Genomic DNA, 276,451 nt, shown 5'->3' on the forward strand with positions numbered 1-276,451 from the left:
TTTGTGTAGTCAGCCAGTATGCTTTTGCTATAGGCCTGGATGTGTTCTTTGTTTTTGCCATGCCTCCTTGCTTGTTGTTTGACCATGTGGTTGGTGGCCATTTTGTGTAGGCAGCCAGTGTGCATTTAAACATGCTGTGTGGAGCGGCATTTCACTCCAATCCCATTCGCACAGCCAAACAGCGAATTTACAATCTTCCATTTTTATCATGTCTTTTGTTTCATGTAGTCAATGCTTTAACCCAGTTCTTCTGTATGCTTAAACTCATCTAATTCACATCCAGGGTGGCATACTATTTCAACAGCTTCCAATGTTCGAGATGTGCCCATCTAGACCTCTATCAAGATCACAATAGAAACGTAAGATTCATCCAAAGCAGTAATCGTTATTTGAACCCAATTCATTTCGGACTTCTACAAGCCCTTCTTCAGGGGTAACTGCAAATGTCAATCAAAAAAATCACCGTTACTACACTATCCTTTATTACACATATAAAATAATTCATACTTTCATAATTATGTTGATTAAACCCGCCCAAACCATGCTGCAGTGAAATAAAACCTTTTATTATGCTTGCCGCGCCTAAAAGAACTTCCCCCAAATATCTGACTAATCACATCCCTCCTCTTCCCCGTGATCCTATTCTCCATCCCGTCTCATTAACCTCATTACACACTTCACCAATCGAACCTCTCTTCCTAATGCGCTTTCTACATATTCCCCACCTTCACACTCCATTCGCCTATACCCAATCGTCTAAATACAATCATACTCCTTCATTCGCCTCTCTTCCTAACACGCTTCCTGAATACTCCCCACCCTCCCGCTCCATTCACCTAAACACGATTGTATAAACACAATCACATTCCTTCATTCACCATCTTTTATCTCGAACTCCCCAACTCCCCAACTCCCCACTCACCCAACTTCACATATTCCCACACTACAATCTCCCCCTACTCTCACGCTCCAACCTCTTTTACTTTCCAATGCTATAACCACCCTCCAGTTGCCTCGGTCGCAAATCTCCTCGTACCTGCCAAAACTGTTTCACACTTTCGTCCCGGCATCCATTTCTGTGCGAATGTTTCCTCCCCCTCATCATCACCCGTTTATAAACCACACATTGACACACAAGCCCCTCCTTCATTCGTGCATACTGATTAACCCCTTCAGTGCCCATGACGAGCTGGACTCGTCATGGGCTGCGGTGGCGCTGTGCCCATGACGAGTCCAGCTCGTCATGAACTCCGCCCGCTAATGCAAGGCGCGGCACTGGGCGGGGAAAGGGGCGGGCATGCAAGGGGTTAATCACTTGTGTTGTCTCAGTTAAAAAATACAACTCTCATAAGCCACTTGGTTCCAGTGACTAAAACAACATAACTAATGAACTGAAATACCATTACGTAAACTTTCCTCGTTATGAACGATAGTATATGCGTTAACAAACAATACTCTCTTGGTAGTTTTTAGGTCTCGCCTGACCCAGCGCATGCGCTGGTCTGGCGAGACTTATTGAGAGGGCTCCAAAAAGTGCTACCAGGCCAGCCTAGAGCTACAGTGCATGTGCGCGGGCACGCGGGCCGCGCTTTACCACGATTACTTTCACTTTTGCGGCCGCTTTGATGTTTGATCGCGATCACTTTCACTTTCGCGGCCACACGGCCGCTTTGCATCGCCAATAGGTCTCGCTTTTGGAACCTTATAAGTATTTAGTTATGCAACTGTTGCATGGCTAAACACTTAGAAGGTCCCAAAGGCGAGACCTATTGGCTATGCCAATGCTTGTTTATATATATTATTACGTACTTTTTTGTAATTTTCATCTGCACCACTCCTTGCCTCCCAAATTCCAGTGGGTTCCAAATTCAAGTGTTGTGGTAGCAAGTAGCAGTCCCCTCCCCCAGTACATCAGCAATTTAATTATTGTTTTCGAACTTTTATTTTCTGTTATCTTTTTCACACATTTTGTTAATTTAATTTGTAATTTGTTTCATAATAATTTAAGTTTGTATTTGTTAATTTCTGCAAATTTGTTTGAATGTTTTTTCTTTTTTCAGTTTTTCAATATTTTTTCCAAATTGTTTATTTTTTAAAAAAATGTGAAATCTGTTTTTTATTCTTTAACAAATGTACATTTTTTTAACTTTATTTTTTTCATAATGTTATTTTCCCCATTTTCCTAACATCCGACACCAACCCCATGTGCTATTGGCGATGCACAGCACCATTCCCACAGTTGCTGCCTTTCAGGAAAACCCTTTAAACCTGGCTTTATGCTTTATAGACAGCTTTTTTAAGGTAGATTTATAGCTAGGTTTTAGCTCTGGATCGCTGGCTGTAGGCCTTGATGCCTTTGAGTAACTGTTGCCCTCTACGAATCAAGATCAAAAATTCATTGTTTAAAGATTATTTCAATGCCAGTTTTCTATTTTCACATGCACCACCCTGAGTGCCACATCTCATTCTCGACTTGATGCACATAAAGCAAACATTTACAGCTGTGTGTTTTTGTTTCTCTTTCTTATCCTTCCTGAGTGTACATGAAAGTTTATGTTGGTGTGGTTTTACGATTGGATATTAGATACACTGTATTATTGATTATTTATAAGTTAAAACTTAAGTAACCACACTAAATGATACTACTAATTCAAGTGCAACAATGCTACATTTCACTGATGTTCCTCTTGCTTTTTGGCTTGTGGGTGCACAAGAGACAGACAACATCACCCACAGTACTGCCAGACAGAAGACCTGTGCACGACGTGAGTGATGAGTGACCAGATAACACGAACATCGCTTCAGCTTGCGAAACTAAGTGCCACTGCCAACTGACAGCTTCAAGATGGCCCAAAAGAAAGGTGCTGCCAAGAACGTGGACAGTTGGGAGGAGAAGAAGCCAATTCCACCACTGGTGTGCTGGCCAGGACCTTTTTGGGCAAATGTATGACTGCGACACTGGCCTCCAGGTAGCAACCTAGGCCCAAGACCATGTCTGTCACATGTCTGTCACAGAGGAAGCCAGTCTAATCATGGCAACGCTGACGAGCAGTGACATTGACATGGACGTATCTCTTTCGCAAGGTAGCATCTAATCGTTGCAGGAAACTCAGATAAGTGGACAACAACAGCCACAGCGAGCAATAGTAGCTCATACCAAATAGGAGCAGTTCAGGAGATTGAGCTTCATGCCGAGGAAGTAGAAGAAGCCACTCTTTCAGAAGATCTATTGTCTTCCAGATCTCCATAAAGAAAAAGTAGGGCTAGTCCACCATCTTCTTCTGCAAGTCCCTTTTCTGATGATCAAGACTCCACTTGCATCCTGCCTCAGTCTGTGAGTGACACACGCCAGGAAAGGGTAGGGAAAAGGAAGGTTCCTGAAAAATGTATGGATGTAGAAAAGGAGGATGTTAGCCCAGCCCCAGTGAAGACTGACGTTACCCCATCTCAACCTGCTCTGATGTGGCACAGATACCACCACCACCAGCTGCCATATTTGCAAGTCGCCAGCAGCGACATACATCCACCACCAGCCCCAGTGAAGACTGACGTTACCCCATCTCAACCTGCTCTGATGTGGTACAGATACCACCACCACCAGCTGCCATATTTGCAAGGCCCTTCAGCGACCAACATCCATAACCACCTCAGTAGAAGTAGGCACTGCAGAGAGGCAGACGTCAAAACACCTCCCTACCGCCAGTTCATCTGACATTGACAGTGGCACCAGCATCAGAAATTGGACCCCCCCACCCCGGTTTGGGACTTTTCTGCGGTTAGGAAGAAGGAGCCAAACATTGCTGTATGCTCCATTTACAGAGCAACTGTTAGTTGGGGTAAGCTTGGTACAAACTATGGTGCCAGAGGCCAAACAACCCATTTGAGAAAACACCTGTAGCGCTCGCTAGCTTCTCGACAAGGTGCAGGCAGCCATTCATGCGTTCCTTTAGGTGGAGTGCCAGGAATAGTCAGTGTGGGCGGCATAGAACAAGGTATGCTCCCTCAGGTCGCAGGACACTACAAATCCCAGAAGCCCCACAGCGGGAAAACCGGAAAGGGAAGCTCGCATTTCGGCCGGAGGAGACGCTACAAAGCCCCGCCTCTGGTTCAGCGCGGGGCTTTGCAATTTGCCTTGTAGCCAGGTTCCAGCCGTGATTCTTCTCTGCCGAGTTTCCCTGTGCAAAGCCTCCGAGCAGTCTCTGCCGTTCTTGATGGCAGCCTCGCAGCGGGTGTGACACGCCGCTTCTACGCTGCCCTCACTCCCTCGGTTCTTCTTCCATGTGCCGATGCCGTTTTTGCCTCCTTGAACATTTAATCCATGAAGAGGGAACCAAAGGATCAACTTTAACAGCACTCGTGGTGGTCCGGAGTCAGGCAGAGCGGATGGTATTCCCCGCAGGACTGCTGTAGCTCCGTGAGCCACTTTCCCTGGGCACTGTGGGTGACTTCCGACTCCTTCGAGTATCAACGGATTATCAGGTATTTAGGTGGGATTTCTTTTGGACTTGTGCGCGGTTGCGCTGCTTTGTTTTTTGGACAATAACTGTCGTGGTTGGTGTTCATGGCCCTCATCGCTGCCAGGGATATTGAATCCGGTTCAGTGTAGCGTTCCTGGACCCTTCATTGTGGACTACACTGTTCTCAGATCCCCTTGCCATTGTTCTGAGTGAGTAACCGCAGGCATAGCATAGTAGTATATGGTACGCACTACTACTTTGACTAATCATTTATTCTCTCTCCTGTGTGCATACAGTCTCATCCTGCTCCCACGACATCTACACATCCCCCCAGGGCCATAGAGGGTGAACAGGAGAAGGAGAACAACTGGCAGCATCCTTTTTTGTTTTATCCACTTCCCCTTTCCCCGGGGTGCAGGGTCGCTTGGGAGTTGTACATACCCTATGCGCCACTGTGCTTTGGGGACGAGGGAGGTTAGTCTGCACACCATTGTTCCCGCTGACGATCCTCAGAGGTTAGTGGCTCATCGCATGCGTATGCCATTGACATCCGACAGATTGCAAAGCCCACGTTAACGTGTCAGCCTGAACAATGGATACTAATGTGGTTCTCGCCTCTCTGCTGGAAAGCCTTACCGCTCTCCAACAGGAATTACACACTTCCCGAGCAGAAACCCAGGAGTTGAAAAACGAGGTAGGGTCATTAAGAAGAGAGGTAGCGGGTATCTCTAGAGCAGGGAAAACATATGCATTTGGTAAATGTCCCTATATCAAGGAAAGTACTCTTACCCCTCCTTCCTCTTCTATTGGGGTAAATTCCCAGGGAGCCAGTTTTCTACCCGACCCAACGACACTACCCCCTTCCCAAGGCACTTCACCCACCGTACACATAGTGCAGAACCCTGGTATTCCTTTAGCACCCCCTGAACGTTATTATGGAGATCCGAAAAAGTTTGAGATATTTCTCAATCACTGTAGACTTCATTTTTTGTGTAAACCGGTCATTTTCCAGGATGATGCATCAAAAACGCCGTTCATGATGTCCTACATGGGGGGTAACGCTGCAAGTTGGACCATCCCATTGGTGGAACGGAATGACCCTGTGCTCCATAACTTTCCTGAATTCTGTAACGAAATGCGAAAGCTCTTTGATAGAAAGACGCACATGATGGCCTTAGACAAAGAACTCATTACCCTTCGCCAAGGGTCTCAAGACCTGCTCACGTACATTACCACCTTCAATCGTCTAGTTGTTGAAACCGATTGGCCACAAGAAAAAAGGACTACCCTATTCTATCAGGGGCTACGGAGTGAGATGAAAGACGTCCTCTCCCAAGTGGTACGACTACCCAATACGTGTGAAGAAATGATAGAGTTAGCCGTCCAATTGGATCATCGGCTGCAAGAGAGGAAGGGTGATCGAGGCCGTGGGGACTCCCATTTCCCTGCACCCAGGTCCCGTGCCTTTCCGGATGAACAGGCAAAGACGTCCAATGGAGCAGAGCCTATGCAGATTGGGGGGATCAGAGGCCCCCTTACGCCTGAAGAGAGGGAGAAGAGGCGCAAACAAAAGCTCTGTCTCTATTGTGGCAAAAGCGGCCATGTTATCAGGGACTGTAGAGCCCGAGCCAGAGGACCCGACCGTGGAACAGAGGCCATGCCACAGAAATCTGCCCTTCAGAAGACGGAAAACTAATGAACCCAAGTATGGACGGGATCTCCGCCTTGGGTTATGGATCATACCAGATCCCATTTCTGCTAGCCAACACCATTCAACCCTCTGTGGCCCACATCAATTTGAATGTGACTGTATGGGTTTCCACCGATAAATCTATATGTGTCTCTGCCTTCCCAGCACAAGTTCTAGCAACCATTCTGTCACAGGAGTTCCTCGAAGAGGTGAAGGATGCTCTAACAACCCTGGATGTCCCCTCGTGGATTCAAACCAATCCAGAACAGCGGAGCACGACCGGAGATTTAGTGTACCACGATCACGCTTTGTATGTACCCATCACATCTCTGCAACAACAAGTGCTGGCCTGGGCTCATGATTCTGCGCTAGGGGGACATTTGGGAGAAACGAAAACCATCGCCTTGATGGAAAGACATTTTTGGTGGCCCACTTTGAGACAAGATACCAGAGACTATGTCAAGAATTGTGCCATCTGTGTTCAAGGAAAGGCCAAACACACCAAACCTGCTGGCTTGTTACAACCCATTCCTATCCCTCCTTCTCCATGGCATACAGTATCTATGGACTTCATAGTTGAAATGCCCCCGTGCAAAGGGTATACCACAGTGTTAGTGATCGTCGACCATTTAACAAAGATGGGACATTTCATTCCACTCACACATCTTCCCACTTCCCACGAACTTGCCCTTCTATTTTTACAACATGTCATCAGGGCCCATGGAATCCCCAGAGCACTTATCACAGACAGGGGAACACAATTCACTTCACGGTTTTGGAAAGAGCTATGTAGCACATTAAATATAGAAGCCCGTTTATCTTCCAGTTATCACCCTCAGACGGATGGAAAGACGGAGCGACTTAATCAGACCTTAGAACAATGCCTTAGATGTTTCACACTCCAAAACACCTCTGATTGGTTTCCCCTTATCTGGATGGCTGAATTCGCAGACAACAATGCAGAACACTCCACCCTGGGTTGCTCCCCTTTCTTCTGTATGTATGGTTCACACCCAAACATGCTCCCCTTTGACTGGCCTGTCATATCCAATCACCCCAGCATACAAGAACATCACGCTCACCTACGAGCGGTGCTCATCGACGCCAAACGCCAATTGGTCTTGGCCCAAACCGCTCAAAAACGACATGCAGACACAAAAAGGGCACCAGAACCTTCATATGCAGTAGGGGATAAGGTTTGGGTGTCCACAAAGAACCTCCATCTAAAAGGGGTAGGTAAATTGGCTCCCAAGTACATAGGACCCTACACCATTGAGAAAGTTATCAATCCCGTAGCGATGCGCTTATCCCTTCCTGCGTCATGGCACATCCATCCTGTCTTTCACGTGTCCCTACTTCTGCCGTGTCCGGTTTCTACAAGATTACCACCTAAACCCATTCCCATTGACATAGATGGGGAGAAAGAATACGAAGTACACAAACTTCTGGACTCTCGCTTGGTCAGGGGAAAAGTGCAGTACCTGGTAGATTGGAAGGGTTTTGGAGTAGAGGATCGAACCTGGGAACCAGTGGATAATTTGCATTGCCCTCTCCTGTTGAACAGGTTTCATGCGGAGAATCCCGGGAAACCAGGTCAACCGCCGAGACGGCGGCTATGGAGAGGGGGTTCTGTAGCGCTCGCTAGCTTCTCGATAAGGTGCAGGCGGCCATTCATGCGTTCCTTTAGGTGGAGTGCCAGGAATAGTCAGTGTGGGCGGCATAGAACAAGGTATGCTCCCTCAGGTCGCAGGACACTACAAATCCCAGAAGCCCCACAGCGGGAAAACCGGAAAGGGAAGCTCGCATTTCGGCCGGAGGAGACGCTACAAAGCCCCGCCTCTGGTTCAGCGCGGGGCTTTGCAATTTGCCTTGTAGCCAGGTTCCAGCCGTGATTCTTCTCTGCCGAGTTTCCCTGTGCGAAGCCTCCGAGCAGTCTCTGCCGTTCTTGATGGCAGCCTCGCAGCGGGTGTGACACGCCACTTCTACGCTGCCCTCACTCCCTCGGTTCTTCTTCCATGTGCCGATGCCGTTTTTGCCTCCTTGAACATTTAATCCATGAAGAGGGAACCAAAGGATCAACTTTAACAGCACTCGTGGTGGTCCGGAGTCAGGCAGAGCGGATGGTATTCCCCGCAGGACTGCTGTAGCTCCGTGAGCCACTTTCCCTGGGCACTGTGGGTGACTTCCGACTCCTTCGAGTATCAACGGATTATCAGGTATTTAGGTGGGATTTCTTTTGGACTTGTGCGCGGTTGCGCTGCTTTGTTTTTTGGACAATAACTGTCGTGGTTGGTGTTCATGGCCCTCATCGCTGCCAGGGATATTGAATCCGGTTCAGTGTAGCGTTCCTGGACCCTTCATTGTGGACTACACTGTTCTCAGATCCCCTTGCCATTGTTCTGAGTGAGTAACCGCAGGCATAGCATAGTAGTATATGGTACGCACTACTACTTTGACTAATCGTTTATTCTCTCTCCTGTGTGCATACAGTCTCATCCTGCTCCCACGACATCTACACATCCCCCCAGGGCCATAGAGGGTGAACAGGAGAAGGAGAACAACTGGCAGCATCCTTTTTTGTTTTATCCACTTCCCCTTTCCCCGGGGTGCAGGGTCGCTTGGGAGTTGTACATACCCTATGCGCCACTGTGCTTTGGGGACGAGGGAGGTTAGTCTGCACACCATTGTTCCCGCTGACGATCCTCATAGGTTAGTGGCTCATCGCATGCGTATGCCATTGACAACCGACAACACCACACAATCTAGTGGGAAGAGCATCTTAGCGACCCAAAAACTGCAAGTGGTGTTGGTGAAGGTGGTGAAAGGCTGAACAGGGATTCTGATCTTGGTGGAAGGTGAAGAAGACATTTTCATTACGCAAATCAGCCCTGCCCCCAGCAGTGCAATAATACCGCCCACATCTGCCATATCGCAATGGCACAAGACTCAGGTCGAGACACCAAGGCAAGAGCATAGAGTGACTGCCCTGCTGATACACACATTGAGCCTACCACCGTCTGCTCTCAAGAAGTCACCTGCATCAGTGGTACCAGAAAAGAAAGGCATCCAGGCTACTATTTCTGGCATGTTTAGGCAGGAGGGGCAGTTCGAATGCAACCTCACAAAGGCACTTTTGTACAACGCGAAGATGGCTTAAATGTTAGCGCTGGAACTCTTCCCTTTTTCTTTTGTGTAAGGGGTGGGTTTACTAAAATTTATGACAACCATCCGCCCGAAATGGAAGGATCCCAGCTGGTCCTATTTTGCCAGAGTTGCTGTTCCTGTACTACATCACGATGTGCTTTAATTGCTTCAACAAGCTTTGCAGCAAGTGCTGCTTACACTATTCACCTGATGACAGACATGTGGACCAGTTGCCAAGCCACTGATTGCATGTGTATCACAGCACACTGGATCTCTTTTGTGGGGGTTAGAGAAATGATATCTGCAGGTGTTGATGCTTCTGAGATTCTTAATGGCGCTCGGAAGCATGCAACAGTAGCCATGTTCGCCATTGAAAAATCGCATACTGTTGAAACACCTTGGAAGTCCTTAACAACAAGGTCTTTGAATGGCTGCGACCAAGCGGGTTTAACATTGGATTTGTTGCCAAGGAGAATGGCAGTAATATAGTTAAGGTGACAAAGAGTGCAGAAAAGTTGTACTGCATACCCAGTCGCACAACTTTCAACAAAATACGTCGCAAACTTTTCTGATTTAACTGGCTTTTATTCTGTTTTGTTCAAATTTAATCCAACTTGACTTGTTTGAACACGATAAAACTGTCCAAATGTCCGATTGCTTCTCACAAGGTAGTTGTGCCAATCCAGGCCTCTTACTACTTCGAGTAAGGATATAAAATTCATGAATAGCAGCTAAAATCTTTATCCCAATGCATTTCAGGCCTTTTTTATGCCCTTCTTCAGGGGAAGCTGTTAAAATGTAAAAATAAGATACAGCTCATGTTATTCTTCCATACTACCACACTACAATGTTTTGTCACAGATATACATTTTGCGATACATTTGTGAATATCTTGCCCTTTCAACTAAACGGTAACAAACACAACTACAAACACTCTATGATTTTCTAACAATGTCCAGAGTTTACTAAACGCAGAAACCTCCCCCACTCCATCCAATATGCCTGCGTTCCTAAGTAGAACACTCGACATCCCCAATGTGTTCACCATTGAAATTAAAAATGAATAAAACTGTTTTCTCAACAATCTAACGGTAGTTAAGTGCCCCAACCTTCTTCCTATGCTGTTAAACAACGAGGCTTTTCACAGTTTCAACATCGCCAATTTACCTGCTATGGACGCTGTTAGTAGCTGTTCTCTGCTTTCTTTACAGCCAAATGCTCTAACGACTATAAAAACAGTTATGCGCGCAATTTAAACTGTTCCTCTCACGCCAATTTCCGCGATTACCTCACTTTCCTCCACCCCAACTGCATCCAATTAAAAACTGCGAGTCCGTTAACCCTTGTGTAACAACTACGTTCCTCCTGCCCATCCTCCTAAACTACACGTCACATAAACCCTTGCAAAGGAGCTAGTTTATACTGGCAACGTGATCTTAACACTATATAAAAGATTATGATGTCCTGCACATAATCACCACCCATGTGTTATGAAGTCTTGACACAAATCATATAGTAAAAAATAACAATTGATACATTTTCATTTGGATCTAAACTAGCTTGCAAATGTCCGTGTAATTGCTGCATTCCAGTTCAGTGTCAAAAAACCTCGTGCACGGAAGAAAGTTCATGAGGCCCTTATATTTCTCCATGAATAGTGACAGCTATAATCGTGAAAATGTTACAATATAAATTCCGTTCTTCATTGCAAACCTGTTCGTTGTTGGTTGCAGCCCTGCTTTTGAGCAAGAAATTAATTGTCAATGCACAAAAATGAATAGTAATATAGTTAAGGCCATGGCAGATGGTGGCTATTTCAGGGTTCTGTGTTTGGCATGCTGCATCAACATCATTGTGCAGGACTTTTCTCAAAAAAGAAGACCGAGTCAGCAACTTACTGACCACCAGCAGAAAGAATCTGCACTCATTTCAGACATTCTTTTAAAGCCGGGAAGCAGCTAAGGGTCATTCAGAATGATAATAGAATGCCAGTTAAAGCACTTGTACAGGAGGGGTCAACATGTTGGAGCTCAACTTATTGCATGTTGCTTGTCTGTTTGAGCAGTACAGACCGATCAATGAATATGTCATGCAAAGAGGGGATACAACTGAGATGGACCAATAGGGCCCAGTCAAATGCCTGACTGAGATGTAGCTTCCTTTTGAGGTTTTCACACAGGAAGTCAGGAAGGAGCACAGTACCACGGGCCAAGCTATCCTATTGTTGCATATGCTACAGGAACTGCTAAAGAAGATGTCTGAAATGTATGCAGGCGAAGACGAAAGAAAGATGGGCATGAGTTTGTGGTGAGCTTAATCCTGTCACGATGGCCGGGGAATTCTCTCCTCAGGATGACGCTGAAGTTAATGGGGTCCACCTCCCATCCGTCCCCAGTCCGGAGAACGTGTAACACACACGGACTATGGAGACAGGTGGGCGAGGGAAGGAAGGGAAGGAGCAGCTGGGAGAGGGATCTGGAACGAAACAAGCACACCGTCAGACACCCGTCAGTAGTGACCCACTTGTTGCCACCCCCCTCCCACTTTGCAGTGGTTTCTCACCTGTCACCTTCCAACCCGGGGTTTTAAGGGTTCTCTGGCCTGGCCTGCGTGACGCTCAGTTGAGGTTAGCACTGACGTATCACCGCAGAGCCCGGGCGGACCCTTGGGATCGAACCGGTAGGGCAGAGGGACGCTGCCCACTGGGAGCAAAAGCCAGCACTTGAATGTCAGTGCTTGATGCCCCCCAGAGCGCGTCCTGGATCAGGGTCACTCCCAAAAGAACGAGGAACTCGCCTCCCTGAAGGCTAAAGAAAAGAACAGTACTCACAGTTGCGTAGTGCTGAAAAAAGGAACGGGCGCTGCAACTCTAAACCCGGAACTCCATGGGCTGAGGAGCGCCCCAGTTCGCGCTTCCACTCTGGACCCAGTTCTCCGTGGGCAGAGGAGCGCACCAGTTCGCGCTACTACTCTGTACCCGGAACTCCGTGGGCAGAGGAGCGCGTGGAATGGATGAGGGAAGAAAACAGGAACGAGGAAGGCGGTTCCGACGCGTACCAGCGTCGGGGCTCACCGGCGAGGTTTTCACCTTCGCACTACCACTCTGGACCCGGTAATCCTTGGGCAGAGGAGCGCTGATGGAGTTTCCCTGGAGTCTGGATACGAGGACGAGGGTAAGGCCGAGGACGCAGGGCTGGAACGTTGTTTCCGAAACAAGAGTGCGAACAGGACTGGCTGGAATCATCGGCACCGCTTGGTGGTTGTTGGCGGTTTTAACCGCTGTCGCGCACGGCGCCGAACACGTGGGGCGTGTTCTGCCGGGCGTTCTGGGAAACGTAGTTCCCCCACATGGCGGGGATGCGAGCGGTGTACTACCGGTTCTCGCCACCTGACAGTACACCCCCCTCCCCACCGAGTCAAGCGCCGCGAGGAGCTCCGGGCTTCCCGGGGCAGCGGCGGTGGAAGGCAGCCACCAGGCGGGGGGCGTGGATCGCCGACGCCGGCTCCCAGGAATGCTCCTCCGGCCCATACCCCTTCCACGCCAGGAGGTACCACACCCTGCCCCGCACCAGCTTGGAGTCCAGCACCTTCTCCACCACGTACTCCCGCTCATGCTGCACCCAAACCGGAGGAGGGACACGTTTCACAGGACAATATGAGGGTTTGAGCAACGAGACGTGGAACACGGGGTGTATGTGCATGTGGGGTGGGAGACGGAGCTGTACGGCCACGGGGTTGACGTGGCGAACCACCGCATAGGGGCCTATAAACTTGGGATTGAACACGCTGGGTTTCTTGAAAGAGATGTGTTTTGTGGACAACCATACTTGATCCCCCTTACTGTATACGGGATTGGGCCTACGGTGCTTGTCGGCCTGCGCCTTGTACCTGTCCTTTGCTATGCGGAGGTTTTCGCGGGCCGTTGTGAGGGTCGAGCGTATCTGCGCGAGTCGGTGTTGGAGATCGGGCAGAGTAACGCCAGAGCGTGGGAGCAAAAAAGGGGTGAAACGAGGGTGAAACCCAGAGGAGAGGTAGAAGGGAGTGTGTTTCGTGGATGCATGAACGGTGCTGTTATAAGCTATCCTAGCCACCCATAACCACTCCACCCAGGCTTCCGAGGCTTTGTTCACATAGCAACGGAGGTACTGCTTCAGGGTTTGGTTGAGGCGCTCGGTTTGCCCATCGGATTGGGGATGGAAGCTGGTGGACAGGGACGATTGAATCCCCAGCTCGGTGCACCAGACCTTCCAAAAGCGGGCTGTGAATTGGGACCCCCTGTCCGACACGATCTCCAATGGAAGGCCGTGGAGCCGCACGATGTCCTTCAACATGAGTTTCGCCAAGGCCCCCGCTGTGGGTATCTGCCTGCACGGGATGAAATGCCCCATTTTGGTGAGGTAATCGATGACGACCACAATAGCCGTGCAGTTCTGATCTTTCGGCAGTCCCACTATGAAATCGACGGAGATCTTTTCCCACGGAGTCATAGGGGTCGGTAGCGGACGCAGGAGGCCTTGTTGCTTGCAGTGGTCGGTTTTCATCTGAGCGCAGACGGTGCAGTGTTTGACCCATCGTAGGACATCCGGTCGAACCGACGGCCACCAGAACTGTCGCAGTACTTTTTCCAGGGTCTTGGAGCCACCCATGTGACCGGCGCTGGGGGCGTCGTGGCACCAGCTGAACACGAGCTTTCGGAGGCGGAGTGTAGGGACCAGAACTCGGGAGCCACACAAGGGGATGTCTTGCACCAAACGCCACTCCTTGTGGCTGCGCAACCAAGACGACCAGGCGAACGATTTGATACCCTGTTTCACTCCGTCGAGGAACGATCCGGTTTCCACTCTCCCCACCACGTTGTCGGGGGTAATGATGGCTCATTCGGCGTCTGCCAAGGGGAGACCGGTCATACCCTGGCGGGATAAGGTATCCGCCTTTTGGTTCTGAGTTCCTGGTCGGAAGGTGACGAGGAAGTGGTACTCCGCGAAGAAGAGCATCCACCGTTGTTGTCTGGGGGTGAGATGCCTAGCAGACCGCAAAAACTGGAGGTTGCGATGGTCGGTATAGACCGTGACCTGGTGTTGTGCCCCCTTCAGCCAGTGTCTCCATTCCAGGAAGGCTTCCCGAATCGCTAGCAGTTCCTTTTCGGCGATCGTGTAGTTCTTTTCGGCGGGGTTGAGTTTCCTGGACAAGTAGGCCACTGGATGGAGGTGGCCGGTGTCTGGATGCCGCTGTGACAGAACCGCCCCGACTGCGATGTCAGAAGCGTCCGCCTCCACTATGAACGGGAGTTCAGGTTTTGCATGGCGTAGGACCGGAGCGGTGGTGAATGCGGTCTTGAGCTGCTCGAACGCTCTCTGTGTCTTGGGTTGCCAGGAAAACGGTACGCCTTTGCGAGTCAGTTTCGTAAGAGGTGCCACCAGTTGGGAGAAATGGTGGATGAAGCGCCGGTAGAAGTTGGAGAAGCCGAGGAAGCTTTGCACTTCCTTGACAGTTGTAGGTGGCGGCCACTTCACCACTGCTTGCACCTTCCGATCCGACATGACTTGTCCGGCGGGAGTCAGGAGAACACCCAGGAATTCCACTGTCGTCACGTGGAATTCACACTTCGTGAGCTTGCAGTACAAACGGTGCGCGCGGAGGGCTTGCAAGACCTGTCTCACGTGGACGATGTGTTCCTTCGCGTTGGCCGAATAGATAAGGATGTCGTCGATGTAGACTATGACGGACTTATCCAGGTAGTCTCTTAAGGCCTCGTTGAGGAAGAACTGGAAGGCGGCAGGGGCGTTGCAGAGCCCAAAGGGCATCACGAGGTACTCGAATAACCCATACCGCGTCTTGAATGCCGTCTTCCATTCGTCCCCTTCTCTCATTCGAACCAGGTGGTATGCCCCACGGAGGTCCAGCTTGGTGTACAGGGCTGCCTCCCTGACCTGCTCGAGCAGCACCGGGATCAACGGCAAGGGGTATTGGTTCTTTATTGTCACTGCGTGGAGCGCGCGATAGTCAATGCAGCAACGCAACTCACCGTTGGCCTTTGGGATGAAGAAGAGCGGAGAGGCTGCGGGCGATCGAGAGGGGCGAATGAAACCCAACGCGAGGTATGTGTCCAGATACTCTCGGAGGTGGCTCGTTTCGGGTCCTGTGAGAGCATAGACACGGAAACAGGGGATGACAGCTCCAGGTTCCAGGTCGATGCGACAGTCATATGCCCGATGGGGTGGCAGCTCTTCGGCCTTCCGTTTGTCGAAGACGTCCGCATAGGCGCTATACCAAGCCAGGAGCACTACGTCTTTCTCCGCCGCCGTGGCGATATGTTGCTGAGAGACCAACGGAGGGGGTGGAGGCGAGTCAGGCACCGTACAGTGTTGACGGCAAAAGGTGGAGCAAAAGGAAATGGTGTTCGCGGACCACTCTATGGTAGGTTCGTGTTTTCTTAACCAGGGTAGCCCCAGAATGAGTTTGCACCGGGGAGCTTTGATGATGTTTAAGGCCAACCATTCGCCGTGGGTCTTCCCGATGGTCATCCAGGGGGCTGGGGTGACATAGCGGATGGGCCCCGAGTCCAACTCTTTCCCATCTACAGCATAGACGAGTTCAGGCGTGTGTTTGGGGAGAAACGTGACCCCCAGCTTCTGGGCTTTGGTCTCGTCCAAAAAGCATCCTGTGGCCCCAGAATCAATCATGGCCCGAATGGTCCGAGTGGTATGGTCTATCACGACTTGGAGCGTGAGGAAGAAGTGGTCCGGCTCTGCCTCAGCATCGGCTTCCACCGAAGGGATGGAGTGGTAGCTTGAAGGCTTCCCTTCGAGGTCCTTCAAGCCTGGGCGTTTCCCGCCTCCCCTTCTCCCATCACTGCCGCGGCTTGGCCTGCGCGAGGCCTCCCGACCTTAGGACGAACGGGACATTCCCTGAGGTAATGGCCTTTCTTGCCGCAGTACAGACAGAGGCCCTGCTTCCGGCGGTAATCCTTCTCACTCGAGGTTAGGGACGCTCTCACTGCCCCTATCTCCATGGGTTCGGGCCGGGCCGGCCCGTGATCAGGTGCTCGTGCCAGATCCGAGGACGGAGGGGGCCTTTCCTTTCTCCTATGGTCTCCTTTCCTTTCTCGGAGGCGGTATTCCAACCGCGAGGCAAGTTCCATCATCGCGGCACAGGAGCGGGGTTGGGGATCTATTTGTGCAATGACGTCCTTCAATTCTTCCGTCAACCCCGGTAAAAGATGGCTGACTGTTTTGCTTCAGGCCAGTCAGTTTCCGCTACTAGCCTCCTGAAACTGTTGAGGTATCCGAGAAAATCGGAACTGCTCTGTTTGAGGTCGAGAAGATCGCGATCCGCGGAGAAGGTATCGGCTCTTCGGTCGAAGGTTTTCTCGAACTCTTCGCGGAACGTATCCCAATCATAGAGCAGGGCGTCGTCCCTCCTGACGATAGGCACCGCCCATTGGGCCGCTTCTCCTGACAGGTACGAGATGAGGAACGCTACCCTAGCCTGGTTAGTAGCGAACAGCTTGGGTTTACAATGGAAGTTGAGGAGGACCTGAGTCATGAAGACCTGTACTTTCTGCATATCCCCATGGAACCGTTCAGGAGGGGCCAGGGGAACATGCGCGGGCATCTCTACCACTACCTGGGGCGTGGAGGCTGGACCAATACTCCCGGCATCAAAGGGATTCCGTTGGATACGGTCCATCCGGGAGTGTAGGGCAGCGGTTTCTTGACGTGAGGCGGCTAGTTCCCCCTGGACAAGAGCCAGGGCTGCCACCACGTCCTCTAAGGTGGTCATCCCCTATGACAGCGTGATCGGGAGGAGCGATAACTCGTGGGCCGATGATTCTGTCACGATGGCCGGGGAATTCTCTCGTCAGGATGACGCTGAAGTTAATGGGGTCCACCTCCCATCCGTCCCCAGTCCGGAGAACGTGTAACACACACGGACTATGGAGACAGGTGGGCGAGGGAAGGAAGGGAAGGAGCAGCTGGGAGAGGGATCTGGAACGAAACAAGCACACCGTCAGACACCCGTCAGTAGTGACCCACTTGTTGCCACCCCCCTCCCACTTTGCAGTGGTTTCTCACCTGTCACCTTCCAACCCGGGGTTTTGAGGGTTCTCTGGCCTGGCCTGCGTGACGCTCAGTTGAGGTTAGCACTGACGTATCACCGCAGAGCCCGGGCGGACCCTTGGGATCGAACCGGTAGGGCAGAGGGACGCTGCCCACTGGGAGCAAAAGCCAGCACTTGAATGTCAGTGCTTGATGCCCCCCAGAGCGCGTCCTGGATCAGGGTCACTCCCAAAAGAACGAGGAACTCGCCTCCCTGAAGGCTAAAGAAAAGAACAGTACTCACAGTTGCGTAGTGCTGAAAAAAGGAACGGGCGCTGCAACTCTAAACCCGGAACTCCATGGGCTGAGGAGCGCCCCAGTTCGCGCTTCCACTCTGGACCCAGTTCTCCGTGGGCAGAGGAGCGCACCAGTTCGCGCTACTACTCTGTACCCGGAACTCCGTGGGCAGAGGAGCGCGTGGAATGGATGAGGGAAGAAAACAGGAACGAGGAAGGCGGTTCCGACGCGTACCAGCGTCGGGGCTCACCGGCGAGGTTTTCACCTTCGCGCTACCACTCTGAACCCGGTAATCCTTGGGCAGAGGAGCGCTGATGGAGTTTCCCTGGAGTCTGGATACGAGGACGAGGGTAAGGCCGAGGACGCAGGGCTGGAACGTTGTTTCCGAAACAAGAGTGCGAACAGGACTGGCTGGAATCATCGGCACCGCTTGGTGGTTGTTGGCGGTTTTAACCGCTGTCGCGCACGGCGCCGAACACGTGGGGCGTGTTCTGCCGGGCGTTCTGGGAAACGTAGTTCCCCCACGTGGCGGGGATGCGAGCGGTGTACGACCGGTTCTCGCCACCTGACAAATCCTTTGCTTATCTGTTAATACAAGGGTTCAAAGAGACATTGTGTCATCCAAACATTACATCTGGGCCACAATTCTTGATCCACTGTACAAACAATTACTGGCCAATTTTATTCCTTTTTCAGATGGGGGATGTTTAAAACTACAAGACATGGATTGCTGAGCAAGCCAGTGACCTAGAAAGAGAACTGTTTGGAATTAGAGGCCCACTCCTCCGGGGCACAAGTTCTGTGGTGCAGTCTTCAACTTCAGAGCCTGAGGGCAGTGCTGTTGGATCACAGCAGCCAAGCCCAAAACCAACAACAAAAGCACCAAGAACAACAGGAACAGGAGCATCAGCCCCAGAATCTGCATATGATTGTTTTTCAAAGGCTGGCCTTAAATCTAGTGCGGAGGCGAAGGCAAAAGCGGTCGAGAGGTGGTGAAGCACCAATGACAATTGAGAGGATGGTTCAGGCCTATCTGGGTGACCCAACAGAGGTCTTTCTTGAACAAAACCCATTGGTGTATTGGTATGGGAAGAGGCGCCAATGGCTAGTCCTCAGCAGTCTGGCAATAAAGTATATGGCTTGACTGTTAGCCAGTGTGTCTGTTGAGCATATGTTCAGTGTAGCTGGTGCAGTTGTCACAGTGAGAATGACCAGTCTCTCACCCCAAAATGTGGAGAGATTAAACATGATCAAAATGAATCCACTTTATATCACTGAATTACACCATGCCTGAAGCACGTCATGAGGAGGATGAGGGTGATTTGTCAGACTCAGGTCATGATAGTAGTGTGCTAGCTGACCTATTTCTGGGTAAACCACCTGAGTTTGGGGATGAACTCTACTTCCCTGTCTACTAGGCCTAGACCATCAACCATAGAACTTTCTATTTCTATCGCTTTGATGACAAAAAGAAAGATATAGCTAGGGGAACATAATTCTATTTTATTTGTTTGTGTCTTACTGACTTATGCAGCCCACAGTGTGCAGTGAAGAAGCCTCCCCCATGCACCTCAAGGACATTGGAGAGACAAAGTTGTGCCTGCCTCCATCCTGTGCCTATCTATCCTTTCTTTATTTCTCTAGCCAGACTGCCCCACATTATTTGATTTACACAACTGGCCAATGTGTGTTTTTTTGAACAATGAATCTTCTATGTATCACCGTCACCTCTCTTGAATTATAACTAGTAAATGTCATGCATACATAAAACATATGTATTTTACAATGTTGGTGGCCTAACTACAGGTGATCATTTTTTTTCCCTGAAGGCGATTTTTTTTTTTCCCCTTTGACAATTAGCAAGATTTGATTGCTGGGTCCACACTGCTTTGTTTTTTGCTTTACACTTGTCAAAGACCCGACCAGTCCCTTTAGATAAACAAACACAAATCTAGTCTACACAAAAAATGACTCAATGTTTCTCTTTTTGTTCACCAACAGCATTACATTACATGTTAATCTATCGCATTTGAGTCAAGACTGGAGTCAGTACAGAGTTGGACATTTTCTTTACTCTGAGTTAGGAGGATGATGGATAGATGCGGGGTATGACTACTTCAACAATTGGCACTAGAAGAAGTAAGTTATTAACTTCACAGAAACCAACATTTGGTGATGACTCTAAGAGACCTACTCAACTGTGTGGGGAGTGGTGAGAGAGGTGCATTGATTTTACTTGTTTTGGGAAATACAATGTTACTGAGTGTGTGTGCTGGCTTGCTCAAATTTTAAACTATGTGGTGGTTGGGTAGGGGCCTGTTGTTGTAGGTAAATTTAGGCAGATATGTGGTGATCATCACATTACGCACATGCTAGGCTACTTATTATTATTATGATGATGGTCATGACAGTTGCGAGTTTGATCAGCCCGATAAATGCGGCCACTTGTCTGTGATTGTTGGTTGTTATAATTGGTCTCACCTAATTGATCGCACATCAGTCACAAAATGAATGATTGCAAAAATAACTATTCTTCTATCTTGCACTTCTGAGTCTTCTTGGTGCACTCCTTATGACGTTTACCTTCTGTCTTTCTCCTTGATTTTATAATATAATTTTTGTTTTACAATCCGCAGGCCTTCTCTTCTCCTGAACAAAACGGCAAAAGTACCATAACACTCACACTTACCTTACTAGACCGCATCAACATTGATGGACAATCCAAGAAGAATTAAGAGGCACCTCCTAATTTGGCAATACAGTATAATTTTTCGTTTAATAATCATTTTTTTAAAGTGTGTGTTTGCTGCTCGCTTCACTAATGTAACTTTGGTCTCTCTGGGGATGACGGACTGTTTGGTTTGCATTCCATTTAGGTTACCTGTGTCATAGTCAGTCCATAATTTCCTTTTCTTTCCTCAACAGATTGATGATTGTTGGCTGCTCATTGCCCAGATAAAGTTTTTCTTTGTGTAGCATTTGTCTCTGTCACACCTTTCCCCAAATCCCCTTTCCCACCCTTTCATCAAACCCCTAACCCTCTTTCCCTAAGCTGTGTGATTTATTGAGGCATGACTTTATAATATGCACAATGAGTTGATCACACACTTGGTGGGGCAGATGTGGAGAAAGCAACACCAACTCAATGCAGGATCTTCAGTTCTACTTCTATTACTGAAACAATAGCCCACACTGTCCCCATTTACCCACCCAGGCATAAAAGTAATTTTTAGCTTGGCATTCTTTGGGGCATTCAGAATAAGTGAGTTGGTGGCCAGGTCTAAGAATGATGAGTCTGGGGATGCTGTACGCAGGACAACCAGATCCTAGGTGACTCTTTAAGAATACTGGTGAAAAGATTTAATGCTGACCAAGCAGGGCTGGGGAAGGTTATTTTGCAACAACCCCTGGGGGACAAGAGGTGCCCTGTTGACCTGGTCGCGAGTACTTAGCCTTCTGCCCCAACTCAGGAGGCTACATGTTAATGCACGCCGATCACAAGCTTCTCACCAAATTCCAAGTCGAGCAGGTCATGAGGACTTGCTTGGAGAGGCCAAGGAACCATGGGCCGGGAAGTCGTTTTTCCAGCCATTCTTTCCGGATAGGAGAGGCCACTTCAGCTTTTAAGGTGGGATTGCTGCCTGAATTCATCAAAAAAGTGAGGCAGTGGGAATCACAGTGCTACAAGCACTACATTCATCCATAAAGGTTGCAAAGGAGAAATAGGGGCGCACTATGTAGATCAGTGTGTCGAGGGAAGTTAGATGAGCTTGCAGTGTTAGTAGGAGTCATAGAGTTTAGTAGGATTTATAGAGTTTTGTCATTGATTTCATGTTATTTGATTTCCCAAGTGTGTATTATTTATGTTAGTTAAATGGTGTTTGTAACTTCACATTTGTTTATTTTGCCATGAGCCAAGGTGTGGGTGATCGGACATTAAGGCATCGCTAGGGTGGCGTAATGGGCAGAAAGCAGGAGTTAGAGGCATAGGTTCTCCGTCACTCAGATAGTCTGGTTGGGGTTCCTGCGTAAGCGATGGCACAGCTTGCTCAAGAAGCTGCAGCAGAGACGAACAGGTCACGGACCTCCTCCTGACATTTTGGTCATTCACTGTGGGGGCAACGATCTGACGTTCATGGGTAAAAGGGCGCTTTTACAGGCTATGAAGGCCACAATAGTTGACATTAGTAATCACATGGGAAAATGTGAGTTATGGTGGTCGAAGATCACCCCGAGGAGGGTCTGGCATGGGGCCAGGTCAGGGGGCCATCAAACTTTCTCATAGAAGGGTAAACAGCACCATGCGCAAGTTCACGGAACAGAGGGGTTATGGCTTTATTAGACATCGACTTCTACATGCCAATGCCACAGGGTATTTAGATGACGATGGTGTCCACCTGTCCCCAGGTGGGCATGGACCTGTTCTTTTTGGACCTGGGCAAAGGTTTAGAAACAGCGGCTTGTAAGTAAGAAAGTTGCCTACCTTGGTGGGGGGGGCTCAGGATGTGATGGCTGCCAGAGCTGTGGCAGAGTAACAGGGCGAGGTGGAGGCTGAATGGTACATATGGGTACCCACTTTAGGAGCACAATAGGGATGCATATGCCAAACAACCCCAGGAGTCTTTAAGGCAGGACCCTGGGGGAAAACGACGGTGCCCCGCTAGTCCTTATGGCGGTTGTGAGCCTGAGCAGCCGGGGGCTTGCCTGGACACTCTGCGCCCCAAAAAAGACGCGAGTAAAAGAATGGACTGGTGGTCCATGGTATTTAAGGGGGATAGTCCCCCGTAAATAGTAGCACCGATTGGTTTGCCCACGGTGCAGTTGGCTCATCAGGCGGGCAGGGCATCTTAGGTGAGTCACCGCTGCCTGCCCTTGGATCGCCCGTTAGTTAACCCAATACGTTGGCATATTCTTGTATGAAATAAACTTGCAGCAAAATGTTTCCCCACAAGCAAGTCTCATGTGGTTATTTATTGCGGTGCATTCTTGGTCTCAATATTAGGGTGAGTTGCCTATATTGACACTAATGTGGAGCCAGCCAAAAACACACACCAGACTGACTACACGCCCTGTTAATGCAGGAGACTCGCATTTTTTTTTTTTACAAATGAATGACGTTTGATATGTGAACCTGCCTCCCTCATTAAGTGTCTCTAAAGCCAAGGCAAGGTGATGGCTAAAGGCAGTACCCCCCTTGGTTTAACCCCAAACACGCAAACACCTGGTGTTAGCTAATAGAGTTACTAGTTATCGGCACGTTTCAGAAATATTTTGTTGCAGAAATAATATTAACCTGTTTCCTAAGGAGGATGTTAACAAATTTGAGAAATGGGAACACACACAGACACAAAGATAAATACGTACTTAAAAACACACAGAGCGGCACTAGAACACAGGTAGGCACACACAACTATCAGATTTACAGTATGGGCATATAAATATTCTATGCGTCTCTCTTTGCCACCAGGACACACACTACGCAAGCACTGTGTCTCCCTGCCCAGTTCTAGGGGGACACCAGGGCTCCCACCACCCTAACCCATTCAGTGTCTCCCTGCCCTGCTCTCTGGGTGCACCAGGACTTGCACCACCCATGCCCGTGTAGTGTCTCTCTGCCCGATGCTCTGGGTGCACCAGGAAGCACACTACCCAAGCAGTATCTGTAGTAAAAAAAATGTACTTACTTCCCTTCTTATGGGAGCTTAGAATGTATCTGTTTGTATCTTTTATGTTAAACAAAAGTCCTGTGCACACGTTGGGTAAGTATTAATAAATGTCAACGAGAAACATTATAATGTTCAAGCAGGAATGGAGACAGGGTCAAAAAATCAGTGGACGTTTTTTTGGATGAAATGTATTTAAACCTTCTTCAGAAGGTGAACATCAAAGGAAAAACCAGCCGACACTAGTTTTGTCAATCGGGCAGTCACCCGTGACTCTTCAGGGCTGAAAATTACGCATTAAGCATGGGATCGTGTGACCAGTGATAATTCCAACCCGGCCAGATCGGGTTTCACAAGCAAGGGAGGGCCAGTAGTTGCAACCGGAAAGAGCAACGATTCTACTTCTCCTTGACTGTTAAGATTTCACCTGTGACAGTTGAAGCCGCCCGTCATCCCTCGTTGCTGCTACCTAGGGAAGTGACTGATCTGTCCTCCCCTCGTTTCCCCTTATCCAGTTGTGCCACTACTGACCCTCCCTTGCTTGTGAAACCCGATCTGGCCGGGTTGGAATTATCACCAGTCACACGATCCCGTGCTTAATGCGTAATTTTCAGCCCTGAAGAGTCACGGGTGACTGCCCGATTGATGAAACACGTGTCGGCTGGTTTTTCCTTTGATATTCCCCTTCTGAAGAAGGTTTAAATACATTTCACCCCAAAAAGTCCACTGATTTTTTGACCCTGTCTCCATTCCTGCTTGAACATTATAATGTTTCTCGTTGACATTTATTAATACTTACTCAATGTGTGCACAGGACTTTTGTTTATTTTACCGAGTGGGCCCTTGCCACTTCTTTCAGGGGTTATTTTGGGTTTCCTCTGACCTAGTAGCACCGTACTATTTTGTATATTTCCTAACTCACCGCTACCAGTATAGAGCGCCATTCTTCCTGTATACTTAAAACCCTACGTAGAACCCTCTGTATCTTTTATGTTATTCATGTATTCTGAAGTGCTTATGTAATGTACCTGATTTTATTGTAAAGCGCTCTGACACCTTCAGGTAAAGTTTACGCTGTATAAATACGCATAATAAATAAGTCCCAGGGAGGCCCCACCCCGTCCTCCTCCTCCTTGCTATACATTGTATTTTCATTTGCTATTGCCTGCGTATATTTCCGTAACTCTGTCTGCCTCATTCACATACTAAGCATTTACAATGCAATAGGTCTCCCATTTGCAAAAGACTGAGCTATTGGCATTGTAAACGACAATGCTTTTTATTTATGTGTTGGTTTTCAAAACAGATAATTAAAAGGCATTATCATTTACAATGCCAATAGCTTAAACTCTCTCAAATGTGAGACCTATTACATTGTAAATGCTTGCAGGATTAAGCAGTCAGCTAATTACTTCTTTCACTCTTTTAGGTAGGTGGTTTACTAGGATTTGTACATCATTTTCACAGATATGAAGATAAGTAATGTCTGACGCACATTCAAATACTGATAAATATAAGCGATATGTGGGATTATATACCTCCATCTATGCATTCTAAGGATATTGCAAGTCACAGAGCTCATTCATGACCCTTTTGGGGCACAAGGATGCAAGTCTATTGCCTTACCAAGGGCATGGGAAGCTCAGGCTCAATAGCTTTATGATGTACCTGGTTAGGAGTGCATTGTACCTTAGACAGAGGGGTGTGCCATCATGTGCAGACTTACAGCAGGCAAATGGCCGGGATTGTCTCTCCTGCTCTGTAGTTTGTATCCATGCCAATGACAGCCCTCCTTCCGCCCTGGGGTGAGGTCTCAGAAAAATGTCTCATACGCAGTCGCACCAACTGTAGATGGAGCTGTAATGGTACTATTCACTATTAATAAACAGCAGTAAGTGAGTAGTGATAACAATTTCTCTACAGGGGTGTTCTGACATCAAGAGTATATATATATATATATATATATATATATACATATATATACTATATATATATATATATTCACTGAAAAAAGCATAGGTTTCAGGGACGTTACAGTTAGAAATTAGCATTTAAAAAACCTTAGAAATTCACTGAAAAAAAACACAGGTTTCATTGACGTTATAGTTAGTTGGACATTTCACTCGTACAAAACCAGAGAAATTCGGCCGTTATAGTTAGTTGAGCTAACTATAACTCACGCCACCACAATGCACTGCTGATGACGTCACATATTACATCACTCATGACATGGTCAGTGACATCACTGATGACATCTCAAATCTTCAAATAATCTGCAGAGAGTACTCCCCATTTCCAGCGAGACGTTGGAAATTGGGAGTACTCTCTGTTGATCTTTTACAAGACTTATTATATATACTTATCTTTCTGCAGATTATTTGGCCATATATAGCCCCTAGGAAGTTGAAGGGTGATGACCTGATGCCGAAACACGTGTTGGCTACGGCTCCGTCTATCACCAGGTTGTGACTGTAACAACCACTGTACTAACGAAACTGTAACAACTGTACTGCTGGATTTGATTGTCACGAAACATGAAGTGAATATTTGAAATTAAAGAAGAAGATTTTCAACCACTGCATATTTCGAACTCTTGGACATTATTGTTGTTGATCAGGATTAAGACTGATTGTGTATCATTTTTTGGGGGACTCCTTAGTCCACAGAAACATTTTTTAATGTGGGTGGCCGTTTTTTCTTTATCCTTGTGAGCATTTAAAGGATGTTAAGAAAACTTTACTTTCTTTATGGTTTTGCGCAGAATTTAACCCAGCCACGCTCATCATTTTGATATGAGAAAAGGAGTATTTTATCTCCCTTGCTCACGTCTACAGACCAAATTGCTTAACAGATTTATTTCAAAGTTGGCATGAAAGTAGGACTTTACTCAGAAAGTGCACTTCCATTGGTGTAGCGTAAATCCATTCAGTAGTTTTTGAGATATAAGCATTTTAAACAGTTACTGTGTATGTTTTTACCGGTTAACACTTTTGCATATCTCTGCCGTCTGGAACATAAGTCTGGATTTTCAAAAAATAAAATAAATCTGATTGGAGAGGGAGCCTTTCCTACTGTCATCCCTTTGGTATCTGGGCTACCAAAATTACTAGATGTTCCCACAATTCATGAATTATTCATCCAGGAATTATTTTATTTATGTGTTTCATAACCTCTGTAGTAGAGGAAGTTCGTATGCTTAAAGGTTGCTCACGAATAATTTGATGTGAGCTGTATATCATTTCGTGTTTTGGTCTGTTCTTTATTAGACAGCCATGTTTTACAGAGCTATCTCCAGTATGCATAGCGCCTGGAAGCTCGACTTCCACCAAGGAGGTGTTTCAGAGGGTGAAATTGACTGACACATGGTCATCTGACACACAAGGGTCCGGCGGGGAACTGCAAGTTGGGTGAACAGGGCATCCACCACTTCATGGCAGCTGCCCTGTTACCACCAACCCTTGCACTCCTTCTTGTAGGATGACGACACGCTGGTTGTGGTTGCACTGATGTCTGCTTCTGTGCTTAATTTGAGCTGGTGGTTTCCGGTGCTTGGCACCAGTGCTTACTTGTCAACATCGCGTTTGTGACAGTCTGCCAAATGGTGGCACTATCTGTCTAATTCAGAGATTAGCACAGCAACAGTTGTTTATTAACTCAATATACATTAAATATTACTTCTACTTGCGGCCCAAGACATTCTTGTAGCGTTGGGTGGCCTGGAATAGTCTGAATTGTCACACTTGTAGGAGCGTGATGGCAGGTAGTTGTGTTGGTACTGTCATTGGCAGCACTGGCAGGGCCGTGGATGGTGCAAGCTGTAGTGACCTCCTGACGAGAGCCCTGCCACTTATATCTTTACAAATGTAGCACTGGTCTGCTTCAGTTACACGAATAACATTATGTGGGTAAGAGTGTCTTTATTTTCACGCAGATGCCAAGAAGACAACATGAAAGAAACTGTTTGGCAGAGTCTGCATTATCTGCTAAATGAAGTGGAAGACGGTGGGCTACCAATGTCTACAGTGATCAGCTGGGTTTTTCACCTATGACGTAGGTGAAAAACCCAGCAGTAAAGCTATGCCTGCTGATCACGCAGCTGTGGGGTTGGGCCTCATGGCTCTGTGCCAAATAGACACACCTTTGGTGCAGCCTCAGGGAAGAGAAAGTACCGAACAGAAAAAAATGTGCACACACTGGAATGATGTACTTTTGATGGAGCGGGTATAACGTTTTCTTTTTATATACCCAATCCATTTATATAAGTTTATATTAAAATGACTAATAATTAATAATTAATTGATTGATGTGATGATACTAAACCAACCTTATTAACAAAGAAAATACACGTGGGAAATGCATTTGCATGGCTAAAATTAATAAGTGAACTAAGTTGTATGCATATTAAAACGATAAGTGTTGCTTGAGCAGTGTTAATGTTAATGTGATTTGTGCTTAAATAAACCAGCATTAACGGCTTTAAATGTTGCATATGGCTAGATAAATACATACACATAAGAGTATTAGCAAGGGAATAACACTGTTTTAATCATTTCTATGTATTAATTACGATTTTGTTTTCTTTGCTTAAAGTTGACTATTCTGGCCTACCAAAAGATGGCCGCCGACTGAAACCTAACTAAAGTACATTACTTCATCATTTGAACAATGGAGAAAGGCGCCTGCACTGACTTTGTTTGTGTCCTTTCCATGACCTGTCAGACCATGTCCATGAAGACTACCCTGGGCGAGGTGCCAATGTCCCTGAAGCTGAACTTAATGTTGCAAAATGCAAATGAACTGCCGAAAAACCCTACCGGTTAACAACGAGAAGATACAATTTGTACCTGGGAACAGTTTTTCCCACACGCCTGAAGTATATTTTTTCACATGTAAAAATTAGAAAAAATGTCTTAATGTATTGAGATGCATTTGAATCCAGCCAATCCCTTGCCTGGGAATTGAGAAAATGTTACGGATGTATGTAAATTTTTTGTATAAATATAAGCAGTCTAGAGAGGGAATTAGGCGAGACTCTCCCATGCTACACTATATGCTGCTGCTCTTCGCTAGAGATCCTTATGCTGACGGAAGAGGACGGGGACTTTAGAACTCTGATGAAGTTTCTGAGGACCAGTTCTGACTTAGAAAACGACAATTAGCCAGAATAGGTAAATATGACAAAAGATAATATGGCATTATTAGGATTTTAACCTGCATATTAATTAGATAAAGAAAATCATTACTTGAAGAACTGTGTCGGGTGATTATTTCTTGAAATGTTTATTGATTAATTTGAGAATTAAAGAATCATCAAATTCAAAATCAACTAAATGATCCAGTGGGCCTCCGGATGGAGGAACTGTTAGGGTAATTCAGTAAAGTGGTTTCCTCTATCCAAATGAACAACTGTAGTTCGGGATTGGATATCCCTCTGTAGGCACGGATAGTGTGATGAGGATGAATGTTGGTGTTATGGGCCCCACCAGCGTGTGATGTGTGTATGTGCGTGTGACTGAGAAATCATTCCGTCCGTGGAAGCAGGGGAAGATTTAGTGACTCGAACTGCACCAGTATTTCTGGTAGCTAGAGATGGTTTTATTGTTTTGGTTTGATGATTTGGCATGTATATAGCTTATCGATTATTGATTGGTATTGATATATGTACTAACACTATATGTTGAAGTTGTCTTAAGTTTTATGTCGTCTGTATGGCTTCTGGGAGGTAGGAAGTCGGGAATTGGTAACAGTTCCGTAGCAGAGCAGAGGTAAGTGCTGCTCTGGGGAAAGACGGAATTGTGGTTGCCCGTAGGTATACGGGAGAAACGTGTGACAATTGAAGTTGCACAACGCATTGTCTGGGTTCGATTCGGTAGCATTGCCGAGTGTTACCATTAGTGATATTTCTGTGTGAAGAAGGTGTGAATGATAGCGAATGGGTTACCTGTGAAATTTTGGTCTTAGGTACCAGGAAACCAATTGGCATGCCGATAACGCTTATCACCGAAAAGGTAGCAGGTGTTCTCTGAGCTTGTTAGAAGGACAAAGTAGAGGTAAGCGCTGCTTTGTTAACGTATGTTATAATTCTGTAGTAGGACAGACTGTTCGCTGTTCTCGGAAAAGGCAGGATTCTGTGAGAATGAACTATATTTTCTTGTGTAGACGTGCATGAATGAAATAGCATTCGGATTGATTGCGGAACTCTGGTTTTATTTCTCAGGAGCATTGCGTTTCCACCTATGTGTCTTAATTCCGGAGAAAACAGTTAATTGATGCTTGATAGAAGGGTAAAGTAGAGGAATGTGCTACTTTGCCAACGGACGTAACGATTCTGTAGTAGGGCAGAGGTAAGCGCTGCTCTCGGGAAAACAGAATTCTGGTGGGAAAGGTCTTTTGCTATTCTGTGGTTAGCGGAGCAACAATGGAGATGTTTGTACGTTGTAACTAACAAGTATTGTAAAATTGAAACAAAGTCTACCGAGTAGTTTTGTAAAGGAGGGGTAGACGGAAGACAGGAGTCAGGAGCAGGAGCTGCTGCAGCGACTGCTGACGTCAGGAGGACCGCGCTGGGATTGGACAGCTAGTCAGTGACGTAAACGCTCCAGCATTGGTGCGTTAGAGTGAGTCGCGCAGGGATTGGAGGTTGTGACGAAGACGCTCCAGGATTGGTGTGTTAGTGTGAGTCGCACAAGGATTGGAGATTGTGACAGTGACGTAGACACGCCAGGATTGGTGCATGAGTAAGTGTCATGATTCGTGATCGCCGGCACCGGCGCAAAGAATCTGGAAGTACTACAAGTCCCAGGAGGCGCAGCAGCCACGCGATCACGTAACCTCCCCACAGCGAATAAAAACCAACAGCCACCCCGGGGGCGTTGCCTATGATTCTCGTAATCATTGCAACGGCACTTTTGTTTCCACCATCGCGGTTTCCAGCCCGCCAGCTACTGCAGAACGTCGGAGCTTCCAGCTGACCTTCGAGTTCCTGCCTTCCAGTGCCATTGACGCTGCCGGCGCCTTCGCATCTCGGTGAGTGACTCGGTGCTCATTGCTTGTATGGCAGACTCCGCGAGTTCGGACCAACGGCCCGTCTGAACCCTCGCGGCCATCTCCCCTTCGGGAGCCCGGAGTAGCGCTGCATCCCCATCACAGCGCTGCATCCCCATCACAGCCCAGGGAGTTCCGGGCGGACAACACCCCGTCAAAGCCCTCGGATTTCCGGGCGGACAAACACCCTGGAGTGCGCTCCTCTGCTCACGCCGGATTCGCGAGCATAGAGTAGAAGCGCGAACATCTCCCGAGGGATTCTCCGCAATCCCTCGTCTGCCTTCTGTTCGTTTCTCCCCAGACTATCGGGTGGAAACCGAGCGGAACGCTCCAACAGTCCAAGACCACACTCCGTGGGGGAAGAGAACCTTACCTGTTTGGCGCTCCTCCGCTCATGGATTTCCGGGCGTGGAAGTGGTAGCGCCATCTAACCTTGTTTCTTCCTTTCGTGGTGACCCACGTATCCACCCTTCTGCTCGAAGATCCTCTGCCTCGGAGGGACAGGAGTACCAGGTACCAGGGACCATACACCCCGAGGGGGTTATTGGGAGGGGTGTAGGTGTCCTAGCTCCTCTTCTGACCCATTGCTTCTTTTCTTCCTAGTCTCTCTCTCCCAGCTGTTCCTACCCTGTTTTCCCTTGCTCACCCGTCTCCCTAGTCAGCGTATATATTACATTCTCCGGGCTGGGGACGGATGGGAGGGGGACCCATACCTAGCATCAGTGTCATCCCGTGGAGAAGATCGCGGAAAACCGTGGCAGAATCATAGGCCCACGAGATTTCTCTCCTCTTGATCACACTGGTACCACACCATGGCCACGTTGGACGACGTGTTAGCGGCCTTAGCTCAAGTCCAACTGGAATTAGCAACGTCAAGAGCGGAAACCGCTGCCTTACATACACGCTTGGATCGCCTCCAACGAAACCCGTTTGATGCAGGGCCCGTGCTCCCTTCTCAGACTCCGCAAGTAGTGGTGGAAATGCCTTCTCACGTTCCATTGGCCCCCCCAGAGAGATTTCATGGAGATATTCAGAAAGTACGAGTCTTCATGACTCAGGTACTCTTGCACTTCCACTGCAAACCTAAGCTATTCCTCACTAACCAAGCCAGGGGGGCGTTTCTTATTTCCTATTTGACTGGAGAAGCGGCGCAATGGGCTGTCCCCATCGTTCGCAGAGACGACGCCCTCCTGTACGACTGGGACACCTTCCGACTGGAATTCGAGAAAACCTTCGACCGCCGGGCGGATACTTTCTCTTCGGATCGGGACCTCCTTGACCTGCGCCAAAACAGTTCGGATTTCATTGGGTACATCAATAGCTTTCGGCGACTGGTGGCGGAGACGGACTGCCCGAGACGAAGCAAGCCGCTATCTTCTACAGAGGGCCACCGAGGAGCTGAAGGATGTCATAGCGCAGATAGACGCGCAACCCAGCACCTGCGCGGCTTCCCGATTAGAATATCGGCTCAGAGAAAGAAAAGGGGAACACAAACGCAAAGACAAGACTCCTTTGTCCTATGAACACCCTCGCATGCAGGAACCGGCGTCTCCCAGAACAGATCCTATGGAAATTGGAACGGTGAGAGCGTCCCTCACCCTCAGCGAACGAGACCACCGGTGCAAACAGGGCCTCTGTTTGTATTGTGGCAAGAAAGGCCATTTCCTGCGGGAATGCCCAGTCCGCCCAAAGAACAGCCGACCACGGGTGGGGCAAGCCGCCACCATAGCCAGTGACGGACCAGCGGGAAACTCGAACGCTTGAAGGAGCAAGAGGGGAAACCTTCAAGCTGTCATTACATCCCTTCCCTAGAAGCATACACCTCCAATGAACCCGACCACTTTTTTATAACCGTGCAACTTGCAATAGGCCCCGAACTCCAACAAGTAAGGGCAATGATTGACTCAGGAGCGACTGGCTGCTTCATGGATACCAGCGAAGCCCACCGGTTGGGGATTCCGCTATTGTCCAAAGACACCCCTGAACTCGTCTATGCCGTCGACGGCAAAGAGCTGGAAACCGGACCCATACGGTATGCCACACCAACCCTGAAGGTTTCCATAGGAGAGGATCATAGCGAGTGGCTCGCCTTTAACATCATACAAGCTCCTCGATGTCATCTTATCCTCGGATTGCCATGGTTACGACTACACGAGCCCCGGATACACTGGGCTACCAGCTCGGTAACCTTCTGCTCCCTCTTTTGTCGCACCCAATGCAATCGTCGCGAGTCCGCTCCGGAACCAGACGAACCAACCGCACACCACGTAGCCACGGCCGCGGAGAAGGACGTGACGTTCCCTGACTGTTACGCCCACTACAAGGGAGTATTCGATCAACAGAAGGCCGAGGAACTCCCTCCACATCGCGACTACGATTGTCGCATCGACCTAACACCCGGAGCCACTGTCCCGTGTAGCAGGGTGTACGCCCTCACAAGTCCTGAAACTCGTCATCTCCGTGAATATCTGGATACCTACCTACGGTTAGGGTTCATTCGCCCCTCCAGATCTCCCGCGGCGTCTCCCCTCTTCTTCATACCGAAGGCCAACGGGGAGCTACGCTGCTGTATAGACTATCGCGCCCTCAACGCCATGACCATAAAAAATCAATACCCACTGCCACTTATCCCCGTGTTGTTGGAACAAGTGCGAGGAGCACGGGTGTACACCAAATTGGACCTCCGGGGGGCTTACCACCTGGTACGGATACGAGAGGGGGATGAGTGGAAGACGGTGTTCAAGACAAGATTCGGCCTGTTCGAATATTTGGTAATGCCTTTCGGGCTCTGTAACGCCCCAGCCGGCTTTCAGTTCTTTTTGAACGAAGTATTGAGGGACTTCTTGGACGTCTATGTGGTGGTGTACATAGATGACATTTTAATCTTTTCAGCCTCTGAAGAAGAACACGTTGGCCATGTGACAGCTGTGTTGCAAGCCTTAGAAAGTCACCACCTGTTTTGCAAGCTCACAAAATGCGAATTCCATGTCACCACTGTGGAGTTCCTTGGTGTCCTGCTAACCCCCGATGGACAAGTCATGACAGACCGCAAGGTCCAGGCTGTGACCCAATGGCCCCAGCCGAGAACCGTGAAGGAGGTCCAAAGTTTTCTTGGCTTTTCAAACTTTTATCGGAGATTCATCCACCACTTCTCACAGATGGTGACCCCACTCACCAAATTAACACGGAAAGGAATACCCTTCCTCTGGTCGCAGGAAGCCCAAGCAGCGTTTGAACAACTCAAGAAAGCCTTCACCTCCGCTCCCATCTTGCGTCACGCGCAACCCGATCTTCCGTTTATGGTGGAAGCCGACGCGTCAGATGAAGCAGTGGGAGCTATTCTTTCACAACGCCACCCGGATACAGGACAACTCCATCCAGTGGCCTTTATGTCCAGAAAGTTGAACCCAGCGGAGCGTAATTATACCGTCTCTGAGAAAGAGCTGCTTGCCATCAAAGACGCATTCCTGGAATGGCGTCATTGGTTAATGGGGGCACAACATCAGGTAACAGTGTTCACGGACCACCGAAACCTCCAGTTCCTGCGATCTGCTCGACACCTCTCTCCCCGGCAGATGCGATGGGTGCTCTTTTTTGCGGAGTATCATTTCCTTGTCACATACCGACCAGGAACGCAAAACAAAAAAGCCGATGCCCTATCAAGACAAACCCTACCAAACCTCCCTTCCGAGGCACCTGACCAGCCCATCTTATCACCAGAACAAATCATCGGTAGCATGCACCCCGAATCATTCCTGCAAAGGGTGAAGCGAGGAATACAAACATTTGCATGGTCCTCGTGGCTAAAGAGGCATAGAGAATGGCGCATACAACACGGCCTCCCATTAAACGGATCCCGGATACTGGTTCCCACTCTCAAACTCCGTAAACTCGTCTTCGCCTGGTGTCACGACCTACCCTGTGCAGGACATACGGGGGGTACCAAGACCCTGGAAAAAGTGATGCGACAGTTCTGGTGGCCCTCCGTTCGACCTGACGTATTGCAGTGGGTGAAAGATTGTTCAGTCTGCGCTCAAATGAAAAGCGACCATCAAAATACCCAAGGTCTTCTAATGCCACTACCAACACTTATGAACCCCTGGGAACGAATTTCAATAGACTTTGTAGTAGGGCTACCGAAAGATCAAGGTTGCACAGCGATAGTAGTGGTCATCGACTATCTCACCAAGATGGGACACTTTATAGCCTGCAAACAGGTGCCCACGGCTGGCACGTTGGCAAAACTCCTCTTGCAACACGTGGTGAGACTTCACGGACTACCGATGGGGATCGTTTCCGACAGAGGGTCGCAATTTACTGCACGGTTTTGGAAGGTGTGGTGTGAAGCACTGGGTATTCGCTCCTCCCTCTCCACGAGCTTCCACCCGCAGACAGACGGACAGACGGGGAGGCTAAACCAGACACTCAAACAGTACCTGCGCTGCTACGCAGACCAAGCTGCGGACACCTGCGTAGACTTACTATGGGTGGCTGAGGTGGCATACAACAACTCCCAACACTCCTCCACCCTGCAGTCTCCGTTCTTTCTCGCCGCAGGGTTTCATCCACGCTTCGTCCCCTTCCTCCTCCCTCGTGAAAACATTAGCCTTCCCGACCTCAAGAGCCGGCTTCACACCATTCACTCAGCCCTGAAACAAGCCTGTATACACATTCGGCTAGCCAAAGCCAGATACAAAGCACAGGCGGACAAACACCGCAGGCCCCCTCCAGTGTACCGCAAGGGAGATAGGGTGTGGCTGTCCACGAGAAACATCCGTTTTCGGAAGCCCAGCGTTTTCAACCCCAAGTACATAGGGCCCTACCCGGTTGTCAGGCACATAAACCCCGTAGCAGTGCAGTTGCGTCTTCCGCCGCACATGCACATCCACCCTGTGTTCCACGTCTCTCTCCTCAAACCTTCGCGCTGTCCAGTTCGGAAGGCACCTGCTCCGGTATGGATCCACCATGACCAGGAGTATGGAGTATGTGGTTCGCCGAGTGCTGGATTCCAAGTTAGTGAGGGGAAAGTTGTGGTACCTCTTGGCCTGGAAGGGGTACGGTCCGGAGGAAGACTCCTGGGAACCTGCATCTGCGGTGCACGCCGATCGTCTGGTGGCGGCCTTTCACCCTCGCTGTCCTACCAAGCCCGGGGGCGCCGGAGGCGGCGGTGACGGGGTAAAGGGGGGTGTGCTGTCATGATTCGTGATCGCCAGCACCGGCGCAAAGAACCTGGAAGAACTACAAGTCCCAGGAGGCGCGGCAGCCACGCGATCACGTAACCTCCCCACAGCGAATAAAAACCCACAGCCACCCCGGGTGCGTTGCCTATGATTCTCGTAATCATTGCAACAGCTCTTTTGTTTCCACCATCGCGGTTTCCAGCCCGCCAGCTACTGCAGAACGTCGGAGCTTCCAGCTGACCTTCGAGTTCCTGCCTTCCAGTGCCGTTGACGCTGCCGGCGCCTTCGCATCTCGGTGAGTGACTCGGTGCTCATTGCTTGTATCGCAGACTCCGCGAGTTCGGACCAACGGCCCGTCTGAACCCTCGCAGCCATCTCCCCTTCGGGAGCCCGGAGTAGCACTGCATCCCCATCACAGCGCTGCATCCCCATCACAGCCCATGGATTTCCGGGCGGACAACACCCCGTCAAAGCCCTCGGATTTCCGGGCGGACAAACACCCTGGAGTGCGCTCCTCTGCTCACGCCGAATTCGCGAGCATAGAGTAGAACCGAGGGATTCTCCGCAATCCCTCGTCTGCCTTCTGTTCGTTTCTCCCCAGACTATCGGGTGGAAACCGAGCGGAACGCTCCAACAGTCCAAGACCACACTCCGTGGGGGAAGAAAACCTTACCTGTTTGGCGCTCCTCCGCTCATGGATTTACGGGCGTGGAAGTGGTAGCGCCATCTAACCTTGTTTCTTCCTTTCGTGGTGACCCACGTATCCACCCTTCTGCTCGAAGATCCTCTGCCTCGGAGGGACAGGAGTACCAGGTACCAGGGACCATACACCCCGAGGGGGTTATTGGGAGGGGTGTAGGTGCCCTAGCTCCTCTTCTGACCCATTGCTTCTTTTCTTCCAGGTCTCTCTCTCCCAGCTGTTCCTACCCCGTTTTCCCTCGCTCACCCGTCTCCCTAGTCCGCGTATATATTACATTCTCAGGGCTGGGGACGGATGGGAGGGGGACCCATACCTAGCATCAGTGTCATCCCGAGGAGAAGATTGCGGAAAACCGTGGCAGTAAGAGTCGCGTTGCTATTGGACTAAAGATTGTACAGCTGCAGGAAAGACTAAAGGGTTCACGAAAGAAAGGAAAATGTATTATCAGTCACCTGAAAAGAAGAAAAAATCTTTGTTCAGTAAATTAAAAGATTGGTTTGTGAAAGACAAAGAGATTGCGACTAGGGAAGGACAGTTACTTCCTCCAGCGAAAACCCCCGCATCCTTCATGGTTGCGAAATATGGGTACCATACTTGCATCTGGTTAGACAATTGGGCGAAGTATACAAAGGAAGACGGAGTTTTAGCGTTTCCAGAGGATGGTTCCTTTAATTTGGCAATATTGAGGAACTTACAGGAGAGGATGATGAGCTTAGATCCGCGACCTAGGCCTACGCAGTTTGAGGCATTGACAGAGTGGGAAGATGAGATGCATGAGCGAGAGAAACAGAGAAATGGCAGTAGGTACCGATACATGTTTGGACGACCAAATGATCGTGAAACTCACTATGACCGAATGAGAAGGTGGCGAGATGCTAGTATGACTGAAGGACTGTTTCCCGTTAGAGCAGCAGGAGAAAGTGAAGGAAGAAAATGCCTAGAAAAGAAAAACAATGTAGAAACCCGGAGGTACGGGGCAAACTAAACGGACAACGATGTCTTAGATGATATGTTTTACAAAAGTCCACCTCCATACAGGCAGGAATCAGAAACTCCAACTGCAGGTACACCGGTGAGGGAGACTCTGAGAATCATTAAGACAGAGGATGTGACTCCGGAGGTGAAGAGAAGGAACTCTCTTAGGGAACGGGGAAAGGATAATAGGGCAGAGAGTGAAAATTCCAGGGAATTAGCAAAAACCACATTAGAGCTGACAGAGAAAATAAGAGAATTGACGAAAAATCTAGAAGCAGTTACTGTCCCTGTGACCATAGGTCCGGTTATGCCCATTTTTGAGAAGCAGAAAGAAAGTTTAACCGTTCCGTATGTAAGCAGTAAACAAGCGAGGGTGAATCCTTGGAGACACACCATGAGGGAAGGTAGATGGAATATGTCACACAACCCGTTTTACAGTCCTGTTTTGGTAGAAAGAGACAGATTAGCAGGAGGATCAATATTAGAACCACAGAGAATGACAGAACCAGGCAACGTAGAAAAATCAGTGGGTATAACTACAGATGAATTGAGTGAATGGTTAAAGAGTCTACAGGGAAAAGAGAAAGAGCCCCAAACTATTGATGTGGCAAAATTACGCATGGTGCTAGAAGAACTAATAGCAGGGATAATCCCCATAGAAACGCTGAAAATCTACCAGGATGAAGAACTATTGTTTTTGTGCAAAAGCGTCACCTGGAGAGCAAAGAATTTGCATGACAGACTAGCAGAAATAGCAAGTGAAATGGGAATTGACATGGACAAGGTAAAAGCTTTACAGAAGCCATACCGAGTGGATTTCACAGAAAAAGATATTGAAAATCTGAACCCTGCAGGACGGATAGTCCAGATTAAGGCTATAATCACAGTGTTAAGGAAATGGGGAGATGTAGACAAATGGAAAAGCAGGTGGTATAGAAAGCGGGATGACCCCTCAGACAGAACATTTCCAGCGTTTCCTGTGAGAGAAAAGGAAAAGGTGGTGACAGAGTTCCCCATGAGAGAGATTCCAGGAGGGGGATATGTGCATGTCCCATGGACCAGACAGGACATTTTGTCATTTACAAATGACTTCCCTCGATTACGGGAAAAGCCAGTCGAGTGGTACAGACAGGTAGACAGATTTGTTAAATTGTCAAAAGTGCTGTGGATTGATCTGAATAGTCTGTTTGATATAATAGTGCCAGCAGACTTGTGGGCAGAATGCAAGATAGTCATAGATTGGCCAACAAAAGAATACCCGAGAGATCCCAAAACAGGAGCCCCAGACCCAGAGGTAATGAAGAAATATGAACAGGTTATGGTGTTCTTGAAGAACAAGGTGCCTCCCAAAGAAACAGATTGGGTTAAAATAGATCGAACACATCAAGAAGCGAAAGAGTCAGTTCACGCATACTATGAGAGGCTAATTTTAGCTTTCAAACAGTTCAGTGGGGATGACAATCTGGGAGAGAAGGACCTGAGTCATTTTGTGTACAGATTTGTGTATGGTCTACGTCCTGAGATTGGGGACATGATTAAGCAGCACACTGTGGACTGGCAGAGCAAGAAAATAGACGAGATCCTGAGGCATGATAAATACTTTAGTGATGAGATTGAGGCAAAGCAGCGAAAACTAAAAGAAAAGGCAATGTGGGCTCAAGTGAAGGTTGCAGAGAGACAGGAAGCTCAGCTGGTAGAACAAGCTAATAATCCAGGCATTAAATCAAGATTTGGCCCAGGAAAAGGAAAAGGTAATATAGAAGAAGCTAAGAAGAAGTTTCCATGCCACAATTGCGGAAGATTAGGGCACTGGAAATCCGAGTGTAAATATCCACCAGGTACTAATAATGAAAATCCATCATTGAATCCACAGGTGCAGTGTGAGGGGAGTGGCCCACCGCCGCAACAGCAGAAGGCTGTTAATCCACAGAATCAGGTGCCAAAACCGCCCTTACCACAGAGCCGGAACGCCCAGAGATATAGTAAGGAGACGGGATTCTACAATGAAGAACAGGTAAACAAACCGCAATGCGCAAACGCTGTCACAATATTGGCTGCAAAATGACGAGAGTGAGTCAGAGGAGATTTATTGACGGTGCCGAAAAGAGGAAGCAGGGTGCGTACTTGGCGCATCTCTAGAAATAGATCAGACAGGACCATTTGTAGATGGGAAAGTTAATGATGAAAACATTACTTTTCTAGTAGACACTGGAGCTACGCGATCTACTGTCAGATCAGCAGATGTGAAAAATCTTCCTCTTTCGGATGAAACAATCCAAGTAGTTGGTGTGTCAAATACCCAGATTAGAACGTACCTTACTGAACAGGTAAAGGTCAGAATAGGGAAATTTTCAGACATGCATCGATTTGTGACACCAGTCCTGTGAAGTTGCTAGGTAGAGATTTGTTGTACAAAATGAATTGCACCATATTCTTTACACCAGACGGAATAGCCTTTGAAACACCCGATGAAGATGTTCTGTATAAAATGACCATAGCTAACAGAGAGTGTGAGGTTGCTGGAACCTATGCAATATTCAATCCAGATGAATTGCCCCCAGAATTGAAACAGACAGTGAAGGCAGCAGTCTGGGATTTCACTGGAGAAGATGTAGGCCTGATGAGAAATGTAGACCCAGTGAGAATCGCTGTAAAGGAAGGAGCAGTTTACCCAAACATTCCACAATACAGACTGACACCTGAAATAATTGCAGGAGTAACCCCTTTGATTGAGAAAATGATCAACCAAGGAGTGTTAAGGGAGATATTGAGCAGTCCATGTTTCGCCTATAATGGGACTGAAAAAGCCGATTGGGAAGTTCAGGATTGTGCAAGATTTGAGAAAGATTAATAAGATTGTTGAATCATGTTGTCCCATTGTTCCAAATCCCTCAGTAATTTTGTATCAGATTCCTCATGATGCAGAATGGTACACAGTAATCGATTGGTGTCATGCTTTCTTTTCCATTCCGTTACATCATGACAGCCAGCCGCTTTTTGCATTTCGGTTTGGAGAGCGTATTTTGGCATGGTGCCGAATCCCACAGGGGTACACAGAGAGCCCCTCCATTTTCAATCAGTTGCTAAAGAAATCTCTGGAAAGTCTTACCAAGCCTGAGAATTCAGTTTTGGTCCAATATATTGACGACCTATTAGTGGCGTCAAAGACACGTGAGGCCTGTGAAACAGACACCATAGCTTTGCTGAATCATTTGGCAGATGGAGGACTGAAGGTATCTCCGACAAAATTGCAATACTGTAAAAAAGAAGTACAATATTTGGGTCATACTATCGAAAAAGGGCTGAGAAAAGTAACCATAGACCGGATCAGAATCATTAGAGGAATGAGAGCTCCAATGACCCAAAGAGAGGTGAGAATGTTCCTAGGAATGGTTGGTTACTGTCGTCAGTGGATAAGTAACTTTTCCCTGATTGCCAAACCATTGGTAAAATTGACGAAAAGTGAGGTCAAAGACCCCCTTGAATTGAACAAAGAAGAATTGGCAGCATTTAAACAACTGAAGAACAGTCTTTGTGAAGCCCCAGCTCTGGGCATGCCAGATTATGAGAAAGAATTTGAACTATACTGTAGTGAGAGAAACGGATGCGCACTTTCAGTGTTAATACAGAAACATGGAAGGCAAAGGAGACCAGTGGCATATTTCTCGTCAATGTTAGATCCAGTGGCGATAGGTCTGCCAGGATGTCTGAAAGCAGTAGCGGCTACATGCCGAAGCCTAGAGCAGAGTGAGGGAATCGTGATGGGGCATCCAGTAAGAGTGTTTGTACCTCATAGTGTGGCGATCCTTTTAACAAGGAGTCGAACACAGTTCATGTCACATAGTCGGCTGACTAAGTATGAAAAGGTCATTCTAGGTGCAACCAATGTGAGTCTGGAAAGATGTGTGAATGTGAATCCAGCTACACTTTTACCTGATGCAGAGAGAGTGGAGATAAGAGAAGACGTTGATCATGATTGTCTGGATGTGCTTGACTACTGCACGAAACCTCGACCTGACATAAGAGATCTGCCACTGCCAGAAAGTGATTATGTGTTTTTTGTGGATGGATCCTGTCTGAGAACAGATGAAGGAGTGTTGAGCGCAGCATATGCAATATGCACAGTTTCAGCAGTTTTAGAAGCATCAATCTTGAAATGAGTTAAATCCGCTCAAGTAGCAGAAATAGTGGCATTGACAAAAGCATGCAAAATTGGGAGGAATGTGAGAGTGACTGTGATGACTGATAGTCAGTACGGATTTGGAGTTGTTCATGATTTTGGCCAACTTTGGCTACAGAGAGGTTTCCTGACCTCAAGTGGAACTCCTATAAAGAATGCTGAAGTGATTGGGAAATTGCTTGAGGCGATACAGCTGCCTAAAGAGCTGGCAGTTGTAAAATGTGCTGCTCATGGACAGGGTGATGATTTTTGTTACTCTCGGAAACAGGTTTGCTAATGACATAGCACAGTATTGTGCAAGGAACAATCATTCCATTAACAGGGGAAAAGAGAAAGAAATGTCTTTTTGTTCCTTGATGTTTACTAATGTGATGGAAACATGGGAAGAGGTGAGGCAGTTGCAGGATGAAGCAGGAGATGAGGAAATATGCACAGTTTCAGCAGTTATAGAAGCATCAATCTTGAAAGGAGTTAAATCCGCTCAAGTAGCAGAAATAGTGGCATTGACAAAAGCATGCAAAATTGGGAGGAATGTGAGAGTGACTGTGATGACTGATAGCCAGTATGGCTTCGGAGTTGTCCATGACTTTGGCCAATTATGGTTACAAAGAGGTTTCCTGACCTCAAGTGGAACTCCCATAAGGAATGCAGAAGTGGTTGGAAAATTGCTTGAGGCAATACAAATGCCCAAAGAATTGGCTGTGGTGAAATGTGCTGCTCATGGGCAGGGTAGTGATTACATCACTACGGGGAATCGCTTTGCGAATGACATGGCTCAGTATTGTGCCCGAAACCAATACTCAATTAATCGGTCAAAAGAAAAGGAAATGTCTTCTTGCTCCATAATGTTTACTAACGTTGTGGGAACATGGGATGAAGTGAGGCAATTGCAGGATGAAGCAGGTGATGAGGAAATGAAGCAGTGGGTAAAAGCAGGTTGTGCACCCAGGGAAAAGGATCATGTGTGGGTCTATCGGGATGGAAGACCAGTAATGCCTGATAGCATGATGTCAACCATGGCACGGATGTATCATGGCCAAGGACATCTGGGAAGGGATGCCATGATAAGGGCTTTTAAGCAGACCTGGTACAATCCAAAATTCTGGTTGATAGCAGAAAGTCTCTGTCAAAGATGCCTGATATGTCAGCAGTACAATCCTGGAAGGAAAACTGTGGTGAGTCTAGGCACCATAGGCCGGGAGGGAGGACCTTTCACCAGAATGCAAGTCGATTTCATTGAAATGCCCCCTTATAACAAGCTGTTTTATGTTTTGGTGGTAGTTTGTCTGTTCTCTAGGTGGGTGGAAGCATACCCAACCAGAAGAAATGATGGAATCACAGTGGCCAAGCTCTTGCTGAGGGAATTCATCCCAAGGTACAGGTTCCCAATAACCATAGAATCAGACAGAGGAGGACACTTTTACAATGAGATCATGAAATTGATTTGTGAAGCATTGGGTGTACAACAAAAACTGCATTGTGCCTACCGACCAGAGGCTTCTGGTGTGGTCGAGAAAATGAATGGTACTATCAAAAACAGAATAGGGAAAATGTGTTTAGCCACAGGAATGAAATGGCCTGATGTCTTGCCTCTAGTTTTGATGACTATTAGGTCTACTCCAGACAGAACCACAGGGTTGAGTCCACACGAGATCATCATGGGACGCGCCATGAGACACGTGTTTGTACCAGTCAACAAGCTGATGATTATAACTGATGACATGATTTTGGATTACTGTAAAGGCCTGGCTGACGCAGTCCATTCTGTGTTTCACCAGGTTGGAGCGGATGCCACCACACTTGAAAAGAAACCAGCCCATGATCTAAGCCCAGGCGACTGGGTGAGAATAAAAGTCCACAGAAGAAGAAATTGCTTGGTTCCGAGGTGGGGAAGGCCAAGGCAAGTCATCTTGACCACAACAACTGCTGTGAAGTGTGCTGGACTGAAAAATTGGATACATGCAAGTCACACTTTGAGAGTTCCAAATCCAGCAGACAGTATTGGAAAATAATATTTCGATGAATCAGAATCAAGTGATGAGTCAAGCAATGAGAATATAAAGTCAAAAGAAAATCCTGAAAGGGGGGAAAATGAGCCAAGACTAGTTCAGACTCCAAGAGAAGAAATTCTGAGGAAAAGATTGCAGATTTCAGATGGTTCAGATTCTGGAGGTGAACAAAACGCTAATGGTGAACACAGAAATAAGAAAAGAAAAGAATGTCCAGTTAGAAGTAACATTTACACCAAATGAGAGAGTAGAAGAAGTTCCACCTGAGAAAATATTGGAAGGAGAAGAAGGGACAGTCACAGAAAGAGAGGGACAGATTGCGGAAAAACCCCGAGGAGGTGTAGGGAACTGCAACACCCAGCTAGGTGAAGGGACAAGTAGTCAGCAGGAAACTTGCGTGCCGGAGACCCGAGGAGGGACAGAAGTAGGGCCAACCCAAGAGGTGGAAAAAGAGATTACTGAGAAAGGAAAGTCAAACGAGACAGAATCTGAAGACAGTGAGACTGAAATACCAGAGGGTCGAGTTCTAAGGAAAAGAACTTGGATTGAGGAAAGAAACAGTAAAGACGGCAAAACAAGAAGAAATGCTAAAGGAGATCTTTGGCCAAACAAAATTAAGAAACTGAGATATCGATTGACACGAGTCAAACCCTCAGAAGCTGAACAAGTGAATGAAGTAACCAGTCAGCATAAAGAAAAAGAGGGAGAGACAGAAGTGTCGGAAGCAAACAAACGACCAAGAAAACCAAACCAGAAGTATAAGTCACCTGAATGGATGTACGTGGCACTGCCTGAACAAGGAGAAGAGGTAGATAGTCAAGGAAATCCAGAGGAGACTTTACTGAGAGTGATTAAGGAAGAAGAAACAGGGGAAATCCTGAGAGTTATCTTATCCGATATCGGAGAAGAAGCGGAAGATCAGGAAATCCTGTATGTGGATGACGAGAAAGAAGTGAAAAACGACGAGAGGCCAAGCTGAGTAATTTCAAAAAGTCCTTGTAGAAATATAAAGGATTGAATAAGAAATTGAAGTATTTGGATCACCTGATAAGGTCTTAGCTCTTGTAGGAAAGCTGCAAGAGGCGGAGTAGAAGACGCTAAGTCAAAAGACACGGTTAATTCTAACAAGATGGCTAACATAGATAATAACAAGGGTAGATGTACCTTTATGAGAAGATGGTGCAAGACATGTTGTTGTTGTACAGGACTATTAATGCTTCTTTGGAGCGTACTCGCTCTTTTGATCTTTTTCAAAGTAACTTTAGATACACTAGCAGGACATACTGAGAACATGACTAACATAGTGAAAAGCTCACAAAAGTTAGTACCATTTAGAACAAGCACTGAGCATATGCACAAGGATAGGTCAATTACTGATTTTTCAAGCAATGTTTTTTCAAAATTATTGTATGAATATGTAAAAACAATGGACGTAAGGGATTGCTACGTATGTATGCAATTACCTGCATCTGTGTAAGAAGGGGTGACTTATCATCACCTCCCAGCCACTTATGGAATAACATGTAGCGTTTTAACTAGTATATTTTATCAAGTAGGAAAACTAGAGTATAATCTGTCTAATATAGATAATATTCTTGGACGATTGCCCATGAATAAGGAATTGAATCCAGCTAAAGATGCTAATGTATTAGGAGAATTTTTTATAGAAACTAAAGAACTAACTTTAGAATATATTTTTAAGAACAATTTAACTTGCAGTTTGAAGATAGAAGAGAAAACATTTTTGGATATGGTCGAAGAGAGAAGACTGAAAATACACAAGAATGCAGAGGGACATGAAGAAGGGGAAAACATTTGGGAAATAGATGGGAAAAAGGAGACAAAGGGTGATGCTAGACCAACCATAGCTATAGATTCACCACAGAAAGGCAAATTATGCATTATGAGAGAAAGATCCCAATATGATTATTATTATATAGGGACAAGTGAGTGTCATGATACATATTTCATTGCATTCGGTTGGGGATTTAGAGGTGGAGAAGATCCAGTTTTCCCTGGACTGTACTATATTTGTGGGAACAAGGCTTACTATAGATTGCCCGACCATTGGTATGGCACATGTTATGTTGGCCTGGTCTTTCCAAAGATCTTTCACATGGATAGAGTAGAAAATAGTGGACCAAATAACCTACTAATGCGTAGCAGAAGAGAAACCTGGTTAGAAATTGTAGGTGATATTTTTGGAGCCTTGATACCAGCAGTGGGAATATCTTTGAATGCAAATAATATTCGGAAATTGTCAACCATAGTGGATCGCTTGTCAACAAGCACCGCTGGAGGATTTCTTTTGGTAAACACTGAGCTAGTTGCCATGCGTACTATGATTATGCAGAATCGACTTGCCCTTGATATCTTATTGGCAAAAGTGGGTGGAGTTTGTGGAATGCTGAAAGTTCAACATTGTTGCACTTACATTCCTGATGAAAGCAGAGATCTAAAAGTCTATATTAAGAATATTACAGAATTGCATGATGAAATTAAACCACTGGAGGTTGAAAGTATCTGGACTAGAATTAGTAATAAGATGGCTGCTATTAAAGCTTTCTTAGGTAAATTAGGTAGTACTATAATAGGGAAAATATTATTTCCATTAACATGTGTGATTTTCATATTATTAATACTTAGATTAGGATGTATGTGTTGTAGATATAGAAGAAATAAAAAAGAAGGTTAAGCGAGAAATTTACAAAAAGAAGGAAAAGAAACAAGAAAGAGATTTTAATGAAATATAATTGGAAGAATGGAAGGAGAGTAGGTATGACAAAACCAAAAGAGAAGATGAAACAGAATTTTAATTGAGCAAGAAGACACCTCGAATTTCTGTAAAAGGGGAAATAAATTGTTTGTGGGTTTTGTTTGTGGTGATAAAGTCACCAAAGGGGGGATTGATGGAGCAGGTATAACGTTTTCTTTTTATATACCCAATCCATTTATATAAGTTTATATTAAAATGACTAATAATAATTAATTGATTGATGTGATGATACTAAACCAACCTTATTAACAAAGAAAATACACGTGGGAAATGCCTTTGCATGGCTAAAATTAATAAGTGAACTAAGTTGTATGCATATTAAAACGATAAGTGTTGCTTGAGCAGTGTTAATGTGATTTGTGCTTAAATAAACTAGCATTAACGGCTTTAATTGTTGCATATGGCTAGATAAATACATACACATAAGGGTATTAGCAAGGGAATAACACTGTTTTAATCATTTCTATGTATTAATTACGATTTTGTGTTTCTTTGCTTAAAGTTGACTATTCTGGCCTACCAAAAGATGGCCGCCGACTGAAACCTAACTAAAGTACATTACTTCATCATTTGAACAATGGCTTTAAATGGCAAAGATGCGAAACTTCTAGACGCTCTACAAACAAAGACGTATAAAAAGGGTTTTAGTCTAACTCAGAACGCATCCTCGGCTCAGGTACGGTTGGAATTTGGTCTCCTCCAGCAGAAGATTGGGAGAAAATATGCTGCAATTAAAACTTGGTACAAAGTTTGGTTGAATAGATCCAGTGTTCTACATGATGCCTTGTGGCGAGGCCAGGAAGACGATCCAAGTTCAACTTACGGAAGATTCGTGAAAACCGCATTGAAGGAAACCAACACAACAGAACTCTGGGCTTCAGAACCCCCCTTTCCAAGCCTTTCGCAGAGTGACAAACAAAGCGGCCAAACTCCACTCATTACTAGAAGACAAAAGCATACTAGCTAAGCGGTCCCATGCCTGGATGGTTCTCCAATCTTACACATCAATACGCCCGGCGGAATACCTAAACGCAACATATTCACCTTACCTGAAATGAAAGCTAATGGCTATCAGCTTCGGGGTATTACCAAGTTTAGCCGACCAACCAACATGGAAGTATATTGGCCCCAGAACATGTAGCTTATGTGGTGCAGTAATGAAATATTTTATTCATCTCATCTGTGTTTGCCTCTTCTTAAAATCTATCCAGGTTTCGCTACTAAAAAAAGATTTTAAAGACAGGGGCATTCGAGCTTGCGGATCTGCCATTATTAAAGGTCTGAGTACAACAGATCCTCAACTGACCTGCAAGATGATGACATTTTTGTCACTTTACCAAAAGATAACACGGCCAAAGGATATACATACCCCAGTCTAGCCCAGTCCAATGATCCATTGTCTGTATTTAAACCCTAAGCCGCTGCACAAATGCACTTTATATCAACACCGATGTGATACCAATATCGTTGAAAATTTTATGACACGGCAACATGCTCCATTTTAGTTTGTTTTACATGATATGAAAACTGTGTTTAAAAAATAAAAAAATAAAGTTAGATGCCTTTTAAACATTTTAAAATCGCCTTTAAATAGTCTGACTTTCTTTCCTTTCACGATACTGTTATGGTTTTTATTAACTTAAACAATAAAGCATTGATTGATCACTGTATATTTGTAGTTGCATGCAAGCATCCTAATTCCTTTCTATTCGTATTTATCAACCAACCCCAAAATGATGGTGAGTACCAGAACCCAACTAATTTATCCATTGTAATGTCGGGTATAAAATGATACACAAGAAATAACTATCTACGCACAGCAAAGCCCGTTTCTTTTTACCCCTTTCTGTCTTCTTGTAGGATTCCACCCCACTATCAAGTCACAAGTAGAGGCTGTGCTTTATACAGATTGTATATTAGGGACACACAATTTCTTTAGCTTCAATAATTCCCACCAAAAGCTCTCAATAATGCCATAGTCTAAGTCCAGTGCCTGGTTAAACTCGACTTTTGACAGCCCTAATCAAGCAGTTTTCAAATTGCTCAGCAACCACAGACACGTTTTGCCCTATTCGAGACTCACCAGTGTGGTGCCAAAAATACTTTCACCAGCAATCTCAGCTTTCTGGTGGATCATCAGATAGCAACGCCACTGAAGAGAGTGGCATAGTGGGTCATTCCAGGAGTGTGGGGACACTTATGGTGCTGTTGGACAGATTTAAAAAGAAAGTAGATACTGTGGGGTTCAAGATCCACAGACCTAGCACCCGTGGAGGTCCTGGATTCCATGAAGGAGGAGATCCTGGAAAGAGGGGTGGAAGGAGACAAGACTCGCGGGGAGCACGGTCTGACGGAGAAAGTGAAGTGAGGAAAAAAAACACAGACCCCATGCCAAGAACCTGTACTCCTGCTTGGTCATGATCACCCTAATCATGATCCAGAACTCCTCAGAAAAGACGTTCATGCTCTTCCAGGTAAGATGACCGCCTCCCTCTCCATTATGGCCTTAGGACTTGTTCGCCATTAGTATAGCTTTGAGGATGCTTTCTTATTGCATGCTATAGAAGTTAATGTCCCCACCCCAACTCCCTCTTCTCGGGCCATACACACTGCATTAACCAGCTCTTAGCCTTCCAGGTCATTATCACCTGGGCACCACTTTACCTTCAAAAGTACAACCTTGTGAGTCCTGTCCATTTTTTAAACCTGGGGTTTAGGTGCCACCAGAGTAAACAATGTCATGATGGAGTGTATCTACATTGCAAAACTGTCTCAGGTCCCCATTAAATGTAACTGTATGTGTAAAATGAACCTGTCTTCTCTGTTTTGTAAGCAAAGGTTTGGAGTGGTGTTTGCCACAGATTTCTGTAACTGAGCACAGCGCTCACATGCATGATCAGTTCCTTGGTGCACATAGGCTTGTCTGCAGTGCACAGAGATCTTACACTGCTGCACACAGCGGGAAGACATTAGGGGGAACATTGCCTGTGACACATTGTGCTTTTCAGCAGGCACTTTAATTCTCTGTGCTATTTTAAGATGAGTAAAACCTGTGACTAGGTTGCACACAGATTTATCCAGCAAACATTATTTTTTCTCTTGTCAGGGCGTTGTTTCTGGTTCAGATACATCAATCGTCACCTTCCACAACACCCTATTTATTCGTCAGTCGTTTATAACAAACTTGGCAACAAGTGCGCAAGCGCGAGCTATCCCATTGACCTTTTATCTGTGAAGGGAAAAGGTCATGTTAGTCAAATACATACAGTAAATAATTACTTTTACCCCACCTGTCTTCATCCGCCCTCTCCTCTCCCCTGTCTCTTCCGGACCCAGTGTCTTTGCGATGCCCTCCAGGAAACTATCCACCTGGGCTCTCTCTGAAGACTTCGGTGCCATAAAAGTCGATTACGACTCTAATGACTTGCTCTTTCTCACCTTGCCCTCCGAGTCCCAAAGCTCTACCAGTGGTGTGTGGGGTGAGTGAAGTTTCTTGAAGAAGAACGAGTTGCATTTCTCGTCCTTCTCGAGGTTCTCGGCTTTGGTCCGGAAGATGATTTTCCTGGATTCCTCCCTGAAGTGCTTGGTGAGGCCTTTTTGGGTGTCCTCCAGTTCGTCATCCACGTCCCGTCCCCCGAGCTCGAGTTTGTACAGTTGCTGCAGTTTGCTCTGCAGCTTCCTGAACGACCTCTTCTTTTCCCGTGGACTCAATGACTTCTTTCTTGTCCTCCTTGTCCTCCTCCTCCATCTCTTTCGCTTCGTTTTGGTCGCTTACTACAGTGATGGCGTCGTCTTCCTTTTCTTCCTCCGTGCCTGCTTTGTTCAGCTTCTTGCTGGCGAGAAAGTCTTCTTTCATTGCCATCTTCCTCTTGTTGGTGTTTACCCGCTGGAGGGACTTTGTCCGGTGTCTTTTTGTCCTCCAATGTCTCCGGTTTGGGTCCGAGTTGTGGTGTACCGTGCGGGGTCACCTGCTGGGCCTTGGCGTTGGAGCGTCCGTTGCCTCTTCCCTGTCTTTTGTGGTCTTCTGGTACAGTGTCTGGGATTGGATTGGACTTGGTTCCATGTCTCCTGGATCCCGTCGTCTTCCTCGCCACTGCTTTCCGTTTTTCCTTTGGGTTGTTGTTTCCCCTTCTTCAGCTTCTTTTTATCCCTCTTCTTTTTCCTCTCCTTTGTCGTAGCAGTCTTCTACCTCCGGATCCACTTCCTTGTCCTCTGTTTCCGACATTGGGGCTGTTTCCCTTGGGGCTTCCTCTGGCGGGGCTGCTTGCGGTGCTCTGTCCTCGAGGCCTCCCTTGGGCTGGTGGACCTTCTCGGCCTGTGCCGTCCCAGTCGGTGGTGTTGGTTCCTCTGCTGTGGCTGGTCGTGCCTTGGGGTCGTCTTGGTTCTTTGGGCCTGGTCCTGTGGGTGTTGGGTCTTTTGGATCCTTGCCTTTCTGGTCCACCTTCCTCGGTGCTGCCGGTGTCTTTGCAGCTTGGTTCTTGGCTTCTGTCAGGAGGGTGTTCAGCTTGGCGTTGGCTGCCCGCGATACCTTTGGTCTGGTGGGTCTCCAGGCTGGAAGCCCTGCAGCGGCCCCTGCGTATGTTTTCGGTAGGTCTGACTTGGGGCATCGGTAATAGGTGTGACCCTCTCCTCCGCAGAAGTTGCACTTCTTGATCCCGTTGCATGCGCCTGCTTCGTGTGTGGTCTGCTTGCAGATCCTGCAGAACTTCTTTGGGCAGTCCTTGCCAAAGGTTCCCACGGCCTCACACTTCCTGTGGATGAAGGGTTGCCCCGGGTATCTGATCCTCCCTTCGTCGGCTCCTAGGTAGAAGCTCGCCGGTGGGTGTCTCATTCCGTCTCTCCCTGAAGGGTCCTTGTGGAGGCTGATGGTTGCTTGGGAGGTAGTGTTCCATACTCCGTTGGCGTCTCTGACCTTGGTGGGTCCGTTCAGGATGGTGCCGTACCTCTGGAGAAGCGACGCCATGTCTCTGTCTGGGATGTGGGGGTTGGTCATTTCAACCGTTACCCTCTTCTCCGTGGTCGCCAGTGCCCATCCTGTCATCAAGCTGAAGGTGCTGTAGGGTGTCTCCTTCTTCTTCCCCTGGAAGATGTCCCAGTACTTCCTGAAGAGGGCCTGGTTGATGAAACTAAGAATGAAAATCATGTCCAACGCGGACGCCTGGCAGCACAGCACCTCGGTCACGGGGACCCCTGCAGGTTTGAGGACCTTGTTCAAGAACAAGCCTCTGTCCAGTCTGGGCCCTTCCTTACCCTTAAACTCCTACCGCATGACCTGAGCGTGCCTATGGGAGACGTTGTACCCATTGAAGGGTTCGGGCGGTCCCTTGCCTGGTCCCTACCTCACCCTTTCCTCCACTCCCTGGTTTGGCAGCTTTGGGGTTTCCAGGTGCACCTGCTTTTGGCCCTGAGGCCTTTGGCCCTGAGGCCTTCGGGGTACCAGCCTTCCCAGCGCTGGTGCTTGGTTCTGCAGGTGCAGCCTTACTTGCCGCCTTGCTGCCCTCCCCAGGGGGTTTGGTTTCTAGGCAACCACTGGGAGAATGCCGTCTGGGATGGACACTGGGGCTCCAGTGTCCATATCATCTTCCATTTTGGGGGATTTTGGGCTTACCGGTAATTTTTGGGTTTACCGCCGGTTTACCGCTTTTGCCTTGGATCCTCCGGCTGGATACCTGGGGTGTCTCCCAGCAGACCACAATAGTCTGCAGTGCAAGAAACACTGTCCAGTCACGCCCTAGAGCTAAGGCAGGGTTATAGATGTTGCCACCTAAGCATGTATCCCCTTGCCAGAGGTCTGGGTGCTGTACAGGCCTGTGAAGGGTGTTAGGAGGTGTTTTAAGCCTCCAGCATTAGTCCACCCAAACGCCAGGAAAGAGAGAGTTGTAGGGAGCGCAACATTACCGGTGCTCTAAAGCTGACCACAGGTCCTTGGGGGTTCTGTTTTGTGTTCCTAGTGAACAAACAGATACCATCACGCTGGTGCCCCTCCTCCAGCTTAATTAAAAGCTCATTGGGCCGTTAAGATACTGTAAATCAAATTGTACTAGCACAAAAATTGCACTTTCTAACTGATTAGAACAGATACCACAGCTTGTGCTACTGCCTGCACCTAGACAAGCAGCCTCAGACAACTGCTTTCTTAAAGGACTTACAGACAGAACACCATCAAATGCATTAACTACCAAGTAGGCCAGTGGACTTCCATTTCAGGGGCTTGCAGCAGTTTTGGTGCCCCTTTAGAACTTCTCATTGCTCAATTAAGGATAATTTCGGATATTTTTCACTTTACATGGACATCATTGTTTGGTTTTACTCACAAGAAAGAGTCACTGTAAGAGCCTGATTGCAAGCTGAGGCGTTATTTATTGCCCCTGATAAATAACAATACTACGGGGTATCTTATTTATTGGGTGCAATAAATAAAACCTAATATGAGTTTATGGGAAATAACATGGAAATGTTGGTGTTTAACGCACCAAAATCTGCATAATACGGTAAATACTGTATATTTTTCCCTGATATATTTTGGCAGGTTTGACCTGCCCAAATGCACAATGCGTTAAACAAGCTTGTACTTTCGTCCCATGCGTAAATGGGGATTTTCTGAACGGACGGAATTAAACGCCTAACTTCTAATCAGACCCTAAATTAGACATTTGGTGGTAGAATAACACGGATGCTTACACAAACACAATGGAAATGTCACAAATACATAATCCATACATACATGCCAATAGTCCTGATTCAGGCAGGATACTCCCGTCTGTAATCATAGGAGAAATACATTCTCCTGATTTTGATTTTTAAATCTCTTTTTGCTCTTTTTAAATGTTGCCATGTATGATAATCTGAAAACCTGATAGCAAAGGATGTGTATGTAAAGAATCATGCAGAATACAAGCGTCTGTACTTTGAATGGAATTTAAACTTTCTATGTAGAGTTAGGACATTTTGTATTTCCAGTTCTAATTTTCAGATATAAGTTTGAACCTCTTTAAGAGCAACAGCCTTCATACATTGTGCCACTAGCTCACAAAAATTCCCTTTTCAATCTCATGTTCGACAGGAGTTTAAAACCATACAAACACACCAATCCAAGATGGCGCACCCTTCCATCCTCCTCAGCCCAAGGCTGGTACGTCGCAAGCTTCCACTTGGCGGACGTATTAAAATGTCAATTATAAAACTCCAGTACAGCGAAAGAAAGCTGTTCAAAGAAGATGGAATTCAGTACGGGTTCTTTGTTTTAAAAATGAGGGACGCGGAGTTTTTTTATGTAATAGAGTCCCAAAAAAGTATTTAAAATATTAGGATAACAAATATACCTTCATAGGTATTTCATGAAACGCAGTGCCTTTACCAAGCTTCATTGGGTTCCTGAGATAGCAAACCTGGCTTAGCACTAAATACAGGCAACAACAAACATCCAGCAGTTTGTGACTGGTTCTTGTCCTTCGTCTTTGTTTAGTGCTCTGGAGATTGAAAGATGGCGGCGCTCAGGAAGGTCCTTGCTGTTCCCCAGGTGAGCCTTTGAGGGGTGCGGGGACGGGCAGACAGGCGAGCTGTAGGGGGTAACGGCGGAGTAGAGCGAGAGAGACACTGTTCCCCTGGGAGCCCGAGTGTTAAAGAGACTGAGAAGGATAACGGAAGGAACCATCGCTAGACCATCCTGTTGTTTACCTGTGCTTTTGCCCCTGGGGTCCCTAGCCTGCACTCCTGACCTGGATGACACGCAGCAAATGCCTCGGTGGCTTAGTCCTTGCCCTGCCTGGCTGTAACACAGGCCTGTAATTATCCTATAGGGATATTTTTATAATTTCACGTTGAGTCCTATGCCGGAATGCAATGCATTCTAGAAGCTATAGTCTTCGATTATCTTTAGTTGAACCCGACTAAAACACACAAGCGCGATCTTGTGAAACAAAATCAGATTATAAACATGGAAGAGAATTGTTCTTGAATCAAATCCCAGATTGTGACCCCCCCTTCCTCCAATCCAGGTCTCAAACACAGCTATTGTAATGTGCCTCTGCTGACCCCACTCTCCATGTGCATCTTAGTCTCCCCCAGCCTGTGCCTTAGGGGCCAAACAACTGCAGCAGCGAGCAGTGTGTATACAACAACTTTGGGTGTGGCACTGCCAGATCTCTCTTGTTCTTTACGTACTTGTGCCTACTGGTGTTCCGAATTTTTTGCAGGGATCTTATGTCCCTGCAGGTGACAAAATTATATCTTGGTAAATAGTTTAGTGGGCTTTTCCAGTGCTTCTGCCATTCCCCCTGCTCACCTGCACCCTCCGTTCTAGTGCTCATTACCGGCCCTTCCACACCACTTAGAGTGGCCAATTTTCTTTTATCACTTAAAAGGACACTTTACATACCTGAAGACACTAGAAGCTATTTATTGGGGAGCTGGAGCACAATGAGTCGTGGAACACATTTTTGGGGTTTCATTCTAAATCTCCCACCTCTTCATCAAGCCATCTTAAAAGATATAACTTCGCCAAAGGTTGAACTTTTCTCATGTGATTAATATTCATATTGTAAATGAGTTTTAATTTCACTGCCTAGAGCACAGGTCTTCAAGATGTGGGGCTCGCCCCCCTGGGGGTCCATGACTGCACTCCCAGGGGGACGCAACTGCGTCTGCAAGGAAGGACTTGTAAATGAAAATGGACTGGAAGCGGCGATGTTTATCTGGCGCGTTCTCAAGGATGTCTTCTTTCATATGCAGAAGTTGCACTGCTTAAAAAAATATGCAACTGTAATCCTGAGTGTACCGGGGCACCGCCAGCGAGTATGGTGACGGGGTTCAAGGCTAAATACAATATATTGAGTTACTATGTAATTTTTCACCTTCATATAGTTGCATACAAAAAAAAACACGCACACACAAAAATGAAAATACAAAGTAAATGAAACTAATTTTTGGAACCTATACTGTCTTACAGTATAAACCTCAGTTAACTAAAGCAATCACTGCAGATTTGTGTCTGACCAGAGATTTACTGAATTTAATCCTGGTTTTCACAGTGGGAAATAGTAACTTCAGTATTTATAGAGCTAAAAGTACCGAGCCTTTGGTAAAAAGCACTCTGACTCCATCAGTTAAAGCATAAATTCGCTCCTCAGCACCTTTTTATAATTGTTGCTTAACCAGTTGCACAGGGTCCAGCATTATGAGTGGCCAACTAAAGCCAGGGTCACTGGAATTATGCGTTGGGGCGGACCAAATCATGTGGCAGGGTTGACTAAATTATGTGGCACAAGAATGGAAATTATGTGGCGTAATACAGCACATTTTGTGATATATTTACTTTGTTATTTTTGCATTGAGTAACACTATCTGTGCATAGGTTTCACCTCATTAATAATAATACCCAAATATAGCAAAAAGCAACAGAAAGGTGACCAGTCAAACTTTTCTAAGGGCCTTTCACTGTACGGCAACACACAATTATGACTCTGACTCTAAAAAAGAACATGGGGTTAATTTTCCTTAGCAGCTTAGGGATGGGAGCACCTTTGCTGCAAAAAGATGAGGGCAACACGTTGGAGCTACTTGTTTTCTAAAAGGAAGGAGATGTGGTCTAACAGCGAGAGCTGCCTACTTTGGAACCTACTTAAAGTCCTCACGTCAGCTCAATTTTATGATTCTGGGCGAATCACTTCATCCCCCAGTGCCTAAAAAAAATATATATATAAAAAAATGAATCTGACCTTGTGTTTGTGTAATGTAAATGGTGGTTATGTAAAGTGTTCCAATGCCCCTGGGCCGAGACTGCCCTATATAAAACCTAAACGAAAACAAGCATTGGCATAGCCGATAGGTCCCACTTTTGGGACCTTATAAGTATTAAGTTATGCAGCACAATATCCTTGGTGCAACTGTTGCATGGCTAAACACTTATAAGGTCCCAAAGGCGAGACCTATTGGCTATACGTTTATATCCCTAGAAGGTCTATTGAGGTTTTTTGCTATGTTTTAGACATGAAAATACTATCCATGATGGTAAAATACTGCCCAGACACATCCCTAAGGCCTGGCCTCTCTCCCCTAGGCCTTGCAACCTCAGTCCAGCTTTGTAAGACTAATGGAAATGGAACGGTTAGTGGGCCTGGTTCGCAACATTATTTAATTGCATTTAAATGTGTGATTTCGAGGCTTTGTTCAAAATTAGGAGAAATTAAATGAGAGGAGATTCATCTCAATTCTGTTAACTAAATCTGCATCGTGCTAATTTACAAAATGAAATGCACCCTGGAACCATGCAAGTGTAAACAAATTTCTTAAAATCGGAACATTTATAGGCTTCAGATGGCGTGGATAGGGGTATTGTAGTCATGGCTAATGGCACATGACATTTAACCCTTTTAGCCTACATTCCTTTGTATTCCGGTAGTTTCTGGTGTTTTTCAGTGACTAATGTGATGCCTTTAATAGAAGTCAAGTTATTTCCAACTGTTTTATTTGCTTTCATACCTTTTTTGAACCAACCCTATCTTGCAGTGGATAGCTGAGAAACCATCTTGTAATTTTAAACCTCACCTGTGCCCTTACAGGCATTCCACTTGCTGCTGCACACCTCACTAGAGCATCAAGGAATATGACCACAGCATAACACACTGATGGAACTCCACAGGTACTCCTTGCCGACACGCACCATTTTCAAGCTCAGCTGCATTATCTTTAAAGCTATCACAATGCGTTAACAGTCCACAAACCAGCAACATTTCCCATCACTCTCTGACTTTATGCTTGTTATTGACCCTGTACAGTGCTCTACTGCTTTGGCTAAGTTTGCACTATAAGACTGACTCCTCTGCCTTCTTGGATGACATGCTTGCCATCTCAGTGGCCTCCACAAACCCACAGCTAGGACACCTTCAGACGGAAGATGTACTAAAAAGAGGGGAAAAAAACCAAGAAAAAGGCCTTTCCCATCTATGCCCCAAGGATCTGGAATGTTATTCCCATATCCATCCTGAGAGCCTGAAGTCGGCTCCAATTTAGGAAACAATTAACACTCAACTTAAAAAAAAAAAATCATGATGCATTTCACGATCCACAAACCATCTACTCCTACCATATGACGACTGTGTCTTTGACCTTGTACAGTGCCTAGCAGCCTTTCGGCTTGGTTTGCACTATATAAATACAGCGTACGAATATACATATCTAATGCACTAACCTGGAAAAAAATTGTTAACATTTGATTTAACTTATACATTTTGGAGAGACCTAGGCCAAACCTTTCCAACTAGTGTGACTAATGTAATGTATTTCCAGTTAATTTAAAATATTATGTGCTTATTTTATTAGTGTTAATATTTATGTTTTTGATTTACTGTTATTGCACCAAGAACGCTTCTTCTTGCAAAATCATTCTACAATAGTCATTTGATAGCACTTCCTATGATGTCATTTTCTGTTATTTCAGGGTTGTATGCAAATTAGGGGGGGCCTCACACATTCCTTTTCTCCTCAACAGTCCTTCGACCGGCACAGGTTGGCTAAGTGATTGCACCGAGGTATTGATACAGACCCTGGCGTAACGGAAAACCTTATTAGTCGCTTCTCAGAACTACCCTAATAATATACAGCTCTTTTTAGCTCAATAAATTTGAAAAGCACCGTCTGACTTACTGACAAGGTTTACCGTGGTTTTTAGTGGAGTAGTGAGTATTTCGGGTGGACAGCTCAGGCTCCTGTGCTCTTACTGCACTCAGTGGGCCCTCATGAGAACCCTCATGGGCTCCCTATTTCTGGCCACCACGTCCCTCCAGCAACTGCAAAAGGGACAAAGCTGATGGAGTGATGTTTCCGCTCCATCACAGCCATTCTTACACAGGGTGTACTTTCGCAGCCAGACGCCACACCCCCACGCATCATAATATCATAACGTCGTGCTCGTGCCAGCTTCTAGTAGTTTTTTCGCTTCCATACGGCGAGGACCTTCCGGAACCCACCGCCTCCTCCTTTTTAACCACGGGGAAGGCTCCCAGGAACTGCACGTTCGTGACGTTCTTCCCGATGGTGAACCAGTCATTGATCTGCTCCAAGGTCAGCTTCTTCAACATGGTGCAGTACGTTGAGCAAGGGACCCACAATGCCCGTCTTCAAGTCAGGATGGGCCTGGCAGTGAAGCAGAAGAGCCCTAGGAGATGGGTGTGGTGGGTAAGAGTATGTCCAAGAAACTCTGGATAACCACGCTAATAATTCAGCAGGCAAATGTTGGGCATACGTGATCCACAGGAGGCGTGCTGATTTCCGCAGGGGCACGCCGAATCTGTGTGCGAAGAACGTCAGTGGGTGGAGCCTGAGCACAAACACAGGGGCGTATAAGCACGAGCTGGACCTGCGTGAAGTAGTGGTTGCAAAGTGATCATAGGTGCAACGGGAAAGAGGGCGGCGAGTGGAGTCAGGGACGTGTTTGAAAAAGTTAAAATATTCCTCAACTTTTTTTGTTGGCCTCTCACCGTTGGGGACTTATGTATAAATATGATGCACAACCACGTCTACAATTAAATCAAGCGCTGAAAGACGAGCGCGGCCCTGCGGCCGCGAAAGTTAAAGTGATGCTCCATACGGGAGCGAGCAGCGGTGGGCGCTTACTAGATGCCTGTAGACGCTGAGGGCACCACTCAAAGGGGTTTCAGTGGAGCGCGGCCGGAAGTCCATGTACAGCGTTTACGCTGCGGGAGCGAGTAGCGGCAGGTGCAATAATTGCAAACAGATGGCGCCTCTGCTCGCTCCCGCAAGGTAAACGTTGTACATGCACGAGTACTCATTGGAAACAGTGCAGTACATGCACAAGTTTCCTAAAAAGTACGGAGTGATTCCAAGAGGTTTCTCCGAATCAGCGCTTTCGTGCTGCGTAGGCGAGACCTAAAAAGGAACGGATAACCTGTTTCAAGTTTGGGGTGAAGGCCAGGCATGGTCTGCATGTTGTTAAAGAGGCAGAGGAGATAGACTTCTACTTAGTACTTCAGCTATCATTATTGCAGTAGGTGCAGTTGGGCCCAGGAGTGCGAGGGGCTCACAATAACCAAATTATGGAGAGAACAGTTGTTTAGTTAATTTCTGTTATTTGATGATTTTGTCCCATTATATGTTTCACATTTATTGTGGATTATAAGCTCCAAAAAAGTATCTATGATACGATCTCAAAAGTTCCGCCTCTGCGCTCAGCCCTGCCTCTCCTGCTTCCTGATCTTTGCCATAAAGTTTTGCAGAAGGGGCCCTTACTTCAAAACATTTTGCTTTGGGGGGACTCAGAGCATAAACAAGTTTGGAGACCTCGGGCCTAGAGGAAGGTCTGACTGCTCGCCATTGCAATTTTTAAGAGACAAGTTTAGAACATCAACAACTCTGGTATTCAAATGGAATGAAATTGTCCTAAACTTTGATAAACCAGCTGTAAACATCCATAGCTACCTCTCATACTACCCAGTATGCACCTACTGCACAGGGCAGTGGGTATGTATTACCTATGGAACTAGGATACTCAACATCTAATCTCAGCTTTACCATTTCACCTGCATATATGGGGGGAAAACACCATATTCTAAAGCTGGGCAGGGACCACAACACAGTGACATTTACTTGGGAACAGCAGCCTGTTGTAAGGTTTTCGTTTTACTTCTAAGTTGTTAGCAGTTCACTTTTCATCAACATATTTTTTCCTCCTATTCTCCTGCCTGTACTGTACCATTTCCTCCAGCATTCCATACTCCCTTCCTCCTTGCCGTATGGTCTGTTTGGAATGTTCTCGCCTGTCAACTGTCATGTTAAAATGTTGTTGTGAGACAGCAGACCTTTTCTTTAGAATCACTGCCACCCCAGTTGTGGTCTGTTGAACTAGTTGGAAATGTGAAACCATGAAACATGCTTTTTAGTTCCAGTACCCTATTTGGCCAAATTGTGTGCTCTGAGGCAGTCGCTTTTTCAGCTTATTCCTCTGCTCCCCTTTGCCCAGAATGCATACCTGCCAACATTTTGCTACAGGAAAGTAGGGGATTCTGGAAAAAATGGGGGAATCTGTTTGTCCAATTAACTTCTATTGAAGCTGAGGAAATATTAGGGAGGATAAATCTAAAAGAAAAAAAAAAGCAATTTTTGCATAGAAGATAGGGAGTCTCTCAGCTGAATAGGGTCTGTTGGCATGTATGAGAATGGGAGTATTCGGGTTCAATGTAAAAGCTGCTAGTAAGTATGTAGTTAAAAATGTGTGCTGGATATTACCTGGAAGGGGTGAGAATTGCCCGTTCTCATGGTATATTCACCAAAATGGAATATGGTGGTAAATGTATAGCCTCTGTAGTGAGTAGCAGTGTGCTCCCTTCTCAGGTCTACCCTTAAGTGTTTGGTACTGGGCAAATCCTACTTGCCATGTACTTCTGTCCACTTATGTTGTAATATGTCAGCATTTTGAAACCGTTTTGATGGAAGCACTAAACACCATGGACATACTCCCAGGACAGGTCCCCAGCAGGGTTTTCTTTTACGCATTTGTGGCTTTTTATCTACAGATAGTTGGGCTTGTATCTCTCTAGCTGAACGTGTTTCTGAGGACTTCCCCCGTGTTGAAGCTGCTATCCCAAGACCACCAATAGGTACTTCTCTCGCAGCTCATAAAGGGCAGAAAGAGTGAGAGTTGTTTTATAAGTGTTAAATGTGGCGGGGAGAAAGATGCAGTGAACCAGAATGTGAAACAGTGGGCATCTCACAGTTCCTCTGTTAGAGCATGAGGACATGAGTGACAGTTGCAGGGCAATCCTGCAAATTGTGGATGGTTGGCCCCTCTACCTCCAGTCTGGTGCTCCTGCTCTTCAAGGCCCAACTCCCCCATATGCTGCTTGTTCCCCTAATGTCCACCCTGGACTGTTAGCACTAATGCCGTACTCCCGTTTCTGGTGGTCCTAATGCTTGCTCCCTTTTGTGACGGCTGTCTTTCCCATCTTGTGCCCTTGGTGGCTTCCTCCAACTTTTGCAGCTCCTGATGGCCCCCGGCTGGTGCTCCTGATAGTTGGTCTCGGTCCAGTCCTGAGCACTGGACTACATCCTGCTGAACCTAACCCGGCCGCCAGTTTTGTTCTTCATATCGCAGACCTGGAATTCACCAACCCCTCCCCAAGCGGCTTTTGCTTCAGACCATAGCAACCAACTCCTTAGCTTTATTTGAACCACAGTCTCCTCCTCCTCCTGTTCTTTAGACACAGCCACCGGTGGACCACTGCTCCTTGGCCTGTGCTGCTAGTGACCTCGACTGACCCATGACACTGCCTCTTTCAGACTGATCTTGAACCAGTGGCCCAGATTGATTCCAAACTTGTGTTCCTCATCATTTAGCACTGCTACAACACGCCCTGTTCTATTTCAGCCATAAGGGAAGGGAACATCTAGTACAGTGGAGGCAGCAACTAGCCTGACGTGGAGCAAATGTGGATTCCTTCTGCCTTCTAAAAACGGTTGTGCGTTTTATTCACTGAACTTTTTTTCAATTAATCTGCAAAAGAGGAGTTGAAATGGACAACTTTTGAATCCAGCCAACCTAATTGGGGTATTGGAGGACGGAAGCGTTTTGCGTGTCATTATGGTGGCAACGTATGACCCTGCAAGTCTATGAAAGTAAGGTGGTGCCCACCGAGTCCTTTGCAGCTCTGGCGTGTGGCCATTCATATGAGGGGATGTTGAAGAGGATAGCAAAGTGTCTGAGAATGCACTAGGAGCAGCATCAAAACTCTTAACGCACTCCCAAATTTGAAATGGTGTGAACTTGTAAATTATGGTGTACAGAGGCACGAGCTAACTAGAAAAGCGATGGTAACACAATTGATCTAATTGAAGGACCTGGAGCTCAAGTCTGTCTTCGAGTCATATTAGCAAGCTAGAATGTACTGAATGAAGTATTCCCAGTTTCCAGGGTTTCAATTGCCTGCCATGCCTTACCCTCACGAGGCCCTCTAGATGCTGGAGGTGAAGCAGTAAGCACATGTATCCTTGCAGAAACAGTACACCCCCTTCACAGAACAACCTAATAGGGACATGCTGCCTGAATACCTTTTAAGAACAGGAAAATGTGCTCCTTCACCGCAGCAGCTACTGTGCAATGTCATAAGTGGATGATAAAGAGGGCTAGAACAGGAAGACTGAATGCCCTAGTGCAGCACAGACTTATTAAACATCTGCTATATCCTCCTTTTTTGTCCTAATACTATTACTGTCTGAGACTTAGCTGCCCAGCAAAGACGTGCATGAGATGTTGAGTGATGTAGCCTAGCAAGAAAGTAGCTGACAAGCAGGTGCATTGGTCCAGAAACCCCTGATCATCAAAAAGAGCCCAGATAGAAGACCATATAAATCCAAGAGCCAGCGCAGGACAAGTGATCGGATGAAAGCACAAATGTTGTCTAGAGTTGCAGATGGAAATATGAGCACCTAAACCTGCATTAGTCCCTTCTCAGCCATTGGAATCCTTAGAACCCGGTTCCCACACCAGCCGTTGGACGTCTTCCGCAAACCAGTCACAAATCTGCTGTGTCTGGGCACCAAGTGGAAACTGTAAAAAACATATCCAACATCCACACTAATTTCTTGGGCGCAAGTAAAAGAATGTACCCACCGCGACCAATATAGAATTCTAGCTCCATTGTAATTATTTTGTTAATTCATACATATTGTGTAACTGTTCCATCACTTATGTGATAGAGTGGGAGAGGTGGTTCTGTGAGCATCACTTGAGGGTGTACACAAAAAGACCAGGACATTCTTGGCATCGGTGACCTCGCTGCACAGTATGTCTGAAGCATGAACAGGGCACCTCCCAAAAGTGTCTGGAAAATTGAAAACCAGGTCAAGGTGTACAAAGAGGTGGTGGTTGATCCTAGGTCCTGCTGAATTCCAGTAATGCTGTAAATTTTAGGATTTGATTGGAGAACCGGTGGGATGAGGCAGACACGTTGCTCCGGGCTAGTGATGTTAGGCACCTGGAGATGCCTACTGGAGGAAAAGGATGATGGTGATGATGGGCATTTCTGGAAGAAGATCTCTGCCTAGATTGATGGAAGAATATAGGAATAGTGGTTTTGAAACCTAATAACTTATCTTTAATGTCCCCCTGCGGGTGGCACTTTCAACATATGATTAAACCGCACAACACCGAGAAAAAATTACAATTTAAATTGAAAAAATATTTTTGTATTTTGAAAAAGTTAGTAAATTGGAAAGAATAACCAAATGACATTATTCAACATACACAACAAATACACGTGAATATTTAGAATAGTAACATAAAAAGGTGACAGGTTGTGACAGTACACACCACAAGTAAGTTAAGTGTAGCTGCTAGATCTCCACCTCTAGGATTGGGTAGAATCCTCTCAAGGACCCACCATTTTAGGCTATCAATCTGGTGTAGCAGTAGGAGTGATTGCCCCCACTTTTCCAAGTACATGAGATGCCGTACCAGAGTATGTTTACAAGGTTCTTACAATTCTACACCTCACAAACACATGGTGGTGGTGTTTTTACTCATGCCTTAACAGCATAGTCTTGCATATGAATTATTTTTCAGTACAGGCTTACGGGAGCCCATGTGCCCCCGAATATTGGTATACCACTTGGATACTTTAATTTGACTCCACAAAACTATTGATACGGCAGGTATGATCTATACCCTATAATCATTACGCTTTGAACCTGTTCTTCTTTGAGCATGCCAGTAACAAGTACTCCTATTTATAACCGTAGCCAGATACCTCGGATACAATTGGACCATTCTTGGCAAATTATCTGAACGAACCGGGCAATCCATTGTGCCTCTTGATTTGTCCTAGAAGGTGAGCTCATGGTCCAGGCATCTATATGTGTTTTTTGAGGCCTACAATAGATCCTTTAATAGGCCTTGAACAACAAGAAGGGAGTAGAATACACTTGACAACCTGTTTTCTTAAGGCCTGCGGAATGTCTGGAGGGATGGTTACTGCTGTGACCCTTGCAACAAATAAAGCAATTGTACCTTTGCGTTATAGACATCAACAATGCATCACATGTGTGTTCAAGGAAGAATGTTGTAACTGTAAGTGGAGTGTGTGCATTTCTTTTCTTTCTCCCCCTATACGTGATTTACACTTTTTAGACGTGTGCGGTTGGGTAGTGGAATGCTTTCTGGGTGGTTATATTTTCTGAGAGTCGATGGTATTTCATTCATAGGCAACTTTATTCGGTCTAGCTAAACCATAAAAGTATAAAACTGTAAATCTATACAAATACAAACCACAATAAAATCATACAATACACGGATTGCAATTAAAAGACAATAAAAGCCATAAAATACAAATGATCTTAACCTATAAGAGACACATCATGCAGACACCAGCAAATAAGAGTTCATCAATTATCACATATTCAGCGTCGCTCTCTGCTTTATCTCACAGTAACTGGCAGTTAGAAGAAAAATATTCACAGAAGGAAGAGTCTGTAAATAATTAAAAGCTCCTTTGCAGTATCATATCTTCGCTTCTTTCGAAAAAGGTAGCAGGTCCGATTTTCTCAGCAATTAATAAAATTTACAGAAAAACATAAAGTGAATTGTGCTGGGTGATCGTCGCAGGGACAGGCAGGTGGCCTACAGAAAAAACAGCCCTGACGAGGAAAAGCGTCCAGAAATTGCACATAGCATAGTCTGAATCTGACTAACAGAAATCTGTGGTGCTGATTATACACCCATGTACGGTAAGTTTCGGTTCAATGCCAGTGTTTACACAAATCCGCATGTACGCCTGGACAGTAGGCATATCAACTGCCCTCCGAATTATCTCATCCATTAGGCTGACTAAAAAAGTGTTCTTAAGTGAAGTATGGGAGGGAACTGCCCATCTACTAGGAGAGCTGAACAGGTCTTCTAGTCCCAGGCGTATGCAAGTGTCACGAGTATACCTTATCCAGGGAATGGTCAAGCCCCAGTCCAGTTTCAGACAGTCTGACTCTTAGATCAAATTCAAAGCCACAGGAGGAGTGGTTGCAACCTTATAAAATCATTTATATACCCAATCCCAACCTTAGAGTGGCAAATAAAAGAGCTGGTGCTTCTGGGGACAGATAGTAACCTTTTGATAAAACCATTAATTGCTTCTAGGCTCTGCTGATCCTTAGTGGACCATAATACGGCCTCATTTGAGTCAACTGCACAGCATTTGGCTTTAAAAATGGCCTTGAGATCCTTAATTGGCTTATGGCCTAATCTGTTGGCAAAGTTGAGGAGAGCCTTGACGGCTTCAGAAAAAGCAGTGGCTCTACTGGCCTTTAGGGAACCCCATGCTAAATGAGTGTCGAAGGGAACACCTAGATATGAGAACAAAGGCCCGGTGCTTTCCTTGGAGCTATTAACTACAAAGGAGGTGCTGTCCTTTTTCTTTGCACCAAAGATCATAACGTGCGTCTTGGCTTGATTGACCTTCAGATCTAAACTGGTAAAAACGATCCAGCAAATGCTGTAAGCTGATTACTGTCCTGGCCATCAGGACAGTATTGTCGGCAGAAATTGGCGTTTGAACACTGTGGTTACCTATACGGGGGCAGTCGGGCCGAAGTTCCTGCAGATTTTCCTCCAGGCCATTTATGTACAATGAGACAAAGAACAGGGCCGAAAACACAGCTCTGTCATACGCCTCTCACCGCGTTAAAGGCTGAAGTAGTCTCTCCACCCAGGCCAAATCTCTCGCCAGCAGTGACCTCATTATGATGCTCTCTAAGGAAATTGACAATATACTGGTCGACCCCCCCCCCCCTCCCCCCCCCCCCCCACATTAATCAACATACGCCAGAGCTTGGACCTGTTAACAGAGCCACTGTGTACTTACTTATATATACAGGTGTAAATTGAGAGACTGTTCCACAGTGCTTTAACCCTGCTGGAAGCCGAATTGAGCTTCGGAAAGCACATTGTGTTCGTTAGCGATCCAGCTAAATACGTCTCTTAACTTTGGCAGTAGAACTTATCAAAGATATGGGGCGGTAGCATTGCAGATTGCCTTTCAAGCCCTTATAAAATATTAGGACAATAATGGTATGAGACCAACCTTTTAGTGGGCCAGTCACTAAGTCTACATTAAGCATGGCCGGACTGGGAACCAAAACTGGCCCTGGCAAATTGCTCGGACGGCCCCTGGGTGGGTTGGGGGTGCGCCGAGCTGGTTGCCAGGGCCGGTTTCGGACGATTTTGTCACTGGGGCCGATATTGCAGCAATGCTGCAAAAACGGCCCAGTAACAAAAACGGCCCCCCAGTGGCCCAAAACCGGCCGCCACCCTGGCGGCTCACCGGGGAAATGCCCGGTGCTCGCTACGGCCAGTCCAGCCATCACATTAAAGACATTGGTGAGGAGGGGATCCCATAATGAGGTATTGACCTTAAATGTGTCTGAAGGTATCCCATCTGGGCCTGTAGCATGCCTGGCCGGGCAACTAGCTTTTGCCAGGAGGACCTCACTCAGTTCTATCTCGGGAGCAGCCGAGAGCGTCACAAGAGGCAGAGGGTGTACAGAGGAACCTAGGGGCGGCCCAACTATATTGCTAATAGAGCGATCTGGAATCTTTGTGGCAGGGCTCTCATAGCGCTTCTTGAAGTGAGAGACCCAAAGGTCTAGGGGATCACAGTGTCCATGTCAGAGCTGTTAGTTTTCTCAAAGTGGTTACGATTAATTGCGGCCCAAAATGCCTTCATACCCCTTAGCTCACTAGCTTGTAATAAGAAAGAAAAGGCTTTTCCCCTAACTACAGTCTTCCTTGTCCTGAGGATGCACTTGTAAAAGGATCGGCAGCTTCTAATCACTTCCTGGTCTCTTGGTTTCTGCTTTAGTGCAGCAAGCAGCTGGTGTGTCCCTTGGTGCAATCAAGATTGAACAATTTAGTGGGCAATCTACAGCAGCGATGTGGACGAACCTGCCTGCGGTTTGTAGAAACATCCCAATGGCAGTACCTCAACTGCAGCGGTGCGGCCCCAGCAGAGCATCGCTCATTTAAGATCTATGAAGCCGCCCTCCTATCTCTAAAATTGGTCACAACACTGTGGAGGGCATCGGGTTTGGGATTTTTACCCACCCAGGGGACTCGACTGGTAAGATTGATGTGGCTGTGAAGTATTTAATTCTTATTTTTATGACTGATAGGAAGCAGTCAATAAAATAATGAAGTAACAGTACCATAGATGCTATGATGGTTCCCAGGGGTACTTGCTAACTTAACTTCAGCACCATACATGCCGAGGTGAGCATTATACTGGTCTCTGCACACACCTTTAATGCATCAGTGGATTAACTTATTAACAGCCTTTCCATCATTAAACAACCAACAACCAGCACAGCTCAGAGAAACGTTTTGTTGCATTTCCATAGTGAGGTGTTGCTCCTGCGCTAGCCTCTTTAAAAATGCCACACAAACCAATCCAAACACCCTAGTGAAATCGTCTCACATAAATCTATTGGTGATAGATCATCAACAGACCAGAGGTCTGTACCACTTAAGGTGTCCACACCACGGACATAGAAAGCACTCCACTTAGTAACAAACCTCTCCCACACACACCCTCTCTCCTCTGACCACGAACTGTGTTCTACACAAATAATTTAACATAACAGCGTATAGTGAATAACCTAACAGGCTGCCCCCCCAAAAATAGATTCAAAATGCACATAACCTTTTTTAGTGCGTACCATGCCAAAGCTCTCGGAACACTATGCAAAATACATGGATACAAGAAAAATGTAACGCAACGTAAAACAGCGAGCTTTGACAAAGTCAATAGGTTCTGCTTTGCGACTTATTGACTTTGCCAATGACATTTGGCGACGCTGTGTAGCATGGCCAGAAGAGGGAAAAAGCGCAAAATAAAAAGTCCTGCCGCAGTGCTGTTTTGTAGGCAACAAACATGATGACGTGTGTGCCCCAAAAAATGATGCAGTGCCATTTTTAATTTACGATCTTAGATGGATCAGCAAATAAAAAAGGAGTGCAAAAGTGTTTTTTGTTTAGGGCTGGGGGGCCAGGAGCAATTTGTTGTCTGTTCCTCCATTCCACCCCCTCCCCCCCCCAAAAGGAAAGCATTAAAATATATATTTTTAAAAAAGACTGCTAGTTGGGGTGTGGGGGGAAAACGGAGTGGGCGGAGGAAGGTAAAACAGCAGCACGTGAGGTGGTGGGGGAGAAGCACAAGATGGAGAAGCCAACACAGAAAGGAGGTGTTTGGCTGGGTAAGAAGTACACAAGACAGAGCTTGCAACACGAGGGAGACCGCAACATAGAGCATGGGGGGACGGAAGAAGCATAGGAGAGAGAGATGGAAAATATATCTCCTTATGGAGTGCTTAAGCAAAAAGAAAAAAGTAGTTCCCTAAAAGTGAGCAGTGGAAGGATACAAGTCATCCTGACCAAAGGAGGGGAAGAGGTTTTGCTCCAGAATAGGGATGACACCATATGGACAAGGAAAGCCATTGAAAAGAAGTAAGCAAAAGCGCGACTAAGCCGATCAGTGGTTAGCAGCGGTGGACTCAGCCCAGTGTAAGATCTTGATAAGTCCACCATAGGTTTGTTGTAGGTTGGACCCAAAAAAGACCACTGCAAGTAGTATTTAGAAAAGCAGCAAGCAAGGGCAGACTGCAGATGTGAAGGCATCAACTCGGAAATAAACTATAGGATTTGACTCCTTTTCATAAAACAGACAGTTTAATGGATTGAATGATTAGTGGAAGCGCATACCAAGAAGAAATCACTGAAAAAGTAAAAAGTTTGGAAAGAGTTTTCTACTTATGAGAATTGGAGCTGGGCTGCAGCAGTTGTGTTGAAACACAAGTAGAGGTTGTCAGCCTGGAGGCTGAGTAAGTAAAGCAACTAATCTTGACAATGTGTAGTTTTTCTCAATGTTCTTGCATGCGTAACATTTATGCATGCAGAATTTCCAAATATGGATATTTCTACCTTTGGAGACCATACACTTCTGCATTAGCACATTAACTGCTCTCTTTCTCCTTGAGGAAACTGTTCTTCATAGAAGAACCACTTTCTGAAAGCCCCCCAGTAATTATGGAGATTTTCCATAATCATTTCTGCCTTTTACAGTAGTAGATTTGCCAACCTTGCCAGGGTGACAAATTACCTACTAGGGGATTCAATATCTAAAAACATTGGTGTTCATCTACTGTGAACGCAAGCTCAGTTTGGAAAGCTGACAAATCTACCCCTAAACATAAATGTGCTAGGTGCAAATTCTACCAGTTCCGACCCTGTGAATCACCCTTGCAATTTGATCCCCAATTCCAATTATTGGTGCACCAAGTTTAATTTATGTGCGCAAATCGATTTGGGGATCACTCTCTTTGCTGGGGTTTCTCTTTCTTTTTATTTATTTATCGCACGTTCCTATACAAATTATTTATTTTCATACTTTCTCCCAGATCTAATTAATACCTATTTCTCTAATGCTTGGTAGGAGAGGCAAGCAGGGTTGAGTATACTTTTTCATGCATCATCTAGTTTGCTATAATAATTGGTTGCATTTTCGGTTTTGGGTGCAGGCCACTTTGGCCGTATGTTGGCAGACCTATTGCTTCCAATATAAAGCATGGACTTTGCATTAGACCCTTGCTCACTATTGGATGACTTCGTTGTCACTCTCGTGTGTCTGCTATTGATTTGTTGGCTTTCCTCCATATTCTTGTGTTTGTTACGCCCAGGAGCATTTACGTTTCACTATTTTTTGATTGGAGGAGTTGTGTCCTTCCGTTGCTGACGTCGGGGGAGCTATTTTCTCATTTGTTTTTTCCAGCATTTGACTTTTAGCAATCCCTCTGTACCCTGTTGCTTTCTTCCCCTTTAGCCGTTTCCACTTCCGGCCTCCCACCCGCTCCGTCCACGCGGTCTCGCTTACCCGGCCACCTCTTCTTTTCGTTATCCTGCTCACTGAGGAGGAGCTGTTACGTGTGCGGCGACTTGAAATGCTTCACTAGAGTCAAAGGTCTCCGCTCAGCAGGGCCTCGTAGAGCTGTAGCACATTTCATTAGGGCGGAAGTGTATGTGAGCCATTCAACAGTGTAGCAAAGCCAGCACAAAGATGTAGCTTCCATATGCTTTGCACAGTTGTGGAAGCAGCTACTGCTCTGCATTGGCCCCAGCTTTTTCCTCGAGCATACGGTGTGTGGCATCCAAAGAGCATGTTTTTAGACGCACACCTTTTGAGATTTTTAAATGTGTAATATTTTTGGAGTGACATAAGTAGCTCTGCTTCTTTTTCAAAATGAGTGGCTGTTTCCAGAAGCCTTACAACCCTTACAATGTTGTACAGAAGCAGGTAGAGTAAGGTGGTTTGCTTTATTTTGTTAATAGGTTTTGAAGTCACTTTAGTGATTGTGCTACGTAGGTATATTGTGTTTCAAGGCGCTGGGAGATTCGAACCAGTGTGCTGTAGCCTATAGAGATGCCTGAAAGAAGCATTGCGCTGTAGAACCATAGCCACACTGTTGAGAAGTTCTCAAATTCTTTGTTGCCAAAAAAATGTGCTGTCCTAGCTCATTTCATTGGATACAGAGTTTGGGAACAATGCCACAGTGGGGTGACATCTGCACAGCGCTGTAGCATATGTATGTGAGGCCAAAATGGTAATGACCATAGCTCTGTGGGCCTAGCGTTGCCTCAGTTGTTTAGCTAAAGGTCGAGAGTTCGATCTTTGGCATGGTTGGCGCTATGTTTGGTAGTGAGACAAACCAACCTGTCGAAACGAAGTATTCATGAAGTTCATGAGTCGAATATGCCGCGCCCATACGCACTGTTTGCAATACTTTTTGGAAGATGGCGGAGAAAGGCGATTTGTTTATGTGTGCATTCGTTTCTAAATAGCTTGTAGATTTGTTTATTCATTGTGTCTCAGACGCATTAAAATGTCCATGTGATATACATATTTTAACGTTTGTCCTAATATCCCAGCAAACGGTGGGCATTTCATACATTAAATATTTAGTTATTATTAAAGAATAATAGGCAAATTTCACTTCTCAAGCACATTTTGTAAGGAACAGATCCACTGCTCAGGTTAATAGATCGCAATATAATCTGATTTTTACATCGTATTCTTTGTTTGACAAAAAAAGTAACTATTGAGAATCCTATATTTCATGAACACATTTAAGTTATACCCAAGATAATTAAAGCTGGGAGCACTACTTGAGCCTGCATGCATGTCGGAAATGACTCATTTTTGAGTGCCGTGCCTGTGTTGTCTGTGGGCATCGCACACTGAACTTGTGTGTGAGTTTTGCATATTAGGTTTCTTGTGTTTGTTAGGATCTCATACTGTACTCATTTGTGAGTTGTCTCACACTAGGCTTTCATGTTTGTGAGCATCTTGCATATTAGGCATCTCATTTTTGAGAACATCTCACTAACTAGGCTTCTCATACTTGCATTTCACCATGCCACTCATCTCTCTGAGCATCTTACACACAAGGCCTCTCATGTTTGTGAGCATCTCATACACTCCATTTCTTTTTTCTTATAAATCTATTTTATTAAAGTCGCAAGTATATAAACAATAAACTACATTTCTTTTGAGTAACTCGCTCTACGCTTCTCATGACTTGTGTCAAACTCAGAATACCGCAGAAGGCTGGCTCTAGGCTTTTCTGGCACTCACGGTACTGCAGCAAAGCGCAGCAAGTAATGAGACCTGTTGGCTTTGGAAGTGCTTGTTTAATAGCATTCTGTGCAGTTGTCTGCCCATTCACTGCTAGGTCTCCAGGCAAGTCCTTGTAGTTCACTGGAAATATTCCAAAGCTTCCATGTATCCCTTGCAGAGCCTTTGGCAGTGAGTGTGTGTTGTCATGCCTCTATATTTCTAATGTATCCATGCCTTCTCTGCAGAGATTGATGGTGCCATGGACTCACGTGGGCTGGCGTACTCTTGCAACATCTTCCAGTCTCCAGCACCCTCTCAAGAAGCAGGTGAGTGTTGCATTGTGGATGGTGTGTTTGCGGGGATGTGGGACTGAGAATGTGTGCCTGAGCATCCCACAAACCTACCTTGAACATTGTACAAAACTGGGGTGTTGGGAGATAATTAATTTCAGTAAACTGCATCTCGCCATGGGAACGGCAAACAGAATCCACCAAATCATATTTTTGGGATACTTCGGATGTGTTAGAAGATGGAGGAAACTCATAACAAACAAAAATCATTCAGTAAGATTATTTTTTTGATTTCATAGTCATATTGCACACATACATGCATTTTTCATGCTGATCTGAGATATGTATCGTAGCAGAAATGAGATAGGCAGACATGGTGGTGACGTAACATGAATGATGTCTGGTAAGCCGATGTCTTTGCATCTACCGTACCATTGCATATAGGACTTCCGTATTCTATATTCAAGCTAAAGGCAATCGATTGAACCTTTTAAGCTCTAAAAGTGGACTATGAGCGGTCTCAGCTACGGAACGCAGCTTTGAGATTGGATTGAGCATCGGTGCAGATGGCTGGTAGACTTGGGAACCTATGGGATTCTGTGTGGAAACGTCTGACCAGGTTCATCTTTCGACCAAAGCTTGATTCTGGTTTGAATGGCACGGGTTGGATTGTTAACATACTCTACGTAGAGACAACATTCCCTTCGAAGCTAGGGTTAGATTGTTGCAAAAATGCTATATGATTGACTGGTTCTTCAGGTCCCTGTCATCTGAACCTAGTCTCTCTTTAGTCCTGTCTCTCCCAGCTCCAACTCCCCATGGTGTGGGGTGCACCTCATCTCCACCGCTCTCAGGCTTCTCAGGCAAGTGCTCCTCAACAGATATGATCCCTCCTTCAAGCAGGCTCTCTTTAGGCACCTCGGCATCTTGGTGCAAGTCACTCCATCAGGTTGGTCATTCTCCTAAGATAGGTGCGGGTGCCCATGAGGACCCTACAGGAGGTTGTGTCTCCCAGTTCTGGAGACCAGTTGTGTGGTCAGAAGCACAAGTGAGAGGCCAGGATGCTTATCCCAGTGGTTTGACAAACAATCGGCCATCCTACGTGCAGACAGGCAGGGAAGGCTTCTTTCTGATTCAGCTGCAAGTAGGTTAGCTTATGCCAGTGACTGGGGCATGGGTTTTTGAAGGCCTACCTAGTTCTTTGTTGGTGATGATCCTTAAACAGTCTAAGCAATACCCCCCACTTGCAATTCCTATTTATTCAGCAATGTGAATGCTCCCCGATCTGAGATCTTATGTGGCGCATAATATTTCCCGGAAGCATGTAAACTAACATCTAACATGCAGCAACTTGAACTGAAAAGCATTGTGAGGAAAAGGGGCGTATTATATGGTGTGGCTGTGGAACCAGACCGTGTAATACACATTCCAGCCCCCTTCAGGATGCTTAGGTTTGTTTGTCAAACCTTTAGCTCAGCCGTGGGTAGCTGTGGCGCTGAGCTGCAAGTCTTACTCAAAGGAACAAGTGTAAAGCATTTAAACAGCAGCAAAACAATTGAAGAAGAAATCCGACATTGATTTGTAAAAATAGTCTGTATTTTAATGAATTTCTGACACCACAACAAAAAAGATCAACTGAAGTATTCCGGAGATGTAGCATTTTCAAGGTATAGTAAATCAAAGCATTTCACGGAACAACCATTGGCAAATTCAACAAATTTTAACCTTAAAAACCTTTTTACTGAAAAGTTAGGCTAGTTTTATCACGGCCACTTTAGGCGGCTTAATTCAGTAGGGAGCCAGTCAGTGGGAAAGGTATCGTCCTTAGGAAGTTACCTCAAGGGTAGAAGCAATCGCTCAGTCAGTTCCAGGCACTTTTATCCATTGCAGTGGTTTCCTATGGAAGTGGTCCTGATAAAATGGATGAAGGATGCTGTGAATGCGATATAGTAGACGGGGGTCTTTCTTCGGCTTCTCTTCGGTCCAAAAAGGGGGTAAGGTGGTTCTGGTCAAAGAGTCGACGTCCCTCGAGGTCCTTTCAGTGCTGGTTGAAGCCCAGACAGAACCTTCCCTGGGCGATTACTCGGCTTCTGGGCAACCAAACTGCACTCCGATGACTCTCACAGGCTCGGCGAACTGAAGTGCAACTTTGAGCATTAGGTCCTGGTCTCTGATACTGCATGGCGGCGGTTAGCAACCTGCCCTAGCAGGCTTCTCAGCTGTTGGTGCGCTGTACTGTGAACAGGAGGTCAGCCAGATGAGCTTTATAATCTCTTGACTTTGGCTGGGCTCTGAGGCGACTTCTCCAAGAGCAAGACACAGCAGGCACAGTATCTCAAGCTTGCTAGCCACCAGGTTCAGTACACGCTGGTACAGCCCCTCTTAGCTGCTTCCACAGTGCAGCAGGGCAGACCTTTTTCGGTCCTTCTTCCAATTGAGACGAGGTCTGATTTCTGGGTACCCAGGTTATGCTAATAAAGTGCCCTCAGGGTAGATACTGTCAGTAGCCAATGGGTTACTAGGTCCCCTGCCTCCTGAGGACCCATTTTTGGGAATTGTGGCATCTGGCTATCCCAAGATGCACCATTAAGCCCACTCCCAATGTGTTATAACCTCTCTTTTGGTGTCAAGAATGCCCCAGTCCAAGCAAGAGGTGTGGCTCCATGCCCCTGAAAAAAATGGTTTGTCAACAGGTTTCCCCTCTCCTTCTCGGGTGCCAACTTGGCTGCCCCTCTCCCATTTGCTCTTGAATGACGGCTTTAGCTCTGACGCTTGTCTTTTGGGCCAACATCCATATGGCTTCCTGCAGGAGGGAGGTAACACCATCCAGTTCAGTACCCTATTCTCTCCTTTCCTGGGAGTCGTTAGTATGTGTCCCTAGAATGGCAGGTAGGTGTCTCGGGTTGGGGCACCATTTGCAACCAATAAGGACACAGGAGATTGACAGCAGAAAAATGCAACTTTGTAAAAGTTGCATACTGTAACTTGTACATTAATTTCAATTTGAGGACCAAGTGAGCCTTAATGCAACAAGTCGTTTGATACCTTGAAGTATTAACCTTGGTCTCTCTGTTCAGTAGTTAGCACAACTGAAGGGTCAGCTTGTAACCCTACCAGTGGCGGCTGATGCTTATCGGGGGTGGCGAGGAGGGTGGAGTGAAGAAAAAGAAATCGGCTTACCTTCATGCCGGCCGCTGCCTCTCGGTCCTCAACGCAGGAACCAGGAGGCAGGAAGCTCCCAGGCTCCCCTAGCCAAGCACGATGCTCTTATAAGTGTGTAAGCCAGTAGGATCCAATAAACAATGATCTTCTTAAAGTACCTTACGTTCATGATTGCGCAACTAAGATTAAAATATGTCCTCAGTCAAAGCGTTTGTTGCTTCTTTGAAAGAGAACTGAGCTAAATCAAATGTCTAAAAAGCTAGTTCTAGAATACATTCGGAAGACGAATCTGCGCCTTTCCTTGCACTTTGCCTGTAGAACCTCTTCAATCAAGACTGAAGCACATTAAATACAGTAACCTGGGTGGAGGTCCGTGCGGTCAGTTTAGATGCGATGAACAGCTTGTACCATTTGTTGAATTCCAGTACTACTATGTCTTCACAGAAACTGAATCATATTATTTTAGTCTGCTTACTAAAAGCTTCCAGAACTCAGGAGCAATGTTGCTGATCAGTCTTGCGGCTGAAAAATGGTACGATTTATAAAGTTATAAACATTCACTTGTTAAAATGCCTGAACCAGATAAATGAGAAACCTCTGAAGTGTAAGGCATCTATTTCACAGGGAAAAAAAGATTTAAGATTCTACATTTCTAGCAAAGCATGATCAGAGAGAAGGTATCTTAATTCGAAAGGATCCCAGGGCGGTATCGCACTGAGTCGGCTGCTCACAGTACTGTCCTCACAGTCGGGTTAGTTCGAGGTCAAGGTTATCGGACTGTCACACTGTAACTACTGCATGTGGTTGTCTTAATACCCAGTCACAAATTAAGGATATACTTAGAAGATAACATCTTTTGTTTCCAAGCTGGCAACATTTTCCTAGTGCATGTTTGAGGTGTCGCTTACCGTGTACATTTTAATTTAGAATACATATGAATCCGTCTGCCTAGCATTGGCAACATTAAAACACAAATTGATGGCAAAGTCTCTCATGTCAACCTTGTTCTGATTTTCCGTTTACTGCCCCATTATGTACACACTTCCCAAATTCCGCTGAAAGTTTGTGACTATAGAAGGGGTTCCTTCCTACTGGTGAAATCTGTGTCCGTGGACATACCTTGGCAGGTTCGCTTCTTATCTGCCACCACAACCAGTGGGCGACTATAGTCCCTAATGCAAGTTGTTTTTCTTGTTGACAGACTGAGGGAGTTAAAACTGAAGGGGCGTTCCATGTCACCATGCTCCCTGGGGACGGAGTGGGTCCTGAGCTCATGCAGTCCGTCAAAGAGGTTTTCAAGGTGAGTCAGTTCATCATCTATCATGTAATGTGCCCATGAGCCATTCTCTGGTTCCTTGACATTGAAGCAGTGAGCAGTGTTCTTACCCCCAGTGTCTATGCTCTGCAGGCTGCGGGCGTGCCGGTTGTGTTCGACGAGTTCCATGTTAGCGAAGTTCAGACCACTGCCTCGGATAAGAAGCTAGAGGAGGTTCTGAATTCGATGAAGGCTAACCGGGTCGCCATCAAAGGTACGGGATGCTGCGTTGCACGGAGCTACACTGTCGTCCTTGAATAATGGTTTTACTTTTTTGTGTACTCGGCAATTAAAGACGAATGAATGACTCAAAGATGTGATATATTTTCTACTCTCTCGTCATAACGTTTGCATAAAGTAAATACTTACCCATTCTTTACTTTACCAGCATCTCTTACACAGGCCCTAGCTATTAACCCCGCCCCTAACCATATACTCCCACTAGACATTTACATTACCTTAATTCAACCCTTACTCTAATGCCGTTTCTTAAACTAACCCTTAGCACCCTCCCAGGCCTATCTTTAACCTTGTATCCACCATTGTCCTTACCCATCCATTACCATAACTCTCACCTTTACCTAACTCCAAATCCTACCCGCAGACATCTCTAACTCTAACTTTAGCCGTACACCTTACCCTGCACCTCACCCACCCATTACCTTAATCGTTTGACTAACTTCATTCCTTCCACTAACCCCCTTCCCTTACCCTAACTAATAATAGTAATCCTTTCCTTTTTTCCTACCGGAATCCATACCAATAATCCTAGTAGCTCATTTAATGTACAAAGGATAATTTTCGATATTTTTACAGGTTTTAAAAAAAATTATAATCCCACTTTTTGGGTACATTGATTCTAAGTTTATTTCAGTTATACTGTGATTTGTGTTGCGCTGTTGTTCGTTTTTCTTTCAAACCCTTTAATGGTTTACAGCAGCAGTTTGTGTCCAGCTCACCCTGCCCGCTCTCTCCTGATGCTCTGTGTTGCTCCCTGCCTCTCACATACATTTGAGATGCTGTTGTATCCAGCTCACCCTGCCCACTCTCTCCTGATGCTCTGTGTTGCTTCATACCTCTCACATACATTTGAGATGCTGTTGTATCCAGCTCACCCTGCCCGCTCTCTCCTGATGCTCTGTGTTGCTCCCTGCCTCTCACATACATTTGAGATGCTGTTGTATCCAGCTCACCCTGCCCGCTCTCTCCTGATGCTCTGTGTTGCTTCCTACCTCTCACATACACTTGAGACGCGGTTGTATCCAGCTCACCCTGCCCGCTCTCTCCTGATGCTCTGTGTTGCTCCTTGCCTCTCACATACCTTTGAGATGCTGTTGTATCCAGCTATCCCTGCCCGCTCTCTCCTGATGCTCTGTGTTGCTCCCTGCCTCTCACATACATTTGAGATGCTGTTGTATCCAGCTCACCCTGCCCGCTCTCTCCTGATGCTCTGTGTTGCTTCCTACCTCTCACATACACTTCAGACGCGGTTGTATCCAGCTCACCCTGCCCGCTCGCTCCTGATGCTCTGTGTTGCTTCCTACCTCTCACATACACTTCAGACGCGGTTGTATCCAGCTCACCCTGCCCGCTCTCTCCTGATGCTCTGTGTTGCTTCCTGCCTCTCACATACACTTCAGACGCGGTTGTATCCAGCTCACCCTGCCCGCTCTCTCCTGATGCTCTGTGTTGCTCCTTGCCTCTCACATACATTTGAGATGCTGTTGTATCCAGCTCTCCCTGCCCGCTCTCTCCTGATGCTCTGTGTTGCTCCTTGCCTCTCACATGCATTTGACATTAGAGGTGCTGTTGTATACAGCTCACACTGCCAGCTCTCTCCTGATGCTCTGTGTTGCTTCCTGCCTCTCACATGCATTTGAGACGCTGTTGTATCCAGCTCATCCTGCCCGCTCGCTCCTGATGCTCTGTGTTGCTCCCTGCCTCTCACATACATTAGAGATGCTGTTGTATCCAGCTCACCCTGCCCACTCGCTCCTGATGCTCTGTGTTGCTTCTTGCCTCTCACATACATTTGAGATGCTGTTGTATCCAGCTCACCCTGCCAGCTCTCTCCTGAAGCTCTGTGTTGCTCCCTGCCTCTCACATACATTTGAGATGCTGTTGTATCCAGCTCACCCTGCCAGCTCTCTCCTGATGCTCTGTGTTGCTTCCTGCCTCTCACATACATTAGAGATGCTGTTGTATCCAGCTCACCCTGCCCGCTCTCTCCTGATGCTCTGTGTTGCTTCGTACCTCTCACATACATTTGAGATGCTGTTGTATCCAGCTCGCCCTGCCAGCTCTCTCCTGATGCTCTGTGTTGCTCCCTGCCTCTCACATACATTAGAGATACTGTTGTATCCAGCTCACCCTGCCCGCTCTCTCCTGATGCTCTGTGTTGCTTCGTACCTCTCACATACATTTGAGATGCTGTTGTATCCAGCTCACCCTGCCAGCTCTCTCCTGAAGCTCTGTGTTGCTTCCTACCTCTCACATACATTTGAGATGCTGTTGTATCCAGCTCACCCTGCCCGCTCTCTCCTGATGCTCTGTGTTGCTTCCTGCCTCTCACATACATTTGAGATGCTGTTGTATCCAGCTCACCCTGCCAGCTCTCTCCTGATGCTCTGTTGCTTCCTGCCTCTCACATACATTTGAGATGCTGTTGTATCCAGCTCACCCTGCCCGCTCTCTCCTGATGCTCTGTGTTGCTTCGTACCTCTCACCTACACTTGAGACGCTGTTGTATCCAGCTCACCCTGCCCGCTCTCTCCTGATGCTCTGTGTTGCTTCCTACCTCTCACCTACACTTGAGACTCTGTTGTATTCTGCTCACCCTGCCCGCTCTCTCCTGATGCTCTGTGTTGCTTCCTGCCTCTCACATGCATTTGAGACGCTGTTGTATCCAGCTCACCCTGCCCGCTCTCTCCTGATGCTGTGTTGCTCCCTGCCTCTCACATACATTTGAGAGGCTGTTGTATCCAGCTCACCCTGCCAGCTCTCTCCTGAAGCTCTGTGTTGCTCCCTGCCTCTCACATACATTTGAGATGCTGTTGTATCCAGCTCTCCCTGACGCTCTCTCCTGATGCTCTGTGTTGCTCCTTGCCTCTCACATACATTTGAGATGCTGTTGTATCCAGCTCACCCTGCCAGCTCTCTCCTGATGCTCTGTGATGCTTCGTACCTCTCACATACACTTGAGACTCTGTTGTATTCTGCTCACCCTGCCCGCTCGCTCCTGATGCTCTGTGTTGCTTCCTGCCTCTCACATACATTTGAGATGCTGTTGTAGCCAGCTCACCCTGCCCGCTCGCTCCTGATGCTCTGTGTTGCTTCCTGCCTCTCACCTACACTTCAGACGCTGTTGTATCCAGCTCACCCTGCCCGCTCTTTCCTGATGCTCTGTGTTGCTTCGTACCTCTCACATACATTTGAGATGCTGTTGTAGCCAGCTCACCCTGCCCGCTCGCTCCTGATGCTCTGTGTTGCTTCCTGCCTCTCACATGCATTTGAGATGCTGTTGTAGCCAGCTCACCCTGCCCGCTCTCTCCTGATGCTCTGTGTTGCTCCTTGCCTCTCACATGCATTTGACATTAGAGGTGCTGTTGTATACAGCTCACCCTGCCCGCTCTCTCCTGATGCTCTGTGTTGCTTCCTGCCTCTCACATGCATTTGAGGCGCTGTTGTATCCAGCTCATCCTGCCCGCTCGCTCCTGATGCTCTGTGTTGCTCCCTGCCTCTCACATACATTAGAGATGCTGTTGTATCCAGCTCACCCTGCCCACTCGCTCCTGATGCTCTGTGTTGCTTCTTGCCTCTCACATACATTTGAGATGCTGTTGTATCCAGCTCACCCTGCCAGCTCTCTCCTGAAGCTCTGTGTTGCTCCCTGCCTCTCACATACATTTGAGATGCTGTTGTATCCAGCTCACCCTGCCAGCTCTCTCCTGATGCTCTGTGTTGCTTCCTGCCTCTCACATACATTAGAGATGCTGTTGTATCCAGCTCGCCCTGCCAGCTCTCTCCTGATGCTCTGTGTTGCTCCCTGCCTCTCACATACATTAGAGATACTGTTGTATCCAGCTCACCCTGCCCGCTCTCTCCTGATGCTCTGTGTTGCTTCGTACCTCACATACATTTGAGATGCTGTTGTATCCAGCTCACCCTGCCCGCTCTCTCCTGATGCTCTGTGTTGCTTCCTGCCTCTCACATACATTTGAGATGCTGTTGTATCCAGCTCACCCTGCCAGCTCTCTCCTGATGCTCTGTGTTGCTTCCTGCCTCTCACATACATTTGAGATGCTGTTGTATCCAGCTCACCCTGCCCGCTCTCTCCTGATGCTCTGTGTTGCTTCGTACCTCTCACCTACACTTGAGACGCTGTTGTATCCAGCTCACCCTGCCCGCTCTCTCCTGATGCTCTGTGTTGCTTCCTACCTCTCACCTACACTTGAGACTGTTGTATTCTGCTCACCCTGCCCGCTCTCTCCTGATGCTCTGTGTTGCTTCCTGCCTCTCACATGCATTTGAGACGCTGTTGTATCCAGCTCACCCTGCCCGCTCTCTCCTGATGCTCTGTGTTGCTCCCTGCCTCTCACATACATTTGAGAGGCTGTTGTATCCAGCTCACCCTGCCAGCTCTCTCCTGAAGCTCTGTGTTGCTCCCTGCCTCTCACATACATTTGAGATGCTGTTGTATCCAGCTCTCCCTGACGCTCTCTCCTGATGCTCTGTGTTGCTCCTTGCCTCTCACATACATTTGAGATGCTGTTGTATCCAGCTCACCCTGCCAGCTCTCTCCTGATGCTCTGTGATGCTTCGTACCTCTCACATACACTTGAGACTCTGTTGTATTCTGCTCACCCTGCCCGCTCGCTCCTGATGCTCTGTGTTGCTTCCTGCCTCTCACATACATTTGAGATGCTGTTGTAGCCAGCTCACCCTGCCCGCTCGCTCCTGATGCTCTGTGTTGCTTCCTGCCTCTCACCTACACTTCAGACGCTGTTGTATCCAGCTCACCCTGCCCGCTCTCTCCTGATGCTCTGTGTTGCTTCGTACCTCTCACATACATTTGAGATGCTGTTGTAGCCAGCTCACCCTGCCCGCTCGCTCCTGATGCTCTGTGTTGCTTCCTGCCTCTCACATGCATTTGAGATGCTGTTGTAGCCAGCTCACCCTGCCCGCTCGCTCCTGATGCTCTGTGTTGCTTCTTGCCTCTCGCATGCATTTGAGACGCTGTTGTATCCAGCTCACCCTGCCCGCTCGCTCCTGATGCTCTGTGTTGCTTCCTGCCTCTCACTTACACTTCAGACGCTGTTGTATCCAGCTCACCCTGCCCGCTCTCTCCTGCTACTCTGTGTTGCTTCGTACCTCTCACATACATTTGAGATGCTGTTGTATCCAGCTCACCCTGCCCGCTCTCTCCTGATGTTCTGAGTTGCTTCCTACCTCTCACATACATTTGAGACGCTGTTGTATCCAGCTCACCCTGCCAGCTCTCTCCTGCTACTCTGTGTTGCTTCGTGCCTCTCACATACACTTGAGACGCTGTTGTATCCAGCTCACCCTGCCCGCTCTCTCCTGATGCTCTGTGTTGCTTCGTACCTCTCACATACATTTGTGATGCTGTTGTATCCAGCTCACCCTGCCCGCTCTCTCCTGATGCTCTGTGTTGCTTCGTACCTCTCACATACATTTGGGATGCTGTTGTATCCAGCTCACATACATTTGTGATGCTGTTGTATCCAGCTCAGACATTTGTGATGCTGTTGTATCCAGCTCACCCTGCCCGCTCTCTCCTGATGCTCTGTGTTGCTTCGTACCTCTCACATACATTTGAGATGCTGTTGTATCCAGCTTACCCTGCCCGCTCTCTCCTGATGCTCTGTGTTGCTTCCTGCCTCTCACATACATTTGAGATGCTGTTGTATCCAGCTCACCCTGCCAGCTCTCTCCTGATGCTCTGTGTTGCTTCCTGCCTCTCACATACATTTGAGATGCTGTTGTATCCAGCTCACCCTGCCCGCTCTCTCCTGATGCTCTGTGTTGCTTCCTACCTCTCACCTACACTTGACTCTGTTGTATTCTGCTCACCCTGCCCGCTCTCTCCTGATGCTCTGTGTTGCTCCCTGCCTCTCACATGCATTTGAGACGCTGTTGTATCCAGCTCACCCTGCCCGCTCTCTCCTGATGCTCTGTGTTGCTCCTTGCCTCTCACATACATTTGAGATGCTGTTGTACCCAGCTCACCCTGCCAGCTCTCTCCTGATGCTCTGTGATGCTTCGTACCTCTCACATACATTAGAGATTCTGTTGTATCCAGCTCACCCTGCCCGCTCGCTCCTGATGCTCTGTGTTGCTTCCTGCCTCTCACATACACTTGAGACTCTGTTGTATCCAGCTCACCCTGCCCGCTCGCTCCTGATGCTCTGTGTTGCTTCTTGCCTCTCGCATGCATTTGAGACGCTGTTGTATCCAGTTCTCCCTGCCCGCTCGCTCCTGATGCTCTGAGTTGCTTCCTACCTCTCACATACATTTGAGACGCTGTTGTATCCAGCTCACCCTGCCAGCTCTCTCCTGCTACTCTGTGTTGCTTCGTACCTCTCACATACACTTGAGACGCTGTTGTATCCAGCTCACCCTGCCCGCTCTCTCCTGATGCTCTGTGTTGCTTCGTACCTCTCACATACATTTGTGATGCTGTTGTATCCAGCTCAGACATTTGTGATGCTGTTGTATCCAGCTCACCCTGCCAGCTCTCTCCTGCTGCTCTGTGTTGCTTCCTGCCTCTCACATACATTTGTGATGCTGTTGTATCCAGCTCACCCTGCCTGCTCTCTCCTGATGCTCTGTGTTGCTTTGTACCTCTCACATACATTTGTGATGCTGTTGTATCCAGCTCACATACATTTGTGATGCTGTTGTATCCAGGTCACCTTGCCCGCTCTCTCCTGATGCTCTGTGTTGCTTCGTACCTCTCACATACATTTGTGATGCTGTTGTATCCAGCTCAAATACATTTGTGATGCTGTTGTATCCAGCTCACCCTGCCAGCTCTCTTCTGATGCTCTGTGTTGCTTCCTACCTCTCACCTACACTTGAGACTCTGTTGTATTCTGCTCACCCTGCCCGCTCTCTCCTGATGCTCTGTGTTGCTTCTTGCCTCTCGCATGCATTTGAGACGCTGTTGTATCCAGCTCACCCTGCCCGCTCGCTCCTGATGCTCTGTGTTGCTTCCTGCCTCTCACCTACACTTCAGACGCGGTTGTATCCAGCTCACCCTGCCCGCTCTCTGCTGCTACTCTGTGTTGCTTCGTACCTCTCACATACATTTGAGATGCTGTTGTATCCAGCTCACCCTGCCCGCTCTCTCCTGATGCTCTGAGTTGCTTCCTACCTCTCACATACATTTGAGACGCTGTTGTATCCAGCTCACCCTGCCAGCTCTCTCCTGCTACTCTGTGTTGCTTCGTACCTCTCACATACACTTGAGACGCTGTTGTATCCAGCTCACCCTGCCCGCTCTCTCCTGATGCTCTGTGTTGCTTCCTGCCTCTCACATACACTTGAGACGCTGTTGTATCCAGCTCACCCTGCCCGCTCTCTCCTGATGCTCTGTGTTGCTTCGTACCTCTCACATACATTTGTGATGCTGTTGTATCCAGCTCACATACATTTGTGATGCTGTTGTATCCAGCTCACCCTGCCTGCTCTCTCCTGATGCTCTGTGTTGCTTTGTACCTCTCACATACATTTGTGATGCTGTTGTATCCAGCTCACATACATTTGTGATGCTGTTGTATCCAGCTCACCCTGCCTGCTCTCTCCTGATGCTCTGTGTTGCTTTGTACCTCTCACATACATTTGTGATGCTGTTGTATCCAGCTCACATACATTTGTGATGCTGTTGTATCCAGCTCACCCTGCCAGCTCTCTTCTGATGCTCTGTGTTGCTTCCTACCTCTCACCTACACTTGACTCTGTTGTATTCTGCTCACCCTGCCCGCTCTCTCCTGATGCTCTGTGTTGCTCCTTGCCTCTCACATACATTTGAGATGCTGTTGTATCCAGCTCACCCTGCCAGCTCTCTCCTGATGCTCTGTGTTGCTCTTTGCCTCTCACCTACACTTCAGACGCTGTTGTATCCAGCTCACCCTGCCCGCTCTCTCCTGATGCTCTGTGTTGCTTTGTACCTCTCACATACATTAGTGATGCTGTTGTATCCAGCTCACCCTTCCCGCTCACTCCTGATGCTCTGTGTTGCTTCGTACCTCTCACATACATTTGTGATGCTGTTGTATCCAGCTCATACATTTGTGATGCTGTTGTATCCAGCTCACCCTGCCCGCTCTCTCCTGATGCTCTGTGTTGCTTCGTACCTCTCACATACATTTGTGATGCTGGGTTATCCAGCTCACCCTGCCCGCTCTCTCCTGATGCTCTGTGTTGCTTCGTACCTCTCACATACATTTGTGATGCTGTTGTATCCAGCTCACCCTGCCCGCTCTCTCCTGATGCTCTGTGTTGCTTCGTACCTCTCACATACATTTGTGATGCTGTTGTATCCAGCTCACCCTGCCAGCTCTCTCCTGATGCTCTGTGTTGCTTCGTACCTCTCACATACATTTGTGATGCTGTTGTATCCAGCTCACCCTGCCCGCTCTCTCCTGATGCTCTGTGTTGCTTCGTACTTCTCACTTACATTTGAGACGCTGTTGTATCCAGCTCATCCTGCCGGCTCTCCTGATGCTCTGTGTTGCTTCGTGCCTCTCACCTACACTTGAGACGCTGTTGTATCCAGCTCACCCTGCCCGCTCTCTCCTGATGCTCTGTGTTGCTTCCTACCTCTCACCTACACTTGAGACTCTGTTGTATTCTGCTCACCCTGCCCGCTCTCTCCTGATGCTCTGTGTTGCTCCTTGCCTCTCACATACATTTGAGATGCTGTTGTATCCAGCTCACCCTGCCAGCTCTCTCCTGATGCTCTGTGTTGCTCCTTGCCTCTCACCTACACTTCAGACGCTGTTGTATCCAGCTCACCCTGCCCGCTCTCTCCTGATGCTCTGTGTTGCTTTGTACCTCTCACATACATTAGTGATGCTGTTGTATCCAGCTCACCCTGCCCGCTCACTCCTGATGCTCTGTGTTGATTCGTACCTCTCACATACATTTGTGATGCTGTTGTATCCAGCTCATACATTTGTGATGCTGTTGTATCCAGCTCACCCTGCCCGCTCTCTCCTGATGCTCTGTGTTGCTTCGTACCTCTCACATACATTTGTGATGCTGTTGTATCCAGCTCACCCTGCCCGCTCTCTCCTGATGCTCTGTGTTGCTTCGTACCTCTCACATACATTTGTGATGCTGTTGTATCCAGCTCACCCTGCCCGCTCTCTCCTGATGCTCTGTGTTGCTTCGTACCTCTCACATACATTTGTGATGCTGTTGTATCCAGCTCACCCTGCCAGCTCTCTCCTGATGCTCTGTGTTGCTTTGTACCTCTCACATACATTTGTGATGCTGTTGTATCCAGCTCACCCTGCCCGCTCTCTCCTGATGCTCTGTGTTGCTTCGTACTTCTCACTTACATTTGAGACGCTGTTGTATCCAGCTCACCCTGCCCGCTCTCTCCTGATGCTCTGTGTGGCTTCGTACTTCTCAGTTACATTTGTGATGCTGTTGTATCCAGCTCAGACATTTGTGATGCTGTTGTATCCAGCTCACCCTGCCTGCTCTCTCCTGATGCTCTGTGTTGCTTCGTACGTCTCGCATACATTTGTGATGCTGTTGTATCCAGCTCAGACATTTGTGATGCTGTTGTATCCAGCTCACCCTGCCCGCTCTCTCCTGATGCGCTGTGTTGCTCCCTGCCTCTCACATACATTTGTGATGCTGTTGTATCCAGCTCACCCTGCCCGCTCTCTCCTGATGCTCTGTGTGGCTTCGTACTTCTCACTTACATTTGTGATGCTGTTGTATCCAGCTCAGACATTTGTGATGCTGTTGTATCCAGCTCACCCTGCCCGCTCTCTCCTGATGCTCTGTGTGGCTTCGTACCTCTCGCATACATTTGAGAGGCTGTTGTATCCAGCTCACCCTGCCAGCTCTCTCCTGATGCGCTGTGTTGCTCCCTGCCTCTCACATACATTTGTGATGCTGTTGTATCCTGCTCACCCTGCCCACTCGCTCCTGATGCTCTGTGTGGCTTCGTACCTCTCACATACATTTGAGAGGCTGTTGTATCCAGCTCACCCTGCCAGCTCTCTCCTGATGCGCTGTGTTGCTCCCTGCCTCTTGCATACATTTGTGATGCTGTTGTATCCAGCTCACCCTGCCCGCTCTCTCCTGATGCTCTGTGTTGCTTCGTACGTCTCGCATACATTTGTGATGCTGTTGTATCCAGCTCACATACATTTGAGATGCTCTTGTTTCCAGCTCACCCTGCCAGCTCTCTCCTGATGCTCTGTGTGGCTTCGTACTTCTCACTTACATTTGAGACGCTCTTGTATCCAGCTCACCCTGCCAGCTCTCTCCTGATGCTCTGTGTGGCTTCGTACTTCTCACTTACATTTGAGACGCTGTTGTATCCAGCTCATCCTGCCCGCTCTCTTCTGATGCTCTGTGTGGCTTCGTACCACTCACATAAATTTGAGAGGCTGTTGTATCCCGCTCACCCTGCCAGCTCTCTTCTGATGCTCTGTGTGGCTTCGTACCTCTCACATAGATTTGAGAGGCTGTTGTATCCAGCTCACCCTGCCAGCTCTCTCCTGATGTGCTGTGTTGCTCCCTGCCTCTCACATACATTTGTGATGCTGTTGTATCCAGCTCACCCTGCCCGCTCTCTTCTGATGCTCTGTGTTGCTTCGTATGTCTCGCATACATTTGTGATGCTGTTGTATCCAGCTCACATACATTTGAGATGCTCTTGTATCCAGCTCACCCTGCCAGCTCTCTCCTGATGCTCTGTGTGGCTTCGTACTTCTCACTTACATTTGAGACGCTCTTGTATCCAGCTCACCGTGCCTGCTCTCTCCTGATTCTCTGTGTTGCTCCGTACCTCTCACATACATTAGTGATGCTGTTGTATCCAGCTCACCCTGCCCGCTCTCTCCTGATGCTCTCTCCTGATGCTCTGTGTTGCTTCGTACTTCTCACTTACATTTGTGATGCTGTTGTATCCAGCTCACATACATTTGTGATGCTGTTGTATCCAGCTCACCCTGCTCGCTCTCTCCTGATGCTCTGTGTTGCTTCGTACCTCTCACATACACTTGAGACGCTGTTGTATCCAGCTCCCCCTGCCAGCTCTCTTCTGATGCAGTCTTGCTTCCTGCCTCTCACCTACACTTGAGACGCTGTTGTATCAAGCTCACCCTGCCCGCTCTCTCCTGATGCTCTGTGTTGCTTCGTATGTCTCGCATACATTTGTGATGCTGTTGTATCCAGCTCACATACATTTGAGACGCTCTTGTATCCATCTCACCCTGCCCGCTCTCTCCTGATGCTCTGTGTTGCTTCGTACTTCTCACTTACATTTGTGATGCTGTTGTATCCAGCTCACATACATTTGTGATGCTGTTGTATCCAGCTCACCCTGCCCGCTCTCTCCTGATGCTCTGGGTTGCTTCGTACCTCTCACATACATTTGAGAGGCTGTTGTATCCAGCTCACCCTGCCCGCTCTCTCCTGATGCTCTGTGTTGCTTCCTGCCTCTCACCTACACTTGAGACGCTGTTGTATCCAGCTCACCCTGCCAGCTCTCTCCTGATGCTCTGTGTTGCTTCGTACCTCTCACATACACTTGAGACGCTGTTGTATCCAGCTCACCCTGCCCGCTCTCTCCTGATGCTCTGTGTTGCTTCCTGCCTCTCACATGCATTTGAGATGCTGTTTCATGGTCCACCAGCAAACGTAGGACCTGATTTAGATCTTTGCGGACGGGTCACTCCTGCACAACGGTGACGAATGTCCCATCCGTCTCAATCTATCCTATTATACCCTATGGGATTTCTATTTTGGCAGACGAGTTATCCATCACCGTTGTGAAGGAGTGGCACGTCCGCCAGGATTTCAATCATACCCTTACTCTTTCATAGCAGCAGCTGGCAGTAACATCACCGTTTACAAACTGTCTGCCATTGCTGCTAAGTCGCCTATAGCCCTGCCTTTCGCATTACTCTTTGCTTATCATTGCATAGAGCATTGAAGGCTGTTTGCATATGCCCCTCCAACCAACCATCTGCAATGCAGTAGACTGTACCATGCATTACCAGCACCAACTGGACCTTCACGATAAAAGTGCTGCCTTTAACTCCTGCACCGTCAGCTAACCAGTCCCTGCTTGGCCTATCCTTCGATCCATTGTGGCAGCCAACTTTATTGCGTTGTTACCAATGTTTTGTCCAAAGGTGCACATCTCCCTAATTTCTGCTCTCTCCCTCAATTCTGCCATCTCCCTCATTTCTGTCATCTCCCTCATTTCTGCCATCTCCCTCATTTTGCTATCTCCCTCATTTCTGCTATCTCCCTCGTTGTGCAACATGAGCCTTTGCATAGCTGCATGCATAGCTTTACCAAAACCATCACCTCTCCTTTACTAGTCCCCCCGTCGCTGGAGGACAGCAGCCCATGCATCACTTCCCACTACCTACCTGCCTGTCCATCTTTGTAAAGTAGCAGACACTGGTCCACACATCTGACCCAGACAGTACAGCAGGAATTTCAGAATCCACAAAAAAATATTCAACCATAGACCGTTTACTCTAGAGTTTACTCCTAATTTTCTAATTTAATAAAAACTTTATTGTGAGCGTTGTTGAACTTTATAAATTCAACTTCCGGGTAAATCACCTAAACCTAAAAATACACGTCTTGCATACTGTGCATCGTATTTTGGAACAAACAGATCTTCTGTGAATGCCCTTCATAGAGCAATGACAGAACAACAGTTCCTAGGACACATATTTATGGAAAACCGTTACTGTTTTTACAAGCATAGTTATCCAATACTAAGTAAAGTAATTGAGCTAGCTGCAGGGATTCCTTTACTCGTGTCATTCTCAAATATGACATTGATATAGCACGCAGCAAAGAGGTTTTTTCCCGTAGTGCCTCTGTATGAACCGGTGGCAGAGCGCTTTGGAAATAGTGGTGGGTTACCATTTCACTTTCAGTAACACACAGCGAAGCTTGCAACAAGGTGAGTATCGGTGATTGCCACTGATTCACCGCTTAGGAGGGATCTGGAAGAGCGGAGAGGCATGGGCCACAAATGGTAAGGGACAGACTTTGATCTAACGGGGAGCGACCCTTCTGGTGAGGTGAAGAGCGGTGTCGCCAACCTTTAGGGTCCCAGTCCAAATGGTGAGCAACATGGGAAGCACCAGAGAGCATATCCGCATCAGCATGCCGTCAACGGAGGGAAAGGCGAGTTCCTTCATTAATGGGCACATGGCACGTCGGTAATGCACGTAAATATGCAGTAATCAACAGTGTTTTGTGGGCATTTTGACTGGCACATGGTTCATTCTAGCACATTTACTTCCAGCAGCAGTAATGAAAATCTAATATCATTTGAAGACCTAACAGCCGTAGTTGGTTGGTTCTTCTCAAGGAGTCATTGGAAGACGATTATTCTCCGCGCAGGAAACCGATAAGAATTGGAAGGATTGCAAGCGCGCCCCGCAAGGGAGGTGGTGACTTACCCGTGTAGATGTTCGTGAAAGTAGGGGTAAATCCTGCTATTTTGCTGCACATTAGATCAGTAACTTTGGTACAATGATTTTGGGGTATTATTGCAGATGAACCAGGAGGCCTGGGACATTTCCCCACTAAGAGCCCGTTCATTCCTTCATGTATGAAAGCTTTGCGCAGGTGCTCACATGATAAAGTGCAAAACATAGCACCAGTTTACTCACCAACGCAAAGACCTGCGTGCACTTTGCTAAATTGCAAAGCGTCGCATAAACTCCCCTCTAAGTTTAGTAATAAGTTTAGTAAACGTGTACCTTATTGGTGAATGGCATATTTAATGCTCATTATTCCTGCAACATATAGAAAATATCTTTACTAGGAGTTCTCCACCTTCTATAAAATTTAGAGGAAACATGTTCATGGTCATTATCACAATTCTAGTAACAAAATATTAAAATGTGGGATTTGTTCTAAAAACAAACAAAAACACATTTGAAGCCATTTCTAGTTGAAACCAAAGTCAACATGGATTACCTACACAAAGTAAAATCTGAGTTTTACTTAATTTTACTGCAGCAGGATAGAGTGAAAAACAACATGCAGATAGGCCCACAGAAATTATAAAGAAGGTAGTGCTTAGGTGGAGATGCTATACGTTGGTAAAGTGGCTGCATATCATTGGTCAAAATACAATATGATTTAAAGGTCACTTTCCAGGGGGATGTGGGGTGTCTCCAAAGTTTATTGGTGTACCATGATAGTGCTTTTTATGGCAGAATATTACAATACCTTGGTGCAGGCTTGGTAGCATGGAAAACCAATTCACACTTTGCTATTTTCTAGAATGCCCCGTTTATCACACTGAGCAAATATTAATATAATGTTCAGCAAGGTTTCTCGATGGCACTGCAATGCAGATTCTGCCGATTCCATAAGGATCCTTTAGGGAAATCTGCTGGCAAGTTCCACCATTTCAGAGATCTATACTTAGTAGTAACCAACATGTATCATTAAGAGATATGGACAGAGCTATGGAAGAAAAGTGTTTTTTAATTCCTAAACTGCATGACATTAATTTCAAATTAAAATAAGAACTGTCCTGCTCCATAACTGTTAAACATGCCATACCATTACATATGTGTACGCTTAAATCTCGCACACAAGCAAACCACCCGGGGTGGACCCATCGTCTATGCAGACTCTCGCGTTATCGTCCTCAGACACTTGGCACCATTTCACATAATCTGCAAACCATGTTACACATGTGAACCCACAAACCATGTTCTGATTTTCATGTGTTTTTAGGTATTCCCATTTTAGGAGACACATGTTAATCATTCAGGAGTGAATGTGTGACTGATATAGAATGCATGTTTATTTTAATGTTATTATTTCTTTGCAAGTTGCTGATCAAGTCTGCTTGAATGTTTTCCCAGTATTTATCTCTGCTGACTATGCTATTCTAAATAATTGTTATGAGTTATGGCAAACTGTTGGAAAACGAGGCAGCATCTGTGAGGCCTGCACAAATAACATGACTACATTTGTCCTTCACTGGGAACCAAACACCCAATTGTAGCGCCAGACTCTCAGAGGGTAGCGTTGCAGAGCAGTCTGAGGCTTACTCAAGGGAGGTGGTGTGGGCTAGTAATCGCCATTTCTAGGTGCACAAAAATAACACTCAATAATTGATTGTCCAGTCTGTACTTTGCTTTATAAAAGTAAGAGTACATTTATAAAACACACACACCACACAATACTATGCACCAATTTACAAATATACATAAGCTGTTGGAATTACTTTGTGACATTGCATAACATCTCCACCCCTCCCGCAGGGGGGGTGGGGTCTAGTACAACCACTCCCATGTATGCACATCAACTTGCCCCCAATGCAGTTAGTTGAACATAACCTGGAGCGAGGGCCCTGCGCACTGGAACCATCCCAGTGGCGACCCACCCCATTACCTCAACAAGCATTAAAAAGGGGTAAACCTACCTTGGTGACACATGACCCTGACTGAGCATCTCCTACTGAACATAAAGTATGCACCTTTATATCTTAAGGGCTCGCAGTCTGGGGACTTCACCTAAGCACAGCAGCAAGAATCCATGTTTACGCACACTTTAGAATGACAGTACTCATCACCTTGGTTGATCAATTGAATGCATTGCAATTACAGCCCCTAAAGGCATCACAGATGAAATCACAGGATTGCGCATGTACAGCCAGACACCCTAGCAGGACTGTCTGGCAACATAGCCCCACTTGGCTTATGACATCTCCTTACACAAGTAACTTACAGTCCCTTCAAAAGAAGCACTCCTGGCAACTACACTTCTCCTGCAGTGCCTCCTCACTTTAAAAGGAATCACAGGTAAAAGCGTGGGATTACGTAAATACAGCCAGACCCCCTAGCAGGAAGGTCCAGCAACATAACTCCATTTAGCTTAACATCACCTTACAAATGTGACTTACAGTCCCTTCAAAAGAAGTACTCCTGGCAACTACACTTCTCCTGCAGTGCGCCTCTTCACTTTAAAAGGAATCACAGGTAAAAGCATGGGATTACGTAAATACAGCCAGACCCCCTAGCAGGAAGGTCCAGCAACATAACTCCATTTAGCTTAACATCACTTTACACAGGTACTTCACTTTACACATGTGACTTCCAGTCCACCTAAAAAGAAATAACCAATAGTAAATGCATTTCGGTGCAATTACACCACTTCACCTCCAGGGGATGCCCTTCTCCAGACATCCCCAACTCAGCCCTTTACTCCATGATGCACCTCATAGTACACCCTCAGCTGTAGAACATAAGTTCCAGCCTAGAAGGTGTTAAAGGCTGGCTGAGCCCTTGAGGGGTTATTCTTTCAGATGCCCCATGAAACTTATGGGTGGACTGTTCTTCTTCATGCTGGGGGAGACTGCGGTGCTCCTGCAGCCACCCTGCACCCCTTTTCACACGATGGTGACTCCCTCCTCTGGGGGCCACCAGGCACCAAAATGGCGGATTTCTTCGTGCTGGGGGGCGGGGGGGGGGGGGGGGGGGGGTAAAGACTGCGCTCCTCCAGCAGCTCCCCCAGCACCTTTTCACAAGTGAGGGTGACTTCCCTCCTCTGGGGGCCACAAAGCACCAAAACTGCAGATTTCCAAATGCCTGGCGAGGCATTATGGGGCGCTTCATGCTCCTCTTTACCAGCCCCAGCCACTGGGAACACTCAGGGTCTCTGATTCAGCAGGGTGCTGTCTTCACTGCCTCCCTGAGCCAGCCTTTCGCCTGGTTCTCCTCCGTGGCCTCTCTTCTCCCTGTGCAGAGGCCACTGCTCCTGCGCACCAGTCCTGGGCTCTTCTTCTGGTGCTGTTAGGGTCCTGGGGGCAGTCAGGGGGTCTCTCCTTCCAACTGCCCATTGCGCCAGGCTCCAGCACCTTCAGCCTCAGCAGACCACACCCCAGAGAGCTTCTCTTCCTGTGCAAGCACTTTTTAAAAGTTGAGTAGGGGGCTGGCAGGAAGTCTCTGTTGGTCCTATCAAACAGCAACACATCACGTCCCTGCCCCTGCTCCCTCCTTCTTGTCCAGCCTCTGGGCTTGTTCAAAATGGCGTCGTCCAGGGTTTCTGGCCACATGCCTCTGAAGCCTCTTCCCCCACGCTGCCTTCCCTCCTTGGTGCAGCCTGGTGCCTGGCACCCAGCGACAGCGGTTGATGGATTGGCCTGTAGCCCCACCCATCTTCTCTTCGTGGAGAGGAGGCCCTAGCTTGTGGAAGAAAGGTTATCAATCCATCCAGCTGAGGTCAGCCCTCAGCCTGGGTCTGGTCATGGCTGGCTCAGAGAAATATGACAGTTCTGGATGACCCAAAAGCAGTACAAATATGACTTTGGACTCTGCAGAATACTTATTTTCACATTTGCTACATTGGACTTAAGTGCGTGTCTGGAATCTGTAGGCCTAACGGAAGTAAATCTAGCCATGGGCCCCACATCCCCATAGGGGAATAATGAAGTGAAAACACTGTAAAACACACTGACTTTCCCTGGCATGTTTCTTTTCAGTGTATAAAGCCTATTCCATGTCACCACCCAATACTGAATTAGTCCTGCCACACCATTCACTTTGTAGCTGCTCCTGGACTGCGCACGCTAGGAATCTCCCCTGCGCAGCCCGTACACGTGTGCACACGCATGTACACATGTGTCTGCATGTAACCAGCCCGGTGTCCCTTACTCCAACTGCTGCGCAGTGGCCTAGTCAAGCCAGGGGAACACCAGTAAAATCCCCATGCAGTCTCTTATATCCTGAGTTCACTGTGGGTGAGTCCCAACTTATGAGGCTCCCCCACAGTAAAAGCTCAACATTTAGGTGCTCAAAAAGCGAAAAATCCGGGCGGCCCATAGTGTCAGAACCACCTTCTAACACAAACGTTTCATAGAAAGCGGATAACTGTGGCTTATCACCATTATTCACAGAACAAGGGCATTAGGCTGCTTTCGATTGATTATGTTATCCTAAAAATTTCAACAACATCTAAATAAGGTTATGAAAGTCAGGCATATGGTGTAAAGGGTTAGAGAGAAAGCATTGTGCCGGGTGACAACGGATGAGACGGGCCACACTCCTAATCCCATCACCCACTCTTAGCTCCAGGCTCCTGGTAATGCTTTCAGCCTTCACTTCCTGTGATTGTCAGCCAGCTGTGAGCACCAGGCGAGAATAGCTGGCACTGCTAATAAATTGAACATATGCCTTCTTATTCAACAGGTATGCTGTTGTGAACATCTCTGAAACCTAAAATAGGCTTTATTTTCTCTTTTGTGCTGGATTAGTTTAATAAATAGAAATAGAAGAATGGAGGTAGGATTACTTAAAGAAAATCTTTCAGTAAATGTATTGGAACTTTTCTTGTTGTTTACGCTTTCGGTAAACTTTGCAGCTGCCAATCTATTTATCATTGTAGTTACAATTCATATTGTGTGCACTAGGATAAGAGTTTGATTTTAAAAATGAATCTTTAAAAGGTATCCCTTGTTTTCTAGTACATTGAGTTTATTCCTTAATGAAAGAGGGCTTGGGAGAGAGGATACACTTGTGGTGTGACTCCTAATTGGAGTCAAGGCCCTGCTGTTGATCACCTTATCATTATTAGGAGCACTTCTGTAGGGTGGGATTCACTGGGGTATTCACAGGGCAGGCCAGGAAATTCTGCACAAGTGAAGACTAGTACCACCACCACAGCCGTTAAAATACTGTAATCACTGCACACAGGTATTGTAATATTGTTCGCTCGGTGCAAAGCAGAAGTTCACTTTGTATGTTAACACCTCAGATAAAATAGACAGCCAACAATGATTGGTAATCGACCAGCATAGTTTGTTAAATCTTTGGAAACCGAAACCTCTGTTTCATTCTCAAGTAGATATCAACCCTGTCATGCACATTAATGTTCTACATTGGTTATGTATTTCTTATATCACTTTCTCTCTGTCCCTTCTTTGCCTGTTTCTCCCCTCACACTGGAGTCTTGTAATTGTGTGGCTGTGTTTGGGGAAAACTACAGCTGACCTTCTTGATGTCTAACTTTTCAGGGAAAATTAATACTCCCATGGAGAACAAGGGTGAGCTGACCTCCTATGAAATGAAACTGCGGTATGTGACGCCTTGCTGGGCTAAATCTTTGAATTGTATGTGACTTCTGACACCTGTTGAGAATCAAAGTGTATTTGGAGACACCTGACTAGAATATTAACAGCATTGTTTCCTTTCCCAGACGCAAGCTGGACCTCTTTGCCAATGTAGTGCATGTGAACAGCTTACCCGGTTATAAAACCAGGCACAACAACCTGGACCTGGTGATCATCCGAGAGCAGACCGAGGGAGAGTACAGCTCCCTGGAGCATGAGGTAGGCCGGACTTTCCAGGAAGAGATTCCTTTTAACATTACATTTACAATGCAGATCTATACATAAATATCCACATTGTAAGAATCTTTACAAGAAGTTAATATCCATATAAGTAAAAAACATGAAAAAGTAACTGCAGATGTTCAAAAACCTCTGATTTCTCTAGCCTTCCCAAAAAAGACATTTGCAAAATAAAAAACTATATTTAAGGAACAATCGGTGCAAAAAATTAAAATGTGGGATTTGTTCTAAAAACAAACAAAAACACATTTGAAGGCATTTCTAGGTGAAACCAAAGTCCAAATGGATTACCTACACAAAGTAAAATCTGAGTTGTACTTAATTTTACTGCAGCAGGATAGAGTGAAAAACAACATGCAGACAGGGCCCACCGAAATTGTAAAGAAGATAGTGCTTAGGAGATGCTATAAGTTGTAAAGTGGCTGCATACGCAAGAACAGGTGGGAAGTGAGCGAGTCGCAGAGCAAGTAAGAGGAAAAGGCTTGTACCCAATAAAGGGCTGGTAACTTCATTTTGTTAAAAATAGAAATGACCAAGTAGTACAGCAGGAAAATAGGGAAGAGGTGCTCACGAAAAATAGTTGTAGAAGGGTGTATCGTCCTGTTTTAGCCATGTAAATATTTTATTAAATATATTTCAGCTTTATGGCATTTGTTGAGATTTTGCTATTAAGGTGCAAAGATTTCTGCAAGAATAATTTTCATTATTTTTTCATTCTATTAAAGTTTTACTGTAAATTGCATTTACATAATAACATGGCTCCATCAGGTACCACTAGAGGCACTAAAAAAGGCTCATTCAATAAAGTAATAATTTGGAAGGATTGCATCACAGTTCAAATCCATCTGTCTGTCATTTGTGTAGAGGGTAACTGCCTTAACCAGCCCTCATACTCAGAAGGTTATTGACATGACGAGTAAGAAGAAAACCACTGTAATAAGCACCCGGTTCTCCTTCCTTCAGCTCAGCATGTGTCTCACTGATCTTTTCAGTGGTTCCTTCTTTCTCGCGTGTTGCAGAAGGCTTGTACCTCGTTCCTGAGCTGAGCCACTGGCCTGAAATATCTAAGAGTTGTGGCTTTGGAAGCAACCATCCAAGCAAAGAAAGGCCATTGCGTCTTGAAGACCAGGTTTGAAGGATATTTGGAAGAATGGCAACAGAGTTCGGTAATGTTGGGTCTTGGAGTCTGTCCCTTCAGGTTCCTCCTTGACATGTGCCAGTTGTTCTGCCCACTTTGCTGTGCCAGGTTTGCTATTGGTGGAATTAAAATCATATGGAGCACTGACTAGACCCTTTTATTTGAAGGCTTCCTTCAGCTTTGAAAATGGTGGTGTGTGCCCCAAACATAGAAGATCCTCATTATGGTAACTTGCTTCTCTTGTGAACAGACACAATGCATGTATGTATGTGGTAATTGTATAGTGCGTAGCTGGCTTAAAAGCAGCACAGTGCCGTACAGCCTCAAAGACAAGCATGTGGTCAACAAGTGATAAAAGAGGTAGCTAGTTAGTGGATGCTTAATGCACTGTGTTGTTTTTTGTTTGGGGGAGTTTTATATAGCGCAAAGATGACCCAACGGTACCGGGTATCAGAGCGCATTACATGAGCGCCAGTTGCGTTACAGATGGACACGTTCATTTTTGTTAGGCACGGGGAGAGTTGTTGATTTGCCCAGAATCCGAGTTGTTGGGCTTTGTTGATGAGACTCCAACTCGGTTCCTCAGATTCGTGGTCGACCACTCTAGGCGTAAGGCCATATCCTCTCCCCTTGTTGTATTCTTCAGTGCATCTTCAACTATTTCCTAAATTGGAGCAGTGTTGGGGATGGATTCTGTTGGATATAGGGATGTTGTTCCAAATCCTGAGTGAATACATGATAAGCCCTGCTGCCTTGTGTGTGTTTCATTTTTACACTTCTTGGTCTACAGTCTAATGGTGTCCTGGCTGCGGGTGCGAAGAGAACCACCAGAGATCTCGAGCTTGTCTGCAAGATAAGCAGGGGTGCTGGTCATGATTAGGCCTGGGAGTGAAATTTTGCTCCACTTGTGGAGTTTCAGAGTTTTTCGCTCTCTGCGTAGATCGCTGACTTCCTTTAAAACTCTGCAGAGCACAGTTTTTTGCGCACTCACCAATTTAACGTTGGCGAACGAGGAAAATGTTACTCTAGACCCCCTCCTGACGAGATTTTTCAAAGTGGGCGGTCACAGATGGTCGCTACTGCTCGCATTGAGAAACCTGTTTGCGTTGAGGAAGCTGCCGCTTGAGTAGAACATCTACTTGAGCGACAGAAAGAAGCAGCACCCTCTTGTGCTGTGTTTGGTGCTGTTCGCGCTGATTTTACAGCAGAGGATAAGCACCCGGCGCTAAATATCAGCGCGGACGGTGCAACGTAATGTACTCTGCCACTTGAGGAACTCCGCCCAGTCCTAGTCATTGTGGCTTTTTAAATGACGCTTCTGGTTTTGAAGATTTAAGAGTTGACACAGACCTGAAATTCATGAATGGAAACTGATGAGAAATCTGCTCAGCGCTGTAGCTGGAGGCAGGATCACTAGAAGGGACACGTTTAGCATCCGTGACTCCCAGTGAGGAGGATGGAATTCTCGCTGTGTCGATGGTTGACTGTGTCCTAGAGTGTCAGTGCTACTTTCAGAGGCTGGTTTGGAGTTTTTGAAGTTGGGAGGTGGTTACCTTACCTGACCCCACTGGAGGTGTCGAAATCTGTCACCCAGAACCCTGGGACGATTGTGGGCACAGCTACCAGAGTTGGAATGGGGTGGCCTTGTCAATAGCTAACAGACGTCAGGCACACTACAGTTTCAACAGGGAAAAAGTATTTAAGCAATTAAAGGTTGTGAAGAATGGGAGGAGCTTTGGTCAAATGAAAGAATGCTTAGAGAGTTAATGGGCGCTAGGGATGAGGTGGTGTAAATAAATTACTGTAGACATGTGAGTATGTAAAATATCTTGGAGTGTAAAAGTATTATGCCTGTTAGTGTTGTTTCAGTTCCAAATAACACGAATATAGGAAAGACTTAAATAAGGGCATGTTTATCTCAGGACATAATGTTCCTTCCAGCTGCTAAAGCACAATGGAATATTCCATTAACCTGTTTCTCTTGTTTCATGGCCAGTGCATGAGTTGTGTGCTTTAGGATGTATTAGTCTTTGTATTTCCTTTTTAATTTGATTAACAAATAATGATAAGAGTAAAGTATCCAGACGTTTTATGGGAGGTGGGAGTTAAGGAGGATTGCGACCAACTGGGAGAAAATACACTTGCGGCTCAGATATCCATGTGAGCAGTGTATGATAGATGGCTGTGTTTTGAAAAACAACTAGTGTGATCTCAGGATGTTGTCTCATTTGGATCGATTTCCAGGCAGCATAAGACTGGAGGGTGAGGAGGAGTATTCCACCCTGACGCTTTTTTCCTAGCTCCGCGGCACTCGAAATAGTGTGTGGTAGTACCTGCTTCTTACTTTATTAGGCCCAATGATTTCTTATACCTTAGCATGGAATATGTGTACTCTGCGTCTAGACACTGGGATTCTGAAATGCTAACAGTAAGGGCTTGAAGTTGGGTTAAAGGTGAGAGCTGCAGTGATTGGTTCATAATCTCGCCTTGGTGTAGATTATGAAAGATTGCTTTTTTTGATAAAATGCTTAAAGATTTAACTGCATGTCATGTGACGAACAAAGAGAAACAGTGAGTAAGCAGGCATTCTTATGAGTTACTCGAGTAAAACCTAGAGGAAGCAAACTTTATGATCGTGCAAGTGAAGGCCTTAACATAAGACTCGATGAGAGACTCAGGAGTGGCCAAGATATGTTCACAGGCAAGACAGCAGGTGCACACAGGTATTCCCAGCTAACAATTTAAAAATCCCATTAGGCCAGATGAAAAATATCAGAGTAGGCTTGGAGCCTTTATTGGGTTCAGTTATAAAGTGGATAGGATGCGCACTGGCAGGCATGCTATAGATTTTTTAAAGTCCTCCTACAGTATTGACTCCCAACCAGTATACGTAATGTCAACACTGGTATCTGTCCTTAGGTAGGTCAGATGCAAGCTGATGTTATAATAATTAGGAGAAAGCCAAACATGAGCAAAATACAACAACAAAAAAGTAATTATTAGGTCTTGATAAGGGATGCCTTGGAAATGGGAAGATATTCCTGTACAGTAGCTTTGAGGCTCTAGTATTGGATTCATGAGCAAGCTTACGTACAGTCATTAGGATGGCAGCCTATTTTATTGACTGACACACCTGTCATTTTTCTGCATTGCATGGTGTGTGGTAATTTCAGCTATCTGGGGTTAGTTTTGTTCTGTCTACGTTCTGGGGTTGGTTAAATTAGTTGATAAGTGGGAGAAATATTAATGTACCTCTTTCGCCCTATGCAGAGCGCAGACGGTGTCATCGAATGTCTGAAAATCATCACCAGAGAGAAGTCCAACCGGATTGCTAAGTTCGCCTTTGACTTCGCCACAAAGAAAGGCCGTTCCAAGGTCACAGCGGTGCACAAAGCCAACATCATGTAAGAAAAGGAACGAAAAGCGTTTGGGGATGCCATGGATTGAAAGAATGATGTGGAGATCCCCAGGGGGTGAGCGTTGTAGGATGTAATGCAATGAAAGGATCCAAGGTTGAGGACATGGTCGAGGTTCTAAGTAGAATCAAAGTCAGAGATGAATGGCAGAGTTTTGTGCAAAGAATCTGTTTCCAGCTGTACTTTGTCACTTTTGGAGGATTACCATTGTTCAAGGCAGCATGGCAGTGCATCCCTGTCTCTTCCTCTGTCTGTATTTTCCCCAGAGTGGTAGGTAGCATCATCTGTACCCCAAATATCCGCTTCTAGTCTGCATTCTTGGATGACCTGCTCATTTTTTATTAAGAATGCAGTTTCCATACTGACTTACAAGATAGCTTTGACTCCATTAAAAACACTGAAGCATGTATTCTGCTCGGCAAGTTGTTCACAAGCTACAAATATTTAACATTCTTTCCCCAAGAGCCATCCTATAGAAAAGCCTTCGACACCTGGTACTATTCTTGTTCACTCTGGTTTGTTTAAGGCTGCTTTTCAAAGATTCACAAGACTTGTTTTAGACACGGACGAGAACTGACAAAGGTCGTGTGATCAGCGCATGCGTTTAAAAAAAAAAAAAAAAAAAAAGAATGTTGGACTATAGCACTTAAGCTCCTTTATTAAAGTTGTCATCACATGTCCTCAATGTTTTCAGATATGCGTTGCTTTAGGTAGAGATTGAGTTTTAGTCTGTTCCACCATTTAACCAGCAGTGTTCTGTTCTCGGTTTTACAATGGTGTGACGTTGCTGGCATTCTCAGTGGAGCATCTCTGATTCACTTACGATCCTAATGTGTTTCGGCAATCAGTGTGCGAGGCCGTGTATATCTTGACACTTGCACCTCTTTAAGGTGGGTTTGCAACTGCAAGAGGCAGTGTAGTAGAACAGCACCATCAAATAAAATGAATCAAAATCTGAGTTTTTTTGGATCTTAGACTTGAAAATCCTCAGGCTTAATCTTTTGTTTGCCAAGCAACATGGAAATGTTGAATCCAAAAGCGCCTGATCAGTTGTGTGAACAACCCATACCACCCTTTGTCTCATCCAGTTTACAGTTCTCCTCATTCTTGGTTTGCAACATAATTCTACTGCCCGCCATGCGGACTCAGTCCTCTGCTTTTCACACTTCATTCTCCGTTAGCCCGACCACTCACCTGTTTACAGGAGAGTCCGTGAAGAAACCTGCCTCAGGTCTCAGAACTGGGGACGGAAATATAAAGCATCCAGGAAGCTAACAAGAATGTGGTGTTCTTTACAGTTAGATAATGCAGTCCACTGACACGGTAACCATAGATCAACTGAAAGAGAGTGCGGGGGTTCTTGATTGGTTCTTTAATAGGCCCAATGATTTCTTAAACTTTAGCATAGAAAATGTGTACTCTGTGTCTAGACATTGGGATTCAGAAATGCTAACAATGTCTGGTTACTTGTGAAGCGCTAGCTGGATGTGGCCTGCTGTGTCTTCTTCTGGGCCAAAGTCCCCTTGAAAGCCGAAGTCCAAGCAGAAACATGCAAAAGAGAAGCAGGATTCAACCCCATCCCGCCACTCTCTATCTAAGGAAATGTTGCAAGTGTCAAGCTGCCTTTCGATCTTACTCATGAGCCCCGATTGAGGAGCTGATTCTGCAGTTGATCCCGATGGGCCCCAAGTTCCCTGGACCATCCCCAATGCTGCAGCAGATTGATACCTTTAAGGAGACCATGCTGCGTGTCTTTGGCCCTCTCACTTTGACATGCCTTTGGGCCCAAGGATCTCCAGGGGTCTCCAGTATGATTATCATTATAGGATCCATTCTCTGTGCCGTCTGAATCCCTGGAGTTTGTTTCAGGTTCCACACCGACTCTGGTGCAGTCTATCACACCTGCTCCAAAACCTGCGTTGGTTCCTTCCTCATCAAAAGTAGTTCGGATCCTGCCGGCGCCAGAGTAGAATTGGATGCCTACTCCAACCAAAATCGCGCTCTGAACCTGCTACAACACTCTTGGTTTCCATACCACCTGAGTATGATCGTGTGCTTCCATTACCACGGAGGCCGTTGTATTTGTAGGGCTTCGACTCTGGCCAGAGCTTTCCACCACATGATGATATTGGTGGATATAAGGATGGTGGCAATTTCTATGTAGAGAAGGCCAGTGGGCTTAGTACTTCCCCTGATATAGGGTTGATTTCACCTCTTAGATCCCCAACGGAAGAGAGTGGTTCCTTTGCTTTGGTAATTCAACAAGCTGCTTAGGTCCTGGACCTGAAGCTCCTTCTGTTGAAGTAAATACGAATAACCCTTACAGATGTTTTCCAACTTGAGCCTGCCTCATCTGAGCCCTTGTTTCCGTTCAATGGAGCTGTCACTGACACTTTGATGGGCACTTAGTCTAAACCCTGTTCTTGCCTGCTGTTGAATATGCTGGTGGCTGGTGACCTCTGCAAGGCTTCCATCTGCAAGGTGATTCGCAATTCATTCCCTATGACTCGCTCATACCCTTCTACCCCCAAGAAAGCAAGTCAAAGTGGATTCAGGCATTTGGAAAACAAATGTTCTCCTTGGCTTGCGTAGCGTTGAAGTTGATAAATGCTGTTTGTGTATTAGGCCGGTACATGCATGCCCTCAGGGATATGGCCACCAAGATCTTGCCGGGGGTTCCGGAAGAAGTTTTTGTCTCAAACCATTCAAGAAGGTCAGGATGCAGCCACTTACATGATTCTTGAAGGCCTGGATACCACTGAAAGTCTGGGGCAAGAGGCCAGTACCAGTGTGGTGCTCCATCGCCATGCGTGGATCGATCCACAGGTTTCTTGGGAGACCTACATTCATGCCTATTCAGTGAGAAAGCTAATTCTGCCTTAGAACATTTTAAGAAGAGTAGAGACACAACATGATCCCTGGGCCATTCGGCCCCTACCAAACAGCTTTCTGACCAAATTTCAAGGTTACTCCAAGCGGTTGGCGTACAGGCAACGCCAGTCTCTCCTGCCCCCACTGTAGTCACCCCAGACCTTTCAAGACCCGGGACGTGGATCTGGTAGACGATGCGTAGGTCATCACAGGCGTCAGTCCCCCCACTTCCCTCCCTTGCGGCAACAGCTCCCAAGCCGCTTTAGTTTGCCCTTCGTGGTGAACAACCACCCTGTGGAAAAAATAATCCAGTACTTTTTCCCAGAGTGGCGATCGCTTATCTTGAACAGGTGGGTCCTTCAGATCATTCAGCATGGCTATGCCCTACTGTTTGTTTCTACCCCGCCTTACCTTCCTCTCACTTCAGATTGGCTTGCGGACACGCTGAGTGGCTTACCTTTGAAACCTGTTAGGCCGCGGCATGGGCGTCCGTATACACATTCAAAAAGCACTACTGCCTTGGAAACCAGGTCTGATGGGTAGGGCATTTTGCCTGTTTGGTCCTGTAGGGATTTTCGGTCTCAGACCACTCCAGAGACCATGTTTAATATCCATCCTAATGGTGTGGAATTTGCGGTTAGAAGTATCCATCAGAAGAAAAAGTATCTTACCTTCGGGAATGCTCCTTCTGGTGGATACTCTCTTCCCATAGATTCCTCACTGCCCTCCTAGCTTATCGTTCTTTGGAGTGATCTCTTATTTACCATCTAAAAAGAACCCAGATTAGTGATCTGCACACTCACACCATCAGTTATTTTGTCCTCTGTCCTCTGTGTCTCAAGGAGTTAAAGGTGTCGAGCAAGAAACTGGCGTTGACACTCCGGGGTGCTTAATATGCGACTCAGCGCTGTCACTTCTAGGATAGAACTCGGCCAACGCAGAGCCGTATGGTGGCACCTAGCACTGCCCTAAAGCACTGCTACGAAAAAACTTCCAGATCTAGTGTGGAAGCTGCGGAATATTCTAATAGTGAGGAATCCGCGGTTAGATAGAATGTCCAACAGAAACGTTGTCACTGAAACTAAGGAACTCGTTCAGTTGATCAAATGTACATTTGTGATTAGAACCCAGTGTTTTATCAGAAATCTCCACCCTGTGACTGCACAAGACTGGCATACTTCTCCATGATTTAATTGTATATTTACCGCTCATGGTTTTATTTGAATTTTCTTTGTTTATTACAGTGAACAAAGGGCTCTTCACTTAAAGTATTTTAATAAACTTGACACTTGTCTGTCATTCTCCAACTTGTAGGTGATAATTAGCCCTATGTTCAGAGCAAGCAAAAATCTTTCAATTTCACTATTTATTTGAGGTCTTCATGGGTGAGTTTCTAAATATAGTTTCCCACTTAAGTAGAGGAAATTCCAAGGTGGACTTTCTTTCCCTTAGCTGCAACAAAACGGTGTTGGAAGGATGGTTGAATTAATCTCACCCACTGGCACTCGCTCAGGCTGCACTCCAGTTCATCATTTTTCGCTATATGCAAATCAGTCTTGACCCTGCTCCAATAGGAACAGTCCAGCCCGAGCGGCCGGGCCAGGTCCTTCCTGAACCAGAACAGAAGTAACCCAAGACCGTTTCCCCTGATTTAGGTTTTTCGGTCAAGTGTAGCTTGGTTCCAGTGGCATAATGAGCATAGGACCCATGTCTGGGCTTCCACTGATTGCTTTTAGGGAACTACGATTCTCTTTTTGTTTAAGCACTCCATGATAGTGCATTTGTTTTACAGCTGTGTCTCTCGTGCTTCTCCCCACCCACACTGCTCTATCTCACCCATGCGCTTTGTCTCTTTCGCCTGTGTGTTTCTCATTTTGCTGCATTGTTATATCCCATGTGTTGCTTCTCTCCCCGTCGGACCTACTGCTTAATCCCCCTGTAGGAAGCTGGCTGTTTATTTGATGAATCAATACTCTGATATACCGTGTAAAGAGAGTCCAGTGATTCCCTTACTAGTGAACAGAGCTATTCAATCCTAAAGTGCTCTATTTGGGGTAACGTGGTCGAGCAGCCTTAGACTTAACACGGAGGAGTGTAAGACATTTGTAAAATTCACACAATGATAGATAAATTACAACATGACTCATGAAGGAGATCCCCCACCAATTTATAATAATAATTATCTTTATATATGTTTAGGCATCAGAGAAAAATCGTAAGTACGTTTTTAAATAGGAATTCTTTTCACTTTAAAAAGTGGACGCAGTGCAATTTCTGAGTGTGGTAATGTTATCCTATGGAAGGAAGAACAAGTTCTGCAAACAGGTTCAGTACATAGTCTTACAGGACCAATCTCTCGAAGTTAAGGTGAGTGGTGGGCAAGGTCCAAGGCAGCACCAACAATACACCACCAGCGGCACGAAGGTGACCGGGTGCAGGGTGCAAATCGGCGTCGGGAGCCCAATGCGGTTCCATGGGCATCGGTCTCTGTAAACAGAGGCTGTAGGCTCTGGGTAGGAAGCCAGTTGGGCTGAACCAGCAAGTGGATTCAGGCCTTGCGATGCTCTGAATGTGGGGACATCTTTGGTCCGTTTCTCCAAGGCTCATGGGTGACTGATGAGGAGGTGTCTTTAGGCGTTGGGTTTTTCTTACCGGAGCAGTCGCAGTCAAGGGAGTCTGTGGACAGGGGCGGCAGGTGCTGTTGGGAGCCCAAGAGGGGTGAAACCACAATGGACTTGGGCTATGGAGGACTTGGGAGCCTTGTTGGCACCGTTGACCCACATCAGCTTGGGCCGGAGGCGACTGGTGCAGTGGTGGCTTCAGTTGTCAGGGTTTGGCGGTTCCAGAGGCCTCCGAGTCTTGTCTTTGGAGTTTCTTCTTGAACAGGTCCCCTTTAGTCAGTAGTCTTAAGTCTTTTTCAAAGGCAGGCAGTCCTCCCACGTTTCTTGAGTGACAGCTGAAGGACAAGTCCACTTTGGCGCAGTTTTCAACAAGGGCTGCAGACAAGCCAGCGGGGCTGGGGCCAAGTCAGGTGCTCCCTTCAGTCTTCTTCTGAGGCTCTTCTGTGCTCTCTCTCTTCTGAGTTAATTGAGGCTTCTAAATACTGAGTTTAGGGGGGTTAGGAGAGCGTAGGTTAGTAGTCAATGGGCTAACGACCCTTTGGGTCACTACGCCCCCTATATGACCACTTCCTGTGGGAAGTGGGCATGATCCTGTCCCAGAATTCCTGGGTATGCCATCACAAGCATAGCTACATCTGAAAATGTGTGTCTACCTCGCAGTTAGCCCACCTTTTTGGGGTGGTACTAGGACTAGCCTGGTATTGGCATGCCTACTTAACTAGCTAATTTTCCTGCCTGTTCCAGTGCCAAGGGAGCTCTGGATGGGGGCGGGGGTGGCTTCCTGTTCTGTGAGGGAAGCTAGATTCGCATTCCAAAGGCGGCGACTCCTCTGAAGCTCGTCAGCCCATGGAGCCTAATCAACAGGTCATCCTGTGGGAGGGGCTGTTACACCCTCTTTCCGGAAAGGATTTTGTTTCTGCTCTCTTTAGAGCAAAAGGCCCTCACCCTAGGAGATCAGAAATGTGTTCCGAGTTGCAGGTTGGCAAAATCCCGTCAGCAAGCACACCAGAGGCTGTTAGGTTTTCAGGGTGCACCTTTAAGATGCCCTCTGAGTGCATGTTTTGAGAAATTCAACCCTGGCATCAATGTGGGTTTATCAAGACAAGATGTTTGATGACAAAAACATCCCTATTTTCAGTGAAGCATCATGTAGCATGGGAACTCCTTTTCAGCAGTGTCCAGTGCATGGTTTAAGATGGTTTCCCCGGTCACTTGCACGGGCAACAGTAGAGCTGACCAGCACTGTGGCATATCTACTCTGGTAGATATGTCCTTCTATATAGTATTAAGCACCCTGCCTTAGGGTCGTCAGGCGTGCTGTAGGGGTAACTAAATAGCATACGCATTGGTAGGGGACATAGCACACAGGGATGTGTGACGTCTTGTTTTCATTTTTGTCTGCACCAAGACACGCAGCCTGCAATGGTTTTCGTCCATGTGCTTGGTGAGGGGTCCCTGAGGGTGGCACAATTTGTGCTGTAGCCCTTAGGAACCCTTGATAGTACCTCAGGCCCTAGGTACCAGGGTGCCTTTTACAGAGGGTGCTAAAGGTCTGCCAACTGGGCGAACAATTGCACAGTTTTAGGGGGAAAAACACAGTTACTGGGGGCCTGGTTAGCAGGAACCCAGTACACTTCAATCAAATTTGCATCGAATACCAGGCAAAAAGTGGGGGTGGGGGTGTTACTGCAACAAAAACCCAGTTTCCTACACATACTTTAAAAAAAAAAAAAAAAGCTTTGACCATTCCATCTTGGATCTGTAAATAAAAAGGAAAAAAACGCATATTGTAGGCATGATGATCAAAATTATGTGGCATAGCGGTTGTGTTATTGCACTTTTTCTTTTTTAAGCCATGCTGCAAAGCACCCACAAAGCTGTATAGCGTGCTTAAAAGAACATTGGTAAAGCAGATAAGTCTCATAGGCGAGAACTGTTGGCTATGCCAATGCTTGTTATCACTGGCACGGTTTAACGTCTCAAGATGCTTTCAACGCTGCAGAGGATGCTGAATGGATGAGCAAAAACTGTCTGAAGCTTAACGCTGGGAAGACCGAGGTCCTCATCCTTGGCCAACAATCTGGGCAACGTCCTGTTGACCTAATTCTCTGGGCAAGTTACCTATACATAAGCCGGAAGTGAAAAACCTTGGAATTTGGTTTGTCTCCGAATGATCTTTTGAATATCAAATTACGGGTCTGGCAGGGCAATGTGTTGAGATCTTAAAGACCTTGAAAAAAATCTTTGTTTTTCTGCCAGAAGCAGCTAGGAAGATAGTGGTCCAGTCTTTAAGCATCTGAGACTGGATTACTGCTATGTCCTGTATCTTGGCTGGTCGCAGGCATGAATAGGAAGACTTCCGCGGGTGCAGAACATGGCAGCTCGGCTGCTATTAAATCTGCGTAGAAGCTCCCCATCGGCCCCAGTTCTAGCAATGCTGCACTGGATTCCATTAAGGCACCAGGTGTCCTTCGAAGCCCTGTGCTGTTGCCACAAAATTCTCAACCATAAAAGCCCTGAATATCTTCGCCCTCTGAATTCACCTTACTTTCCTGAAAGAAATCTTTTTCGGCAAAAGCTGATGCTTCTTTTTCATTCATCCCCAGAATTAAGAGTTTGTATTGGAGGCCGCTCCTTCATTTACTTGGCAGCCAACATGTGGAACTCTCTTCCCCTTTGGTTTAGGGAAGAAAAATCTGAAACAGCTTTTCGCAAGAATTAAAAAAACATGGTTTTTCAGATCAACTTGGGTTCGGGTTCTTACGTTTCCGCTTTGCATTATCGGACTGATACCCTAGCGCTGGGACACGTCAGTTGAAGTAGTTACGCACTTTATAAAACTCATTATTATTATGTGTGAATACAGCTGCTGCATAAGTTGCTTTTGGAGCAGATCGGCACAATATTTATGACTTATGTTTTTTTATTTGAAATTCCATGTCTCCGCGGCAACTTTCCCCATTCAAGAGGAAATAAATTACAGTGTAGTGCATCATCAGAGCACATTTCATAGATTGTCATGAAGGAGCTAGAGATGCGGTAAAGAGAGCTAGAGATGTCAGGTGCTCCGGCAAACGATGAACGGGGCTGTGTCCCAAAAACAAGTGGGAATCAAAATGGTTGTTTGGGATTCAAAGATTTCTTTGAAAAGCTTTTTCTTCAGAATCTTTTCAAATGTTAGAAAGCTGGCCGGGGCTTTGAGGAAGGTTCTAAAGCTTTCCATAGAACAGGTCCCTTGTGTCTTGCTTCTTTCCTCTGTATTTGGCAGTGCCTGTCATACTGATGCGCTAGACCTGACACTGTGCTACGCAAACAAATGGACGGAACGCTGAATAAATCATACATTTACCTCCAGTCAAGAGATCTGGGTTAAATCCATTGTTCTTTTGCTCACCATGCCACCCCAGTTTTGACCCAGCCATATGCAAATCAGTCTTGACCCTGTGCCTCATGGGAACAGTCCAGACCGTACTGGATTCAAGCTAGCCTGGCTGATAAATGGTAATACCCAGAAACCGGTCCCAGGATGCTAGTTTCTGGTCCAGGGAAGACCTGGCTTGGCAGTTTGGTCTGGACTGAGGCACAGGGTTGGACTGATTTGCATATGGCTGGGTCAAAACTGGGGTGGCATGGTGAGCAAAAGAACGATGGATTTAACCCAGATCTCTTGACTGGGGGTGAATGTATGATTTATTCAACATTCCATCCATCATTTGTTTGCGTAACACTGTGTCCTGGTGTGTAGTGATGGGTCATTTTAAATATAGAGAGGGTCCTCCGAGTATCAATCGTACCATTCAGTGTTGTCCACATGGAATATGGCTTGGGGATTGATCAGTGGTGGAAATACCTCCAGATGTCACGTTACTTAAAATATACACTGGATGCTATGAGAACAACACCGCCTGTACACTCCTATTGAAATAATATGAGGGCCATACAGAGTTGTATATTGTTACTATCTGTGTGTTGTTCCCCAGCCTCACTGTGTCTTATTGTATACAAAGCCTTGAGGGTCCTTGTATCCCACTAATTCAAAGAGCAAGAATAGTTTCCCTTCTGGAGGTCCATGATTGCAGCATACACTGGGTGAAATGCACAGTTACGTACTTTAAAAAGCTACATAGTGGATTTAGGACCTCATCCAGTATCCTCTGGGCGGGCCTCGAACGTGTCTGTACTGGAAATGTAACTACACCAGATGCCGCCGGATGCATGTCCTATGGCCGTGCCCTAATTTAGGCTCACACCAGACAGAGATATGGAGCCCTGGGTAAAGCTGCCTGGCGTTTTGTCCCTTACTGAAACTAGGAATGCTACTCCACATAGTAGATACCCATTGTTCTCTCCGTCATTGGCACCACCTGATGTCTATCAGATGTCCTCTTCTTTTCCAGTTGTAAATGTGGGCGTCCTCTGTTACCAGAAATAGTCTGCGGTGGTGTCCCCTGGGAAGTGGCTAACAAACATTTTTTGCAAGGCATCATGCACGAGATTAAACTATTGAGTAGGAAATGGGCTAGGTATCTTCGGCAAGATTTAGACTCCACCCCCACCCCCCCTCTTACCAGCTCCTTACAGATAGCATCAAGATTACATGAATCCTAATTTTGGTTTTGTCCCCACATTCATAGACTCTAGATCTTGAAGATATCGGGCAAGACCACTAGGCAAACCCAATTTATTGAATCAGTCATCGTCCATAATCTCCGATCACCCGGCCATATTCTTTGCTCCATTTATCTTCCTTGTCCTGCGCCTTTCCCTGACACCTCTGTACTTTGACGGCACCTTTGTTCACACCCACTGATTCACCTGTTGCAAAATGAGTGACGCTTCTCAGGACAGGGGTCTTTCTCTAATTGTTACTATTATTTACTAACCAAAGGAAGTGAAATTAATTGCCTGGTAGGATATGTAAATTTCACACTTTCAGTTGTCCTCAGTGTGATTACATGATTGATGTTACAAATTCTAAAAATCTTAATAACGAATAATTAGGAAAACAAAAGAGTGCAGACACTTTCCAGAGAATGACTTAGGCATGGGACACACAACTTCGAAGGTAGTCCTCTGTTGGTTGACAGCCAATTGCTATCAAGAATGTTTCATTGATGGGGTAATGTCAAATCTGGAGTTCATTTCATGCAAAAAGCTGGATCTGCACTGTGGTTATGTTTGCAGCAGCTACTCGTACTCTCCCTATAGCAAAGTGAATTACTTTCCCTAATTCTCTAATGTGTCCACAAAGTCATGAGTGTACCAGACCAGATGTTTGCTCTTTTGTCTTGAGGTCTCATGATTTTGCACACATGTCTTTTGCAGAAAGCATGAATTTATGCCTAAGATAAACAAGGGGCACTTGACTGAGGTTGTGTTTCTTTCTGTGTTGTCTAGCTTCACAAGCGTATATCTTTTTCTTTCCCTCTGCAGGAAGCTGGGAGACGGTCTGTTTCTGCAGTGCTGCAGAGACGTTTCGGAGCTGTACCCCAAGATCCACTTTGAAACTATGATAATTGATAACTGTTGCATGCAGGTGGGAATATTTTTCTTTAAAGAGCCATCTATCTTGTGGCGATGTATTTGAGTTCTGGTATAGATCTATCATTAACACAGATTTCCTTGTCTTCTCCACTGTCGAACTGTGCAACAGTAGAAGAAACGTCTTTGCTTATAATGCCAAACATCTCATTATTCGGTATGAAAATTAGTGAAAAGCTGTCTTAGTGAGCGCTTGGCTCATGGGCTTTCCTCTTGAGGAATTACGACAGACACACCTCTTGGGCTCCTGTAATTAGTGAATGGATATCGTGGCATTTTGTAAAAGGGTAGGTGGTACTGTAAAGAGACAGGAAACTTGCTCAGGCACACAGAGATTTATCTTTCCACCACCACAGCTCTTGTAAATAACCCTTCATCTCAACTTCAGTAACTCACTGAGGCAAACACAATGTTGTAATTTTTCAAAACACTAACCTCACAAACCTTGCAACACTCACAGTATGTAGTTTCACCAATTCACAGAAACATGCAAGCATCACACCACTTCTCAAGACAGTGATGATGGGCACACTAATCTTGGCAACTACTGGCTATCTTGATCCTTGCATACCCTAGTAAAATCTTAGAGCTTTTCCCAAGTGTTCTTGCTGTCACCAGTTATCTATCTCCATGATCACTCGCAAATGAAACTAGGGAAGGTGAGCTCGTTGGTACACTGGATGCAGTAAAGAAAGCGACCGGTGTGCTGCCTAATGCCGCCGCTCTGTATGATTTAGTGAAGTTTGATATTCATTTTAAAAGCCTAACAAACTGGACAAACGTGTCCAGAGTGGTCTTAAAATGGTTCCAAATATCCTTCAAGAGCCAAAAGCTTCATATTTGTTATTTTAGTACCCTATCTTAAGATAACGTGCTATGATATGTTATGAATACTTATAGAGCGCATAATTAATCGTGGGTGTGTTGGCGCTAGCTCTGCTGATCCAAAGGAAGAGACCTAATAGTTGGTGAAAAGCCACTTGTCAATGCTTTGCTGAAGGTAATGAGGCTAGGCATGGCTTTAGTGTGTAAAGGTAGTGAATTCCAGATTTTGGCGGTACCTAGCACAAAACATTTACCTCCCCAAGAAGAACTTTTGAAATAGGGACGTCTGAGTCTTTTTTCTCCCACTGAGCATAAATGTATAAATGGCTCGTACCAGCTGAAACTCTGTTTCAGCAAAGCTGGGCCAGAATCATGCAGTACCTTATAGGCTGTACATAATAGGGCCTTTAACTTAATTCTCTGTCTGACTGGGAGCCAATGAAGCTTATGAAGAAATCTGGATACCGACCAATGTTTTGTGATGTCTAGCAACATTGGTGCAGCCGCATTCTGCATGGTTTGGAGTCTGGTGAGATGTTGTTGTTGCATATTGAGATAAAGACTATTCCAATAGTCTAACTTTGAGAGCACTAATGAAGTTACCACAGTTTTCTGTGTAGCTGAGAGTAAGAATGGGAGTATTATTTTTATAGTTCTCAGGATGTAAAATGAAGATGATGTGATAGAGTTAACTTGCTATCCAAACGTACGTTTGTTGTCCATGGGAACTCCTAGGTTTTGTGCCTTCTTCACTGGAGAAGGTAGAGTTCTTAATTCTTCTGGCCACCAGGATGGGGACCAGTAGGAATCCTGGAATTCTAAACCGAAGAACCATCCAGTTGCTGACAGAACGCATACAATCATAAAATATGAGTCCTGCATTATGATCTGTATTGGACAGGAGCACGCCGATTTTGCATGTCGTCGGCATAAAAAGTGAGATTAAAACCAAAGGACCTAATCAGAATGGCTAGTGATGGGACATTAACATTAAATAGAGAGGGACTTGACGAAGACTCCTGGGGTACTCCACAGGGCAGTACAAAATGTTTGGAGGCTACAGTTTGCTCTCTCCCGTTAATAAAAGACTTAGAGTATCAAAGCCATCCCCTCGATTCCGATATCGTGAAGGTGCTTGATAAGCAGGCCATGATCAACCCTGATTAAGGCAACCGAAGAAGCAGGGATGCTCTTGGCCAAGGAGGCAATGCTGCCTTGGTTTTGCTTGACCTATCAACAGTCAAGCAAAACCAAGGCCGCATTGCCTCCTTGGTCAAGAGCATCCCTGCTTCTTCAGTTGCCTTCATCATGGTCATCTCGGTGCTATGGACACTTCTAAAACCAAACTGCATAGGGTCCAAGGTGTTCTTTTGAATGAAGTCCGTCAGTTGAAGGTCCATCCCCTTTTCGACAATCCTAACTGGGAGTGGCATGCGCGATATAGGGCGATAGCTGTCAGGGACTGCTGGGTTAAGGCTGGGTTTATTGATGAGGGGAAATATCAACTCTACTTTCCAGTTAGCTGGATATGGCCTGTCTTAAACTTTTTATTAAAAATGATTGTGAGATGAGAGGCAATAATCTCTGGGGCTATCTTAGCCACTGAGAGGGGGCACCGGTCCAGCAGAGAGCCTGATGTAGCCAAATGAATGTAGCTCATTATCTGATTAGATGTGACTGCTGTGAATTCTGTGAAAATCGCCTTCTCTGAGCTCAAAGGGCCGTGCTTGTTCTCCTCTGGGATTGCACCCTAGGTAGGGAGAATTCCTTATAGATTTGTTTGACTTTATCTCAAAAGAAATCTGGCGGGGTATCTCAGAAAGATTGTCTATGACCTACAAGATTGCTCCAAGGGACCGTGGTCGAATTCATGACCGTCTGGAATAGTTCCCTAGTAGAATTTATGAAGGTTTTGATTTTTTGGGTGAAAAACAAAATTTTTTCTTTTTCAGTAGGAACTTTTATTCTGCCATACATTGTTTATAATTCGCTTTCTCTACAGGATTGTACTCTCTTCTCCACTTGCGTTCTTGTCTCTTGCACCACTGCTTCTTTTGTCTAAGTGTGTCTGTAAATTAGGGAGCAGATGGCTTATTTCTACGCTGATGCATGGACTTAACCAGGGCAGGAGGGTCTTCGCCACTGCTCAACATCTGCATACTCCCACAAATGAAAGTGATGGTATGATACAAGATGCATTTTCAAATATACGCAGCTTATGTCCCGATTCAGGGTGGTTTGGGTTAGACAGAGAATACCAAATACCTTTGCTAAACCTTTGATGGTAGGGAATATCCTCTACTTAAACATAGATGGAAATATTGATGACCATAGACCCTTTGCGTGACTCGGAAATCATGGGCCACTCTCAAACATACGAGAAAGTAAAAGAAACCTGGGTATTGTCTTCAACACTGATCTGACCATTGCTTCCCAGGGCAAAGCAGTACTAAATGACATGAAGTTTCGGCTGTGCGTAAATTAGAAAATGCCAGTGCTTCAAGCCTTATGCCGAGCGGTATTAACCAGCGAAAGGGAAGATATACATTTAGATACCCAATACATTTATTGAGTGATTGGACGGATAGAGACTCTGGCAGTCAGGCGATGCCTTGCAGTCGAAAACAAGGCCACGTGAAACCGCCCTTGTAGTTCATCACCCAGCGGCTAGTGGTGTCTGATGACTTTCAAGATTCTATGCACTATACATAGACTATACTCAAGGCTTTCTGTTCGCTGAAGACTTTTGACGTATACGAACTAGAACTAATCACATGTAGTTAAACTGCTACTGCTCTCTTATAGCTTCCTGATTTTGAAACCCAGTAGAACTAGATACTTGGCTCGTGGGTACTGATGGCTTAGTTGGAGGACTTGGAAACAGTTTTTCCAGCAAATAAAATAGTGATGAGTGTCAGGTACAAAACATGACTGTGTGTATCCTAAACATGCATCCCATTATCCAAGCTCCAGCTTCCTTTTCTCATTTCTTCTACCATCACGCATGGATTGGAACCTGATTTGCTGAGACTCATCAACATTCTAGACAAGCCCCCACCCCATTCCCTTCATTTTCGGGTGTTTTTCTCCTTGTGCTCATTGTTCCTGGAGTATGGTTAGCTTATGCTGCAGTTCTCCAGTTCTAAAAAATGCGCATTCCAGTAGCTGATAAGTACAGGATGTTGGCCACTGAACGCTGTAGGGTGTAACCTTCTTACTAGATAGTCCTAATTAAGTCTAGTAACCCAGGCTGTATAACCACCTTTCTCTTGGTACTAAGCAACTAGATCTGTTTTTTAAAGTCCTGTCTCTTCACCAGCTGAGGTGTTGGGAAGGACTATATTGTCTACCGCTCTGAAAACACTATTGGCTTAAACCACACGTCCTCATTTGGCAGTAGGGTCATAAGCTCCCGTTGCACTATAAGCTGGCGAAGGTCTTTCATTCTGAGCACCGTGCTGAGGCACGCTGCGCCCGAGGTCAGGCATGTCTCCTTTTCCAGGGTGTAAGTCAGGACAAAGTCTATGTTCATTCTGGATACTCCATACATTTCACTCAGGAGAAGAGTCAGACACCTATGTAGATGGCGGTGGCCGTGAGGATTTGCACCCCACCAAGCAGTGCCTGACAGATCCCAAGAGGCTCTGTGCATTAAGATGGGCATCCATGCCTGAAAATCAGGAGATATATAGGTCTCATCATCTAGGATACATCAAGCCACCTTGGGTGAAACTCTCTTACACTGCACTGTCAAAAGCACTATCTTCTCCACCTACCTTTTTCTCAGATATGTCAGTTGAGGTAAAACATCATAACTATTCTTCCTGGATAACTGACGCTTCTTAGCATGTTCTTCCAGGTAAAAAGAGAGTTTCAAGTCAGCCTCCCTCTGCTCCGTGGTATACAGATACTCTTACTGCAGTGACATTAGATTGCAAAAAGATGGAAAGACTTTGGCGGACGGATCTTCAGCTATCGGGGCGATCCTTATGACCCTCAAACTTTGGCGAAATGTCTCCGGGCCATTTCTAGAAAATTGTCCACTCGATCTCCTGGATCACCCTTGGACCCTATTACTCCTAAGGTCGCTCTCGCATTACGAACTATCTGCAGTCAGTCAGTAGCAACGTGGGTTGTACTGCCTAGATGGAAAAATGCAATGGTGATTCCACTCTTAAGGAAATGCAGAGCAGATCCTTCTATTTTGAGCGACTATCGACCGATCTCCCCTTTGACCTTTTCCTGAAAAGATATTAGAAAAACGTGTAAAAAAAAAAAAAGCTTTCAGATTTTCTAGTCTCATTTCGTGCTGAATCCTGCTCAGGCGGGTTTCTTCCCCAGACACAGGACTAAATCAGCTTTGGTTTCAATGCTGGATGATCTAAGGATGGCAGCTGATAAGGGAGAGGTCATAGTCCTGGTTCTATTAGATCTATCTTCCTAATCTTAAAAACTGGAACGTTCATTTATTCTTTTTGAAACTCATCCCGTTTTCCTTTAAGGAAGACGGGCTGCATTTAAAAAATAAAATTAAAAAAAGGATGCTAAATTTAAAAGCAAACACAGGCATGGCATCCCTGTGTTTTTTGCGATTCTCAATTGGTTGCAAATTCCAACCCACCTCATGAATATTAATGAGGTTGGTCGATTGCGAGCCCTTTAGGAATCGCTAAATGTGTCTGAGCCACATTTGTACATCACTTTTCGTGAGTTCCTAATTGAAGGTGCAAAAAATCGTAAGTCAGGACTCGTAAAATGAATTGGTCGTACATGTGGCCCCTTAGTACTTACTTACCTGGCTCTCTTGTCTAAACAGAAAAGCCACTTTGGTCCCCATGACGCTACATCTCTCAATTGAATAGCTTGTTTTGTTCCGTCCTTGGCTAACTTCTTGACTCTAGAAAATGCTTTTTGTCCACTGTAGGATTAGCACAGTTTACATTATACATAAAGGGTTTACTGTATCACTATATTCCTGTATATATGCATCTTCAGTATCAAAGACCGGTATCGCATATGAAAACATTGCGAAAAGTAACCCACAACAATTAACGTGGAAGAAAACCATGCGACTGCTGGTGGCTGCAATTTAGTGCAATGGTGAACAGGGTACGCAGAGGGGAACGTTAGTAACTGCAAGGACATTAAATTAGACCATAGTTATCGCAGGTGTTTGGGGTAGGGGGGGAAGGCACACCCTGGAGCAAGGGCCCGGCAGAATCATAGTTCCTGCTCCCCCGTTCTGCGCGTAATACATTAAAACACTTAAGCCTTCTTCATGATTAATTCAATATCTAGCATTTACTTACTTACGTTTTTGGAGGTTTTTGGCTGTGATAATGCTTTCAAGTTGTGAGTGTTAATACCTCTCATGTTCTTTCTTGGTTTAGTTGGTACAGAATCCCTACCAATTTGATGTTTTAGTCATGCCCAACCTTTACGGCAACATTATTGACAACTTGGCTGCTGGATTAGTCGGAGGTGCTGGTGTCGTTCCCGGTGAGAGCTACAGTGCGGAGTATGCGGTCTTTGAGACGGTAAGGCAGCCTCAGTAGGGCTGGGATGTAAAATGTTTGTGAGACTGAAGTCTTTCAAGAGATAGCTGAAGCACTTGATTCATCATTGCATACATACATTGAACTTTATAGCAGAACCACCGTGCAACCATCCCGTTCTCCTTCAAGTATACAGATCTTACAACATGACGAATCCGAGTGTGTGCTATTTACAAGTGATCTTATCCACTCATGCACTCATTCTCCAGCCTTATTCTCATATTAGATTATCTTGTTTCACAGACTCTGCTGGGCACTATTTCATGCTCTTACTTTCCTTTCTGTGGAAACCTATTTTCTAGTATTGTTCCTTATCCCCTATTTAAGAAAAGACATCTTGTATGATCACCCCCTAACTTTTTGGACTGATGCCTCTGGTCTTTCAGCTCTGTAGGGCACTGGCCCTTGCTGCCCAGCGCCCAGTTCATGTGCTTTCACCCCTAAAGTACGTGTACAATTGGCTTATACCGGATTGGCTTAGTTAAGTTATTCATAAGTCACTGGAATATGGTCTTAGAGGTACCCAGGGCTAGTAAATTAAATGTCACTAGTGGACTACAGCACATAATTGTTCCACCACTACGGTGACTAAGGTGAATAACCTGACTCTAGGCCTGCCTTTTACAACCTAGTCAGGCAGCGTTAAAACCGCCTACCCGACATGGCAAGCAAAACCCTTTTACCAGATCAAAACCTTCCCTTTTCATAATAGTAAGCCACCCCAGGGAGTCCTAGGTAGCCCACCAGGCAGGGTGCTCAGTATTGAAAACAAGGGTGTGTTTCTTAAGTGTTTAACATGCCCTGACCGGGAAATGGCGAAATTGCTGTTTTCACTATAGCAAAACCTGCAGTCCTCCCATTGGTTACCATGGAATTTCATTAACCAACGTCCTAAGTGTTAAATTCCTTTTGAGACCACCAAGGTATCAAATTATTTGTTACATTAAACTCGACTTATTCCTGTTGCCAGAATTAAGGTAACTTGTAATAGAGAAGTAAGTTTAGAAAGTCACTACTTTGTTGCCCAAACCTTCCTGTCTATCTGCAGCAGTAGTCTCCCGAGACAATATACTGCCCCTGCTAACAAGTGTGAAATGCTCCCAAGAACAGGGAACAAAAATAATTGTTGGAGGGAGGAGGTGTGACATCTTCCAGCAGGATGACTACCAGGCGGTGGCGAGAGATAACCAGCTTCAGATGGGCTAGGGCGTCATAGAAGCAAATGTGAATCATATCTCGATAGGCCCGCTCATTTATGTAGGCAAATAGGCTGGCATCTCCACCACAGGGTTTTCCATCCATTGCAGAACCGGTTTTCCAGGAGAAGGGTCACATTATGCTGGGTGCACCCCAGGGATATGTCCAGGGCTCCTCACAGGGGATGAATGCTAGTGCTAACTTGGATCTAGTTAGAGATGGGTATCCTGGGATTGTTTAGTGGTCAGAGGTCAAACCCCCAGGAATTAAAGTGGGATGGGTTGCCTTTTGAGAACTATTGCCCCACCCACAATGAGAAGCTGGCATAAAAATGGCACCCTGGACACCCAGTCCTCCGATCACGTCTGGACTGGCAAGAAAACAGAAGGAGGACTGCCCTGCTGCTTCCTGGACCCAGCAAAGAGAGGCTACTCCAAGGACTTGACTGCACCTGCAGCACTCGAGTGACCCGCTGAGAATGCCTGCTGTGCCCACTCACAGAACTCCAATTGTGCCATGACTGCAGAAGTGTCTCCAAGGGCTTGTTGGATAGCTGCCTATAGAGCTTCAGGACCTCTAAAAGCCAAGGAGACCTGCACTCCTCAGGATCCCAGCTGCCCAGTGCCTGCTGGATGACTAAGTCCTGACCTTAGTCCGTTGCCCATATTTGAAGTGAACCCTAGCCTTCAGAAAGAAAATATTTGCTTTGCCAATAAGCAACTGCTTAGACCAGTGTTTCCCAAACTGGGGTCCGAGGACCCCCAGGGGTCCGTGGCACATTCCCAGGGGGTCCTCAGCCAGCAATTTTAAAAGCACTGCAAAGTTCTATGTGAAATTAGCAGTTTGAGCAACTATAAAAGTGTCAAGAAAATGCCAGTGATTAATGTACCTGCTGGAGAGAGATGAGAGTTTTGTCCAGTGGCAGCTTTGACTTATCTAATGTGACACAGAGAGTTAATATGCCTACTGCAAAGTACAATGCATTTTAAAAAACAGTATTTTATGTGCCTAGGTCAATGGGTTACTGATTTTGTCACAGAGATTCTTTCGTCACTGTGCAATTCATAAGGGACAATCGTAATCTAACAGTGTCCTATAAACTGTCATCTAAGAGCTGCTTGCAAACTGCATGGTAAAAGTTAGCAACATATGTTTATTCCCAGTCTATCATTATCCTGATGCTGCTATGTTCCCACTTCCTGCACATGAACAATTTTGTAATGCTGTTTTGTCACTTCTATGTGTGCTGCCTAATGCAGCACACATGGAAGTTACAAAACGTCATTTTTATTAAAGATTGTTTATGTGCAGGAAGGGTCACCTTTCTGAACATAAACAATCAAAGGTGTTTTGCTTTTTCCGTTGGAAAAAGCAAAAACAAGGAGAAATAAGGCATTTCTCCTCATTTCGCAAAGTTAAGACCAGGTTTTTCATGGTCTTAATTTGGGTGCTGTCTCCTATTTAAGCTGACCTTGTAAATAGAGAGCAGCGTCAAAATCAATGGGTGTTGGAGTGAAACTCCCACTGCCCACCTTTTTCACGCTAAGCATTGCGTGATAGGGAGCCTTATTTACAAGGCAGCGTTAAGCCACAATTAGTGGCTTAACGCTGCCTTGTAAATAAGGCGAAGCCCCTATTGCCACAGGAACATCGCTAAAAGTGACGTTCCCATGGCGATAGGGACTTGTAAATATGCCCCTGAAATCCTTAGTAATTTGAGCATTTGTTTTGTGTGCACACGTGTTTTTATTTTTTTTTAATTACTGTTTTAATGTTTGAATTTTAAATCCTACAAATTGCTTGGGGGTCCCCGGCTTTCAGTGGTGAGTCAATGGGGGTCCTCAGGAGTCAAAAGTTTGGGAACCACTGGCTTAGACTACTGTAACCAGGTGACAAGTTGTGACTGGACCTGCACTGAACTCCACTGCTGCATCATGGGAGATCGAGTCATGAGGACGAGGATGACCTCTAATCCCAGTGGGTACAAAGGTCGCCGCAGGAACAGTCAGTACTTCTCTTCAGTATATACAGCATACTCAGTATTCTGTATCCCCTGCATCAGGACCACTTCTTTGCTAGACTGCAGTAAAGGAGAAAAGCTCACTGAGGATCCAAAGAAAGACTCCTGGACCCAACAGGTAACTGTCTCCCTGGCCTAAGTGGTCCCTGTGACTGGCTCCTGACCCATTGTGGCCCATTCAGGTGAAGAGAAATAGCCAATCTAGTCAGTTGGTGATGGATGTCTTCAAGGGGGCCATGCTACATATTTTTGGTGCATTTGCAACTGCCTGTGGCGCGCCTTAGGGCCCCACAGAAGCGCAGGGGCTTTCAGACGAGCTAGGGTTAGCTGATCTGTCCATGGCACCATCTGACCCCCTAGGGAGCTTCTCTGCGCACCATCTAGACTCTGGTGAAGACATCCATTCCATTTCCAAGACATGCACCGGTCCTTTCCTCATTAACTCTGATGTTAGTGCCACTGGCGCCGGAAGATGACCCGGTACTGATTCCGATGTCTGACACCAAACCGACTTCAGCCTGATTTCATCGGATGTCTCACTGAGAGATTACAAATGTGCAGCCGGTCGTCATACTGGCTGATTCCAAAGCGGAGGCTCAGACTCAGAACAAAGTGCACCCTAAAGAGGGAAATGATGATGATGATGATGATGGGGAAGGGGATGGTTTTCTCCCCTTTTATTATACAGATGACATCTTTTACATGGACTTACAGGAGGCAGGTGGGCTTGATACCTCCCCTGAAATAGGGTTTGAGTCACCACTTGGACCATCAATGAAAGAGAGTGCATCTTTTACATTAGTGGTCTGACTGGCAGCTGAAGGCCTGGGTTTTCAGCTACCTTCAGTCGATAAACTGTAAAAGTGGTAAGGGAAGAAAAGATGGAAGCATTAGTCATCGAGGTATCGTTTGCAGTAGTGCATTTTCAGTTCATTACGAAGGACTTGTAGATCCTGATTTAGTCGGTGGTGTTAGGGATAGTTGCCTTAGAGCAAGGCATAGAAAGGCCTGTATTGATGTTTTCCCTCCTTTTTGGGTACAATATGTTTAGGAATTTGTTGGTTTCTTGTATTATGTTGCCCATCAAGTAGAATGTAATGTAATGTAATGAGGTGCTTATATAGCGCTCTATCACCCGACGGGTATCCTGGTGCTTAAAAAGGAGGGTCCCCACCAGAAGTTAATAGGGGCAGCCGAGGTGTGACACAGGAAGGGAGGACGAGAGAGATCATATCAGAAGGAAAAATTACTCCAGCCTAGGGAATAAAAACGTTTTCAACTTTTTCCTGAAATCCATAAGACTTTGGACCTGACGTAGATCCAAAGGGAGAGTGTTCCATAGCCGAGAAGCAACGGCAGAAAAGGATCTGCCACCTGTTCTGGACCACCTGAACCTGACTACATTCATCAGAAATGCAGAAGCAGAATGAAGGTTTCTAGTTGGAGAATACCAGCTGAATTTTCTTTGCAGGTTCTTAGGGCCCATTCCATGAGCTGCCCTAGAGACAGTGCATAGAACTTTGAATTGAATTCGCTGGTGGATCGGCAGCCAATGCAAATCTCGCAAGGCTAATGTGGTTGAGGTCCCTCTCTGCCTATTTAAAACGAGTTTCGCTGCAATGGCCTGTATTCTATACAGCTTCCCGATAAGGGTGTTAGGCGCACCCAGATATAGAGAGTTGCAGTAATCAAGTCTGCTGAGAATTATGCATCTCACAACCTGCGTTCTAGCAGAGTTAGGCAAAAAAGGGAGGATCTTTCTCAGCACTCGGATTAGCGAGAAGCAAGTGCCAACCGTTTTGTTAACCTGAGAATTCAGTTGGAGGTCCTGATCCACCATCACCCCCAGATTGCGTACTGTGCTAGAAGTGGTAATAGGTGCGCCAGTAGGGGACAGCTGAAAGATGGGTAAAACAGGCTGATCAAATCTTCTGGAAGAACACAGGACCACTTCCGTTTTAGAGCTGTTAAATTGTAACCAGTTCTTCTTAAGCCACTTCGTGGTGCTAGTCATACACTCGTGAAATCTTTCCAAGGAAATGGAATCATTCCCATCCAAGGAAAACACGAGCTGGGTATCATCCGCGTAATTCACCACCTCCACTCCAAAAGATCTAATAAGCTGAATGAGAGGCTGCAAATAGATGTTAAAGAGCACAGGACTAATCCCTGAGCCCTGCGGGACCCCCTGTCGTAAGGAAGACTTGTTAGCGGAGAACGGCTGAAGGCACACTGTCTGTGTCCTGTCTGTTAGATAAGAACAAAACCAGTCAAGGGCGCGACCGGTCACACCCTGGTCTTTAAGTCTCTCCAACAGTATACGGTGGTTTACAGTGTCAAAAGCCGCTGACATGTCCAACAGCACCAAGATCACTGACTGGCCACTGTCCGCCCGCATCCTCATATCATCAAGCACGGTAACAAGTGCTGTTTCAGTACCGTGCTTGGGCCGAAAGCCAAATTGCATCTCGTCAAGGAGCGAATACTCCTCAAGATACTGGGATAGAGACTTACTGACGATGCGTAGAGGGGTAAGTCATTTAGACTTGATAGATACTGAAGCAGTGTATTCCTGTGGTACAGTGGTTACTTAGTGGTTGTTTCTGAGCCTTAGATTTGAGTTACTTCCTGGTTTTCCAGCATATGATAGTTTTATTAAATGTATGTGTTCAAAGTCTGTTTACGGTGCTAACTGGCAAGATTTACCTAACCCTGAGTTGTTTTCTTTCCCTGTAGGGCGCTCGACACCCATTTGCCCATGCTGTGGGTAGGAACATTGCCAACCCCACTGCCATGTTACTGACCGCCAGCAACATGCTACGCCATCTTAAGTAAGTTGTTCTTCTGTAGCCGCACTATATCTATGTTTCTATAGACCGCTACTTCGGACTACTCCGGATAGTGTCTGTATCCTCAACTAGTGGCTACTCATAGGTTATGTTGGTTGGTTAAAGTACCTCTTCTCTGCACAGGCTTCTTGTCAGAGTCTGAATTTAAGTCTCAACAGGCCTAATAAGTTAAGAGGCTCCTCACAGAGCCCAACCTTTGTCGATTGATGTTTTGAGTTTCCTCCAGAAGAACTTGAGTGCTTTACTCTAAACAATGCATAAGTCTAATTTCTTCTGCTTAGGGTTTACTTGATATTTTTTTGGTCTAGATAGTGGTATATTTTAAATCCTTTTCATTGGCTTTAGCTAGTGGAACGTTTTTCTTGCTTTAAGCATCCAGTGCTGCTGGCTTTGGTGTGGGGGGTAGGGTGGGGGGTGAGCGTGGTCCGACTGTTGCTAATGCTATAATGATTAAAGTGGTACCACGTTTTATTAGCTCTCGTAGTTGACCACAAGACACTTTGGCATTTTTCTAAATCATTTTATAGCCATCTGTATGTCTGACCTGGATTACTCTCTCTGTATTTAATTTTTACACCTCTGCATTATCTGCGCCTGGCTCTGGGTTTACTCGCTCTGTATTTTGTTATTGCACCTCTGCATTATCTGTGCCTGGCTTTGGGTTTACTCTCTCTGTATTTTGTTATTGCACCTCTGGATTATCAGTGCCTAGGTCTGGGGTTACTCACTCTGTATTTAGTTATTACACCTCTGCATTCTCTATACCTGGCTCTGGGTTTACTTGCGCTGTATTTTGTTATTACACCTCTGCATTATCTGTGCCTGGCTCTTGGTTTACTCGCTCTTGCACTTAAAAGATGTGCTCAGCCTCTCTGAGTCAATTATCAGCACGTGGACTCTACCTAAAGAGCCCATTAGGACTCACGCAGTGACAGTGTGGGTGTGGTATTTGACTCATTGTTCATTGTGTGGGATGAGTCCTGGTCCTGTATCTACCAATTTGCTTTGAGTGGTGAGGGTAGAATCTTGGTTGCATATTTTCTGGCAGTGCACAAACCAAGGCGCATCATGGATTCCCTCAACTGTGCTGGTCTTGGGTCAACACCCAGAATCTCCTCACTCTTTCATGCACTGTTACTAATCAAGATCTAATTATTGCCTCCACTCTTGTGATGTTATATCTTTGCTTGCGCTCTATATGTTACAAATCTTACAATCATGACCTGCTCTTTTGTCTCTGTTCATCCAGCCTGGAATATCACTCCAACCTTATTTTAGAGGCTGTCAGGAAGGTGATAAAAGATGGCAAAGTAAGTAACAGTACTATGCTGAAGTTTCACAAAGTATGCCACCCCCTGCATGAGTGTCGAGTCTTCACCTCTGTTTCCAAGTATGGCCTGGTTTCTTCTGCTCTTCGGACTGTGCCCTTTTTTGTCTTCGCTGCTGTTCCTCTCAGTAGTTAAATTATTCTAAAGTACATGCCTATCCGCCTGCCTGTCTGCTTGAAGTATAAGAATTATTTGTCATACAAAGCTTTAATTTGCAGTGCTGTAACTAATGGCAGCTCTCTCCCTCTGTATATACCATCCTCGGTATCGCTGTATGTCCTCCTCCAGAGGGTGAAAACTTCAATCAATCAATCAAATCATTTGTAAAGCACACTACATACCCACAATGGTTTTAAGGCGCTGATGATGGGGAGAGGGGGGGTGCTGTTGCTACTGGTCGAACAGCCAGGTCTTGAGTTGTCTCCTGAAGCTTAGAAGGTCTTCGGTTTGTCGTAGGATGAGGGGAAGGTTGTTCCAGGTCTTGGCGGCGCGGTGGGAGAAGGATTTGCCTCCGGCTGTGGTTCTACGGATGCGTGGGACGGTAGCCAGGGAGAGGTCTGTGGAGTGGAGTTTCTTGTAGGGTACGTAGCAGGAGAGTCGATTGTTGAGATAGGCTGGGCCGGTCTTGTGGAGTGCCTTGTGTGTGTGCTTGAAGGATATTCTTTTGTCGACAGGGAGTCAGTGCAGGTTCCTCAGGTGGGGGGTGATGTGGTCGCGGCGCGGGACGTCGAGGATCAGGCGTACAGAGGCATTCTGGATTCTTTGCAGTCCGTTGATGAGCTTGGTCGGGGCTCCAGCATAGAGGGAGTTTCCATAGTCGAGTCTGCTGCCTGGGTGACTGTTTTCTTTGTGTCTGTCGGGATCCATCTGTAAATCTTGCAGAGCATACGGAGGTTGTTGAAGCAGGTGGAGGAGACAGCTTTGACTTGTTTGGTCATGGTGAGTTTCGAGTCGAGGATGACTCCCAGGTTGCGTGCTTCGTTGGTGGGTGCGGGGGGTGTCCCCAGCGACGAGGGTCACCAGGAGTCGTCCCATGCTGAGGGGTTGGACCCGAGGATGAGGATCTCCGTCTTGTCTATGTTCAGCTTAAGGCGGCTATCCTCCATCCAGTCGGCGACGGCCTTCATTCCCTGGTGGAGGTTGGATTTGGCGGTGAGGGGGTCCTTGGTGAGGGAGAGGATCAGCTGCGTGTCATTGGCGTAGGAGATTATGTTGAGGTCGTGATGTCGAGCGATGCGTGCGAGAGGCACCATGTAGACGTTGAATAGCATCGGGCAGAGGGAGGATCCATGCGGGACGCCGCAGATGATCTCGGAGACTTCGGATCGGTACGGGGGGAGGCGGACTCTCTGGGTTCTGCCGGAGAGGAAGGAGGAGGTCCAGTCCAGGGCCTTGTCTCGGATCCCTGCGTCGTGTGCGTAGTGTGCGGTGGCAGACGGTGTCGAAGGCGGTGGAGAGGTCCAGAACGAGGAGGGCCGCCGTCTCGCCGTTGTCCAGTAGGATCCTGATGTCGTCTGTGGCGGCGATCAGGGCGGTCTCGGTGCTGTGGTTGCTGCGGAATCCTGACTGTGAGGGGTCCTGGATGCTGATGTCTTCGAGGTAGCGGGTGAGCTGGATGTTGACTATCTTCTCGATGACCTTAGCTGGGAACAGAAGCAGGGAGATGGGCCTGAAGTTTTTGAGTTCGCTCGGGTCCGCCTTGAATTTCTTCAGTAGGGCGTTGATCTCTGCATGTTTCCAGCTTTCAGGGAAGGTCGCGGTCTCAAAAGAGAGGTTGATGATCGTGCGCAGGTGGGGTGCGATGGAGCTGCCGGCTTTGTTGAAGATGTGGTGTGGAAAAGGGTCAGACGGCGAGCCGGAGTGGATTGTGCCCATGGTCTTGATTGTGTCTTCGATGCTCACGTTGGCCCAGGTTGTCAGGGGATCGTGGTCGGTGGGGTGGGGTGTGGTGGTTCCGGCGTGTTTGGGCCTGTTAGGGTCATCCGGGTGTTGACGCTATCGTGGATGTCGGCGATCTTGCGGTGGAAGAAGGTGGCAAGGGAGTCGAACAGCGCTTACGACGGCGGGATGTCGTTGGCATTGGAGCTGGGGTTGGAGTGTTCCTTCACGATGTTGAAGAGCTCCTTGCTGTTGTGTGCGTTGTTGTCGAGACGGTCTTTGAAGGAGGTCCTCTTGGCGGTCCTGATGAGGTGGTGGTGGTTGCGGATGGCGTCTTTGTGGGCTGCGCGGCTGCCCGGCGATTGTTCGCTGTGCCATATGTTCTCCAACTTCCGGCAGGTGCGCTTTTGACGTTAGGAGTTCCGGGGTGAACCAGTTGGCTCTCTTGCTGGTGTCTTTGAGGGTTTGTTTTTTCAGCGGGGCTAAGGTGTTGGCGCAGTCGTCCATCCATCGTCTGAGGGTGCGCGCACCATCGTCGGGGTTGGAGGGGGTTGGTTGGTGGGTTGAGTGCGAGGTTTGTCTGTAGTTGTACTTCGGTGATTTTGCCCCAGCAGCAACGGGGGATCTGTAGGGTGCGGTGATGTGCGACGGGTTTCCGGAAGATGAAGTGGATGCAGTGGTGGTCGGTCCAGGTGGGTTCGGAGACGTGGCTGAAGGAGACGTGGGGACTTGAGGAGAAGCTGGCGTCGAGCGTGTGTCCGGCGATGTGGGCCAGCGTCGTGACGAGCTGTCTGTCTGTTGACTGTGGATTTTGTACTCTGGTTCTCCAATAGAAGCATTTACCCACTGAGATGTTTAACAGTTTACTTGAATATTGTTTATTTGCATTGTGTCTGTAGAAAAGTGCCCCTTTTTGACATATTCACCCCGTTTTTGCCTGGTATTTGATGCAGCTTTGACTGAAGTGCACTGGGTTCCTGCTAACCAGGTCCTCAGTTGCAGTGTTCTTTCCCAAAAACAAGTTTACTGTGAATTTGTTCCACATTTGGCAATTCCTTTAACACCCCTGCTAGTCCCTAGTAAATGGGACTACTGCTACCTATGGCATGGGCAATAAAGAGGGACCTAATGGCTGAGGCATGTATTGTGCCACTCTAAGGGACCCACTACCAAACTTATGCAGACTGCCATTGTAGGCTGCGTGAAATAGTGCAGACAAAAGCAAAAAACAGCATGACACGCACCCTGTGTGCCATGTCCCCAGACACTGCTTGCAATATTTGTATGTCACCCCTGCATGCAGGTCTTACAGCCCTAAGGCAGGGTGCATTATATTGCATGTGATGACATACCTGCATGAGCAGATATGCCCCTGTGCTGTCTACTCCAATTGCTAGATAGTACCAGTGAACAGGAAAGCCATTTTGAGTTTATGCACTGGGCAGCGGTCATTACGAGTTCCCCCATCTACATGTTGGCGTTACTAAAACATATGGTGTTTGGTATCAAACACCTCATCCTAAATAATCTGAACCAATGGCAGCACTAGATATTTTATTACATGAACCCAGAGGGCACCTTAAAGGTGCCCTCTGAAAACCTATCAACCTCTAGTGTGCTGGCTGACTGGTGTAGACCAGCCTACCGCTACAGACAGGTTTCTGACCCCCGGCAGGTGAGAACCCACACTCTCTGAAGGCAGAAACAATGCCCATTCTGGCTAGAGGTGTTGTCACCTCTTTTAAGCAGGATGGCTAGTTACAAGCATATTAAGGCAGGAGGCTTTAAAGGCCTGTTCCACCTTCGATATGCGACCCATATGGAAAATGAGCTTGTTTGGGGAGTGTTCACTATCAGGCTAGTTTCACCCCTAAGAAGGGTTTCCTGAAATGAAGATGAAAAGTAGAATTCCACCATCTTTGTTTTTTGGTGAAATGGGCTACACTGGGTCAGGGTTATCATGGGAAGTGGTCATCTAAGAGGTGTAGTCACCCCAAAGGTAAGTAGCCCATTAGCTACTACCTTACAATCCCTTTAACACCCCTAAATTGAGAATTCAGGTGGTGTCACCCCTGAGCCCAGGAACTCCAATTTTATCGCACATGAAGAAGAGGGCAAAAAGAGCAAAGGAAGCGAGAACTGAGGACCAGCTGCAGACTTTCGGAGCCATACCCCGCCTGCCTGCACCTGTCCCAACAATCATGAGAAGCCTACTTGTCCTAGCACTATGCATCTGCCAAAAACCCCGGTGGGCTTCCAGTACTTCGCAAATTGCCAGCATTCTCCCATGGAGTAGAGGGGCATCTCGCCTTCAGCTTGCTGGCACCAAACATCATTCTGGTCTACCGTTCTGCTCTCCCCCAGTTCCACCAACACAGCAGCTGCCCAGTTATAGGTAGTTGTACTCCTTAAGGTCAGATTCATCTCCCCACCAAGTGAGAAGTCGCCAGGACTAACTGGAGCTGCACAGAACATTAAGCAACCATCGCCTGTTTGAGTCCAATCCGGACTCCAGTGACTCCAAGACCAAGCAGCCGTCGAGGGACGTCCGTTCCACAGGGTCCCACTTCGACAGTGACCCAGCTGTCCTGATTTTTGGCCCCTCAACCAGTGAGACGGACAACCGTGAGAGCCTGTGATGCACAAGCCCAGCTGACCTCACCACTCTGCACCCGAGCTCCCCAGCCTGGGTTCCCGAGAACCAACTGTGCTTACTTGCTCCCGGGGCCTTCACGAACCGAATCCCCCTTTGAGAGCTCCGGAACTTGTCCCCAAGTGCCTGTTTCTAGGTGGCCCCCTTCTCTCCTTTGGTGTGGCGCGCAAAGCTACTAACCCAACAAGTACCTCTGCACCCGGATGCTCCAGGGCAGGTAAAGATGAACTGCTGGTGGTTCTTTGGACCTTGGCCCCCCACCACCTTAAGTTCTGAATGGGACCCCGTAAACAAATTGCAAGGAAAAGTATAAAAGATATGCCTTTTTTCCTATAGGAAAGCTTTTTTGTGTAAAGACGCATGTAAGTGAACTTTTTTATTACCTGCAAAAATCAATATCTTGAAAAGTATTCCCTTGATAAAGAAGTTCTTGGTGTTGAAATTTATAGAAAAATGTGTTAGTTTTCAAAAATTGGTCTCTGATTTTTTGTGTCATTTATTACATCTGTGAGTGCAGCAAATGCTTAACACTACCCTCTGATGAGCCTAAACTGCTCGCCCTCACTACCACAAAAGAGAGCGTTTGGGTTTGTTACTTGTGCCTCTGTAAACCAATAATGGTTGGCTAGACTCTCTACACAGTGTACCTTATTTTGGTTCACTATATAGAGAGCCAGCTTCCTACCCTGGAGTCTGCGGTGGGATACAAGACTTTGAACTTGCTGATACCACTTGGTCAATAGGTGACTCCTCGAAGTAAATCCACAATTGACATTTAGCTAAAAAAAAAAAAAAGATATTTTTCCAGTTTTTTGTTCTTTTTTCTTAATTTTTAACTGCCAGGGCTTTGGTTAAGTCCCCCAGTCCTATTGCATTAGAAATTAAAAAGTATCCTAGACAAATCTTAGTCTGTTAGAATTTCTTACATTTTCTAATAAGCCCCAACTGTTTTAAAAACATGTCTGATAGCGAGGGTACTAGCCAAGAGATCAACCTGGCTCCCCACAAACACCTTAAGTTAGGACAACTTTAGAGCCTCTGTAAAGCTTGTGCCATTGGGCCTAAATCCACTTGGGCACCTCTCCAGGAGTTACTTGCCAAACAATATAGGGTCCTAGCAATGGAACAAAACTCTTACCCTACAGGGGATGGTGCTGTCAGTGAGGATGATGATTCCTCCGATACCCTATCCCTAGTGGGAGTGCCAATACCAGTAACAGTTCCCCAGAAGAAGTAGAAGATGAAGACCCTGATCTTCAACACTAGCTAGAAGAGCAGCCCTTGTGGCTAAAATCTAAGCCATAGAAAAAGAAAGAGCTGTGATGGGCCTAGTGCCCATCTCTGGTGGCTACAAAATCTTAAATAGGGAGAAGGGTGGAACGTTTGACCCTAAATTCCCCAGAGGGACTGTCCCAAAATACGTAGAAGGTGATGATCTCACCAAATGGTTTAAAACATTTTAGAATGTTTGTAAAATGAGAGAACTAAGCCAGAGGCATTGGGGCTCTCTGGAAGCTTTTCTCAGGCAAGTGCAGGGATCGACTCCTGACACTTAATGAGACAGATGCTGAGCCCTATTACCCCATGAAGGGAACCCTAATTGAGGGCTTTTGACTCACCACTGTGAAGTATAGAATTAAGTTCAGGGAGACTCAGAAAACCTTGAGCCAGTCCTGGGTTGATTTTGTAGACTTTTCAGTCAAACCAGTAGATAGATGGTTGGTGGAATGGAAGTCGGGTGCAAGATTATGATAAGCTTTAACATTTAACTATGTAAGAGCATCTGTTGTGTAACTGAACTTCTGACAAGTTGCATCAATACTTGATGGACCTAGGTTTGATTTTTTTCCCAGGGGTTGGGGAAGAAGGCTGACCTTTGGGTCAAGATTAGAGTGTTCAAAACATCTCCTGGAGTGGGTGACCAAAAGAAAGGAGTTACTAATTGTCAGAAGCTGTCTCTTTATATAGTGGACCAAAACGAGGTACACTGTGTAAAGAGTCCAGGCAGCCCTTATTGGTTTGCAGAGGCAAAAATGATCACACTAAATGTTCTCTTTTGTGATAGTGTGGGCAAGTAGTTTCGGCTTATCAGAGGGGTTGTGCTAAGCATTTGTTGTACTCACAGAGGCAATAAATGAGGCACTCACTCAAGAAAAAATCTGAGCCCAATTTAGAAAAATAAGTTGCATTTTAATATAAACTTCGTTATCAGGTAAGTATTTTTTTGAATATCGATTTTTACAGGTGAGTAAATTGTTCGCTAAAATGCCTCTTTACGCAGCAATGCTTCCCTATATAGGAAAAAAGGCACATGTTGTATACAGTTATTTGTGGTTGGTTTCTGGGGATCTCCTTCTGAACTTGGGGTTGTAAGGGGCCAAGGTTCAAAGTACCACCAGCAGTTACTCGTTACCTGCCCTGGGGTGTGCGGGTGGAGAGGTTCTGGTTGGGTTGGTAGCTTTGCACGCTATGCCAGTGGAAAGAAGGGGGCCACCCGGTTGGAGGGTGCAGAATCAGACCAGCTGGGCCTCTCTAAAAGTGTGCCTCTGCAGTGCTGAGGTCCCTCAATGGCTGCTTTGTCTTGGTGCTGTTACACCCAACTGGACTTAAGCAGGCTTGGCTGCTGCAAAGGGTCCGGTACCCCAGGTATTGGTGCTGTGAGGCTCGGGTCCGTCTTAGTGTCCTCTCACTCGGTGGGGTGATAGATATGACCTTCGGGATCACAGGTACCTCTTCTTAGGGAGGCTGCTGCATCAGGCTGCCGGGGAGCGGCAACATGATATGCCGTACTTTTGATTTTGCAGCGTGAATCCTTTTCTGGATTAACATGCTGTGCATTATTCCGCCATCTAGTGGTTGGGTTCGGAATTTTCCTTTTGTCTTTTTTTTTTTCTTGTTTTGGTCGCTGTCGACCACCATTTGGTGCCAGGTACGTCCCCTGAGTGACTTCAGATGGTATCCTGGAGGTCGACGTGCGTGGTGGCCATCTTCAGATTCTTTTTTCCGCCGTTGGGTCTGGAAGCAAGACGAGAAGCTCCGAAGAAAGTTTTATGTTTTTCCCGGAAAAGACTTAAAAGAAGACTAGCATCGAAGGATCATCGAAGAGAAACCAAATGACCGATGCCGCACCCGAAGGCAGGAGCAGGCCGTCCGTTTAAACACCAAAGGGACCAATCCAGTCCACGAATGGCAAAGTAGGGGTCATGGAGAATACCCCTTTCAAATTCTGCCCCAAGTGCCACCACAAGTACGCACAGCGCGACCCACATGACGTGTCACAATCTGTGCCAGCCGAAGGTCCATCAAGACAAGGATTGTGAGGCCTGTGCAGCGTTCCAGCCGAAAACACTCAGGACACGTCGAAACCAAAGACCGGCCCACTACGCTACATTGTCTCAGCTGTCAAAGAAACCTTCCATGAGGGACATGGGTTTCTCCAGCGATGAAGTGGAGCATGGGGCTCCAGCAGAATCGACACACGAAGGATTGGACGTCGAAATACTGGAAAAGGACTCTGAAAAAATCCACGCCAAAAAGAAGGCGAAGGAGTCGAAAAAGGAGACGGACAAGGTAAGACACTAGGTTCTGTCGAAACCGAAGGGCCAAGAACATCAAACGCCCACAGGCAGCCCCAACGCAGAGCAAGAAGGCGATCGAGGATCAGCCGTGATCAAAGGAATTCCATGGAACCCATCCAAAGGTTACCGAAGAGGAAAGATCGCAAAGGGCACCAAAGCCAAGGGTCAACACCAAACCCACAAAAAAGGGCTCAACATCGCCAAAAAGTAACATCGATGCCGAAAAAAAGAGAAAGTCCCCGGCCTCCGACGCCGAGAGTGCCCTCGAGGTCGAAAAGAAGAGGAGAAGACTCGCGGAGGAAATGGCTCTCCTCTTACAAAAGAAAAAAGAAGTTGATGGATCAGTAAAGGATTTACGAATCCCTAAAGCACCTGCCGTCGTACCAGATCCCAAAAAATGCAACGCCGAAGAGGCGGAAGGCGCCGAGGGTGAGGATGAAAGGGATTTTCGACTCACCACCAATGCCGGAACCTCGAGCAGAGACCCCGAGGAATTCATAGATGTCCCGGAGGAAGAGGAAAACTCAGAAAACTTTGAGGACACATGGAACAATCTCGACACCGAGAGCCAGAAGAAGAGATCTGCAGCTATCCTTCGAAAGCATCACCCTCAGATGACATTGCTTTCTACAATGAGGTAGTAAAAAGGGGAGCAGACCAATTTGGGGTTCTCTGGAAGAAGAAAAAGGGGACACATGTTTCCTGCTGGAAATACTAGCACCTTCTACTAAAGGAACACACAACCTACCCATGTTACCAAGTATCCTGGATCAGGGCAAAGAAGCCTTTAAAGAGCCAGCCTCAAACTAGGGAGTAACTCCCAGAGTGGAGAAAAAATATATGCCCTCTTCAAAGGACCCAAAATACATACAAGGAAGTACTATACCTGACTCGATCATTGTAACCACGGCCAGAAGGAGAGCAAACGCAGTCTCCAACACAGGGCCTCCACCAAAGAAGGAAAGTAGTAGGATGGATATGGTGGGGAGAAGGATGGAAAAAGAAGCTGCAACTCAGTGGCGCATTGCCAACTCAAACGCCCTGTTGAACAGATATGGCCACCAACACTGGGATGAAATTGAAGAGCTCCTAAACACATTCCCAGAAGAGGACAGAAAGAGAGCAAAATCTATCGTCAAGGAAGGAAAAAATGTGGCTAACACATGCCTAAACACAGCCCTAGGTGCAGCAGACACTGCAAGCAGGCAAATGTGCACTGGAACAATCCTCAGACGGCATGCCTGGCTCAGAATATCTGGCTTTAAACAAGAGGTCCAAACATCAATCATCAACAGACCTTTTAACGGAGAAGCTCTGTTTGGGAAGGAAGTAGACGAATCCCTTCAACAAATTAAAAAGGACAATGAAACAGCAAGGGCAATGGGGGGCCTACAACAAAGAGGTTCTTTTAAAAGAGGAGGCTTCTCTAACAGGAAAACAACCGGTAGAGGGGGCTTTGGTCAAGAACAACAAATGCCAAAGCAATCGCAAGGACAAAACCAGCAGTTGGGACAACAGTTTAGCTACCAAGGGTGGCAGCAACAGCAGAAGCAGCCCTTTCGAGGGAGAGGGAATGGCAGAGGAAGAGGCCACTCCTCTAGAGGCAGAGGAAATGGCACAAACTGACTTAATCACAGAGAAAAACCCACACAAAACACCAGTGGGGGGAGAATAGCCTTCTTCCACAGAAAATGGGAAAGGTTTACAACAGACAATTGGATTTTAAATTTAGTAAAATACGGATATTGCATAGAACTCCCAAGAACTCCACCTGCAAATCCACCAAAGAGAAAATTAACCGAATCAGAACAAACACTACTAAACGCAGAAATCGAGGATCTATACCTCAAACAGGCAATAGAAAAGGTACCAACACATCAGTGTTACAAAGGAAACTACTCCCCTTACTTTCTAGTTCCAAAACAGGATCTAACTCTAAGGCCAATCTTGGACTTAAGATTCATAAACAAATTCATACTAATGCAACACTATGTGTACACTTCAAGAAATACTCCCGCAAATCCAAAGGGGGATTATTTGGCAACAATAGATCTAAAGGACGCCTATTTACATATCCCTATGAACACTGAAAATACATCCAGTTCCTGCACAACAAGACACACTACCAATTCAGGGTTCTTCCGTTCAGCATAAAATCAGCCCCACAGGTGTTCACAAAGTGTCTAGCCACAGTGGCGGCGCATCTGAGAAGATGCAAGATCCATGTTTTCCCCTACCTAGACGATTGGCTAATAAGGGGACGCACAAGACAAATATTTCTCAATCATGTTCAAAAGACAATTCAAACTCTACAAAGACTGAGGTTTTCAATAACCCACAAAAAATCGTCAACAACACCAGAAAGAGAGAAGACCTTCCTGGGAGCAAGACTAAACACATTGAACGCCAGGGCTAATCCCACACATGCCAGGATACAAGCTATCCACCAAAAAACAGCCCTCTACCAAAGGGACAGTCTCTGACAGTGAGGAGAGTTATGAAACTAATGGGCATGATGGCATCATGTATCCCACTTATCCCTCATGCTTGCCTACACATGCACCCGTTTCAGGAATGGCTCAACAACAGCTGGTCACAGGCCACAGGAAGTTGGGAGGATCTAGTGGTTGTTACACAAAGGGTGCAAGCGGAGACACAATGGTGGGCATCCAACAACAGAGCACAGGGGAGACCTTTCAGGGACCCAACTCCATCTATGACAGTCACTACAGATGCATCCCTCAACGGATGGGGAGCACATCTCAACCAGCTAAAAGTACATGGCCAATGGAGCAAACAGGACTCCACCAAACATCAATTTCCTAGAGATGAAAACAGTTTTTCTGGCACTCATGGCATTCCAGAAACCTATTCAGAGGAAGTCAATTCTAATACACCAGACAATACAACCACAATGTTCTACCTCAACAAACAAGGTGGAAAAAGTTTTTTTCCACTGAGCAAACTGGCACAGGAAATTTAGCATTGGGCAATAGCCCAAAAGATCCATCTACAGACAGTACATCTACCAGGTGTGGACAACATCACAGCAGACCAACTGAGCAGACAGAACAATTGCTCTCACGAATTGGAGCAGAAACAGACAATAATTCAGTACCTATTGAACATCTGGGGAACACCAGTGTTGGACCTGTTTGCGAAAATACAGAACAAGAAATGCCAATACTTTGCTTCGAGGTTTCCACACCACCTGTCAAGGGGAAATGCACTTTCACTGAATTGGTCTCAGACATTTGTTTACGCCTTTCCACCAATACCCCTGATGCAAAGGGTGCTACAAAAGGTAAAGGAGCCAGGAACAAATATGATTCTCATTGCCCTTCATTTGCCAAGGCAAACATGGTACTCCACTCTCCTAGAACTATGCAAGGGAGAAATGATCAGGATCAAAGCAGAAAAGGACCTGCTGACAATGCAGCAAGGCCAAATCTTTCACTCGAAACCAGCAACACTGCAACTAGCAGCTTGGCGCCTGAATACATAGAATTTGGTCATCTCAATCTACCGTTAAGAACCTTGGAAATACTGAGAGAGGAAGGAAAAAATCCACATGGAAATGCTATACAGCAAAATGGAAACGATATACCGCATGGTGCATCACAAACAACAGGACCAGTTCCAAAAAGACACAAGCATTGGCATAGCCAATAGGTCTCGCTTTTGGGACCTTATAAGTGTTTAGCCATGCAACAGTTGCATAACTAAATACTTATAAGGTCCCAAAAGCGAGACCTATTGGCTATGCCAAGCGGCCGCGAAAGTGAAAGTAATCGCGGCAAAGCGCGCGCCCGTGCACATGCACTGTAGCTCTAGGCTGGCCTGGTAGCACTTTTTGGAGCCCTCTCAATAAGTCTCGCCAGACCAGCGCATGCGCTGGGTCAGGCGAGACCTAACAAGAATCTGTTATCACATATCTTACTTACCTCTTGGACAGCAACATCAATTTTTCAAGCCTTAAGGTGCACCTTGCTGCCATAGTGGGTTACACAAGAGGAAAATCATGCAAAAGCTTCTTTACTACACCAGTCATAAAAAGATTCCGAGAAGGAGCCAGAAGAATAGCTCCACCAAAAGCTGCACCTGTCCCAACATGGATCTTAAATACAGTACTCTCACAAATGATGAAGAAACCCTTTGAGCCCATGCATGCAGCAGACATCAAATGTATTACCCTAAAGACAACCTTTCTCATTGCTATAACATCACTACGCAGAGTAAGTGAATTACAGGCTTTAACAATACAAGAACCCTATTTACAGATCCACAAGGATAGAGTGATCTTGAAAGCTAACCCACAATTCTTGCCAAAGGTGTTATCTAATTATGAAAACAATTGGTCCTTAAACATGTATAAGTAGGAGAACAATGAATATAGACCAGAATCAGTACTATATTAGGAAGAGATGTCCATCTGGACATGTAGATTTAATGTTACAAACCGTGGTCATTCAAAATCAAAGAGAGCGTTAATAGAGTGGGACACAGTCCTGTATCCTTCAACATACAACAATTAAGGACAATCCCATAAATATAGACATTTTACAGGCAATACAACCAAGCTTAACACCAACGTTAAGCTTGGTTGTTTTGCCTGAAAAATGTCTATATTTATGGGATTGTCCTTAATTGTTGTATGTTGAAGGATACAGGACTGTGTCCCACTCTATTAACGCTCTCTTTGATTTTGAATGACCACGGTTTGTAACATTAAATCTACATGTCCAGATGGACATCTCTTCCTAATATAGTACTGATTCCGGTCTATATTCATTGTTCTCCTACTTATACATGTTTGAAGGACCAATTGTTTTCATAAATAGTAACTACCCAAGGTCCTTCCTACCTTTTGGGTTTCCCTTGTTGAAAATAAACGAAGGTGTTATCTAAGTCTCACTTAAATCAAAACATCCTGCTACCGGTTTTCTAGAAACTAAAGCAGAAAGAAGGCTCCATACCCTGGATGTTAGGAGAGCTTTACGGTATTACTTGCAAAAAACAGAAAGAAATAAGAAAACAAAACAATTTTTGTTGCACACTCGCATACCAACACAGGATGTGCGGTCACAAAAGCAACTATTGCAAGATGGATAGTACAAGCTATCCAGGTATGTTATGACAAGGCCAAAACGAACTAACAATGCAACCAACAGCGAACTCCACTAGAAAGAAGGGAGCAACGCTAGCATTTATGGCCAATGTACCCATTGATTCCATCTGTGCAGCAGCAAGATGGGCATCACCACACACCTTCACAAAGCATTACTGTGTGGACATTCAGATGAATAAGGAAGCTCAAATTGGACAGAGGGTGCTTCAACACCTGTTTGCAAAGTCTTCCTTTCACCACAGCCTCCCCAAGATGGGAGACGCCGCTACATAATCTAATGCACAGCATGTGAATCCAGAAAAGAATTTCACGCTGCAAAACAAAATGGTTACTTACCAGTAGGAGTAGTTTTGCAGCTTGAAGAATTTTCTGGATTCACATGCGATCCACCCAGCCTCCCCTACAAGGACAATAAACAGGTGAGGAATCAAGGACTACATCACTGTTTATTAAAACCATCTCGAGAATTACAAACCAAAGAAAGAAACAGAAAAAAGAATCCGAAGATGCCCACCACGCACGTCGACCTCCAGGATACCGTCTGATGTCACTCAGGGAACGTACCTGGCACCATATGGTGGTCGACTGCGACCAAAACAAGAAAAAACAAGCATTTTCAATGCAATAGGTCTCGAATTATTAAAGTTTGAGCTGTTGGCATTGCTAATAATAATGCAACACCAATAGCAGCTCATAGATTCAGTAATGTGAGACCTATTGCATTGCAATTGTTTTTTTGTTTTTTTATATAGCACAAACTTGAGTGAAAGGTGTGTATTTATGTTGCATTGAGCACAGTGTAATTATGTGTTGTGTTATTATGTGGCACAGAGTGGTATTGTGTGGAGTGTATTTATCTTGCATTAAGTAGAGAGTAATTATGTGATGTGCAATTATGTAGTACTGAGTGGTATGTGGAGTGTATTTATGTTGTATTGAATACAGTGTAATTATGTGATGTGTAATCACACAACCACACCCAACCACAGAACCACACCCACACCCACAACCACACACACACAACCACTCACACACAACCACAAACACAACACACACACAACCACACACAACCACACACACACACAACCACAACACACCCACAACCACACACAACCACACACACACAACCACACACACACAACCACACACACTCAATCACACACAACCACACACACACAACCACACACACAACCACACACACACACAACCACACACACACAACCACACACACACAACCACGCACACACAACCACACACACAACCACACACACACCACACACACAACCACACACACAACCACACACACAACCACACCCAACCACACAACCACACACACACAACCACACACACACAACCACACACACACACACAACCACACACCCCCACACACACAACCAAACACCCCCACACACACACAACCAAACACACACACACAACCACACTCACACACAGCCACAAGCACACACATACACAACCACACACACACAGCCACCCACACAACCACACACACACACAACCACACACAACTTAAGGGAATCGGGTAATGGAAAAAGAAAGAACTCTATCCAAAATCACACGTTTTCAGTCCAGTCAGAAAGTATGACTTAGCCCCAACGAGTCCTTGTTTTGTAGCTAAGCAGACACAGTCAATTATTTCAGTAAGCCTGACGCGACATTAGAAAAAGAGAAGTATAGTGCAATGATTTAGCACGCATTGTTTACCTTGTAACCGCGTAAATATTTGCGGCACATTTTTCATTTTTTTTACCTTGTAACCGCTTTCATTTATTTTACCTTGTAACGAAGTAAATATTTGCCGTGCATTTTCATTTACTTTGCCTTGTATCCGCCTTCATTTATTTTACCTTGTAACCACGTAAAGGTTAGCCACACATTCCTCCCAATTAAGCAACAAACTGTATTGCAGCCGCAAAGCCACAAGTAAAGTGATCACAAAACTGAAAGCAAAGCCACAAGTAAAGCAAGCGCGAAACCGAAAGCAATCGCTTTTGGAAGCAGAGACAGCCACCAATGGTGCGCGCGCGCGTGCGACAGACAGCCATATGCTTTCAATTATCGCGCCCGTGTCTGGGCACAATAATTGAAACCAGATAGGCTTTAGTGCGCGTACCAGACACCAATAGGCCGTGGGCGGAGCGATGCGCCCGCCTTTGGCCTATTGCGTGCTCTGTCTAAAAAATACAGCCACTAAAAGCCCAAGAATAGAAGACAAAACAAAAAACACACGCACGAGCGTGTACGATTCCAGGGTCCATTTCTGAACCTCGGACAAAAGGACTCATGCTGCGCGAGCACTGCTGAGCAGTGCAACGCTAGGCGCGAGACCTAAAATGCATTGGCCGCGCGGCAGTAAAAGTAACGCAGCACGGCCGTGAAAGCGAAAGTGATAGCGATCACTATGAAAGCGAAAGTGATCGCGATAACGCGCTAAAGCACGCTAGAGATGCGCACCCAGCAAGCTGGTTGCCGCTTTGGTAGCACTTTCAAAAGCAGCTACTAAATGTCTCGGCCAGACCAGCGCATGCGCTGGATCAGGCGAGACCTAAAAATAGGAGCAATGGCAATAGCCCAGGCAGATACTGTGAGGTCTCGGCACAGGGCACTGATCATTCTCGCTTGCTGTAGCATCGTCATTTGAAAATGGCACCTGTGGTAGGGTGACCAGACGTCCCGGTTTTGCCCGGACGGTCCCCGTTTTTCGTGAAATGTCCCCGTGTCCCGACACTGTACTCCAATGGAGTCAAATGTCCCCGTTTTAGAACAGTGTCCGGGTTGAACAAAGAAATGTCCCGGTTTTTCACTGTTCCGGTTGCGCGCATGCTCTGTTTGCACAGCTTGGTGACGTCACTGAGGTGAGCGCTGTAGCAGGAAGGGAAATCCTTTGAAGAGAGACATGTTCTCTCGGGATTTCCCTTCTCTTTGTCTACACAGCGCCACCTACGTCATCATGCAGCTGGTTAGAACCACCTGTGACCGGCATGACCCTGATTTTACAGCCTGCAGCAATCCACCGTGACCCTGCTCTGCCTTAAAGCGAGCGAGGGTCGGACAGTCTCAAACTACAGCAGAATCCAGCAGCAGCTTCGTGACGCCTCCCCAGCCCTACCAGCACCGTCGGGACACTGCCTTGCATCAGAGCTGCATCATCCAGGAATCCTTGCCCTCCCAGCCTGCAAGCCCGCAACGTGTATTTTAACCCTGAGAGTTTTATCCGCACCAGTGCTGGCTTCCTGGGGGCGCCGTGTAGCGTTTCTTTCCCCTAGGCCTCACATAAATGTCAAGAGTGTGATTAATTATCTTCCTGGAGAGAGATCAGCATTTTGTATAGTTGAGGTTTTGACTTGGCTGAAGTTAGTGCAGAGGGTTAATATGCCTGCTGCAAAGAACGTGTACCAAGTAGATTACAGAGTGCGTATGATGTAAACAGATCAGCAGGGTTACTGCTTTCAAAAGAGACATTTTTTTGCTACTTGCAATTTAGAACTTAAAGTCCTAATATAGAATAGTGAGCTATTAACTTTCATCCTAGAACTGCATACACACTGCAAAGTATACATTATTAGAACATTGATTAATGTTTCAAAAAGGGTTAATCTGGCTAGAAATCGATTCTTAATATTAAAGAAAACTCCCAACTATGCTGTTTCTTTTTCGACTCTGCGTTTGTGCTTCTCCACACCAAGCACTCTTAAACTATACTGCCTACCAGTATGGATGACATGTGACTCCTACACTTTCAGTCCTTTGGCTTATGTAACATTTCCTATACACTGATTTACACACGTATGATTAATTGTCTCTGTGTAATGTGTGTGTGATGCAAAGTGCTTGGACACCCTACACTGGTATGAGTGGCGCTATATATAATGCATCTGATAGAGTGTGGTTATGGTGACTTGGTCACTGTTAAAGGGTGCTAGTGAGAGAATCCGTGGTGGAGGTGGTCATTGGGGGGGGCGCCAACAAACATTGTCGCACAGGGCGCCACCAGCACTAAAGCCAGCCCTGTCTTATATGTTCTAAACTATTTACTATGCTAATGTGCGTAAATGTTTCCACGTAAATAAAGCAAACATTATTTATATTTCAATCAACTGCGCTGAACGTAGGGGGAGTGCTTTATGGGAAGGAGTATTCTACAAACAGCAGTATCTGATTTTGACGATGACAGAATGTGTGTGTATATGTGTGTATATATATATCTATCAAACTCGCTAGCGATGCACTCGTTCACTTCCTCGTGGCAAAAACAAGAGCACAAACTCCTCTTCGATTGTGCAATTTTCTTTATTGTTCAGTTAACAATCCCAATATATATACTTATCTAATAAGAAAACAAACTTGGACTAAAGCAAATGTTGAGGCAAAGTCGGTTTAAATGGAATTAATGCTTACTGCCGATAAAAGACCTCTGATTTGTCATCTGTAATGTTTCATCTCGGTCTTGGAGGGAGCTGTCGTAGTCCTTTTTCTATGTTTATCACAGCTGTCAAATAGTCCTACTTTTATGTCGGTGGTTACTGCAAATCGTAGTCCTACTTCTATGTCTATGACCTGTCCCCGTTTTTTGTTTTGAGAATCTGGTCACCCTAACCTGTGGCATAGGAGGGACAGACGTTGAGATGGATGTTGATGTCCCGTACGTCCTGAGGGGGTTACGCTGCGCTGGCCTTCCAGTTCCATTTATCTCTGCCGGCGTGGATGTACCAGAGACTTTATGATCAGGGGCACATGGCAAACCCCACCCTCTGTCCTGAAGAGTGCATGAGGCTGAGGCTTGGTGGTAGTGTCTTGCATTGCAATATGGAGTGTAGGCAATCCCAGCTTGTCACCTGGTGGCACCATGCAATATTTGGAGCATGGCATCTTTGAGTGACACATCAAGAACAGTTGAGTTCAGTAACTTTACTGTATGCATTATAAAATCATTACAATAAATCCATTCCATCACAGGAAAGAAAACATACAATCAGGAATAACCAGACAGACAATCTCCTTTGACAGGCTTTTTAAAACTAAAACAAATAGGTTGGAACTCCCCTAATTAGCACATGGGATGAATTGAACCTCACTTAATATCCTAAAAATCTATTGCTGTTACAGAATTCCCTCCCCCACATTATCAAGTAAATCCTTGTGTCATTGGTGTCGTAATTACAAGACTACGGGCCAGATGTAGGTGGCTAAATACCGGTCGGTAACGGCGAAATTCGGTAAACTTCAGTGCTACCGACCGGTATTTAGCCATGTGCGATGTAGGTAAGGAATCGGTAAATAAGGAATCGGTAAATACCGATTCCTTATTGCTCTTGCATTTAAGGAATCGGTAATACCGATTCCTTAAATGCATTGTAGGAAGCACTGAAAACAGTGCACCTCAGCCTTAAGGAATCACTATTTACCACCAACTTCAAGTTGGTGGTAAGTAGCGATTTCCTTACAAGAATCACTTTTTTGCTTTTTTAAATGTGCCATGTGGCACACATCCATGCCCTTAGGGCATATATGTGTGCCAAATGTGCACACATGCACATTTCAGGGGTGCAACAGGGTGCACCCTTGAAATACCTCCCGCTAATAACGATGCGGTAATACCGAATCGCTAATAGTGAATGTCTTCACATTCAATCCTATGGGCCTCCAAGCCCATAGAAATGAATGGGTAGGTATTCCTTATTACCGGATCTCAATTACCGATTCGGTAATAAGGAATATTAAGGATTCGGTATTTTTTGCCGAATCTTTACCTACATATGAAATACCGATTTCTTAATACCGAATCAGTAAATTTCGGTATTAAGGAATCGGTATTTCACATTTACCTACATCTGGCCCTAAATTATGTATGAGAAAAGTTTTAAAATGTGGCCTTTCAACCCATGTGATATGTTGTTTCTGATTCTTCAGAATATGTATTGATTGGTTGTGGAGAAAAAATAGGTGTCTGGCCCTAAGGAAGATCAGCCAGGAACAGGCTCTTGTAACGCCATTTTGTCAGTTTCATCACATTATCTCCCATTAATAGTACATGGATTCCCAGTATGGGCTGGTCACTTTCTGGTTGAAATGTAGCTGCCATCTTGAAGATAAATGGTGCTGTACTAAATTGCCAAGCTGGCAATTAATTCAAATGTTGTTGCAGCAAGAGGCTCAATACAGATAGATACACAGAAGCCAGCATGCCATGTTCATGCAATATGTGCCGAAGTAACAGCCTTTCATGTATCTAGAGGAGGGGTACAGCACTGTAAAACTTGGGGAACAGTTTGTCTGTGCCTGCTTGAGCTTTGTCTAGCAGGTATTTGGAAGGTTGCCCACAGAAAACGGTTTGTGGGTAGTACTGCTGTACAAGCACCACAGACATCAGGGTTGTCTGTAAGCATTGTTCTACAAATTCATGTCCCAGGAAAGGATGTTTTATATAAATAGCACTTCTCAGTTTTTACACCAACAAAGAAATCCCTTAGTTAGTCTGAGTGGGTTGTGCGGTATTCCTCAAGCCAGTAATTTCCTGCTCTCAAAGGGTTTACAAAGCTATATGTAAAACCACAGACCGACACTAAACGTTTAGATCTACTGATCTGCATGTGGGGAACTCTGTTTGCAACCAGATGGTCTTTGGTTATGAGGCTGCTAGGAACCGCGAGACTTTAAAGCTGATCTTATGCTCTGTAGATGAATTGCTTAATTTCTATATTAACGATCTGGAGGTTTCCGGTTATTGCTAACTTCAAAAATTAAGTTTTGGAATTTGGGGTTTTGGGTAGAGAAAACAATGAGTCAAAAAGTAAAAATGTTTCTTAGGTCAAGTTGCATGACATTTCTCGAGCCTCAATCTGAAACCTGTTTAGTGATGGTCATAGTTTTCACTAATACTCTGCTCATTAACTAGCTTAACAATCATTGTCAGCGTCGGTACCACTTTCAATCAATCCTGTTACAAGCCCCAGATCTGGGAAGTTACACAGAATCGGAAAAAAATTATATAATCCACATTATTGAACCCTCTGTGTATAGTCCGCTAGTATCCAAAAATGAATGATTACTGTGCAATAAACATGAATTTACCTCCCCGTACGAAAGGTAGTCCAAAGTGAGTATTTGAAACCCCTCCCGATGAACGCCAGATTCTTTTATGAAAATACGATCTCTGAAAAGAAAACAAGTAGTTACCAGAAATGTCTGATAATGCTAACCCATGCCCGTTACATCGAGAAGGCAAAGGCTCTTCCCTTACTGTTAGTGCAAGCTCAAAACATGCTGCCCGGATCAAAACACCACCTCCAATCAGAAAACTCCATACATTAAATCCTCGTCTGCCATAGACCATAAATAATGACTGGTCACAACAAAGCCAATGAAGCTTCTGCAAAAGTATGAAAAACATACTTACTCTATTTCAAATAAAGACCTCCCCTGTTTCAATTTCAGCTTGAAAACCAAAAATTCCTCTTATCAATTAAAACTCCGATGTGGACACTACGTTCTCCGATGTGAACCCGATGAATAGCGTTAACACACAAACGCGTGCGCGACGTTTTGAAACTGACAAACCACTGAAATAGACGATGGACTCACACAAACCGTAAGCACGTCTAGTTAACCAATTCAGCTATCATCTTAACCTAGTCTATAACGAACTAGAATCTGACAAATGTAAAAAAGGCTTCTGTAGGAAGGTGGATATCTGACTATGGTTACCCCCAACTTTTTGCCTAGTGTCTAGCTGGTTTTTCGACTTAGTTGGCCTGAGATCCTGCCATTCAGGGTCTCAGGCTGTCTGCTCTCTCTTTAAAATGGACTCCATGTACCCTAGGTACATAACCAATTGGTAAGGATCACCTTATTGGACCCTGTACAGTGTACCCTAGGTACCCAGGGCATAGGTGTACCCTAGGCCTCCCAGGGGCTGCAGCATGTATTATGCCACCCCATGGCTGGCCTTCCAATCAGACACAACTGGCTGATCACTCAGCTGGGGCAAGGTCGTGTAATCACCCCTTGCTTAGGTGTAGTATTCCTATACCTAACTTATATATAGACACATGTGTACCTATCAGTCACTCCTATGGCAGGCCTTAACAATCCTGGAGGCAGAGTGCTTGGTAACATGTGAGATGGTGCTCTAGCATGAGCTGAGCCTGTCTGCAGCTTTCGGAACCATGTCCTTATAGCTGTTCTATGATCTAGCCTACCATATACTCTTAAAGTGCCTTATAATCTTAAACGGTTATGGTAACTATGGTTAGGCTGTATCAAAACATGTCGTGTAAGGTGTCTAACACTTTGGAATAATACCCCCATACCATTTCTGGTGATGAGGATATTATTCCTCCCTTCTAGAGGGAGAGACATGTTAAAATCCTACTTTGCTGTGTAACCTCTGACCAGAGCCTCAGCATCACAAAATGGATGCTGCTGCCACAGACACAAGTCTGACCTCCTGCTGCTGGGAGTGATCCCAGCCAGGGAGGCCTGGACAATAGGTTTCCTGCTTGGGGAGGTGCTAGCACCTCCCCAGACAGCCTTTAGTGTATTGGGGCAGGGTGGGCTGAAAGGAATGAGACATGCCTGGGGCACACAAGGTGTTCCTTGCATAGTCCAGTTCAAACCGGCGCTGGGGCACTCCAGCCCCAGCTCTGGCGCGAAACTGGACAAAGGGAAGTGGGTGTAACCACCCCCTCCCAGGTCCCACCCATAAGGCGTGACCTAGCAGGTATCCCAGCCCCCCAGATTAGTATAAGAGTGGGAGTTGGGCCTCAAGACTCTAGATTATCCTGAACCTGCAAAACTGAACAGAAACTCTGGACCTTCGACATTCGACGAAAGAAGAAGACTGAAGAATCTCCCTTGTAGCCAAGGAGTGGCTACCCTGTGCAAACAGGCACCATCAAGAGACTACCCTTTGCTTTGTGAAACGTTCGACGAGGAACCGACTGCAGAGCCCGACCAGAGCCTTGATTTCCAGACTTCTCCGACCCTCATCCACATCTGCAGCAGAGCTGAGATCCGTGGAGGCGACGAGCGACGTGGGACCGGCTACCTGGGAAAAGTGGCTAGTAACTTACAGCGCAGCTTCTGAGGTACCCTCGAAGTTGTGCACCGGGGATTGAGAAGCCCCAACCCCAAGCACCATCTGCACCGAAGACCAGCCCCCCACACTCCACGAGTCCTGCGTGGGGCCCTTCAGCATTTTCCTGCTTGCCGCGTCTGTCCGGTTGCTTGCCCGCTGGCTAGTGGCCTTTGTGACGACGCTCCCTGAAATCTTCTGCGCTGGTTTGGCTCCTCCAGACTGGCTCCCGCTTCTCTGCAAAGAAGAAGCACCCCAGACCTTCCTGGTCTGCACCAGAAGCAAGTCCTTTGTTCTTCGTGGGTTCCGCTTGCCAAGGCTTGGTGAGTCCTAGTCCAACTTCGACGCCGCCGACAGCAAGAGCCTTCGTGGGACAGCTCGCCTCCTGGTCCTGGTCGTCCTCGACGCTTCCTGGTCCTCCTGGCTGCAGCGACAAGCTTCACCTTCACCTGCAACTCTTCACGACATCGCCTGGTTCCTTCCTGGTTCCACGTGGTCACTGGCTAGTGACCTTGACTCTGTCCCTTCTGCTTGCAGGTTTCTCCTCTTCTTGATCCCAGCCTTGGGATCCACCGGACACTCTCCCCTGACTGCCTGTCAGCATCTTTCTTCAGGCATTCATAGGAGTCGACGACGAAAACGACGCATCTTCACCCCTATGCACCCGCAGCCTGTGGGCTAGGTAACTTGGGTACTCCGGTGCTCATCAGGATAGTGACTATCCTAGTGTCTAGTTTTCAAGTCTCAACTTCCTAGCTACTCCGGAAGTGTCCTAAATCTATCTATTTCTAAACTGTAATATTGCTATTGACTTTTACGCATTACGCGTGAGTGTTTCCACTCTGCACACGAATCCCGTGGGCCTCCCACTTCCTAACTAACGCTAGTGTAGTGTAGCCCCAGCGATTCCCTAGGCCTAGGCCTATTCTATTTCCGTGACAGTGGTTCTTATACCACTTATTTAGTATATGGTTTGCGTGGCCCCTAGGGCCTAACTGTATTACTTACCTGTGTGACTTACTGTATGCATTAATAAGACTGTGTTGTACTTACCTCTAAACTCATAAAGAGTGCTGAGGGTTTGCTTAGAATAAATACACTTTATTTTATATATATATCTGTTGTGGTGTCCTTTCATTTGGTATTCAAGGGATTATATATGGTATCACAGCTGGCTTCACATGCCATTCAGAGTTTAGCCTAAGACTGCTCTTGTCCATGCTACCACTAGGATAGCTGGTCTATAAGGTTGACTTTACAACCAATCACCATAAGGGTATTTGGACTGATATAAGGTGTACACTATAACTAGTGACATCATACATCAGGCCAACTTCTCACATTGGTGAGCAGCGGTTGGGATCTGAGCTTGCTGTTGTAATACCATTGTAATCTTGAGATAACTAAATTGAAAGATCACACAGATATTGTCTAGGTACATATAACATAGTTTATAATACTTAAGTCCTACTGGACTTAGTAGTGGTAGGTTGAAGGGAGTAACACACCCTGACTACAACTACTAGAGAGGTTTAGTAGAAACAACTAGTGTAGGTAGGTGCACACACCACACCCTCACTAGATCATGCCTCTGGGAGGAGATCAAGTAGATGCTCTCCCAGGAGGGTCAGGTCTGCAGAAGACCCCCTCTAGGTATGATACCTTAACATTCCAGGAGATGAGACAATTGTGTACCTCCAGAGGAATAAAACAGGGTGCAAACCCTACCCTCCTTCAGTTAAGACAACTCCTAGAGGAGTATGATGCTCAGAGGGCATCTCAGGCAGGTGCCCTAGGCACAGAGGAGGGTCTACCCACCACAGAGGAGTCAGATGGGGCTTCAGATGGGGAGGTAGACAGCCAGAGCCAAGTAAGGAGACTTAGCCAGGCTAACTTAAGTTTACATGGGAGTTTGCATGGGATCCCCCCATACAGACCCACAAGTAGACATTCACAGAGAAGCAGGAGGGACAGATCCCCTTCAAGGGAATCCATCCACTCCCATGTCTCTAGCATCTCTAATGCTTCCTCTCACAGGGGAATGACTTCACCTGAGAGAAAGGAGCATAAAGCCAGAATGAGGGAAGCTAATCTGAGGATTCAGAGGGAAGAAATTGCCCTTGCCAAGGAGAAGCTTGCTCTGGCTAGAGAGCAAAAATTGTGTGGGTCAGAACCCACTGGTGGCAGCAACATTCCTAGAGATAGGGATAGGTCTTATGACCATAGAAACCTAAGCAAGATAGTCCCCCCATATCAGAATGGGGATGACATCCACAAATGGATGACTGCTTTGGAGAGGGCCTGCAAAGTACAGCAGGTACCCCAAAGTCAGTGGGCAGCTATCTTGTGGCTCTCCTTTTCTGACAAAGGTAGAGACAAGCTCCTCACAGTCAGTGATGAGGATGCAAACAATTACAAAGTCCTGAAGAGTGCTCTGATAGATGGGTTTGGCTTAACCACTGAGCAATATAGGTTGTTGTTCAGAGACACCCAGAAGACACAGACACAGGACTGGTCTGATTTTGTGGATTGTGCCACTAAGGCTTTGGAAGGTTGGTTAAATGGCAGCAAGGTGCAGGACTATACAGGATTGTACAACTTGATTATGAGGGAGCAGATCCTTAGTAATTGTCAGAACCAGCTTCTCCATCAACACCTGGTAGACTCAGATTTGACCTCTCCCCAAGAATTGGGAAAGAGGGCAGATAAATGGGTCAGGACCAGGATTAGGCCTAAAGATCAGGGTGGTGACCAAAAGAAAGATACCACCAAGCCTCAAGAGAAGGGTGGGGATAAAGCAAAAGAGAAATCTTCCTCAGGGCCCCAAAACTCCACACAGGGTGGTGGGTCCCAAGCTCCCTCCTCTACCACAGTTAAAAAGCCTTACTGCCATGTGTGTAAAACACCTGGGCATTGGAAAACTGACAGCAGTTGCCCACAGGCTAAAAACAAAACTGTTCCTCCAACTACTCCTGTCACACCACCTATTACTGTCAGCAGTAATCCCCCAGGTGGTGGGAGTGCCCCCAAAAATTTGGTTGGGTTTTCTTGGGGAACACAGGGGGATCCTGGCTTAGCCAATTCCCCTACAGCAGCTACTCTTGTCTGTGATGGTGGCATGGGGTTTGCCAACTTCACTGCCTGTCCCAACACTTTGGGTAGGTACAGACAGGAACCCTACATCAATGGTAGAAAAGCTGAGGCCTACAGAGACACTGGAGCTAGCATCACTATGGTGGCCCATAGGCTAGTTCCCTCTGAGCAGCTTTTGCCTGGTTTCTCATACCAGGTAACTAACATTGATGGCAAACAGAACAGTCATCCCATGGCAGAGGTATGTCTCAGCTGGGGAGGGGTCACTGGCCCTAAAAGGGTGGCAGTGTCTCCAACCTTGCCTGTGGACTGCTTGCTGGGGAATGACTTAGAACTCTCAGCTTGGGCTGGAGTTGAACAAGACACCCATTCTAAAATGGTAGGCCTTTCCAAAAAGGGTAGTGGGGTTGTGCCAGTCACAACCCCTGTCCAAGTAGATTTCCTCCCTGAAAAGGTTGGAAGGGCAGTGGTAGCCACAGCCCAGGCAAAGACAGACTTCCCTGTAGAGACTGGCAGAGCTGTGACAGTCACAGCTCAAACCCAAACTGAGTGCCTCCCTGAAAAGGTTGGCAAGGCTGTAATGGTCTCAGCCTATACTAAGACTGACATAGGTGTAGTGAAGCCTGAAACTATGGATCACTCCACACAAACAGAGAGTAGTGGGGAGGAAGAAAAGTCTCCCTCTCCCCAGACATTAGGAAAAGGTCAGCCTCCTCAGGGATCTGACCTCACCCCTTGTGAAGGAACTGCCCCAGAGGTAGCCAGGCCTGGCCTGGCAGAGCCTCTGATGTCAGTGGCCCCTTCCAAGGTGGGACCCAGTCTGGTGCAGGTAGCCTGCCTCTCTCTACCCTGCCTCAGTCAGCCCAGGGCTGCAGAGGTCAGGGAGGCCAGTGGACCCCAAGAGGGCCCCTGTCTACAAGAACCCCCCAATCAAAAGAATGAGGATTGCCTGGCTAGTAGCCCTAGCCAGGTGATGGGTAAAAACATTCCTGAGGGATCCCCTTTACAGGTAGTTAGGGACCTCCCCCAGAGGGATTCTGTTGGGCACAGGCAAACCTGGGACCTTAGGGCCCCAAACCTGACCTGTCCCTCCAGTAAGCCCACAAAAGGGACCCAGCCTCCAGCTTTAGGTAGCCAGAGGCTGACCCTGAGAGCACAGTGCAACTCAGTTAGAGAAAGAAAGGCATCCATGGTGGAGGATGATTGGAGGAAGCTGAGGCCTCACTTTGAGGACACTCACTTCAGTACTCCATCTCAACACCAGCCTTTTACTTTGCAAAGACACACCAAAGGTAGAGATTCCCTATGGTGGAGACCCTATGATATCTTTAGGATGAGGGATTGCTTAGTGGACCATGAGACAGGGGGTAACCATGCCAGTGCTGGTTCTTCCTTATATGGCCACTCAGGCAATAGAGGCTTACCTTGTCAAGGCCAGCCTTATCTCCTTTCGTTTGGGGGGGGGTTGTGTAGGAAGGTGGATATCTGACTATGGTTACCCCCAACTTTTTGCCTAGTGTCTAGCTGGTTTTTCGACTTAGTTGGCCTGAGATCCTGCCATTCAGGGTCTCAGGCTGTCTGCTCTCTCTTTAAAATGGACTCCATGTACCCTAGGTACATAACCAATTGGTAAGGATCACCTTATTGGACCCTGTACAGTGTACCCTAGGTACCCAGGGCATAGGTGTACCCTAGGCCTCCCAGGGGCTGCAGCATGTATTATGCCACCCCTGGGCTGGCCTTCCAATCAGACACAACTGGCTGATCACTCAGCTGGGGCAAGGTCGTGTAATCACCCCTTGCTTAGGTGTAGTATTCCTATACCTAACTTATATATAGACACATGTGTACCTATCAGTCACTCCTATGGCAGGCCTTAACAATCCTGGAGGCAGAGTGCTTGGTAACATGTGAGATGGTGCTCTAGCATGAGCTGAGCCTGTCTGCAGCTTTCGGAACCATGTCCTTATAGCTGTTCTATGATATAGCCTACCATATACTCTTAAAGTGCCTTATAATCTTAAACGGTTATGGTAACTATGGTTGGGCTGTATCAAAACATGTCGTGTAAGGTGTCTAACACTTTGGAATAATACCCCCATACCATTTCTGGTGATGAGGATATTATTCCTCCCTTCTAGAGGGAGAGACATGTTAAAATCCTACTTTGCTGTGTAACCTCTGACCAGAGCCTCAGCATCACAAAATGGATGCTGCTGCCACAGACACAAGTCTGACCTCCTGCTGCTGGGAGTGATCCCAGCCAGGGAGGCCTGGACAATAGGTTTCCTGCTTGGGGAGGTGCTAGCACCTCCCCAGACAGCCTTTAGTGTATTGGGGCAGGGTGGGCTGAAAGGAATGAGACATGCCTGGGGCACACAAGGTGTTCCTTGCATAGTCCAGTTCAAACCGGCGCTGGGGCACTCCAGCCCCAGCTCTGGCGCGAAACTGGACAAAGGGAAGTGGGTGTAACCACCCCCTCCCAGGTCCCACCCATAAGGCGTGACCTAGCAGGTATCCCAGCCCCCCAGATTAGTATAAGAGTGGGAGTTGGGCCTCAAGACTCTAGATTATCCTGAACCTGCAAAACTGAACAGAAACTCTGGACCTTCGACATTCGACGAAAGAAGAAGACTGAAGAATCTCCCTTGTAGCCAAGGAGTGGCTACCCTGTGCAAACAGGTACCATCAAGAGACTACCCTTTGCTTTGTGAAACGTTCGACGAGGAACCGACTGCAGAGCCCGACCAGAGCCTTGATTTCCAGACTTCTCCGACCCTCATCCACATCTGCAGCAGAGCTGAGATCCGTGGAGGCGACGAGCGACGTGGGACCGGCTACCTGGGAAAAGTGGCTAGTAACTTACAGCGCAGCTTCTGAGGTACCCTCGAAGTTGTGCACCGGGGATTGAGAAACCCCAAGCACCATCTGCACCGAAGACCAGCCCCCCACACTCCACGAGTCCTGCGTGGGGCCCTTCAGCATTTTCCTGCTTGCCGCGTCTGTCCGGTTGCTTGCCCGCTGGCTAGTGGCCTTTGTGACGACGCTCCCTGAAATCTTCTGCGCTGGTTTGGCTCCTCCAGACTGGCTCCCGCTTCTCTGCAAAGAAGAAGCACCCCAGACCTTCCTGGTCTGCACCAGAAGCAAGTCCTTTGTTCTTCGTGGGTTCCGCTTGCCAAGGCTTGGTGAGTCCTAGTCCAACTTCGACGCCGCCGACAGCAAGAGCCTTCGTGGGACAGCTCGCCTCCTGGTCCTGGTCGTCCTCGACGCTTCCTGGTCCTCCTGGCTGCAGCGACAAGCTTCACCTTCACCTGCAACTCTTCACGACATCGCCTGGTTCCTTCCTGGTTCCACGTGGTCACTGGCTAGTGACCTTGACTCTGTCCCTTCTGCTTGCAGGTTTCTCCTCTTCTTGATCCCAGCCTTGGGATCCACCGGACACTCTCCCCTGACTGCCTGTCAGCATCTTTCTTCAGGCATCCATAGGAGTCGACGACGAAAACGACGCATCTTCACCCCTATGCACCCGCAGCCTGTGGGCTAGGTAACTTGGGTACTCCGGTGCTCATCAGGATAGTGACTATCCTAGTGTCTAGTTTTCAAGTCTCAACTTCCTAGCTACTCCGGAAGTGTCCTAAATCTATCTATTTCTAAACTGTAATATTGCTATTGACTTTTACGCATTACGCGTGAGTGTTTCCACTCTGCACACGAATCCCGTGGGCCTCCCACTTCCTAACTAACGCTAGTGTAGTGTAGCCCCAGCGATTCCCTAGGCCTAGGCCTATTCTATTTCCGTGACAGTGGTTCTTATACCACTTATTTAGTATATGGTTTGCGTGGCCCCTAGGGCCTAACTGTATTACTTACCTGTGTGACTTACTGTATGCATTAATAAGACTGTGTTGTACTTACCTCTAAACTCATAAAGAGTGCTGAGGGTTTGCTTAGAATAAATACACTTTATTTTATATATATATCTGTTGTGGTGTCCTTTCATTTGGTATTCAAGGGATTATATATGGTATCACAGCTGGCTTCACATGCCATTCAGAGTTTAGCCTAAGACTGCTCTTGTCCATGCTACCACTAGGATAGCTGGTCTATAAGGTTGACTTTACAACCAATCACCATAAGGGTATTTGGACTGATATAAGGTGTACACTATAACTAGTGACATCATACATCAGGCCAACTTCTCACATTGGTGAGCAGCGGTTGGGATCTGAGCTTGCTGTTGTAATACCATTGTAATCTTGAGATAACTAAATTGAAAGATCACACAGATATTGTCTAGGTACATATAACATAGTTTATAATACTTAAGTCCTACTGGACTTAGTAGTGGTAGGTTGAAGGGAGTAACACACCCTGACTACAACTACTAGAGAGGTTTAGTAGAAACAACTAGTGTAGGTAGGTGCACACACCACACCCTCACTAGATCATGCCTCTGGGAGGAGATCAAGTAGATGCTCTCCCAGGAGGGTCAGGTCTGCAGAAGACCCCCTCTAGGTATGATACCTTAACATTCCAGGAGATGAGACAATTGTGTACCTCCAGAGGAATAAAACAGGGTGCAAACCCTACCCTCCTTCAGTTAAGACAACTCCTAGAGGAGTATGATGCTCAGAGGGCATCTCAGGCAGGTGCCCTAGGCACAGAGGAGGGTCTACCCACCACAGAGGAGTCAGATGGGGCTTCAGATGGGGAGGTAGACAGCCAGAGCCAAGTAAGGAGACTTAGCCAGGCTAACTTAAGTTTACATGGGAGTTTGCATGGGATCCCCCCATACAGACCCACAAGTAGACATTCACAGAGAAGCAGGAGGGACAGATCCCCTTCAAGGGAATCCATCCACTCCCATGTCTCTAGCATCTCTAATGCTTCCTCTCACAGGGGAATGACTTCACCTGAGAGAAAGGAGCATAAAGCCAGAATGAGGGAAGCTAATCTGAGGATTCAGAGGGAAGAAATTGCCCTTGCCAAGGAGAAGCTTGCTCTGGCTAGAGAGCAAAAATTGTGTGGGTCAGAACCCACTGGTGGCAGCAACATTCCTAGAGATAGGGATAGGTCTTATGACCATAGAAACCTAAGCAAGATAGTCCCCCCATATCAGAATGGGGATGACATCCACAAATGGATGACTGCTTTGGAGAGGGCCTGCAAAGTACAGCAGGTACCCCAAAGTCAGTGGGCAGCTATCTTGTGGCTCTCCTTTTCTGACAAAGGTAGAGACAAGCTCCTCACAGTCAGTGATGAGGATGCAAACAATTACAAAGTCCTGAAGAGTGCTCTGATAGATGGGTTTGGCTTAACCACTGAGCAATATAGGTTGTTGTTCAGAGACACCCAGAAGACACAGACACAGGACTGGTCTGATTTTGTGGATTGTGCCACTAAGGCTTTGGAAGGTTGGTTAAATGGCAGCAAGGTGCAGGACTATACAGGATTGTACAACTTGATTATGAGGGAGCAGATCCTTAGTAATTGTCAGAACCAGCTTCTCCATCAACACCTGGTAGACTCAGATTTGACCTCTCCCCAAGAATTGGGAAAGAGGGCAGATAAATGGGTCAGGACCAGGATTAGGCCTAAAGATCAGGGTGGTGACCAAAAGAAAGATACCACCAAGCCTCAAGAGAAGGGTGGGGATAAAGCAAAAGAGAAATCTTCCTCAGGGCCCCAAAACTCCACACAGGGTGGTGGGTCCCAAGCTCCCTCCTCTACCACAGTTAAAAAGCCTTACTGCCATGTGTGTAAAACACCTGGGCATTGGAAAACTGACAGCAGTTGCCCACAGGCTAAAAACAAAACTGTTCCTCCAACTACTCCTGTCACACCACCTATTACTGTCAGCAGTAATCCCCCAGGTGGTGGGAGTGCCCCCAAAAATTTGGTTGGGTTTTCTTGGGGAACACAGGGGGATCCTGGCTTAGCCAATTCCCCTACAGCAGCTACTCTTGTCTGTGATGGTGGCATGGGGTTTGCCAACTTCACTGCCTGTCCCAACACTTTGGGTAGGTACAGACAGGAACCCTACATCAATGGTAGAAAAGCTGAGGCCTACAGAGACACTGGAGCTAGCATCACTATGGTGGCCCATAGGCTAGTTCCCTCTGAGCAGCTTTTGCCTGGTTTCTCATACCAGGTAACTAACATTGATGGCAAACAGAACAGTCATCCCATGGCAGAGGTATGTCTCAGCTGGGGAGGGGTCACTGGCCCTAAAAGGGTGGCAGTGTCTCCAACCTTGCCTGTGGACTGCTTGCTGGGGAATGACTTAGAACTCTCAGCTTGGGCTGGAGTTGAACAAGACACCCATTCTAAAATGGTAGGCCTTTCCAAAAAGGGTAGTGGGGTTGTGCCAGTCACAACCCCTGTCCAAGTAGATTTCCTCCCTGAAAAGGTTGGAAGGGCAGTGGTAGCCACAGCCCAGGCAAAGACAGACTTCCCTGTAGAGACTGGCAGAGCTGTGACAGTCACAGCTCAAACCCAAACTGAGTGCCTCCCTGAAAAGGTTGGCAAGGCTGTAATGGTCTCAGCCTATACTCAGACTGACATAGGTGTAGTGAAGCCTGAAACTATGGATCACTCCACACAAACAGAGAGTAGTGGGGAGGAAGAAAAGTCTCCCTCTCCCCAGACATTAGGAAAAGGTCAGCCTCCTCAGGGATCTGACCTCACCCCTTGTGAAGGAACTGCCCCAGAGGTAGCCAGGCCTGGCCTGGCAGAGCCTCTGATGTCAGTGGCCCCTTCCAAGGTGGGACCCAGTCTGGTGCAGGTAGCCTGCCTCTCTCTACCCTGCCTCAGTCAGCCCAGGGCTGCAGAGGTCAGGGAGGCCAGTGGACCCCAAGAGGGCCCCTGTCCACAAGAACCCCCCAATCAAAAGAATGAGGATTGCCTGGCTAGTAGCCCTAGCCAGGTGATGGGTAAAAACATTCCTGAGGGATCCCCTTTACAGGTAGTTAGGGACCTCCCCCAGAGGGATTCTGTTGGGCACAGGCAAACCTGGGACCTTAGGGCCCCAAACCTGACCTGTCCCTCCAGTAAGCCCACAAAAGGGACCCAGCCTCCAGCTTTAGGTAGCCAGAGGCTGACCCTGAGAGCACAGTGCAACTCAGTTAGAGAAAGAAAGGCATCCATGGTGGAGGATGATTGGAGGAAGCTGAGGCCTCACTTTGAGGACACTCACTTCAGTACTCCATCTCAACACCAGCCTTTTACTTTGCAAAGACACACCAAAGGTAGAGATTCCCTATGGTGGAGACCCTATGATATCTTTAGGATGAGGGATTGCTTAGTGGACCATGAGACAGGGGGTAACCATGCCAGTGCTGGTTCTTCCTTATATGGCCACTCAGGCAATAGAGGCTTACCTTGTCAAGGCCAGCCTTATCTCCTTTCGTTTGGGGGGGGGGGTTGTGTAGGAAGGTGGATATCTGACTATGGTTACCCCCAACTTTTTGCCTAGTGTCTAGCTGGTTTTTCGACTTAGTTGGCCTGAGATCCTGCCATTCAGGGTCTCAGGCTGTCTGCTCTCTCTTTAAAATGGACTCCATGTACCCTAGGTACATAACCAATTGGTAAGGATCGCCTTATTGGACCCTGTACAGTGTACCCTAGGTACCCAGGGCATAGGTGTACCCTAGGCCTCCCAGGGGCTGCAGCATGTATTATGCCACCCCTGGGCTGGCCTTCCAATCAGACACAACTGGCTGATCACTCAGCTGGGGCAAGGTCGTGTAATCACCCCTTGCTTAGGTGTAGTATTCCTATACCTAACTTATATATAGACACATGTGTACCTATCAGTCACTCCTATGGCAGGCCTTAACAATCCTGGAGGCAGAGTGCTTGGTAACATGTGAGATGGTGCTCTAGCATGAGCTGAGCCTGTCTGCAGCTTTCGGAACCATGTCCTTATAGCTGTTCTATGATATAGCCTACCATATACTCTTAAAGTGCCTTATAATCTTAAACGGTTATGGTAACTATGGTTGGGCTGTATCAAAACATGTCGTGTAAGGTGTCTAACACTTTGGAATAATACCCCCATACCATTTCTGGTGATGAGGATATTATTCCTCCCTTCTAGAGGGAGAGACATGTTAAAATCCTACTTTGCTGTGTAACCTCTGACCAGAGCCTCAGCATCACAAAATGGATGCTGCTGCCACAGACACAAGTCTGACCTCCTGCTGCTGGGAGTGATCCCAGCCAGGGAGGCCTGGACAATAGGTTTCCTGCTTGGGGAGGTGCTAGCACCTCCCCAGACAGCCTTTAGTGTATTGGGGCAGGGTGGGCTGAAAGGAATGAGACATGCCTGGGGCACACAAGGTGTTCCTTGCATAGTCCAGTTCAAACCGGCGCTGGGGCACTCCAGCCCCAGCTCTGGCGCGAAACTGGACAAAGGGAAGTGGGTGTAACCACCCCCTCCCAGGTCCCACCCATAAGGCGTGACCTAGCAGGTATCCCAGCCCCCCAGATTAGTATAAGAGTGGGAGTTGGGCCTCAAGACTCTAGATTATCCTGAACCTGCAAAACTGAACAGAAACTCTGGACCTTCGACATTCGACGAAAGAAGAAGACTGAAGAATCTCCCTTGTAGCCAAGGAGTGGCTACCCTGTGCAAACAGGCACCATCAAGAGACTACCCTTTGCTTTGTGAAACGTTCGACGAGGAACCGACTGCAGAGCCCGACCAGAGCCTTGATTTCCAGACTTCTCCGACCCTCATCCACATCTGCAGCAGAGCTGAGATCCGTGGAGGCGACGAGCGACGTGGGACCGGCTACCTGGGAAAAGTGGCTAGTAACTTACAGCGCAGCTTCTGAGGTACCCTCGAAGTTGTGCACCGGGGATTGAGAAACCCCAAGCACCATCTGCACCGAAGACCAGCCCCCCACACTCCACGAGTCCTGCGTGGGGCCCTTCAGCATTTTCCTGCTTGCCGCGTCTGTCCGGTTGCTTGCCCGCTGGCTAGTGGCCTTTGTGACGACGCTCCCTGAAATCTTCTGCGCTGGTTTGGCTCCTCCAGACTGGCTCCCGCTTCTCTGCAAAGAAGAAGCACCCCAGACCTTCCTGGTCTGCACCAGAAGCAAGTCCTTTGTTCTTCGTGGGTTCCGCTTGCCAAGGCTTGGTGAGTCCTAGTCCAACTTCGACGCCGCCGACAGCAAGAGCCTTCGTGGGACAGCTCGCCTCCTGGTCCTGGTCGTCCTCGACGCTTCCTGGTCCTCCTGGCTGCAGCGACAAGCTTCACCTTCACCTGCAACTCTTCACGACATCGCCTGGTTCCTTCCTGGTTCCACGTGGTCACTGGCTAGTGACCTTGACTCTGTCCCTTCTGCTTGCAGGTTTCTCCTCTTCTTGATCCCAGCCTTGGGATCCACCGGACACTCTCCCCTGACTGCCTGTCAGCATCTTTCTTCAGGCATCCATAGGAGTCGACGACGAAAACGACGCATCTTCACCCCTATGCACCCGCAGCCTGTGGGCTAGGTAACTTGGGTACTCCGGTGCTCATCAGGATAGTGACTATCCTAGTGTCTAGTTTTCAAGTCTCAACTTCCTAGCTACTCCGGAAGTGTCCTAAATCTATCTATTTCTAAACTGTAATATTGCTATTGACTTTTACGCATTACGCGTGAGTGTTTCCACTCTGCACACGATTCCCGTGGGCCTCCCACTTCCTAACTAACGCTAGTGTAGTGTAGCCCCAGCGATTCCCTAGGCCTAGGCCTATTCTATTTCCGTGACAGTGGTTCTTATACCACTTATTTAGTATATGGTTTGCGTGGCCCCTAGGGCCTAACTGTATTACTTACCTGTGTGACTTACTGTATGCATTAATAAGACTGTGTTGTACTTACCTCTAAACTCATAAAGAGTGCTGAGGGTTTGCTTAGAATAAATACACTTTATTTTATATATATATCTGTTGTGGTGTCCTTTCATTTGGTATTCAAGGGATTATATATGGTATCACAGCTGGCTTCACATGCCATTCAGAGTTTAGCCTAAGACTGCTCTTGTCCATGCTACCACTAGGATAGCTGGTCTATAAGGTTGACTTTACAACCAATCACCATAAGGGTATTTGGACTGATATAAGGTGTACACTATAACTAGTGACATCATACATCAGGCCAACTTCTCACATTGGTGAGCAGCGGTTGGGATCTGAGCTTGCTGTTGTAATACCATTGTAATCTTGAGATAACTAAATTGAAAGATCACACAGATATTGTCTAGGTACATATAACATAGTTTATAATACTTAAGTCCTACTGGACTTAGTAGTGGTAGGTTGAAGGGAGTAACACACCCTGACTACAACTACTAGAGAGGTTTAGTAGAAACAACTAGTGTAGGTAGGTGCACACACCACACCCTCACTAGATCATGCCTCTGGGAGGAGATCAAGTAGATGCTCTCCCAGGAGGGTCAGGTCTGCAGAAGACCCCCTCTAGGTATGATACCTTAACATTCCAGGAGATGAGACAATTGTGTACCTCCAGAGGAATAAAACAGGGTGCAAACCCTACCCTCCTTCAGTTAAGACAACTCCTAGAGGAGTATGATGCTCAGAGGGCATCTCAGGCAGGTGCCCTAGGCACAGAGGAGGGTCTACCCACCACAGAGGAGTCAGATGGGGCTTCAGATGGGGAGGTAGACAGCCAGAGCCAAGTAAGGAGACTTAGCCAGGCTAACTTAAGTTTACATGGGAGTTTGCATGGGATCCCCCCATACAGACCCACAAGTAGACATTCACAGAGAAGCAGGAGGGACAGATCCCCTTCAAGGGAATCCATCCACTCCCATGTCTCTAGCATCTCTAATGCTTCCTCTCACAGGGGAATGACTTCACCTGAGAGAAAGGAGCATAAAGCCAGAATGAGGGAAGCTAATCTGAGGATTCAGAGGGAAGAAATTGCCCTTGCCAAGGAGAAGCTTGCTCTGGCTAGAGAGCAAAAATTGTGTGGGTCAGAACCCACTGGTGGCAGCAACATTCCTAGAGATAGGGATAGGTCTTATGACCATAGAAACCTAAGCAAGATAGTCCCCCCATATCAGAATGGGGATGACATCCACAAATGGATGACTGCTTTGGAGAGGGCCTGCAAAGTACAGCAGGTACCCCAAAGTCAGTGGGCAGCTATCTTGTGGCTCTCCTTTTCTGACAAAGGTAGAGACAAGCTCCTCACAGTCCGTGATGAGGATGCAAACAATTACAAAGTCCTGAAGAGTGCTCTGATAGATGGGTTTGGCTTAACCACTGAGCAATATAGGTTGTTGTTCAGAGACACCCAGAAGACACAGACACAGGACTGGTCTGATTTTGTGGATTGTGCCACTAAGGCTTTGGAAGGTTGGTTAAATGGCAGCAAGGTGCAGGACTATACAGGATTGTACAACTTGATTATGAGGGAGCAGATCCTTAGTAATTGTCAGAACCAGCTTCTCCATCAACACCTGGTAGACTCAGATTTGACCTCTCCCCAAGAATTGGGAAAGAGGGCAGATAAATGGGTCAGGACCAGGATTAGGCCTAAAGATCAGGGTGGTGACCAAAAGAAAGATACCACCAAGCCTCAAGAGAAGGGTGGGGATAAAGCAAAAGAGAAATCTTCCTCAGGGCCCCAAAACTCCACACAGGGTGGTGGGTCCCAAGCTCCCTCCTCTACCACAGTTAAAAAGCCTTACTGCCATGTGTGTAAAACACCTGGGCATTGGAAAACTGACAGCAGTTGCCCACAGGCTAAAAACAAAACTGTTCCTCCAACTACTCCTGTCACACCACCTATTACTGTCAGCAGTAATCCCCCAGGTGGTGGGAGTGCCCCCAAAAATTTGGTTGGGTTTTCTTGGGGAACACAGGGGGATCCTGGCTTAGCCAATTCCCCTACAGCAGCTACTCTTGTCTGTGATGGTGGCATGGGGTTTGCCAACTTCACTGCCTGTCCCAACACTTTGGGTAGGTACAGACAGGAACCCTACATCAATGGTAGAAAAGCTGAGGCCTACAGAGACACTGGAGCTAGCATCACTATGGTGGCCCATAGGCTAGTTCCCTCTGAGCAGCTTTTGCCTGGTTTCTCATACCAGGTAACTAACATTGATGGCAAACAGAACAGTCATCCCATGGCAGAGGTATGTCTCAGCTGGGGAGGGGTCACTGGCCCTAAAAGGGTGGCAGTGTCTCCAACCTTGCCTGTGGACTGCTTGCTGGGGAATGACTTAGAACTCTCAGCTTGGGCTGGAGTTGAACAAGACACCCATTCTAAAATGGTAGGCCTTTCCAAAAAGGGTAGTGGGGTTGTGCCAGTCACAACCCCTGTCCAAGTAGATTTCCTCCCTGAAAAGGTTGGAAGGGCAGTGGTAGCCACAGCCCAGGCAAAGACAGACTTCCCTGTAGAGACTGGCAGAGCTGTGACAGTCACAGCTCAAACCCAAACTGAGTGCCTCCCTGAAAAGGTTGGCAAGGCTGTAATGGTCTCAGCCTATACTCAGACTGACATAGGTGTAGTGAAGCCTGAAACTATGGATCACTCCACACAAACAGAGAGTAGTGGGGAGGAAGAAAAGTCTCCCTCTCCCCAGACATTAGGAAAAGGTCAGCCTCCTCAGGGATCTGACCTCACCCCTTGTGAAGGAACTGCCCCAGAGGTAGCCAGGCCTGGCCTGGCAGAGCCTCTGATGTCAGTGGCCCCTTCCAAGGTGGGACCCAGTCTGGTGCAGGTAGCCTGCCTCTCTCTACCCTGCCTCAGTCAGCCCAGGGCTGCAGAGGTCAGGGAGGCCAGTGGACCCCAAGAGGGCCCCTGTCCACAAGAACCCCCCAATCAAAAGAATGAGGATTGCCTGGCTAGTAGCCCTAGCCAGGTGATGGGTAAAAACATTCCTGAGGGATCCCCTTTACAGGTAGTTAGGGACCTCCCCCAGAGGGATTCTGTTGGGCACAGGCAAACCTGGGACCTTAGGGCCCCAAACCTGACCTGTCCCTCCAGTAAGCCCACAAAAGGGACCCAGCCTCCAGCTTTAGGTAGCCAGAGGCTGACCCTGAGAGCACAGTGCAACTCAGTTAGAGAAAGAAAGGCATCCATGGTGGAGGATGATTGGAGGAAGCTGAGGCCTCACTTTGAGGACACTCACTTCAGTACTCCATCTCAACACCAGCCTTTTACTTTGCAAAGACACACCAAAGGTAGAGATTCCCTATGGTGGAGACCCTATGATATCTTTAGGATGAGGGATTGCTTAGTGGACCATGAGACAGGGGGTAACCATGCCAGTGCTGGTTCTTCCTTATATGGCCACTCAGGCAATAGAGGCTTACCTTGTCAAGGCCAGCCTTATCTCCTTTCGTTTGGGGGGGGGTTGTGTAGGAAGGTGGATATCTGACTATGGTTACCCCCAACTTTTTGCCTAGTGTCTAGCTGGTTTTTCGACTTAGTTGGCCTGAGATCCTGCCATTCAGGGTCTCAGGCTGTCTGCTCTCTCTTTAAAATGGACTCCATGTACCCTAGGTACATAACCAATTGGTAAGGATCACCTTATTGGACCCTGTACAGTGTACCCTAGGTACCCAGGGCATAGGTGTACCCTAGGCCTCCCAGGGGCTGCAGCATGTATTATGCCACCCCTGGGCTGGCCTTCCAATCAGACACAACTGGCTGATCACTCAGCTGGGGCAAGGTCGTGTAATCACCCCTTGCTTAGGTGTAGTATTCCTATACCTAACTTATATATAGACACATGTGTACCTATCAGTCACTCCTATGGCAGGCCTTAACAATCCTGGAGGCAGAGTGCTTGGTAACATGTGAGATGGTGCTCTAGCATGAGCTGAGCCTGTCTGCAGCTTTCGGAACCATGTCCTTATAGCTGTTCTATGATATAGCCTACCATATACTCTTAAAGTGCCTTATAATCTTAAACGGTTATGGTAACTATGGTTGGGCTGTATCAAAACATGTCGTGTAAGGTGTCTAACACTTTGGAATAATACCCCCATACCATTTCTGGTGATGAGGATATTATTCCTCCCTTCTAGAGGGAGAGACATGTTAAAATCCTACTTTGCTGTGTAACCTCTGACCAGAGCCTCAGCATCACAAAATGGATGCTGCTGCCACAGACACAAGTCTGACCTCCTGCTGCTGGGAGTGATCCCAGCCAGGGAGGCCTGGACAATAGGTTTCCTGCTTGGGGAGGTGCTAGCACCTCCCCAGACAGCCTTTAGTGTATTGGGGCAGGGTGGGCTGAAAGGAATGAGACATGCCTGGGGCACACAAGGTGTTCCTTGCATAGTCCAGTTCAAACCGGCGCTGGGGCACTCCAGCCCCAGCTCTGGCGCGAAACTGGACAAAGGGAAGTGGGTGTAACCACCCCCTCCCAGGTCCCACCCATAAGGCGTGACCTAGCAGGTATCCCAGCCCCCCAGATTAGTATAAGAGTGGGAGTTGGGCCTCAAGACTCTAGATTATCCTGAACCTGCAAAACTGAACAGAAACTCTGGACCTTCGACATTCGACGAAAGAAGAAGACTGAAGAATCTCCCTTGTAGCCAAGGAGTGGCTACCCTGTGCAAACAGGCACCATCAAGAGACTACCCTTTGCTTTGTGAAACGTTCGACGAGGAACCGACTGCAGAGCCCGACCAGAGCCTTGATTTCCAGACTTCTCCGACCCTCATCCACATCTGCAGCAGAGCTGAGATCCGTGGAGGCGACGAGCGACGTGGGACCGGCTACCTGGGAAAAGTGGCTAGTAACTTACAGCGCAGCTTCTGAGGTACCCTCGAAGTTGTGCACCGGGGATTGAGAAACCCCAAGCACCATCTGCACCGAAGACCAGCCCCCCACACTCCACGAGTCCTGCGTGGGGCCCTTCAGCATTTTCCTGCTTGCCGCGTCTGTCCGGTTGCTTGCCCGCTGGCTAGTGGCCTTTGTGACGACGCTCCCTGAAATCTTCTGCGCTGGTTTGGCTCCTCCAGACTGGCTCCCGCTTCTCTGCAAAGAAGAAGCACCCCAGACCTTCCTGGTCTGCACCAGAAGCAAGTCCTTTGTTCTTCGTGGGTTCCGCTTGCCAAGGCTTGGTGAGTCCTAGTCCAACTTCGACGCCGCCGACAGCAAGAGCCTTCGTGGGACAGCTCGCCTCCTGGTCCTGGTCGTCCTCGACGCTTCCTGGTCCTCCTGGCTGCAGCGACAAGCTTCACCTTCACCTGCAACTCTTCACGACATCGCCTGGTTCCTTCCTGGTTCCACGTGGTCACTGGCTAGTGACCTTGACTCTGTCCCTTCTGCTTGCAGGTTTCTCCTCTTCTTGATCCCAGCCTTGGGATCCACCGGACACTCTCCCCTGACTGCCTGTCAGCATCTTTCTTCAGGCATCCATAGGAGTCGACGACGAAAACGACGCATCTTCACCCCTATGCACCCGCAGCCTGTGGGCTAGGTAACTTGGGTACTCCGGTGCTCATCAGGATAGTGACTATCCTAGTGTCTAGTTTTCAAGTCTCAACTTCCTAGCTACTCCGGAAGTGTCCTAAATCTATCTATTTCTAAACTGTAATATTGCTATTGACTTTTACGCATTACGCGTGAGTGTTTCCACTCTGCACACGAATCCCGTGGGCCTCCCACTTCCTAACTAACGCTAGTGTAGTGTAGCCCCAGCGATTCCCTAGGCCTAGGCCTATTCTATTTCCGTGACAGTGGTTCTTATACCACTTATTTAGTATATGGTTTGCGTGGCCCCTAGGGCCTAACTGTATTACTTACCTGTGTGACTTACTGTATGCATTAATAAGACTGTGTTGTACTTACCTCTAAACTCATAAAGAGTGCTGAGGGTTTGCTTAGAATAAATACACTTTATTTTATATATATATCTGTTGTGGTGTCCTTTCATTTGGTATTCAAGGGATTATATATGGTATCACAGCTGGCTTCACATGCCATTCAGAGTTTAGCCTAAGACTGCTCTTGTCCATGCTACCACTAGGATAGCTGGTCTATAAGGTTGACTTTACAACCAATCACCATAAGGGTATTTGGACTGATATAAGGTGTACACTATAACTAGTGACATCATACATCAGGCCAACTTCTCACAGCTTCTATTAAAAAAACACTGAATCAACACTGAAAAAAGCACGTCCCTGTGCAAGTAAACCCTTAACGAATTAAAGAAGTTCTTGACGCCATTACCGACAAATGAAATAAACAATTGATGAAATCCTGATGATAACACATCCCTCAAAACAAGACAAGCCCGGCGTGGCGTGGTGCGCGCGCGCTTGGGGGCGGGGGAGCGCATTCCAGGTGGGGGAGCGGACCCTTTGAAGTGCGATGCCAAACGGATTGCATGGCGGCACGATGCACGTGATTGTGCGTGTGCTAGCCATGCAATCCGCTTTTTGGGAGCACTTTTAAAACCCCCTTACGCGATAGCCAGGCGAGACCTAAAAAAAGACAAAGACAATTCGGGACCCAACCACTAGATGGCGGAATAATGCACAGCATGTGAATCCAGAAAATTCTTCAAGCTGCAAAACTACTCCTACTGGTAAGTAACCATTTTATTCTTCCTTGCCTGTGGACTGCATGAAGTAGCTCCTCTTCTGTAAGGGAGATTGCTGGCAATATGTGAAGTGCTGGCAGTCTACTAGGGTTCTTGGAAGATGCTCAGTGGCAGGACGAGCCACTCGGTCACGATTGTCAAGAATGGTGCTGGCAGGGTTTGGCGCCAAAAGTCCACAGCAAGTCTTCAGATCTCGTTCTCTCACTGCTCGTCTTTGTTCTGTTATTCTGGATCCGTCAAAAAATAAATTCCTTGCCCTCCTAAATACTCATTTTAGGGCTGTTAAGGGGAGTTTCGGGTAGTAGCCAATGGGCTACTTACCTTTAGGGTGACTACACCATCTATATGACCACTTCCTGTGGGAAGTGGGCATAACCTTGACCCAACTAGCCTAATTCCACCAAAAAACAAGATTGTGGATTTTTCGTTTTCAGTTCACATCAGGTAGCCCACCTTAGGGGTGGTACTAGCCTGATAGGGAACACGCCTCCTGTCTAGCTAATTTTTGCAACTGTTCTGGTTCCAAATAGGCCTCAGGCCAGTGGGTGGCATCTCCTAAGTCTGGGGGAAGCCAGGGTCGCATATCAAAGGCTGATGAGGCCTTTGAAGCCGTCTGTCTTTGTCTTAATTCGCTGATTACGTAGCCATCCTGCTTGGAGGTGGTGACAACACCACCGGCTTGACTAGATGTTGTTTCTGCCCTCAGTGAGCATGAGCTTTTACCTGCAGGGGGTCAGAAACTGGTCATCGATGGCAGGTTGGTCTCCTCCAGTCAGCCAGTACACAAGTAGTTGATATGTTCTCAGGGGGCACCTCTAAGGTTCCCTCTGGGTGCATGTATTAATAAATCCATTACTGGACTGTATGTAGGTTATTAGTATGAGATGTTTGATACCAAACATCCATAGTTTTAGTGAAACCATCATGTAGCTGGTGAACTTCTAATTACCAGCGTCTAGCACGTTCTTAAAATGACTTCCCTTCCCACTTGTGGTATCTAAGAATCAACTTAGACCTTACAAAGGCATTTCTGCCTATGCAGATATGTCAAAACATGTAGTATAATGTGCCCTGTCTTAGGCCTGTATGGCCTAGTGCAAGGGTTACTTATCTATACTGCATACAGTGTCTTCAGGCATGGCACACAGGAGGTGTGCCATGTTGTGTCTTCATTTTTCTCTGCAGCATTGCATGCAGTCTGCAGTGACAGTTTGCGTGTTGGTGAGGGGTCCCTTAGGGTTGCACAATACATGCCACAACCATTAAAGATCCCCTTTTGTTTGCCCTAGGTACCAGGGGCACCATCTAATAGGGAGATACTAGGGGTGCTAAAGGTATTGCCAATTGGGCAGTGCTTAATTTAAGCCAGTTGTTTCTGGTGCTCGGCACCCGCTCTTATTGATCAACACCGCTGCTTAAACCGCAAACTCGACCCAAAAGTATTGGAGCGCTTGTCATGAGCACGAATTAAGGACACATTCATGTGTTTTTTGGCACGGGTAGATTAGGTGATTTGCCCAGAATCACTGGATGTTGAGCCTATGCTAAGATTCGAACCTGGTTACCTAGCTCCAAAGCCAGAAGCTCTACCCATTACACCACATCCTCTCCCCACGTGTAGGGTGTCGTTGTTAGTAGTTAGTTCTGTTAGAGGCGGGGCAAATAGGCGCAATGGGCTGGTGCAAGCTGCCTTCTGACGGGAGCCATTTTTTAAACAAATTAACCACTGCAATTGGAGAAACAATTGTATAGTTTTAGGGAAAAAGATCTGACACAGGGGCAGGAATAGCAGGAGCCTAGTAAACTTCTGTCAACATTGCATCAGATACCAGACAAAAAGTGGGGGTGGCTATGTCAAAGAGAGGGACTTTCTTACAGTGTAGAACCCACGTAGTGAAAAAATAAACAAAACCGAGCCAAAATGGGAAACCAAATGGAGATGTACATAATAGGGTAAAGTATCGCACTTAAAAATGTAATGTTCCAGACACACAGTTCTGTAACTTAACATAATTGTGATAAGGCTGCCTGACCTCAAATAAACTAATTAGAAAATCACATCAACGAGAGCATTATCAGCTGGGAACTAACAATACACAGTTCAACCGTACAGCAGCCTTCGTTTCATATAACTATTCACCTAATTAACCATGTCCATGCACAGCAATATTTCATGTCATTTAGAAACTGAACCCTCCAATGTCTTAAAACAATCCCAGTATATCTAATTAATCATTCATCAACTTAAAACAGAGGCAAACAGTCTAACTCCTTGATATACTATATATTTTTAAAAGAACTGCAATTCTTGCTCAACGGAGTATCTGGCCTACTAGAATCTAAAACCTGGGCTGCACGCAGAGGCCATGGTGGCGGCCCAGTCCCACTCTGAGTGAGCCGGGCTTAGGGAGTCCTCCAGCTGGTGTTCTACAAGGAGTAGGAACAGAGAAGATGCTCATTCCAGAAAGCAGTGATGTTCAGGGCACTCTAGGATGCCTTGCAGGATGTATCAAGACCTTTTTGAGACCAGTCCATACAGGGAGCAAAGCCTGATGCGGCGAGCCTAAAGGCACCTAGGCTGTCGAGCTTACTTGAGCGTTCTGATCATCGAAGGGCCATTGTACACTTTTTTTAACCTGAAAGTGAAATAGTTACAGTCTCTTCAAAATGTGAGGCCCATTTGTAGGCTAGTCTTCCAAAGCAAAATCCAGTTTGGAAGCCAAAGACCCTTCTGATTACATGAATTGGCAATTAATCAACAGGTTCCTCTATGATGCCATTTATAAGCCATCCAGGTTCATTCACCCAGAGGGAGAATGAAAGTGGATATGGTCTTAGACGCAGCGTACACTAGGGTATTCTTTAAAAGATCTGTTTTTCAGCAGTCAGCTGCACTACAGTCATACCGGTGTCATCACTCAGGAAAAAAAAACAATACCAGGACATTGATGGGTGTTATTCAGAGATGGTTCTGGTTTGGATACTCAAAGAGGACTAGAGTTAATATGATGAAAATGTGTAAATCCTTTGTCCAAATATTGCAGTGTATTACCAAAAAATCCAGAGTCATAGGTCTGGAAAATATATAATTTTAATATTTAATGTATTAAAGCTAAATGTACATTTGCGTTAAATTGTTTTACTTCAAATTGTGTTAAAAAATGCTATGATTATTTTTTTCTAAATAATAAAAATAGGAAAAATGAAGTCTACTGTTTTTATAAAGTATTCAGTGTGAGTGGAGCAGTCTTCAAAATCAGTGAAGTATTTTACTCCGTTAATATATTTGATTGTTTTTAGTATCATGGTAACTGTTATCAGATATATCATTTGCAGTTTTTTTTTATTCTGCTATTCATCTTCTTTTCATTTAATCTTTTATTTCATATTTAATCACCTTTTCAGTTTTTTTTCATTCAAATTTTCTTTTCTTTTCTTTCTTTATCTGTTGTTTGTGCTGCCTTCTCTTTTTGCTATAGGTTCGGACACGCGACATGGGCGGTTATTCCACCACCTCGGACTTCATGAACGCTGTGGTTGACAATCTGAATCGCAGTTTCAAATATTAACTTCCAGTAATCAAATTTATTTTCTTGTTCTACCCTGAGACTTCATGGGGAATTGCTGGGTTTGCCCCTTGTTTAGTGACTTGTGCTTTCTGGGGCTGCTGGTTTGAGCACTACCATTGCACCTCTGGTTTCAGTTAACTCCTCGACATGCCTTCATAGACCTGCAGTGTGAGACAGTGTTCTTTTCATCATTACACCAGTTGTGGCATTGTCTTCTTATTCACTTTCTGTCTGGGGATTCGTTTGTAGCCTCTTCTCCTGTTATTGCTGATTTAGTTCTACGACTCTCTTGGAATGTTGTATGCGGTTAGTGCTGATTTTGTTTCCTGGTTTAGTTTCCATTTACGCTTAGCCTGTGTATGTAAGTTCTTCCTTAGTGTGCTGTTTAAAATCTTTTTGTTGCCGGCTAATTTTCCAGATTTTTCTCTCCAGAACTAGTTGCCAGTACCGACTTAGAGTTAAGACTTTCAGACTTTTAGGGTGTGTTTGTTTGTCATCATCTTGTTGATGATTTAGTCTTCTGGCTTGCTTTATATCATGGCTTGGCTTGTTGTCCGTTTTCTTGTTGCTGCCGGTGTAATTTCTCAACGCCGTCCCTTTCAGGATTGGTTGTTATGTTGGTATTTTTGTTAAAGTTGCTTTAGCTCCTTTATGTTTTTTTTATATATTCTCCATAGTTTTCTCGTTGTTGATGTAGTACCCAAATGTTCTTCACTTCATTTTGGTTGCTTGCCACTGGTCAGTGCTTGACAATTTTCTGGCAGGGTAAGCTATTGCTTATTGAAATCGCACAAGGAATTCAATTTCCAAAGAAAGGGCTTCATGCAATACTTCTGTTCTTTGCAACATGTTCGTGTAAAGAAAACCAAAGGCATTAGAAAATCATTCCATGTGCAGTGTAGTGTTAGCATGACCAATGTTTATAACGCACAAACATGCTCTTGTTCACATGGTTTTAGAGTGAGAGAGCCACAATATGACACTCCTCATTGCCGCAATATGACACTCCTCGTTGCCGCAATATGACACTCCTCGTTGCCGCAATGAGACACTCCTCGTTGCCCCAGAATGACGCTCCCTCATCTACTATGCAAGGTCCTTAAAGTAGAAATTCAAGTGAATATCTGATGGAAACTGATCTGGAGCACTCCAGAACATATATTTATTAAAATATTTTGTATTATTAAATAAATATTTACAATGTTTTCCCTTTATATGGTTTACATTTTCCATATGTCCTTTTCATTATATCATTTATTATTTTCCCATCATATGACCTCTTTCATCCCCAGTACCTCTGCTGTTTACCCTTTTGCTATCTCTTGCTGCTGCATGTTTTGCGTCGTCTTGTACCTAATCTCTTGTCATAGTTTAATTCCTCCCTTGTCATTTTTGTGCCTTTGTTTGCTCTTTAAGAATTTCTTTCTTGGATTCAATTTTTATCTGTTCCTTCATGTGATTTGATCTTTTTCTGTCCTTTTCTCCTGCTATATTCTGTTTCAGTTCATTTTTGCTTCCTCCCTTAATTCTTAGCTGGTTTCTCATCCTGCTGGCACTTTCCTTTGCTGCCTGGTCTCTGATTTTATTCCATGCTTGCGTGTCTTTGTAGCTTTGGCTGCAAAGATAATATAATGCCAGATAAGCCAAAATTATTGTTATGCTTTTATGTGGCTATGGTGAGACATCAGCTTCTGAAAGCTTTCTTTGGCTTGCCAAAGGGATACACATGTTCTCTCGGATTCAGAGTGTCTGTTCAGTGTGCATTATGTCTTCCTGGTTGAAGATACTGGAAGTGAGATCACAACAAATTGAGGGCACTAGAAGAGACTTCTGGCTGTGCTATGATATGCTATGATATGTTATGTTAAGGTATCCTGTTAGAGACAGCATGTGGTTTTCACCACAAGAATTTTCCCGGCACTGCTGATAATACGTATACTCGTGCATCTATCCAGTCCATCTGTAGTAGGGCTTGCTACCGAGGTTTACAAAGTCAAGAGATGGGAATAATGGCATCTTGCGTCCATTCATGATCTGGAGGAAATATTCCTTTTCATAGTGTTGTGCTGAGGTGCACCTGCACAGAGCAAAGCGCTCTTGTGAGAAGATATAGCTGAAATTTATTTTGGAGAAAACAAGGGTCTTTTGTCCGGATCAGAGGATGTACTGTGCTTAGAGATTCAAACCTAATCCTTTCTCGCACTGGTTGGCAGTGTGATGGCTGTGGAAATGTGGCATTGGACGCTGACGCCCTCCAGGAGCCTTGCTGCCACAGCATTGCAGAAGCAGACTGGTGAAACGTCAGGATTCTAAGATAGGCACAAATTGAGTTGTTCAGTCTGGAGAAGACTAGAGCCGATACCCCCTAGGTGGTATAGTCCTAGCCTCTTAAACATTTTCCATAATTTCATCAGATAGAAAACCCAGTTTTCACCTCAATGGACACAATTGATAAATCGGCATCAGTGGTCAAGCCGAGTGTAACTGGGGTGGGACGTCACCCAAAATGTCCAGGCATATCTTAATCGATCAGAGCACTTCTTGATCATGTCAAGCTCTTGTCTTTAGTTAGTGTCACCTTTAGCTAACTCATGTACATCCGTTGATCGATGACCTGTATACAAGCAATTAAACAGGTGGCCTGACGAGAGCCCTAAGGGACATTCAGGGCAGACCTAAAGGTAGCAGCATGGTGATCTGAGGTATCCCTGATAGAAGAGGGCTTAGCCAATCAAACTTTCATCCTCCAACCCCAACCTCTAACAAACGCGAAAGTAGAGAAGCTGAAAAAAGTGGACGGAGCTATGAAATTAGGACCTGAGCTCTGCTGTTGTCCACCACGCATGGTAGATCATCCAAGATTGTGTGTGTTCCAGACTCATTGATTCTTAAACATCCTGACCCAGCTTGGGATGGGTCTAAGATTTAATTCTCTTCAGTGTGGTTGAAGTTAAGCAGTCCCCTGTGTCAGGTAAAGGGAATGGTGCTGCCGGGAGCCAAAACAGCCCTAGAAGCAGAACTATTTCCTTGGAAAAGAAAAGGACTTCTCGTTCCTATGACATTTCTGGTGCTTTTTCTGGGCACATCCCATGGGGAGCTGTTCCCAATGGGATTTCTTATGTGTGTGGGTCTTCTTAATGCGCCAAAGTCCCTGAGGGAGCAGCATGCAAGAAGTACCAGTTGCAGGCCAAGGGGTCGTGGTTGCATCCAGGACACCACACGCACGTCTTGTGAGTCAGATAAAAACCTGTTCTCGTGATAGCGTCAACAAGGTTTATATCCTGAGACCTTAGGAGTTAGCATTTCAACAGCAAATATATCAAAACGTCGAGTAATTTTACTGGTGAAATATCGAGACAAGCTCTGGAAAATCCTATGAATTGATGCCAACGTGCCAGTTGGCACCATATGTCATGGCTGTGGTTCTAAAACTTTTTAGAGCCATGAGCCACTTTTTAAAATGACAAACGTTCGCAACCCACCTGCCTTTAGTGGACATAGGGTGATTTTATAATGCAACTAAAGCATTGTTTGGTAGCGCACTGTCATTTACAGACAGCACAGTTTCCATTGAAATGTCCACTAACTTTGCACAAACATGCAGTTTTACTGAGAAAACTATATTATAAATGGAAATGAGGTTTTTGTGAATATTTATCATTTGTGCATTACCAATTAAGGTGTCTCTTTATTGGAAACGATGATACAGCTCAGATATTTAGCTAGATCATGATGTTGTCACGTCCATGGCAGATGAAGCTGCTTGGCGCCGCCTGGCAGCGCTGAAGCGCTATTGATGAGAGAACAAAAGTTTCCATATTCAGTCTGTCGCTTGGGGCTGAACAGTCTCAAGATGAGGTATCTGCAGATAGGTATAGTAAAGATGACCTGATTGCTGAATGCCGCCGTCCTCCTGAAGGGAGCACACTGATTATTGAGGAGATGCTGGACTAGAGGCATCAAGAATGAGGGTCCCCAGAGACTGAGGCAAGTCTGAGAACCTGATGGATTATCTGTTACAATAAGGTATATGGTGACATACAGCTAGGGCACAACTGAAATAAGTAACTTACTGCCTGTGAGCTATTCGAGTGCTCCTCATTCGTCCATTGTCGCCTATGCTCACCTTCCATTTTCACTGTAGCCACGTGCCCGCTACCTCCATTCAGTGGATCTGTTTGTTCTCCAGTATGCAGCGGTGAGGGATGTGTGTCGTGGCATTTACTTTGCATTCGGGATACACTGCGAATGTCAATGCCTTTATGTTTCTTTGTGCCGTCCTTCATTGTCTGGCATCAGAATAAGCCAAACTTTGGCCCTTGTGGTTGTAATATAGTATGACGATGTGTTAAGTTGTGTGACGCGTTGTCATGCATGGATTGTTGTATTGGGATGTGATATGTTACAGAGGTTGTGGTGTTAGATGGAATTGTGTGTTATGGTGATCTGTGTGGTATAGCGTTGTGGGGATATAATGGTGTGGTGTGGGTGTGTTGAAAACGAGAAATGCATTGAGTGTGCTTGCATGATTCTGTGTGTGTTTTGGTGTTGTATGATGTAGTTTGTTTTATTGAGAGATGTTGTGATGGGCAGGCAGTGATATTTTATTAATCTTTGTGGTATGATTAAGGGTGTTACAGTCTAATGTTAAGTGTTGTGCTACTGTGCAATCAGATGTAGCATGGTGAACTGTAGTATGTATCATGGCATGTGGTATGGTCCATTGTGAGGTGTTACAGTGTAATGTGCGTACAGTGTGGTGTAGTGGGGAGTGGTGTGGTGTGGTATGACATTGTACGGTGTAGTTTGGTGCAGTACTTGCGTGGTGCATTATATTTTGGCGTTTCCTTTTTAGTGTGCCCCAGTGTCTGGCTATTGTGCAAAGTTCCTGCCAGGAATGTTCAGATCATCCTGTTTCGCAAAGATCAAGACGATTAACCGGCTTATCAACTATCTGCCGGCAGGCTGCCGTAAGACTGTGGTACATGCACTTATAACATCTCACCTTGATTACGCCAACGCACTATATCTTGGTATCACAGCAGGCCTTTGCCACAAATTACAGACTGTCCAAAATGCTGCCGCCCGGCTGGTCGAGAGAATCCCAGCCAGACAACACATCTCTCCCCTCCTCCGAAAACTCCATTGGCTACCGATAGCCAAGAGATGTGTATTCAAGGCCATGACGCTGGCCTTTCGTGCTTCCAAGGGTAATGGCTCAGCCCACTTGAAAAGCACTCTGAAGCCGTACGTCAAGGCCAGGACATTACGTTCTAACTCCCTTCTTCTCCTGGAAACCCCAAGATTCAAACGTTCTCGTACTGGAGGGAAAACCTTCGAGGTCTGTGCCACTCAGTGCTGGAACAAGCTTCCGATTACTCTACGCGCATGTCAAACTGAAGTGGCATTCCGAAGGTCACTAAAGACCCACCTTTTTTCCTCATAAGGTTATCCTCTTTTTCCTACCCTCACTGTCTCCAAGTTTTACCAGCGCCGGGACGCCCCGTTGGGGCAGCTGTGCGCTTTACAAAACACACAAATAAATAAATAAAATAAATGTTCAGATCAGTGGTTTCCGTGCATGGTGAGTGCATAGGCACAAGAGAGCATTGGTGCACTCTGGTGATACAGAAGGTTGAATCAACCTTCCGGTTGAGTACCAGACACATGCTGCCGACTGTGGTTGACATGACTGCCGCTTCTGCTGCCTGCCCTAGAGCTCTGCTTTGTGTGAGGATGGAGTGGACTTTGTATGCTTGTGCTATACCACTTCTGGGTACCAGGGAAGTGTGCGCTGCTGCTTCCTATTCTGTAGCTTTTCCTTTTGTGAAAGGTCTTGGTGCTGTTCATTATTTTTACAGTGAAGCATGCACTGCTATCTTGCAGCTGTTGTGTTAATGAAAATTAAAAAGAATGCTCACACTGTACAAATCGGTACAAAAGGGGGTGGTGATGGACGGAGAATCAGAACCAATCAAACACTCACACCCAGTCAACAGATCTGGGCTTGATCCATCACCGTTCTTTAGCCCACTCTGCCACCCCAGTTCAGACATGGCCATATGCAAATCAGTCTGACCCTGTGCCTCAAGGGAACAGTCCAGCCCGAACTGCCAAGCCATGCCTTCCCTGGACCGGAAACCAGCTTCCTAGGACCGGTTTCTGGCATTTCAGCCGTCTTCAGCCAGGCTTGCTTGAATCCAGTGGAAAGTGAGCAAGGGACTCACGTCTGAGCATACCCTGCCAACTTATGGCAAACAAAGCGGTATAAAAGGGGGTGGTGATGGACGGAGCATCAGAACCAATCAAACGCTCACACCCAGTCAACAGATATGGGTTTGATCCATCACCGTTCTTTAGCCCACTCTGCCACACCAGTTCAGACATGGCCATGATCTGTTGACTGGGTGTGAGTGTTAGATTGGTTCTGATGCTCCGTCCATCACCTCCCCCTTTGTACCACACTGTACAAATGGCATAACTATTTAGATTTGTCAGAGCTTGTTGAATTTTTATTTCTGCTGGTGATGATGGCTTTTCTTTCACCTATTATGAATTTTGTCGTCCCCATTTATGAAGACCTTGGTGGTTAACACAGAGTATAGCTCTCTAACGCTTCACAATTTAGGACAAGCTCCATGGCGATTGAGTTCTTGCCAAATGTGGTTGCTTCTGTCTTCGGTGGTAAAATGTAAAAGTAAAGAAACAGCTAGAGACCTAGAATTTGGTTTAAAAATGAGGAAATCTCTTGAGATTAAAGCTCTCCCTGTCTCTCTTCCACCACAGTGGATGCCATCAGTGTCTCTTTCTATAATTAAACTACTGTACATCCAATAACACTTGTAGAGCAGCCCCACAGTCTTGTTCCTCCTCTGTGTTGAAGTTCAAAGCCCCGCCTAGATACCTACCCAGAAAAGGGTCATGAGAAAAGGTCTCCTCGCTCACAGCACCTTTCCCCCCCAATTAGAGCTGGGATGAATGTCCTCTCTGTGGCCTGGAAACCCTGCACAGTCCGCTCTGTGTGGTTTTCCAGTGTGTCCAATGTTCTTCCCACAGTGAGCTAGACAATCGCGAGCCATTTGGAGGTCCCCATCGGTGTGACTTTGTGCTCGGCCAGAGTGCTTCGAGTGAGGATGGCAATTGCTCCCTCATTCCAGGCTCTGAGGTGACTCATAGTGGTGGCAGCATGCTTATAGTCCAGGGGCACATATATTGAAATATATAGCAACGCTTCGTTCCGCCCTTCTGTTCCTGTGCTGTGAATAGCAGACTACCCATTCATGATACTCCGTGACCCTAGGTTCAGGAGGATGGAGGGCTGAGTTGGTCTTCTTGCGATTCTAACAAGAGTTGTGGCAGCTCACTAATCTGTCCCTCCAGCTCATACCTGCACCTCCGTATGGAGCCTCCCTCGCGACTCTTCCTGTTAAAGGTACATCTAGTCCTCCATTACTGGGCACCCTCACCTATCTTCATCTCAATGCATCAGAGCCTCCTCCTCGCTACTTGAGATCTCCCCCTACACATCAGAGCCTCCTCCTCACTTCTTGAGACCTCCCTCAACACACCAGAGCCTCCTCCCCACTTCTTGAGACCTCCCACAACACACCAGAGCCTCCTCCTCACTTCTTGCGACCTCCCTCAACTCATCCGAGCCACCTCCTCACTTTTTGAGATCTCCCCCTACACATCTGAGCCTCCTCCTCCCTTCTTGAGACCTCCCTCAACACAGCAGAGCCTCCTCCCCACTTCTTGAGACCTCCCACAACACACCAGAGCCTCCTCCTCACTTCCTCAGACCTCCCTCAACACACCAGTGCCTCCTCCTTGCTTCTCGAGACCTCCCTTAACACACCAGTGCCTCCTCCTTGCTTCTCGAGACCTCCCTCAACACAGCAGAGCCTTCTCCTCCTCGCGTCTAGAGACCTCCCTCAGCACAGCAGAGCCTCCTCCTCGCTTCTAGAGACCACCCACAACGCACCAGAGCTGCCTCCTCGCTTCTCAAGACCTCCCTCAACACATCTGAGCCTCCTCCTCGCTTCTCGAGACCTCCCTCAACACATCGGAGCCTCCTCCTCACTTCTCGAGACCTCCCTCAATGCATCGGAGCCGCCTCCTCACTTCTCGAGACCGCCCTCAACTCATCAGAGCCTCCTCCTCGCTTCTCGAGACCTCCCTCAACACACCGGAGCCTCCTCCTCACTTCTTGTGACCGCCCTCAACACACCAGAGCCTACTTCTCGCTTCTCGAACTCTTTAAGAAGGTGAAGACTTGGATCTTTGACAAGCGCTGCGGGGACCAGAGCCTACACACCTGCTCAAGCGCCTGGATACCCTCACGGGTGATTGGTGCACTGCACAAATCCTCATAACATAATAGCTGTGTCCGCAGGGTCAGCCAGTGCAGTATTACAAAGGGTCTCTGCACTCTGACCCCTCACTTAAACCAGTGTTACCTGTTGGGTGGAGGGGTGTCATGTGCAGCACACTCTGTTATGACAGTATTAGATCTGCATTCCAGGCCTTGCTGCATGTTAACAAAGTCCTTGTTTGTGCATTGCATTTGCATATGTTGTGTACTTTCACGTGGAATAAGTGCAGTCAGTCTGAAATTAAGTCCACAAAATAAACAACATTTTATTGTTTTTTTGTATTGTAAGCCTATTAAGTCTCTTGTGTGTAGAAAGTTAAAACAGCTTCTGATGTACAAAGGACAATTGTCATTGGCGTGCTGAATATTAATGAGCAGTAGCTGCAGGATGGCCCTATGACAAGTCATACACATGTGCTCCTGCAGTGCTTCCAGTGTAAGCATGGTTTACAAGTTTGTGCAAGTGAGCTCACACCTGCTCAGGAAAGACACTAGGGAAGAAAAGGTATAAAAACTCACCTTAATTTGGGAGCTACGGCGGGCTTCTGTGAGGCAAGCTGCTGTGAGGCAAGCTGCTGTGAGGCATGCTGCTGTGAGGCCGGCTGCTGTGAGGCCGGCTGCTGTGAGGCCGGCTGCTGTGAGGCCGGCTGCTGTGAGGCCGGCTGCTGTGAGGCATGCTGCTGTGAGGCATGCCGCTGTGAGGATGGCTGCTGTGAGACAAGCTGCTGTGAGGCATGCTGTGAGGCCGGCTGCTGTGAGGCCGGCTGCTGTGAGGCCGGCTGCTGTGAGGCATGCTGCTGTGAGGCCGGCTGCTGTGAGGCCGCTGCTGTGAGGCATGCTGCTGTGAGGCATGCTGCTGTGAGGCCGGCTGCTTTGAGGCATGCCTCTGTGAGGCATGCTGTGAGGCATGCTGTTGTGAGGCCGGCTGCTGTGAGACAAGCTGCTGTGAGGCATGCTGCTGTGAGACTGAGGCCGACTGCTGGGAGGCCTGCTGCTGTGAGGCATGCTGCTGTGAGACTGAGGCCGACTGCTGGGAGGCCTGCTGCTGTGAGGCATGCTGTGAGGCATGCTGCTGTGAGACCGGCTGCTGTGAGACCGGCTGCTGTGAGGCATGCTGCTGTGAGGCATGCTGCTGTGAGGCCGGCTGCTGTGAGGCCGGCTGCTGTGTGGCATGCTGCTGTGAGACTGAGGCCGACTGCTGGGAGGCCTGCTGCTGTGAGGCATGCTGCTGTTTGAGATACTGAGATGACTTTGGGTCCACAGAGATGGATGGTTATTACATGACCGGGCGAAAAACAATAACAATAATGATGACACCGTGAGAGGGTCTTAGGGTCACTGGGTAGGGATGTGAGGGATGTGTGATGATCAGTCTTTAGGGTGTAGTTCTTCTTCACTCTGACAAGATGTTTAATTGCAGAGAAATCGGTTATTTTGATGATTTTACATGGCGTGCTCAAGAATAACACATAGCGGCATATAATAAAAAAAGTAGTAATTATAAAATGCCAATTTTCCCCTGTAAAGACTGGACATTACTGGTTTCCTTTTTTTGTAGCACCCCTTCAGTCCTTTACTTACAAAGCAAATGTAGGCGAGAAAAACACCCCTCTACTTTTCATTTTTCTCTGCAAAGGTTGCAGTTTCTTTTGGCGGTAGGAGAATTGACTGGGTGTGATCCTCATAAAAGAGGGGTTCTGAAGCTGAGGATTCCCCTACCTTTCCTTAGTTTACTGTATATTTCCGCCGCTGTGCTCCGTCCCCTCTTCCAGTGTCGCGGGCTTGTACCTAGCAGTAGTGGCTGCTAGGGCTGGCTCTGTCTTATAGCAATATTACACGGTCCAGCTCGAACTGCTTTGGCATCAGGCTCCCTTTTCCATAAGACCAGGAAAATTGGGCACAAGGAAGGTCCACTTGTCCCTGATCGTGAGAAGACTGAGGTTTGAAGAAAGCCAACCTTATGGTGTCTCGGGTTTACCAGCTCCTACCACCAAAGGCGTCTAATACTGGCCTCGTGGAGCCAGTGACGTACACCGTCTCTACGTCAGGAAGCTCCTTCACATCTGTGTAAAGCAGATGCATTGCAGAATACACTGCTGAAGCTGAGCAGATGTTATTTTGCAACAAAAAAAGTACAGCCAAAGCTCTCGGCAGGATGACTTGATCTAAGTGCATCAGTGACAGGTCTGAATTCGATTACCCAGAAGAAGACAGTGCTCCTGGCAGGAAGCAGGCATTTCAGGTTCCTGTGCGCAAACCTGGCATAGGGGAATAGGCTTTCAGGAACCCCATTCTGGGAGTTCAGAATTCTTGATTAGTCTCCACTGGTGTGGAGCCCATAGTAATGCTTGCTGAGAAATCCTGAGACAAAGCCTTGAGGCTTCTGTCTCACACTAAACTGTTTTCTGACACTTGTGTAGTCAAGAGTTCCTGCTCTTGAATTAGTTTCATGCAGTTCCTGACTTTTGTGTACTCTTCATACTCTGGTCAAGCCACAGACTTTGATCTCTAGAGTCAGCAGGTACGTGGGGTGTGGAGGGGAGTACCCTGTGATGGAAAACCCAAAGGCAGAAAAAAGAGAGAGGGTTTGTCCGGTAACTGTCTCATAACCTGTTGGGGGTAACGCATCTGGAGAAGAACAGATCAGACTCTGGACAGGACAGTCCCTACACTTCAAAGGGACCCTCCTATATACTCTACAGCCTAGCGTCCGGTCCACTATAAATGACCTCAGGGATGCTTTGGAGAAAACCTGCAATTTACATTGTTGTGTGGCAGGCTCTCTCCACCCCCATCTTTGATACCACTCGTGTGCAGCATACAGGCCCCCCGCACATCGCACTGCACATACAGTTGGCGATCATGCACACTCCTTCCATATTTCACATGGATGGAGCGAAGGACCTGGTTGCGTAGGACTGACAGATCAATTTAAAATAGGAGAGGCCAATTGGTGAATCTACCGGGCAAGTGAATTTTAAAGGGGCGTTTCCTGTCCCTATAATCTGGTGCTGCCGCCACCTTCAGTCCTCCACATCCCTGTGAGCGAACGACAGTCCAGCTAAGTAATAAGCGGATACACAAGGTGCTTCCCCTCATTATACAAAGCCCTGCTGTAGGTCACATTTCATGTTACAGTGAGCCTCCAACACGCACACAATTATTGTGTTTGCTGAGGCCAAAAAACAGGAACCACCAGAATCTTGGTATGGGATGGGTACACTCCCTTCATGGCCATGCAGGGGACCTGTTCCATCTCAACACTCCCTTTCTAGAAAAAGATATCAGAACTTTGCACCATTTATTTTTTCGACACAAGACGATTCCAATACAGTAGTGGCATCCACTGTGCACATTGTATAACTCCACGAACAACCGTTTCAAAATGCAAAAGGTGAAGCCGGACAGGACAAAGATAGTGAACGTTTTTAGAAGCAGCTTTCCACAGGGCTCGAAGACTTTAATTCTAAGTAACCCTACAACTCGGTGCATTACAGAGCAATGGTCAAACCGTTCGCCTTTTAAACCATCAATGCTTCAGAAACCGCACATCACAGATTTTGTAATGAATGATTTCAAATCTGCTATCGTAGGGCATCTTTAGATCTAACAGACGCACTTCTAGGGTGGCGAGGAGAAGATGGATTACTAAAGAGTCAAATAATGAACCTGGAAAAGTGCTCCACCTTTAAAAATGCAATTGTTTTGGGGTACTATGAATGTTGATAAACCGCTTTGTCTAATGTGTCATTTCCGGTTTTGCTTCGGCACCTTGGAGTCTAATATATCATTTTAAGTTGTTGGGCTTCGGCGTTGAAATTCTGACTTCTACCAGGGCTTTCAGAGAAATGTGCCCTAAGATGGGCATTCCTGGTTGTCTTCATAATACAACCTAATGCTACATCTACTCCTGTAGCAAAGAGATAAAGAACAGCAACAAATAAATTACTCTCGGAGTAACTCCAGATACCATGGACTTGAACACTGAGACTTTAAGACCCTGTGAGCACCTCCATTGACTTCACTTGGGGGGAGGGTCTTGGTTTGGGTGCTGGATTTTTGGGAGGAAGGATTTTAAGTAGAAACTCATCCCACTTAATTGTCTTAACTGCTGCACTGCGATACACCTGGCGAGTCAAATTCTTAAAGGCAGTAACTTGATCATCGAGTTGGATTGCAATGAGATCAGTACCTCTCGGACAACGGAGAGGAAAATGATACCTTCTTCCCATCCAGTGTCCGTCACCAGCATTACTACCAGCTTCCCTGGTTTGCATATCCTTCACCTTTATGGCAATGGACTGCACAAAGGATCTCAGCCCTTATCTCCCCTTCTGGCTGCCACAGCGATACGCTTTGCTTGATTGGCCAGCCATGACATCTGTATGGAAGCAAGGTGGCTAATCTGCCATCTCTTTATATAATACTGCTCGACCACCAGTCCACAGCGGGACAGCCGGTACTCTGGAACTTGGCTGAGTAAATTTCGACCATCGCTGATTATTATTCTAGTTCTAGCTAGTCCTAGTTTATACCTGTGAATCTATAAATGATCCTATGCTGGAGAACAAATGTTTCTTACCCGTAACTACAGTTCTGTAGTGTCTTCAATAGATTCTCATGCAACACTCATTCCTTGCCCCTGCAGCTCTATCTGCATACCTTCTACGTGTCTGATATGAATATCTGTGGTCTTATGGCCTCTGACATTCTAATATAATTACAGAATGATTCTGCCAGGAAGGTAACAAAAAGGATTTTTAGCAAATTATTTGTTAAGGTGTCCAACAGTCCTCCTTAACAGACTGTGTAGTGACTTACAACAACACTCCACTTAGCCAAAACACACTATATTAAAAGAATTCTAAGACAACAAGATTATGTATGGGTGTTCCACACGGTGAAATTGCTGCAGAACAATGTACGACCTATAATACAACAATAACAGCCTGTGAACTACTATATTCAAAGTTAATCCAAATCGGGGCGATTCGTCAACTCCTCATTTTCCCCCGTAACAGTCATTGTGCATCAAGCTCATAATTTATTTCATTTTCAATGTTTCGACCGATCTATGCTTTGGGACTGGGTCTTCCTCAGCTCAATAAGGGAGGGATACTCCTTCAAAAAACACTCAATGGTGTGTGCAAGTACTAGTGTAGGTCCTTCGGCTTAGTGGGTAGGTAGAACAGAAGCCATCATCTGTATTGGTATCCGGGTCAATAGACCTCGAAGGTACACTGCGCTCAAGTTTAGGCAGCCCCATTAATCACAAGCTTGAGTACAGTGTATCTTAGCTCACTGAGCTGCGCACTGTGCAAGAGTACAGCTTCTGAAGTTAAGAACTGGACTTGTGTTCAGCTGTCAGTACTTTAAGTAGAATGCATTTTAAAGGGAACTTCACAGTTTCTGCGAGTGCCTCTAAACTGAACTCTCTCCTAAATTGTCATAGGCATATTCAGTCTTCTTTCCTGTTCTCTTGCTATCCCTCTAGTCTTTCCTATTCCCATCAGCCTCTTTGTCTCCATCACCCTCCCCACACACCACTCTCAACTCCCTTGTGTTTTACCACTCGTCTCAGTACTCCTCCTCCTCACCCTTTGCTCATCACCCTCCTCTCAGGTCACCTTCCTTTCTCAGGATTCTAATCCGGTGCCAGCTCTATCCTTCTCTACTCCTCTCACTCTACTCCCCTCTCATCCTTTTCTCAGTGCAGTCCTACCTTTCACCCTATTCCCATCACCCACTTTGCTCATCATTTTCCTGGTCCACTTGGCTCCATTGTCCTCCTTCATCTACCCCAGAATCCATCTTCATCGCCTTCTCTACTGTATGATACACAACACTTATTTCTGTAGTAGGGGATCTCTGTGTATAGTCATAATCTAGTGAATAGTCCCGCCCATGTGCGTGGACCCCGGAGCAATAAAAAATAATCTATAAAAGGTGACAAATCATGCAGACCTGCATACACCTTTAAGAGAGAATTTAATTTAAAGACTGATAATGCAGCCTATACCCACAGGCTACACTGTCCAGTACTTCAACTAGAATTCCACCAACATCCACAAACAGCACTGCCTGTCTAGTTTTTCTCCACATAGGAAAAAACCCTGCCTCTACCAGCAAAAGCCTCTGGAATGATAGAGAGGAAGGAGTGGACAGACAAGCCCCATAGGCTGCCATTATGTGGCTTAGAACAGGATACTGTGCCTTTAAGAAAACTGTCCAGATTTCCAGAACTTTCCCCAGTATCCCAGAATGCCCAGCAGGTCCCATTTACTTTCAGTTCTTTTTTCCGGCTCCTGCTAGCAGGACCCTGGAGCATTGAGCTCTCCCCTTTTCAAGGGTTTAATTGAGATTTTGGCAATTTTTGTCACTTTTTCTTGTGTTTAGTAGCTGGTACTGTCAACATGCCTGGCTTGTTCGACAAGTGCCCGGAATGTGGTCGAAAGAAGGCTAAAACTGATCCACACGAGGTGTGCATAGGTTGCCTTCCCCAGTCCCACGTGCCTGAAAGCTGTACCATCTGCCACTCGTTCTCAGCCAGGACCCTGAGGGACAGAATGAAAATCAGGCTTCAAGTTCTGGAGAAGCGAAGACTGAAGGCACCAGGTGGGTCTGGAGGGACTGATTTGGCCCATACTGAGGCCTCTGGGGGGCTCCCCAGGGGCAGGAAGACCAGTAAGCGCTCCCACTCCCCGTCGACGTCGAGGGCGTCGACGGCGACGTCGAGGAGGATGACCACCGTCTGTTCGCCGTCCCCCCAGGGCTCTGGGGAGAAGCGGCGTCGACGATCGCCGTCGAGGGACCTGAATAGGCCGCCGTCGACTACATCGGCGTCGTCGGCGACGACACCGTCGTCGGCTCCGTCCAGCGGTCGTCGTCGAGATGGGACCCGGCGTCGGCATTCGCCGTCGAGGGATCGCAGCTCGCCGTCGATGAAGAGGAGAAGGAGATCGACGTCGAGACGCTTGAGGTCGCCGTCAAGGCGAAGGTCGCCGTCGAGGCGCTTGAGGTCGCCGTCAAGGCGAAGGTCGCCGTCGAGGCGAAGGTCGCCGTCGAGGCACAGGTCACCATCGAGGCGAAGATCGACGCCGAGGAGAAGATCGGCGTCGAGGCACAGGTCGCCGTCGAGGCACAGGTCGCCGTCGAGGCACAGGTCGCCGTCGAGGCGCAGGTCGCCGTCGAGGCGACGATCGACGTCGAGGCGACGATCGACGTCGAGGAGAAGATCGACGTCGAGGAAGAGAGAGTCACCGGGATCGGTGTACTCGGTGGTGTATACGCCTCCTCGGATGCCTCCGTCGCCGCCTCCTCTCCCGCCTCCGCCTCCACCACCTCCACCACCACCTCCACAAACACCTCCACCACAAACACCTCCACCACCGCCACCTCGGCCGCGGACGCTGCCTCCGCCGCCCCAGCCTCTGTCGCTGCCACGCACCCCTGTGGGACTGCCGCCGGTTCCCCCGCGGTCGGTTTCCCTTCCACGGTACCCGACTCTGCCGCAGGGGACCCCGAAGCCACGACGCCCACGGTCGCCTGGACCAGCGAGACCGGCGGACAGGCCGAAGCCGAAGAGGTCGCGCTCCCGCTCTCACAGGAGGAGAAGATCACGGAGCCGTGGACGGTCCTCGTCGGACTCGAGACGACGCCGTAGGAGGTATAGGTCCAGGTCGCGCACGCGCTCCTTGGACAGAGACCTTTCCCCGACGCTGTCGGACTCCCCGGGGACGAGGGTGTCTCCGGTGGACGACTTGGTCTCGTTCCAAGAGGTGCTGTTGCGAGGGGCTGCAAAGTTGGGTATCACGGTGACGGTTCCAACACCCACGACGTCCGTGATATTCGAGACGCTTCATAAAAAACACCTGTCTCGCCCCCTACTGCCTCTTGTACCAGGACTGGTGGAACCCGCCTTGGAGCTGTTCCTCACTCCCGCGACGACGAAGGCCGCTCCTTCCAGGCTCATGAAAAAGTACAGGGCCCCGGAGTCGGATCCGTAATTTTTTAGGGTGGACCCGAAGCCGGATTCGGTGATCGTGACGGCGGCAAGAAAACAACATGCGACCGCCCCGTCCTCCACGGTTCCACCCGACAAAGAAAGCCGCTGGCTGGATTCTGCGGGCAGGAAGGTGTGTGGTACCGCCGCCACCACCATGAAGGCGGCGAGTGCAGGGGCTTTGTTGGGCCGTTACGACCGGGCCCTGTGGGAGTCCCTGCAGCAATATGCAGACCTCCTGCCACGGGACAAGAAGGAGGACTTCTTGGAGACGGTGCGCGAAGGCATGCTGGTGTCGAACCAAACGATCAGCGCAGCGGCGGACGTATCTTTATTGGCCGCCCACGCCTACTGTCATGGCGTCCACCAGCGGCGCCATTCGTGGTTGCGCCTGACGTCCCTCAAGCCAGAGGCGCAGCAAAGAGTGGCCAACCTGCCCTTCTCGGGGGAATCCCTGTTCGGGAAGCATGCGGACGATGAGATGGCCCGCATGAAGCCTGAGGCGGAAACCCTGACGGCCGTCGGGTTGGAGAAGGCCGAGAAAAAGAAGCGCCCGTTCCAAAAGAGGTTCGGGTCGTCGGGCAGAGGGCGTGGGCAGGGCTCGGGACAGCAGCAGCCACAACAGCAGCAGTTCCGCAAGCCCTTCCAGAAGCGCCAGAGGGGTAGAGGAGGCCAGCAGGCTACTACCACAACCAAGGGCCCGGCCGGGTCTCGGCCCTGAGCGGTTACTTCCCCCTCAACCGTTACCCACTCCAGTGGGGGGAAGCATTCAATTTTTTCCGGCAGAGTGGAGAAAAATTACTCAGGACAAGTGGGTGCTGAATATTGTTTGCAATGGATACAGTCTTCGGTTTATCAGCCCGCCTCCAGCGATTCCGCCGGTCAGCTCTCGATTCCAGCTGAGAGAGCTCCAGGCGGAGGCAGACATCTTGTTGAGAAAAAAGGCGGTAGAAGAGGTACCTCTGTCTCAAAGGGGAAGAGGTCTGTACTCTCGGTTCTTCCTCGTTCGCAAGAAGGACAAGAACGAGTTCAGGCCCATTCTGGATTTGCGACAGGCAAACAAATGGATTCGCAGAGAGAAGTTTCGCATGCTATCGTTGCACCAGATTTACCCTCAGCTGCAAAGGGGAGACTGGCTCTGTGCCATAGATCTACAGGATGCGTACTTCCATGTGCCCATAGCACGGAAGCACAGGAAGTTCCTGCGATTCCAAGTCGGCGCCAATCACTATCAATACACAGTACTGCCATTCGGGCTAAAGTCTGCGCCCAGGACCTTTTCGAAGTGCATGGCGGTGGTAGCGGCACACCTGCGGAGGAACAAGGTGTTTGTCTACCCGTATCTGGACGATTGGCTGATCAAGGCATCATCCTTCGCGGAAGCTCAAGAACACTTCCGATGGACGTGCGAGCTCTTGCACAAGCTGGGGTTACACGTCAACATGTCCAAATCGGTTACGACTCCGGTCCAGTGCATACAGTACCTGGGGGCCTCCATCGATACGCGGTCAGCAAGCGTGTCTCCTTCGGAGGAGAGACGGTTATCACTCCTTCGGAAGGCTCAGGACCTCAGGACTGCTCCATCGACGACAGTGAGGAAGGTGTCTTCGCTGCTGGGATCGATGGCCTCCTGTATCTTCCTCACACCTCACGCTCGGCTACACATGAGACCACTGCAGGAGTGTTTGGAGGATCAGTGGGATCAGAGGACAGGCTCTTGGGACGACAAGATACGACTGTCGCTGCATGCTCTTCAGTCTCTGAAGTGGTGGTGTTCAGCGGAAAACCTCCTCAAGGGGGTTCCCTTCCACAAGGACATTCCCACGACGAGTGTCGTGACGGATGCGTCTCTCCAGGGCTGGGGAGCGCATTCCGGGGACTTGCAGATTCAAGGAAAGTGGTCTGCGTTGGAATCGACATACCACATCAATTTCCTGGAACTCAGATCTGTCTTCCTGGCGCTGAAGGCCTTCCTTCCGTCCTTCCAGACCAACTCGCTGCTGATACAGACGGACAATACAACTACGATGTATTACCTCAACAAGCAGGGGGGGTCGAGATTGCGCACTCTGTCGCAGGAGGCGCAGGCGATCTGGCGCTGGCTGCTGACCAGAGGACTGACGATTACGGCCACGCATCTGCCAGGGGTGCAGAATGCTTAGGCGGACGCCTTGAGCAGGCTGATTCAGGAAAACCACGAATGGGTCATAAACGACGAAGTACTAGGAGAAGTCTTCGCAAGGTGGGGGACTCCAGACGTAGATCTGTTCGCCACCGCCGAAGACAGCAAATGCCGAGACTTCGCATCCAGGTACTACCAGCGGGGGACGCTGGGGAATGCGCTATGGATCGATTGGTTGAACAGCTTTCTGTACGCTTTTCCACCCATTCCCCTGATTCCGGCGGTGCTCATCAAGCTGTCCCAGTCCAGGGCGCGGATGATCCTGATCGCCCCGGAGTGGCCCAGGCAGTGGTGGTTCACGGACCTTCTTCACCGGTCTCTCCTTCCTCACATGCGGTTGCCGTGCAGGCCGGACCTTCTCACGAAGTTCGGGGGGCGGATGGTGCACCCCAACCTCTCGTCTTTGAGTTTGGCAGCATGGCTCCTGAAATAGTGCAATATGGCCATCTGAATCTACCAGACGATTGTATGGACATACTGAAGGAGTCTAAACGACCTTCCACCAGGACATCCTATGCTTACAAGTGGAAGAGGTTCTGTATCTGGTGTAAGTCCAAGAACTTTGATCCGACGACATGTAAGGAAGATGTCATCCTTCCATACCTTTTACATCTGGCGCAGTCTGGCCTTAATTTCCATTCCATTAAGGTTCATCTGGCTGCTTTGACTGCTTACAGGAAATGCCCTTCACAGACTTCCTTCTTTCAGATCCCTGTGGTCAAGGATTTTTTGGAAGGCTTGAAGAAAGTGTTTCCTCCTGTCAGACTTCCCTCGCCTTCCTGGGACTTGAATGTGGTGCTGTCCAGATTGATGAAGGAGCCTTTTGAACCCATTCACAAGGCTTCATTGCAGCACCTATCCTGGAAGGCGGCGTTCCTAGTGGCCATTACATCGGCCCGCAGGGTGAGTGAACTTCAGGCATTATGTTGTCAAGAACCTTATACTGTATTTCATGCTGCTAAGGTTGTGATGCGTACTCACCCTAAATTTCTTCCTAAGGTTATCTCTGATTTTCATGTCAACCAGACCATAACTTTACCTACGTTCTTTCAGAATCCCTCTTCGCCAGCGGAAAGGTCTCTCCATTCCCTGGATGTTCGGAGGGTGTTGAAATTTTATCTGGATAAGACCAAGGATATCGTAGGTCTGACCAATTGTTTGTTAATTATGGATCAGTCAGGACTGGTCTTGCGACCTCTAAGCAGTCCATTTCTAGGTGGATTGTGTCCTGCATACAATTGTGTTATCAAAAAGCTAATAAGACCTTAGGGGGTAAACCTAAGGCTCATTCCACCAGGGGCAAAGCTGCCACGACGGCTTTGCTGCGTAATGTTCCTATTGCGGAAATTTGCAAGGCGGCCACTTGGAAGTCGGTCCATACCTTTGCTGCGCATTACTGTCTGGACTCGGATGCCAGGGCAGATGCTCAGGTTGGGCAGGCTTCGCTGCGAAATTTGTTCGCACAGTAGTGGGTTTGTCTTGTTTGTTCTCCACCGCTGCTGTTGTGTGGGGATGGGCTTGCCATTCTATTCACTAGATTATGACTATACACAGAGATCCCCTACTACAGAAGGAGTAGTTTCTTTTCTGTAACTCCAGTTCTGTAGTAGGGGTATCTCTGTTATAGTCATAAGCGCCCGCCCTCCTCCCCGGTGGAGAGATATTTTTTTTCATATGAAGAATGCTACAGGTCTGGCGTGCTACGCCTTCAAAAAGAACTGAAAGTAAATGGGACCTGCTGGGCATTCTGGGATACTGGGGAAAGTTCTGGAAATCTGGAAAGTTTTCTTAAAGGCACAGTATCCTGTTCTAAGCCACATAATGGCAGCCTATGGGGCTTGTCTGTCCACTCCTTCCTCTCTATCATTCCAGAGGCTTTTGCTGGTAGAGGCAGGGTTTTTTCCTATGTGGAGAAAAACTAGACAGGCAGTGCTGTTTGTGGATGTTGGTGGAATTCTAGTTGAAGTACTGGACAGTGTAGCCTGTGGGTATAGGCTGCATTATCTGTCTTTAAATTAAATTCTCTCCTAAAGGTGTATGCAGGTCTGCATGATTTGTCACCTTTTAGAGATTATTTTTTATTGCTCCGGGGTCCACGCACATGGGCGGGACTATTCACTAGATTATGACTATAACAGAGATACCCCTACTACAGAACTGGAGTTACAGAAAAGAAACTACTCCTTCTTTCACCTCTTTCCTTACCAGAGTATTGTCTTATCTTTCATTTTATTCCTTACCATCATTTTTCTATCCCGACACTCTCCTGTAACCACCCTCCATTTCTCCATCACCACTCCTCTCTCTGCCCCATCACCACTCCTCTCTCTGCCCCGTCACCACTCTTCTCTCTGCCCCATCACCACTCTTCTCTCTGCCCCATCACCACTCTTCTCTCTGCCCCATCACCACTCCTCTCTCTGCCCCATCACCACTCCTCTCTCTGCCCCATCACCACTCTTCTCTCTGCCCCGTCACCACTCTTCTCTCTGCCCCGTCACCACTCTTCTCTCTGCCCCGTCACCACTCTTCTCTCTGCCCCGTCACCACTCTTCTCTCTGCCCCGTCACCACTCTTCTCTCTGCCCCGTCACCACTCTTCTCTCTGCCCCATCACCACTCTTCTCTCTGCCCCATCACCACTCCTCTCTCTGCCCCGTCACCACCTCCTCCTGTCAAGATTCTATATATTTATCGTGTTTGCTGCCTTTGGAACCACATTTGTCAAAACTGAGGGCATTGGTTTTTCAGGGCATCTGACAACATTAGTGCCTTAGTGGGTTATACGCTCTACCTATCAAAATCTACCAAAACAACACTATCCCAGAAGAGTGCAGATCAGGGACACCTAGCAGCTTGGAATGTTTATTCCGATGGCCGGACCTACAAGTGTTTTTTCTGCACTTGCTGTCCCACTCTGTCAGAAGTGAACGACTGAGTAATAACATTTGAACTTATGACTCCACAGATTGTAAGAACATCTCAGCAGCAAGTGCATTAGCCCACTGTGTTTTGTTTTTCAGTTTGAGGACCTATGGCGTTACAGCCACTCTACAATCCATGCCTGTCTGCTCGTGTGTGGTGTCTGTGTCTTCTGCTTGTCTCAGTAGACTCGGCTAGCGCCCCTGGAGGCAGGGAGTAGGCAGGACGGTGGCAGTATGCGAGGCCAGTGCAGCCACAGAAGTACTGACAGTACTGGTCTTTGCATAACGGGAACTTGCTCTGCTCCTGCCCAGGCGGTCCCTGTGTTGTGTTGGCAAAAGTCTTTTCACTTCAGGAAAGTCAAAATATGTGGCATGAGCAGGCTTTTTCCCCCATATGCTGTCACAAATTAGGAATAGTGTCACAGCAGGAAGAAAATAAAACAAACCACAACTAAGATATCAAGTGATAGTATGCACTTCTCTTAGGATGGTAAAATCCAATAAGCTTGTCTCTGCCATATGTTGGGATACTAGAATTATGTGGCAAGGCAGGATCAACTTATGCAGCTGGTTTCACTAAATAATGCAGCAAGAAAAGGCAAATTATGCAGCGCAAGATGGCACATTTCGTGATATTACGTCATTATTTTTTATTTATTTTTAACATCTTACCATTGTCTGTGCAAAGGTTTCACCCGATTAGAACAAGTGCGACACCAAAATACAGCATTAAATAACTGAGCGGTGACCAGGTAATCTTTGCCAAGGGCCTCCCCTTGTGCAGGAACAGGCGTCACTGCACTTTTAGTAACTTTTGATCACTCTGAACCAGAAACTTTTATTTTTTTAAGTCTGTAAATTATCGAGAAGATGGTGGGTTATGTGGTAAATCCATAATTAATGCGAACAAACAGTGGCTGCAGAATTGCATATTTCCAGTGGCCCAGGCAATGTGTTGCCTCTTAAGTTCTGGATAATTTAGCTTGCGGCCTCTTTCGATAGAGTGGGCGTGTCACAGGTACCCCTGCTTTTCACACGTGCGTGATAATAACCACCACCCCTCTCCCGAGACTCTTCAGATGCCCACAGGCATTGATGGTTTTTATGAAAGGTAAACAATTGGGTTCAGAAAACAAGGTTTCAGGGCCAGGTGAATCAATGAACGAGAACAAAATATGTTTTTCTGCTTGTAAATGGGGAGGGGGGAGGGACTGAGCAACCCTAGGAGGGCACTAGAGCTACCCCTCTTCATCCATGCTACAATCGGGCCCGGTCGTATACCTTCTGTATACTTATTTAAACAAGCATTGGCATAGCCAATAGGTCCTTATAAGTGTTTAGCCATGCAACAGTTGCATAACTAAATACTTATAAGGTCCCAAAAGCGAGACCTATTGGCTATGCCAATGCTTGTTTCTGTTTATTACTGCTCTGTAGTAATGGCGGCACCCGTGCTTTACCTTAAACATCTTAAGCTAAAGTCGGGTGCCGAGATTGCTTCAAAAGTAAAGAATTGTCTATTTCTTTACTTTTGAAGCAATCTCAGCACCCGACTTTAACCTAAGATGTTTAAGCTAAAGCACGGGTGCCACCATTACAACATAGAAGTAATAAACAGAAAAAAAAAAAGAATTGGCTCACGGAGAACATCAAAGCGGCCGCGGAAGTGAAAGGGATCGCGATTGCGATCAAACATCAAAGCGGCCGTGAAAGTGATGGCGATCAAGCCTGCGCACATGCACTGTAGCTCTAGGCTGGCCATGGTAGCACTTTTTTGAGCCCTCACAAAAAGTCTCGCCAGACCAGCGCATGCGCTGGGTCAGGCGAGACCTAAAAAAACAAAAAACAATGGGATGATTATTAGATGTGTCAGGGAGCTTCAAAGTGAAGTTGAAAAAGCAATGGGGCAACGATGGACACCCGAGGGCTCCATAGGCTACAGTTACAGGGTCAGATGTGGCAGTACCAATCTTGATAAATTGAAATCTGTTTGTTCGCTGTGATTTAAACCACCTTGGAACCCAATCGATGAGGTCTGTTCCTATTTAAAGAGAAAGAAGAATCATTTAATCATCATTGGTGCTGAATGCCGCTGGTGGATCAAGTAGAACAAGACCGGGTTCTTCCTCATCAAAGATCCACGGGGCCCCATATACAATCCTAAGAGTGGCTGTTTCTGTGCTATGCCAGGGCTATACATTGCACTGCAGGCATCCTATCAGGTTGTTCTCTCAGGGATGATTATAATGTCTGGTTCCAACACACAGTTCCATACTCTAAGGCAAGAAATGGTAGCCGGGTGATGGACCTGCAAGATCTAGGTCAGCACTTGAGTTCTTGAGGAGCAGGTGGACACGGCCTACTTTGTCAACAAAATAGCATTTCTTAAGGGAGGCAGAGGTGGTCTCGAGGCAGGCAGAGGTGCAGTGCTCAGCAGATGTGACCAGAGCTGAGGGTGTGAGGTCAGAAGAGGATTGGAGGCTTTGGGGTCAGAGGTTGCAATGCTTTTGGCCTGAGTCAGACAAGACGGAATGTAGACCAGGAGGCTGTGGCATTCCCCTTCTTGGGAATAAACTGGTCGCATTTAGGGATGAGAAGGATACAATCTATAGGGTCTCAAATGTCTGTAACTTTTTCATAAAATGATTAGCCAAATCTTGACGTTCCTTGACTTGGAGTGGGGAGCCTCACTATGTGAAACATTTCATTTCTTGAAGGAATGGCAGCCTTTAAAACTGACATTAGAAGGTCTGTTAATGAAGATAAAGCGTGTTTCACAGAGTTCACATTTATGGTTTGAGGCTTAAGAATAAATATTCTGAGCTCCCCAATTTATATCAGAGCCGCTGAGTGTAGGTCACTTATGCTTTTATAAATAATCCAGGAGGCATTGGTATGTTAATCCGGGGACCCAATGTTATATGGCCGCTTGTATAGAGGGGAACACAGTGATGCATGCCAGCTGCAGTATGCTTGTGCAACAGTAGTGAGCAGGGCAGGTCGCTACTATAGTGATGGACTCCCTGCAATAGGGCACTGAACGGTTGGCTCAGAAAGTGATGCCGTCCTAGTCGGAGTGTGCAGGACTGGTGACTACCGCAGCCAGAGTACTCGTCACTAACCAGGATGAGTGACTGTTAAATTGATACAGCACATATCAGAGTGCACAGGACACCTGACTATTGTAGTGCTACAGTCGATGTCACGCTATGGAGGCCGAGTGACTAGTAAAGTCATACAGTCTATGGCACAGTGTGCAGGACTGTTCACTACTGTATTGCTACAATCTGTGTCACGCTGCGGAGAACGGGTGATTAGTAAAGTCATACAATCCATGTCACAGTGGGCAGGACCGTTCACTACTGTATACTACAATCTAAGTCATGCTGCGGAGGCCGAGTGACTAGTAAAGTCATACAGCCCATGGCACAGTGTGCAGGACTGTTCACTACTGTAGTGCTACAATCCGTGTCACGCTGTGGAGGACGGGTGACTTGTAAAGTCATACAGTCCATGCCACAGTGTGCAGGACTGTTCACTACTGTAGTGATAATCCGTGTCACGCTGCGTAGGACGGGTGACTAGTAAAGTCATACAGTCCATGGCACAGTGTTCAGGACTGTTCACTACTGTAGTGCTACAATCCATGTCACACTGGAAATGTGTCTTTTAAGGGGCACACTGGTGCAGGGGTCATCCTTATCTTTGTCCACGGGTCCTTAGACCAACATAATAGAGATTGGCACTGAAGCTGCAATTCAAATAACACATTTATTAATCACTCCTGAGTGGGACTACGTCCACACAGCACTCTCAAGTGCTGCCTGAGGTAGTACATAGAATACAGAGACCATGGTGCTTATATACACCATTTGTTGCAGGGTAAGCATGTAGTTACAAATAGAAGGTACAAGCATACACAGGAATAACTACCGACAAACATGGGCAGATGGATATTACTTAGTCAGCAAAGTGGGACGGGGGAACAGAACTGCTTACAGCAGCCAAGCAACAGTTGACAGTTACATTTTTATCCAGGTGCATTCTAGCAGCTACAGGTCTTTTCTCTGCACGTCTTGCTTTGGCTCAGTACAGAAGGAGTTAACTAAAGCTGATGACTCAAGCTGAATAGAAAAGCAAGCAACAGTGGAAGACGGCAGAATCACAAAGCTAACAAAATGGATGATGCAAAAAAGATGGCTTCAGCTCATGCTAACAGCAATTATTTACGATTTCCACCGACGACCCTTTTAGCATTGGCTGAAGACATCTCTACGACTTAGAAGGGTCACAGAAGATATCCTGTACATCTATTCTCATGAGTTCATTCATTTCCTGGTCCATTGCTAGGCGGGCATTTACATTCTTGACATTTTGTTTAGTCGGTATACATGATGTACAGGTAGAAATAAAAAGGGAACAGAGCATCGGGCCACATTGGATACATAGGCTACAGGTTAAAAGAATCGCAAAAAATATACAGAGGGACGACAATATTTTCCAGCCCCATACAGTAGAAATAGTCCATAGCCATCCAGTCAAAGTCCATGTCCACGAATCCTGATGGATTTCAGTGGCTATTTTGTGCATTTTGGAAATTGCTTAAAAAACTGAAGGGGCGTGGTCAGGGATGTATACGCAACAGCTGCTCCCAATGATGCGGCATGCTCCACCACGGTCGGCCAGGATGACATCGAGGACCATACTGTTTTGGAGCGCCACAATTCTCACAATTTGTAGTTCTTTGATATTTCCAAGTGCCATGGTTGTCTGATTGGTTACAGCCTCTACAACACGTGTCAAGCTTCTTATCTTTCTGCTGTTTAAGGCCGCACCAACAAATAAGAATAGTCCCAAATTAAAGTCAATGTACTGCTGTAATGTAGTATCAGTTTGATCCACCTCATCGTGATTTATTGTCCTTTTAAATCGACTCTTGGAAATGTCATTATACAGTTTATAGTCTTTGTGGTAGGATGCAGGTGCCAAGAACACAGGTGGTAGCAAAAAGGACACATAGCAGCTACCTGACCAACCAATAGGTAAATGGTAATAGCCTTTATTTCTGCAAATTAAATAAGTGCTATGTGAGGACAAAAAAATGCTATTGTTCATTCCAGTAATGTTCAACACTGTAATACAGTCACTTTTTCCCACAGGGATACTGCCAATACTGCTCACACAGAGGTCTGCTCGAGCTCTAGTATCAGCTATAACAGGAGGTCCATTAACCTTGTCAGTTCAAGTGTTAGGGAAAACATAGTTTGTGGAGGAATTTCCTCGGCGATACTCCTCCATTTCCCATACAGTTCCTTTAGCTTGTGGATCTCCTTCCTCATCAGGGTAACAAACTGTTCGACCGGGCATTCAGTCCACCTACATCAGCATAAGTAATATTAGCAATTTCAGAAGCCCACAACAATGCAAACCAGGCTTTGCAGGAGCGATTGTGTGAAACGGCAAAGGAATAAAAAGCGTTTCTCCCTTTTTAGGTCTCGCCTGGCATTAGCAGCGCGCATGCGGTGCTCTCGCCATGCGAGGGCTTTTGGAATCGATACGGTTCGAGAAGGGGGCTTTAAGCCACGCCCTTCTTTTAAATTGGCTTGCATCAGAGTTTGTTATCTTTGTGATATATGATGACTTCTAATTAGGAATCTGTTTGCTTTCGTTTACTGGCTTGTAATTGGGCTGTAATTAGTGGACGGCACAAAAGGTATGTTTTTTTTTTTCTTTTGTTGTGTGGGTCCAGTATTGTTACGTTTCAAAAATAATGTTTAGTGACGTATGACTTTTTTCTGTACATTTGGGGCTTCTTCGGTTACATTTTACATATCTTAAAATCTTTTTTGAACTGGTTGATTGCTGCGCCGATAACTGGCTCATGGGGCGGGGGGGCTACAACCGGGCGCTATATACCAACCCCCGCAAACTTTGCTTGACTGTTCCCACTGCGCGTACGGTTGAAATTTGGCATGGAGCTACGACGAAACTGGGGTGGCACAATCGCCTAACGAAAGCGATGCCTTTGTGGGAACCGGATATCCTGGGCCGCCTAAGCAGGTGCCCCGGTTTTGATAAGTGGGACATGATAGGAATCTCCACGGTTGGGGACAAGTGGGTGAAGGGTAAACTGGCCATATTCTCTGACCACCAGAACAAATATAAGCTAGAGCCCATGGAGACGTTTCGATATCTTCAAATCAGACAAGCCATCTCCACGGCCTGGCCGGGGGGGACACCTCTCCCTGATTCCTTCCCACTGGAAGATCGGTTAATATCGGACTCAATGGAGCGCAAGGCTATCTCCCTAATGTACAAAAAATTGGTAAACAATCGCACTGATCCCTTGCAGAAACTCCGCACTAACTGGGAATCCAATGTGGGGATATTGTAGAAGAAGACTGGAGAGACGCTCTCGCCTCTCCCAGAGAGGTAGCAATCCCTATGCGTCTCTGCCTTACACAACTCAAGGTGTTACACAGAGTATATTTTGATGCCAAGTTATTGTTTCGACTTAAGAGGTGGCCAGACCCGCTCTGTATTCGACACTGCAACCAAGTCGGCACTTTCATCCACATATTATGGGAGTGTCCACACATACAGCACTATTGGGTGGGGGTGACACGCCATTTGTCTAGGGCTTGCAACAAACCTCTTAGTCCCTCGCCCAAGCTCTCTCTCCTCAACATAAGGGAGGCTACTGATCTTTCTCAAATGGAACAGGCTTGGGGGCAGGAATGGGGTGGATGATTGCCAAGTGTAATATTGCACAGAAGTGGGGGCAAGACTCCAGTCCGAGGGTAACGGACTGGGCGAAGGGTATGGACGGGGCAATGATAGCGGAGAAAACTGTTTTCAAGGGACGGGTCTGCCCCAAGAAATGGGACCATAAGTGGGGAAAGTGGAACAAATACAGGGGAGGACGTATGCATCTCCCCAACAGTGGAACTGTGGCGTGAAAGACAAGAATTAATGGCCCGCCTCATGTTCGACGATGGGCGCCCTCCGTAGGTAGTGCGGCTGTGGGTTAGGACTATACCCCAATGAGCCTTCAAAGTTGTTGTGTGGGACACTTATTCCATTGAGGGCTGTGGTTACAACGGGGGAGCCCCCGGGGGGGGGGAAGGAGATGTGGATAACGTTTTGTACACTGTATACATTGATTTGTTGCCAAATTATTGTTTTCTGCAATTGACATATAACCATGACTGTACTGTAATTGAACCAATGCATTTTCTTATAAATAAAAAACAGTTTTCAAAACGGAAAATCTCTGCACTTCTATTGTCAGTCACTAATAATCTATTCTCTTATTCGTGCTGTTTGGGTCAGTATGTTACAAATCACATACAAAAATAACAATAACTGGTGTATACGAAAACAAATGGACACATGAACACCCTTTTGCATTATTCAGCTGCATGTACCTTCTAGCCAGAGTGTGTTACTGCTGACTAAAAAGGCATCCGGGTTGCTTCTTTGCTTATACATTGTACTGCCATTGCATAGTCTCTTTTACTAGTCCAGTAAATAGTTTCACTACTTACAGCTTTTGTGTTCACAGAGCAAGGATTGAGGAATTTTCAGGGGTTTCATTGCGTTGAAATACTGATTTATCGAGTCACAATTTTTTTGTATACATGTTTTCTGGTGTTCTAATACAGACATTTAACAGAATTACGGTGTGAAGAGCAAATCCGCAATTGCTTGTATGCGAACGGGCTTTAAAAGGAGATATTGTAAACCAACAGGAGTAACCACAGAAACGCATATATCTACCACACCCCTGGAAATAGCTTTCACATTGTTTTTATGTTTCTGGCATGCTGTGTGATAGTTGTGATTTTCACACTAACCCCTTTGTTCGTTTCAGAGCCGTAAGTAAAAGGGCGAGTTATATGGACCCACAGCAGGGCCTCGAAACCTTCAACTGAACCAATCAGTCCACCCCGTACAGCTACAAATAGATTTCACAATTATAAATTTTTACTTGGAAGCGACCGTGCCTGAAGAGAGCACTGAACATGTCCTTTGGGATCCCTATTGGCACAATGCAAAGGCAACACATACGGTTTAATGTCACCAAAACCCAAACAACACATTTCACATTCTTGGCGATGTTTTTCCTGTCACACTACTTAACACTAAGAAAGGAGCCCTCCCTCTCGCTCGCTTCGAGCACAAACGCAGTGTTTCCCACCCCCACCCTTTCCGTTTGCATCGAGTGAGGCAGAAAGAGGCTTGTGCTCCCGCTCAGCCCTGGATCGCTTTCACTGCGCTCAAATTACTGCAAGACGTTTTTAGGTCACGCCTAGCGACGCAGTGCGTGCGCACTGCTCGCCTTGCGCGAGATCTATTGTTGCCGCTTTCTGTGCCGAAGGGAGACAGGAGATGGCACGCGCGGACAGGAGATGTGCACGCGCGGATAGGAGATGTGCACGCGAACGGACAGGAAATGTGCACTCCGTACGCGTGCACATCTCCTGTCCCCGGAGGCAGGCGTTACAAAGCGCGCATCCCCCGCTTTCACTTTCCCTCCCCCCGTCGGCTCCACGGAGCTCTCAGAGAGAGGTCAGAGGGCAAGGCTGCTGCCTCACAAAACCTCTTGTTTACAGACAATGCTGCGCATTACCGAGTCACGGACTTCCTGCACGCAGTCTTGCGTGTAATGGCGAAAGTCCTGAGCGGATCTTGGTGTCTGTGTTGAGGTCTCTTTTAAAATGTGAATTTAAGGGCCAGAGTGAGTGTAGCCTTTCCTCTCAGGTAGTTCAGTGAAGACTAAGACAACACTTGAGTGTGGGCTCTACCGCCCCCACTTTCCAGCACCCACGTGACATGTCCAGTACCTCGTACTTACAAGAAGCAAGAATCAATAAGTTTACATTTGTTGTACATCTTGCGCAAATATTTAGAAAGTTTCCAATACTTAAGAGGCTTCTACACACCCCCCCTGTGCTGTGAATGGAACTCAACAGGCCCTCTGGAGGTTCCATAACTTCCCACTACATATGTGATATTCACAGTAATAACTTGCTTTATATAGCTCCTGTAATTGCATTTTTAGCGGCATGGCTGCAGCATAAATAATAGTAGTATTCGTATTATTAACCCTGGAAGGATGAAAGGCTGGGTTGGCTCTGCTGGGAGTCGCATCTTTTCAGACTGCATGCAGATTTTGGCAGCAGTAATCCAGAGAGCTACCTAGCTGTCCACACACGAAGGACATGTATGTTCCTCTCAGCTGTGTGGTTCTGAAAAAATGGGGCATGCAATATAGCTGATATGGTTTCTCAGTGGACTAATACCAATTACAAGCACAGGGAAACCTTCCATGTCCATAAAATACTGTCGACCTCCAGGCTTTTAAACAAACACAGGGGGCGACAGGCTTCAATGGCAAAACCATGGAATGTTTCACATTTTTCATAAACAATAGATGCATCTGCCATCGTGCACTGGTAAATTAACACTACCTCGGTCTCTCTAAAAGAAGTGCTTCGAAGCACTCCTGCTGCTCTGAGTGTGTTCAGCCGCAGCACCACTTGTGCACAGTGCACTTGTGGTATTCTCTAGTGGCAGAGACACCTCCCCCTCCACCCCCCCCCACACACACACACACACACACCACAGAACGATATTTACTACCGCAGTGTCTGATTGAATGTGTTGTGTTCGTATTTTGTTTTGGTTTCACACACACATATCACACACCCTTCGAAAAGTGTGCGTGTGTGTCAGTGACTCCCAAGCTTGACCCTAGGGTTTAGGTTGAACACCATTTCCTTGCTAATTGGGAATCTCGAGCACGACATACCATCTCTGTAGCTCCTTGGCTAAGAGTTTGCCTCGTGCACACTTCACAGCGCGATTCTCTCTTCTAAAAAAAGGGACATCACGGAGGCGCTAGGTGGCGCACAGCGGAATGGCTGCCTGTGGGTGAAGCTCCCGCAGCCCAGCGGCAAAATCCTGTTAAAAATCCTGCCTGAGAGTGGCGAATCGCTGCCAAAACGAGCCCTGGTGGGGTCCCGCACTCCGCTGCCGCTGCCGGGGCTTTGCCTTGCCCTGAGTACCGCGGCGAGACCGGACTGAAGAGCTGCTGCTGACCGCGCCGGCTGGCGTGCGCTATCGCCTGGTGCGGTGACTGGGGGACGGCCGCCACGCGAGGGCGGTGCTGCACACGCGATCGGAGGGCCTCACTGCACTACGGCCGCGGAGGACCTCCTGCTGCCTTTGCCCTGGCCTGACCCCTCTACCGCGGCGGCGGTTGCGCTGGGGGCTGGTGGAGGGCGCATGCCTTGACGGGGAGTGCTGCAAACGACCGCGGCGACCACGGCGATCGTCCCCCCCGGCCGTTCCTGGGCGTTGCGGAAACGCGGCGCTGCACAGCCTGCCTGGGCGCTGTGGGGACCCATCCACCCCCGCTGTGGCCCCTCTGCTCCCCCGCTGGATGAGAGAGTTTGGGGCCCGGTGAGACCGGCTTCGCTGGCGGCGGGAGCCTGGGACCGGCTCGGCGTTCCAAACCGGGAGGCCTGCGTCTGGGAGCGCGCCGAGGCGGCAACGAACCTGCAGCGCTCGCCATTGGCCTGGAGGCGCTGGATCCCGCTTCCCTCATCGACCTGGTTTCCTTTGGGGAGCTAAGGCTGCTACGAGTGAGTACCTGGGGGTCCCGGTTCGGGCCCCTCTGCCCCCCCCTGTCTGGCTCGAGACGATTGGTGGCCCGGAGTGAAGGAGATCCTGCTGCCTACTGTCGGAGGGAGTTGTGGCCCCGGGTGATCGAGCACAGCACTGGGCACTGGACCCGTCCCTGCTGCGTGGTCTCACCCCCTGTTGGAGGGGGTTGACAGGTGCTCGTGAGGAGATCACGGGGCGCGTGAGCCCGGATAGCTGGGGCGCTTCTGCCTCTGCGGAGCTGCGTTCCCCCCTTGGTTCCCTCGTGACCCGGCCATCCCGACTATATCCTTACCTTTACTGGGGTCTGTCAGTTGGTGTCGCCATGGGGAAACCGGACAGCCGCCAACCTCGCCTCACCTTCGAGTCGAAAAAGACCACCCGGTCCCAACCGGAAGCCGGCGCGGGGGGCTCGGCACCAGTGGACGCCCAGGCGGGCGACGACGTCAAATCCATCCTGCTGGATATGCGGCAGAGCCTGGCGACCATAGTGGACAAAATGGACTCCATGCAGTCCCGTATGGACTCAATAGTGCACAAGGTGGACAGTCATGGAGAGCGAATCTCAGAAACGGAGCGGCGTGTCTCAGATACCGAAGACCGCACGACACAACTATCGGACACCGTAGCGCGCATGGACAAAGTCCTTCTCGTGATAGCGGCCAAGAATGAGGAATTAGAGGCGCGCAGCAGGAGGAACAATGTTCGCCTACTTGGCATACCGGAGTCGACCCACACAGGCAAGATGGAGGACTATGTGGAGGGCCTACTGCGCGCGGTGGTGGGGACTGACTCCCTCTCCCAGCAGTTCATTGTTGAAAGGGCGCACAGATCGCTGGCTCCGAGGCCACCGCCGGGGGCCCCCCCCCGCCCTATCATCGCCCGTTTGTTAAATTTCCGGGACCGGGATGCGGCGCTCCGAGTGGCGCGGGAGAAGAAGTCCCTCTCGTATGACGGCGTTACCTTTACTATATTCCCAGACTTCACTCCAGTGGTCCAGGAGGAGCGGAAAAAATTCATCCAGGTTAAACAAAAATTGCGAGCTGCTCAAATTGACTATGCGTTGCTCTACCCTGCTCGACTACGCATCACCCACCAGGGGAAGCAAATTTTCTGCACTAAACCCCAGCAAGCTGAGGAATTTTTGAAGCGGGTCAAGAGGCGAGATATGGATGGCCCGGCCTCGCCGGCCGCGGAGTGACAACGCAGGATCGTTGACCTGATGCTTCTGTGGCGGATGATTGACAGTTGGTAAGCTGATGCAGATGTATGCTGCCACGGACCATGATATGGGGACTTAAGGACCTGGCTGCGCTGTGGGTGGGGGGATGTCACCGGGGCCCTACCTCCTTTTACCGCGCACCTGACTCTCAGGACATATCACCTCGCTGGGCACTCCCTGTCCCTGGAGTGGGCTCGGTCCCTGGCCGGGCGCAGTCCTGTGGATCGCGGAGACACGGTGTATCCACCTAGACTGACCTCCGAAGGGTATTACCCCATTGTTTTCCTGTTTAAATGTTAATCCCTAATGGTGTTGGCCATAGAAAGGGTTGGTTTTGGGGTGGGGAGGATGGGGACTGTCCAGATGGCATGATTGGGATGCTGCTGTGGGTGGAGGGCGGAGGGGGGGGTGGGAATTTTTCTTTGCGGTTTGTTAGTGTTAATTGGTGTGTTGAAGTGTTTGCATTATTTCTTCTGCATCCTTTTAGGGGCGGTGGTGACATTGGCTTACTGATTCTGAGCACTGTTAATCCTTATGGGTGATCCACAGACACGCGGGGACTTTACTGGGCAGCTTAATTTTCTGACCTGGAATGTGCGGGGGTTGGGGGACCCCAGAAAGCGTAGACAGATCCTGGCGTACCTAGATAGACATCACATTAATGTGGCCTTCCTACAGGAGACGCACCTGGACCCGTCCAGGCCGTCACTGTTTGCATCTAGGTGGGCCATGCACCGTTCCTTCTCCTCTTATTCCACCTACTCTCGGGGAGTCGCAATTCTTATTAAGAAACACACCCCCTTTGTGTGCCTGGGTGAACTGACTGATAGGGAGGGCAGGTATTGTATTATCTGGGGTCGCATTGGTATGGACACGCTCACACTGGCGTGTTATTATGGCCCCAACTCGGATGATCCGCAGTGCCTTCGGGCGCTCTGGGGGGAGATCCTGGACATAGGCTCCACTCACCTGATTTGGGGAGGAGACTTCAATGTTGCTATTGATCCCATGAGGGACAGGGCAAACCCCAGCCCTCAACACTACTCTCGCTCACAGGCATATGTTCATGACCTTCTTACTGAGCGCCATCTGTTGGATGCATGGCGCTCTAGGCACCCGGCGACAATGGAGGGCACGCACTGGTCGGCCGCACACGCCACATGGGCAAGATTGGATTATTTCTTGATCTCCCCAGGCCTTGCTCCCACGGTCTGTAGGGTGGAACACCTGGCACGCACGTATTCCGACCATGCCCCGGTACTGATGGGTATGGAGCTGGTTGATCTTGCTGGCTCTCCGATGTCCTGGAGATTGCAACCTACTGCCCTGCTGGATGAGGTCTTTCGCTCGGAGATTGCACAGGAAACCGAGAGCTTCTTTCAGCGCAATGGTGGGACGGTGGATAGTGTCGCTGTAGTCTGGGAGGCCTTTAAGGCTACCATCAGGGGACTGTGCATTTCGAAGGGGGTGGGAGTCCTCAGGGACCTCCGTAAGAGCCTTAGCAAACTGGAAATCGCTCTCCGGGCCTTGGAGACCGCCCCTGGGTTCCCCACTGATGCGGAGGCGCAAGCCAAGTTCCGTGATCTCCTGTCTGACTATAAAGCCACCGCGGACAGGGAGGTTCGGTTTAGGGGGAAACACTTCCAAGCACGTAGGTACGGTGAGGGAGAACGGCCGGGTAAATTCCTAGCATGGGCGATACGACCGCCCCGTTTCAACAACCACGTACTGGAGATCCATGGATCTTCGGGGGCGCTCCACAGGGACACCCAGTCTATATTGCAAACGTTTGTTGCCCACTACACTGCATTGTACTCCTCTACCCATGCGCACAAGCCGGAACTGGACAGATATTTTGAGGACATCACACTAGGATGGCTTTCTGATAGACAGCGCCGGTTCCTCATGGCTCCTCTGGGGGTTGACGAAATTCGGGAGGCCATAATGCAGATGGCCTCGGGGAAGGCCCCGGGCCTTGATGGCCTCCCGATAGAGTTCTACAAGTCCTACATTGATATCCTTGCCCCGATTTTGAAAGAGGTGTTTGACGAGGCTCACACCCTGGGGAAGCTCCCCCCCTCCATGAGAGAGGCACTGATTACCTCCCTCTTAAAGCCGGGCAAGCCGGCGACGTCCCCAGACTCGTATCGGCCCCTGTCCCTCCTTAACTGCGATGCAAAGATCCTTGCTAAGACCCTGGCTAATCGCTTGTCGCTCCTCATGGCGGGACTGGTGCTCCCGGATCAATCGGGCTTCATACCCGGAAGGGCGACGTCGCATAACTTGCGTACACTGTTTGCGACCTTGCAGAATGTGGATCCCAGCCTACAGATGGTGGCGGTATTCTTAGATGCTACGAAAGCGTTTGATTCCTTGGAATGGGATTATCTGGTGGCTGCACTGACTCACATGGGTTTTCCCCTGGTGTTCCTGGGCTGGATAGCTATTCTCTATGGAGGTCCGTGCGCCAGGGTCCTGGTCAATGGCAGGGTGTCCGCACCCTTCGGAATTGCACGAGGGACCAGACAGGGGTGTCCACTCTCCCCACTCTTATTCGCCCTGGCGCTCGAGCCTCTAGCCTCGCGACTCCGACAGCACCATCAAGACCGCGCGCTGTTCTGTGAGCAGAGACAGATATTGCTGTCGATGTATGCAGACGATATCACTCTGTACGTGCGGGACCCACAAAATAACTTGAACCCTCTCCTCCGGGAATTCTTGAGATATGGGGAAATGTCGGGAGTACAAATCAATTGGTCGAAGTCTCAGATTTTCCATCTTACTGATGGTTCCCAGACCTTCCCGCTCGACTACCCCATAGAATGGAGTGAGTCCGATGTCAAGTACCTAGGCATTAGGATCTCCCGAGACAGGGAGGAGCTTATGCGGATGAACTACGGCACGACGTTGCGGCACATCTCCTCTTGTGTCGACCGCTGGATTGCGCTCCCCCTGTCGATGGCTGGACGAGCAGCCCTGATTAAGATGGTGGTGCTTCCTCGGCTCTTATACTTGTTCATGAATATTCCTTTTCCCCCGAGCAGGCACTTCTTTACTCGTTTGAGATCTGAATTGATACGTTTGGTATGGGGTGGGAAGAGGCCCCGCTTGAGGTGGGCTATGATGACTTCTCCATACTCGTGCGGCGGATTCGATATACCGGACCTGGAACTGTACTATCTCTGCGCTCAAGCGCACTATGCTTACTACTGGTTCCACCCGATCGCTTTTATGCCCCAGCTCGCAGCGGAGGACTGGCTAGCAGCGCCCCTGCCCCTGTCTGGCCTACTGCACAGTGTGCTCCCGTACTCCACTGCCAACTATAATGCTCTGCAGGGCACGGTGAGGGCTTGGCTGGAACTGTCGAAGCGAGTGGGAAGTCCGCTCCTGTACTCCCCTCTTCTCCCGCTTTCTTATCACTCACAGCTTCCTCTTCTCCAAGAGAAACTGTTTCAGGATTTGCTCCGCAAGCTGGGCTTCCATAGATGGGGAGATCTGTTTTCGGACGGGACCTTTCGTGACCAGGGTAGCTTCTTTGACGGTCACACGCCAACCCCCCTGGAGCTTTTCACCTACCTTAGACTGCGGCACGGCATGAAGACCATCTTGCCAGATTTCCCGTCTGAGCCTGACACCGTGGCTCCCTTGCACGGGGTCCTTCAGGCCACTTCGCCCTCTCATTTAGTTTCGATACTATATCATGCAGTCCGCTCTGATGCTACACCTGACGTATCCCGGGCACGTGGGGAATGGGAGCGAGAGTTGGGGCTGGACCTCGGGGATGACAGGTGGACCTACTGCTGTTTGCAGACGGCACAGATCTCGGCGAGCAGTAGACACCGCATTATACATTTTAAATTCCTGAACCGTCTCTACTGCACCCCGGCCACCAAATACAGATTTCAGCTCCAGGACTCGGACAACTGTGAGAGATGCCATGCCCCCCAGGCAGACTTCCTACATCTGTCCTGGATATGCCCCACTATCCAGAACTACTGGACGCAGGTGTGCTCCGCCATTTCACAAATGATAGAGCTGCCCTTCGCACCGGACCCCATACAGGCGCTACTGGGATACACCAAGCCTATCCCACGGGCGAGTCGCAAATTCGTTACGACGGCGTTACTGCTGGCGAAGCGACGCGTAGCTTGTCGGTGGGGACGGGGACGGGCTCCGAAATTTAAGGAATGGCTCAGGGACCTGGTGTACTGCCAGGAGCAAGTACTGACATACTCCGAACTGCTCCCTGACCGGTCCCGCCCCGCCGATATCTGGGGACCATTACAAAATTACTTATTGCAGTATCCGGAGGCTCTGACAACAGACGCCCCTTCCCTGACCGATGCTGGCCCGGACCCTACCCTCACTGATGGAAATCCTACATAGGGGAGGCTGTGTGCTACTGTGGACATGTGGGAGGTGGGTTGCGGCTCTGGCGGCCCCTCAGGGCCTTTCCATCAAGATGCTCCAGGGCGCGAGTACTGTCTGTGAGTGTATGTTATACGAGCCCGTTTGACCGAGGGCGCACTGCGGGGGTTGGGTAGCGCATGGCTTGCCTCTGCTTGAAGGGACCCTTACGCCCCTGCCAGGTGTTTATAATGTGTGCTCTGTATACAGGTTGTCAAAACTTACTCTATGGTACACGATTGCTCAATTGTTCCCTGCGACTACAATGGATCTGACGTTAATGCGATATGAGACTTGCACTGTCACCTGACCCTGCTTATGGATGTCCCTTTGATTTTGTATGTATGTATTGTCATGACATAAAACTTTCAATAAACAAAGTTTAAAAAAAAAAAAAAAGGGACATCACCTGTGGGGTCCCCCAGGGCTCCTCTCTTTCCCCGCTCCTTTTCAATCTTTATCTTCTTCCCTTAATTCACTCATTGAGGAAAAAAACTGTTGTAAATTTTAATTATTCAGACGATCTCCAACTGGTGTTTAATATTAATAACTCTGCCTCATCCAAAGCCAACGTCCAAGATACGATGGTCTTCATAAGTGACTGGATGAATAATAATCAGCTGAAGCTGAACCCGGATAAAACTGAGCTGATCCTGATAGGATGTACCGCAAATCCCTGGCATTCTAATTTTTGGCCCCCTAATCTCGGTAATCCTCCTGTGCCTACTGCCTCCGCCAAGAGTCTGGGGATCATTATTAGCAATGATCTCTCGATGAAGGCTCAGATCGGCTCGGTTGTCTCAGCTGGCTTCTTTCAGTTGCGCAGATTGAAGAAGATTAGCAGATGATTTTTGAGCAGGGAGGCTCTGATCCTGGCCACCCTTGCCCTAGTGATCTCTCGCCTGGATTATGCCAATTTATTGTATGTTGGCATCCCAGCTTATCAACTCAAGCGTCTCCAACTGGTTCAGAACCAGGCAGCTAGGCTGATTTTTTCACAGCCTAAATGGTATCATGTCAGTCCTCTCATGAAAAGCCTACATTGGCTTCCAGTGAGCATGCGCGGCGTTTTTAAAATGGGTTGCACCATTTTCAAAGCTTTACAAGGCATCGGCCGATTTTCATTTCGGCTCGCCTGCACCGCTATACCCCCTTTCGGAATCTTAGATCCTCCCACCTGAACTTGTTGGAAGTTCCTATAATCAAGCGAAAGAAGTATGGCGGACTAAGATTCTCTGTTCTCGCTCCACAATTTTGGAACTCCCTTCCGGCGGAGATTAGGTCTTTGACTTCTCTGGCCCAATTCAGAAAACAGCTCAAGACTTGGTTGTTCACTCAGGCCTACACCGATTAAAGCTATCCTTCTGTTCACTGTCATGACCCTTTCCTTAGCGCCAAGAAACCGTTGGTGTATGTGCGCTTAATAAATGTTTTTAACATAACATAACATAACATTGGTCACTAGATATAAGACGGACGGTCTAATTTGATGTGCCCTTACTCCTGGAAGGTTATGCGAGTGTGAACTGCTATGGTAGCCCTACAAACTCGTTTATACGGCTGCCCCCTTAAAGCCCAAAATACCACTCGTGAAAAATAACCAAGGGCAATGTACGCTTTTGCGCAGAGTGGGACGGGCCGTTTGTAAAATACATTTGGAAAACCTCTGCTATCAGCTACTCGAGTGAGCCATCCCTGCCTCCGTTGATAATTTGTCATGGCGTGGCCCCTCAATGTAATCGCTGAATGGCTATTAAATTATAAATATTATTTGCTGTGTGAAAGCCATATTGTTGCGTAATCTACATACTACACAAAAAGGTGTTATTTTGGCTGACTTGTTTTCCTCTAAATTGTAATACCTTAGTATCAATAATGTAATACATTATCTTCGTTTCCTTTGACCCTGAGGCTCGGTACTTTTAGGGATTTCGAAAACTGAGTAAAAGCACAGCACAAATTTGCTCTAAATTGTTTACTGCAAACAATAAGACAGAATATTTTATATTGTGAGAGGGCGTTTTTAAAATACATTACGGCGAGTTTGTCCAAACCCTTGGCTGCTTTCCAGGACTTTAAATTTAGAAAGTTTGCATTAAACAACAGAAAGCACAGACTACTCTTTCTGTGGCATTCGCTAGCTTGATAATAACAAGCATTTGCAATGCAACAGGTCTCGCATTTACGCAAGTTTGAGCTATTGGCATTGTAAACGCCAATTCCTTTTATTTATGTTTTGGTTTTTAAAACATGAATAAAAGGTATTGTCATTTACAATGCCAATAGCTTAAACTTGCATAAACGCGAGACCTATTGCATTGCAAATGCTTGTCGTGGGTTTCTCAGTACACGTTACTCTATTCTGTTGGGGCTTCCGACACAAATGTGAGTGCTTGCAAAGCAGAGAAGGTGCGAATGCTAGCCTAAAGCTTTCCATTTCAATTCCCTCCAGACCTCCCTGTCTCCAAATAACAATGGGCTCTTTGCACGGACTCCCCCACTACCAACATTTAACAGTGACCCTCAAGTTTAAATAACCACTCTCTCTCAAATTAGTTTAGTTTTATAGTACCATGATTTATACCAGTGTAAGGTGTCAGTGCACTTTACATCACACACACATTGCACAGAGACAATCATACATGTGTAAATCCGTGTATAGGAAATGATACATAGGACTACACGGTGTAGGAGTCATGTCATCCATACTGGTAAGCAGTCCTTGGTCTTGAAAAGCGCAAACTCAGAATTTGTAACAGAAAACCATGTTTGGGGGTTGGCTTTACTAACAAGCATTGTCATGGCCAATAGGTCTCGCCTTTGGGACCTTATAAGTGTTTAGCCATGCAAAAGTTGATGTTGTTGCACCAAGGATATTGTGCTGCATAACTAAATACTTATAAGGTCCCAAAGGCGAGACATATTGGCTATGTCAATGCTTGTTCTGATGAGCTGGCATCATTCCACACACCCAACAGTTGGTAATGTTCGTAGCATTGTGGGTATGGTGCAACATTTGAATGAACGTATTGTTGAGATAGGACATTCTGTGCTTCTGCTCATGATAAAGAAGAGAAAAATAGTGATGTTCAATGGGGACAGGACTAGTAGCAGTCAGTAGTTTTCGAGCAGGAGCTACTCCCTCCACAACCCAAGTTATTGTAGCAATGATAACAACAATTGAAGTGAGTCCAATAATAAACATACTCTTTCGACCACAAACTCTTGCAACAGCTTGCTTCTTCTCCTTAGGCATGTTCATCTTGTTGTTAAACAACAAAACAGATGATGCCCTAAGGTCCTGGGCAGACGTTGGTTTCTTCACTGAGGTTGAGACGAGTAGCCACTAAAAGATTTCCCCCCTTTGTAACTCAGTCTTCACTACCCAGGACAGTGGCTCAAACAGTCTTTTTCAGCAACGAAGTGTCTTTCTTCTGGGGTCGCAGCTGATATCGAGATGTACCAGGGATCGTGTGGTCCAGGAAGACTTCCTCAGGTCCGTCAGGTGACGTTGCTTGTCCTTTCTCTGTGACCAAGATGTTGCGGTGATCTGCCAATGCAGCTGGGCTCACTAGGTCCACTAGAGAGCAAATGGTTCTGTCGGGTAGTTCAACTAATTTGCACACGGTGTTAAATACATAAAAGAAATATGTCCTAATCATATGTCCATGTAACACACCAAGAACAACAATTGGTTTATGCAAAGAATGAATTTCTTTACTTTTTGTTCATATATATACAAATAAATGAAATGGCTGTCTGGGACATTAAACATATACGGCGAAAAAACACAAGTGGCTACGATGTACACTTAGTGACTGGTAGTGATATGTGACATAGTGCTGTACAGAAGTGACATAAATGACATATATGACACAACACAGGGAGATATTTATCTTGCAAGTCCAAGAATAAAAGCATAAATCCCAACAGTAGTTATGATTTCCAGTTCAAGTCTGGGAAATTGCGTGGACTAATTTTAGACAGTAACATCTCAAATTAGACGTTATATTGAAATAGCGGCTGTCAGGGCGAATAGATATCGAGAAAAATGCGTTCTTCAAGTCAATTACACTAAATGTAGTGGCAGTCGGAGGAACCATAGTAAGAAGTGTTGTGATGTCAGAGACTACCGGGTATTGGGGCACCACTATTTTGTTGACCTCTCGTAAGTCAATAATGAATCGATAAATGTTAGTGTCAGTGTCTTTTTCAAAATAGGAAGAATAGGACTATTACAGGTATTGTAAGGGACTTCTTCCACAACTCCCACCTTGATTAAATCCTTAACAATGTGTATTAATGCTGCTTCGCCTTCCCAAGATATTTTATACTGGGGCAGTCGAGGCAACAAAGCACATTCCTTCACTTGAATATGTACTGGTGGAATAACCATGTGTCAATCAATCAATTAGTCAGTCATTTATAAAGCGCACTACATACCCGTGAGGGTCTCAAGGCGCGGGGGGCGCTACTGGTCGAACAGCCAGGTCTTGAGTATCCTCCTGAAGGTCAGCAGGTCTTGGGTCTGTCGTAGGCTCAGTGGGAGGGAGCTCCATGTCTTGGCGGTGAGGTGGGAGAAGGATCGCCCGCCGGTGGTTGTTCTTCGGATGCGCGGGATGGTGGCGAGTGAGAGGTCGGCGGAGCGTAGCTGGCGGTTGGGGATGTAGAAGGAAAGTCGTCTGTTGAGGTGGGCTGGGCCGGTCTTGTGGAGTGCTTTGTGTGCGTGGAGGAGCTTGAAGGATATCCTCTTGTTGACGGGGAGCCAGTGCAGGTTTCTCAGGTGGGGGGTGATGTGGCCGTGGCGTGGTACGTCGAGGATCAGTCGTGCCGAGGAGTTTTGGATGCATTGTAGTCGTTTGATGAGCTTGGTCGGGGCTCCCGCGTAGAGGGCGTTTCCGTAGTCGAGTCTGCTGCTGACAAGGGCCTGGGTGACTGCCTTTCTAGTATCTGCCGGGATCCATCTGTAGATCTTGCGGTGTATGTGGAGGGTGTTGAAGCAGGAGGAGGAGACGGCGTTCACTTGCTTGGTCATGGAGAGCGTTGAGTCGAGGATGATTCCCAGGTTGCGTGCATGGTCGATGGGAGTCAGGGCTGCCCCCAGTGCCGTCGGCCACCAGGAGTTGTCCCAGGCTGAAGGGTTGGAGCCGAGGATGAGGACCTCCGTCTTGTCCGAGTTCAGCTTCAGACAGCTGATCTTCATCCAGTCGGCGACGGCCTTCATGGAGGTTGACTTTGGCGGTGATGGGGTCCTTGGTGAGGGAGAGAATCAGTTGAGTGTCGTCGGCATAGGAGATTATGTTGAGGTCGTGCTGTCGGGCGTAGTGTGCGAGTGGGGCCATGTAAATGTTGAACAGTGTCGGGCTGAGGGAGGATCCCTGGGGTACGCCGCAGATGATCTCGGAGGCTTCGGATCGGAATAGGGGGGAGGCGGACAGTCTGGGTTCTGCCGGAGAGGAAGGAGGTGGTCCATTCCAGAGCCTTGTCTCGGATCCCTGCGGCGTGGTGGTGTGCGCATAGTGTGCCGTGGCAGACGGTGTCGAAGGCGGCGGAGATGTCTAGGAGGATGAGTGCTACGGTCTCACCGTTGTCCAGCAGGGTCCTGATGTCGTCGGTGGCGGCGATGAGGGCGGTCTCGGTGCTGTGGTTGCTGCGGAACCCTGACTGGGAAGGGTCCAGGATTCTGTTCTCTTCGAGGTATCGGGTTAGCTGTCTGTTGATGATCTTCTCGATGACCTGGTCCGGGAATGGGAGCAGGGAGATGGGCCGGAAATTCTTGAGATCTCTTGTGTCTGCCTTGGGTTTTTTGAGTAGGGCGTTGATCTCGGCTTTCTGGGAAGGTCGCGGTCTCGAGGGAGAGATTGATGACGTTCCGCAGGTGGGGTGCAATGGAGTTGCTTGCTTTGTTGAAGACGTGGTGCGGGAAGGGGTCTGACAGCGAGCCGGAGTGGATTGTGCTCATGGTCTTGATGGTGTCATCGATGCTCACGCTGGCCCAGGCTAGCAGGGGGTCGTGGTCGATGGTGTGCGGAGAGTCTGTTGTGTTGCTGTCTGTTGGGGCTGTCTGGGTGTTGAAGCTGTCGTGGATGTCTGCTATCTTGCGGTGGAAGAAAGTGGCGAGGGAGTCGCACAGGGCTTGCGACGGCAGGATGTCGTTGGAGTTGGCGTTGGAGAGTTCCTTCACGATGTTGAAGAGCTCCTTGCTATTGTGTGCGTTGTTTTCGAGGCGGTCTTTGAAGGAGGTCCTCTTTGCAGCCCTGATGAGGTGGTGGTGGTTGCGGATGGCGTCCTTGTGTGCTGCGTGGCTGTCCGGAGTCTGTTCACTGTGCCATTTCTTCTCCAGTTTCCGGCAAGCTTGCTTGGAGACTAGGAGTTCTGGGCTGAACCAGCTGGCCCTCTTGCTGGTGTCTCTGTGGGGGGGTTTCTTCAGCCGGGCGACGGTGTTGGCGCAGTCATCGATCCAGTGTCTGAGGCTGTGGGCCGCGTCGTTGGTGTTGGAGGGTTCGGTGGGTGGGTTCAGAGCGAGGTTTGCACGTAGTTGGTCTTCGGTGATTTTGCTCCAGCAGCGGCGGGGGATCTGTTGGGTGCGGTGGTGTGTGGTGGGTTTCTGGAAGGTAAAGTGGATGCAGCGGTGGTCGGTCCAGGGGGTGTCCCACATCGATATCTGATGGAGCCCACAAAGTACTAGGTAACGATGCCAGAGCAACATCCTCTTTGAGACAAGACCTCTCAACCATTGGATAGTTATCATGTAAAATAACACGCACACCTTCTGGGGAACAACGTATTGTAGCACGGAAATGTTTAAGCATATTGATACCCACAATGTTATCCGGCGTATAATGGGGAAAGCAAAAATGGGCATGCTACAGTGAATATGTCAAGACTAAATGCAAGTGGCTGTGATAGTGGGCTAGATGTAGGTGTCCAATCGAATCCCATCAATGTTATCATTGCGCCAGACAGGGGAGCCCTAGGAACCAATTTTTTAGACAGAGCATTTCGAGGAGCTTCTGTATCAACCAGAAACCGATCAGTAGAGCCCAAGACATTAGCATCAACATACGGACCTTTCTGATCTACTGGGACCTCAACCGGTTCCTTACCCCATCCTAGGCATTCCTATGCATAATCAGAATCCCGAAGACCATCAGCCGAATAATCTGACATTTGATGTTGATACCATCTGTCAAAAGTATTAGAATAAGTTGCCCGTGCTCAACTGCCTCAAACCGGGGACTATTTCCTATTCCTCCCCTATTTCCTGAATTCCCTGGGCGTCCTCTCATATTTCCTCTACCCCGTTGATACTGCTGGGCTCGCAAAAGGGGGCACTCAGAACGCCAATGTCCAATCTCTTTACGATAGCCAAACTGAACAGAAGACAAAGTTGCTCGAGGAAAAGGGGGTGCACCAGGGCGATACATCGCACGTTCACCTCTAAATGGTGGACCATAGACTTGAGCCAACATAACTTTTGTTTTTAAATCCTTAACCTTCTTATCCTCCTTGCCTTTTGCTTCCAATTCCTGACTCTCATAATACTGGGCCATAGTCAAAAGGGAGACTGGGAAGACGTGGTCCATGAACTCTCGCTGTTATTACTAGCTATTTCTGGCAACATGTTAGCGACAAATTTGTCGACTAACAGATGCTTACCCGTGTCAATGACTGCCCACTAAGGTCATGGAATGTCTCTTCAAATCGTGTAAAGAAATCAGAAACGGACTCATCCCCTTTCTGTTTACAAGACGCTAACATTGTCCAATCTATTTTTTTAGGGGTTATAAGAGTTTTGAACTTAGTCACAATAGCTTTGGGAACATCTAATATCTCCTGTTGTAGTTTCTGCGCAGGCTCTCTAGCCTAAATGCACCCAAGTATCATCATATGCTAAATTATCATCTACCTTCTGAATTGATCTCCACATATCAGGGGGCAAAATAAGTCCAAAAACCATATCGATAACTGGCAAAGTCATAGTGCAGGAGCTAATGGCTCCTTCCACTTCATAAAAAGCGGCCAGATTTTTCCGCGGGTCGGGCAAAGCCGCTTTAAGAGCCATAACATCTGCTCTACTCTAAGGAGTGTAGACCCAATTATAGACAAAATATCCCTTTGCATCATCTGAATCTTTATCGTCATTCGTTCCCGCTCCCTTTGGGGGATCTACAGAGGTGCTGCTTCACGCATTGGTTTCATAACAGCTTCACTACTATTAGGTTTGTTCGCATCTACTGAAGCATCTACTTCCTTGGTCTGAGATGGAGCTATTTCTACGAAGTTTTTTTTTTTCTAGCTAATTCTTTCTCTTTTCGTAAACGCAATGTTTCATCTCATACTTTGACCACTCGCCTAATCATATCAGGTAAGTTTGAAAAAAGGAAAGTCCCATCTACTAACTGTTTATAATCAGTACTTATATCATCTGGCTCTGTTTCATTAAAATTATTCCGCCAACCATATATTACCTCCTAAGAGAATTTTTCTAAAAAATATAACTGTTTGGCGTCTTCCCAAGTCTGAACTGTAACAGTGAGGACCGTCGCTGTAGTAGCCCGACACGCTTCCTCTCTGGCAATGTCCCGTAATTTATCTTTCTCTTAGTCAGTGGGTTACTGTCCACCTTGCTTATCTTTATCTTTTTCTTCTGAAGACAAATGCTCCTCGTCAGAAACCTCATTCTCAAGGGCACTAGGGAATTTATACGGGGTGGAGGTTGTTTTATTAGAATGCAGTCATCCTGGGGTTTATTAAGTATGGGATAAATGAGGCGCCTAATAGGGTACTGGCCAGTTACCTCTGAACAACACTCCCTATCTTCTTTTTCTTTTATTTCCTTCATCTCCTTATTTTTCAATTCCCACGCTTTTTTATATATCGTTTTTCGCTGTTCTTTTTCTGCTATAGCTTCTTCTTTCCTCACTCTCTCATGCACTTCTTTCTCCCACATTCGTACACAATCAAGCATATCTTCTTGAGTTTTTTTCTTAAATAAACACTGAATATTGAATCTTTTTAAAGTCAAATGACCCATTCACAGGCCATCGTAAACCAGGATCCTTTTTCATGCATTTGATCCACAGTGTACTATACATTATGGAAGAAATACCGTATTTAATGTACATATGCCTATTAGGTGTTCCCTCTGTGGGAGCCGGCTGACTTCTTTCTAAATCCATTTTGTTACCTCCAAGACAGCAACACAACCTACGGAGTGTGCTAGGAGCAGGCATGCTACCAAATTTTTGTAAAATATTACTTATCCCAGATATGTCAAAGTAGAGAAAAATCTCCACATTACCTGCCTTTCTCTTTTGCAAGAGATAAACAAACAAACAAAACCAGAATCTTGGCCAAGCAAATCCAAAATCAAGAGTGCCGCTTCAGTGACCTTACCAAACAATAGTCTCCAACCTCCAACTGCCAATCTCTTGGTCGACCTATTGGTCACTGCAAAACTTGCGCCAAAGGAAATCTCAGTCAGGACCGGCCACCACCTGGAGGGTCAAAAAGAAAAAACTGGAATAGTCACTTCGGTCTGCAAAGACCAGGGTCTCCTCATGCAGGGCGTCTCCTCAGAAAAATTCCACTCTTCAGTCTAGACCACTCCTTCGGGCGGCTGCGTCTCCGATGAGCCCCACGAGTCGGGCGCCAAACTGTGGAACTGTGCCTTTTAAGAGGCATACCGGTGCAGGGGTCACCCTTATCTTTGTCCACGGGTCCCTAGACCAACAAAATAGAGATTGGCACTGAAGCTGGAATTCATATAACAAGTTTATTAATCACTCATGAGTGGGACTACATCCACACAGCACTCTCAAGTGCTGACTGAGGTAGTACATAGAATACAGAGACCATGGTGCTTATATACTGAGTTTGTTGCAGAGTAAGCATGTAGTTACAAATAGAAGGTACAAGCATACACAGGAATAACTACCGACAAACATGGGCAGATGGATATTACTTAGTCAGCAAAGTAGGAGGGGGAACAGAACTGCTTACAGCAGCCAAGCAACAGTTGACAGTTACATTTTTAGCCAGGTGCATTCTAGCAGCTGCAGGCCTTTTCTCAGCACGTCTTGCTTTGGCTCAGTATAGAAGGAGTTGACTAAAGCTGATGACTCAAGCAGAATAGAAAAGCAAGCAACAGTGGAAGACGGCAGAATCACAAAGCTAACAAAATGGATGATGCAAACAAGATGGCTTCAGCTCATGCTAACAGCAATATTATTTCCAATTTCTACAACACTGTGGAGGACGGGTGACTAGTAAACTCATACAGTCCCTTTCACAGAGTGCATGACTGTTCACTACTGTAGTGCTACAATCCGTCTCACGCTGCGAAGAACGGGTGACTAGTAAAGTCATACAGTCCATGGCATAGTGTGCGGGACTGTTCTCTATTGTAGTGCTACAATCCATGTCACAATACGGAGGCCGAGTGACTAGTAAAGTCGTACAGTCCATGCCACAGTGTGCAGGACTGTTCACTACTGTATACTACAATCAGTGTCATGCTGTGGAGGACGAGTGACTCGTAAAGTCATACATTCCATGGCACAGTGTGCAGGACTGTTCTTTACTGTAGTGCTACAATCCGTGTCACGCTGCGGAGGACAGGTGACTAGTAAAGTCACACAGTTCATGGCACGGATTGTAGCACTACATTGGCGAACAGTCCTATACATTGTGTCACGATGCGGAGGCCGAGTGAGTAGTAAAGTCATAGGGTCCATGGCACAGTGTGCAGGACTGTTCACTACTGTATACTACAATCCCTGTCACGCTGCGGAGAACGGGTGATTAGTAAAGTCATACAGTCCATGTCACAGTGGGCAGGACTGTTCACTACTGCATACTACAATCCAAGCCACGCTGCGGAGGCCGAGTGACTAGTAAAGTCATACAGTCCATGGCACAGTGTGCAGGACTGTTCACTACTGTAGTGCTACAATCAGTGTCACGCTGCGGAGGACGAGTGACTTGTAAAGTCATACAGTCCACGCCACAGTGTGCAGGACTGTTCACCTCTGTAGTGCTGCAATCCGTGTCATGCTGCGGAGGACGGGTGAGCAGTAAAGTCATACAGTCCATGGCACAGTGTGCAGGACTGTTCTCTACTGTAGTGCTACAATCCGTGACACGCTGCGGAGGACGGGTGACTAGTAAAGTCATACAGTCTATGGCACTGTGTGCAGGACTGTTCACTACTGTATACTACAATCCGTGTCACGCTGCGGAGGACGGGTGAATTGTAAAGTCATACAGTCCATGCCACAGTGTGCAGGACTGTTCACCTCTGTAGTGCTGCAATCTGTGTCATGCTGCGGAGGACGGGTGACTAGTAAAGTCATACAGTCCTTGGCACGGATTGTAGCACTACAGTAGCGAACAGTCCTATACATTGTGTCACGATGCGGAAGTCGAGTGAGCAGTAAAGTCATACGGTCCATGGCACAGTGTGCAGGACTGTTCACTACTGTAGCCCTACAGTCAATGTCACACTGCATTGGTCGAGTGACTAGTAAAGTCATACATTCCATGCCACAGTCTGTACGACTGTTCTCTACTGTAGTGCTACAATCCGTGTTACGATGCGGAGGCCGAGTGACTAGTAAAGTCATACAGTCCATGGCACAGTGTGCAGGATTGTTCACTACTGTAGTGCTACAATCCAAGTCACACTTTGGAGGCCGGGTGAGTAGTAAAGTCATACAGTCGCTGGCACAATGTGAAGGACTGTTCACTACTGTAGTGCTACAATCCATGTCACACTGTGGAGGCCGAGTGACTAGTAAGGTCATACAGTCCCTGTAGAGGTTCAGTCCCAACACAAGTTACAGGACAGGAGGCTGTTTTAGTGATGCATGTTCCTATCACTTCTGTAGTGATTGTGGGCTTTTCCAAATAGACATCACTATAGACATCCTTCTGGTTACTTTGAACATACAGATGTTGTACAAATCACTATCGTACTGCAGGCATTTTCCCACCAATGGATGACTACAATAGTGGTACAGACCATGTAGTGATTTAGGCCCTGTTCCACTTACCTGGACCGGGGACTACTTTCTTGATGCAGTTGCTCTCACAGTGTGATGGGCAGGTCACTTCTGCAGTGGTAGACTTGATGTCACAGTATATATGTCGCTCCAGAGATGCCTCTCCTGAGAAATTCTGCTGGTCACTCTGTACATGCAGCTCTTGTCCAGGCCTCTGTAGTCCTGCATGTCTCGTCACGCCTGTCCTCAGGTCTCACAGACATGCAGCTCTTGTCCAGTCATCTGTAGTCCTGCATGTCTCGTCACACCTGTCCTCAGGTCGCACAGACACCTGAGGACAGGGCACTATCCACATACATCTCGTGTGCAGGTTCTTACTGGCAGCAGCGTTTGTTACACATTTTGGAAGGTTATTAAGGGCATGCAGCTTTCATGCATTAACAAAGCATTCTAGAAAACTGTGTACTCGTGTGTCTTGCATGTTCAGGTTGTTGTTTTGACCTACTTGTCTCCCTCCCTCATCATCTGTAAAGCGCTCTGATACCTCTTGGGTCAGGTTCGCGTTTTGCAAAACTTTATATAAATAAATTAAACGTTTAAATGTATGCATTATTGCAGCCTTGTTGAAGGAGACAAGTCCTTGTTTTACTTCTTCTGGGTGGAAGCTTGCCACATATGTGCACTGCTGGTGTATTCAGCAGAATGAATAGCAATAGGTTGAAATGGGAAGGAGATACCTAAAGGAGGTTCTGGAGAGGTTCAATTTGGGCGATAACCTGATCAAAATGATAATGGCTCTCTACCACAAACCCACTGCTAAAGTCAATGCTGGTGGTATAGTTTTCCCCGCATTTAACCTGAACCAAGGGACGCGGCAGGGCTGTCCTCTCCCACCCTTCCCCCCACCCTCCCCCCCCCCCCGCCTTTTTAGGTCTCGCCTGACCCAGCGCATGCGCTGGTCTGGCGAGACTTATTGAGAGGGCTCCAAAAAGTGCTACCAGGCCAGCCTAGAGCTACAGTGCATGTGCGCGGGCGCGCGCTCCGCGCTTTACCGCGATTACTTACACTTTCGCGGCCGCTTTGATGTTTGATCGCGATCGTGATCACTTTCACTTTCGCGGCCGCACATAGCCAATAGGTCTCACCTTTGGGACCTTATAAGTATTTAGTTATGCAACTGTTGCATAGCTAAACACTTCTAAGGTCCCAAAGGCGAGACCTATTGGCTATGCTTTGGAGCCTTTCCTGCAAAATATCAGGGAAAACAAAGACATTACTGGTATCTCATTTGGTGATTTAAACGTTAAACTTGCTGCATATGCAGATAATGTATTAATTGCCACTGAAGAAGTCTCCTCTGCAATCCCAGCACTGATGAATACCATACACCAATTCTCAGAAATATCTGGATATTCCCGTAACGAGGACAAATCCAAGGTAAAACTCCTCAGTCGTTGCGGCTATAAAAGCATTCTAGGCTCGTCTGGACTAACCTGGCAACAGGACTCTATCAAATATCTAGGTCTCGAGTTCACAATTGATCTAATCACTACACTACATACTAACGAAAAAATTCTGTCCAAAAAACAGACTCACTTTTAGATAGCTGGTCCCCTACATTTCTATCATGGTGGGGAAGAGCAGAGTTTCTGAAGATGATGATAACCCCTCTCGTCAATTATCTTATTAGCATGCTACCCATGTTCCTATCAGAGGACTTCTTAAAAAACATTGAACAAAACCTTTAGCAAATTCCTATGGCAGGGCGAAAAGCCCAGAATCTGTATGAAAAAAATTTAAGCTGTCTCCCTACCCATCTTCAGAAACTATCAAACTGCCTTTTTCTGCAAACAGGGTGCAAACTGGTTTATTCACAAACCAACATATGAACCACCATGGGTGGGGATAGAAATGTCCCTCTTACAGAACATCCCTATCGCCGCTCTACCCACTATGGGTATAAACCATCTTCCACACTCTAGAAACATTATACAGAAAACCAAAAGGGCCATCCTGCTCCTTGACTCCCATCTAGAGGTTAAGATACATCACCCTCATATATCCTCCCTATGCTATAATCACTCACTCAAAATTGACGGTTCCTCATTTTTCTGGACAGACTGGTCTCGTAGGGGCATTAACCTAGTACAAGACATCTTTGAAGATTCTTCTCCTATTCCATTCTCAATCTTGCAAAATCGGTTCAATCTTGCTAACCTGGATTTTTACAAATTCCTGCAGCTTAAAGTAGGGCTTGCCCCAAAGAAACTCTCGAATGTTAGTCCTTCTGTCACTCCCCTCTTGAATCACTTATCCAAGGTAGGGCATCTGGTCTCTAGCATATACAAAATTCTCCCCACGAACCAAAACAAAACTCTATCTCGTAATCAACGGAAATGGGAGGCTGACTCTACCAAGGTAGATATTGCTTTTAATTGGATCGCCATCAACAAATCCCCCTTCTCACATAAAATCTCACCAATCCTATCACAAACGAAATATATGTGAATAAATAGGACATACTGGACTCCCGCAAGACTCTTCAAAGACGGCCTTACAAAAGATGCTAACTGTTGGTGCTGCGGCAAACAAAAGGGCTCCCTCGCTCTCAAGCTATTCGAGTGCCCCCTCCTCCAAGACTTTTGGAATAAAGTTTTTGACTGCATTACACATACTCTAAATATTTTTCCCACGAGAGATTTCCCATACATTATTCTGGGTCCTTTGGATCCCCAAATCAAGAAAGACAACAATTTTTTCTTTATGGACTTAATGCTCATCTAGCTTGCAAACGAATTCTAAACAACTGGAAACATTTCAAAGGCGTCTCTTTTTCATAAGTGGCAAGAATGGTTATCTTTCCTCAGAGCCAACGATAGCATTGCTCTCCAGTTCTCCCAGTGGAGATCTTCACGCTGCTCAATTTGGGATGCGCTAGACACAAGTGCCTTTGTTTATAATCCCCCATGATCTTTCCCTCAGGTAAACTCACCTTCTCTTCAAATCTCGCCTTTCACGCCGGATATAATCTGTCCACGCTACTTCTAATGCACCAGGCCCTATAGCTACTCGTGTCACCTTCTTCCCTCAAACATGTGCGACAAAATCATTTTATTCACACCGGTGCATACCAATGTGTCATAGACGTCAATGTATATCTTTCAAGTTGTATCTAACCCTCAAGGTCATCTAAAGGTTGTTGTATGACATGTCCGTACTGTATGGCAATCCCAACTATCCGACTTGCAATGACCTTCTACGACTCCACTGTGGTACTTCATGCCTACCTGACTATGTATCAACTCATATGCAAAGTACTGATCAACTCCCATTGTCGATTGTTTACTGTATAATCCTATGCACAGCCTCTTCCCCTCCCCCTGGTTGTATCCTCCCTTTCTCACCGTATATTTATTTAGTTGACCACTGTCCGTCTCTGGTTGTAAAATCGAATAAAACACTCTGAACTTAAAAAGAAATGGGAAGGTTGCGTTTGGGCGTTGGGACTTTTGGAAAAACATGAACCCCAAACTAGGTGAAATATGAACTGTGCATTTGTTAGTGATCACAAAAATTAGAAAATAGTTCCCCTGGTCTGTGCCAATAAGCGGGGCTCCCTTGACTACGGGGTCTTCACACCATTATAGGCATTACACTGAGGGTAACCTAAAAAGAACTCTGATTAGTACCAGGTGGGGTTTTCAGTAACTTCTGCATGTGATTACATCTTCTAGGAGCTCCTGTGAACTTCAACTTTTTCCCCGCTCTTTGCCGCGGCACCTTTGCTGCTCTTCTGGCTTCTCTTGCGAAGTCCATCCCACCACACGTCTTGCTTAAAAGCTCATTCAACTCTCAGAGCAGCAGCAATAATGCGACCTTGTTAGCGTTCCACGGGTCAGGGTGCATCGCGTGGTTTTGTGCTGATGGCCACCAACATCATGTGCTGACGTATGGAACTCTTATACTTAACTGAAAGCAGGGGGCTACCATGGCTAACTGATGGCTACTGTCTGCCTCTGGCTCCATTACAGTGGCAAACATGGTCTGTGCTTCGAAACCATTCATAGCAATGATGTGCATGTATTGGGTACTGAGGGGCACCCATTTGGGGAGTAAAATGATGAATGGTGTTGGCTGGCTCATTGAAGAGCACTGGCAGCACAGCTGGAGGTCTCGAGCGCTGATTATCGACCCAAGTGGGGGAAAGGCATCTCGTGTGTGCCCTTGCCGACTGTTATGGGACTGTCAAGGTCACGTCCTCAGTGGAATTGACCTTCAAGACTATTCTAGCGTCATTGTTGCTTTTGGCCAAATTGACATCATATTACACATTTAAAAACAGTTGATGATTGGGAGTCTTCCATGAACAGATGTTCTGAACTTCTTTCCCCCGTATGCATAAATACGCAAAAGCTGGAAGCATCTTTCATTAGTACTCAATGTCTTCAGCACCGGTACAACTCCTTATACTAAATCAGCCCTTCCAGTTAAACTATTGGAAGAGTAAATTCTTCTATGAACACCTCATTTTCTGTAGGACCCTGTTCTAAATGGTAGGTCTCTGGGGCCCTTCTCAAAGGTAGCTGGTACATTCTGCTGTTATGTACAAGCTCTCAGAAGAACCCTAGAAGACTCTTACATGAGTCAGGCATGAACCTTTATCTTGTAAGAATCCAAGAGGAAGCTCCTGGGAACAATCAGATGGTTATTTTCACCTATACCTCCTGCCCACACTAACCTCTTTCTTCCACTCCTTGCAGGTGCGGACTCTGGACATGGGTGGCTACGGAACGTGTGCGGACTTCACGCGTTCCGTGATCGCGAACCTCCGTTCGTAGGCAAACGTCCAACAGGCCAAAAACCAGACCTCTGTGGCGGTGTGAGCTCCGCAGCCAGCTTGATGCTTCACCTGCACCTTACTTTGTTGTGTGTCTGTGTGTGCTCGTGTGTGATATGCTAAAAGTTTCTAACTAAAAAGCACCAAAGTGAAAAGAACAGAATGTAATAATTCTCACTGCGCATCGGTTCAGGATAAAGTGCTCTTGAATTGTCATTTAGTTGTAAAGATTGATCAGAAGAATTAGAATCTGTGCAGAGATGAAATGTCTCTGCTCCAACCGGTATAGAGATGAAGGGAGTAGCTAGAAAATAAAAATACCCACAACTTTGGCACCAAGCAAGTGAATCATGTCATTGCAACCCTCCCCAGAAGATCTCTTTTGTCACTTCCATCCAAGCCTCTATCCATTCATCCACCCACCACTGATATCTATCATTTCAACTTTACATTCTGTCATCCATTCATACTTTCATCCATCATTCAGTCTTTCACCATTCTGTCTGTCCATTCATTTATCAGCCCAGCCATCTCCAAACCTATCCCTCCATCCATCCACCCTTTCAGTCATCCATCCCTCCATCCACCCTTTTACTCATCCATCCATCCATCTATTCACTCATTCACCCATCCGTTGTTCCTTTCACTAATCCATCCTTTCACTCATCCATCCACAAACTAATCGATTCATTTACCCTTTCACTCACTCTTCTATCCACCCTTTCACCCATCCATTCACTCTTTCACTCATCAATCCATCCATTTGTCCATCCACCATCCCTTTCACTCATCCTCCCATTCTTTCACTTATCCATCTTTGCACCCATCTTTTCACTCATTCATCCATACATCTATCCATACACAGTTTCACTCATTCATCAACCCTTCCACTCACCCATCCATCCTTTCACTCTTTCACCCATCCATCCTTCCTTTTACGATAATTATGAGCCTTGTTCTGCTGCGTTGCAGACCGAAGAGGTCCTTTCGCTCTGCCATTCATCCTTCCACTCATCCATCCACACTTTCACACAACTATCCATCCATCCTTCATTTCACTCACTCACTCATCCACCATTTCACAGTAATTAAGAGCCTTTGTCTGCAGAGCTGCTTTCAAAAAAAGACCCACCAATAACTCCACCCCACTGTAGCTGTTAACGTGGGGGGTGGAGGGGGGCATGGCACCCCCTGCTATAGATATAGGTACGTTAAAATAGGGCCTAAGAGCATGACAGTCTCTTCCTGCACCTTGTGTTCGGCTGCCCGAGATTTTGAGAAGGAATTTTGAATGTAGTAGCTACAGTAAGCACAAGCACCCTCATTACTTCAGAAAAATGTGACCACTGCTTTGTTGTACCAGAACTTTAGATTTTTAAACAATGTTCACATCAGCTATTATAATTACTAATTTATGGCATATTTATCAAATTTGTATTTATTAAGAAATTAAATGTTGCAGAGCGCATTAGATCGCGTGTTGACATTTTATCTTTATGTTTAATATTGCCAACATGCGCTGTGGCTTGAAAATAAAGATGCAAGTTGCGTATTCCAGTTTGTGAAGACTATTCTTGATAATCCATTAAGGGTAAAAAAATCTCACTAATACTAAAAGTGTAAGTTCAGAATTGGGGTAGCTCTAGTGTACATATCAGGTCTTATCTGCGCCATAATGGGTAGTGCCCTTGGACCTACAGGATGTCTATTTTCAAACATCTGTTCCTCAGTCCCACAGGTGGTACCTGTGGGTTAAGGTAGGCCCGGAGTATTTCTAGTTTGCAGTGCTCTCCTTTGGTCTCACAAGTATCCCTCAAGTTTTCACGGAAGTGATGGTGGTGGTCGCAGCACACCTTCGGAGGTTGGGGATAACACTTTTCCTCTACGACTGCCTATTAAAGGCTGGATTGCCACAGTTGTAGACAACCTCCAGAATATGGCTAGCCCAGTAGCGGCCAGTCCTGTGCCAAAGGGGGGGGGAGGGCAGGAGGAGGGAGGTGGGGAGGAGGGAGGTGCGGAGGGTTTGGGCACAAAAAAAAGTACCTTAATCCTGCCGACGTCGCCATCTCCCGCGCATCGGATCTTCCTGCTTGTGGCGCTGGGCACAGGCTCCCAGCCTGCCCTGCGGCCAATCCTGAAGCTGCTCTCACATGAGAGCAGCTTCAGGATTAGCAGCTTGTGCTCCCAGTCAGCCTGGGAGCCTGTGTCTGTTCTTTTTTCTAGCCCCAGCAATGCATCTGAGACGGCCGGGCAAACACCATGCGCAGTGAGGGGAGTGCCCACTACTCCCCCACCTGTAGTGTCATCCCCTGGACCCGCCCCCAAGACTCGTCAGAGTTCTGGGGGCCGGTCCAGGAGGTTTAAATAAAACGATAATAAAATGGGTTTAAAACCTGTTTTATTATCCTTTTATGTACTGGGTTCAATATTCAAAGACCTAATATCCAATGAGTATATGTTGGGTTCCAATCCACTTTTATTATCACGCACTTCTACAAACTCCAAGGCGAATTCTTAAAGTCTTCCAATCTTGTAATGATAACCAAAGACCGAAAATGAATGTCTAAGATTGCGGATCTTAGTCCCATCCGGAGACCATGATTAATAACCATTCCCCCTCGTTGCACAGTTTCCAAAATGCCCACTAGATCACTGATAACGGGGGTGGTTCTGAGAGCAAGATGCAAAGAGGGCTGCCCCCAGGGGTATTCCACTGTTGGGGTCCAAGCCCAGATTTTAATGCAGCGTTTATTATCAGCATATTTTGTTAAACTGTTAAAGACGTGGTTAGAGGTAAAAAAATTAAAAAAAACTTTATAGAGCCTTCCATCTTCTATCCCTCCACTATAGTTTTCAATCCAAGTAGCAAACTAACATGTCCACCGCTCAAATTAATTTCATATTTTCCCAGACTAATTCACCACTAATTCTTTAGTGGTTCCGGACCAGTGTGCTACTCGCCTTAAAGTGCTTCAGCACTACATAAATTCAAACTTTTTCCCTCCACTATCCTTCTCAATCCAAATAACAGACTAACATATCCACTGCTCAAATTAATTTCATATTTCACTATACTAATTCACCACTAATCCTTTATGGGTTCCGGAGTAGCGTGCTACTTGCTGAAAAAACGCTTCAACGCCTCGCCTGGGGTAGTAAGCGCAATATAACTGATATTACAATACAATACTGGTGGTGGCAGGTAGGGTGGTGCTCCTCCACCCTTATTGGCCTCTTAGACTCCTGCATCTCACCTGGTCGGCTATACCAGACGGCACATGCAAACTCTGCATTGGAATATGAAATACTAGGGCACCAAGGAAATCTGACAAATGCCATCCAGATTTCAGAAGAAAGATCTGCAAAGCTGTAGATCTACAGCAGTGGCTGCTCAAAAGAAATTGGTCCAGCAGCAGGCCACCAGCCTTTCCCAACCTGAGGCTGACAGTGGTGACAGATTCATCACTTCTAGGTTGGGGAGGTCATCCCGGCAAGAGGAAATCTGAGGATTCTGGTCTCCAGCGGAAGCCAAACTCCATATCAGTCTGTAGTAGTTTCAGGCCATTCGTCTGACGGGCTGTAGGAATAAGCAGTCACTACTCCCTTTCATAACAAGTTGTAGGAAGGGGGGTGATGTGGGTGGGTAGGGGGAATATAATAAATTTAAAAAGCACTTACCTGCTGCTGTGCTGCCGGCCGCCGTACTTGGTATTCGTCTGCTCGGAGTCCCTGCAGACTGGGCAGGCTCCTAGACGCCAATCAAGACGCTGCTCTCATGAGAACAGCGCCTTGATTGGCCTGAACGGGCTTTTTTAACACTTGCTCAGATCCTAGAAGCCTGTGCCTCTACCGCAGCCAGCTGTACAACACAGCTCGGGTGGAGAGAGATCAAAGTGTGCATGTCGGTTTGGACATCCTTAGACAGCAGGCCAAACCATCATGCGCACTTTACAGTGGGCACTCCTCCTCCTGCACTAGTCATGGCCTTGCCCCGCCCAGACTTGGCTGCCTGCAGCAGAATATATATATATTTATATATATATATATATATATATAGCAATCCAAGGCGGTTCACTTTTCCCGGGTTGCCAGGTGCTTCATGAGAGGTGCGTAACCAACGCGGTTGAACCAAACTGCAATTAATGCACACAACACTCCCCTGTGGAAGTAAAAGGCCGCACTCCAGCAACTTTTCTTCAAGTCTTAATTTATTTTGAATGCATCTTCTCTTGACAGCCAGTGCAGATTAACCATTAACCTGGTTAATGGTTAATCTGCACTGGCTGTCAAGAGAAGATGAATTCAAAATAAATTAAGACTTGAAGAAAAGTTGCTGGAGTGCGGCCTTTTACTTCCACAGGGGAGTGTTGTGTGCATATATATATATATCATTTTATTTTTCCTATTTCTGTCTACTGCCTGGCACCCAGAGGGGGGCGGGGGAACGACGCTCCTTTGCCATAGGGGCGGAGCTGTCGCTGGGCATAAGGAAAATATTCTATGGGAGCTAAATTGGGAACACACTTCTTTTTTAACACCCCCTTAACTTTGATTTCTGTATACAGATCTCTATGAAAATTGGCATGCTGGACCTTAGACCTCCTCCCCACTATCCACCAAAGGATCCTTCACCTACCAACACTGCCACTCTCCTGTGACACAACCTATGAAAGATCAAGCCCCACTTCTGCCACTGCTCCACTGCATTCTCTTAAACGCCCGCTCCCTCTGCAAATACGCCACAGAAATCTCGGATACCATCACCACCCTCTCCACGGATGTTGCCTTCATCACCAAAATGTGGCTCAACCCCTCCTTGAACCAAGTCAACACCACTGCCACTCCCGAAGGCTACAAGATAATACACCGAGACCGCACAAACAAACAAGGTGGAGGCATCACCATCATATTAAAGGAAACCATTAGATGCACCATCACCAACAACCATCACACGCCTCTCATGAAGCACCTCAACTTCCTACTACAAACTAATGCAAAGACAACAATAAGAGGCACCCTCGCCTACAGACCCCCCCGGAACCCTGGGCAACATTCTGAGATGCCATCTCATCGCAACCTTAGCAATCGATTCTCACCACTACGTCCTAATCGGCGACCGCACTTCCACATTGACAAAACCAACGATGCCAGCTCCATCGCTCTCCTTGAGAAAACGTAATAACATGAGGCCTGACCCAACTGGATAACGAACCCACGCACAAAGCCGGACACACACTCAACCCCATCTTCACCTCCAGTGACAAAATCAAATTCAGCCACATCACAGAACTCACCTGGACATACCACAGCATCGTACACTTCACCATCACCTACGCCCAGCCCATTATCACCAGGCATCAGCTCCTGCACCACCTCAGTTGGAGCAAGGGCACTGAAACTCGGTGGCAACAAGCCCTGAACACCTCCAAACCCAAAGCCTCAACAGACCTTAACCAGGCCGTCCAGAACTTCGCCATCTGGATCAGCAACAGCGCCAACATAGTTTCCCCACTGAAACCTACAAAATCCAACAAAACCTCACAACATTCCAGCTGGGTCACCCAGAACTCAGAACCACCAGCTGGAGAAACAATGGTGCGCCACTAAGAACCGTGCCGACAGAGCAGCTCACAAAACAGCACTCAGCAAATATCACCGGCACATCAATGAAAATGAAATGAAAAAAGATTTCTGAAGCGCTCTACTACCCTAGGGTGTCTAAGCACTAACCCAAAAGGAAGAGAACAAACAACTTCATCTGGCTGTGCAGTTTACAAAACTTCTACCTCGCTAGGAAGATCTCTTAAACCTGGGAATCAGGAGATTGTGAAAATGGGCAACACTCCTTCAAAATTTCAAATGAGAAAATACACGAGCCCAATCACTCAGGAAATCACCTACAGCGACAGAACCACCAGACCCAGCCCTCCCAACCATAAACACAAACGAGCGTCCCCACCTGCTCCCCCACCCTAACCTATCCCACACGGATACATCACTGTACTCCCCATTGAAGAGGTGCACCTTCTCAGCACCGTAATAACAAACGTGCGCCCAGCGCAGAAGGCCCACATAAAGAAAGACACAGAGCGCCGCCCCACACCCTTCTCCCAACCCCCCACCCACCCCCAGTTTGGTAATTGCACCCACATCTCATACCCACAGAAGACTAGACCAATGATTAAGCCTTCGAACTAAAGGCAGCACATGCGAACCCAAAACATCTCCACCCTAGCCATACAATAGACAACCCACCCAAACACAAACAAAATCCCAAACTATCACATTTCAGAGTTGTATTGCAATTCTCTGTTTCTTACTCGTATATGATGTTGTTCTTGAACATAATGTATGAAATGGAAAACCTTAATAAAATGGTTTTAAAAAAAAAATCAGGAGATTGTGAAAGGAAGCAGATTGCAGGGGTCTGCATGGGACATAGGAGAGCAATTTGTGTTGGAAATATTTAGGACCTGTATCATGTATGGATTTAAATGCAATGCATAATGCCTTGAAGTCGATACGTTTCCTGACCGGGAGCCAATGCATCAGTTTTAGAGATTACAATACTGATTTGTGTTCAGCGATACACATCAATAGTCCGGCAGCTGCGTTCTGAGTGGCCTGTAACTTCTTCAAAATTCCTTTCTGAATGTTCATGAAGAGGGCATTACAATAATCTAGATTTGATACAATGAGGGCGGAAACCACAGATTTCTGTAGTTCCACCAGGAAAAAAGGGAGGACTTTCCTTAACAATTTCAGCATATAAAAAGTGGCTGACGTGACATGATAAAGCTGACCCTTAAATGATAGTTTGTTGTCCAGAACACCCCAAGGTTTTTAACATTTTCTACTGGGGTCAGGAGGATGCCAAGATCCTGAGGTCACCATCTAGGAGACCAAAAGGAAGAATTCCTACCGAATATCATGACCTACATTTTAGAGGACTTCAGTTTGAAGCAGTGTAGGAAGCTGGCTCTGTATGTACTATACCAAAGTAAGGTATAGTGTGCACAGAGTCCAGGGAGTCCCCAGCGGTATAGCAGAGGCTAAATTAGGTAAGTACTAACAGCTCTCTTTGTGGTAGTGTGGGCGAGCAGTTAGGCTTATCCAGAGGGTGTGTTAAGCATTTATTGTATTCACTCAGTCAAGACTGATGGCATACACTCAGAGACTGAATCCAGACTAAATAAGTAAATATAACAAGCATTGGCATAGCCAATAGGTCTCGCCTTTGGGACCTTATAAATGTTTAGTTATCCAGCACAATATCCTTGGTGCAACAACATCAACTGTTGCATGGCTAAACACTTATAAGGTCCCAAAGGCGAGACCTATTGGCTATGTCAATGCTTGTTTTTTAATTTCGGGAAGATTCCTCAAATGGTGGCAAAGTTATAGCCAAGTAAATAAACGTTTTTCTATGGAACCATAAGCTACCTACTGGCGATTGCCAATAGGTAGTATACACATTCATATCTTTTACAAAGAAAGAATAATCCCATTTATGAGGTAATGGTTTGCGGTTGCCTTTGCAAAACAGACATTTTTGTGCTACTCAAGGAAGCACAGTCCTAATTCATGTTTGTTCCGATTAGAATTGCATTGCACTATTGTAAAATGGTGGTTCAGAGCTTCCTAGTACTGCCTCGATATTCAAACACATACGGACATTCAGATGAATCGTAGTATGACTAAACCTCGCACTAAATCTATACAGCACCAAACTGTCTAGTGAATAACCTTGTTTTCAGAAATCAAACTTCTTGTGAATGTTCCTGTAAACCACGGACGGGAAGGAACGTAAAGCTTTACATTGCCTACTCACAGTTGTATACAATGGGTCACCCCTCACTCTTGAGAGATGTCAGCTCACGATTTAACCAGGACATTTTCTTTGCTTGCAGTGGGTCACTGCCATCATTCATTCATTCACACTACTGTGTGGAAAAAACTCGGAAGCTGCTCGTATACGTTCTTATAAAGAAAGGGCGCAGCTGACATCACGCGCTTGTTGGAACCCGAAATAAACTTAAATTAATCTGCACATTCCAGCCCTATTCTGGAATGTAACCTCTCACACGAGATGCTACTGCAGTGGGCGAGTGAGCTGCTGTTCAGCCGCATTGCAATCCCTGCAATCACCGCCAAGATATTTACGTTACTTCCATGCGTTACATGACGACATTTCGCAATGTTAAATCTCTGAAACGGCTTACTTGATTTCCATATTGGAATCTTTAAACCACTTTGAATCAATCTTTACGCGGCCTGGCAGGCGACTCTTTTTGCTCATTAACCAAACATTTATCAAGTCTCCGCAACTCTACAGGAGGGAACTTAGAATATGTACCACAGTGCCTCATACACGATATTTTAGCTAGAGAAAACAAGCATTGGCCGCGCGACACGGGAAGCTTGTAGTAATGAAAAAATAAAAAACCCTAGTGATGCGCGCGCAACAGCACAAAAAAGTGAAAGTGATCACGCTGGAAGGGAGGCAGATGGTGGCTGCGCGCGTGCATGCTTGCGTGAACGCAAGCGCTAGGCCACCAAAAGCCTGTGGCAGCACTTTGAAAACCCCAATACTAAATGTCTCGAAGAGCAGCGCATGCGCTTGCTCAGCGAGACCTAAAAAGCGTTTACTTATGTTTTATTTTTAGAACCAAGCAGGACTTGGCACAGGTAAGTAAAATGACTACTGGGGAGGAATCTCACAATACAAGGTAAGTAAGACTTTTCTTGCTTTAAGTTGTAGTGACTTTTTCCTCCATAAAAAGACAGTTCAACACTTAGAACATTTTAGGCCCAAAAACTCATAACATGGGTTCCTATGGGAGAAAATTGGTTATCAGTTTCACAGGTAAGTAAACGTCTCATTAGTGGGAGTTTTGGGGGGTTAGGACCAAGGTTCCCCAAGGTCTAGGTAGGCACGCAAGTTGCACCACCAGCAGCACTGAGGCGGCCGGGTGCAGAGTGCAGGGGCCCAATGGTAGCCATAAGGGCTAAGGGTGCATTCGGTTAAGGACTGCTTATGAGCATGCCACTCAGGTGTGGGAGCAGAGCTCCTGGGGTTAAGGGCAGCACTGCAGGGGCCAACAATCAGCACAGGAGCTGCACCACCAGCGGCACTGGGCAACCCGGATGCAGGGTGCCAAGAAGACGACAGGGACGTCAGGGACCCTGTGATTCTCAATGGAGACCTTTGTTTCAGCAAAGTTGCTGCAGGCTCGGGCAGGGAGACTTCCTGAAGGCAACCACCAGCTGGGGAGGAAGTTGGGTTTCTTTGGGGGATGCCTGAACACAGTTGGTTCAGTCACCCAAGGCCGTGGGGTGTCGTGTGAAGTGGTGTCTTTTGATGTCAGTTTTCTTTACCAGCTCAGGTCGGGGGAACCCTTCAGGTTGAGGCTGCAGGCATTGTCTTGAAGCTTGAGGGAGGTCGGGGATCACTAGATCCCAGGTCAGGATGGCTGGTGAGACCTCCTTGTGGGGTTTGCGCACTCTAACTCGGGCCTGGGTGCAGAATCGCGGAGTCGCCGGAACCTGATTGGCAGGGACCCAGGGCATATCAAGTCAGGTTGCATCAGATGTCAGGCAAAAAGTGGGGGAGTAACCATGCAAAAAGGAGCACTTTCCTACAAGCAGTTTTTGTTCATCCAGGTCCCTATGAGCAGGATACAATTCTAGAATCTGGTGGCAGTGACCTTGCTAGCCACTGACAGCACAATTTGGGTGTCATCTGCATAGGGCACAAGCGTGAAGCCAAACGATCTGATCAGATTCACCAGTGGCGTCATATAAAATTTAAACACCGTTGGGCTTAAAGCCAGACCCTGTGGGGCTCCACAAGGGAGAGAGAAAGGGGGAGAGCTAAACCTATCCAGAGCCACCACCTGTTCCCGTCCTGACAGGAAGGACGTTTTGAAAGAAGAGCGCATGACCTCTGATACCTAAGGATGTAATTCAAAAACAACATATGATGGACGGAATGCTGTGCCAATCAAACATTCACCCTCAGTCACAGATCTGGGTTAAATCTATCGTTTTTTTGCACACCACACCATTCCAGTTTAGACCCAGCCATATGCAAATCAGTCTTGACCCTGCTCCCTATCGGAACAGTCCAGCCCGAACTGCCAGGCCAGGTCCTCCCTGGACCAGAAACATGCATCCTAGGACTGGTTTCAGGGTTTCACCCCTCTTCAGCCAGGATAGCTTGAATCTGGTGGTGTGGTGAGCACGGGACCCAAGTCTGGGCATACCCTTCCCACTTAGGGCAACAAATGCAAAAACAACAGATGATGGACGGAATGCTGTGCCCATCAAACATTTACCCCCAGTCACAGTTCTAGGTTAAATCCATTGTTTTGCACACCTGACCATTCCAGTATAGACCCTGCCATATGCAAATCAGTCTTGACCCTTCTCCCTATGGGAACAGTCCAGTCCGAACTGCCAGGCCAGGTCCTCCCTGGACCAGAAACAAGCATCCTAGGACCGGGTTTGGGGTTTCACCCCTCTTCAGCCAGGATAGCTTGAATCTGGTGGTGTGGTGAGCACGGGACCCACGTCTGGGCATACCCTTCCCACTTAGGGCGACAAATGCAAAAACAACAGATAATGGACGGAATGCTGTGCCAATCAAACATTCACCCCCAGTCACAGATCTGGGTTAAATCCATCGTTTTTTTGCACACCACACCATTCCAGTTTAGACCCACTCATATGCAAATCAGTCTTGACCCTGCTCCCTATGGGAACAGTCCAGCCCGAACTGCCAGGCCAGGTCCTCTCTGGACCAGAAACAAGCATCCTAGGATGTAAGGCGGTCTATACGCACTGAATGGACGGCCGTATCGAATGCTGCCGAAAGATACAATACAATCAGTGCTGCATTTTCTCCTGCATCAAGGGTTCGCCCAGTTTCCTCGAACGCTACGATAAGTGCAAATTCAGTTCTATGATACATTGGGTATCATCCAGCAGTTTATTGTTATTAATAAAAGAGGCAAGTTTCATATTAAGTGCCTTTTCAATGATCTTTCCTGGGAATGGAAGCCATGCAGATGACTGATAGTTGTTAGAATCAGTCAGGTCCAGGTTGGGCTTTTTGATCAGTGGGAGAATAGAAGCTTTTCTAATCGGTTGGTAAGTAGCCCCTGCTAAGCATCCTATTGAAGATGTCAGTAAGCAATGTGGCTGTTTTTTCAGGAACTAAGTACATTATCTTTGGGGGACAGGGATCACTGGGGGTGCCGGATTTAGTGGTTTTTAACAATCCAAAAGTTTGGTCTTTGGTAAGGGGAAGAGACGGATGTAAGGATGGTTAGAGGCACCGTTTCTGGAGAGTTTTTACTGGCCATTGTATCAGAGCCAGTCACTATAGTAACAGCATCTTTTGCGGAGTGAGATGGATATTGTAGGAGTCTGGCTCAGTATATAGTGTACATCTAGGGTGAGGCACTGTGCACTGAGGCCAGGCAACCCTTAGTGATCGTGTTTATGTACATAAAAGCCACAGCTGTCAAGGGGTAGCTGTGGAGAGCAGCTAAGGATTAGCCGGGAGGATGTAAAGCAATGCATGTATGACTTTGGTTAGTCAGTCAGTAAGCTTTTCACCTAAGAAAGAACCACACTGGATGAGTAGAAGAAAAATACTTTATATTTATTACTACACACTAGGCACTCACTTGGTATAGCTCCTACCCGGAGGTATCAATTACACACAAGGAATACTTAGAAAACAGGTAAATAGCATAGAAAAAAACATAGAGCCACACCGGGGGGTGGAAGCGCAAACCCATTTACTAAAATAGTTCAATGCGGAATAGGTACCACAACAGGACGACTACCCAAGGTTAGAAGACAGGAGAATAAAGGAACCACCCAAGGTGAGTAAGCAGGGCCCCTAAGGCGCCCGGGTGCAGAGTGCTTACACCGGGTCAAATGCCCATAGGATAACACAGGTTTGGATTTGAGAGCTCTAGGACCCTTCCCAAATGACATCGAAGGAACCACTTGGAGCAAGTGTTGGAGAGTCACCCCACCCGTGGATACCCAGAAGAGACAGATACCTGCAACAGGGAGCCTGTGTACCTAGGGGTGAAGTGATGTCAGAAACCGCCATAGACGCCAGTGGAGGGTCATAGAAGTTCTTTAGCTACAGCGTCTCGTGGACCAGTAGGGTGGAAACAGGATGAAGAATACAAACAAGAAGAACCTAAAAGCAGAGGGAACCGAGTCCAAACCACCCGGACGTACCAGTAGGCACAGAAGCACAATACCAGCCCTGGTTGAAGGTTCTTGCTGAGGTGCGGTGAGAAGAAAATAGCAGCTGTGAAGCCCATGCGATGTTGTAGAAGACCAGAAGCTTCTCGCGACCTGTCCCACGCCAATCGATGAGTGCAGGACAGTCGTTGGCCGACAGGACCACAAACAAGCCATGGCAAATGCAAACAACTGTTCGCCGGTGAAGATACAGGGATGCAGACCTGCAAGGTCTACGGGACTAACACAGCATGGATAGGTCAGGACCGGCCCTCAGCCTGATGGGGAGTCAGAAGGAATTGGTAAAGCCCCCTCGAGAACCCTCTGGCAGCAGGCACAGGAGGTCGCAAGGAAGCCCTAGCAGCACACAGGAGAAGAAGGCCCATGAGGCAAAAGATACAGGCAGGATGAAGTGCTTTGAACTGTGCAGTGATGGAGGTAGGGGCTGCTTGGAGCTTGAAGATCTTCAGTGAAGAGAGACAACAAGCCATTGCTACGACAAACAGACGCGTGCACAGGGAGGCAGTCACAATTGGCTGAAGAGGGATTAGTCTCCCAAATAGCAGGGAAGACTGGTCAAGCCTCTGGAGAACCAACAAACCGCCAACTGTGTTGCAGAGCCGGGCGATGTCCATGGGACAGCAGGATCAGCAAAGCTGTCGTCAATGTCGAGGTGCCTGCAGATGCAGGGAAGTGACTCCTTCACTTCAAGGGAGATTCCGTTAGGCTGGGATGCAGGCTGAGTCCTTGCTGCAGGATTCTTCCTACCGGCAGCAGTCTTGTTGTGTGTCCTGGCTAGAAGAACAGAAGAGCTCCAGTGTCCACGAGCAGAAGAGTCTTTGAACAAGCTTCAGAAGACATGCAGCTAGTTCCAGAAATTGTTGTCGTGAAAACCTAAGGATCTACTTTCAGGGGATCCCTTAAGTAACCCCAAAAAGGGGAAGAACCTCTTATGTGGCAACACACCTATCAGGGGCCAGGGACGCTACTCAGATGTCCTAGCCAATCAGATGCTCCCAGGGGCCAAGATTCAACATGGCAGAATGAAGCGGCCACCCTGTGCGTTGTGTAGTTTTGTGCCAGAGTGGGAGCCAGTGGCCCCTGAACTGGGCAAACACTGGTTTATGCATACAGGGCACCAAATGTACCCTTCAATGCAGTCTGGTGGGGCTGGGAAGTGTCTCCACCCTACCTAATTCTAAAGGAGAGATGGTTACACATCTCCTTCGCAGGAAATCTTTTGTTCAGCTTCCCCTGCTGGAGTGAAGCTCATCAGCAGGGGGGCAGAACACTGTCTACAGGAGACCCTGTAAGGCTACACAGGTAGGTATTGGGAGGGTGCTCTAAGGAGCCCCCCAGTACATGGTATCACGCAATTAACACTGGAATCATATTAATTGTGTGATTCCAACCTGTTTGATACCAAACATGACTTGGTCTGGGGCAGTCATTATGTAGTTGGACATCTCGATTTGCCGGTGTCCACAACATACTTTCTAATGGCTGGTCTGAACTTACAAAGCCCAGAAAATGGAGTCTGGGTTTGTAGGGGCACCTCTGCTCATGCAGGAGTACTCACACATTTAGAACCATACACCCTTTCCTTGGACTGAAGGGCGTACCTTAGGGGTGACCTATAGGTTTTAAGTGCAGTGACCGGGATATAAGGGAACCCTTATATCCAAATTTAAGGGTGCTTGCACCCTGTCACGCAGACCACAATGGTAGTTCTGCAGACACAGTTTGCATGGACTCCTACGGGGGGGCACAATACATGCTGTAGCCCATAGGAGACCCCTGGTACACCGACCACACAGGCGTCTATGGGGAGGCCGTTTTGCATGCAGCCTACATGGAGAAAACGGAGAGTGCGTATGACTGGTTTAGTCGGCCCTGGGGCAGACAAAACAGTCAGTGCCCACAACAGTGGGCAAGGCACTCATCCCCTGCCCTGCAGGAGGACCGCCCACCCGCCCGCCCCCCCAACCAACCAAATCCTTCTGCTTTCTCACAGTGCAAGAAGCAGAAACATAAAAAGGTATTCATAATACCATTTTATGTTTCTGTTTCTCGCACTGCGAGAAAGCAGTTGGGCGACGCTCCTCCGCCCACATGGAGGAGCCGCCCCTTTGTGACACTCTCAGACTATTTCCACAGCAAGATCACCAACATCTACAACAATTTCAACCTCCAACCCACCACCCTCAACTCGAACGGCCTCAACCAACCAGCTAACATCAGCCAAACCATTACCACCTGGTCTCCGCTTGATGCCCTGGCCATCTCAGCTAACATGTGTTTCACCCACTCCAGGGCACCCACCGTCCCTTGGCCCCATCACCTCTACAACATCACAACAAACCCAATCAGCATGCAACTCACTAGCATCCTCAACACCTCCATCTCCACAGCAACCTTCCAGGACAGATGGAAACACACAGACGTCAGACCCCTTCTTAAGAAAGCCTCCGCCAACCCCAGTGATCTCAAAAATTATAGTTTGATCTCCCTGCTCCCATACCCGGTCAAAGAACTTGACAAAGCCATCAACCAGCAGCTCACTGAATTCCTGGAACTAAACAACCTACAGGACACCTCACAATCGGGATTCACACTGATTGACGCCATAGACGACATCCGAACACTCTGCGACCCCTCCGTGGCGTTTGACCCCATCTTCCAAAACACCCTCATCAACAGACTGCACAACATAGGCATACAGGAAGACTCCTCAATTGGATCACCTCCTTCCGTACAGGATGCACACAGAGCATCTGACTGCCTACCTTCACCTCCGCCCTCAAAAACATCACATGCGGTGTACCACCAGGATCATCCCTCAGCCCCACCCTGTTCAATATTTACATGATCCCCCCACCCCCCTCGTAGACATCGCCAGATCCCACGGACTCAACATAGTCTCTTATGTAGACGACGCTCAACTGATCCTCTTGCTCACGAGGACCCTTTCAATGCCAAAAAAAAAATTCTGCAAAGCAGTGACCATTGTAGCCAAATGTATGAGAGACAATTGTCTATAACTCTACTCCGGTAAAACTGAAGTGATACATGGGACCACAGCTGCTAGCTGCAGAACTTGTACCCACACCCACATCGACTGACCATGCAAGAAACCTTTGCATCATCCATAACAGCCAACTGACCATGAAACAACAAGTCAAAGAAGTTGCCTCCTCCTGCTCCATGCACTTTGCATGCTCCGAAGAACCATCAGATGAATCCCAATGAACACCAGAAAGACCATCACTCCGGCCCTCGTCACCAGCTGCCACGACTACGGCAACGCACTCTATGCCAGCATCTCCAACCAGCACCTCAGAAGAATCCAGACCATACGGAACTCCGCAGCAAGACATCCGGAACCTTCACAAACAAACCCACATCACTCCCCACATGAGAGACCTCCACTGGCTCCCGATCCAGAAGAGATGCCAGTTAAAGATGGGAAACAGCTATTACAACGCGGCTGTTACCATGCAGAGCCTTTACCACGTATGTGTTACAACGCATGCACTGTTACCATGTTTTTTTTTTTTACAACTTATATGCCTTGACCACGCATGCCTTTACAACAAATTAATGTTGTAAAGGTATAAATGGCAAAGGCATCTACATTGTACTGCTGGAAAGTGCATACGCTGGTAACAGTGGTAAAGGCACCAGTGTGGTCAAGGCTATCGGCGTCCTCTTGACGAACTGTGCCACGCCTTAGAAGCGCTGCCTCGTCATACTGTTACGGTAACAGGGATTGGGCTGGGGAGTGAGGGATTACGGATTTAGGTCTTTTGAATACGGGTGTTTTTTTTTGTAGGGGCTAGGGACCTGGGGAGGTTGCGCAGGGAACAGCTTTAGGGTTCAGGGCAGGGGCCGGGGAAGGGTAAGGAGCCACTTTTTTTTCTTTTTTACAAATTAACCACTGGGGCAGGGGTTGGGTATTTTTAAAAAGGGCAGGGAGCCGGGGGAAGGGTTGCGCTGGGGTCTAGTTTTAGGGTTAGGGCAGCAGTCGGGTATTTTTGAAAATGGCTGGGGGCCTGGGGTGCCGGGGGCCGGTTTGAGGGAAGGGGTCAGGAAAAATCTTTACCACGCATAGGCCTTTACCATACATGCCTTTAAACCGAAATTCATAGTAAATGCTTGCATGGTAAAAGCATACTTGTAAAAAAATATGTGGTAAACGTTATGCATGGTAAAGGCATTTGCATTGTAACGCATGTGCGGTAAAGGTATGCATTGCAACAGAATGTCTTGTTCCTTCATACCTCCATTCAAGATCCTCACACATGCCTACAGAGCCCTCCATGACCTAGGACCTGCCTACATCAACCATCAACTGAACTTCCACCAACCCTCTAGACACCTGCCCTCCTATTCACTCTCCCTCGCCCACCCCTCCGCATCCGTCACAGCCGCTCCTTCTCCTACATTGCTGCCAAGACCTGGAACAACCTTCCCCTCGGTTCCGTACAGCCCCCTCGCTGGCAGACTTCAGAAAGAGATGCAAGACCTGGCTCTTCGGCGAGACTCGGCGCCCAGATACCCCTAGCGGTGAAAGAGTTGTGCTTTACAAATGCTGATTGATTAGCTGACTAAGCTAGTGATTTGCAAAATGTCATGTACATCCGTCCATGCAGTCAAAATTTTTAGGCACATCAAAAAATGTGTCTGCATTAGCTACTCGGTGGTGACTATATATATATTCACTGAAAAAAAACATGGGTTTTAGGGGCGTTATAGTTAGCTGGACATTTCACTCGTACAAAACCACAGAAATTCCCCCGTTATACTTAGTTCAGCTAACTATAACTCGCGAGCCCGCGATGGACTGCTGATGCTGATGCACATTTTAAGTTGGGGAATTAATTCCTCTTCAATCCTGAGGGTCCCTGGGGGCCAACTGCCCACCAGGTACCTCCAGTATGCACCAGGGAGCTGCGTTGCAGAGAGGTGTTCAGAGGCCAAGCCCCTTTTTATAACACTCTGCAACGCAGCTCCGTGGCGCTTACTGGAGGTACCTGGTGGGCTAGTTGGCCCCAGGGGACCTCAGGATTAAAACTGATCACTTCAGTGTTGAGGGATGTTTTGTGGGATATTTTAGAGCTGGCTTCCCCTGGCGTTGGGTCATGAAGGTCTGGCCATCTGACATAGTGTTGTTTTGGTGGGCTATGCAGTGCGTTTGCTTTGTAGTTATATGTTTGTTTTGGGGAAGTTTTGTTTTTGTTAAAGTGAGAGGTTCAGTGCGTTGTAAGTGACATTGGTATGTTGATAAGAAGTTTCATTGTTTTATGTTATTGTGTACTCATTTAATAGGATGGGTTGTGTGTGTAAAGCTATTGTTCTTGACATAGGGTTGGGTGTTTTCTTATTTCTACCTTTAGTTGCATGGTTGATGATGTTGTAAAGAGAGTTATGCGGTGACCTACCAGTCATGCGTCTTGTGATACAACAGAAGGTCTTGATACGGGTGTTCTTTGACAGAAGGTCTGCTCAGTGGGACCATGGCTGAGCACATCTGTTGCTGGTTACACTTAATAAAAACTTCTGTCATGTTTTAAACGAATCTCTTATTAAAGACATTATTACCATCACAGCTTCATGGGTTTCCAGGGCTCCAAACGTACCTACAAATACATAAAGATAATGTGGTGACGAGGACGTGTCCACAGCCTCTTCCAAATGTAATTTATTTTCATATAAACCAGACAACTCAATTGCCAGTATTTTTAAAAAGGAAATTTGGAACTCTGCAGATAGGGCACAATTATTTAGAAAATATCCTCAGTTTTTTCACCTACCACAGGCCACCCATTGCTTGGAAAATTCTGTCACTAGGGGGTACAATTCCAAGATGTATTATGGAAATGATTTAAATAGGGTACTTCTGCGTTGATGCTTCCAGACAGAAAGATGCACCCTTTACCAAGCCTGGCATTGGCAAGAAAAGAAAGTATTCACCAAGTGACATCTGTACAGCAGCTGCATGGCCATCTATAAACATTTTTGCTAAACACTGTCAGGTAGATGCTTGGGCCAGATTCACTAATAATTGACGCAAGGCAGCACCGCAACTGCTGCCTGCGTCAAAGGAAGAGGGGAAGATGTGACATATCTTATAAGACATGGCACATGTTTCTCTCCCCCTCACTGGCACAATTTTGGCTGCCATGCACCAATACACCCACTCATGTGCCACAGTGCAAGGGTGTGTGCTTTTTAAATGGGAAAAAATGCCATATAATCAGACAGCTTGTGAATATGATTCCCTGTGACAGTTATTTTGCAGCTTGGGTCTGTTCTCGCTTCACATGCAGCCCACCCAGGAGTGGTGCAAACCAAAACCACCAGATACTAAAATTGATCAATTAAATGTCAGTAAATTTGCCTCACACATCAGCGCCAAGAGAAAAGCTGAAGGTGGTAGGCATGCACTAGCTGCCCCTGGCGTTGGATCATGAAGGTCTGGCCAGCTGGCTTCCCCTGGCGCGCGGTCATGAAGGTCTGGCCAGCTGGCTTCCCCTGGCGCTGGGTCATGAAGGTCTGGCCAGCTGGCTTCCCCTGGCGCTGGGCCATGAAGGTCTGGCCAGCTGGCTTCCCCTGGCACTGGGCCATGAAGGTCTGGCCAGCTGGCTTCCCCTGGTGCTGGGTCATGAAGGTCTGGCCAGCCGGCTTCCCCTGGCGCTGGGCCATGAAGGTCTGGCCAGCTGGCTTCCCCTGGCGCTGGGTCATGAAGGTCTGGCCAGCTGGCTTCCCCTGGCGCTGGGCCATGAAGGTCTGGCCAGCTGGCTTCCCCTGGCGCTGGGTCATGAAGGTCTGGCCAGCCGGCTTCCCCTGGCGCTGGGCCATGAAGGTCTGGCCAGCCGGCTTCCCCTGGCGCTGGGGTATGAAGGTCTGGCCAACTGGCTTCCCCTGGCACTGAGGCATGAAGGTCTGGCCAGCTGGCTTCCCCTGGCACTGGGGCATGAAGGTCTGGCCAGCTGGCTTCCCCTGGCGCTGGGTCATGAAGGTCTGGCCAGCTGGCTTCCCCTGGCGCTGGGCCATAAAGGTCTGGCCAGCTGGCTTCCCCTGGCGCTGGGCCATGAAGGTCTGGCCAGCTGGCTTCCCCTGGCACTGGGGCATGAAGGTCTGGCCAGCTGGCTTCCCCTGGCGCGTGGTCATGAAGGTCTGGCCAGCTGGCATAGTCTTGTTTTGATGGTTGTGGGTTCAACAACATCATGAGTTGTACTGACGGGGCCAATGGTCGATTCCTAAATGGACGACTTTATGTCTTTACAAACGTATTTTCATTTTGAAAGTACTAGATGACAGAAGAATAAACAAAATGAGATTATAGATTGAAGCAACAGAACTAGTGTTAGGGATATTGTGTGTACATCTCTAGCGGTGAAGCAGTGCGGTGTCAGTTTCTGCAGGGATTAGGACATATTCTCCAGTTGGTTTTATCTCAATGCACAAGATCTTGAGTTTAATCCTGGAATCCACCGAGATCCAGTGAAGAGCTGTAAGAGCAGGCTTCATGTGGTCCTGCCTCTTGAGGTTAAGGAAAATTTTGGCTGCTTAATTCTCCACTGGCTCGCCGTCCAGAAGAAATGCCTACAAAGCCGTCCACAACATCAGACCCACCTACCTCAACCACTGCCTGACCTTCCACCAACCAGCCAGGTAACTCCGCTCCATCTCCCTCACACAAATCCCCCGTATCCGCCGGAGCCACAGCGGAGCTCCTTCCTTCTCCTACCTCACCGCCAAGTCCTGGAATGACCTCTCCCCACCTTCAAACTTCTCCTTCACTTGCCGACTTTAGGAAGGGGCTCAAGACCTGACTCTTCGACTAAGGCCCGCAGGACCTCAGTGCCTGGATACCCCCTGGGGTGATAAGCCACGCTATACAAATACTGTTTTATTGATTGAAGTATTTGGAGCCTGGCAGTGAGTTTAACGAGAGCAGCAGAATCTTTGACCCCTGGGACAAGGGTTTCTGTCCATGGTAATTCTAGAGAAGGAAGGACCTCACAGTCGCACCCATTGCCACGGCATTCATTTGCGGGGAGAAGGTGCAGCTGGTGTCAAAAATGATCCTCGGGTTCCTTACTTTGAGGGAGGTGGATGTGGGTGAGCCTATGACATCAGAATACAGAAAAGCGACAGCACAGAAAACCAACATCTTCAGAAAAGCGGAGGAGAGTGCGTGCAGTGGGAAATCTGCAAGAAAATCAAGTATTGATCAGAAACAACCAGCAGAGCTGGTGCAGCGATGGGCGTATTTTACTCTATGGTAATGGAATGTTGCCAATTGTTTAATTGGGTTAACCATTCAAGCAGACAAATGTACCTTATGCTGTGTTTGATGGCGGCTCCTGTTATCTATAGCAGTAGAAAAGTAAAAAACTGCAACCGTGGGGCATGTGGTACTATGTGGAATGCATGTTACCAAAGTCATGAAGTAGCTTCTGTAGTGAAAGGGTGACAGTGTTGTTGGTATAGTAGAACAATTATGTCACAATTGTTACTTTGATTTGTGTGGTGTATTTGGGTAGTTTGTGAAATTCTTAGTTTTAGGATGTTTTTAAGAGTATAATTGTCTAGGATAAAGCACTGCAAGGAACCTAAAGTGATATCAGACATTACATTGCATGTAATTGCATCAGGAGTCATTACATTGCGGGCGCTACATCAGGAGTACCTTTGCATCTCAATTTCACAGGTAAGTTTTTAATTTGTGTATATATATATATATATATATATATATATATATATATATATATATATATATATATATATATATATATATATATATATATATCCACCAAAAGAAGCACCCAACATTTGAAGGCCTCACACCGGCGTGACTTATATAACTTATTTATTCGCAGGCAGCACTTCAACAAACTTCGTACAGCACAGCTCAATTGGAACAGCCACCAATCCGTCAAACGTTTCAGGCATCGTCGCCCTTGCTCACTGACACAGCTGCTTGAAGAGAAAGCGACACATCTTGCTTATTTAAGTATACTAAGAATGTCCCGCCCATCGGGCGTTTACGCAGAGTGCATTATGGTTCTTGTAGTTTTTATCACAATAAACCCATTTGGGGTGCCGCTCTACCATCTCCTTCTTACCGTTTTTAAAGATCACAGTGGGTCGCTGCGCAACTTACGGGGCTGTTTTCATGCTTACTTATGCCTGATGAATCGTAGCACGTCGTTCCACCTGTTCCGCTTTAGTAACAGCAATATTGGACCCGCACCTCCGCGGGGGGCCTTGCCGACCTGGCACAGGGCGTAGTAAATCCACCAAAAGAAGCACCCAACATTTGAAGGCCTCACACCGGCGTGACTTATATAACTTATTTATTCGCAGGCAGCACTTCAACAAACTTCGTACAGCACAGCTCAATTGGAACAGCCACCAATCCGTCAAACGTTTCAGGCATCGTCGCCCTTGCTCACTGACACAGCTGCTTGAAGAGAAAGCGACACATCTTGCTTATTTAAGTATACTAAGAATGTCCCGCCCATCGGGCGTTTACGCAGAGTGCATTATGGTTCTTGTAGTTTTTATCACAATAAACCCATTTGGGGTGCCGCTCTACCATCTCCTTCTTACCGTTTTTAAAGATCACAGTGGGTCGCTGCGCAACTTACGGGGCTGTTTTCATGCTTACTTATGCCTGATGAATCGTAGCACGTCGTTCCACCTGTTCCGCTTTAGTAACAGCAATATTGGACCCGCACCTCCGCGGGGGGCCTTGCCGACCTGGCACAGGGCGTAGTAAATCCACCAAAAGAAGCACCCAACATTTGAAGGCCTCACACCGGCGTGACTTATATAACTTATTTATTCGCAGGCAGCACTTCAAAAAACTTCGTACAGCACAGCTCAATTGGAACAGCCACCAATCCGTCAAACGTTTCAGGCATCGTCGCCTTTGCTCACTGACTCGGCTGCTTGAAGAGAAAGCGACACATCTTGCTTATTTAAGTATGCTAAGAATGTCCCACCCATTGGGCATTTACGCAGAGTGCATTATGGTTCTTGTAGTTTTTATCATAATAAACCCATTTGGGGTGCCGCTCTACCATCTCCTTCTTACAGTTTTTAAAGACCAATGTGGGTCGCTGGGCAACTTACGAGGCTGTTTTCATGCTTACTTATGCCTGACGAATCGTAGCACGTCGTTCCACCTGTTTCGCTTTAGTAATAGCAATATTGGACCCGCACCTCCGCGGGGGGCCTTCCCGACCTGGCGCAGGCCGTAGTAAATCCACCAAAAGAAGCACCCAACATTTGAAGGCCTAACTTATTTATTCGCAGGCAGCACTTCAACAAACTTCGTACAGCACAGCTCAATTGGAACAGCCACCAATCCGTCAAACGTTTCAGGCATCGTCGCCCTTGCTCACTGACACGGCTGCTTGAAGAGAAAGCGACACATCTTGCTTATTTAAGTATACTAAGAATGTCCCGCCCATCGGGCGTTTACGCAGAGTGCATGTGATCAAGGCACTTCCTGGTGCCGAAACGCGTAATGCTGCCAAACGCTACGATGGACAAATGTGATTAAATAAAAATCTGCACCTTACCCGTGGTCCATGCTCCTTGCAGTAATCTGAGTGGCAGTTGGAGTTATTTTGATATATATATATATGTTATCAACTGGCGGTCGCCAGTCGATAGTTATAGTTAGGACCTATTTTCCATAGGAAAATCGCAACATTCTATTCCCAATAACGTTGGTGCCGGTTGATGAATCTTCGCGAAATTTTCAAAACTTATGGCCTGCTCCGGTCCGCTCCTATCCTGAAAGTTTCCGGGTGATTCGACAAGGGGGGGCCGAGAAAAAAAGGGGGATCCCAAAACGTGTATTCCCCATGCAATTTTCCATAGGAAACTTTAGACACGGCTACAGCGCGAACTGCTGAACGGAATTACCCCAAATTTGTCAAAGAGGTAGTTCTTGGTTCAGAAAGAACCCTTTTTAGGTCTCGCCTAGTGACGCAGCGCATGCGCTGCGAGCCTTGGCGAGACCTATAGTCGTCGATTTTGCTAGCAAAGGGAGACAGGAGATGGCCGGCGTCCGGACAGGCGATGTGCACACGCACGCACATCTCATGTCCCCGCTCGCGGAGTTTGAGCAGAGCACGCGCCATGCGTGTTTGCAGTCTCACAGCGACAACTTGTTGATCCTCCAGCAGTTCTTGTGGATCTTGTCCAGATACTGGAGCTCGTCATTGTAGCTGCGGCTCACGGTAGTAGCGGCCTCCTCTGCCCCTTTCACAAATTCTCAGAGCCTCAGAAAGAACCGGTGTCCAAGTACACACCGTGTCGCAGGCAGATGACGTAGAAACAGACGGCTTTCTACACATGCAGCCTTGGATGCCCAAGCAGAATCAGGGCTTGTGACGTCATCTCTGGGTGTCTCAGCACGCCTTGGATGCCACTCTCCAGCAGCTGCGTGTCAAATCGCGTCGTTCTAATAAGAGGACGAGAGAGCTGGCCTAATGCTCTTACCCTTTAGCGCTGTCAGGCCACCAAAACAAAACTTTAGAGTCCTGTACAGCAGATTGGGTCTTTGAGAAAAATGGCATCCGACAAATTACATGCCTTAAAAGCTTAGCTTAATATATTTTATGGAAATTAATTATTAGTGCTGCGTTCCACATTTTGTAAATCGACAAAACAACCTCTAAGTAGGAATTGGACACCCTTCCCATTCCAACATGGGCGCTACAAGATAAATATGTATTTCTCAGCCCAAGCCTATTATCCACGTCGTCAGTATGTCATTACGAAGAATGTCTTTGACACCGCCTCTTCATATGTCATCTCTGTCACTTTCTTTCCCCTCCCCTTTCTTTACCACCGTGGCTCAAAACAATGAGGTTCCTTCAGATTCTCCCCCGTCACGTGATAAGATGGTCCCCGCCCTTTCTCCACTGTCACGTGAGTTTGTTTCTCAGACCGCCACTTCAAAGAAACATTTGGAGACTAAGGAAGGTGGCAGCGAGTGTCGGCCCGTCTTCCGGGACAGCAGCGCCGGCTTCTTCTAGACTTTACCAGGAACAGTACTACCTCAGGTACAAGCCAAACAGAAGGCGCCTCGAACACACAGTCCGGGTGCATATTGAGTTTGTAATGCAGAAATTGCACACAGCAGAAATCCTTGACTTTTATGGCGAGGTTGTCAACTGCCAAGTTTTCAGATAGTGTATGTGTGACATTTACATGTGCTTAGTGCACTTACGAGTGCCACCGTACAGCAACATGGAGACAGTTTGAATGACACTTATACTGTTTGTAATACAATTTTAAAATGACTTTAATAGTCGCAGTGTTTTCTCAGCCGTAGGCTGGGACCTTGTAGCACTATCAATATACAAGTAACTATTCCTCACTGTGCAAGGATTCAGTTCTGTTTCTCTTTGGTTGCACGCACACATGGTAACACTCATCAGTAGTACTCATGTTCCTTTCATTGGTAGTCCATCAGCAGCGGAGCGGCACCTGTCCTTACAGGCATGCTGTATTCAGGTATGGACTTGAGCCTCCCCCCATTTTCCACACATCTTATCAATTGGCTCCAGTTCCTGCCCTTTCTAAATGGTTACTTTTGATTTGTGAATAGCTTTAGTAGTCCCTCCTAAGTACCGCCTTTTCTCCTTTTGTAGCCTCCCGCGAGGACTGGCCCTTTTACGTCTGTTGTTCTGTGCTCTACCGATTGTCTCGTGTTATCACATCATTGTAAAAAAAATTGCAATGCAATAGGTCTTGCATCACTGAAAGTTTGAGCTATTGGTGTTGCAAATAATAATGCAACGCCGATAGCTGAAACTTTCAGTAATGCGAGACCTATTGCATTGCAAATGCTTGTTGTTAAATGGTGTAAATCCGTTCAGTAGTTGCTGAGCAAATTGAAATTAAAAAAGTTTCAATATCTATGGCCTCGCAGGATCCGCGCACCCTCCCGATCACGAGCTTTATGCTAATTGACTGTCAACACTCCAAACCAGGAAGTGTTGGCAGCCATCTTGTGAGGCACAAGAAATCAGTGAAACAAATGCGCAAAAAACGAAAAGGGGGCAGGGTAGAAACACCCAGACCCCCTAGGCCTGCTTAGGGGGTCCCACAAGGACCCCCAGGGCCAACAAAAGAAGAAAAAAAATTTAAACGGCAAAATGCGCGACGGATCCGCAGATCCAGTCAAAAATGTTTTAAAAAGGAAGAGCGGGCTCCCGCGCTTTGAAGCCAAATGACGAGGTAGCACTGTATATATAGAATGCACCATTCGTTCGTATTTCCTAATCCTTTTGCTGTTTAACGTTTAATTTGCAAACCCGGATCAGCCCTCGCAACGGCGGAGGGTGACACGGCGACCGGGGAGGGTGGGCAGGGCATGGAACGGGCGAGCCTGGACTTCCAGAGGCTGGCACCGTCATGGAGACCACCCCACCGCCTCAGCATGGTGAGCGCCTCCTGCTCCTGCGGTGCCAGGTAGCCTCCCAGGTAAGGGGCCTCTTCAGTGCACGTTCGTCTGCACCTGTTGCTGGAAGGAATAGGGATGGGGGTGGGGGAGCACATCGTTGCGGCTGCTGCTGTGATAGTCATGCGGGTTAGTGCGCCTGCTGCGGAGATATATGCCAGAGGCAGCCACATGTTGACTCAGTCATTCATCCCCCAGAGGTAGATAATCTAACTACCCTACTCCTGTACAATGTAACGCTTTTATTGTCAGCATTGGGAGGGGAATCAAACCATGCCTATGTTTTGTTATGTTAGAGAGAAATTCTATAATAGGTGGTGTGCTACACTGGCCAGCTTCGATGCGCTAGACTGCATAATTTATTGTTTATCATAGCGCGGACTCTGTCTAGGTTTCAGAGCACTGTGCAGGGTGTTGAATTACAATGAGCAGAAAAGCATTGCGAGTTTAGACTTGTATTAAAGCGCTTCGAAGATTCATTAGGCTTACGTTGACATTTTGTACTCATGGCTAGGGGTGGGCGGAATTTGCGAAATTCACTTTTGCAAATTATCGCGAAAATTTTAAAAATCTCTGCAAACACGCGGAAATATCGTGAAGATGCGGAAGTTTTTTCCCGCCCGTTCGCGGTATTTTCTGCGTGGTCGCGGCTCGCCAACTTACCCATGCGGTTGCTCGCGGGCGCGGCCATCTTGTTTTCACTTGTCTCGCGGTGCATGATCGCGAGAAGAAAGACGTGATCGCGCGACGAATGACATTACTGCGGGCGAGACAGCACAAATTGCTACCAACAATCCAACATCTCGGGGGAGGAGCCAAGATGGCGATCGGGACGGCAGCGTAGGCTCCCGGCTCCGTGAACCTCCACATCCCGCACAGATATCCTGCATGAGATCCTTAGCCTGCGCTATATGCCCGTGTTGGTGGCTGAGAGCGGCAACCGGTCGTGTGATTCTGAAGTTTCTAGCGGCGGTACCGCCGGAGAAATGTCCATTTGAAGTTTGCGGCCTGTGCAACCCTGGAACCGGGACCTCGGGTGGACAACAAGGCCGGGCGGCAGTTCAACAACAGCGGCCATTGGTGACTGGGTGGAGTCCGAGTACCGGAGCGGTGCGAATATTGGCCTGAATTTCGCTGTGGTCATTCCTACCACTGAGCGTAGCGGAACGAGTGCATGCCCGGGGTGGCAATTCCAGGATTCTCCGGTAATTGCCTGAGCCTTCGCCGGTGAGCTGCCCGGACGCTGCCCGTAACGCGTCCCGATTTCCGCGGGCTGCTCCCGGATTCTCGCGGGCGCTGGTCCGTGGTGGGGATGACTGTTACCTGTGGCCACACACTGGATATATATTTTTGTCTGCCCCCGGAACCCTGTTTCCAGTGACATGGAACTTGATGCGCCTGTGCCTGAGTCCCGGTCCCAATCTGGGATGAACCTACCCGGCGGCCATCTTGCTAGGATGGAGTCTATCATCCTGTACACTGGGTCTCCGCAAGATTGGGAGTGTGTGCCTAAGAGGAGCGTAGCGGAGCGGGCGCCGGGAGCTGGGCTGGGGTACGGTGACCTTCTCGAAGCTCTCGGTGCCCTTCATTCCACCCTGGTTCACGGCGCCTCGGTATTGGGGAGAAAGCTTGATAGTGTTGCTTCAGCGTCGGAACAGTTGCGATCTGCCTGTCCCCAGGCACACAGGGACTTGTCACACTTCACACAGGAGGACAGTGTCGTGGCCGCCCCTGTGAATAGGGGAAAGCTGGAAACTTCGGACAATGTGCCAACGTGTGATCGGCTGGCTGTGGGTCCGGTCTGTTCCGGAGGTTTGGGATTTGAGCGGGGGGTGGTGGCTTTGTCCCACGCGCAACCTCCGGTGACCCAGGCAATATTCCAGCAACAGTCGCCTGCTCTGGCTGATTCCGCCTTCCTGGACCTTGTGTGCAGTATAGATCCTGGGGCAGTACTGGGAAAGATGGTCCTCCATAATGTTGACTGTGTTGGTGCTCAGAGAAGTTCACCCTACATGTGTGTGTCGCTTCCTGGTCTTTTTTGGACGCTCCTCTTCCTCGTAACATTGGACATGGCACTGGGTCGATGGGTATGCATGGGTGGATTCGCAAAGAGTGGCCAAGGATAAGGCTGATCCTTCAGAGGTTGTCATCCAACAGGCGGGCGGGCACAGGGGTTGCGTGCTCTCACGACATAACTAATAGTGTAATAGGTGCATAATGCTCCCCATTTTTCTTTGACATGGTCGATTTTGTGTTTGTTTACTGTTTGCTTTGGGGAGGAACATATTGTGCGGGAGGGAGAAGCCGGGGGCATGTTTTTTGAAGGCCCTCCTCCAGTTTATTAATACTCTCTTTACTCCCCCGTCTGGTGGGGTTTCCTTTCTTACTCCATTTTCTCTGTTTCTTCTATATTTCGGGTCTGGTTCCGGGGCGACAGGCACACTGCTGGGGGGGGGGGGGCCGTACTCATCTGCAGAGGTGCAGGGTGGGGGGTTGGGGGAGGGGATTCTTTAGTTTTTTACTTTGTTTCTATGGCCTCCTTTTTCTTCTCTTATTCTTCTTTGTCTTCTTTTCTGGGGTCAGCACGGTAGGTCTCCTTTGCTGCCAATCACTGCTTTTTTATGTGTGCCTCAATTTCTGTGGTGATTTCTGGGTCTTAGGGCAGGGGACTGCAGGCGCAAATGGCCGTGATATTCCTCCACATCCTGAACCTCCTGTTTTAGCGCCATTGCCTGGATAGATTGCTGTTTATTGTTGGCGTTTACTATTCTGCCTGCCATTTTTTGCTGCTGGGAAATTGTTTGGCACCTGATCCTTCTATCCCCTATTATAAAATGAAAACCTTTTGTATCCTGGTCCCTATTTGGGCTGTTCAGCGGCCAAGAGTATGCTAGCATGGAGAATTCCCCGAGGTGCTGCCTGTGATTACAATTTGCTTCTGTTACTCTGACTGCTTAGCGGCCGGCCCCGGGGGTTGTAGGCCCATACGTGTCTTTTGTTGAAATGTCAATAAAGGTTTTTACAAAAAAAACAAAACAATCCAACATCTCGTGGAGAACGCGACCGGATCGGGAAAACTTGTCGGCGAACGCGGGGATTCAGGTAAGGCGATCGTACGCACGCGAGAATGTATTATTTATTTTACAGCGCGAAAATTCCGGTAAAATGCGGATTGCGGAAATTTTGACATTTTCGCGCTCTCCGCGGAACGCGAAAATTTCAGATTATCGCAATTTCCGCGAGCGGAACGGAATTTTAGCCCAGGCCTACTCATGGCACATATACAGACATATATTTATAAGCACACTCATGTAATGAAAGACTTTAACAGGAGTAAAGGGTACAAAGGGAGTATGAACCTTAAAACACCTATCTTTAAGGCACTAATATACACCAGGTAAGGTGCTTTTGAAAGAAATCATAGTGCTATAATGCAAAATGGATGAATGTGGAGCCTTTGGCCTCATCTGGGAGAGCGAGTGAGCGTTCAGGATATCTGTGCTGATCATTTGTGCCTACAGTAGCGGCCCATCCATTAGGGCGGAGGAGTATCGCCCCCCTGCTCCCAGTGCCGCCTCAAATGGTAACAAAATACATTTGCTACTATTTTATTTTTCCCTTTCCCCAGCCAAGCCGTGTTTGGGGGCGGGGCTACTGCTGCTGACTGGCAACGGGGGAGTGGTGCTCATCCACCAGTGTACACTGTGCATGTCAGTTTGGCCAGCTGTCTAGCGACGGCCAACCTGACATGCACAGTGTAAACCTCTCCATTCAGCTGTCTATGGCAGCTGGGCGGAGAGCGGACACAGGGCCCCCATTGCCCCGAGGAGCGTCGAGGCAGCCTGCTTCAGCCAATCCTGGTGCTGCTCTCATGCTGCTGAACCTTATCAGGCAGAGGTGTCTGGATTAATGTGGAGAATTTCAAGCTGCCGTCAAAGCGCCAAGGGATTCACGAGGACAAGAGGAGGTGAGCCAGAGGAGGTAATTGCATTCTAATTTTTCATTTTATTTTACAAGCTGTCAGTTGTGGTTCGTTATAAACACTGTTTATAATGAGCCATGACTGACAGCCACATACAGCTGTACCCTCAATATTTGGGTGGTTGCCTCACCAAATGTTTAAGGTACCAGCTGCCACTGGCAGCTATCATGCCTGCTGACATCACACTTGTCCCCAGGCCTGAACGTAGCCTAAGTCCAGGGGGAATCAGGACCACAAATTGGCCTGGGCACCCAAATATAAGTGTCCCACCTTTGCAGATCACAACCTTTCAAGAAACATTGCTTGGTTGGGATCAGGGAGCTAATTTGGGGAGACATTTGTGATAAATTAAATTTTACAAATTATCTAGTACCGTTAGCATTTGATGCTGGAAACACCATTATTTTTCTGCAGCGCACTTACACGGCTTCCAACGAATCTGGCCCTGAATCAGTTGCTCACTCTTGGATCCCCTAAGCCCTTACTCACCCTCCGATCTCTGAATCATCTCTCTGCAATCCGGTCCTAAAACTCATGGTCATTCTTATGGATCCTTGCTTGGCCCTGACCAACGTGGCCCCAGAAGCTCATGTGGATCCACTTGTCTGTCGGCTTCTGTTCACACTGAATAATCCCTCGGTGCTGCTCATCCTAAGGCCTTCAGACTCTTGCTCACCATCAGTTGGTCTCTTAACTACCCACTTATTAAAAGGACCCTGAAACTCATTTCCACTCTCCGATCCTCTGAGACTCCTGCTCAGGTCCAGATCTTTCAGGTTCCAACTCACTCTCGGGTGCCTCTGGATTCCAACTCACTCTCGGGTGCCTCTGGATTCCAGCTTACTCTTGGGTGCCACTTTCCAGCTCACTCTCGGGTGCCACTTTCCAGCTCACTCTCGGGTGCCTCTGGATTCCAGCTCACTCTCGGGTGCCTTTGGATTCCAGCTCACTCTCAGGTGCCTCTGGATTCCAGCTCACTCTCGGGTGCCTCTGGATTCCAGCTCACTCTCAGGTGCCTCTGGATTCCAGCTCACTCTCAGGTGCCTCTGGATTCCAGCTCACTCTCGGGTGCCTCTGGATTCCAGCTCACTCTCGGGTGCCTCTGGATTCCAGCTCACTCTCTGGTGCCTCTGGATTCCAGCTCACTCTCGGGTGCCTCTGGATTCCAGCTCACTCTCGGGTGCCTCTGGATTCCAGCTCACTCTCGGGGGGCCTCTGGATTCCAGCTCACTCTCGGGTGCCTTTGGATTCCAGCTCATCATCTGGCCACTTGATTTCCCTGTTCACCGTCAGACGCTGTAGCTCTTGCTCTCTCTTACCTGGAAGCTCCAGGATATCCTCATTTCCCCGAGGACCACGTTTACCATGAGATCCTGCAAAACGTATATATCTGTATAGCTTCCTTGCTGTTTAGCACACCCTAAGGGTATATGGTGTACTGTCACCACCAGACAGCTGAAGCTCTTGCTCACCCTCAATCCTCACAGTGGGCACTGGGGGTGAACATATACTTCAGGGTCATTGCGCCTCTGGCACTGCACGCCTGTGGTTGGCGGTGATCTGAAGATTATGGGGTAGCAATTTGCCCCAGCAGACTTCTGCAGCTGTTTTGGCCCTGTGCTGCGAATAGAAGGTCAGCCAACTGACCCTTGGAGTCTATTGCTTTGGTTGGGCTTAGAAGACCATTTATCCGTGAGCAGGACAAAGCAGGCACAGTCCTTTCTCCTTTGCTAGCCACTAGGTGCAGCAGGTGCAGTCCACGCTGGTGCAGACTCTCTTTCCCAGTTCCACGGTGCAGCAGGACAGTCCTTCTTAAGTCCTCCTTCTAGTCCAGGCGAGATCTGAGATCTGGGTGCCTGGGGTGCCCTATTTCTGCTCAGAAAGTGGTCTTAATGTAGACGTGGTCAGCAGCCAATTGGCTACTAGGTTTCCTCCTTCCTTGTGAAGTGTCAGATTTCGCTATCCCAAGATGCGCAGTTCTGATCACTCCAAAAATGGCAGAACCCTGACTCAGCGTCCAGAGCTTCCTAACCCAACCCAGAGGTGCTGACAACAGGTTTGTCCACTTCTTCCTGAGTGTCAGCGAGTCGGCCTAAACAATTGACCTACCCCTCTCCCAAGTGCTCCCCATTGGCCCTTCAAAGGCTGCTTCAGCTTTTAAGCTCGCCTTTGGGCCAACACTCGAGTAACTTCCTCGAGGAGGAAGGTAACACTTCTCTCCAGCGCAGGCCCCTATTGCCTCCTTTCCATGGAGGTGTTTGCACATCTCCCTAGAGGGTAGAAAGCTGTCTTGAGTTTAATCTCCTTGGGTAACCGTTCGAGGCACAGGAGATTGAAGACAACAAAATTGCAACTTTGCAGAAGTTGCACACCAAAATCTGTTACATTAATTTTGACTAGAGTATCTAGTTTGGCTTAATGCAACAGGTTGTTTACTCCCTTGGAGTATCAACTTTGGTTGAATCATTCAGAAGTTAGCACAGCTGAGGGGTCAGCTTGAAACCCTGTGCTCGCCAATGGGCAACCAAGTCTTTCCACAGCGGAAACTACAGTTTCACGCTTTTTACAGCCAGAACATTTAAAATACATGTTCTGCCTGTAAAATATGCTGTACCCTGCCATTGTTTTTAAAGTCAGGCTAGCAGCTCCACACTGCTCTTCCAGTCTGCATTGTCGGACTGGGAGACTTGTTGTACCTGTGTCACACCCAGAGTGGCACAGCCAGTGCTGCAGTTCCTGGGTTGACCTTCTAACTTACATGCCCTGGGTACCTTTGCTACCAAATATTACAAGCCAATCTGGTATAGTCAATTCAACATACACATTTTAGGGTCAGGGCACAGAGGTCTGATTACCACCAGTATAATCTGTTTCATGATGCTGATTGGGTGTCAAGAGGACCAACAAAGTCAATGCCTACCCTCTCAAAGAGAACCCCATCCACTGGTAGTAGAATTAAGGGGGCCTTTGGCTTGCTACCTGTCTTGCCACTTGCTTGACAGGTAATACAGGAGTTGCAAAATTCCTATACTTTCTGGGACACACTTGGTCAGTAGAAGCGGGCGACTAATCTACTCCAAGTCTTTTTCTGGCCAAGATGCCCAGTGAGGGGGATTGTCATGTGCTAATGAGAGTAAGAACTCTCTGTACTGCTGAGGCACTGCCACTCTCCTAGTGGCATCGGGTTTGGTGTATCTGGCCTCAGTATACAGGAGTCTCTCCTTCCAATAGGTTCTGTGGGAGCCACTAACACCTCCCTTTTCCTGGCCTGCAGCTTGCTGTCTCAGGCTCTCAAGTAATGTGTCCCTGGCAAAGACCATCCCCAGAGGGTTCCCCTGGGCCTAGGAGCTCTTCTATGTAAGGCCCAATTCCTGGGGCTCAGTTCCCTCAGGGCTGACAGGTCTTCTCCCTGAGGAGAGGGGACCAGCTTTTTTTCTCAGTAGAAGTTGGTTTTCCAGACTTTTTTCCTTTTCTCATGGAGGGTTGGGCCATTCATTGTTCCAGGCTCCAACTCCTCTTTTTCACCACAGGCTTTGCACTGTGCTCTTCTTTTCACACACACCCATGCAGGTATTCCCAGCATGGCTGCATGGGATCTTGACACTAACTCAACCCATGCTGGGGTCTCCAGATCGTTTCCTAGCAGAAATTCTACTGGAATTGCAGATGACACGGCCACCCTCTTTTGACCAGTAACCCCTCCCTATTGCAAGGTCACCCTAGCCCTGGGATGAACCTTGACAATATTATCAGCATTGATACCTAGATGTGTCTGCCCATTTCAGTACTGTTTTGAGGATACCAGTTTTTCAGTGATAATGGTGACACTTGCACCAGTATGTCTCGGTGCTTCTGCTTCAACCCTATTGATATGTTTTTGTCTGTGTTACTACAGGTTATTGGGCCAGACTGCCAGGATAGCTGCACCCACCCCTTCCTCAGAGACTTAAGTAGCTTCAGTGTGCTCTCTGACCTGGTATGGTACATTAAGGATCCCATCTGGAGGCTTACCACCCCTGAAGGTGCTGCACTAGTGGAAACCTTTTGGAGGCAGGAAGAGTCCCCAGTTCTGTGATCATTCTGCTTGCAGAGATAGCACCAAGCCTTTTTGGGATCCCGAGTTCTTACTCTGGGCCCACCCTCCAGAACAAGTTTTTGGGGGCCTTTAGAAGGCTCTTTGGGGTTTTCTCGCCCCCAAGGAACATCTGTTCACTGTCTCACGTTCTTTTACACAATCATGGCGCACCTTACTGGGAAGCCAAATATATTAGATGTGGTGAATCAGGATGTTGAAATTGCTAATTCAGCCAGAGCGCCGATAGTAAAAAAAGGGGGGAGGAGTTTAGAGAATGATCGCCCTCTTGAATAACGCTAACAGCGAAGGCAGCTCACTGTTAAATGACATCGCGGAGAATACAGTGGGTAAAGGGATTTTGTTCAGATGGCTATAGTACTCACGTCTGCCCCGCTCACACTGCACTTCTGGACCTACCCGCGCCACCAAGAGGGCGATCATTCTAAGGTGTCAGAATCTTCTGTGGAGTTGGTTACATCAAACTCTGCAGGGAGCTGCTGGAGCTGTGTAGGGTTTGGACCAGGTTTGATTGTACTGGCTGTACAGAGGTTCCTTAACAGATTCATACTAAGGTGCAGCTACGCGTCAAGTTGAGTTCTTGGACTAACTCCTCTGTGCCACACATTTTTAATACAGTTGGGACCTTTTGTAAAAATCTAAAAAAAATCTAAAAGACTTTTTAAGGCCTAACTGTCTAGTACACTTTTTTAAGTGTCTAAAACAACGGACTGGGGGACTTAACACAAGACCCTAACAGTCCAGATTTAAAAAAATTGGAAAAATCATGTGAGGGAGGGGCCATCCACCAAAGGTTGATGGGGTACTCTATTGAGGATGTCGTCGAGGGGTCCACATAATGCTTCCCAGGTACTGAAAATATGTCCCTGGTATGTTAACGGGCTGGGGAGTGGCATCAAATGAATGCTTGTTTTACATTACCTCGCCATAGCCCCAATGTGGTGCTGTTGCAGAATAAATCCGGGAACATCACTACAAAGCTTTACATAGAATGGGATATAACGGGAAGGCCCATGCAAGGATATACATCTGATTCAAGGTGGAAGGGTATCCTGGTAAAGAAATTGTTGCCCTTCGTTTCTCAGGGTATGCAGCATGATAGTTACAGTCGCTTTGTGGTCCTGAGCGGGACTTGGGAGGGGACTGCTATAAATATCTGCTTGGTCTACGTGCCGCTTCGGCTCCTGGGGATGACTCTCCCTGACTTGGGAGACCTATTGTTGAAGCTCCCCCCGGGAATACTGCCGATAGGTGGCGATATGAACGTAGTTCTAGATACAGGCATGGATCGAACATTTGGTACTGTAGGGGGGGAAGGGTGGGTCCCCTGGCTCAGTTTGTGTCTGCAATGGTTGACAGTTACGGGTGAATACAACCCAGAGGGCCGCCAATACACTTATTTTTCAGCACCACATGGTAGCTTTTCCAGAATAGATTACTTGCTTACGCTCCAAACCCAGGTGCAGCGGTTCTTTGCTGTGACACACCTGGTGAGAGAAATATAAGACCACTCCCTGGTGGAGGTCAGCTGGTCGGGCCCATTGGCAGGCCACCAGATGCAGGGAGGTACAGGATAAAGTACAAAACTGAGCTGATTTGTACTTCAGAGGCAATCAGGGGTCAGTGGACTCGGCGGTGACCCTCTGAGAGGCTTTCAAACCTATAAATAGAGTGGGGGCCCAGGCAATAATGGGGGCAAGAAGGACACTCTGCTGCAGTGTGAAGTGATTGAAAGAGAGATATTGGAATTGGAAAGGGTGGTGGGAGGGGAGTCGAACAAACCGACTATGACTGTGCCAACAGGAACTACAGGGCCTGGCGGAGAACCTCGCAAGAAAGAATGCACTAGCAACACGTCGATTATATGATGTGGGCAACAAAGCAGCTAAATTATTAGTGTGACTGGAGATCCGGGACCAACAAGGAGACACACACACCATCAATGCAGCTATAGCAGAGGCCTTTGCCACCTATTATGAGGCGTTATATGCCTCCCGGACATCCATGACGACACAGACTGCAAGGACTTTTTCCGAAACGTGGCTCTCCCGGTGCTGTTGGAGGAGGACTGCGAGGCCTTGGCACTAGACCTGACAAGGGAAGAAGTTGCAAGAGCACTGACTGAGCTTCAGTCAGGCAAGGCACAAGGTCCCACTGGCCTACTGGTTGACTTGTGCAAGGGTTTAGCAAGCGTGGTAGTTGGGCCAATGCTAGCAATGTCCCAGGAAGCTAACTGGTACCTCCCATTGATCGAAGACCGGCTATGATAGTGGTCATACCTAAGGAGTGTAAGCCCCCGACTGACTGTGGGTCGTACAGACCGACATCGCTGCTGAATTTGGAGGCCAAAGTGTTGTCCAAGGGCCTGGCTACCAGACTTCAAGGGATCCTGCCCTCACTTGTCCACCCTGATCAGTCAGGGTTTGTCCCCAACAGAAGCCCTCGGCTCAACCTGAGGCTCCTATACGGGGTGCTACTCCTCACCTGGTCGTAAAGGGAGAAGCAGACAGTGGCAATGGTGTTGGATGCAAGGATGGCATTCGATTCAGAGAAGTGGAATTACATGTTCACTGTGCTGGAGAAGCTCGGCTTTGGCCCAAAATTTAGGGCATGGGTTAGATTACTTGATCGGGCCCCCATAGCAAGGGTCAAGGTTAATGGCATGGTGTCAAGGAGCCTTGAACTCCGGAGGGGTACGAGACAGGGGTGCCTGCTGTCCCCCATGATGTTTGCACTGGCACTTGAACCCCTGGCGACATGGATTCGACAGACCCATTGATCTGGTGTATAGAGGCACTAGGGGGATGGGAGGAACGGATCTCCCTCTACGCAGATGTTGTTCTCTTGACACTGCACGACCTCACTCTTCCATTGTCAGGGTTATGCAGGTGTTTTGTATTTGTATTGACCACTCTGAGTATACAATCAATTGGTCCAAGTCCATGGTGTACCCTCTGTCCGGGGAGGCTCCTCGCCTGCCTCTGGACTGTCTAGCTACATTGTGCCAGGAGGGGTTACAGTATTTAGGGATTTACAAACGCGGGAACAACTGGAAATCTTTAGGAAGAACATTGAGCCACAATTGGAAAGGTTTAGAGGAGATGTAACACAGGGGGTCCCTGCTACTTACGCTAATGGGTAGAGCAGACCTTTTTAAGATGATGAGTCTGCCGAGACTGCTTTATATTAAGCAGAATATGCCCTACCGGATTCCATTGACTGTATTGAGGGTCATTGACCAGGAGGTCCATAAACTGTTGTCGAAAGGCGGAGCCCCCAAGATAGCATTGGCAAAACTACAGCGACGGGCATACGATGGAGGACTGGCGGTCCCTGATGTTTTAAAATATTATTGGCCTCCCAACTCCTGGTCGTGAACGACTGGGTGTTTGCAGACCATCAAGATGACACAGACTGCAAGGCAGCCATGGGTCGGTGGGTATGGGGGGGTCTCCTGTACGGTTCAACGGGAGACGTGTTAGAAATGGGATTTTGGGTTGGCTAGGGCATGTGCCAAAGTCGGGCAGAAACCACCACTTTAGTCAGGATAAGGAAGTTTCACTCAACAGTAACACAGTGTAAGCACTACAAAAGGACACCACACCAGTTTAGAAATGTATCCAATATTTTCATATACTTAAGACAAGACCAAAAACGATAAAAATCCACAATACAGTACTTAAAAATCTTCGGTTATCAAAATATGCTTGAAAAATAGTTCCTTAATGTCGATAGCGCCGTCCTGGACTATCATGGCATCATGAGCAAACAAATCCAAACAGTTTTGGCTGACCCGCAACACAGTACCTTTTCGAAATGTAGGGCGTCCGCGACCTCTCGTTGAGCTTCCGAAAGCACGGCGCCCACAGGTGTCAGTTCCGGAGGTCGGTGCAGGAGTCGTCGGTGCCCTCGAAGTCACACGCGTTGCAGATCGATCTCCTCTTGGTTGAAGTCAGGAGCGCTGGTGTCGGCAGGTGTCAGGTGCTGCAGTGCTAAGTGCAGCGTTGCGGCGTGCGGTACCCTCAGGTCACGGTGTGAGCAGCGGCTCGGTGGCGGCATCAGATGGCATCGTCGGAGAGACCAGGGTCGCGATGCGTAGTGAATGCGGTGCTCGTCGCGGTGCTGGCAGGACGCGGGGCAAGCAGCATCGTTGTCGTTGCTGAAGCGCTGTCGTCGGCTGACGAACTCGAGTCGGTGGCGCCGGCAGGCCATGGCAGCGGTGCGGGATGAGGGCGGTGCATCATGTAACTTTACGAGCGGTGCCCTCGAACTACAGTGCAAGCAGTGGCGTAGATTTCAGCGTGGAGCGGCGTTGTCGGGTATACAAAGGCCTCGTCGAGAAGCGAGGCAGTGCGGAGTGAGGTGCCCACAGGCCGTGGTGCGAGCAGCGGCTCGGTGGCAGCATCAGTAAGCATCATCGGTGAGACCAGGATTGCGGTGCAGCAGTGCCCTCTGCGGTGCCTTCAGGACACGGAGTTGGCAGCGGCGTCGTCAAGTTGCTTTTTCTTCTGTTGCAGCACAAAACACACAGTCCCTAGTGATGAGGGCAGAAGAGCTTGAAGTCTTTGCTGTTCCTGAGACTTCTTGAGCAGGGGGCAAGCTCTACCTCAAGCCCTTGGAGAAACTCACAAACGTAAATTACAGAAGGTCCAGTCCAGTCCTTTCACTGCCCATGACAGAAGCAGCCACTGCAGGCCAACACAGCAAAGTACACAGCAAATTGGTAGTTCCTCCTCACAGCTTCTCCTCACAACTTCTCCGGCTCTTCTTCTTGGCAGTCTTCTTTGTCCAAAAGAGTTCTAAAGTTCAGGGGTCTGGGCTCCAATATTTATATCCCAAAATCCTTTGATCTTTTAGGCAGAGAGTGTCTGTGCCCAACCAGAACCAGTTCTGCCTTTTCTGGTGTGACTTCCTGGCAGGAGGTGGAGACAGCATGGTCAGAGGCAGACCAGGTCCTTTGAGGTGCAAGGACATCTCCTCCCCCTTCCCCAATTGCAGCCCAGGCCTATTCAGCCCTTTCTTGACCCACCTAGACTATCTGGAGCCACTCCTGCTTCCCAGCCTTCTGTCATCTAAAACCCAGACAGGCAATCCACAGTCCAGCAGAGGCACACGGAATGACTAAGCAAGAAAATACCTACTTTCTAAAAGTGGTATTTTCAAACACAGAATGCAAAAATCACCTTCCCGAAAAGATCCATCTTTAGATTCTGAGTGCAGGCATACTAAATTTTTATTTTCCTACCTTATTCCCCGGGCCAGTTATGATTATGAGATGTTATAAACAAACTTCCCATTCCGTCCAATGGGGAACAGGTAACCTTACAATGGCGAAAAACTAAATTGGCCGTAATTCGCTATCAGGACATGCCACACACACCAGGGCATGCCCTACCTTTCACATACACTGCACCCGGCCCACAGGGGTACCTTGGGACTACCTTAGGGGTGGCTGACATGTAAGAAAAGGGAAGGTGAGGGACTGGCAAGTGGGTGCACTGGCCAAGTCGACATGGCAGTTACAAACTGCGTGCAGACTCCACAATGGTGGGTCTGAGTTACCTTTTCAGGGCTACTCACGTGGGTGGCACAATCAGTGCTGCAGGACCACTAGTAGCATTTGATTCACAGGCCCTGGCACACTCAGTGCACTTTACTAGGGACTAACAAGTAAATCAAATATCCAGTCATGAAAACATCAATCCATAACACAACTTACCACAGGAGCACTTGCACTTTATCACTGACCAGCAGTGAGAAAAGTGCGCAGATACACTACGCCAGCAAAAACAGAGTCAAAACCGAGAGGCCAGAAAGCAAAAACTCAGGGGAAACACACCAAAAGATACCAAGTCTAACAAGATGGCTGCCAGCCATGCCATACACAAGTAACAGTTGATGTGTGGAAGGAGGCCTTCCGGTTCTTGGGCTGGAAGGGGAGGCTTACCAGTCAGACGCCACTGTGGTGCAGTGCACTGCTGTCGGAAATAGGGGGGCTGACAGGGTTCCGGAGGTGGGAGCTCATCGGCATAGAACATCTGGGGGATATTTGGAGGAATCGGGCCTACAGATCATTTGCTGACCTAAAAGGGGAATTCGACCTGGTGTAGTCTGAGCAAGTCAGGTACCTACAGCTGGGCACGGTCTGCGTTGCCATCTGATGGAAGGGGAACAATTGCCTGAGTACTCACCACTGGAAGACCGGATACGGACCGAGGTTCTATCGCACAAGGGAGTGTCCTTGGTTTTTAGGAAAATAATAAATAATTTCCCTGATCTATTGGGCTCCCTGAGATCAGCATGGAAAGAAGACCTGGGGGTTCTTGAAGATGATGATTGGGCGGAGGCCCTTCAGGGTCCTAGTGAGGTGGCTATGAGGGTGCGATTCTGGCTAATCCAATTTAAAATATTATGCAAGCATTCCTGCACAGAATAGGAAGAATGGAGTCCCCGCTGTACAGGAAGGGTTGCGGGAGTGTGGGGTCCATTAATCATACCCTTTCTGACTGCACCTTGATACAGGGATACTGGGCAAGGGTGACGGCGACAATGACCAGGGTAGTGGCTATGGAAGTGCCGTTTGACGCAAAATGGCTACTTCTGGAAATAAAAGGGGAGCAATATTGGTCTGGGTACACCGAACTGGCAGCTGGAGTTTCTAAGCGCAATATAATGAGGGTGCGGGGGCACTGCTAAGCCGGTAGACACAGACTGGGAGGCGGACCTGGACTGGTGCCAGAGGGAGGAACGTGAGATCTATAAAGTGAGAGGATGCCCTAAAAAATGGGAAAGAGTGTGGTGGGCATGGAGAACGTAAAGAGGGCGTGGGAGATTAGAGAACTGAGGGAGGGACTACAGGATCGGGGTATGAGGGGGTATGACGAAAGTACAGCTGTGTTTGGCCGTAAAAGTGAGTAGTGTGCTCTGTTGGGGCCCATTGTATAAGCATTGTTACTCAAACATGTTGTCATGTGATGGTCGAAGCATGAGTTTTGGTTTAATGAAAAGACATTTGGAAAAAATTGAAACTCGAAAAATTTGCTAAAATATTTTTTTGACTAATGTAAATTGTATATTCCTTCATGGTATCACCTATTGACAGATTGGTATCAACAAATGTAAGGTTTTGTATACCAGTATACCACTGCTGAACCACCAATGTAGGAAGCTGTCTTTCTATATAGTGTACCAAAATGAGGTACATTGTGCAGAAAGTCCAGGCAACCCTTATTGGTTTACAGGGGCTTGCTTTAACAATCCCAAAGTGCTCTATTTTTGTGATAGTGTTGTTGAGCAGCTTTAGGCTTATCAGAGGGCCGTATTGAGCATTTGTTGCACACACAGAGTTAGTAAATGAGAAACTGAGGTTAAGACCAGACGATTGTTTGTAACGGTCTTCTTATGCAGGATTTATCATACCTGCAAGCATTTTGGTCTGTTCCAACACAATATACTGGACCAGAATACATATTGATTCTCTGTACGCTTGATTTATGTCACTATTTACCTAACAGGTTTCTAAATGCACACCTGTGAATCTGGAATCTTATTGGGGAGTACCTACAGTACATGTCATATCAGTACTTACTCATTGGCCATTCAAGCTAGTACAATCAAGCTTTTATTTTCTTGTCCTGATGAAGTTCCCTGTGTGGGAATGAAACGTGTTGGCTGAGCTTTTCGTATTGCTGACTCATGAATTTGAAATAAAGAACTATTTTTATACTACTACTTGACTATCGGACTTCATGACCTGGCGCACCCCCATTTAATTGATTACAACTTTGGATCTGGAGCACAGAAACGTCAAGCAACGGCTGGCATTGTGGTTGACTGAGCAAGAACACTACGAATTGGAACTAGCGTGAGGTGTGGAACTAGGGGTCCGCCATTGTTTTTTCTGGACATTAATAAGTGAGACATACTCAACAAGAAATTTTAGACCAATCTAGAAAAATAACATAGATTTTTATATTAATTTAGACACCAAGATCATCGGAATCAGGTAAGTTCTCTAGATGTTATAGGTTTTTATAGGAAAAACAGTTGAAAATCACAGCTGTCAGATTTGAGGCATGAGCCTTGAATGTGGCAATGTTATCCTAAGAGAGAAACATACACTGCATAGGTACACTTACAAACAATTCTCAGGGTCACTTTCCTGGACTTACAGTGCTTAGGGGCCAAGGTCCAAAGAACCACCAGCAGCTTGGATTTACCGGCCCTGGTGTGTCCGGTTGCAGAGGTGCTGGTTGCAATGGCAGCCTCGTACGCTACCCGTTACAGTCTTTGGAGGAGTACCTATGGAAAGAAAGGTGGCAAGCAGGAACTTGGGGACAAGTCAGCAGAATCCAAAGCGGGGGCTAAGATCTTGATGGTCTCTGGAGCACAGGGGCACAGTTGGTTTACTTGGAGCCAGGCTGGGATGCTCAGTGCAGAGGTGTTTTGCCCGGCGGATGGCTGTTGTTAAAGGCTCCCACTTTGTATTGGAGACCTGGAGAGGGGAAGAAAACAAGACTGCATGGCCACTCTCAGTGAAGACCTCAGAGATCCTGGCATTGCTCATCGGCAGGTCAGTTTTGGCATTGGTGGTGCCCAGACTGGACACAGAAAAAGCATTGGTAGTTGCAAGGGCTTCGGTACTCTTGCTTGGTATTTGTGCAGGGAGGCTATGGGAAGGCTCTGTGTCTCGAGACTTGGTGAAGGGAATGGGATGGCTTCCTGAACTCTCAGTGACCTCCTCCTAGTGAATTGCTCCCTCCGTGGACCCAGGAGTCAGCAAAACGGTGAACCGGGCTGGTGTAGTCCGTGCCTGCAGATGCAGGGTAGTGGCTCCTCCACCTCAAGGGAGGTCTTGGCTGGTTGTCGAGATGCTGGACAGTCCTCCATGGGTTTTGGGAGGATGTGCAGCTTGTGGATTAGTCAGTCTATGCAATTGTTGAGGGGAAAACTGCCTGTCATGGTTTGGCGCCAATCTCTGGTGGAGGTCTTCTGTTCTCGCTCTGTAAGTCATTCTTCATCCTTCCACGGTTCCCAGTAATTGAATCTGAGTTCCTGGTGTCAAGACCTGGCTCTCGACGGAGGCACAGCCCCCAGATACCTCTAGGGGTGACAGTGTTGCACTTCACAAATGCTGTTTGGAGGGGGACACCTAGTAACTTAATTTAGGGGTGTTAAGGGGAGTGTAAGGTAGTAGCCAATGGACTACTTACCCCTGGGGTGACTACTTATTTTATTTTTTATTTATAAAGTTTTATATAGCACAAACATGATCCAGAGGGATATCAGAGAGCTTCACAATTACGGGAGGAAGGATGATCAGGGATGTACAGGCGTCAAATACATATCAAACGAAACAGTTACAAAGGGTGCATCAAAACATCACAATAGCAAATCTGGGAGGGGAAGAAAAGATTAATTAAGGAAGCATAGCGAATCAGTACAAGATGTGAAGGTGTAAGTCCAGTATCTTACAACAGATGATCCAAACCCAATTAAGGTAAGCACTTGCTCATAAGGAATATTTTTACTTCCAATTTGAAAGCAACCATGGAGGTGAGTCTGCGTACTTCAGGAGGGAGAGAGTTCCCGATCCTCGGGGCAGAGCCAGAGAACGCTCTTTGACACGTTCTCTTCTTGCGAAAGATCTGTGGTTTCAAGAGGAAGGAGTTAGCACTTCTTGAGGGTCTACAACCTCCCGATAATTCTAACTTTTGGACTAGATACCTGGGGGTTTTTAAATGAAGAGCTTTGTGAGACAGGCAGGCTAACTTTAGCTGTATTCTTGCTTCAAACTGCAACCAATTTAGAGATTTTAAATCTGGGGAAATGTGCGCATTTCTTTTTCTGCCTGTTGTCAGTCTTGCCGCAGCATTCAGTGCTGCCCTAAATGGGGCCACGGTATATTTAGGAAGGCCACAGAGAGTAGCACTACCATAGTCTAGCCTTGGCAAAACCAGCTACACTCCCTATACGGCCACTTCCTACAAGGAGTGGGCAAAAACCTGAGCCAGAGTTCAAAGTTTCATCAAAGACACAAAGGTGAAACCTTTCCTACACTATTCACTTCAGGTAGCCCACCTTAGGGGTGTGACTATCCTGAGAGTGAACACGCCTTCTGACTAGCTAATTTTCCCACCTGTCCTGGTGCAAAATAGGCCTCGGGCAGGAAGTAGCATTCCCAAGTCTAGGGGGAAGCCAGAGTCGCATATCAAAGGTAGCAGAAGCTTTGAAGCCTCCAGCCTTAATGTCCGAAAAAACACTAGCCATCCTGCTGGAGGAGGTGTAAACACGTTCCTCTGGAGCAGGCATTGTTGCTAACCTCAGAGAGCGCAGACTCTAACTTGCAGGGAGTCAGAAACGTGTCTGTGGTGACAGGCTAGATTTATTCCAGTCAGCCAGCACACTAAGAGACTAGTAGGATTCAGGGGCACCTGGGTGCCTGTCAGGAAGACTTTGATACTAGCATCAGTATGAATATGTGAAGATGAGGTGTTTGATACCAGACACCATTATTTTCAGTGAGGCCATTATGTAGCTAGGTAACTCATAATGACTAGTGCCTAGTACACATACTTAAAATGATAGACCCAGACCTGATAGAAAAACGCTACGCGCTGATTCTTAGTAAAGGAAGCACCCTCCTGTAACGCTCGCATCGCGTTCTACCGTCGCTGCCGCAAGGTTAGAAAACGGGGTGTTTACTGTGTGTTTTTTAAAATTGTTGATGTTGATGAAGTTGGTTTTTTAAATTGCGGCAAATCCCAGAACTGCCCACTTACCCGCACTATAAAATTTCTGCACTCCATCTCGCTACTTTAGCGGGACTACGGGAAGACTCACCCTATTAGCGCCATCTTGGTCAGTGGTCTAGGGGCTGGCCGGCTTGCTTATCACCTCCCTATTTAGGTGGGGCAATGCAAGCGCGCTTTCCACAATAGAAAGACCCAGACCTGATAGAAAAAACGCTACGTGCTGATTGTTAGTAAAGGAAGCACACTCCTGTAACACTTGCATCACGTTCTACCGTCGCTGCTGCGAGGTTAGAAAACGGGGGGTTTACTGTGTGTTTTTAAAATTGTTGATGTTGATGAAGTTGGTTTTTAAAATTGCTGCAAATCCCAGAACTGCCCACTTACCCGCACTATAAAATTTCTGCACTCCATCTCGCTACTTTAGCGGGACTACAGGAAGACTAAGCCTATTAGCGCCATCTTGGTCAGCGGTCCAGTGGCTGGCCGGCTTGCTAATCACCTCCCTATTTAGGTGGGGCAATGCAAGCGCACAGCGCCCATGCGCAGCGGGCGCTTCGATGGCGCGCCGGAGGTGTGCCAGAGGCAAGCCCGTCTGCGCCCGTCCATTCACCGGCCGCGCCCAGTGCCAGCAATATTGCCCGTTTGAAAAATGGCAGGATGTGCTACTCTAAAGAGCTATTGCTCAGTATTGGTAAGAGGGGACGGGGGGGCATCAAATGGTTTTAATGTGCACCCTGATTACAGCAGATCCCTGATAAAACACCCTCAAGAGGTATCCAGTCTGTTAGAAGACATGGATCTGGATGTTTTATTTATTACAGAGACCTGGGCTAGTATGGATTCCTCCGTAGAGATTAGTTTTGCTTGCACAGAAGGTTATAAAACATTTCATAAACCCAGGCCCTCAGGAAGAGGAGGGGGGGTCGGGGTAATTTTCAAGGAGAGATGGAATTTCGTACCCTTTCAGGTGAATGAGGTTGCAGGGTTTGAGCTATTGGGTTTCACCCTGCAAGAGCCAAAGGGAAGGCTGCTGACTGGCTTGGTGTGCTATAGACCCCCGGGTCTGGACACTCAGTACCAGGTATTACTCGATACCATCGCTGCTTTGACCTTGACACACTCCAGAATGTTGCTCCTAGGAGATTTTAATCTATGGGACACTGAGAGCCTAGGGAGCCATTTGCGAGATCTGCAACAAATATGTGAGAACTCTGGTCTACACCAGTTAATACAAGAGCCAACACACCGGGGAGGTCACGTGCTGGACCTCGTGTTTGCAAATCAGACCGTGACAGAAGAGATCAATATACTGCCCCAAAGTTGGACCGACCACTTCCTAATCCACTTTAGGATCACCGTATCCAAGGTTACAAAGAACAAGAATTGTCAAACAACCTACCGATGGGGAAGAGACTGGGCTAAACTGCCAAAAGATAGATTAGATCCTCTACTCCCTAAACAGACTCTTTGTTCCAGGTGATTCAGTGGATAAGAACTATCACACTTACTGTAACTATATCACCAACATTCTAGAATGATATGTCCCCATGAAAAGGATCAAGAACAGGAGAAAATCTTCAGCCCCTTGGTTTAGCGAGGAGCTGAAATCACTACGGAACACCTGCCGACAGGCTGAGAGGCGGTGGCGTAGATCATACTCAGAAATAGATAGGATAATCGCTGAAATTAGTGAAGGTTCAGTATAAACAGACCCTCTCCAGGTCCAAATCACTTTTCTACGCCAGTTCCATCCTACAAGCACCTAATGGTACGAAGGCTCTTTTTAATATCATTAGAGACCTCTCCAGCCCGGCCTGTTTGGCCAATAAAGTGCCGGCATCACAGAATTTATGCGATGAAGTTGCTACTTTCTTTGACGAAAAGATTGCCAAAATTGTTGGGGGGCTCGATCTGGGTACTGCCAGTAGTCAGATATTAGATGAGGAAGCTTGGACTGAAACATCAAATGAGCACTTTCAACCTCTCACTGAAGAGCTCTTTAACAGTCTCGCTCAAGATGTGTCTTCTGGGTCCCCTCTAGATCCCCTTCCTCACAGGATCAGGAAAGAGTGTGGTCCAGAAATATTCCCATGGTTGCGACTAATATGTTGCCAATCTCTACGGAAAGGAGTAGTCCCAGAAGTATGGAAGCAGGCAGTGGTAACTCCCCTGTTAAAGAAGCCTTCCCTGGATCGATCAATTCCATCTAATTTTAGGCACATATCCCTCCTGCCTCATCCTATAAAAATCCTGGAAAAGGCTTTCAGCAAGTCCCTGTCGAGTTACCTTGAGGAAAACCATCTACTGGACAGGGATCAGTTTGGGTTCCGCCCGGGCCATGGGACGGAAACCGCTTTGGCAACCGTGTTGGACAAGCTACGAATGCGAGCCGACAATGGTGATTACTCTGTGTTGGTATTACTGGATATGCCGGCCGCATTCGACACGGTTAGCCACGCAGTGCTGATAGGAAGGTTGGAGAGACTGGGGTGAAAGGCTGTGCCTTGAAATGGATGCAGTAACAATACACAGGAGTAGACCCAGTTAACCCAGCTGAGACCAGGCGTAATATGCAACAAAAAACAATGTCTCAACTGGAGGGTATTTTTGAGGAGGAAACAATTTAGCGAGGTGAGGTAAATCACAAGAGAACGGAGGACAGGGAGGGAGACCACAGCATGAGCCAAGGGTAGAGAAATGGAGGTTTATATACAATTCTGCAAGTAGTTAAGAAGCACTACAGTACATATACTTGTACAATGACCATAACACACAAGGTGAAAACTGAACGTGCTGGTGAATTGTGAACGACGCAGTGACACAAAGGTGTGAGAAACAGCATGAACGGTGCAATGGAAAAGAAATACAGAGGCCAACAAACAATGTAAATATATAAAATTAAGTACAAAAAATTATTTTGATGGTTTAGTTGATCACAGGTGGGCCTAAGTTCTAGGCTGTGTAGTCGACGGCGTTTCAACCTGGATAATTTCAGGTCATCATCAGGACAGAGGTCATAGGTTAGAGGGTAATGCTTCTAAAACCAAGGGGAGAGAGAGGAGGTCAGGAAAGGTCCAAGGAAACAGGAAGGGCGAAAACGGTAGGTAGCGTGGTAAGTATTACCTGGTGGAAATAAGGCGTCGCGTAAATAATTGGATAAAGGGGTGGACGCTGTATGATTCAAGGATTTTGTGGATAAAAGGAGAGAAGGCGCAAGGTATATGAGGAAAGAAGTGTCAAGGGTGATTAAAACAGACTGCAAGAGTCCGAAAGAACGGAGGAAACAAGGTGCAGTAATTACCCAGCCCGGGATCCAGGGGGAGAAGGATGCGAGCTGGCCAGCCGGCCAGAGCGTGAGGATGGAGGGGAGGATCCGAGAGGGGGGCCAGTACTGGGCGCAAGGGCAGTATCTAGAAAGGAACAGTCAAAAGGGAGAGTCAGTACTACTGCCAAAATTGAAAAGATCAGAGCGGTCCAATGTGGGAGGACGGCGTGTGCGCACAACTTACTTATATTGTGAGGTCCCAGATGATTTAGGCGGGGCAGGAACCGAGACTAGGCGCGAGGGCGGAATCTGGAAGGAAACAGTCAGAGAGGTAGAGTGAGTACTACTACCGTAATTTAAAGGTCGGAGCGATCCAATGTGGGCGGACGGCGTGTGCGCGCAACTTACTTAAATTGCAGTGTCCCAGATAAGTAAGTCGCGGAGAGTAGATCAATCCAGGTGTGAGGAACGAAACCTCTGGGCAGTGGGCAGAATCGTCTGATGCAGCCGCACCAGGAGACGCAGGTGATTAAATGAAACCCGGAAGTGTTGCACCTGACCCGCCGGTCACGAGGGGGACAACTGGAGCGGCGATGGAATAGATCGGGATGGTGCCCCGGGGGTGCTTGTGAAAGAAAAGGAGGGAGGAAAGACAAGCAGACCGGAGACGGGGGAAGGAAAGGAAAGGGAGAGAGGGTTAGGGAGAATTAAAAAATGTCCAAAAGAAGAGGCAATTATTTAACCAAGGCATTACTCCAATTGTGGAGCAGTAAATTACACAGGACTTATGGTTGACAATTAATCCAGTACGGTATAATGTTGTTATACATAAATACAATCTAATTTGAATATCATGGACACGGGAGGGCAGGGTGGGAAACAAGAGGGATATGAGATCAACCAATGGAAGGCAATGAAGAGCCACAAGACAGCAACCAAAACAGACCGAATGTTACAGTGTACAACAATTGAAGTTTATAACATATAGTCGAAGTGTCGATCTAAAATGTGCTGATCTTGTATTGAGGAGCATCACAATTGAAGGATAATAAACAATAAACAAAGTACAACAATGGCGGGCGGGGGGATGTTCAGTACTTATAGCTACATAAGCATTCATACCTTACCACCGCTGCCTGCGATTATTTTGTTTGCATTAAAATAATAAATAATGCAAACAAAATAATCGCAGGCAGCGGTGGTAAGGTATGAATGCTTATGTAGCTATAAGTACTGAACATCCCCCGCCCGCCATTGTTGTACTTTGTTTATTGTTTATTATCCTTCAATTCTGATGCTCCTCAATACAAGATCGGTACATTTTAGATCGATACTTCGACTATATGTTGTAAACTTCAATTGTTGTACACTGTAACATTCGGTCTGTTTTGGTTGCTGTCTTGTGGCTCTTCATTGCCTTCCATTGGTTGACCTCATATCCCTCTTGTTTCCCACCCTGCCCTCCCGTGTCCATGATATTCAAATTAGATTGTATTTATGTATAACAACATTATACTGTACTAGATTCATTGTCAACCTTCAGTCCTGTGTAATTTACTGCTCCACAATTGGAGTAACGCCTTGGTTAAATAATTGCCTCTTCTTTTGGACATTTTTTAATTTTTTAATTCTCCCTAACCCTCTCTCCCTTTCCTTTCCTTCCCTCGTCTCCGGTCTGCTCGTCTTTCCTCCCTCCTTTTCTTTCACAAGCACCCCCGGGGCACTATCCCGATCTATTCCATCGCCGCTCCAGTCGTCCCCCCTGTGACCGGCGGGTCACGTGCACCACTTCAGGGTTTCATTTAATCACCTGCGTCTCCTGGTGCGGCTGCATCGGACGATTCTGCCCACTGCCCAGAGGTTTCGTTCCTCATACCTGGATTGATCTACTCTCCGCGCCTTACTTATCTGGGACATTGCAATTTAAGTAAGTTGCGCGCACACGCCGTCCGCCCACATTGGATCGCTCCGACCTTTAAATTACGGGAGTAGTACTCACTCTACCTCTCTGACTGTTTCCATCCAGATTCCGCCCTCGTGCCTAGTACCGGTTCCTCCACCCGCCTAAATCATCTGGGACCCCACAATATAAGTAAGTTGTGCGCACACGCCGTCCTCCACATTGGACAGCTCTGATCTTTTCAATTTTGGCAGTAGTACTGACTCTCCCTTTTGACTGTTCTTTTCTAGATACTGCCCTTGCGCCCAGTACTGACCCCCCTCTCGGATCCTCCCCTCCATCCTCACGCTCTGGCCGGCTGGCCAGCTCGCGTCCTTCTCCCCCTGGATCCCGGGCTGGGTAATTACTGCACCTTGTTTCCTCTGTTCTTTCGGACTCTTGCTGTCTGTTTTAATCACCCTTGACACTTCTTTCCTCATATACCTCGCGCCTTCTCTCCTTTCATCCACAGAATCCTTGAATCATACAGCGTCCACCCATTTATCCAATTATTTACGCGACGCCTTATTTCCACCAGGTAATACTTACCACGCTACCTACCGTTTTTGCCCTTCCTGTTTCCTTGGACCTTTCCTGACCTCCTCTGTCTCTCCCCTTGGTTTAAGAAGCATTACCCTCTAACCTATGACCTCTGTCCTGATGATGACCTGAAATTATCCAGGTTGAAACGCTGTCGACTACACAGCCTAGAACTTAGGCCCACCTGTGGTCAACTAAACCATCAAAATAATTGTTTGTACTTAATTGTATATATTTACATTGTTTATTGACCTCTGTATTTCTTTTCCATTGCGCCGTTCATGCTGTTTCTCACACCTTTGTGTCACTGCGTCGTTCACAATTCACCAGCACGTTCAGTTTTCACCTTGTGTGTTATGGTCATTGT

At 47.3% G+C, this 276,451-nt stretch overlaps 1 protein-coding gene across 3 annotated transcripts; it reads left to right on the forward strand.

The window, feature by feature from the left end:
* The first annotated feature begins 53,527 nt into the window (after positions 1-53,527).
* On the forward strand, positions 53,528-227,298 carry IDH3B (isocitrate dehydrogenase (NAD(+)) 3 non-catalytic subunit beta). 3 transcript variants are annotated; one of them, XM_085642864.1, is made up of 13 exons: positions 53,528-53,673; positions 72,058-72,138; positions 76,466-76,564; positions 76,673-76,793; positions 95,859-95,919; positions 96,041-96,173; positions 100,603-100,736; positions 111,674-111,776; positions 117,997-118,143; positions 124,115-124,209; positions 125,477-125,537; positions 171,040-171,135; positions 225,670-227,298. In XM_085642864.1, the coding sequence occupies exons 1-12, from the start codon at positions 53,638-53,640 to the stop codon at positions 171,127-171,129; spliced, it is 1,161 nt and encodes a 386-aa protein (XP_085498990.1). In that variant the 5' UTR covers positions 53,528-53,637; the 3' UTR covers positions 171,130-171,135; positions 225,670-227,298. The 3 variants fall into 3 exon arrangements, with proteins under 3 accessions (XP_085498990.1, XP_085498991.1, XP_085498989.1); XM_085642865.1 differs by lacking the exon at positions 171,040-171,135; XM_085642863.1 differs by lacking the exon at positions 225,670-227,298 and having other exon boundaries at positions 171,040-172,343.
* The last annotated feature ends 49,153 nt before the right edge of the window (positions 227,299-276,451 follow it).

This window comes from Triturus cristatus, chromosome 2_2 (assembly GCF_964204655.1).
Source record: "Triturus cristatus chromosome 2_2, aTriCri1.1, whole genome shotgun sequence".
NCBI lineage: Eukaryota > Metazoa > Chordata > Amphibia > Caudata > Salamandridae > Triturus > Triturus cristatus.

Excerpts from the sequence above, each read along its gene's own strand:
- IDH3B (XM_085642864.1), top strand. The coding sequence starts at position 53,638 with ATGGCGGCGCTCAGGAAGGTCCTTGCTGTTCCCCAG. Across the intron at positions 76,565-76,672 it reads CCGTCAAAGAGGTTTTCAAG|GCTGCGGGCGTGCCGGTTGT; the intron begins GTGAGTCAGTTC and ends TATGCTCTGCAG. Across the intron at positions 111,777-117,996 it reads TTGATAACTGTTGCATGCAG|TTGGTACAGAATCCCTACCA; the intron begins GTGGGAATATTT and ends TTCTTGGTTTAG.